At 33.6% G+C, this 265,526-nt stretch overlaps 1 protein-coding gene across 5 annotated transcripts; it reads left to right on the forward strand.

Annotated features, from left to right (window-relative positions):
* Window positions 1-44,381: 44,381 nt before the first annotated feature.
* LOC126881347 (uncharacterized) lies at window positions 44,382-224,182 on the forward strand. Of its 5 annotated transcripts, none has more exons than XM_050645584.1 (5): window positions 44,382-44,505; window positions 166,129-166,434; window positions 171,507-171,687; window positions 209,846-210,022; window positions 223,949-224,182. In XM_050645584.1, exons 2-5 carry the CDS (start codon window positions 166,148-166,150, stop codon window positions 224,138-224,140), a joined length of 837 nt encoding a protein of 278 aa, XP_050501541.1. In that variant the 5' UTR covers window positions 44,382-44,505; window positions 166,129-166,147; the 3' UTR covers window positions 224,141-224,182. The 5 variants fall into 5 exon arrangements, with proteins under 5 accessions (XP_050501541.1, XP_050501542.1, XP_050501539.1 ...); XM_050645585.1 differs by lacking the exon at window positions 44,382-44,505 and adding an exon at window positions 58,462-58,485; XM_050645582.1 differs by lacking the exon at window positions 44,382-44,505 and adding an exon at window positions 75,846-75,954.
* Window positions 224,183-265,526: the final 41,344 nt, after the last annotated feature.

Below are 265,526 nucleotides of genomic sequence, written 5' to 3' on the forward strand. Positions count from 1 at the left end.
TCATTATAAGGGACTATCTTCCCTCGGGAATAATGTAGTCTTCTATTTTGAGTTTAAATTTTTTAAAAATACCTATTAGTTATCTCAGGATTCGAAAAAAATAAATGCGTTTAAAAAGAACTCAACCGAAATTTTGCGCCTACGCTCTCAAAAAGGATTAAAGTATTAAACATTTTTGTACTGTTTGAATTTATGCGACGATCCACTGTTTTAAAGATTGGTTGAACAGATGTTGCCAGTTGTATGGTCCTCACTATGTGTATCGTAAGTTATTCAACAGGGCATAGAATATACATGGTTAGAAAATATACACCAAAGTCAGCGCCTCTATGCGGAAAATCTCTGAACTAAAAATTGATGTGGACCATACAAAGTGAGGTCCCACTTTTTTTTGTAAAAAAACAGTGTTTGCTATCAGTACATGTCTACGAAAAAGTCTTACATTGATTGACTAAGTGAGGTCCGTATACTGGACCTCACTTTGTACAGGACCTCACTTCAACCGCAGTTTCTTTTGATATGTGGCTCACTTCATACGCTGGGAGTAAATATATATATCTATATATATATATATAAAATTCTAATTCGCAGGCTTTGTTACCGTACTCCTCCGAAACCGCTTGACCGATTTTCATGAAATTTGGCAGGTGGACTCCTTAAAACGGCGTATACATCGTCTCTCTAGCTCAATTAGTTTCCGAGATAGCAAAACGAGGCCGTAGGATAACACGAGAGCACTAGAGACAACACTAAGCACACGAAACGAATGAGCGAAAATTGTACTAAAATCCGTGAAAATATAAAGTTTTTAACTTTACGATTACTATTTTTAATGTACAAAAAATATTTTAAAATTTTGCCGAAGGACCAGATCTCTGGTATAACAATCAAATTTTGGCGGAGGCGCAAATCTGGTATAATCGAAATTTTGGCGGATGCTTTTGGTGGAGGTTTGTAGTTGCCAAATTTAGTCGCGTGTTGGCTGCTGTACGATACGTGACGATACGATATCTGAAAGTTATGACGATTTGTCTTTTGTAATAAATGCAAGTTTATTTTATCTTATATTAAAGAAAAAAAGAAACACAGATATTGGATACATCCCATCATAAAGGAACGAAATTATAAGGAATTTCGTTACACATTATATAACGAAATTAATATAATAAAGGCCCAGAAAAGTATTTTAATTTTACAAGAATGTCTAAAAAATATTTTCAGGAGTTATTAGTAAGTATAAAGAGCCGTTTTCAAGAAATAACACCATTATGAGGGAAAGCATATCACCTAAGAAAAACTATTTATAACGCTAAGAGGCTGTCCATTCAATGGTACGCCACTGAGCAAATACAGGTGTTAAATTGATGCCCCTCTATTATACCCAATTTATTGGGAAATAGTGATGTTTCACAAATTATTATTAACAAAAAAATCATTCAAATTAAAGGCACATTACTTATCGAGAAAGACGAAAACCAGAATATACAAAACCGTAATAACAGCAACAGTCACCTGCCGGATGTGAGACATGGGTGCTAAATAAAACAGAAGGAGAAATGATAAGAGTTGAGAACGGAACGTACTGAGAGCTATTTTCAGGGAAAATAATACAGATACGGAAGACGGCTGGCATAGAAGCAGCAATCAAGAATTAAGGATGCATTACAAGGAACCAAGTATAACAAGATAAACAAAGTCATAAAGAATAAGATGGGCAGGTCATTTTGAGGGGATGGATAAGGAAAGAATGCCAAAGATGGTACTGCTAAGAAGACCAGTTGGGACTAGGGACGAGGTAGACTAGGACTGCAAAAAAGTTTCAGGAATATAATAGTATCGATGAAAATTACACACTGGAAAGGAAAGGCGAAAAATAGGATATAGTGGAGAACTAGAGAACTGGAGAACTATTTTACATACCTAGACATCAAATAAAATTATATATAAGTTATTAGTATAAACTGTATTGTGTAAAATTTGAAAAAAAAAATTATTTTTAGTAGATTACTTTTTTCCAGATAGAAATATTGTACCTAATTAAGTTGCTCTTTAAGCTATAAGATAAAAAATTAAAAATAAAATGAGTCCCATATAAAAATAATTTGATATGGGAGTAAAAAATTCAAGGCAAAATATAGTTCAAGTCTGTAATTTCCATCATTAAACAAGCTTTGGCAACACTCACAACAAAATTCGCTAGAAAACAGCTCAAACGTCTGTGTTATACCACGATACACGCATTTATGATATGCCGTCGAAGTCGTAAAACCGATTGGCGACATTAGGGCGAGATATGGTTTCTAGGATGGGTCGCGGTAACGCCGCTGCAACGAATATTTTAAGAGCGCCTGGTGTGTGTCACTGCATCAAAGTATAGTAAGGGATGCGTCGCTTTCGACATTTTAGCGGGGGTTCAGTCGACGTACGCCGTTCCGTCTGTGTTAGCGCATACTCCCTACTGAATTCCGAACATAATGGTACTATTTTTTTTGTCTCTAGCGCCGTCCGTTTCCGAAATAGCGAACCGTAAGCAGTAGAAAAATTCTGAGCACAGAAGAAGAACGAGCGGGAAATTTTATAAAAGAAAAGTGCAACAGTTTAACTTTTGAACTCAAATTGAACAAAATATGAATTTCACATAATTTGTCCTATTAAATGTACCTTTCCGTCTAATTTTTTTCTAATTTCCGAATATCATATAATTGTCCTATTAAATGTACCTTTTTTTATATACCTACAAATTTTGCATTATTGTGAATAAATATTTAGACATATAATTTTATTTTTAATTCGAGGAATTTGTATTTCAATCAATTTTTATGTCGAGCAATTCATTTTCGAGCAGTTGATTTTGAGTAAAATTATGACACATTATCTAATTATGACACACTATCTAAGGTGCAACGAAGTTCACCGGGTCATCTAGTATATATATATATATATATATATATATATATATATATATATATATATATATATATATATATTGTTATATTTCTATTTGATATGAAAATTAAATTTTGATAATTATAAACAAAATTCACTTTAATATAAAATATTTTTGATTTTCTCAACCTCGGGCATATAAATTTAGAACAACCTGTATACAACAAATTGTTATATTTAATTTTAAGAAGTGATTAGAATAAGCGTACGAAACTCGGAACAATGTGCTTAGATAAACAAAGTGAATGACGCGTACCATTATCGTTCTTCTCGGAAGGTCGATCATTAGCCTATGCTAAATAAAACTCAGTGAAATAGATGATAGTTCATTATCGTTTTTCGCGGAAGGTTTCGATCATTAGCCTATGCTAAATAAGACTCATTTGAAAGAGAGAATAGGTCATTAAAATTTGTAAATAGTTAGAAAGTATTTTAGAATGGGAATTAAATATTTTCTTTTGAAATCCATTAAGCATATTTAGAAAGATTAAAAATTGGTTTTGAGAAATATTACGAATGAGAGTTGGTGGTGGAAGATTGATTTGTGAATCTGGAAGGGATATTTAGAAAGTAGGGGAATGGATGAGAAAGTGAGATCAGAATGTTTTGAGCGGTCGAGAAGTGAAGTCGAGTAGTAGACGGTAGTGTACGGAGAGTGAGAAAGCCGATGTAGTTCCGTGAGTGTGGAGTATCTATCGTGGAACGAGAAGTAGGCCAGGTCGAGAGTAAAAGAACCTCCTTGAGCCAAGAGTGTCCCGGTAGCTGATAGCAGTTTCGAGAAAGGTAGAACACAGCATCACGACAGACGCAGGAACGAGAGCTATACGAGCTAGTTTTTCAAAGGAGAACATTACTGGAAGCCAGGACGAGGTTTGATCGCAGCCAAGGATAGCAGGAAACGGGTCTTGTGTGAGGACATTTTCAGTTCACCAGGAAAAGGTCAGTCTCATTTGTTTGGACATGAATGTATGGGTTTTTCGTATTAAATTCCACATAAAAAATTGAATAACATAATCAATAATATCAGAAAAGCTTCATCAAACTTAAATAGAGTTGTTCCTAATAACTCCTAATAGTTAAATGTTAATAAAAACTTTCAATTGAAAACCAAAAGGAAATAAGATTCCCATTTGTAAATGTTATGTTTAAGAATAATAAGAAATAGCAAATATTAAGCATTGATTGCCTTTTAAATAAAATAAAAAATATTTTGATTATAATTGTAACCCATATGTGTATTTTTTTTACTCTTTTCTTTTCTATCCCGATTAGGAACCATTAAGAAATATTTAGAAGCCACGAAAGTAAGTAATTAATTTATAATTCGCCCTGAGATTGAAAACATATTGATATGTGATCTGGTTAATTAATTAGATTAGTATTATTACATTGATTAAATTAAGTGACATATAAGAATATTATCTCATATCAATAATCAAGATCACATCAACTGTCGTCCAACGTGGAAAGCATTGTAAAGTATTTCTAGTGGCAAATTTGAAGGATAGAAAGAGTAAAGCCGGTATTTGAAAATTTATATGCCTGTGGTAAAAAGTGAGATACTTACATTTGATAACATAAAATTTTAGATCTCTTTAGGTACAAATTTTACATAACTGATTTAATATTTTATTTTACGATATTTACATTTGATATATTTATTGACAATTTATAATATTTGGGTGAGAAAAAGTCGTCTTGGTAACATACTAGTAAAATTTCATATTTGGCGGGGACAGTACTTCTTGAAAACAAATGTCTGTGACAAGAAGCCAAAGCAAAGACAACAAAAAACAAAAAGAACATTCAAATCAAGAGAATAATTCAGACCAAGAAGATATTTTAGACAAGACAATCATGGCATCAGAACAGCAAGAATTATCAGGAATAGATAAATTATTACAAATGATGCAACTCCAGTCACAAAGAATGGAACAGAAAATGGATGAAACACAACAAAAACTGGATGACAATCAAAGAGAAACAAAACAAACAATGGAGAAAAATCAGGAAGAAACATCAAAGAAAATGGATAAAGTGGATCAAAAAATGGAGGAAACACAACGAAAAATGGATGAAACACAACAAAAATTGGATCAAAAAATGGATGAAACAAAAAGAATAATGGAAGAAAATCAGAAGGAAACAAAACAAGCCATAGAAGAGAACAACAAGAAAATGGAGGAACGCATAGAAAAGTATGAAATGAAAATTCAAGATAAAATAAAGGAGTTAACGAATGGCCAGAAAAAGGAACTAGAAACTTTGGAAAATAAGTTGGAAAATGCTATTCAAGTAGACAGAGAAGAAGTGGAAAAAAGAATCACAGAAATAGAAAAACAAGTCACCGAAAACCGGACGCAACAAAATGTCGGAGAAAGAAGAGAAATGGTTATACATAGCACAGATGACGTGAAGATAAGGTTTGGCGGGGATGTAAGAAGATTACACCCAGTGCCGTTCATAAATAGCCTGAAAAAGAAAATACAACACATCGGAAATTTCGATACAGCAAAAGAAACTATCAGAAACCATCTCAAATATGAAGCAAGCCTATGGTTCGATAGTAAAGAAGAAGAATTCGGCAATTGGCAACAATTTGAACAAAAATTTTTGAATTATTTCTGGGGAAAGGTCCAACAATTGGAAATTAACAAGGAATTGCAAAATGGGAAATACAATGATAGGATGGGTGTATCAGAAAGGACATATGCTTTGCAAATTTACAATAATGCAAAACATTTACAATATAATTACTCATCGGAACAATTAGTCGAACTGATTGCAAGACATTTCGAGGAAACGCTGGAAGACCATATCACATTGCAAAATTACAAAGACATAGATAGTTTATGCCAATTCCTACAAATAAGAGAATCACGTCTAAGAGAAAGAAAATCAAGAAGGTCGCGAGAAGATTACAGGCCCCGAGAAACACAAGATTACAGAGATAGAAATCAAAATAGGAGGGACTATACAAGACGAGATTTTAATCCCAGAAGGGAAAACGAAAATAGAGACAACGGAAGAGGAAATTATGAACAAAGAAATAGGCAATGGAATGAGGACAGAAATCGAGAATACCAGAATAGAAACACCACACGCTCAAATCAAGAAAACAGAAATAATGGTAGACAAAATGAACAGGTATATCGAGAAAACCGAAACAGATCCGACAGACCAAGAGAAAATAGAAGAGAAGTAAATAATACCCAGACAGATGAATATGACGGAGAGAGACATTATGACGAAAATATAAACAACGATGAGCAACCGGCGTCTTTTCACGACGGCGCTCACTAAAAACCAAAAAGCAAACAGGAATCTTTTGTCACCCCAAGGAGTTTATTAAATTGGCAGGAAACAACGAAAAGAAAAATGGAATTAATTTAAAATTTGTGGATGGATTTATCAACGAGAAACCAATTAAAATTATGATAGACACTGGATCTGAAATAACATTGGTCAACAGAAAACTAATAGAAGAAGTTAACTTAACAAATTTAATTTATAAAATACCTAGGGTAAATTTAGTGGGCGCAAACAAACGGACATTGGCAACTATAAATGAAGGCATACGAGTAATGGTACGACTGGGCAAGAATATGTATGCACTACAATGTGTAATAATGCCAAACATGTCACATGACATGATAGTAGGAGTGGACGAATTGGCAGAAAAACATGTAGTGATAGATTTTAAAAATAATACGATGAAACTAACAGAAGAAAAAGAAAAAGAACAGGACAAGGAACATGAGAAACAAAATACGGACGAATCAGGTAAAGAACAAACAGTGGAAATGAATTTGGCAGCGAAGCAAGGACAAAGAAGAAAAAGGAGAAAAGGTCAGAAAAAGATAAAAGAAAATGAAACCTGTGGCTCCTCAAAAGAAGAGTTGAGCCCAGAAGAAGAAAATTTGAGAGTATCAGAAACAAAGGAAACCTGGGATTCCTCAAAAGAAGAGACGGGCTCAGGAGAAGAAGAAATAAAGCTAAAAAATGAAAGTGAAAAGAATATGATTGAAACAGTGGTATTTGAAGAGGAGGTATATGCAAACGAGGATGCAGAATGCACGGTAAACTTGTGTGAAGAATCTGAGAAAAAAGACAGAAAATTGATATGTGGAGAAGGGAAAGAAAAAGAATTGCGGTTGATGTTAAGAAACTACGAAAATTTGATCAATGAGGAAAACAGAGTGGCTAAAAAGTACGAACATTCATTTGAGGTGAAAAACTTGGGAAATTTTCGATCAAAGACTTACCCGATTCCATACAAGTATCGACAAGAGGTGAAAGAAGAAATAAATAAAATGTTGGAAGATCAAATCATCGAAAGATGTGATTCACCGTATGTTAACCCGATTGTGATAGTAAAGAAAAGCAGTGGAGAATTGAGATTATGTTTAGATGCCAGGAATATCAACCAGCACACAGTATCACAATATGAATCACCTCTAAACATCGAGGCCATTTTGGAAGAATCACCGAGTTTGCCAGTGTACTATATTGCGTAAACAAATTGAGGTTTTACTTATTGGGAGCAAAATTCACAATCGAAACAGACCATGCAGCTTTAGTACATATCATGAAGAATAGATTAGTAAATAATAGAATACATAGAGGCATTCTATTATTACAGGAGTATGATTTTGAGTTCCGATATATAAAAGGAAAAGACAACATAATAGCCGACGCTCTAACACGGGATGAGGACACCGGAAAAAAGGAAACAATTACTCTACAGGTGGGACTAAATAGATTAATACAAGAAGAAGGGATATATTCGTTAAATGAGATAAGGACAAACCAAGAAGACCTAGAAGAAAGAGAGAAAAGAAGAGCGGAAATAGAAAATGACATATATTTTAAGAGAATAGACGGAAAGGAACTATATTTAGTGACACAGACATTGGCCGAAAAGATAATAAAGAAATTACATGAGGACAATGGGCATATCGGTAGCAGAAAAGTTTGGCTCGTTTTTAGGGAAAATTACATCAGCCGACAGGATTACCGCATTGTAAAGGAAATTACCCAGAAGTGCGATGTATGTCAAAAATATAAGAGTCGGAATTTCAGAAACGAAAATGTTGCCAAAAATATTGAAGCCAGAAACAAACTAGACATTGTAGCAATAGATATGTTAAGCGATCTAATTATGACCACTAAAAGGAACAAACATATTCTGGTAATGGTGGATGTGTTTTCAAAATACGTAAAATTATATAGTTGCCGCACCACAAAGGGGCAGGAAATATTAAGAAAAATCGACAATTTTATAGCCATAGTAGGAACACCAAAAAAGATTCTACTGGACAATGCAACGTACTTCCGAAATGATCGTTTCAAGGGACAACTTCGAGAACGAGGAATAGAGACAAATTTTGTCAGCATCAGGCATCCACAGAGTAATCCTTCGGAACAATTCATACAGGAAGTGACGAAATTTCTTCGCATTGCAACAGATGGTCAACATCGCCACTGGGACAGGAAAATGGCGGAAATAGAAAGGTATCTAAATACAATTCCGAGCACAGATCTGGTTAATTAATTAGATTAGTATTATTACATTGATTAAATTAAGTGACATATAAGAATATTATCTCATATCAATAATCAAGATCACATCAATATATATATATATATATATATATATATATATATATATATATATATATATACTGAAAAGAAGTGCGGTAGTATATTCTGAGTATATACAAAGAACGTTTAAGTACTGTAATGTAGTATATAGTCAGTATCTGCTCTACACATTCGCAATGGTAATTACGCATATTCTCAGTATATACTTTTTCTGAAAAGTGTGTTCTATGAATCTACTAAGAAAATGAACATGAAATTGTTATGTGGGTAAATGACACGTGAACTCACTTTCCGAACTAATTTATCACTAGCAAAATGTCAACTTGTAACCGTAATATCAACAAAATCCCCTAGATTGCAGCTTTTAACTGTAATTTTTATTTTTAGGTAGGTACAGTTAATTTAAAATTTGTGGGAGTATGGATAATTAACGTTTGCTTAAAATAAAGCTTTTTAGGGCAGGTTACCAAGAAAGTTATGACAAGGATTCCTTCAAGTACAGTTATAAAAAATGTACTGCTTTCTTTGGAAATTTTAACTAGATACTATTAAAATAAATACAAAGTTTACAAAGATAAAAAAGATCAAGGCAGGTTTTGTTTATATTTGATTCAGAGTTGGACCACCATCTCCATATAGCTATTTCAGCATCCTTATGCCTCATCGGTGAAGCTCAGAAGTCTCAACTCTGAAGGAAATACAAACAATTCTGCCAATTTAAGGCAAACCATCGCAATGCAATTAACCCACCTCTGAGACGCAAATCAGCGACATATCTCGTATTACGAGGAAAACAACGAAAAGCCCCAGATGCAAAGTTTACTACCTTTTAAACAATTAGAATAATTGAAATAAAAATATAATAAACAATATAACAAGACTTTTCGTTAATAAACTGCTTTCTGGCTGCATCCCATATCTCCGGATTTTACATTATATAATCACAAGAGACGACGAAAGTAGGAGAGAGCAAATAGAGGACGCTTAGGCCACGCATTTACCTTCCCTTCGTCAAGGAAAAGGACCGAAAGACAGTTTCTAAATACTCAAACTGAGTAAAAATGAAAAAGATAAAAAAGATCAAGGCAGGTTTTGTTTATATTTGATTCAGAGTTGGACCACCATCTCCATATAGCTATTTCAGCATCCTTATGCCCCATCGGTGAAGCTCAGAAGTCTCAACTCTGAAGGAAATACAAACAATTCTGCCAATTTAAGGCAAACCATCGCAATGCAATGAACCCACCTCTGAGAGGCAATTCAGCGACATCTCTCGTATTACGAGGAAAACAACGAAAAGCCCCAGATGCAAAGTTTACTACCTTTTAAACAATTAGAATAATTGAAATAAAAATATAATAAACAATATTTTAAATCCAAGACTTTTCGTTAATGAACTGCTTTCTGGCTGCATCCCATATCTCCGGATTTTACAATATATAATCACAAGAGACGACGAAAGTAGGAGAAAGCAAATAGAGGACGCTTAGGCCACGCATTTACCTTCCCTTCGTCAAGGAAAAGGACCGAAAGACAGTTTCTAAATACTCAAACTGAGTAAAAATGAAAAAAATAAAGATGATCAAGGCAGGTTTTGTTTATATTTGATTCAGAGTTGGACCACCATCTCCATATAGCTATTTCAGCATCCTTATGCCTCATCGGTGAAGCTCAGAAGTCTCAACTCTGAAGGAAATACAAACAATTCTGCCAATTTAAGGCAAACCATCGCAATGCAATTAACCCACCTCTGAGACGCAATTCAGCGATATCTCTCGTATTACGAGGAAAACAACGAAAAGCCCCAGATGCAAAGTTTATATATATACATTAGCACTTCGAGCCAAGCAGGCTCATGGCTTGGTTTACAATCTTCCTCCATTCTTGCTTGTTCTTCGCTTTTTCTTTCCAATTGGTAGCATTGAGATACTTCAGGTCATCATTAACTTCATGGCTCCATCTGGTCCTAGGTCTTCCTTTTCTCTTTTTACCACCTATTGTAGCGCTTAACATGATTTTAGGCATTCTAACTTGGGCCATTCTCTGGACATGTCCTAACCATCTCAGTCTTTGTGATCTTACAACTGCAATTATATTAGGCTCCTTATACAATTCTTCTAACTCCTTGTTTGTTCTTCGTGTCCACTGATTGTTGATTATTCTTCCCCCAAATATCCTTCTAAGTATTTTTCTTTCCCATACTAGTAACATTGATTGCTCGGTTTTTGTCATAGTCCAAGTTTCTGAGGCATACGTAACTATTGGTCGTATCACAGTTTTATACGTTCTTAATTTAGCTGCTTTGGATATATTTTTGCTTCTGAGTATTCTATTAAGTGCATACATGCAACGATTCCCTGACATTAGTCTTTTGTGTATTTCATCTCGGATATTTGGTTTACTAGAAAATAAGGTCCCTAAATATTCAAATCTGTCTACCTTTTCAAATTTATACATTGTTCCTTCATTCGTTGTTATCATTAAATATTGCCCTTGTTCAAATTTTGTGTCGGTCCATTCCATGTATTTAGTTTTTGTTTCATTTATATAAAGTCCTTTTTCTCGAGCTGCCTTTTCTAGTCGTTCTACTACCTCTTTTAATTGTTCCTTGCTTCTGGATAGAATTAATACATCATCCGCGAATGCCAAACATTGATGTTTTTTGTGATATATATGTCCTGATCTGTTAATATTAGCCTCTTTTATTATCATTTCCAATACTACATTAAATAGCAGTGATGACAACGGGTCCCCTTGTCGTACTCCTTCTTTCACTTCGAAATTTTCTGTTAGTTTGTTATTTACTTTTGCTTTATTTTCTGTTTTAGTAAGTGTAAGCTTTATCATTCTTATTATTTTTGGTGAAACTTCTAGATTTTTTAACGCTTTATATATTTCTTTTCTTTTTATTCTATCAAAAGCTTGCTTAAAATCTAAGAAGAGTGCCATTGTTGGTTTATTATATTCATAGCTCTCAGCTTGTATTTCTCTTAAAGTAAAGATGTTGTCTATAGTACTTATCTCTTTTCTAAAGCCACACTGGTATTCACCTATGCTATTGTTAAGACTTCTTGCTAGCTTGTTTTTGATGTGGACTGCTAATATCTTATATATTACATTTAATAGTGCCACGCCCCTATAATTTTGACATTCTGCTTGTCCCCCTTTTTATAAAGAGGACATATCACTGCTTGCTTCCACTCCATTGGTAGTTCTTCCTTTTCCCATATGTTTTTCAGTAATTTGTGTATCTTTTCTGTCAGCTGCGCTCCTCCATACTTTAACATTTCCGCTGTTATAGAATCACTTCCAGGACATTTATAGTTTTTAGATTCTTAATAAAAATTTCAACTTCATTTAGGGATGGTGCTATATCTTCCGTACTGTTTCTTTGCATATTCATTATTTCGTCTGTGTATCCTTCATTATCGTGATTTATGTGTTTTTCATTTCCATCATCTGTGTCTTCTTCATTGTGATTATTTGTGTACTCCCCGTTTAACAATTCATCAAAATATTGTTTCCATCGTTTTAATATTTCTTGGTCATCAAATATCATTTTTCCTTCTTTATCTTTGTAATAAATGGGCTGTGGTTTATATTCTCTTTTTTGATTTTTAATGCCTTGATATAAATTTCTAATAAGATTATTTTTGTAATTCTCTTCAATGTCTTTCAACTTATCTTCGTAAAATTTTCTCTTTTTATTTCGTAAAATTGCGCTGGTTTTTCTTCTTTGCTCTATGTAAAGTGTTTCCATTGTTTTTGATTTCAGCCTTAGACTTTCTAATCGTAGCTTGTTCCGTTTCTCTATTTCTAGTTTGCATTCATCGTCAAACCATGCCTTTTGTTGTTTCTTGATTGGCTTGTCAGTATCATCTGCTACGGCTTTTAAATTATTTTTAATTAAGTCCCATGTTTGTTCTACATTGTCATTTTCTGTAATAAGTTCCAGTTTTTTGTTAAGTGTCAACTGGTATACCTTTTTTTCTTCTTCTGTTTGTAACCTGACTAGCTTGTTCATCATGCGTTTTTCTCTGTTTCTGTTTCTATTTATAGGTATTATTTGGTTCATTTTTATTCCCACTAAAAAGTGGTCTGAATCTATATCTGGCCCTCTATATGTACGTATATGCATTATGCTTTTTTCTGCATCCTTCTCTATTAAAACATGGTCTATTTGGTTTACCGTTTGACCGTCCGGCGATCTCTAAGTGCCCTTGTGTATTTCCTTTCTCTGGAAGTAGGTACTTTTTATTACAAGGTTTTTTTCTCTTGCAAAGTCGATGAGCATGTGTCCATTTTGATTTGTTTTTGGATGCAAGCTGTATTTTCCTATAGTAGGCTTAAATATGTCCTCTCTACCTATTTTGGCATTGGTATCTCCAAGGACTATTTTGAGATCATATTTGGGGATGCTTTCATATACTTGGTCCAGTAGGTTATAAAACTCTTCCTTTACCTCTATTTTTTTTTCTTCCGAAGGTGCATGAATATTTACAAATGAATTTTTTTGGAATTCTCCCTTTACTCTAAGAACACTAAGTCTATCGGATATTGCTCTGAATTCGACAATTGATGCTTTAAAATTTTTATGTATTAAAAAGCCTGTACCCAGCATTCTATTTTGCCCTCCACTATTAAAGAATAAGTAATCTTCTATTTCCTGACTGTATTGCCCTAATTGCTTTGTTTCTTGTAATGCGACGATCTGAAAACTATATCTTTTAAGTTCAAGTACCATTTGTTTTAATTTTCCTTCTTTGTGACTTCCTCTTATATTCCATGTCGCCATACGTATTACTTCGTTTGATTTTATTGTTTTCTTTTTTTTTTCGTCTTTTCCCTCTTGTCTCCTTTTTCTTTGCCGTGTCGTCTTTATAGTATTGTTCTGTCCGTTATTGCTTATTAGTTTTTTGTGCGGTTATAATTTACTTTTTCCAACTTTTCTCTTTCTCTGTTCCATTTCCATACTTCATTATCCAAAATTAACTTTTGATATCCCACCTTAGCAATTTTCCCTTTGGTCTTCTCTTCTTTAGCAGTTGCTCTAATTTTGGATTGTATTTCTCTTTCATGTTTTGTTAGATCATCATTTATGTATATGCGGTTCGGCAGTTCCTTGAGTTTATGTATGTTTTTCATTATTTTCATCTTTTCGTATTTGCTATCCAGTTCGACTAAGTATATTTTATCTCCCAATTTCCTTGCTGCATTTATTTTTACTTCTATACCCATTTCCTTGTCGATAAAATTTTTTACTAATTTTTTTAATATCTTTGGATTATTTGTAGTTATCGGGATGCCTTGTATAACTATATTTTTCCTTCTTTTGTCGCTTTCAAGGTATTGAATTCTCTCGTTGCAACTCATTATTTCTTTCTGCAAATTATTAATTTCATTTAACATTTTTTCATTATTATTCTTCATTGCTGATATTTCGTTTTTATTTTCAATCTGTTCTTTTTTGAGTTCTTTTAGTTCCTCAGAAATCTCCTTCATTTTCTTATCTTGTTCTTTTTGTTGTTTTCTTATTTATTCTGTGTCCTCTTTAAGATTTCTTAACATAGACATAATTTGCGTTAGCATTTCTTTGTCATCTTTCTTTGGAGATCTGGTGGTTTTTTTAGATTGTTGAAAAGCATCCAAGATATCTGTAGCTTTTCTTTCTCCTGATTCATCTGCTGTAGTTGAATCATCGGAATCATACATTTTGATTACACCGCGATAGAAACTGGTATCCAGGTCGACCCTTTAAAAAATTGCCGTTTCTCACAGTGTAGCAATTTCTGTGTATTTTTAGTAATTAAAAAATTTATTATTCTATTTTTAATAATTAATTATATCAATTCTTGTTGTAGTTATTTTGTACCTTTTAAAATTATTCGTTCCCACCTCTACAGGTCTACCAATATTTACAAATTTTAACAGTTTTTGTTAACTTTCGTTCTTTTAATTATTGATAATTAATTTCAACATTAATGGAGTTTATCAAAATATAAAGCTAAATTCAATTTAAAACGGATGCTACTGTAATACTGGTTGCCTAATCTTTAGGAAGTACTCTCACAATTTGTACTTACTAGTTCCCACGTCACTGGGTTCGGTGTGAATTACTGGTTGCCTACACAGCTTCGCACAGCTAGCGCCAGAAGTTAGTTACAATTCAACCTTGCGGATAACTAACCTCTACCCACTGTTAAAAAATCACGTTATTCGTCGTAGAACAGTTTCTTTTACAACCAATAATAATTCTGAGTCTACCTTACCCGTTAAATACCACTTTCACTTCAATTTTTCACCAATTTAGTTCGATATTACCCGATAACGAATTAAATATCGGAACACCTATTTTTGTGCTGTTGTCTGGACAGTGGCGTATCTATTTACCGATGCAAAGTTTACTACCTTTTAAACAATTAGAATAATTGAAATAAAAATATAATAAACAATATTTTAAATCCAAGAATTTTCGTTAATAAACTGCTTTCTGGCTGTATCCCATATCTCCGGATTTTACAATATATAATCACAAGAGACGACGAAAGTAGGAGAAAGCAAATAGAGGGCGCTTAGGCCACGCATTTACCTTCCCTTCGTCAAGGAAAAGGACCGAAAGAGAGTTTCTAAATACTCAAACTGGGTAAAAATGAAAAAGATAAAAAAGATCAAGGCAGGTTTTGTTTATATTTGATTCAGAGTTGGACCACCATCTCCATATAGCTATTTCAGCATCCTTTTGCCTCATCGGTGAAGCTCAGAAGTCTCAACTCTGAAGGAAATACAAACAATTCTGCCAATTTAAGGCAAACCATCGCAATGCAATTAACCCACCTCTGAGACGCAATTCAGCGACATCTCTCGTATTACGAGGAAAACAACGAAAAGCCCCAGAAGCAAAGTTTACTACCTTTCAATTATTCTAATTGTTTAAATTACAAGACTGCTTATTAGAACTCGGACCAATTGTAGATCCAAAAAACATTATATTTTCATCCAAGATTTCAAACAACCGTGTTTGTGTATACTTATCAAGTAAATCAGTGGTAGACAAATTTCTAAAAGAACATAATTCTATTAAAATTAATAACACAGTAATACCAGTAAGAAAGCTAGTTACCCCGTCACAAAGACTTGTTCTATCCAACGTAAGTCCCACAATTCCACATCATTTATTGGAAACCAAGTTAAAAACTATTGGATTACAGCTAATGTCACCCATCACATTCTTACGAATTGGAGCACCTGATCCAGCGTGTAGTCACATACTTAGTTTTTGAAGGCAGGTGTACATATCTCCTCCAGAAGATAATTTCCAAATTCCCGAAGTATTAGAAATTAATCATGATGACTTAACATATCACATATATATTACAACAGATACATTATGCTATAAGTGCAAACAACCAGGTCATTTGACATCACAATTTTCCAGCCTACAACTCCAAGCTCATACATCTCCATATAATAAATCACAACAACAAAGTTCCTCTCTAGACAATCCCTCAGACAGCAATAATTCAAGTGAGTCTATATCAAATACTACTAACCTTGAAATTATATGTGAACAAACACCAATTACTCCTATACTCAATGAGCCTAATCATGACATACCCACTTATTTTGAAGTTAAAGCAACTTCAATAACTAATCCTACGACCTCTAAACGAAATGCAACATCTAGTCCAGAAGATACACCAGATATTACTAATTCCTCAGAGGCAAACTCTTACTTTCCAAAACCTGTTACAAAAGCTCCAAAGAAAAAGTCGGAAGACAAACCCTCATTAGAATTTCGAGAATTGCCCCAAAACATAATCAATTTCATTGACAACCACAATCCTAAGTTCCCACTCGATAGTCAACAATTCACTGATCTGTTAGAGAATACTCACGGTAGTAGTGATGCATTAAGCATTGCTAAAGACTATACCGAAAATATTCCATCTCTTATAGATATGATAAATGGAATACATTCGCAGGCTGAAGATCGAAAAATGAAAATCAAATGTACTAGACTAACTACAAAATTAACTAAACAAGTGCTCCGACTTTCTGTTTGATCTGACTTAGACAGTAATGTATCACAAAACTAATTATTTAAATAAAAATATAATTCATGTATAATAATATTTTACAGTGGAATTTAAACAGTTTTCACACCCGCCTACCCTTATTTCAGGTTTTAATTAGGAAATATTCTCCTGATATTATATGTCTTCAAGAGACTAATTTTAAAGACAACAATGTGTATGACTTGAAGTCATATGTCTACTATCAAAATAGACAAAAAAATCATGCCAGTGGTGGTGTTGCAATATATACCTACTAAAACCGATTTACAAGTAAACAGAATCACAATTAATACAAACTTAGAAGCACTAACAGTAAAAACAGGTACTAATCAAAAAATGAACATATGTAACATTTATATTCCCCCGAATCATAATATCCAAGGAAATGAACTTTCCGACTTAATTATGCAAATTCCGTCACCAAAATTAATTCTTGGTGACTTTAACAGCCATAATCTTCTATGAGGTTCCGAAAAAACTACTAAAAATGGAAAGTTATTAGCTAACATAATCAATAGCCTGAATTTAACAATAATGAACGATGGAGCTAGAACCCGTTTCGACGGAGCTTCTGGAAATTTTTCAGCAATTGACTTGTCTATTTCTGACCCATCGACGTTACTAAATCACACATGGCAAACCGTAGACGATTTATATGGAAGTGATTATTATCCAATAATAGTAACAAAAATTTCCAACCCCTCAACAAAAACCAATACTTTTCAAAAGTGGAAAATTAAGCAAGCCAACTGGAACATCTTTAAAACAAAAATTACCGAAGAAATATCAAATATCCATATAAGTGAAGAAGACATAAACTTAACTTTAAAATTGTTTAATAACTTAATCACTGAAGCCGCCACAATTGCAATGGGCAAAACAAAGTACATAGCAAAAAACAAAGTTGTTTCCTGGTGGAATGAAGAGTGTGAATTGGCAATAAAGCAAAGTAAAAAAGCATTAAATACTTTCAAAATACATAAAACTAATGAGAACCTGATAGAGCTAAGGAAAAAAAGGGCATATGCAAAATTAATTACTACCAGATCTAAAAAAGAGTCTTGGAAAAAATACGTTCAAAGTATTAAAAGGAATACTAACATGTCATTCGCATGGAAAAAAGTAAAGAAAATAGCTGGCAATACACAAAATGGAATAAAATACCTAGAACGAAATGGAAACCTAATTATTGAAAACAAAAAAATTGTAGAAGAATTAGCTGAAACATGCAGACAAGAGTCTACAAATGAAAATTACAACATTTTTTACGTTATCGGGAAGAAGAAGAAGCAAATCCAATAGAAATTGTAGCCAGTAACGATGATATAAATACTCCAATTAATAAAACAGAACCGTTAGAAGCTGTCCAAATGTTAAAAAACACATCACCAGGCCCAGATGACATACCCGCAATATTCCTACAACAGTTACCTAACGAAGCAGTTTAGACTTCCTATTGAATCTTTTTAACATAATCTGGTGTAAACAAAAATTTCCCGACTTATGGAGACAAGCTATTGTCATCCCTATTCTAAAACCTAACAAGCCGGCAACAGCAGCAGAATCATATAGGCCAATATCACTTACATGTTCTACTTGCAAACTGCTAGAGAAAATAATAAATAATAGACTTATGTGGCATTTGGAATATCACAATTTACTCATACCGGAACAAGCTGGATTTCGTCCCTTCAGATCCACTACAGATAATGTTTTGCATTTAGAAAGTAAAATTAATGAAGCCTTCTGTAACAAACAGAAATGCATAGCTGCTTACTTTGATATCCACAAAGCATTTGATTTGGCATGGCGATACAGAATATTAAAAAAGCTACAGACTTGGGGAATTCAAGGAAACATGTTGGCATTTTTGAATAACTTTCTAAATCAGCGCAAATTTTCAGTACGAAGTAATGGAGAACATACGAAGTAATGGAGAACATTCTACTATTAAGTCTCAGGACAATGGAACACCACAAGGATCTGTAATTAGCCCTACATTTTTTTTAATTGTAATGAATGATGTTATAAAAAATCTCAAGAGACCTGCACATGCTAGATTATATGCTGATGATATGATAATGTTCGTCAAAGGAAAAAATATTAGTTCCATGGTCAATTTTTTACAACAAGAACTAAACAAAATCAAAAGTTGGTCTAATACGAGTGGATTCACTTTTTCAGCTGACAAGACACAATTAGTCGAGGAAATGTAGCATTTTGGCTCGCAATTTTTTCGTCCAGCATGGATTAACTTCAAATTTTCACAAAAGGTAAGGAATAGTCCAAGGATCATTTTCTATATCATGCCGCTGTACGCTAAAACCTTGGGGGTGGTTGCCACCCCATCTCGGGGGCGCGAATTTTTTATTACATTTTAACTATGTAAATCTATGTAAAAAGTAATTATAAGAAAAAAATGTTTTTTACATTTTCTTCGTAAAACAATATTTTTCGAGTTATTCGCGCTTGAAAGTAACAGTTTTCGATGAAAAAATCGACTTTTTTAGAGGGTTTTTTGAGAATACCTCGAAAAATATACATTTAATCAAAAAAACTGTGGATACCAAAATTATATCTTTTAGTAACACAAACCAAATAATTTTTCTGTAATATCGCTAAGACCAATACAAACCGAGATACGGCATGTTTAAGGTTAGCTTTTTTCGTCAAATGCATAATTTGAAATATTCAAAGTAAAATAACGGAAAAACTTTGCATTTTTCGAGGAAAACTTAAATAATCTTTTTTTAAGTATACAGTTAGGCTTTTCAAAAAATAATAATAAAAAGTTTCTAGCATGAAATTTAAGCGACTTATGTTCAAAAAAAGGTCGGCACCTTCTTTTCTCTATGAAAAAATCAGTGCAAACAACCCCCTAACTACACTCCTGAATAAAAATTGGTCTTCACCTTTCTGTAATTCCTTTTATATTTGTATTATCAATACATCCAAGAAGTTTCACCTATTTAAAAGGCCAAATTTAAAAAAAAAATGGAGTTTAAAGGAAAATTAATTTTTTGGAGTTTCCCATTTTTCACCTTTTACTTCAAAATATCTCCGAAAATACTGGAGAAACAAAAAAAATGATATACTACTAAATTGTAGCTTCTTTAATAACTAAAATTTCCTTGTGCATAGAATTTTCATTACAGTGAACAGTTAGCGAGATATAGCTGTTTAAACCTCTATTTACGAGCAAACACCCCCTTATTCGAGCCCTTTAAACCCACCCTAATTAAAAACTGAGGGATGTTACGGAATTTAGTTTACACAGTCTTATAACTCTTCAAAAATCCTACAAATTCGTTTTTAAAAAGACTTTTCACCGCCAAAAATGAAGAAGCTATGTTTATAAAACGAATTTTTTTTTCGAAAAATTCGGATAGTCCGCTTATGGATAATTTTCAATGCATGTATAATACCACAGAACCGGTTCATATACTGGAAGATGACTAAAAAACTATTTGTATTTGTATTTGTACATATTTATAAATTCGTAATTTTGTGTAAATAAATATTTTTGTAATTCTTTAATTCTACTTTTTTTTCTGTATAGACCTATTAAAATATCTTCTTATAAAAACTGTAATGCTATTAAGGGTGGTTTTTAAGGGTTGAAATGTTATGATATTATATCCTAAAGTATAAAACAATCATTATTTAACCAATCAAAACCAAATTTTACCCATATTAAAGTTTAAAATGATTTTTATAAAAATTTTGACAATAAAGAGTAGTTTACACCCCTAAAAATAATCAACGCCCTTAAGCATGATATATAATATGAAGTACAGAGTGAGATGATCCTAATCCCAAATTTTTATGTAAATCGATGCAAGCCGAAATTATTCTTTTAGGATAAGTAATTTTTTATATATAACTCCAACAAGGGTGGTTTTAAGGGTTAAAATATTATGATAGTATATCTTAAAGCATAACACATTCATTATGTAACTAATAAGAACCAAATGTTGACAATATTAAAGTTTATAATGGTATTTTATAATTTTTTACAATTAGGGGTAGTTTTCACCCTTACAAAACCAAAAGCGTACAACGGCTCAATATAGAAAATGAACTAGAGGGTGTAATGAGCCTAATCCCAAATTTTTGTACAAATCGATGCTGGACGAAAAAAGTGCGAGGTTGTGTCATTTTTTCAGCTTCATTTCCTCGACTAAATATATTATTTTTCCAAAAAGCCTATTCACACTAACATACCTGCGTTAAAATTCGGCACAAAGATTTTGAAACGATGTACAGAGATAAAATATTTAGGTTTGACATTTGACGAGACTTTAAGTTGGAAATCACATATTAAGCAATTGGCGATATCATGTCAAAGTGGTATAAATCTTCTTAAATGTTTAGCCAACAAACAATGGGGTGCTGACGGAGATACATTACTACTGTTGTATAGAAGCCTAATCCGATCAAAATTGGACTACGGATGTATTGCATATTCTTCAGCGTCAAAGTCAAATTTAAAAATCTTAGACATTATACACAACAATGCATTACGCATAATATCTGGAGCTTACAGAACAACTCCTGTTGAAAGCCTCGAGTGGGAACTTGGAAAGTGGAGAGCCATCATTACATGAACGATGAAAATTACTTAGTCTATCTTACGTTTCAAAATAATCATCATTACAACCTGACAACCCTTTTCTTATTCAGTCATCGTTATCTGATATCAACATAAGGACACATTTACCATTTCAATTAAGGATCAAAAACATTTTAAACTCTATTGAAATTTTTAACTTTCCCTCAACACATTCAGCAAACATAAACACGGCACCTCCCTGGTTAATACCTTTGCCTACTTTAAATTTACAACTATTATTATACCATAAACCTGAAGCCAATCCACAAATATGGGTGAAGGCGAGTTCGCTCCGCTTCGTTCAGGTATATTTTAAAAGGGTACGAATTGGCTTCCGCATGAATGCGGGTAGGCTCTCATATAATCGCGGAAACATTAGACATTGTTGCCAAATCGTGTAATATTTATACTGCTTAGAAAATTTACATAGTGATATAGACATTTTATAGGAAAATTATACTTTTAGACAAATACTTTTAGAGTTTGTTTTAGTTCAACATTGGCACATGTGGCAATTTTAACACAAATTATCGGTGTCGGCCGATATGCGCTCGACCGTTTTGCGCTCTTACCTGAAATCGGCCGGTTTGCGCTCTAAACTCTAATACCCGAAAGTTAAGTTAGGACCGAAGGGTTAGGTCTTCCTCCTTTCCCATAGATATTTCTAGGAAGGTACCTGTTTCTAACAAAAAGAGAAAATTTGAAAGAAGTGACAACGCTGGGTGATATTTTCGACATGTTTAGGTAAAATAAATTTTGCCTATGGGAGCCAATTCGGACTCTACCCTTTTTAGTTCAGGTAAAATTCTTACCATTGGGAGCGAACTCGACCCCGTCCACAAATATTTATAAGCAATTATAATAGAATACTTTCTTCTTTCCCTGAATATATCCAAGTTTACACAGATGCATCTAAAACAACTTCTGGTGTAGGATCGTCATTTGTTATAAGAGACGTAATAAAAAGCTTCAAGTTGCCCAAGGAATCCACTGTGATAACTGGAGAAATGTATGCAATATACAGAGCTCTAAATCATATGCAAACAGTCGAATCAGAAAAATTCCTTATTATTACTGACTTAATCAATTCCCTCCATATACTATCAAAAATGTACACCTGCAACCCGATCGCTAAATTAATTAAAAACAACATGCAGCAGCTATAGAACAAAACATTAGTCTTCGTGTGGGTACCGTCACATATAGGCATTAAAGAAAACGAACTAGCTGATAAAAATGCTCGAGAAATAGCAAATTCTCCAAATATCAGACCGATAATGAAACCACTAGCAGAAGATCGCAAACTGTATTTTAAACAAAAGCTTATATGTAATCGGACTAAATGTTGGGAAGAAAAATCTTCAAAGTTGAAAGAAATAAAACCAAATTTTGGACGATGGAATAGCAACTCCCTTAGCCGTTTCTTTCAGGTAGTATTAACCAGGCTTCGATTAGGACACAGCAGACTTACACGACATAAATATCTAATGAAGAAGGAACCTCAACCAAAATGTACGAGTTGTGATGTGCCGTTAACAGTGAAACATGTATCATGTATTAACAGCGTGTCCCATATATAGTGCTGAAAGACTAACTTATAACATCCCATCAGTTATAACGAAAATTTTTAGTGTCTGTAGCAGTGAAAATATTGTGAAATTTTTAAGAGACTGTAACATATTGTACCACATATAATTATGTTATTTTTCGTACTTCCGGGCCTAAAGTGACAACTTCACTCCCTTGTGACAGGTACTAAAGTGTCACATTTAATCCCTCCGGGATTAAATATTGACGAAACTCCCGGAACGATTAAATCACAAACAAACGAATTTAACCTGCTCAGACGTGAGAATTCTTGACTTCTTTGGCTTAAATCCCTCATTTCTTCTCTTCAAAAAAGCTAATAATTTTGGAAATTTACTTATATCAATATCTTCTCTAATGTTAATAACCGATTTCAGCATTGAGTAATTCAGAGAGTTGAGGCACAAACCGCTTTTGATTTATCATCGAAGTAGACTAACAGCGCATTTTCAGTAGGTTGTCTCACATTTTTTAAGCGGCACCACTTTTTAAAAGCATCGTACTGCTGCTCGTATAGTTTTCTAGATTTCGGTGGTAACAATTCTTCACCTACTTCGGCTGCTCTTTTATCAATATCAGATACACCTTCTTCACTCATGATACCAATAATTATCAATAACAATGTTTCTTTACAATGACACTAGTAATGACAATGTTTCTCAATTATAACTGTCACAACGCAATGTTACTATGGTAACTTATTTTAAAGACAGTTTATTAAATGAGTTGAAGAGAGAAAAAACTGATTGAAATTATTGAAATAATTAATAAAATCATACCGGAAGTACGAAAAGTATCGTATATACCTTGCGACTGAAGTACATTTAATCCTTCAGGTAAATTATGGCCCTCCCTGCGGTCGGGCCATAAACTTTACCTTCAGGATTAAATGTACTACTTCAGTCCCGCGGTATATAATGTACTATTTAGTCACTATTGTATATGTTATAGTCAAAGCTCGAATTTCAGGCACTCCTAGGTTTGACTAGGCAATCCTCAGGTCTGACTGACGATCTTAGTCAAAGCTCGAAATAAATTACAGTTTCGGCCTTTGACTAGTCAAACCTAGGAGAGACTAAGTTGGTCAGGCAAAGGTCGAAATTTAATTTTATGAAATCGGGGTTTGACTAGTCAAACCCCGATCAGTTATTAAAACGTCGTAATCTGTTAGATTAGGGTCAATAAAACGTCATTTTTTAATTTTAATGTTTATTATTTTTATATTGTCGTAATTCAAATACAAATATTAGTGTTTATTCTCACATACTGAGGCATTATGGCATTTAGAGTTGCACAATACGTTAGACCTTTTACATTTACGTAACTTGCAAGAGCATTTATTGCAGTAGCATTTTATAAATTCTTCTCCTCTAAATTTAGAATCTTTTGTACTAATTTCTCTTACGAGACAGAGACAGCTTAACGTCTGGAACATCTTTGAAATTAGGAAATTTCTCTTTGCATTCTCTTATTTGATTTCTTGAAAAAAGTGTGTTTATTGTTCCGAATTTCGTACCAACTCTATATAAACCGTCAATTGTTTTATCTTGTATGCTGCTCAAAATATTTCGTGCATCCTCTTTGGCTCTATCAAAACTGGGGATAGGTATTGTTACAGTTTTTCCGATCGAAATTGAAGAACATTTTTTGTCACTTAATTGTTTCATAGCATTAGCCTGGGCATAAAGACCTTCAATCGCATTTCCTTTATTTATTTTAATCTTTTCTATCTGTGCACAAAGCATGCTCGAACGCGTGAAAAGGAGATGCTCGAAATATTTTGGGTATCACACAAGATAAAACAATAATTGACGGTTTATATAGAGTTGGTACGAAATACGGAACAATTAACACACTTTTTTCAAGAAATCAAATAAGAGAATGCAAAGAGAATTTTCCTAATTTCGAAGATGTTCCAGACGTTAAGCTGTCTCTAAGAGAAATTAGTACAAAAGATTCTATATTTGGAGGACAAGAATTTAAAACCATGTAAGTGTAAGAGGTCTAACGTATTGTGCAACTCTAAATGCCATAATTCCTCAACATGTGAGAATAAACACTATTTTTTTTTTATTTTAATTACAATATAAAAATAATCAACCTTAAAATTTCAAAATGGCCTTTTATTAAACCTAATCTAACAAATTACGACATTTTAATAGCAGATCGGGGTTTAACTAGTCAAACCCCGATTTCATAAAATTAAATTTCGACCTTCGCCTGACCAACTTAGTCTCTCCTAGGTTTGACTAGTCAAAGGCCGAAACTGTAATTTATTTCGGGCTTTGACTAAGACCGTCAGTCAGACCTGAGGATTGCCTAGTCAAAGCTAGGAGTGCCTGAAATTCGGGCTTTGACTATAACATATACACTAAATCCATCCGCTAATAACCAATATGGTTGATGCGGCTTACTTTAAATAAAAAAACCGAATGTGTGTCAATGACGTATATAATTTACAATTATTTTCAATTATACAGAGTGAGTCGTATGAACGGACGGTATTAACCAAAGTTTTGTTTTTTTAAATTGAACAACCTATAGATTAAATCATTTTTGAATATATTTTTTAAATATATGAATAGTTTATACATATAAGGTTTTATAAGTCTAAAGATGCTAAAGATAATGATTTTCAAAATATACAGGGTGTTTGGTAAAGAATGGGCCATAGCCTAACCTTAGATTTCTGAGGTTAAAATGGATCGATTTAAGCTAACTTACCTTAGTGCAAAAGTTGATCATAACCGAAATGCAGGGTGTCAAAACTAAAATTTTATTTTATTTATTCTTGAATGTGTCCTGACGGGCATGGGACAACAACAGGAAATTTGACAAGCGGGGGTTTTTTGGGATGAGAAATCTAAATTCGTCACCAAAATTGATGTATTGCCCAGAGTGCGCCAGATCCGTCTTTCAGTGCTCATTTAATACGTTCAGTTTTTTTATCCCCCACTCTACATACCTTTTGAATCAAAATTTTTATTATCTTAAAATTTTTACTTAAAAAAGGTATACTGCATTCATCTCGATAAACTTTCGAGATAAACGCAGTTTAAATCTGCGATACAACATATTTTTGTGGATAATATCATTGTAGTTAGACCCGAAAAATAAACTTAAAACCATAATAATTGTGCCAGTTCTCATATTTATGTCATTGCATCGCAAATTCCATTTAAAGAAATTTTTTGTAAATTTTTATGGTTTTAAGTGATTTTTCGGATGTAACTACATACAATGATAATATGCAAAAATTTTGTTGCGTCGCAGATGCGTTTATCTCAAAAACGGTTGAGTTTAACGAGATGAATGTAGTATAACTTTTTTACAGTTGAGTCCCTGAATCTTTACCCGTGCGTCATCATTTAAAGCATACGAAATAAGTCGATGAAGTCGGAAATTGAAATATACTAGACGCAACAGCAAGTGTTACTTGCTGTTGCGTTTAGTAAATTTTAATTTCCGACTTATCATCGACTTATTTCTTATGATTTAAATGATGAGGCACGGGTAAAGATTCAGGGACTCAACTGTAAGTAAAAATATTAAGAGATAAAAACTTTTATTCAAAAAGTATGTAGAGTGGGTACTAAAAAAAATTGAATCTATTAAATCAGCGATGAAAGGCGTATGTGGTGCCCTCTGGGTAATACATCATTTTTGGTGGCGAATTTCTCGTCCCAAAAAACCCCGCTTACCAAATTTCGTGTTATTATCCCATGCCTGTTAGGAAATATTCAAGAATAAATAGAATAAAAGTTTAACTTTGACAACCTATATTTCGGTTATTATCAACTTTGGTACTAAGGTAAGTTAGCTTAAATCGACCTATTTTAACCTCAGGAATCTGAGGTTAAGATATTGCCCGTTGCCCGTTCTTTACCAAACACCCTGTATATTTACACTTGCATTGAGAAAAATGAAAATATTTAAAGGGATGGGGATTCTGCTTTCAAGGTAATAAAAGTTTAAATGACATGTCGAAGTTATTCTAGCATATTCTCATTTTTAAATAATTTAATATCTTTCACACATAACTATACAATATACCTACAGTGTGATCACTATTTGCAAATACAAAATTTTCTCATATTCTTAAATAGAACACCCTGTATGTTAATGTTGCATTTTGTAGTACATACTATAAGCTTTCCTATAGTATAAAGTTGTGTGTGCCTAAGATGTTACGTTTTGTAGATATTAAAAAAGAACAATAGATTTTACGTCTTAATGGTGTTTTATTAAAAATAATTTTTGCAAAAAAAAATAAATATAACCTGGTTTTAAAACCATACACTAAAATATCAAGGATAAAAATAAAAACGTAATTAAAGATTAAAATAAAACTAATGCTAGTACAACTTACCACAGCTATTTCTCAGTCGGAATTATTATTTTTAATTAGTTGGTTAGATTTAGAGAGCATGAGACATGACAGTTCAAATAAAACACTAGATAATAGTTCTTAGGCCCCCATATAAAATTATTATTTATGACCACACCGTTGAAACTTTTTGTACTTGTTATTTGGGTGGAGTCGGACAAATTTCGAGCTTAGCGCATCATGGCAGTGGGGCGTTTGTCTGTCAAGCGGTCACGAAGTTGTCAATTTTATGCAAGAAAAAAATTTATAACCACATTGGTCATTTTATTTTAATCAATGGTTTTTATCATATAAACAGCGAAAATAATTTTGTCGGACAAAAATATTGGGGCATACGACGCGTCGGACACGCTAAATATGTCAAATTTATGAAAATAATAAATTTATTACCACATTGCTAATTTTATCAGAATATACCATAAAACATTTTTACAATAATGTGGTAACCTTGTCGGACAATTTTCACGGGGCATATGCGCAGTCGGACGCGCCGAAGATGTCAATTTCCTGAAATTTTTTTATTTATTACCACAAATGTCATTTTTATTTTGTGCTGTTCTTTTACAAGTGTAATGCATATTGGATCACTTGTCGGACAAAAATAATGGGGCGTTCTGGAGATACAGGGTGTCAAAGTTAAACTTTTTTTTTATTTATTATTGAATATTTCCTGACAAGTATGAGATAACAACATGAAATTTGGTATGTGGGTGTTTTTTGGGTCGAGGAAACTAAATTCCCTACCAAAAATTATGCATTGCCCAGAGGGCGCCACATACGCCTTTCAGCACTCATTTATTACGTTCAATTTTTTTATCCCTCACTCTGTATAATTTTGACATTAAAATTTTTATTTTCCTATTAGCTTTACTTAAAAAAAGTATACTTCTTTCATCTCCCTAAACTCAACCGTTTTCGAGATAAACGCATTTTAAATCTGCGATACACCATCATTTTTAACATAATATCATTGTAGTTACACCCGAAAATTAACTTAAAACCATAAAATTATCCAAAAATGTATCGCAAATTTCTTCAAATGGAATTTGCGATGCAATGACATAAATTTGAGAACTGGTACAATTATTATGGTATTAAATTATTTTTCGGGTGTAACTACAATGATATTATGCTAAAATGATGGTGTATCGCAGATTTAAAATGCGTTTATCTCGAAAACGGTTGAGTTTAGGGAGACGAAAGAAGTATACCTTTTTTAAGTAAAACTAATAGGAAAATAAAAATTTTAATGTCAAAATTATACAGAGTGAGGTATAAAAAAACTTGAACGTAATAAATGAGTGCTGAAAGGCGTATGTGGCGCCCTCTGAGCAATACATAATTTTTGGTAGGGAATTTAGTTTTCTCGATCCAAAAACACCCACATACCAAATTTCATGTTGTTATCTCATACCTGTCAGGAAATATTCAATAATAAATAAAAAAAAGTTTAACTTTGACATCCTGTATCTCGGTTATTATAAACTTTGTACTAAGATAAGTTTAAAACTAAGCTAACTAACTAAGCTTAAATCGGTCTATTTTTACCTCAGGAACCTGAGGTTAAGCTATGGCCCATTATTTACCAAATTTTACCTGTATATAAATTAAATGAAATTGAAACACAACCGCGGCAGAAACACAACCTGATACAGAAAGGACAAAAAAAAAGCTATAGAAACAGCAGAGATGAAAACATTGCGAAAAATCAATGGTAAGACGCTGTGGGATAGAGCTAGAAGTGTAGATATATGAAGGGGATGCAAGGTGGACAACATTAATAACTGGATGAAAAACAGAAGAGTAGAATGGAACGACCACATAAGCCGAATGACAACAAATAGAGTAGTAAGAACGGACAGAGACGGTTCCCCAATAGGAAGACGATCAGTGGGAAGACCACGAAAAAGATGGAATGACAACTTACTGGAGGCACATTGAAAAACAGACAGAGTAATGTCTATATAAAAAGAAGAAGAAGAAGAGAAGAATTTTCAAAATTAAACATGCGTTGGAAAGGTAATGTTCAGTACTATCAGAAGCCGTAAAATCGGACTTAAATTTTCGAAATTTTTGGGAGTTTTGGGGACGAGAACGAAAAACAGACCCTAAATGGGAATGGCCGTAACATCCACACCCTTGTACCAAAATGGATGGTTGACATATTTCTCTTTTCCTATATTTTAAGATTGGATTTGGCCCAATTTTTTCAATTCAGTCACATTTAGAAAATCGAAAATTTCTTGTATAATATAGTGTCGCATGTACGGAAACAGCCGTTCTCTGGGATATAAAAAAATAATAAGCATCAAGGAGACCAAAGCGAACTATAAACAATTTTTCTCGGTTAGATTTACATAGATCAAACTGAAAATTTGTAGAAATACTCCTTATAATATTTATAAGGACGTAACGTAGAGAACATTCCAAAATTTTAGAAAAATTTTCCGAAATTTTCCCTCTTGTCGGAAAATCTTTTTGGAAAATTTTGGGTACAACTCACCGTCATGTCCTTTTAAGTGTTGTACATAGCGTATGTACCAATTTATAGCTAAATCGATTCAAAAGAAACCGAGAAACACTGTTTTAAAAATTTTTTTGATAATACCTCCTCCTCGATAGCCTAAAAGACTTAAGCTTTCTGTTCGTTTGCCCCAACATTTTTGTCAGACAATTAGATTTTTTGTTCAAGAATATAATTACTTGTAACTTACTGCCTTTGTCGGAAAATTGGTTTTAAAGATAAGGGATGCACGAACCCAGCAGAATTTAAAAGCATAATTTATTAATAAAAATTAAATTTTTTGTCCGACTTTGGATTTGACCCAATATTTTTGTCGGACACTTAGATTTTTTGATTTAGAATATTTGGGTACAGCTCTACGTCATACCCTTTTAAATGTTTTACTTAGTGTGGGTACCAATTTTCAGCTATATCGGTTTAAAAATAACCGAGAAAAACTGTTTTAAACTTTTTTTTTGATAATACCTCCTCGTCGATAGCCTAAAAGAATTAAGTTTTCTGTTCGTTTGCCCCAACATTTTTGTCAGACAATTACATTTTTTGTTTAAGAATATAATTACTTGTAACTTACTACCTTTGTCGGAAAAATGGTTGTAAAGATAAGGGATACACGAACCCAGCATAGTTTAAAAGTATAGTTTATCAATAAAAATTAAATTTTTTGTCCGACTTTGGATTTGCCCCAATATTTTTGTCGGACACTAAGATTTTTTGATTTGGAATATAACTACTTATAACCTGATACATGTGTCGGAAATTTTTTTTTAATTATAGAAAAAAAACTACAGAACGACGTTTGTCGTTGTTCAAGCAGTATGTAGGCAAATATCAGATCACAATTTTTCTAAATTTTCCCTCTTGTCGGAAAATTTTTTAAGAAAATTTTGGGTACAGCTCTACGTCATATCCAGAGAGTGGAGTATGTTCTAGAAAACCAAGAGGTGATGTTGGGTGCATTTCTCGATATTGAGGGAGCATTTGACAACACGTCTTACGAAGCGATCACAAGGGCGATCCGTCTAAAAGGAATAGACGAAACAAGCTGTAGATGGATAGACTGCATGCTGAGAAGCCATGTGATATATGCTACGTTGCTAGGGGATACAGTGTCAGCTCAGGTAGCCAGAGGCTGCCCACAGGGGGGAGTCTTATCTCCTCTATTGTGGAATCTGGTCATGGATGGCCTGATAGCTAGACTCGACAACGATAGGCATCACGTCCTGGGCTATGCGGATGACCTAGTCATCTTAGCCCACGGAAAATTTAATGGTACAGTCACAGATCGAATGCAACAGGCTCTGACAGTAGTTACAGAATGGACTTCAAATGTAGGGCTTAACATCAGTCCTCTAAAGTCCAAAATCATGAAATTTACTAAAAGAAGGAATTCAGAGGAATTGGGTCCTCTAAGTCTAAATGGTATACATTTAAATCTGGTGAGTGAAGTAAAGTATCTCGGGATAATATTAGACTCAAGACTTACTTGGAATCAGCAGATAGAAAGAATAACGAAGAGAGCGGTATCTACGTTAATGGTAGCCAGACGTACTCATGGAAAAATGTGGGGTTTGAGACCAGACATGGTATATTGGACTTATAACATGGTAGTAAAACCCACAATTACATATGCATCAGTGGTATGGTGGCCAAAAGTGCAGCAAAAAAGTGCCATCATCAAATTAAGCAAGGTGCAAAGACTTGCTTGTCTCGGGATCACGGGGGCTATGAGGGGCACACCTACGGCAGCTATGGAGGCACTACTGGATCTCCCTCCTTTACATATAACAATAAGAGGTGAGGCGAGAATGGGCTATTATAGACTGCGAGAAAACCTGAGCAACGTACCAGTTAAATCAGGACATAGTAAAATAACGAATGAAATTAATGATGCCGAATGGATGATGATTTCTGACCATATGACATCAAGATATATGCCTGAAGTACCTTTTCAAGTGGACATTTGCCCACGAGACGAATGGGACAGAGGAAACTCTCGACCCAGACTGCAGGGTTGCACCTGGTATACGGACGGGTCTAAAACTGCAGACGGTTCGGGCGCAGGAATATTCTATAGTGGTGGAAATTTCAACATTTCTATTCCACTGGGAGAATGTACCTCCGTATTTCAGACAGAGATTTTTGCAATCTTGCAGTGTGCAAGAGAAAACAACCTGAGGGCATTCGAACTGCAGCGGGTTAACATATGCACAGATAGCCAAGCAGCCATTGGGGCTCTTATAAGCCCTAAGGTGAACTCTAGGCTGGTGTGGGAATGTCGACAAGAACTTGATAGACTGGCACAACATAACAGTGTTATACTGGTATGGGTTCCAGGTCATCGGGGCATATACGGCAATGAAAGAGCTGATGCACTTGCCAAGAGAGCATCAGCTACAAAATACCTGGGTCCAGAGCCGGCCGTGGGAGTGCCAAAAAGCACCGTCCGCGAACGAAAAAAAGCCTGGATCCGAAGCCAACACAACTCACACTGGGAGAGTGTACCCGGTCAAACACATGGTAAGATGTATATCGGACGGACATGTGCTAGTAGAGCTGAGTTACTGCTGAAAACAAGCAGGAATCAGCTCAGAGTCATAACAGGTTTCCTCACTGGACATGCGCCAGTTAAGGGTCACCTGCATACAATGGGGCTGTTTCATGGAGACTTGAGCTGCAGACTCTGTAACAGAGAACCTGAAACAGTCAACCATATTTTGCATGACTGTGAGGCATTGGATCGGAGGCGGCAAACACTTTTCGGAGACATCGAAATGACTCCAAAATTATATGGCACCCACCCACTAGACCTGTACAAGCTGGTACAGGGTTCCAGAATTCTGGAATGGGTTTCATAAACAATGGAAGATGTACAATAAGCCAAGTGGCTGCAGTACAACCGGTTCACAACAGACGGCTTCCAGGGAAAAAAAAAACGTCATATCCCTTTAAATGTTTTACTTAGTGTGTGTACCAATTTTCAGCTAAATCGATTCAAAAATAACAGAAAAACTGTTTTAAAATATTTTTTGATAATACCTTCTCGTCGATAACTTAAAAGAATTAAGTTTTCTCTTCGTTTGCCCCAACATTTTTGTCAGACAATTAGATTTTTTGTTTAAGAATATAATTACTTGTAACTTACTGCCTTTGTCGGAAAAATGGTTTTAAAGATAAGGGATGCACGAACCCAGCATAGTTTAAAAGTATAGTTTATTAATAAAAATTAAATTTTTTGTCCGAATTTGTATTTGACCCAATATTTTTGTCGGACACTTAGATTTTTTGATTTAAAATATAACTACTTATAACCTGATACTTGTGTCGGAAATTTTTCTTTAATTGGAGAAAAAAAAACTACAGAACGACGTTTGTCGTTGTTCAACGAGTATGTACGCAAATATCAGATCACAATTTTTCTAAAATTTTCCCTCTTCTCGGAAAATTTTTTGGGACAATTTTGGGTACAGCTTTTACGTCATACCCTTTTAAATGTTTTACTTAGTGTGTGTGTACCAATTTTCAGCTATATCGATTTAAAAATAACCGAGAAAAACTGTTTTTTAAAATTTTTTTTTTGATAATACCTCCTCGTCGATAGCCTAAATGAATTAAGTTTTCTGTTCGTTTGCCCCAACATTTTTGTCAGACAATTAGATTTTTTGTTTAAGAATATAATTACTTGTAACTTACTACCTTTGTCGGAAAAATGGTTTTAAAGATAAGGGCTGCACGAACCCAGCATAGTTTAAAAGTGTAGTTTATCAATAAAAATTAAATTTTTTGTCCGACTTTGGATTTGCCCCAATATTTTTGTCGGACACTAAGATTTTTTGATTTGGAATATAACTACTTATAACCTGATATATGTGTCGGAAATTTTTTTTAATTGTAGAAAAAAAACTACAAAACGATGTTTGTCGCTGTTCAATCAGTATGTAGGCAAATATCAGATCACAATTTTTCTAAATTTTCCCTCTTGTTGGAAAATTTTTTAAGAAAATTTTTGGGTACAACTTTACGCCATACCCCTTTAAATGTTTTACTCAGTGTGTGTGTACCAATTTTCAGCTAAATCGATTTAAAAATAACCGAGAAAAACTGTTTTAAAATTTTTTTTGGTAATACCTTCTCGTCGATAGCCTAAAAGAATTAAGTTCTCTGTTCGTTTGCCCCAACATTTTTGTCAGACAATTAGATTTTTTGTTTAGGAATATAATTACTTGTAACTTACTGCCTTTGTCGGAAAAATGGTTGTAAAAATAAGAGATACACGAACCCAGCGTAGTTTAAAAGTATAGTTTATCAATAAAAATGAAATTTTTTGTCCGACTTTGGATTTGCCCCAATATTTTTTTCGGACACTAAGATTTTTTGATTTGGAATATGACTACTTATAACCTGATACATGTGTCGGAAATTTTTTTTAATTGTAGAAAAAAACTACAAAACGATGTTTGTCGTTGTTCAAGCAGTATGTAGGCAAATATCAGATCACAATTTTTCTAAACTTTTCCCTCTTGTTGGAAAATTTTTTAAGAAAATTTTGGGTACAACTCTACGTCATACCCATTTAAATGTTTTACTTAGTGTGTGTACCAATTTTTAGCTAAATCGATTTAAAAATAACCGAGAAAAACTGTTTTAAAAATTTTTTTAATAATACCTTCTCGTCGATAGCCTAAAAGAATTAAGTTTTCTGTTCGTTTGCCCCAACATTTTTGTCAGACAATTAGATTTTTTGTTTAAGAATATAATTACTTGTAACTTACTGCCTTTGTCGGAAAAATGGTTTTAAAGATAACGGTTGCACGAACCCAGCATAATTTAAAAGTATAGTTTATTAATAAAAATTAAATTTTTTGTCCGACTTTGGATTTGACCCAATACTTTTGTCGGACACTTAGATTTTTTGATTTAGAATATAACTACTTATAACATGATACTTGTGCCGGAAATTTTTTTTAATTGGAGAAAAAAAAAACTACTGAACGATGTTTGTCGTTTTTCAAGGAGTATGTACGCAAATATCAGATCACAATTTTTCTAAAATTTCTCCTTTTGTCGGAAAATTTTGGGTACAGCTCTATGTCATACCCTTTTAAATGTTTTACTTAGTGTGTGTACCAATTTTCAGCTATATCGATTTAAAAATAACCGAGAAAAACTGTTTTAAAATTTTTTTTTGATAATACCTCCTCGTCGATAGCCTAAAAGAATTAAGTTTTTTGTTCGTCTGCCCCAACATTTTTGTCAGACAATTAGATTTTTTTTTAAGAATATAATTATTTGTAACTTACTACCTTTGTCGGAAAAATGGTTGTAAAGATAGGGGATACACGAACCCAGCATAGTTTAAAAGTATAATTTATTAATAAAAATTAAATTTTTTGTCCGACTTTGGATTTGCCCCAATATTTTTGTCGGACACTTAAATTTTTTGATTTGGAATATAACTACTTATAGCCTGATATATGTGTCGGAATTTTTTTTTTTAATTCGAGAAAAAAAAACTACAGAACGATGTTTGTCGTTGTTCAAGGGGTATGTACACAAATTATCAGATCAAAATTTTTCTAAAATTTTCCCTCTTGTCGGAAATTTTTTTAAGAAAATTTTGGGTTCAGATCTACGTCATATCTTTTTAAATGTTTTTCTTAGTGTGTGTACCAATTATCAGCTAAATCGATTCAAAAGTAACCGAGAAACACTGTTTGAAATTTTTTTTTGATAATACCTCCTCGTCGATAGCCTAAAAGAATTAAGTTTTCTTTTCGTTTGCCCCAACATTTTTGTCAGACAATTACATTTTTTGTTTAAGAATATAATTACTTGTAACCTACTACTTTTGTCGGAAAAATGGTTGTAAAGATAAGGGATGCACGAACGCAGCATTGTTTGAAAGTATAGTTTATTAATAAAAATTAAATTTTTTGTCCGACTGTCGATTTGCCCCAATATTTTTGTCCGACACTTTGATTTTTTGATTAAGAATATAATTACTTATAACCTACTAATGTTGTCGGAAAAATGGTTGTAAATAAAAAAATTTCAGGAAATTGACATCTTCGGCGCGTCCGACTGCGCATATGCCCCGTGAAAATTGTCCGACAAGGTTACCACATTATTGTAAAAAGATTTTATGGTAGATACCGTTAAAATTATCCATGTGGTAATAAATTTATTTTTTTCATAAATTTGACATCTTTAGCCTGTCCGACGCGTCATATGCCCCAATATTTTTGTCCGACAAAATTATTTTCGCTGATTATATGATAAAAACCATTGATTAAAATAAAATGACCAATGTGGTTATAAATTTTTTTCTTGCATAAAATTGACAACTTCGTGACCGCTTGACAGACAAACGCCCCACTGCCATGATGCGCTAAGCTCGAAATTTGTCCGACTCCACCCAAATAACAAGTACAAAAAGTTTCAACGGTGTGGTCATAAATAATAATTTTATATGGGGGCCTAAGAACTATAACTATAGAGAATATAATGTCAACATAAATTGAAATCCCTTTTTTTACATACAAATATTAATTTTGATTTCAACAGTTTATAAGAACAAAATTAGGTAATTAATTTAACAAAAAAAATAAACCAGAACCAGCTGTTTCCTTCATATAAATATAAAATCTTTTTATTTTAGTCCGCTTTTTAAACCCATTTAATCCAACCTAAATTGTCCCTTGTTTATTCTTGTCTTCTCCCATAAAATAAAATAAAATCTGTTACCGTCTTTTTTCCTTCAATAACAAATCAATTGCCTGGATAAACACACTGCAATCTTCCTTAAATTTTGTCACAATGTCAAATGGTTAAACGTCAAATAGAGAACTTCTAAATAAATCTGCCAAATATATTATTTCTAATCTACAATACTTAATAAATATATTTCTATTGCAACTTCTTCAAAGCCTCAGGATCGATAAACACATACAATTACTGTAAGTACTACCGGAACACCCTTTAACATGCAAAAGGGTCCATTAAACAACTCTCAGCCTGGCCATTAATATATTGAATTAATATTTGAGGGTTTTCCCAAAAATTCTTATCGTGCCCCAAATTTCCAGCACACAAACGGAAACCTCAACAGAAGAATTCTCAGCACATCCCATCAAAGGATCGAAAAACTACCATTTTCAATTAAAAACTAAGAATTCTAATCGCCGGCCAGGCTTCAAGTCCTTTCTCAAAATTTCTTTATTGAAAAAGAATGAACGTTGTTGATTTGCTAACAAGGCGTTCAAAAACAAAAAAAAACTCTACAACAAAAATCTTCTCTCACTGACTCACACAAAAAGCATATACATCCAAACATACAAATTATACATCCTACAAGGACAAAATAATCGGTTATAAACAACCAAAACTCAACAAACGTTACTACTAAATTTTCAACCGTAATAACTCCACCTTTCCTTCCGGAAAGAAAATTAAGTTTCTTTGAATTGAATCCCAAAGAAACTTGATACAAATACATACTATGTTACACTATCTACATCAGAATCCGATTCAACGTGGCTATCAGAGTTCTGTGGGTGAGGTTTCAAGTCTTTCACATGCCAGTGACCAATAGACTTACCATTATCATTTACTAATTCATATGTACAATAACCAACCTTACGCTTTACTCTAAAAGGTCCAATAAATCTATCAGCAAACTTAGATGTAAAATAATTAGCTTTGTCAAAAAGAACATAGTTTTTTTCCAAACTAAATCATTTTCCTTAAAAAGAACATCTCTTCTTCTTAAATTATATCTCTCTCTGGTGTTATCTGAAGCTTTATCAATCCGCTTCTTAACCCAGTTTCTCAACTTATTCATATTTTTAGAACGATCATAAACAGGTTGTTTATTTTCTTCATTCCCTATTTTTAGATGATATTCACTTCCATGAGTCATCATCTCACAACCAAAATTAATGAAATATGGTGTTTGACCTGTCACTTCATGTTTGGCAATTCTAATGGCACAACCTAATTCGTGTAAATTAACATCCCACAACCTATGATTATCTTTAACATAAGCCATCAACATGGTTTTTATGATACGATTGATTCGTTCAGTAGGGTTTGGATGAGGGGTAAAATTTGGAGTAAAAAGAAATCTGATTCCAAACTCTTGACAAAAAGATCTTAGAATATTACCTTTGAACTGACTTCCATTATCACATTTTAAGACTCTGGGAACACCAAACAAAAGAAATAAATTTTCTTTTAAAATTTTACTTATAGAAGTGGCAGTTGCCTTTCTCAGAGGGAATAAAAGAGGAAATTTACTGAACTTATCAGTAACTACCAAAATCCAAGTATTACCAGCTGAACTTCTGGGCAATGGTCCAAATAAATCCATACTGATGATCTCTCAAGGCTTTGTGGGTTCGACAGCCTGTCCCATATGTCCTGCAGGACTTTTCTGTTCAGGCTTTGTCCTTAAACAAGCCTCACATTTCCTTATATATTTGGTAATGTCCATTTTCATAAAAGGCCAATAGAAAAGGCGAGATACACGATGAAATATTTTGTAGATACCTAAATGACCTGAAACACAAGAATCATGACACCTCTGAAGTATCTTATCTCGAAAATCTTTTGGAACTACAAGTTTCCAATATTCACAATCATCTCTTAAACTCGGAAAATCTTGATCAATATATTTATACAACTTATTATTGGCAAGTCTCCATCTGGCAAGTTTGAAAAGATTTTTATTTACATTATTACACATTTTCTTATACCATTTATCACTGATAGAAGAAAAATCATATTCGTCACATTCGGGGTTTATTGCTTGAACATTACTTATTTCTACAGAATTTATCATATGTACACTATCAACAGGTAGTTCTAAAGCTCGCGAAAGGGTGTCAGGAACTATGTGATCCTTACCTTGCGATGCATTACTTCATAGTCAAACTGTTGCAGACGTAAGGCCCATCTACCAAGTCGTCCTTGAGGGTCCTTCAAATTGTCCAACCATAACAACGAGTAGCAATCAGTGATTACATAGAACTTATAGCCATCTAGATAAGCTCGTAAAGTTTCACACGCCCACAAAACACAGAGGCATTCACGCTCAACACTGCTATAGTTCCTCTCAGCTCTATTTAGAGTTCTAGACAAATAACAAATTACATGTTCAGTTTCATCATACTTTTGAGTAAGGACAGCTCCAAGACCATACGCCGACGCATCAGTTTGTACGTAGAAAGGTTTGTCAAAATTAGGACTAGACAAAATAGGTGCTGAGACAAGAACATCTTTAATACTTTGAAAAGCTTCCTCACAAGCTTTGTCCCAAACGAACTTTTTATTCTTTTGTAACACTCTACACAAAGGTGAAATAAGATCTGAATAACTATTTACAAACTTACGATACCATCCTATAACTCCAAGGACTCTTCTGACTTCAGTGACATTGGTAGGTGGTGGAAGATTCACAATGGCCTCTACTTTTGCCGGATCTACAGACAGACCACTAGCGTTAACAACATAACCCAAGTATTTAAGTTCTGACACACAGAAAGAACATTTTTCTTTATTAAGGGTCAAATGGGCTTTTTTCAATCTGGCAAAGATTTCTGTCAAAACTGCGACATGTTTATCGTAAGTTGACGTAGCAAGACATATATCATCTAAGTACACAAAAACATATTCAGACAGTTCAGGACCTAATAATTTAACTACTAACCTTTGAAACGTAGCTGGAGCGTTGTGCAATCCGAAAGGCATACGACATTACTGGAAAAGTCCGCGCCCTGGCACAGTAAATGCCGTGTACTGCTTGCTCTCTTCAGTAAGACCCACCTGCCAATAGGCACTCCTAATGTCCATTGTTGACAAATATCTAGCTCCACCTAGCTTATTTAAAATGCTATTTATATAGGGTAAAGGATAAGCATCACGCTCAGTAACACGATTTACTTTCCTAAAATCAACGCAAAAACGCCATTCCCCATTCTTTTTAGGTACCAGCAACACTGGTGAAGGCCATCCGCTGTGTGACTGTTCGACAACACCAAGCTTCGGCATTTTGTCCAGCTCCTTGTTGATCATATCCTGCTTAAATGGTGATACCGGATAAAACCTCTGCTTGATTGGTTCTTGTTGACTATCTACAATTTTGTGTTGAACTACATTAGTACAAGTTAATTTGTCTGGGTCGATACTAGAAAAATGAGAATCAACGAGTTCGTTAAGCTGTTTGCGTTGCTCTGGTAGAAGTTCAGATTCCGATTGTATCGAATTAACCACTGGAACACTCATAACTTCCGAAGAGAAAAACCACTCTCCTTTTCGTAAATCTGGTACAATACCCATTCGCACCCAGAAATCTACACCTAGTACTAAAGAGTGTCTACACTGTGGCCAAACGAAAACATCAATTACCTTAACAACATCACGAAGTTTAATAGGCACCGAAGCTACACCTAATAAAGGACTCTGACTACCATCTGCAACTCTACAAGACCCATCTGGAACAGTTTTTAAATGTACACCTAAACTACGTAGAATCTCCCATGTAGGCATATTTACAAAAACTTTATTGGCTCCACAATCCAATAAACCGAATACTGTCTTACCTAAGATATCAACTTCTATTATGAATAAAAATGAATATGAATATGAATAAATGAATAAAAATTATCACTACCTTCTTCCTTATCGACCGTTAACTGTCTGTTCCGATTCGAGATAGCCCGGTCGTCCACTATCTCCGGTTGCCATTTCCCGAATTATTTCCAGAATTGTTTCCAGTCCTAGGATTATTGCTACGATTCTGTGAATTACATTGAGGACAAGTATTCTTAGTAAAACCTTCCTTGTTACAACCAAAGCATCTAAACACACGTTTCGGCCTCTTACAATCCTTAACCACGTGACGATACTCATTACAGCGCCAGCATTTATGTACGAACGCCTCTACTTCTTGTACAACGTGATGACGAGAAGGATTCGCTCTACTAATAGAAGAAGGCTTAAACGACTCAATATTAATTCGAGTTTGCTCAATTTTTCGACACAAGTCAATTAAATCAAAAGGAGTCTTTACTTCGACTAAAGTTATTCTTTCCTGATAAAAAGGTAAAATGTTTTTAAGTAACACCTGCATTTTTAAATTGTCCGGAACTGGTGTTGGCATTTATTCGAACTTACTGGTCATCTTGGCAACAAACATACCAATAGATTCGTTAGATTCCTGAGTAGTATGAAGAATCTCCTGCCAGATCTCATCTGCAGAAAGGGTAAATTCTTCCTTCATTAAGTTCACTAAACTATCCCAGTTGCTAGCATAGTTCCTATACAATTTATAAAAACCTAAAGCGTTACCAGTAAATAAATCTCTAGCACAAGAAAATAACTGAATTTTATTTACATTACGTGACCTACAATACTCCTCAACTTCTTCAAGAAATACAGAAAAATTTTGCGGTTTACCAGAATACTTAATTCCCCACTTATATACAGGTTCTGAAGGAAAGTTACTATTAGATGGCAAGGAAACAATTGGATTAACCGTTGAGTTCGAAGTTTGATTTGTTTGGTTACTCACATTCGGTGCAGAAATATTTCGAGTAGGGGTAGAATTACCATTAGGATCATTTAAATTAAGACCTGATAAATCAATATGATGATAAAAATTAGGATCAGTAGTCATCTCTACAGAAACAACATTACTAGTTTTCAAAACATTAGACTTAGTAGTATATTCACCTATCAAATCCATCAATTTCTTTAACAATGCCGAACGCTTTGACATTTCATCAGTGTCTGTACTGTGAATACGGTTTAATCTAACAGAAAGATGTGCAAACTTAGTCTCAATCCTTCTTACTTGGTTTGCAGTACCTGTAAAAACATTAACAACATCCTGAATATCTTTTAATTTATTTTCACAACTTGTCAACTCAGCAGGAACATCAGGGGGTAAATCAAAGTTAGAGATTTTGCCAGATTTTTCTAAAGCAAGGCAACTACGCAAAGTACTCTTTAACTCTTCTACCTTACAATTAGTCAAAACAATACCTCTCATTTGCAACTCAACTTCAAGTTCGTCTTTGACCAAACGGTCAACATTAAGTTTAAACGAAATTTTCTTTTAGAGAAATTAAAATACACAAAAAAAATAAGGCAAGAAAACCTCTACCTCACTTTAAATAAAAGTACATTTAACTTTTGATTATTAATTTTCAACTCCTGTAACTCTACGTAACCTATGTCTTACTTGAACTATCTAAAAAATAAAAATCTCGGGTGGTTAAAAAGCCCATTAAGTTGGCCGCCAAAAATTTACCACAGCTATTTCTCAGTCGGAATTATTATTTTTAATTAGTTGGTTAGATTTAGAGAGCATGAGACATGACAGTTCAAATAAAACACTAACCACAGTTGAGTCCGCGAGTCTTTACCCGTGCGTCATTAATACCTGAAGAGATAAAACACATACTTTTTATCTAGCATCATTCTCTTCCACACATGAAACTCATGACAAACCAGCTGCCGTTTGTTATTAAGTAACAACACATGTTATTTTTATGAACCATCTAGACTCAGTGCATTGAAAAGAGATAGGTACACAAAAAGACGATTCGGTATGTTTTCATATTTTAAGCACAATTTGTTTGACGTTTCTGCTTTGTTTACTTTTGTGGCTGTCAATGACTTGAATTTTTTGCGGTTTTTGTCGAATTTTTGCGTTTTGAAGTTTCTTTATATTACACAAACAGTTGTTTTCGCAACTAATTTTATATTGGGCTTTGAAATTTTAAGGTAAATAATTATATTTTGGCAATTAATATTTAAAACATACAAAGCTAACGTCATTCACACAGTAAAGAAATGATTGTGTTTAGATTTCCGTCAAAGTGAATAAAATAACAAAAATAAAATATGTTACTGAATTTTTTTATAAATTGTTTATTTATTTATAAATCAATAATAATATAAGAATTTATTAAGCTACTTCAAATGTAGCTGTAATTCTGCACAAAAATTTTGAAGCAAAACTTACATTTGATATTCTATATATTATTTGATAACGTCAAATTTTATAATAAAACCCGTAATCGGGACAGTAGCCACTTTCTGTCAGTTGTTGTTGCGTGAAATAGATTTCCGACTTATTTCGTATGCTTTAAATGATGACGCACGGGTAAAGACTCGCGGACTCAACTGTAACTATAGAGAATGTAATGTCAACATAAATTGAAATCCCTTTTTTACGTACAAATAATAATTTTGATTTCAACAGTTTATAAGAACAAAATTAGGTAATTAATTTAACAAAAAAAATAAACCAGAACCAGCTGTTTCCTTCACATAAATATAAAATCTTTTTATTTTAGTCCCCTTTTTAAACCCATTTAATCCAACCTAAATTGTCCCTTGTTTATTCTTGTCTTCTCCCATACAATTAAATAAAATCTGTTACCGTCCTTTTTTCCTTCAATAACAAATCAATTGCCTGGATAAACACACTGCAATCTTCCTTAAATTTTGTCACAATGTCAAATGGTTAAAGGTCAAATATAGAACTTCTAAATAAATCTGCCAAATGTATTATTTCTAATCTACTAAATAAAATGTACTTCTATTGCAACTTCTTCAAAGCCTCAGGATCGATAAACACATACAATTACTGTAAGTACTACTGGAACACCCTTTAACATGCAAAAGGGTCCATTAAACAACTCTCAGCCTGGCCATTAATACACTAAATTAATATTTGAGGGTTTTCCCAAAAATTCACACACAAACGGAAACCTCAACAGAAGAATTCTCAGCACATCCCATCGAAAGATCGAAAAACTACCATTTTCAATTAAAAACTGAGAATTCTAATCGCCGGCCAGGCTTCAAGTCCTTTCTCAAAATTTCTTTATTGAAAAAGAATGAACGTTGTTGATTTGCTAGCAAGGCGTTCAAAAACAAAAAAAACTCTACAACAAAAATCTTCTCTCACTGACTCACACAAAAAGCATATACATCCAAACATACAAATTATACATCCTACAAGGACAAAATAATCGGTTATAAACAACCAAAACTCAACAAACGTTACTACTAAATTTTCAACCGTAATAAACTAAAGGTCGTAGGCGCAAAACTTCGGCTCCAATGCTTTTTAAATGCATTCATTTTTTTTTCGAATCCTGAGAAAACTAATAAATATTTTTGAAAAATTTAAACGCAGAATGAAAGACTACATTATTGCCGAGGGCAGAAAGTCCCTGAAAACTTCAATAACGTTTATTTTAATAAGTTACAGGGGTGAAAAAAAAAAGAGAAATTTTAATGTGTATTTTGATTTCAAATATCTTACTCAAAAGAAACTTTTTGTTTTTATTTAAGGGACTTTCGGGCCTCGGTAATATTGTAGTCTTTCATACTGCGTTTAAATTTTTCAAAAGTATTTATGTATTAGTTTTTCCAGGATTCGAAAAAAATTAATGCATTTAAAAAGCATTGGCATGAAATTGTGCGCCTACGCTCTTAACTATTTCTGTAGCTTTTATTTATCTGCGTTTATTTTCATATTTTTTGTGTTTCGATGTGAGAAAAATATAGTTAGGCTTTGATTGGATGCTGCAGTCCGGTCCTGGTATGTGATCAGTGAACAACGTGCAAAGGTAACACTTAATATAATGTAAATTTTAAGGATATATTTAAATAATATAATAATCAAAGACGGTCTAAAAGTAAAATAGTAGTGCGGTCTGTATCAGTTAACGGAATTGGAAAACAAAAACAAAAAACAGTAAGTTACTGCATGCTTTTTATAAATTACAATTTATAAAATTAAATACGGAAGCCACTTTGTTCATTAGTAATTAAAAAAGGTGGTTCAGTAAATTTAACAGTCTCCGCCACACCTGTCCTAACACTAGTTGTTACTCTCTCAGACATGTCTCTCACAATTCTCACATATTCACGCTCAGAGGCTTGATCGTCCTCACAGAATAATCCAAAGAAGTATATTATGATCTCTCTCAAGATCAATGAATACCGTATGAGCATTTCTTTATTCCTGTACTCCCAGAAATATTTACACTTTTCCAGGAATATCATCTGGTCCAAAATATTTATATCCAAAATATTACCTTTCTTTTATGTTTTTTTGTTCATGAACACTTTTTCGTTTGGTATTATAGTTATCGTTACTGTTAGTGCCTCCGTTAGTCCAACTGGTTTTAAATGTTTTATTTAAGAAATTATCAAAGTACTTTTTCAAAGACTTTTTGACATCATTTCAATTAAACTCTTTTGCTTTCTTTGCTCTAAGTTTGACTTCACCTTCCCTGATATCAAGTATTTCTTGTCATGAAGTAGTATATTTGGGAGTAATTATGTCCACTTTTGTATGCGACAAGTTTACTTTCTCTCTTTTGAAAAACGTATTAACAATCATATTTTATCTAATGCTGTTGCTAATTCCAGTGGGTCATCTCCAGCTTCATTTCTAGTTCCATAGCCCTCATGCAAATCTTTTTTATGTTCTCTTTTTGTTTGGCCTACATGTGCAATAAAATCACCTCCTATCGGTCCTTTATTCTCAAAAAGACCAATAATTAAAGAAGCATACACACACAACGTTCAACACTTCTTTATCAAGTACAAAGGTTGTTATTGTTTTATCACTGATTCTTACAACTTCTACTACGTTATTTTTTATTTCTGTATCAGCTAACTGTGTTCCCTATGTTACCTTTCCCTACATACCACAATTTGTAGACTTCACCTAGTTATTTCGCCCTTTATCTCTTCCATATCATCTAGCGTTTGCAAGCAATTTCTCTTCTCCTTCTTTTTTAGCGCATCTACCAATTCTATACTAAGGATAGTACATGTCTGTTCGTATCATGTTATAGGAGAACTGATTCAGTTCCCCTCGAAAATCAGTAAGAAGTAGAACTAATCTAACTTAACAATGGCAAGTGTAACGTAACCCAAACAACGGCAATACAATTTTTTTTTGAAAACCAAAACTATTTAACGGGGAGTCAAACCCAATCGTTATTGATCGTTGGATATCATGTTGGCAACGATATTCGCTATCGTGGTTTTATTGACAGCAGCTCTGAATAATGGTGTAGTCGATTTTCCGTACCATTGCTTTGGATTTTTAAGCTATGATGTTCTTCTACCAGGACCACGTTTACTTGGACCTTACCGTGAATGATTAGATGTAAAAGATCAATGCTGATCTCATAATGCGACCGAACTATTCCAGCTTACGCCTCTTTATTATATTGACTAATTGTGTTATTTGATTCAGCCGCCTAAGGACCTTCTTATTTTCAACTCTGTCAGCCCGAAGCTAGGACAAGTCTTCCCCGGACAAAAAATCGGCACAAATTATTCCTGGACAAAAAAGTCGCCAGACAAAAATCCCCACAAAAAATCCTCACAAAAAATCCTCACAAACAATCTCCAGACAAAAGAATCCCTGGACAAAGATCCCCACAAAAAATTCCGGATAAAAAATCCCCAAGAAATATTTGCTGCCGAATAGTAGTATTTATAGTGGTTCCAGAGGAGTGGTGATAACACCTCCCTCTTGTGGACATTCCTTCGTAACCATCCCAGTAACGGAAACGTCTTCTACTTTTATGCTTATTAAATATTCATTCGCTAAAGGCCGGGGGGACATTCCTGACATTGAGGTGATGGTTGGGAATGATGTTTAATCAAACGCTCCCTCAATGTCTATACATATACCTAGGGTGGATTCTTATTATCTTATTATCCAGCGATCTTTCAATTCTTCCGACTACTTGTGCAGAACCGATAGATCTTCCCGAAGTATATGCATATTGATTTGGGTGAAGTGGCTTATGAACCAGAACTTTATCCCTTATGTATCTCGCGCATCTCGAATTTCTAGCCCTTTCCATCGTTTTCAAGAGAAAATATGTTAGGATGATTTGTCGTAAAACCTTTGGTAGGGTGTAATCCATCCTACCTGGTTTCAATATGAGGACCACATGTACCTCTCTCCCCTTTCTAGGAATATATCTCAAAGTCAAGGAGACTCTGAACATTCCCACAAGGTGCGGCAAAAGGATATCCAGTCCCCACCATAGTAGGGCTGGATATATTCCGTCAGGTCCTGGTGACTTGAAAGGGGCGAAGCACGATATGGCCCATCTTACCTTTTCCTAACTAATTAATGTTCTGGCAAGATGCCAGTCATTCGGTGTCGGTATGATTATTTCTTCCGTCCAGTAGTGCTTTTGAGGTAGCAGAACTAGGGAAGTGTGTTTTCATCAGGATCTCAGCACTTTCGCAAAGGTTGGAAGTTTTTGATTTCATCTTTCTCTGTTAATATGCTGATGTGGATCTTTTAAGAGCGCCTTTTGTAGCCTGGAAGCTTACACAAAATCTTCGATTTTCTTACAGTTTTTGTCTGCAAATTTTCTCTGTGGTTTGATTGATAAATATCAATCCTCCTAGGATCGCGAGATTTGATAAGGCTTGTTGCAGACTAATAATATAGGTCAACCAGAGGTGATCAGACATAGGGATACCCTGCCAATTCTGAATTTTATTAGATATTTCTGCTGTTGCTCTCGTGATATCTATGAGTGTTTGGCTACGAACATTTATAAATGTAGGTTCCGTGCCTCTATTGAAGATATACAAATCTTTTCTAATAATATAGTCATAGACTTAACTCGAGTAGTAGGGTGGCTGCGTCTGAGGGTAGGTAAACCGATCTTAGTATTAAATCTCTGCTTTTGCCTTTTCCCCATGGACATTTTCCTTTAACAGCAGTTACATCTGATGTGTAAAACTGCACCAGGAGGAAGCTTTGATTTTCCTGGGAACATATTATTGCTGTTCTCGGTTGTTGGTTGCTTGGTAAGATGAATATTTGACCATTTAGACTGCCGAAACTAGTTATTTTGGTCTTAATTATCCAAGGTTCTTGGAATAATGCTATTGTATTCTCCATTACATCCAGATGGCGGTAGAGTATCACGGTTGCCACCTTTTTGTGTTGGAGATTGCATTGTCACGTAAGCGCCCCGTCGTCATCACAAACTTCTTTGATGATCTCACCAGAATAGGTCCACGACTTAAACGTGGGTGCTATTGCTTGGCTGTTGGAAGTGAACAAGATTGCTCTGTCCAATTTCTCCATAAGCTGCGTTTGATATGGTTTTCCCGGTCGGCAGTAACCTTGCCGTACGGGTTTGCCATATCTATGATAGCTACCCTTAGGTGTGCCACGGCGGCTTCCGCAAAGCTTTGGTAAGGGGCAGTGTCGTTTCCATGGCTGTGTACCTTCTTGTGATTCTGGTGACATCCGTAGAAGTGCTTGGGCGAAGGCGCTTCACACCGCGGGTTTCTGTCCTCTTTTGGAGGTGGAACTATTGACAGCCTCTTATGCGGGCACCTTCACCTTTGTTTTGAGAGAGACTGGAGAGGGATGGGTGGCTCCCGTAGGTGTCTTCCCCGTCACCTCTCTGGCCTTCCTCCTTCATGCGCCACAAAGTCTGTGGCGCTTTGGTCGATTACCCTGAGGGGATCCTTGTCCAGCCTCTCGTTGGATCGAAGTTTGAGGTGAACATTGCTGTCCATTCTCCACTCAGGCTTCAGACTGATGTGAACGTTTTTGTCCAGCCTCCGTTTGAGCCGAAATTTGAGGTGAACATTGCTGTCCATGCTCAACCGCGGCTTCTAGCTGAGGTGAACGTTTTGGTCCAGCCTGGGTATTTGGTTTTGGTTTTTTGTTGGTTTGTTTGTTTTTATTGTTTTTTGAGTCCATGATGTACCCACTAGCAGCTAGAAAATTTTGGATATCGTGGTTTACCAACTCAGTTAGAACGGTTTCTAAACAATAGCCTATGCAGACCATATAACCGTCTTGACAAGTAAGTTTAATAATACACTATGTGAGACATTACAAGTTGCTCTCAGACTAATAGACACGTGGTACAAGGAACACTCAGTATCTATAAAAGACAGAGATGGTCCCCTTCATCAGAAAAAGGAGGATCACGAGCTTTACACCCCCTAGGATTCAAAATTACAGTCCGAACTTCTCTGAACAGGTAGAAACTACAGTCATAACTCCTTAGATAGTAGAGCTAAAAGAGTATATATTGCCTATAAACAGTATCGGCAATCGGTTGCCTGGATCTACACTACTGTCATTAGGCCAATTCTAACTTACGGAGGTATTGCTTGGGTACCAAAAGTGCTACAAGCAACAGCGATCAACAAACTAAACCACATTCAGCGGATGGCTTGCCTAAATATAACAGGCGCCATGAAAACAACACCAACTGTTCTATTGCTGTTGCTGTTGCTGTTGCTGTTCTGAAGCTATTTCCTTGTGGCATTTTTATGATTAACTATTTAGATGGAAAATAAGCCACAATTAAATTGCAAATATAATTTTATTAACGTTTCGACGCCCAAATCGGGTGCCGTTGTCAAGATACAAAATACTACTAAATAAAACCAAAATGTTGTTGCTAAGTAAAAAAATTCTTCTAATAATTTATTTATTCTGACTCTATATTGGCAATTCAGACGTATATTATACGTTTTAAAGTAGACGACTTTAAAATGATATTGCCATTACAGTGGAACCCCGATAAGTCGGCCCCCGATAACCCGGAAGTCCGGCTAACCCGGACCGATTTTTATCAGACAAACATTACAACAATAAAAATGTATGTCCTTTATGCTGGATTTTCCAATTTCTTTTCAACATCTTAAAATATTTTCTTTTATCTTTCCTTATAAACATATTGTTCCAATACTAAAATATCTTATATTTTTCAGGCTAATTTTATTTATCATAATAAAACTTTCTTCGTAAAAATTTGTCGCTTTAGCGAATTCCTATGTAGTTCATTCGTTTCAATTTTCAATGTCAAACACATTATACAATGAGAGATAATGCGTATTTGTGTAATTTGATACATAATATACCTTAGTAAAAATGTGTTATCGAAACCAACAAGCATCTGTAGTATCCTTTATTTACTTGAAACTGTCTTAGCATTGTTTAGAAAAAACTATTAAAAAATTATTTTTCAAACAATGGTCTTAGTCTTCACTCTTATTAAATAACATAAGTTCGTTCTCGTTGCGAGACGGTATTGTGTGTAGTAAAGTCGCATTGTTCGTTCCGTTCTGTAATCGTTCGTAAATATATTCAGATTTTGTGTTTCCGTGATTTTTTGTCTACGTAATGGCAATAAAACTTAAAATGTTGTTTTTGTTTCAAAATGATAACAAAAGACAGTTTGGACAATCGGTGCAAAGATAAGAAAGCTAAAAATGAGACTCTCGACGACGCTTTGTATGTGTGGAACGCGAACGTGGTTTACAAGTGTCTGTGTGCCAATTATAACGGAGTTTATCTATAAGCATACCATATTTTAATAATTTTTACCATTTTCTCCGGCTAACCCGAATTTTCGATAACCCGGATCGGCCGCGGTCCCGATTAATCCGAGTTAACGGGGTTCCACTGTATTTATGAATTGCGTTCCTGGGACGACTTTACTAAAAGATAGTTCATTCTATTACAATCATTCATGAAATCAATCCCAACTCAAGAATATCGGTCACAAAAAAATCATAGCATGTGATCTGTCTTTAAAAAGACAACCAAATGCAACGTTGACAGTAAAATTCTCGCGTTAGAGATTCCATAGTAAATCACGAGGGAAAACCAGGAAAAAAACATCGTGATACTATCCCTGATATCGTAAGTATTTGGTCTTATATTTAATTTACTTTTAAAAACTAATACCAAATTCTGACTTTAATATTATGTTTAAATTATAAATACTATTAATAATACATAAATATACAATAAGTAATACTAAAATATAAAATATGTACTAACTCGATATGTTATTGACTTACTAATCGTGGCACATATTTTCTTTCTATTGACTTCCTCTTTCAGTATGGGTAACCACATCCTATTACTACATTCTACCAAGGAATTTGCGACACAATTGGTTTCATTTAGCATAATTAGGACCGCTTCTTTGATTTTTCTCTTTTTACTATCTGATTCTTTCAGGACTATAGTTGAATCTCTCCACTGAACTCTATGTTCATTATCTCATGCGTGTTGACATATTTGAGATCTATCAAATTCTCTATTTTTAATATAAGACTGATGTTCACTTATTCTAACGTTTAATGGTCTTGATGTTTCACCGAAATAAAATTTTTCGCATTCACAAGGTATTTTATAAATGCAATTCTTTGTTCTTTCTTGTTCATTGTTAGGTTTAGTTTTAGATAAAATAGATCTCAATGTGTTTGTTGTTTTCAATGTTGCTGAAATGTTGAATTTATTTCCTATTGTTTTAAGTTGCTCGGATAGTCCTTTTATATATGGTATTGATATTTTCCTCGTATTATTTCTTGTGAATGTTGTAGGATCCCGTTCTAAGTTGTTCTGTTCCATTCGATACAATCTTGACAATTCCGTATTTATAAACGAAAAAGTTAACCATTTTTTAATAAAACAGATGTTAACTAATTAAACTAAAATAATTAAATAATTAAACTAAATAATTAAACTAAAACAGATGTTAATTCTTCTAAAAATGAATTTTCGTTAGAACAAGTAATTTTGGCTCTATCATATAAGGATTTAACGATTCCCTTTTTAACGTTGATGTTGTGATTTGATTTTTAATTGAGATATCTGTTGGTGTGTGTTGGTTTTCTATATACTTGAGTCTCATATCCAGTATCCTTCTTTGAGACTAAAACATCGAGGAAAGTCAAAGTGTTATTGTATTCCTTTTCCATTGTAAATTTTATTGTCTCTTCTTGAGTTGGGATTGATTTCATATAATCTAATGAACTATCTTTTAGTAAAGTCGTCCCAGGAACGCTACTCATAAATATTGGCAATACCATAAAGTCTTCTACTTTAAAATGTATAATATACGTTTGAATTGCCAATATACATGAGTCAGATTAAATAAAGTAGTAGAAGAATTTTTTACTTAGCAACAACATTTTTGTTTAATTTAGTAGTATTTTGTATTTTGACAACGACACCCGATTTGAAAAGTATAAAAACTAGAAAACTGGAATATTTGGGTCACATTACCAGAGGAGAAAAATATGAGTTGCAGAGAATTATTATGCAAGGAAGGATCCAAGGAAGAAGAAGCATAGGAAGAAGACGCATCTCCTGGCTGAGGAACCTTAGAGAATGGTTTAACTGTAGTTCATTACAACTATTCAGAGCAGCAGCCAACAAAGTGACCATAGCCATTATGATATCCAACCTCCGATAGGAGAGGAGACTTTAAGAAGAAGAACCCGATTTGGGCGTCGAAACGTTAATAAAATTATTTTATCAATTTAATTGTGGCTTATTTCCCATCTAAATAGTTAACCAACTTTTGCAATGGAGTTGCTCATTGGCATCACCCCTTTAGACATATATATTAAAGAGGTGGCGCTGATGACGATGATGAGATTGCGCTCAGCGGGTGCAAACCTTGATGTAGGAAAGGGACAATTGAGATGTCCTTTCTGGCAGGCTGAGCTGGAGGCACTGCCCCAGCTGCATGCAGGCCATGGATGCGACTCAATTAAACCTACGTTTGTCTTCGACAAACGCTACAAAATCGAAACAGGACATCCAAGGGAGTCAAATGTGTCAAATGCATATTTCATCTACACCAACGGCTCTAAAATAGAAAAAGGCTCAGGATGCGGGATATATTCCAGATCATTGAATCTTAGTATAAAATGGGATATGGGCAAAGATGCCAGCTTAGTTCAGAATGAACTGGCTGGTATCGCCATAGCGGAAAAGAGATAACTTGGAAAGGTATAGCCGGTAAAACCCTAATAACTGCACAGACAGCAGACAAGCGCTACTAACTCTGAACAGATCACGTGTCATATCAGGACTAGTAATGGAGTATCATGAGTCACTAGACCAAGCTTCGGATGGTAACCACATCATCCTGAGGTGGGTTAAAGGACACAATGGAATAAAGGCAATCGCATTGCTGTGGAAAAGCTAGAGGGAAGATGATAATACTGGGGGATTTTAACGCTCGGATAGGTAACCAAGTAATACCCGGAATTAAGCAGAAACATAATGAAAATGTTAAAAACGAAAATGGAGAACTGATGATAAACTTCTGCACGAATAACGAACTTAAAATAAACAACACATTTTTTGACCACAAGGACCAAAACATATACATTCAATAATACCCGTGGACAAAGATCTATGATATATTATGTTGTAACCATCAGAGATATACATCCATCAAAAATAATCGACGGAAGACGCCTCAACTCAGCAGATGTAGGTAGCGACCATATTGTCCATATATGGTATAGCGACCATGTATTATGTAAAATAGGAATCATTATGAAATACTTCACACCCAAGAGGGCAGCACCAACACAAACAAAAATCAAAGGCGAAGGACTAAATACGGAATCCATGGAATACTTATACAGGAAAAGAATATCAGAGAAGATTGCTGAGAATGGAATATTAGAATCGATGAGACAATATTAGATTAGAATCGATATTAACATCGATGAAAGCTGGCGAAAACTCAAGGATAACATAATCAACGCTGCAACAGAATCACTTGGAGAGAGAAAAGTAACGAATACTCACACATTAAAGAAAACCCCGTGGTTTAGAGAGGAAGTGAAGATAAATGTGAAGAAAAGAAGAAAGCCTTTTTACAATACAGAGCAAAATAAACACAACAGGCATACAACCACTACAAACGAATCAAAAACGAAACGAATACTTTAGTGAGACAAATAAAAAGGAAGCACTGGCTGAGTTTCTCAAAACAGATGGAACACGACTTAAACGGAACACAAAAAGAAGTATGGAGAATGATCAGAGGGCAAAGAAAGGAGATGAACGAACTAATAAAAGCGAAACACATTCAGAAGAAAACATGGGCAGACTACTTCCGATCTCTATTTGCCAAAGGCGACGATAATGAAACACTAACACTAACACCTGAAGTTACGACAAACGAAGAAATAAACATCGAGGGAGGATAGGTAAAGGAAGCATTAAGAAAATTAAAAAATAGAAAATTTTCAGGGGAGGACAGAATATAGAACGAACTCCTAAAGTACAGAGGACAAGATCTAACTTAACAACTATTAAAACTAATATAAAAAATAATAAAACAAAACAGAATACCACAAGAATGGAGATCAAGCATCCTAATACCTCTTTTCTAAGGATACCAAATTGGAAAAAAACAACTTAAAATAATTTGCAATGCAGACGATGCAATACTAATCTCTCAAAGTGAAGATGATTTACAACGTATGCTGCACCAAGTTAACATAACCGCCAGAAAATTTAACATGTTAATTTCCTCAAAAAAGACAAAATTGATGGTTATAACAGCAGATCCAATAATACTTATGTAAATTGGAGCTGGAGGGTCAGACAATAGAACAAGTGATGGAGTTTAAATACATAGGGGCATCACACTATCCAGCTACGGAAGGTTCGAAACAGAAGTGGAAGATCAAGGAATAGAGCAAACAGAGTCGCAGGTTGCCTAAATGACACAATATGGAGAAACAAAAGTATCCGAAAAGAAATGAAAGGCAGAATTTACAAAACAGTCATCAATAATGACATACGTGGCAGAAACACGACATGATACAGAGAGGACAAAAATATTGCTCGACATAGCGGAGATAAAAACCCTTCGAAAAATCGATGGTAAGACTCTATGGGACAGAGCTAGAAGTACAGATATACGACGGACATGCAAGGTGGATAACATTAATAACTGGGTAAGAAACAGAATGGAACAGAATGGAATGGAATGACTACATAAGCCGAATGACATCAAATAGGGTAGTCAGGACAGCGAGAGACGGTTCCCAATAGGAAGACGATCAGTGGAAAGACCACGATAACGGTGGAACGACAACTTACTAGAGGCATATTGAAAAAATAAACAGACAGAGAATTGTCTATACAAAAAGAAGAAGAAGAAGAAGCATTGCTGACCAGCTAACTAGGAAGGCAGCCGGCCTAAGATTCTTAGGACCCGGTGATCTTTTGGCTGGTCAACTGCAAAAATCGTGAAAATTGCCAAATGTCACTCCCACGCGCAAACTCTGAAAAGAGAGGAAGAAGGGCCAGAATGTAGACTTACCAAGGTAACAAACACTAAGGAACCTTGGGAATTTAGCATCAGAAAATTACTTGAGACTGACCAGGAAAAACCTACGCTTGACAGTTGGTTTTTTAAGTGGCCATTGTCAACTAAGAAAACACCTCCACACACTGGTGCTAGTAGACCCACTTATGTGCAGGAAGTGTGAACGAGATGACGAAACTGTCGAGCATGTCCTATGTGAATATCCGGAGTTATCGTCAATACGTGAGTATGCATTCGGCGAGCCTTGGCCTACACCTGCCGACATAGGGGAGATGTCTCATGGTGATTTGTCCGCCTTCCTGGAAATGGCAGGATGGATAATGAACTAAGGACGACAACCCCCTGGGAGGACGCACAATGGGTCAATGGACATCCTAAGTCTTGACGTCACAAAATTGAGAGGAACTTATATTTTACTCCAAACAATTTTGTTTATAATCTTAAACACTCATAAGGAATTTTTAGTTTATTGTTTACGTGGTTTGTGTGACAAAATAAGACTTTTCATTTAGGTATTTAGTTAAAGAAAGTTGTCAGTTAAGAGATTTTTATTCGTTTTTGCTCAGGTGAGTTAATTTAATGCAATGATTAGAACGTAAACAGTTTTGAGGTTATGTTTATTTTCAACCACTAAGGAATAAAAACCACCTGAGCAAAAACGAATAAAAATCTCTTTATTAACACGTTTCTTTAACGAAATACCTAAATGAAAAGTCTTATTTTGCCACACAAAGCACATAAATGAAAAATTTCTTATGAGCATTTAACGTTGCAAACAAATTGTTTGGAGTCAATATATTGGTGACGTCAGACTTAGGCTGTCCATTGTGGCCTAAGTGCTGTGGAACTTGACCCGCCCTCTCTATTCTACTGATACAGATAGAGTGGTATAGTGGTATCCCATGACGTATGAGGGAGCATGTATACCTATTGTTTTTCCTTGCTGTATATTGCAAACTACGCACACGCACAAGTCCTGTAGTCGGTTCAGTTTGGCTATTCCTATTCCGTTCCGCGGCACCTTAAGTTCGTTTTACGGCTACTGCTAGCGTAAATTTGTCCCCCGTGGAGCCTTAGCCGGGCAGCAAACATTTCTTGAAGATTTTTTGTCCGGAATTTTTTGTGGGGATATTTTGTCCAAAAAAAATTGTGGGAAATATTTGTCCGGAATTTTTTGTGGGGATATTTTGTCCGGGGATTACTTGTTTGGGGATTATTTGTGGGGATTTTTTTGTCCAGAATAATTTGTCCGGGGATCATTGGTTAGAACCCCGTCGGCCCACTATGCCGACCCTTTTTAATGGCATATGCATTGATAGTGGCGCATCAAACTTTCCACTTATGGACGGGATAAATAAATTGAAGGGTACCCTCCCTTACTCCTAAAACTCAATTTAGATTTTTTTAAGTTCCATGTGATTAAAAAATAAGATTCACTGCAATTTTAACACACCACCCCCTTCCCCCTTTACCCTCATCAAAAAAGGCATTTCTCGTTTTTATTCTTTTAGCTGGGATGCAATCAATTTTAAAATTTCAAAAAAATTACACGCATTGTTGGTGCTTTTACAAAATTCGTCTATTATTTAAACCCCTAGGTTGAGTGTACATAACCTCAAAAAAATTGTTTTTTTTTTTAAAAAAAACCTGTAACTTCTTTTTGAAAATGGCTGCGGGTCTATTTTTTTATTTTATGTATTTAATCAAACACTATATTTATAATTTTTTCAGATTTTTCCGTAAAGTTCACGTTCAAAAATCGAAAAATTTATTTTTTTTTTATTTTCTAAAGGAATCAGTATTGCTTCAATTTACATATAACCTATAAAAAAACTTGGATTTGAACTATTTTGAAGTCTATAGAATAGAAAAAATCCCCAAAAAAACCCTACTAAAAAGCAGTTTTTCGGGTTTTTGAAGGGGGCGACGCTTACGGAAAAATCTGAAAACAATTAGAGATATAGTGTTTGATAAAATACACAAAATAAAAAAAAATTACCTGCAGCCATCTCCAAAAAGAAATTATACGCTTTTTTTCCAAAAAAAATAAAATTTTTTTTGAGCTTATGTACATACACTCATTCTTTGGGTCAATAAAAAATAGACGTGTTTTTTAAAAGCTTCATCTAAACGTGAGAATTTTTTGAAATTTACTTCATCCCACCTAAAAAAAATAAGAACGAAAAATGACGTTTTTGTTGGTGAGGGAGGGGGAAGGGGTTGGTGGGTTAAAATTGCGCTAATTCTTATTTTTGAATCACAAAAACTTAAAAAATAAAAAAAGAATTCTGGAAGTTAGGGAGGGCACCCTTTATTTATCCCATCCATAAGTGGAAAATTTGATGCGCCACTGTCGACGCATGTGCCCTAAAAAGTGACGGCATAGTGCTCATACGTTTTCTTTTAGGTTCTACTATGATATATCGTGTGCTATGTCATTTTAAAGGTTATTCAATTTTATATTCAGTAATATCAACAGTAATACCATTTCTTATACAGGGTGACCAAAAAATAATTTTTGAATTAAATTATTTAACGCAAAAAGAAGGATGTATGTAATTTATTTAACTCAATATACATTATATTGCTGTCAGAAAATAGAAAATAAATGTTTATTTCGTAAATAAACATTTCTTTTCGCTTAAATTAAATGTTAGAACAGCCAAAAGGTAGGAGGGTGGCAGCTTTAACTTGATTTTAAGGGAGAACCCATATTTATTTGTCAAACAAACATTTTTTCTCTTTTCCGAGAGCAATAAAATGTATTTTGAATTAAATAAATTACATACATTCTTTTTTTATATCAACTAATTTAATTAAAAAAAAACTATTGGACACCCCCTTTATAAATAATTACGTTATTGTTTATATTACTGAAGGGAGAATTAAGTAACCTTTCCAATGAGCTATCACACGACTTCTATTCTCGTTAAAAAAAAATTATCGACCACGTCATTACGCCCAGACCGAGGCCGTCACTAGTATGATATAATATATGCCAAAAAATCGTAATTTAACAATAAAAATCGACTTGTTTCGGGATTTATCTCCAGAATCGCCCATTCTCGAGAAAATGATTTTATTTCAACCTAAATGTCCTTACTGTATAATATTTACATTATTTTTAACAACAAATGTATTTAACGTGTTCAATGTATTTAGCAATAAACGGAAAAAACGGATCAAAATAAAAGGGGAGGGAGATTTCTTCACTTAAAGCCGGGTTGTGGGCTTTGACACTTCAGGTAGAAAGATTGAGGCAGGGTAGCCGACAAAACAACTACCTGTGAAAAATCACAAACCACAACCAGTCAACCAGTAGTCATTTTTACCTATACCACAGTATATAGAGGTTCCCTCTTTATACTGTGCCTATACCGGTAAGTCCAGTAAATCATCCGTGTGTTATAAAATATATAAATAAGTGTTCTTGGTTCTCGTACCTTTTTTATCGACGTTTAAAGATTTAATTTAAATTAAGCCGGTATAGAATATTGTGCGGCAGTATTTTTAGTTAATTTTTGGTAAGAAGAAAACAACAGGAACTTCTAAACGTAAGTCACCGCATTTATTATTCCACTTTCTGATTAAACAAGGTTACTGTTTGCTGATTTTTTCTGTGGTTCCTAGTTCCATGCTAAGAGAATTATTGTAGAGTTAGACGGTATACCCATCGCCGCTATACAAAACAAAAATATTTGGCAGTGTTCAGCGGAAGTGTTGAAAAATATTAAGTAAAATTTGAGTATTGTATTAAGCTCATACTCAAAAAAAATTTTTTATATTGGATTAAGCCATAATTATCTACTGGTGTAATGAAAATTAACTTTTTAATTAACTAAAGTTTGAGGTTTCGATTTTCACTTCGGAAATTAAAAAAGAATATTTTAAAAAGTCTGGTAATATGTATAACCTAATTTTGTTACGTTTTGTCTTTTCAAAATTGACATACTTGGCCTAGATCTTGTGGTCCACAGCATGTGTGTTATTGAATTAAATTAAAAAATTTTTAAAGTTATGTTATTAGCCTAGATGTATAATTCGATTATAATATAAATTCGAATATAATTCGATTGTTCTATGTCCGAACTTCTCGATTGACGATGTGTAATAACTCGAAGTCGTGAAATAAATTAATAATTTATTAGCAACTAACAAAAATAAATACACACGAATATAACTTCACACTTACTTACGTACTACTTGATGATGTAAATATTCTAATTAGACTACGAACTCCCAAAGAGTTTATCCCCTTTTTTATAAGCTCACAAATAAACCGCAATTTACCTTCTTCTTTATCTTTTTGTGTAGACATGACTCTGTCTGTTTTTTAATGTGCCTCCAGTAAGTTGTCATTCTATCGTTTTCGTGGTCTTCCCACTAATCGTCTTCCTATTGGGGAACCGTCTCTCGCCGTCCTTACTACTCTATTTGTTGTCATTCGGCTTATGTGGTCGTTCCATGCTACTCTTCTGTTTTTCACCAAATTATTAATGTTGTCCACCTTGCATCTCGATCGTATATCTGCACTTCTAACTCTATCCCATAGTGTCTTACCATCGATTTTTCGGAAGTGTTTTCATCTCTGCTGCTTCTAGCATTATTTTTGTCCTTTCTGTATTAGGTCGTGTTTCTGCTGCGTATGTCATTATTGGTCTGATGACTGTTTTGTAAATTTTGCCTTTCTCTTCTTTTCCGATATTTTTATTTCGCCATATTGTGTCATTCAGGCAGCCTGCGGCTCTGTTTGCTTTATTCACCTGATCTGCCACTTCAGTTTCGAGCTTTCTGTAGCTAGATAGTGTGATGACTAGATATTTAAACTCCATGACTTGTTCTATTATCTGACTCTCCAGCTCTAATTTACACCTTATTAGATTTGTTCTTACCTCGACACCGTAAGGACCTCGACACCGTAAGGTATAAGAGGACGACTTAAGTAAGTAAGTAAGTAGATTTTTTCTTATAACCATGCATTTAGTATTTTTGGGGAAATTAACATGCTAAATTTTCTAGCGGTTATATTAAATTGGTGCAGCTTACGTTGTAAATCATCTTTATTTTGAGAGATTAGTTTTGCGTCGTCTGTATAGCAGCTTATTTTTAGTTGTTTTTCTCCCATTTGGTATCCTTTTTTGTTCTTACTTTTTTTATTATTTCATCCATGATCAGGTTGAACAATAGAGGATTCGGGAAGTCTCCCTGTCTTATCCCATTGCCAACTTCAACTGGTTTAGTTAGTTCTTCTTCTACTTTTACTCTTAGTGTGTTGTTCTGGTGCATATTTTCGATCGTTTTAATTATTCCTAGAGGTACCTCTCTTGCGTACAATAAATGGATAACGTCTTTAAATTTGACCCTGTCATATCGTAGCGACATCTGCTAAGAAACAAACTAAGTTCTCAATCTAGTAGTACAGAAACCGACAATAAATATCGTTCTCCATACCACCAGATTGACAACAGATGGAAATCTCTCTGGTTACTACCTCCGAGGCTTTCAAAAATTATAAGCCATACGGGTGCCGAGACGAAAATTAAAATGAGGGAATTTTAAATAATTCACGTCCCATCTGCTCAGCGTGGTAAAGTTCCAACAAGAAGAATTCCTAAGTACTCCAAAAAGAGTAAATAAATTAAAAAATGTATAAACATTTTCAATTTTGTTGCAACCCGAAAACTCAGCAGTACTATATTCTGGTTCAATCGGAGAGTGCAGTTTTTATCATTTTTGAAAGTCCCGAAGGTAGTAATCAAAGAGATTTCCATCTGCTGTCAAACTGGTGGTATGGAGAACGATGTTATTTATTGTCGGTTTCTGTTCTACTAGATTGAGAACTTAGTTTATTTCTTAGCAGATGTCGCTACGATATCCGTGACATTTCTTTCGTTGTAATCCGAGACGGCACGCGTCGAGTTATCTGGTTTGGTCGGAGAGAAGAGGATATGGGACTACTAATGATGGGACAAAAAAGCCCTGAAACCGGTATAGGCTTTTCCTGCACTCTCCGATTGAACGAGAATATATAGCACTGCTGCGTTATCGGGTTGAAACGAAATTGGAAATGTTTATATATTTTTTAATTTATTTACTCTTCTTGGAGTACTTAGGAAACCTTCTTGTTGGAACTTTACCACGCTGATGGGACGTGAATTTAAAATACCCTCATCTTAATTTTCGTCTCGGCACCCGTATGGCTCATAATTTTTGAAAGTCGCGGAGGTAGTAACCAAAGAGATTTCCATCTGTTGTCGATCTGGTGGTATGGAGAAAAATATTATTTATTGTCGGTTTTTGTACTACTAGATTGAGAATTTTAAGTTTGTTTCTTAGCAGATATCGCTACGATATCCGGGACATTTCGTTCGTTGCAATTCGAGACGGCACGCATCTGGTTTGGTCGTAGAAAAGAGGATATGGGACTACTGATGATGGGACAAAAAAGCCCCGAAACCGGTAGACTCTTCCTGCACTCTCCGATTGAACCAGAATATAGTACTGTTCCGTTTTCGGATTGCAACGAAATTGAAAATGTTTATACATTTTTATAAGTATGCCAGTTTGTTGTTATTAAATTGTAAATTATGTCTGTAAATTGTGTCTGTTACTGTCTGTAAATTAATGCCTCTGTAATTCTCCGGGTCCAATTTTTCTCCCTTTTTAAAGAGAGGTATTAGGATGGATGCTTGATCTTGTGGTATTCTCTTTTGTACTATGTATTATTTTTTGGATTAGTTTTAATAGTTGTTTGTTCAGATCTTGTCCTCCGTACTTTAGTAGTTCGTTCGATATTCTGTCCTCTCCTGGTGATTTTTAATTTCCTTAATGCTTCCGTTACCTATGCTTCTTCAATGTTTATTTCTTCGTTTGTTGTCACTTCAGGTGTTGGTGGTTCGTTATCGTCACCTTTAGCGAAGAGAGATCGAAAATAGTCTGCCCAAGTTTCCTTATCAATGTGTTTGTTTCTATTAGTTCGTTCATCTTTTTTCTTTGTGCTCTGATCATTCTCCATATTTCCTTTTGTGTTTCGTCTGTTTTGAGAAGCTCTCCCAGTGTTCCATTTTTTTGTTTGTCTGGCTAAAGTGTTCGTTTCGTTTCTAATTTGTTTATAGTGGTTGTATGCCTGCTGCGTTTGTTTTGTTCTGTACTGAAAATGCTTTGTTCTTTTCTTCACATTTTATCTTCCTCTGGAAACCATGGGGTTTTCTTTGATATATTAGTATTAGTTACTTTCCTCTCTCTAAGTGATTCTGTTGCTGCGATAATTATGTTACTTTTGAGTTTTTCCCAGCTTTCCTCGATGTTATTGTTTTCTAATATTCCATTCTCAGCAATCTTCTCTGATATTCTTTTTCTGTATAAGTATTCCATGGATTCCGTATTTAGTCCTTCGACTTTGATTTTTGTTTGTGTTGATGCCACTCTCTTAGGTGTGAAGTATTTCCTGGTGATTCTAATTTTACATAATACTAGGCTGTGGTCACTACCTACATCTGCTGAGTTGAGGCATCTTACGTCGATTATTTTTTATAGATGTATATCTCTGTTAGTTACAACATAATCTATCATAAATCTTTGTCCACGGGTGTTATGGAATGTATATATTTGTGTTGGTCTTTGTGGTCAAAAAAGGTGTTGTTTATTCGAAGTTGGTTATTCGTGAAGAAGTTTATCATCCGTCTTCAATTTTCGTTTTTGACATTCTCATTTTGTTTTTGTTTAATTCCGGGTATTACTTGGTTGCCTATTCCAGCATTAAAATCGCGAAGTATTATCAACTTTCCTTTAACTTGATCTACTACTTGTTGCAATTGATCGTAGAATATTTCCCTTGTTGTTTGGGGCTTATTATTTTCTGGGCCGTCTCCTCCGATTATGTTCAGGTCTTCTCTTCTTCTCTTCTTCTTCTTTTTAACTCAGGCGAGACTTATTAGTCTTTGGCACTTGGTCATAAAAATTTTGTACCAAACCCTGTTGTTCTCCTTACTCTAATAAGTCCTGTGGCCTCAACGAAGGCCAACAATTTTCTTATTGGTAGTTTTAGGATCTCTTCTGGTTCAAACCTCATTTAAACAGTAAAGTCCTTCTTTACATCACCTAGCACACTGCAATGGCATAGTATGTGTGTGGCAGTCTCTTCTTCCATTTCACTTCCATTTCTGTACCATGGTTCATTCACTTTACCTAGTTTGTATAGGTGATTTCTTAAACGGCAATGTCCAGTCAACATTTCAGTGACCGTTTTGACCTCGTTTATTGAGGTTCATCAAACTGTTCGAGAGTGTTTTATCAATATTCTTGATTATTTTTTTAGTCTGGATTTGCCCTTGGGTGGTTCTCCATTTATTTTGATGATTCTTTAGCAGCCATTTCCGAACCTCGTTTTTCGTAGCATCTTTAGTGATGCCACAGAAAGGTTCTGGGCCTTCAAAAATTTCTCCCGAGCCTTGTTTCGCTAACATATCTGCTCGTTCGTTCCCATGCACCCCTTCATGACCCGGCACCCATATTAAAGACACTTTATTGTCTTTTGCCAGGTTATTGAGGATATCTTTGCAGTTTCTCACCAGTTTTGATTTGGTGAGAGGGTTCTTTACAGCCAGAATAGCCGATTGGCTATCTGTGTAAATGTTGATTCCCTTAGCTTTACGGTGTTCATCAATGATTTCATCAATGCAGGCCACCAAAGCAAAAACTTCAGCCTGGAATACCGTTGTATGTTGACATAGGCTGTAAGATTTATTGTAGTTACATGTTTGCTCAAAGACACCTGATCCAGTACCATGGGCAGTTTTAGATCCATCAGTGAACCATACTAAGTCCCCATTAATATTTGGTACTTTTTTGTTCTCTAGATGGTATAATTGTGTTAATCTTCTCAGTGAAGATTAGTTCTGGTGTCATCATATCTGAGTTCATCATAAAGATGGATTTGTCAAGTATAGTCCCAGTAGTGTTTGTGTGGCTATTCAATACATAATTCGGCCTCCAAGTATTGTTTGCTTCGAGTCTCAGGATGGTCATAAAGGCTACCGCCGAAATATATAATTCCAGCGGAGGGAGACCTGTGATAGTCTGTAATGAAGCCGTTCCTGTACTATTCAGTAAAAACGTTAATAGAAAAGTCGATAGAATATAACAGACCACTGGTACTTATCTTCGTAGACTTTCACAAAGTCTTCGACACTGTGGAATTAGACAGCAATATAACTGCTCTGAACAATAGTAGAATAGATTACCGGTTTACAAAGTTAGTGCAAACATTATACCAAAACGCCACAATGCATGTAAAACTACATGATACTATTAGAGAAATTCATATCAAGCGAGGTGTGAGACAGGGCGACACTCTCTCACCTAAATTATTTATAGCGGTCCTCGAATACGCCTTTAAAATGCTAAAGTGGGAAAATAAAGGAATAAAAATAGATGGAGAAATGCTCAACCATCTGCGTTTTGCCGACGATATAGTACTTATTGCGGGTAGCGGGTAGGAACTCCTTTGGAGTCCCTTGGATTCTATTGGATAGTATGAAACGAGTTTAAGCGCTGGACTACCCAGCTAATTGTAATAACATTCGAAAATATTACCCCAATCAACTAAGATAGCCATCGTTACACCCTTAGCTTAGCTCAGTCACTCAGGTGTGTGTTCGTCTTGTCCTAACCTCAGATATGAACTATGAAAATTGGAATGGTAGCAAACAAAACAATATATTTTAACTAATCATGTTTATTTTTCATAAAGATATAATAAATAAAATGACGTAGTAAATTGCATTAACAAATGTATTAAAATTCTTGCCAAAAACTAACAATTCTGGATTATACTCATGGCTTTTGGTAGCTGATGGTATATTCTTGATGTCGAATGGTACTGCTGTTGTAGACTTCTCGTAGGCCTGGACGGATCTTCGGCCCAAGGCCCCTGCAGCTAGAGGTGGTGGTTGTGCAGTCTATATGTCATGGTCTCATGTTGTCAGCCATCTGGTGCATCGCCGGCGATGGGCTTCCTGCTCCCGAAAGGAGAAAGTAGATTTTATTCCAAAAACTGTAACAGTAAAACACATATCAACAATCAAGAAGAAAAACCAACGTGTGCCATCTGCCGTTCTAATCGTCAGAAAGAGTAGCAGATGACAAGAATAAATCAAATGAAATTTAGATGAGAATAGTTAAAATTCTGATTACTAAGCGTGCATACATGTAAATTAAAAGATAATTATATTTGAAACTAAAACATCAAAACACATGGTCTGACATTGGAAGTTAGGTTAGATAAAAAAAAAACAATATAAAAACTGTTAGATGGAGAAATATAATTATAATATAATGTTATCCTTACCCCAAGAGATGATTTGATGGAACAAAATGATTTATTTTTCGAATTACATGCCTTTTTAAGGATTAATTTTTCCCTTCCAGTGTATGTCAGGGAGAAGGGGTCAAGTCTATGGTCTATAAAGTGACACTGTCATTGAAAACGACATTTAAAATGACAACCAAGTACTATGAAGTACCAAGTACTATGTCCGTATTGAAAATACAGATATTTGGAGAGTATGAATAATATACGAGGTATGTTCAGTATGATGATTTAAATGAAAGAGATATATTAAATAGAAGATAATAAAAGAGGGTAATAAAAGAGAGCGCCAACCGATTTTTAAAGGGGAAAATGGGTAAACCAATTAGAAGAAGATAATTATTAATGAAATATTAAAGGAAATAAGGTAAAATAATTATTTAAAAATAAAATATCAAAGATGTGACGTTTGTAACGTTACAAGTTCTATCAGGGAAAGTGAATCAATCCCTGCCCCCTGCAGATTCCAGGAGCTTGCTGACCCGGGAAGCTAGCACCTGCTAAGGTGCTATGTCCAGGGTCACGGATGAAGTCCAGAACGGCATCCAAGGCGACGAAGAATACTTTCGGTACGGCGAAGATGGCGGAGCTGGCAACCCTTGATTTTAGGGATAGTATAAGATCACAAACCAGTAGCGTCTGTCTCAGAGTGAGCGGCTACAAACAGCGTCTGACCCAGAATGGGCGGCTGAATAAGAACTCACCAACCCGCATGGAAAGCGTGGTGTTTTAACTGCCATTACCCCCCTCTTTTTATCATGGCGAATAATAAATCAAACGGAAATGGTCCCTAGGTGGGTAAGGAAATTTCTGAATCCCACACCTCAAAGGTCTGCCTCACGGAGTCTGGGGGAGGCAATAATTCGCTCTTGATAGATAAGAACAAAAACCCACTAAGACGACCACAACAGAAACCAAGAAAATCTATCAGTCTGTCAATAGGGACATACAATATTAAATCAATGTCCACGGATGAAAAAGTACATGAACTGGAGGAAGAACTAAAAAATATAAAATGGGATATCATAGGCCTATCGAAAACTCGACGGAAAGAAGAAAACCGAATACAGCTAAACTCCGGGAATCTACTGTATTATAAAGGAAATGAAAATAATAGTAATTTTGGAGTAGGATTCATAATAAATAAAACCGTAAGTAAGCATGTTCAAATTATCAAAGGTATATCAGATCGTGTCGCCTATGTCATACTCAAAATAAGAAGAACATCAATTAAAATTATCCAGGTATATGCCCCCACGAGAGCTTATGATGACGAAGACATCGAACTATTTTATGAAGATATTTCAAAGGCTATGGAAGAACATAAAAATCGTCTCACACTAGTAATAGGAGATTTCAATGCTAAACTGGGTAAGAAACTAAACAAAGAAGAAACTAAAATAGGAGATTTCGGATACGGCCAGAGAAATGATAGAGGTGCTACTTTGATGAACTACCTAGAAGAAAAGCGTCTATACGCAATGAACTCCTTCTACAAAAAAAAGCCCCAAAGAAAATGGACATGGATCAGCCCTAATGGGTCCACAAAAAATGAGATCGACTACATACTGTCCACGGAACGATTTATCATTAAAGATGTAACAGTTCTTAACAAATTCACAACAGGTAGCGATCACAGGATGGTCAGAGCAAAAATTAGTATCGACGGTAACTATGAGATGAAAAGAAAAATAATAAGAAACTCGGATCTAGTAGATAGAAACAAACTAGGGCAATATAAAGAGAAATACAAAGACCTGTTAAAAGAACAACTCACCGAAAAAATAGACAGTGATGATAAAGATATAGACGAAATAAACAACATACTTACAGCAACGATGGTTACATCAGGAAAAGAAATAGCAAAAAAGGATGTTAAAAAGGACAACTATGTATCAGAAGAAACAAAGAAGCTTATGGATAAAAGAAGAAAGCTGATCGAAGAAGGCAAAAGGAAATCTATAGAATATGTAGAAATCAATAAAACAATAAGCAAAATGATAAAAGAAACTAAGAGAAAAGAACAAGACATAAAAATAGAAGAAGTAATACAGAACAACAAGAATATGAAATGCTTAAGACCGAAACTCGGCAGATTTGAAATAAACAAAATTAAAGACGTAAACGGAGTAGAAACAAACATTAAAGACGACATCATAAATATAATCCAACATTTCTACTCAGAATTATATAAAACAAAAAAGGAACCATCAGAAGAAATAAAAACCCAACTTAAGTCGAAAATAAAAAATGTCAATTCAGAATTACAGCCAGAAATAAGCAAATCAGAAATAAATAAGGCATTGAAAGAAATGAAAAACAACAAATCGCCTGGAAAAGACGGAATAACTACAGAGATGCTGAAATATGGTGGAAAAGTGGTAATTAATACTCTCTATTCCCTTTTTAACAAAATATTAAAAGAAAAAAGAATCCCAAACAACTGGAAGGAATCCGTAACCATTATCTTACACAAGAAAGGGGACAAAGCAGATATAAAAAACTACCGTCCTATAACACTCGTCAATGTAATGTATAAACTCCTAACAAAAATTTTAACCAATAGATTGACGACAAAATTCGACGCATACCAATCGAAAGAACAAGCTGGTCTCTAGAAAGGGATTTAGCACAAGTGATCATTTATTAAGTATGAAAATCATTATAGAACGAGCAAATGAATACAACATCCCTCTATATTTAGCGTTCATAGATTTCGAAAAGGCTTTTGACAGTGTCGAACATTGGGCAGTGAAAAGTTCTTTGATTAACAGCAGAATTGACCACAGATATACAGACCTAATAGCCAATATATATAAAGATGCCACAACAACAATTAAAGTATCCGAAGGAACACAATCAATTCAAATAAATAGAGGCGTAAGACAGGGTGACACAATATCACCGAAACTTTTCAATCAGGTTCTGGAAGATATATTTAAAAGATTAGAATGGGAAGAAAAAGGTATAAAAATTTGTGGACAACGCTTGAACCACCTAAGGTATGCCGATGACATCGTATTGATAACCGATAAAAAAGAAGAATTGTTTGAAATGATGAAAGAACTGGACATAGAAGCCGGAAAGATATGCCTTAATATAAATTACAGCAAGACCAAAATCATAACAAATACAGATGAGGACATCACAATGAGGATCGGACAAGATGAAATAGAACAAGTTTACGATTATATATATCTGGGTCAAATTATAAAACTTAACAAGGAAAACCAAACAGCAGAGATCAAAAGACGAGTTAGACTGGCTGGCATGGGCGGCATTTGGAAAACTAAGTTACATCCTTAAAAACAAAAGATATCCACAACATCTTAAGACCAAGGTATACAATCAATGCGTACTCCCTGTTCTCACTTACGGTTCCCAAACGTGGACGTTTACAAAAGCAAACATGGACAAGATCATAAAGACGCAAAGAGCAATGGAAAGGCAAATGTTGCACATAAGACTATTGGATAAAAAGAAAACGAGTGGATAAGAGAGAAAACCAAAGTTAGGGATGTTAGACAAGAAGTTGCAAAGTTGAAATAGAGACTTGCCGGACACACTATAAGACAAAAGGAAGACCGATGGAACAAAATTCTCATAAATTGGAGACCGTGGGAATATAAACGAAGAAGAGGAAGACCACAAATGAGATGGGCAGATGATGTCAAGAAGCACGTGGGCTATAGGTGGATAACTGTAGCGACAGACAGAGAAGAATGGAAAAGGATTGGGGAGGCCTATGTCCAAAGATGGACCGAAGAAGGCTAATTAGATAGATAGATTAGATAGTACTTATTACCGAAGATCTGGGTGAAGCACAACAAATGTTACTAGAATTAGAAAACATATCTTCAACAATAGGTCTAAAAATGAACATCAGTAAGACCAAATTTATGACAAATTTAGTTCCCAGCGAACACCTAACCAGCCAAAATCAAGTGGTAGAATTGACAGAAAAGTACATATATCTCGGTCATGAAATCATAATAGGCAAGGAAAATCAGACTTGTGAATATCAACGACGAATAACACTTGCTTGGGCGGCGTATGATTCACTAAGAGACATCTTTAAGAGCAACATCCCGACAGCTATGAAACGGAAGACATTTGACCAATGCGTTCTTCCTATTATGACATACGGAGCAGAAACTCATGCGAGTGGCACAAAGGCGCATGGAAAGATCGATTCTCGGCGTGACAAAAAAAGACAAAATAAGGAACCAAGACTTAATCAAAACAACAGTTATCACTGATGTCGTTGAACGTATAGCCAAGCTGAAATGGAATTGGGCAGATCACATACCGCGACTGAAAGACTCAAGATGGACCAGAAAACTAATTCACTGGCGCCCAAGAGAAGACAAACGCAGCAGAGGACGACCACCAACACGCTGGATGAACGACATAAACCGAATATCCCAAGAAATGGCAACAAAAAGCACAGAACTGTGAAGAGTGGCTAAGAGTGGGAGAGACCTATGTCCAGCAGTGGACAGAAGAGGTTGCATGATGATGATGATGATGATGATGTTATATTTAGAAGCGCTTGTCTTTGTAGGGTGGTGAGAGTGGTCACACAAGATTGCAAAGCCGTCTTTCTCCATCAAAGTACTGACCCATAAGTGACTGTCGGTTGTATCACTGATGTGGATAACCAACAGATCACCTTTGGTTTCAATCCCCAAGTTTTACCTACAACTCGTCTGCAGTTCCAGAAGGGTCGCTTAGCTCTATTGGTTATATTGGTAATATGAGTATTCCAATTGAGTTTCGAATCCAGGGTTACCCCTAGATACTTAACCTCATTGATTCTTTCCAGTATTCTGTAAACGCTACCAGTTTAGTTTTAGAAGGGTTTACGAAGAGGTTCTCTTTCAGACACCAGTTCTCTATGTAGTGAAGGGCATATCGCATCTGATTCTGAACAATGCTGAGAAATTTCCCCTAGAAACCCTGGACCCAGATTCCTTGGGCGCTTAGCCCATGAATCCGATCATCGACAACTATGTTCCATAATGACGGTGACAATACACCGCCTTCAGGGCATCCCTTAGTTGCCTTCAGATTTATGGCATCTTCATACATATCTGTGGATATTATTTTGCTCTGAAACATCTGAATAATCCTCTTGCAGGTTGTGTTGTTAATTTTCTTCCTCACCAGTGCGCTTTGTATAGACTCGATTGAGGTATTATCAAATGCACCTTCTATATCTAAAAATGCAGCAAGGACGACTTCTATTCTGATGCAGACTCCTTCTGAGTTCCGACACTAGATTGCGCAAGGCGGCTTCTCCTGATTTCCCTGCCTGAGACGCCCATTACCGTTGGTGCAGTGGATTTTCATTTAGAGTGTTTTTCTTGATGTGTTCATTCAAGATTCTTTCCATGGTTTTCAACATGAATGAGGTCAGACTTATAGGCCTGTAGGATTTTGCTAAGGTGTAATCTGTTTTTCCTAGTTTGGGAACACACCCTTGCCCTTCTCCAAGCTTTGGGAATGTATCCCAGAGCATGGCTAGCTCTATATACTGTGATTAGGGGACCCATGATTATTTCCAGACTCTCCTGGAGAAGCTTAGGAAATATACCATCCGGTCCCGCAGTTTTATAAGGTTCAATAGCCCATCTGACCTTGTGAGAACCAAAGATCTCGTCAGAGGTCAGTCAGTCCCTTTTGATTGGGCTATTGTTTGCTTATAAAATGCTCTACGACCTCCTTCTCTGTGTACGTATACTTCCCATTGGTCAATTTTATTGATTTGGGTTTGTTAATGTTATCTCTTTTGAGGATTATGTTAACCCTGGCGCTTTCAGGTACACTTTTAATGTTTTCACAGAATTCTCTCCAGGATCTTTCCTTAACGGATTGGATTTTTTTATTATAGGTTTTCAGTTTAGCCTTATATGCTTCCCAATCACCTGATTTTTTCGCCCTATTAAAGAGCCGTCTTGTTTCTCTTTTGAGATCAGCTCTTTATTCCACCAAGTTACTTGCCTGGGAGGAAAACTTTCTTTTAACGAGCAGTATTCCTCATATGAGACGACTATTGCATGCTGCAACCAGTCTACTGCCATCTTAATCTCAACGTTGTATGTTCAGGTCTTCCTTCTCCATTCTTATTTTTGCTGCGACAATCCTTTCTGATACGTATTGACACTCTTTGATGTCATTTTGGTATCTTTGGTGTATCAGTAAGGCTACACTCTGTACCTACATGCTTGCACAAATATAATTCGAGGTAGGAAGTCATTGCAACAGAATTTAGTAATTGATTAAACTCTACAGTCTACAGGAAGTTGAATAATTACGTAATTAAATTATATTATAGATATTTATTACAATTATACACAGTGAAATTAGGAAGTTATTAATGTTAGATTACAAATTAAGAGATTAATTTTTGATATTGACACCCCTAACAGTAGGGGTATCAAATTATGACTGTTTTTTGTGTTATTTTGTCTAAAGTTTCTCTAATCGGTACCGTAGACGCGATTGTGTATTTTAAGCTATATAACAATATTGGTCTTTGTATGATGTGGGTTGTATAGTGTATGAGATTTAGTAACTTGTTTTCCGACTTCCTTTACTCTTCTACTATATAATGATATGTTGTTGTTATTGACTTCTTCTTTTAGTATTGGCAACCATTGGCTGCATTCTGCTGATGGGTTTCGTACCTACACATGTTTCTTCACTGAGTAGGATGAGGGCTGCTTGTTTGACATTTCTCTTTTCCATGTTTATTTCTTTCATGATTATTGATAAATATTTTCATTGTATTCTGAGCTCGTTGTCCCAGGCATGTTGGATCTGAGATATCTCGATATGTTCTTGATGTATGTTTGAATTTAATGCCCCTGGGGTAATAACACTACAGTCTGCGCCTTTTCCGCTACAGAGATACTGTGGCCCCAAAGGTCTAGGCCTAAGCCAAGTATGTCAATTTTTAAAAGACATAACCTAACAAAAGTAGATTGTACAATCTTCCCAGAATGTTTGAAATAATCTTTTTGAGAACGATTTCTGGAGTAGAAAGCAAAACGTCTAATTTTAGTTAATTAAAAAATGTAATGTTCATTACGCCAATAATTGTGGGTTAATCCCATATAAACAAAACACTCAAATTATATGTATATGCCGCAAGAAAGAAATTTTAGAACCTAGGTAAAATTTGGTTAAACATTTTTATTTTTTTTATATTTATATATATGTAAGTTATAAATACATAATATGTACTATTCTACAGTGATGAGCGCGCTAATAACCGGAAAAATAGCGCAAAAGATGGAAAATATACATTGCGAATCAAAAAGAGATGAAACTAGTGAAGGTGGAAATGATCGTTATGAATGTATAAATTGACATTACATTACATTACATCTAAATACCTAGTTAAAATTGTAAAAATGCCACAAGAAAATAGCTTTAGAACAACATTAAAATTACATTACATAGTTTCCCACCTTTAGACGTCTTTGACAGGAGTATTTTATACAATTCTACTGTCACAGTGACAGTTGTCATTCTCCTCTGATACGTCTAAAGGTGGAAAACTATGTAAAGTAATGTTATTTTTATACGTTTATAACGATCATTTCCATCTACACTAGTTTCATCTCTTTTCGTTTCCCAATGTATTATGTTTTCCATATTTTGCACTATTTTGCCGGTTATTAGCTCGCTCATCACTGTATACTGATTAAATGAGTATTACTATATTTTTTGTTTCTGATATATTTTTTAGGTTTATTTTTGTTAGATAATAATTTCTGAAACCTGCATCTCAGCATATTATTATTTGCTAATAAATTAGGTAATCTCTTGACATTTTTGTTTATATTTACGATTTACAATTTGAATATATTAAAATAAAGATCACACCTCTACTTTACCCAGATATAAAGTTATCCAATGCAGTTCTATGTATAGATTTTTTAAAACCTGATTTGTTTTAATTTGCATTTTTAATTTGGCGACTTTTTATTCTGGCTAAGTTTTTTATGTCTATTTCGGTAATATGTTGATATTTTTACCAGTGGCGCACTCAGGGGGTTCTGAGGGTTAACCTCAGGGTTAACTCCTCCCAGGGAATATAAAAAGGATCAAAATAATAAGAGGAAAATGCAACTTGTTACACAAACAATACAAAAAAAATCGGTAACCAATCCAACCCCCGCCAGAAGAAAATTCTAGGTACGCCACTGATTTCTACACTAACTTTTAGTTGACTGAATTTTTCACCATACCAACAATAAACGTTGTTGGTCGCAAAATGTGGCATGTGTAAGTTAAATATTGTGTTAGTATTGGATTAAGCCACAATTTATTGTAATGAAAATTACATTGTTAACTAAAAAACGGGTCCATTTCCAGTTCAGAAATCATTTTCAAAAAAATATTATTTATTAATTGTGAAAGTTGTTGAAGAATTTTGTCGTTTTAAAATTAAAGGTTACCTTAGGTACTAGGCCGCGGTCTTGTAGGCAACAGCCATGCCTTGGCTGAAAAGACCTGAGGGTGGATTTTTTGCCCTATGGAATATCAAATTCTGATTAGATTTTGTATTTCTGCATTATTATATTATTTGTATGTGCTTTATGAGTTTCTGTGTATATGTGTGTGAGTGTGAGTGTGAGTTTGAGTGTGAGTGTAAGTGAGAGTGTGTGAGTGTGTAGCTCTTTAACAATAATCATCAAATAAACAGATACGGCAAAGAGAAAAAGCAAAGAAGCATCTTTCATTCTACTCATTGAAGAAAAATGTGAAGCAAAACCATCAGCAGAACGTAGCAGGCGTTTGGAGTACTAATAAGAGGAAGTCAACAACAAGAAAATTACAACAATAGCATAAAAAAAATCCGAGACATATTGCCTACAAGATTGAGGCCAAGTATGTCAATTTTTAAGTTTTAATTCAGTGGCGGCCGGTGAGGTCGCCATGGTAGTGCCATGGAGCCATGGCACTACCTTATTTTTATGCAGAAACATTTTTTTTATCTTTAAACCGTTTTAATGCCCGTTCATTTTTTGTGCGTATTTCTTTTCTCTTTATAAATTATATAAAATTTGACAACTGTGCAGTGCAGTACAACCCTCGCCACAGTCGCCACTCACAGCGGACGGGATGATCGCATCATGCCAAAAGAGGCTCGGAGCGTGTCGTAGCCATCGTCCTAGATGGCTCGGCTGAAAAGAGAAAGATTTTACGGGCATTCTATGTAAGTGACAGAGATAGAGCTATATTGCACTTTTAAAACACGTTTAAATGAGACTTTTTCGTGCCTGGCTCGACAAGGAAGATCTAATATTTTTTACTATGATCATAGTGAATAGTGGATCATAGATGCAAAAAGATTCTCGTACAGGGTAGTACGTTATATTTTCGAGTTTCTTTACGCTCCCACTCGCTCGTTTTTGTATTTATAATTATTACATTTTTAATGATGAAACTTTTTATTATAAGCTATTATATTTTTAAGTAATTTAATTTTTTTTAATTTTTAATAAAACCCGAGTTAAATTCAGCTTATCGTGATAGTCTAATTAAACACAATGAACAAGAAGTGGATAAAGAATCTGAATCGATATGTTTTGAATCAAATTAAAAATTATATCTATATGGTTTTGTGGAGCTTTCGAGTTAGTTTTCAGAAATCACGACGAAAAGGAATGAACGACTGTTCAATGTTTGCCGAATTAGACAACGACTTAGGTTCATATTCAAAGTTCCAAATTTCTAAAAGCATGTACCTCAAAACAACACACAATTGAAAGAAATTGAAAATTATCTTTGTGTTGCAGTGATTGCCGATGAAACGACAGACGTCGCGTCGCTGGTGAATTTCAGTTAGTTATAGTTTTCCGATATTTGTGTAAAGGGCGATAAGTTGAGATATTTTACTTGTTGGACGGACATGATGTCAAATCAATCACTGAATGCATTTTAAATGTTTAAATTTCTTGACACCCCAGAAATGGTATATACCTACATAATGTTCCGTACCTATTTTTTTAAATTTCTATTTTATACCTTTTTTGACAATATCGTGAACCCGTCACTAAAAATTTAGGCAGCTGCCCGAATTCTGGCACTACCTACTTAAAGTGATACGAGCCGCCACTGTTTTAACCTAATAACAAAAATGTTTGTTACACATTTTTGCAGAATTTTTGAAATAATCTTTTTTGAGAACGATTTCCGGAGTGGTAACCGTAACGTCAAATATCAGTAGTTTAAAATGCAATTTTCATTACAACCAATAATAATTGTGGTTCAATTACATAATATTAACATAATATTTAAATTAGCCATGTCACAAGAAAATAGTTTCAGAACCTTGATGTCCATTTTCAAAATCGTCAAGAATTTTTTTCCTCCCAATTTAATTAGTAACGAATTTTAATTTATTCCAATATAATCGCTAACAAAAAATGCAAAATTACCGCGGTACATCAGCTACAGTATTTTTTAAGTCCAAGGCTATACCTAATAATTATACTTAGTTGTTAGATACTTAAAGAAATGTATTATGATTATTGTTAGTATATTTCGAGATCTTAATGGCAGTTAAACAAATATCAGTGTAATTTTGTTAAATTTTGTTGTGGTTATAATAAATTGAAATAATTTGGTTAGTCAGTTGGTAAGATACTTGATTTTATTATTATCTGTGGGGTCATTGCCAAAAATGTCCACTTTTTTTGTATTTCATAAAGGTACGTATTCACACGTGGGTGCTCCGTGCTCGCTGTGGCTGCTCAAATGGATCAAACCGCAAACCGGTTGAATCGAAGAGGGTGAACGCCGAGCGGCGAGCACACACGTATCCAATATGTGGAGCTGCTACACCGAGCACAGAGCACCCACGTATGGATACGTACCTGAAGATTGCGGGTCAAATCTTTACTATGAACTACAACAATATTTTATTATGTACCTACTGATTTTCGTTTTGAACACGCTGTATGTCTATAATGTATTTCTTAATCTTTGAGAGCACCCTAAAAGATCAATCGTAATGTCATGATAATCAATAATTAGTAAATAATATCTGTGTACAGTAAACAGTTCTGATAAAAAATTTAGTCACTACATAAGTACCTACTCGATCTAAAATACAATAAAAAATTAACTTTTTCTATGGATGATATACAATGTGCGACTTTTCTCACTACTTACATACGTTCAAAACGAAAAATTTCTCACCTAATGAGAATAGTCGGCCATTGCAGTGAGAAATATTTTTTTCCACCTACCTCTAGCGAAAGTATACTTTTCCGGACCTGATTGTAGGGAGCAAAGTTGTACTTTTCCTCCCTAGGGAGGAAAAGTAAAAGTGACGTCATGGTATTTCATTCATTAAATATAACTTATTGACGCCCTGTACCATATCTATTTTCTATTAAGTAAGTATCTATACATTTTAACGTTTATTTATAATACTCCCTGTATTTTGCAGAACGGTAAAAACAGTAAATTGTTATTTTGATTTAACAATGTTTACATTAATAATTTGACTTATACTTGACAGTTGACAGTTATATTGTACCTACTTGTTAGTATTAGTTCTAATAAATTTTGTTGGTTAGTTACATAAATAAATTAAGTAAAAATGAAAAAATGACTTGTTATTTGAGGAAGGTGGAAAAATCATATGTATAACATGGGAGTAAAGTGCCTTTTCCTCACTTGAATGATTAAAATAAATGTAAATGAATGTAAACTTCATTCTCGGGAGGAAAAGTAGCACTTTCCTCCCTTGTTATACAAATAGCTATTCTCACTGGTTCTCCGCCGGTTTTCCATACATATGATAGCGGTTTCCATGGTAACATGCACAATACAAACACAATTATTTTTGTCAAACAAAATGCGTTGAAGCAAAACTTACCACGAATTACCTTTCAAAATTGTTCAAATATAACTATTAATTATAATTTTATATAAATAAAGTAAAGAAATATTAAGAATATTAAATACCTACATTATGTATAAGTATTTTATTTCAATTTAGGCATTTGTTGTTTATTTGGGTTTATATGACTGCGGACACTAAATCCATTCGCCAATTTTACTATTTTTTATTTTATTAGTCATTTTTTCGTATCTTATCCTAAAACTAATACTAATATTAATCTCTAATAAACAATTCTACTAATAAATAATTATTTTTGTATTTTTTTTTAAATTTTTTATAAGTATTATATTTTTTTTTATTTTTTTTTTCTAAATGATATTCTCAGAGTTCCACAGCAAAAACTGCAACATTCTTCTTTAGCCCTCTACTTAATTCGAAAGCTTTTTATTATGGACTGTCCAAGTTCGTCATTCATTTTTATTTACATATTTTTTTATTATATTTTTTTTATTATATATTTTTTTTCTATTATTTTTTGTATATATATTTTTTTATATTTTTTTCTTTTCTTTTTTTCTTTTAATATATAACAATTTACAAGAAATACTTACTCTATATTTTACAATTACAATTTAAGTTTAATATCTAAAATATGTTTATACAATAGTCGGTATATCAACTCATTATTTTCTAATGTTAATAAATAATTTAAATTAATGGGATGGTGGACATCAGTCAAAAAATACAGTGGATTTAAAAACATATTAACTTTATTAGAAATAAGAGAACAGGTCAAAATTTTGTGTTGTAGGTTACCAAACTGACCACAAATACATTGAGGGCTATCAGCTATATTAAGTTTAAATATATATGATGGTGTAAGACAGTGGTTAAATCTCATTCTGCATGGTTTTTGTCATATCCTTTGTCGACTCCATTTTAGAAAACCAAGGTTTATCTGTGATATAGTTTCTGATTGATCTGTAGTGGTTTCTTGTATTTATGTTCTCATCAATATACCTTTCTTTCCATTCTTTCTTAAGCTCCTTGAATAAATCTGATTCAATATCTCCAGACGTACAAAGATAATGTGTTAATACTCCTTTTGTCACCGCTTTTTTAGCCAATTCATCTACCATTTCATTTCCAGTTATTCCACAGTGGCCTTTAACCCATGCTAACTTAACATACTTTCCTTGTTGCTGAAGTTCTTTAATTTTATTTATTATAAATATATAATTCAATGTAGTTTACTTTTGATTTAGGATTTATAGCACTAATTTTACTTAGAGAACTTTTACTGTCACTATAAATTATAAACTTTGAATGATTTATATTAGATAAATATTTTAGTGCTTCCATTATCGCTATTAATTCAGCTGTATATATACTCATAATAGAATTTAGTTTGAACATTTTACTAATTTTATTACTGCTATCCCAATATTCACACCCCACACCTTCAATATTTTTTGATGCATCTGTATATACCATTCAACAATATTTGAACATTTGTGAACTGTCGAAGATAAACACTAATTTTCTTTAAGATAGGCATATCATATACCTAAAATCACTTAAATCTTATCCATAGAAAAAGTACAGTGTACAACACGTGAGGAAATGACATATTTCTCTCTCGCTTGATTTGCGGTACTCGCCTCGAGCCTCGGTTCGTGCCAACAAACTTTTGCGCTCGTGAGAAGTATGTCTTTTTTCTCACCTGTTGTACAATACTAACGCCATGGCGTTTAAAATCCTATTCTTGGGTGAGGTGGATTACTCCTCTGTCATTTTATAGCTTGCCGTGTGTCTTTGCTGTTCTCGTGACTTTTTTCCATTTCTTCCTGTCCTTGCACTGAACTTTCCAGTCTTTCACATTCATTGCTCTTATGTCTTCTTCTACATCATCCAGCCATCTTCTTCTGGGTCTTCCTTTACACCTCGGCCATAGTGGTGTCCAGTTAGTTATCCTTCTCAACATATCTGATTGTGGGCGTCTCTGTATATTATGTCCTATCCATTCTAAGCGAAGCGATTTTATGTATCTGACTATATTTTCTCTCTTTAATTCTTCTTCAATTTCAGCATTTGTTTTCATTTGTATTTCTCCCTGTCTTGTTACATTGTGGCCCAGTATTGTTCTCATTATTTTTTTTTTCAAATTTCAGAAGACTATATTCTTCTTTCTTGTTAATCGTTGTTGTTTCCATCCCATATGTAAAGGCAGATCTTATTAAGGTCTTGTATAGGTTCATCTTGGTTCTATTGCACAGGGTCTTGCTTCTCAGCAGATTTCTATTCATTCCATATGCTTTTTTGCCTTTCAGAATTCTTTCCTCTGTTCTCTGTTTTACAGTTTTCCCTATTGTTGCACCCAGGTAGCTAAAGGTGGATAAAGTTTCAAATTTATAATCCATAAGGAAAAATTTCCCGTAACTGGCTGTATACCATTAATTACAAAAATTGAAGAAAGACTTCTGTGTAAAAGGTATATTTATTAAAACTCCAATAAAGGGATACATTAAGAGACAGAACGTTTTCACTCTAAAGAGAGCATTATCAGTGTTCTAAGCCTAAAATAAGTACAGCCATAATTAGTGAAGACAAGAGTAAAAAAATTTAAAGGTTGACCAAGATAAAAAATTAGGTTATACTTACAAGCTCTACATGCTAAGCCACCAAAAATACATAGGTTAAAACCCTTAAAACACCGACTAAAAGTCTTACATTGGCGTGTATTATGTTAAACCCTGGCGATGGGTGAAAATGAAAAAGATATAAGTACCTCGCAGCATTATATGACTCTACCACGTGTATGTGGGTGGTTGAGTTGATTTCTCTGTCTTCACAAAGACAAAGGTGGAAGTCAACTAATTACAGGTGACAGGTAAGAAAGCGTTTCTGACTGATGACAGCACAAGACAGACGGTCCAACATGAAGATTTGTGAACTGATATGTAGTTAGGTACCTACACTAGCCAATAGTTTTAAAAATTTATTTGTAGCAAAATACGATAATAACAATAAACATCATATGCTGGGATTATAAGTATTCACTATTAAACTACCACGAATGTTATACAAAGTGGAAGTACCGTTATTTGAAAACCAATTGTCAGTGGGGTTTAATAAGTGCATTATCAAAGATAGGCAACCAACCATACATGAGTGTATTTTAAATAAAATGAAGATCTTATTTTTGTTTTAATAGTTGAAAAATAATAATTTGCCCATATGATCTAATGCATTTAGGGCAGAGAAAATAATTGAATATTTTTTCAATACTATTAAACATAGTGAAGGCAATGTCTAGGTTGAAGTTGTCACTCTTATAAGTGTGCAGTTATTTGACATCCAGCACGAAGATGTTGTGTACACAACATTTATTCCATTAACATCAACTCAACCTTTTACTGATTTAATTTCACATTTTCACCTATCTTTCTCATCTTCTTACCTATCATCACCATCATTTGGTAGCCGGTTGTGGTCGGACTCCTGTAGTTCTCAGTCTCTCTCTCTCATTTCTTTCACCAATCTCAATCACTCTGTTGTCTGATATTTACAATTCCACAACTTGATAGCATCCATTTACTTTTCACAATCTAATCTTAACTTTTTAACATAAGAAAACATTTTTTCCTTTTTAATTTTGAAACAACAACTTTTACTCAACACCTTCTTTCTTTATTTTCTCCATAAAGGTAATAACTTAGAAAAATCTTACTTAATTTTTTCATTGTCCTAGATATACACATATATGGACAGAATAATATTTTTCTAAGCCTTTTTATAACAACTATCAGTCCTAATCAGTGTGGAGTAAACCTCACATACCCCATAAACTTTAATATAGTATGAATTTCACTTAAATTCATTTATCCTCCATATCAATATTAAAATATTAGACATATAGAGCTCATTGTCTCATAATTTTACCATCAGCCATACCTTTGTTGCCTATCTCATTTCATTCAGTTAGGAACCTACTTAATCATCTTCGTGCTGGATGTCAAATAACTGCACACTTATAAGAGTGACAACTTCAACCTAGACATTGCCTTCACTATGTTTAATAGTATTGAAAAAATATTCAATCATTTTCTCTGCCCTAAATTCATTAGATCATATTGGCAAATTATTATTTTTCAACTATTAAAACAAAAATAAGATCTTCATTTTATTTAAAATAAACTCATATATGGTTGGTTGCCTATCTTTGATAATGCACTTATTAAACCCCACTAACAATTGGTTTTCAAATAACGGTACTTCCACTTTGTATAACATTCTTGGTAGTTTAATAGTGAATACTTATAATCCCAGCATATGATGTTTGTTGTTATTATCGTATTTTGCTACAAATAAATTTTTTAAAACTATTGGCTAGTGTAGGTACCTAACTACATATCAGTTCACAAATCTTCATGTTGGACCGTCTGTCTTGTGCTGTCATCAGTCAGAAACGCTTTCTTACCTGTCACCTGTAATTAGTTGACTTCCACCTTTCTCTTTGTGAAGACAGAGAAATCAACTCAACCACCCACATACACGTGGTAGAGTCATATAATGCTGTGAGGTACTTATATCTTTTTCATTTTCACCCATCGCCAGGGTTTAACATAATACACGCCAATGTAAGACTTTTGGTCGGCGTTTTAAGGGCTTTAACCTATGTATTTTTGGTGGCTTAGCATGTAGAGCTTGTACGTATAACCTAATTTTTATCTTGGTCAACCTTTAAATTTTTACTTTTGTCTTCACTAATTATGGTTGTACTTATTTTAGGCTTAGAACACTGATGATGCTCTCTTTAGAGCGAAAACGTTCTGTCTTTTAATGTAGCCCTTTATTGGGGTTTTAATAAATATACCTTTTACACAGAAGTCTTTCTTCAATTTTTCAAATTTATGGTTCTGTGTTATTAGATATTTTTGATTTGTTGTGTCGTCCTTCCCTAGCGTCATGTATTTTGTTTTGTGCTGGTTTATCTGTAGCCCTATTTTCTTCGCTTCCTTATCTAATTTTTAAACGGCTTTTATAAGTGTCATCTTCGTCTTCGCTATTATAACTAGATCGTTTGCATAATATACTAGTTGAAGTTGATCTGTAATAATGTTTCTGTTTGCAAAGTTTGTCCTCCTTATTATTACTTCCAACATCAGGTTAAATAGTGTCGGTGAGATAGAGTCGCCTTGTTTCACGCCTTTGTTTATATTTATTTCGTTAGAAGTTGTTCCGTTGAAGCTGATCTTTGTTGTAATGTTCTTTAGGCTCACTGTTAGCATATATGTCTTAATTTTTCTGGGATTCCAAGATTTTCTAGCTCCTCCATCATTTTCGTTCGATTAATTGTGTTAAAAGCGCTTTTGAAATCTATGAATATTAGGTCTAGGTATTTCTCTGTTGTATTCTCTCGATTTTTGGATTATTTGCTTCACTGTATGTATGGAGTTAATTGTCGATCTTCCCGGTCTGAACCCGTTTTGGTATTCTCCTAATATTCGTTCAGCGCATACTTTAAGTCTCATGTTTATGATATTTGCTAGAATTTTATATGCGGTGTTTAATAAAGTTATTGCTCTGTAATTCTCGCACTCCTCCCGATCTCCTTTTTTATATATAGATACTATTATACCTCTGTTCCAATCACCTGGTATTCTGTTTTTTTGTCCATATTTGTTGTATTAGCTGGTATATTTCTTTATGTAATTCTCTTCCTCCGTATTTTAATAATTCCACTGCTATTTCATCTTCTCCTGCTGCTTTTCCGTTTCGGAGGTTTTTAATTTCTTTTAGTACTTCTTCTTCTGTGGGAATTTCTACTTCGTCATTACCTTGTATTATTGGTCTTATTTCTTCATCGGGGTGTGCTTCCTCCGTAGTGATATTTTTTCATAATATTCTTCCGATATTCTGCTGACCTGTTTGTCTTCAAACACGGTTTCTCCTCTCTTGTTTTAATGCTGGCGTTATTTTTTGTTGCTCTGACTTTTTTGTAAAATTGTTTTATTTTATGATTTTTCCTGTCTTTTTCAATATCCTCCAGCTTTTTATTTAACCAGTCATTTTTCTCATTTTTATTTGTTGCGTTGGCTTTGTTTCTCGCTATTTTGTATCCTTCCCTATTTTGTTCTGACGGGTTGTTGATCCATGTCATTCTGGCTGAGTTTTTTAAAGTTCTGTCTGTTTCGCAGTCTTGATAGTACCAGTCTTTATTTCTTTTTGTTGTTTTTTTCTTTCCTATTACTTTGTTTGTTGTTTCATTTATTTTGATTTTTATTTCTTGTCATCTTTCGTTTATACTTGTGGGTTGACTATTGAGGTTGGATATTTTCTCATTCATCTGTTGTTCGAATTTTTCTCTTGTTTCAGTCTCTTCTAATGCTCCTAGGTTCCATTTATTAGAATTTGTTTTAGATTGATATCTTTTTTTCCATTTGAGAGCTCTCGTTTTTATTATTACCAGGAAGTGGTCCGTGTCCGCATTTGCCCCTCTGTAAGATCGTGTGTCCAATGTTTTTTGTACCAAGTCTTTGGTTGCAAGGACGTGGTCGATGTGATTTTCACTACCGGACGGGTGTCTCCAGGTTGTCTTACGTTTTCTTGGATGCTCAAATTTTGTCGATAGGAAGGTCACGTTTAGAGTTGCTGCGAGTTGACAGATTCTGTGACCATTATCATTTGTTTTTTCGTGTATCGTTCCTTTTTCGTTTCCGATTAGGTCTTTTAAATATCCTTCTTTCCCTAGTTGTGCATTTGCGTCTCCCAGTATTAGTAGCATGTCTTTTTTTGGTATATCGTCGCATGCTTTATTTAAGTTTTCATAGAATTGTCTGACTCTAATTTACTTTCCTTTAACGTGGATAAAACGGTAGCATTATCATATAAAGGTGCTCTTCAACCCCTGCTTGTGAATAGCAGCCAGGTCTCTAGCGTTGATTCTGTAAAATTTCTTGGTATTCTTTTAGACAGCAACCTTGAATGGTCCCTTTATATCGATTTGTTAAGTAAGAAACTCGCCTCAGCCTGCTATGCCATAAGATCTGTTTCGAAGGAACTCAATTTAACATCTTCTAAAATAACACATTTTTCTTTGTTCGAGTCGCATCTTCGATATGGTCTTCCTTTTTGGGGGTCTAGTACAGCTGCCCAATTTGATGTTATTTTCAAATTACAAAAAAGAGCAATAAGATATCTGTTTGGCCTCAGAAGAACAACCCATTGCAGAAGTTACTTTAAAGATCACGAAATTTTAACCCTTCCATCTTTGTATATTTTAGAAACTGTTTGCTTAATTCGTAAACACATGCATGTCTTTCCAGCAAGGCCTCATCATGACTACTCCACCAGAAATTCAACTTTTGATGTCTATTTACCGATACCGTCTTCTGAGTTAGTAAGGAAATCTATACTATATTCCGCAAAAAAACTATACAACCATCTCCCTTTACAACTTAAATCTGCAACATCCTTTCTCAAGTTCCGTAAAATGACAAAAGCTCATTTATCTAGCCCGACCGCACATCAAAGAAACATGAAACGTAAATTACGTTTTATGGAAATAAACCACTGCTAAACAAATATACGTCCGGCCATTTATGAAACTCTCCGAAAATAAAAATGTGTCATGAGCATGAATCACACTCGTTTCATTGGTAGGCGGACTTTGAGATTTGTTTAGCAGTGTTTTAGTTTCATGAAACATGTTTTTCGTTATATGTTTCATGTTTTTCGTTTCATGTTTCTTTGGTGTGCGGCTTGGCTAGACCATATTATTCAGTAGAAGAGTTTCTTAATAACTAACTAAGAAATCACAGTAATGTACAAGTAACTAAAGTGTATTTATCTATATTTGGGTGTCACATACAGCTTAAACTTATTAGTTCCTTTGTTTGTGTTTTATTATATGTTGTATGTTCAATCTTGCAATTTATAGTAATTTTGTAATATATTGGTTTTGTTTTTTTACTTCACTTTTTTAACTTGTTTTTATTTTTTTATTGACGATTTATCTAATTTCATAAAATTGTATTTGTTATTGTTATGTATATCTTTTTTGTGACTCTATGTTAAGCTTTGTCCATAAAATTGTATAATTTTCAGTGACAATAAAGCATATTCCTATTCCTACTCCTAATTCATCTTTTTTTGTCGGATCGGATGTTTCAGTTGGAGCATATAGATTTATTAATGTTATATAGGGTTTTTTATCTTTAATCTCAGTGTGGCCATCCTCCCGTCTATCGTATTGAACTTTATTATGTTGTTTGTCAGTTTTTTATTTATGTAAAACCCTACTCCATTCCTTCCCTGTTTGTCATCTCCACTGTACATAAATACATATTCTTCCTTTGTTATTTCTCCTGCTTTTTCCCATCTTACTTCTTGTATCTTCTTGTGTAACTTTTTAACTCTCTTGCTACTTCTTCCATCTTTCCTGTTCTTAATAACGTCTTAATATTCCATGTTGCTATTTTTAATATATTTTTGTTGTGTTTCTTTTGTTGTTTTTATTTTTTTGAGTGGTCCTACTTTTCTCATTTCATTAATTTTGACCTCTATTTTCAGTTCGTTTTGGAAGAATTGGGTCAATCCATATTTTAGGATATTTTTATCTTCCGAATCTAGATCAAAACCAGTTATTACCAGATTGTTTTTAATTTTTTCATTTTCTAGTTTTTCTACTCTGTTGCTAAAGCCCATATTTCTTCTGCTTTTTTTTCTATTTTATCTAACCTCTCCTCCATTTCGTCCATTTTCTGTTTTAATTCCTTATTTCCCCCTTTTTATATTTTCGTTTTCTTCTCTTAGTTCTTTAAGCTCTTCTCTGTACTGTTTCTGCTCATCTTTTTTCATCTTGTCTGTACTGTTTCTGCTCATTTTTATTATTAGTAGATTTATTATGGTAGGGGACTAGGGGAGCCCAAGCGTGGACGTTATGGGGGACCGAAAAAAAAAATCTATCCTTAGAAAAACTTGAAATTGTCAGATTAAGATAAGCTAAGTTAAGTACATGCAAAACAGTGTATATTTCAAAAATCTGTCGATTTGAGCGGGGCGTAAGGAAATGGGTGAGTCCCAAAGTTTCACAAGAAAAAGCGAATATTTCGCGAAATGACTGACAGATCGAAAAACTAAAAAATACGTGCTCAATATTTTTCAAAAATCTATCGAATGATACCAAACACGACTTCCCATGGAGAGGGGTGGGGGTAAATTTAATATTTTAAATACGAATCCCGCGATATTTCGCTATATCAGATCGAAAAACTGAAAAATACACTTACCCAATATTTTTGAAAAATCTATCGAAAGACACAAAACACGACCCCCCACGGAGGTGGGGTGGGAGGTTACTTTAAAATCTTAAATGGGAGCCCCCATTTTTTATATAATAATTAACTTTTATTCGGCCCCCAATAAGTAACTTTTATTCGAGACATTTTTTCGAATTATGGATAGATCGCTCTATAACCTAAAAAAACGATTGTTGGAAATTGAAAATTAAATTAAAAATGGAAAGTCCCCACTAAAATGGAAAACTTCACTTAACTTTTTTTGGTTTTAGAACCTACTCTTAACAACCCAATAGTTCCCCATAACGCTCAAGTGACTGCACATATAGTATACTTTGCTCCCCTACCATTAGTCTATGGTTACTCATGCTCATACTGTATTCCCTGTAAGGATAGACTCGAGCCAAGCTTTTTACCTCGGCACAAAATTTCGAGCCGAGCTCGATATAAAAGCTCGGCTTAAACTTCGAGCTGCAGGTTGAGCTCGTGACTCATGGCGCCTATGCTGGAATAGTTCGAACCGAGCCGAGCTCGAAAACATAATGCATGTAAAATGTAACATTTGTAGTAATTTACGGATAAGCTTTATATTGAAAATACATATTTGTAGTCTGAATTACTTATTCTCAAACAAAAGTATCAGTCGTAGCAGAAATAAATAATGAATTAGAAACAGTATCAGCGTATTAGCTAAAATATTGACAAGCTCGTTAAGGAAAAAACTCGGCTCATTTCGAACTCATCTGGGCTCTGCTGGAAAAAAATTTGATTCAGCTCGAAGCCGACAAACCGAAACAAACCAGCTTGAGCTCAAAGATTGAGCTTATGACCGTCCCTAATCCCCTAGTAATGTTGTTTATAGCACACGGCTCTTCAGCACGCAGTCTATCTATCTGGAGCTTTTTTCGTCTATTATTTTTAAACGAATTGTCCATGTGATTGCTTCGTAGGAGGTAATGTCGAATGCTTCCTCTATATGAAGAAATTCGTCTTTTGCTTTTCAAGAAGGTACTCCACCCTCTGTACGAGATGATGCATTGCCATTTCCATTACGAGTCCTGCTCGATACCTATAGTGTCACTGATGTATTATCAACCAATATACCAAGTCTCGAATTACATCAGACGAATTACATAATACGAATTACATCAGACTTATCGGCATTAGAGATTTAGCTTTTTCCTTTTTTTTTTGTTTTGTGAGGTGGGTATGAATTCGTGGTTAAATGATTTTTATTATAGCTTAAGGGGGTAGGCGCAAAATCTTGGTCAATACTATGTAAATGCATTTTTTTTCTAATTCTAAGAAAACTAATAAATATTTTTGAAAAATTTAGAAGCAAACTGAAAGATTACATTATTGTCGAGGGCCGAAAGTCCCTTAGAATAAACAAAAGGTTTTTTTAATAAACTATTTGAAATTAAAAATCACACTAAATTTTCTTTTTTTTTCACCATTGTAACTTATTAAAATAAGCATTATAGAAGTTTTCAGGGACTTTCGGCCCTCTGTAATAATGTGATCTTTCATTCTGCGTTTAAATTTTTCAAAAACACTAATTAGTTGTCTCAGGATTCGAAAAAAATGAATGCAATTAAATAGCATTTGACCAATATTTTACCCCTATCCCCTCATGAAATCTAACTTCTTGTACTAAATTCTTGGCATCAATCATTTAATTCCTACACTGATTTCTTAACTGGTCGTATCTAAGACAGTGTTAAATCGTTATGTATCTTACGTATTTGTTACCGGCCAAACCCGATTTCAGGGCAAACTAGTTTGGCCTAGGCCAAACTAGTTTGTCCTAAGCGCGTTAGGATAAACTAGTATGGCCTAGGCCAAACTAGTTTGTCCTAAGCGCGTTAGGATAAACTAGTATGTCTAGGCCAAACTAGTTTGTCCTAGGCCAAACTAGTTTATCCTGATATAATAAAGACAAACTTCAGGATAAACTAGTACGGCCTAGTCTAAACCAATTTAGCCGAGTCGAATGTAATTTAGCGAACATGTAAGAACTTTTAGATGCGGGGAATTCCCAAATCACGTCCCAACAGGGATGGCAAAAAAAATTATACATCGATAAGTATATTGCATCAAAAAATATGATACATCGAATAAAGATATGGATACATGATATAAATCAATATATTCTTGAATAACTAAATAATACAAAAGATAATAAATAAAAGGATGAGGTTTTCTCCAAAAATTAAAAAAAAAGATACACTTACGAATAAAATCAAGTACGAATTAATATTGTTTTCGCCAATTTTGAAAAAATGTGAAAATGTTGAATTATCCACGTCCGTCTGTCCGTCCGTCCGTCGGTCTGTCTATCAGTCCGTGAACTCAACTCTTCCGTCATTATACCAGGTAGAATGACAAATGAGGATTCAAATGAAAGCTTATAATCCAAGGATGGTACTAAAGGTGAGAAATTTGACCTAGGCTGTCTGTCCGTCCGACCGCGAATATAACTCAATATTATTATTTGTTTGTTACGAATAATTATAATTTTAATAAAAATGATTATTTTTCCAAGAACCAAGTATTTTATTCAATTTATTATTTATATGAAGCCGTACTAGTTCGCTGAATTACTTTCTTCTTGTTGGCTTTTTCCCATTATGAGTTTGCCGTTTTCGTCTTCCATAGCACTCTATTCTCCCAGTCGCCATCTCTGAGGTCTCTATCTATCATAGCATTTCCTATGTGAGTTTTCCATCTCACAGCAGGTCTTTCTCTCCGTCTTCCACCCCGCGGGTCCCAGTCCAGTAATATTTTCGGCAACCTGTGCTCCGGTATTCTTTGTACATGCCCGTACCATTTCAGGGCTTTACTTTTACTACTACAACTTTTTTGTAATTGAGCATTCGACTTCTATTCTGTTTTATATTTCCTCTGTTCTTATTCTATCCTACCTGGTAATTTGTAGACACCTTCTCATACATTCCAATTCAACTATTCGTATTTTATTTCGTATTATTGTTGTTACTGGCCATTCTTCCGCTCTTGTAGGTTAATATTCAGCACTATGCCCTGAAAAATGCTTTTTTGTTTTGTTTAGTTAGAGTGCTCTCCATATCACTCCACGGAGTGCCTTCGTGGCTTGTTTTCCCCATACTATTTTCATTTCTATATCTTTCATACAAGTGCCATCTCGGTTTATCATTTACCCTAAATACTTAAAAGTCTTACTAATCTTAATAGTGTCTTCTAAACTTACGTTTAAAACAGCAACCAATCTGTAATCAATTATGTACTTTCGACTAGATTAAATTGGTTTAGACTAGGCTAAACTAGTTTATCCTGATATAAAAACATACACTTCAGGATAAACTAGTGTGGCCTGAAGTGTGCGTCTTTAAACTAGTAAAGTTTAGCCTACGCGCGATAGGACAAACTAGTTTGGCCTAGGCCATACTAGTTTATCCTAACGCGCTTAGAACAAAGCCAAACTAGTTTGTCCTGAAATCAGGTTTGGCGGGTAACCTACTTATTTTGACACTTTGTTTATTACTATAATATAAGGTTCAAATTTATGTTTTAAAAGTAAAAACACTATATGTATAATTAACAATCTTTTTTAATTGCACGTGTAATACTTTATGGGTTTACATAACATTTTTTACGTTTGAAATTTTAAATAATGGCACGCTTTCATTATCTTGTTTTATTTAAGTTGTAATTTGTAATCCAATATTTCAAACATCCAATATCTATCTCTATCCATAATAACTTATTGTGTATTTAAGATGAACTATTTTTTATACAAACGTTGAGTCTAGTATTCGAGCGGAGTAACAACTCTTGGCTTACTTGTTTTGTGACATTATCTTGTTATCTTGTGATTTGTTGTTAATAATTAAATTAATTTCATTTAACTAATTATTCATAAAGTTAAAAGAAATTGTCATTAAATTTGCCGTTCGCTAAGATGACCAAGTCACCCGCATAGCCCATAAGATAATGTCTGTCGTTGTTGTATCCATCTGTCAACTCATCCAAGATCTCAATTCACTTAAGAAATGGGATACGACTCACCCAGCGCACAGCCTCTGGCTACTACTTGTGCTGATACTGTATCCTCCAGTAACGATAATCAAAAACTTTATTTGTATGTCATTTGAATTATTATGGAATGTTGTCATAGAATGAACACTCATATTACAATATAAACTGAAGTTATACTAATGCATTATGTCCATAAAGAGGAAGAGAAACGATAAGTTTTGAATAAGCTTAAAGCATAATCTTTAGGAGCAATAGTGATAGTTTCCTAGATGTTTCCGATCATCAATCAGCGGTGATTTGTCCATTGTTGAACATAGGCCTCCTTCAGATATTTTTCTCTTTTTCTGTTCTGCTCCTCTGCTATCCAATTGGGCACAATCCTTTTGAGGTCGTCGGTTCCTCGCGTAGGGGTTCTTCCCCGGCTTCGCTTGTCTATATGTGTCTCCATTCAAGATTTTTTTTGTCTACCTGCCATCTTTCATTCTCGCAACATGTCCTGTCCAATCTATCTTTTCATTGTAATACCTTCGATAATGACTTCCACTACTGTTTATCTACAAGCTTCCTCATTTCTTAGTCTACTTCCCAAGTTTATTCCAAGCTTTGATCGCTCCCGTTAATAAGTTATCTTGATATTTGTAATTTTAGTATTTAGGTAGGTAGGTACTTACTTTGATTAAAAGTTTAAAATATTAGTATTTTTTCGGTTTCTTCATGCCTTCTCTTTTTAATGTATTTTAAGGCCTTAAAGTGATAAAAAGTTTCTGAAAAAGTTTCCTTGCGGCATGTCATAAGTTTATAAAGTTAAATTTCAATGTGATACTCGTTATAAGTTAAGTGTTTTCAGTTTATTTTTTTAATGTATAGTATTGTGGGAAGTCCGGTCCTCGAAAAGTAACTGTTGTCACGCAAATGATAGAGACTCCGACAACTAATATAAATTTTGAGCTGTAACGTGCTGTGAGTGTGTCCAGTGAGTGCAAATAACCTAAAAAGGTGAATGAGTAAAATGCAACAACGGAAATAAATATTGAAGTATATTTCAGGCTTAGAGTAGGGAGACTTTTACACTTCCTAAAATTCTCCCTACTCTAAGATTTCAGGTAAGTAAAGAACAAAGAACACACTGATAGGAACATAACTATTAGAATCATGTTTTTACACGGTGTAAGCCATGGTACAAAGACGCCAGGTATGATAGCCGGAATATCCGAAATTCGGATGAGTTCGCGCATGACGTCACAATGAGAGTGATTTTTAAATATTCCCCATTTAAAACGTTAGCGCTCGGACACAATTAGTTTTAAATTGGTCATAAAGAGTCATTTTAATAGATTAATATAATTTCTGTTTAACTATTTCGGATTTATTGAAATGTAGGTGTTTTATTATTTTGATTTAAAAAATTAATTAACAATACAATGAACAAAAATAAATTTCTAAAATAAATTTGTAGGTTATATTTAAAAAATTTTTTGTGTTCGTCGCTTTTGGAATACATTTTACAAGCTTGTTTTTGATTGGCTTGTCTTATTTGACGCCAGTGTTAAGGATGGGATCGAGCCATGGGCGTACATATAAAAAATTGTAGTGGGACTAGACGTGAAGATGTTGCACATTACATTTTGTATACTTTGGATGACAATATATTATAGTCTAAAGCACCCGAAAAGCCATGGGGGGCACGCCCCCTTCCCATATGTATGGGCGCCTATGAATCGAGCCTTCATTTAGTTGCATGTAAACAGATGAAAATAATTAATTATTAATGGTCTGAAAAAAAATCACAAAACAAATAAAACACAAGACTTTAAGTTGTTTAAGTATAAGGGTATGAGTATGATTGACTCTAAGTTCTGATTCAATAATAATTAAACATACCTTATTTTATAAGTTCCAAAACACCAAAATATTGTCCATATAAAGTAAGTACATATATCTACAAAGAGACTATCACTTATAAAAACACTTACCTAAAAGTTCAAAATAGTCTCCATTTAAATTAAATTAACGTAACTTAAATAAATATTCTTATTAATCCTAAAAATTTTCAAGCACTTGCGAAGAAGTTCTAGAAACGTATAAAAATAAATACCTAAATGGCAGTAAGTATACACATGTGCAATGTGGTATGTGGCAGTATCTAAATAGGTCTACCTTTTTTTATTGACCAATGCCCAGCCGGGTAGAAGACTGTAAGATGATATTTATTTTTATCTAATAACGTCTAGTCGGAACTATTGATAACTGATACAAATTTATGTCAGAATTTTGTTTTACAATAGGGCAATATTTGATGAATAATTATTACTTTGGTCTTCAATATAAAAGACTTATGTACCACAGCAATTTTGAAATTTGAACTACTTAGCATAGGAAAAATATTGAGTAGGTATATACCGACATATATAGCGTAAATTGTAATTAAGAACATTGGATATAATACTATATCAAATCACCAATGTTATACATAATTATATAGTTATCCATCTTTAAATTTCAATCATTTCTCTAAAATTCAATAATTTGTCGACCGAATGAAATTTTAAAACTAATTGATGGGTGTAAGCCGTGTAAGCATTAAAATAGGCAACCCGTAAAATAATTACAGAGATTTCTTTGCGCACTGTAAACATGAAAATAGGCAACCAATAAAGCAATTACAGATACGTGTTCTTTAGGCGGTGTAAGCCTTAAAATAGGCAACTAATAAACAATTACAAAGACGTATTTACATAAAAACAAAACGACCAAGAAAGATGGATGAAATGAGAAAGCTGGCTAAAATGGATAAAAAAACTAGAAATTTAGAAATTAGAAAACTTTCATGTAAAACTAGAAAAAAAAAACATATAAGTATTAAAAAACCCGAACCAACAATTAAAAAGCAAAGTCGAGTCACGGGCAGAAAAAATCGATATGATACAACGCGAATTGGTGAAGAAATATCTGATTATATATAGGTTAAAGCAGGATCAACGGAAAACGAATAAGATAACGGAGCTGGTAATATCATTGTGTAAACTATTCAGCTCTTCAGTGTGTACGATGACTGGGTAGAGAAAAGGGGGAAAGAAATGTAGTAGATCGAATTAACCAGAACAAAATTTTAAGGCAACCAGTACGGGTTGCCACTTCTGAAACCAAGTTAAAAGCCAGATAAATGTGTTCGTTTAAGAAGTGACAACGTTAATAAATTAATGAATATAAGGTTTGTATTCCTTAACCCGATTTAAAATAAGGGTATATTTTGCATATATTGGTTTTAAAATTTTTGCCGTATTAACTTTAAACGATCAATCGGCATCCATCGTCAGTTTTTCCCTATCTGTTACTTAGTCTGTTTTCAATATTTAGACTGGACATATTAGCGAACAGACAAACATAATCTCTACTATCGACATTTTATTGTTTTCGACCATTTTGAACAAATCTAAAAACCTCGAATTATCTATGTGTGTCTGTCACAGAGACTTTGTAAACATAACTGATCTGTCATTAGACCAGAAGAATGGACAAGTGAGATATAGGTAGAGGATGAAAGCTTTTAACTCAAGGATGGTATTAAAGGTGAGAAATTTTATCTCGGACTTTCGGTTTTAAAGTTGTAACTGGAACTACTATTTTAAAGTCGCTGAAATAGTTCAAGCGTTATATTATTTGAAGCGCTTTAACAAGACGAAAACAAATATCGTCGGTGATGTGATACCTCATATCTGCTTTTTCATGAATTTTGTAAGAGAAGCTTCAGATTTTTTTAGGGGCACCTCCTGTTTTCATATGATATTTTTTGACTTGTTTTGTAGTAAATTCAACTTTTTATTTACTAAAAAACATGTTAAAACTTATATAAAAACAGGAAATTACGATCACCGACGATATATACTTCCTGTTTGATGCCTGTCTGTCCGTCTGTCTGTCAGCAAATATAACTCCTACCTTATTAAAACTGATAGAATACCAAATGAGGCGTCGAGTGAGAGCTTGTTACTCAAGGATGTTATTAAAGGTGAGAAATTTAACCTCGAACTTCCGGTTACACAGTTGCAACTGGAAGTACTATTTTAAAGTCGCCGAAATAGGACACGCGACATATTACTCAACGCTCCTTAGCAAGAAGAGAATAAATATAGTTATACTTCCGGTTTTTAACACTTCCGTTTAAAAGGGTGTAATCGGTAGTACCGCATTTTAGTCTCAGAAATAGTACATAGATGTGATATATGAATCATAGCGTAATGAAACGCCAAGCTCTAATATTTAGTTCCAGTTTTGATGTCATTTTCGGTCAAAAAGTTATGACCGGAAGTTTGACAAAAATTACTCAAAATTAGTGAAGTCGTATATCAATCGACGCAAAATTATACGAAGAGTTACTTCCAGTTTTACTTCCGGTCACGTTGCGTGAAAACCTAGGATGAAGTCCAATTTGATTGTTTTCGTATGATTATTTCAATCCGATATTCGCGTTGAAACAACTTGACAAGTATTATTTTAAACATACAGCATAAAATATAATATTTTATCTTAGGATATAAGATACAAAATTAATGGCAATAATTTGGGTAGTCATATTTTATATAAAAATCTAGCAATTGGTGATAATTCTCATTCACTTACATATCTAAATGCAAAAATCGAATCGTAATTATGATTTCTGAAGTACGTAATAACGTATTTATTTTATTGTATAGTATAAATTGAATATACATATATAATTATCTACTAATCTACTCAATCAACATCCCAACTTACACAAAAAATATGTTACATAATAACTATTTCACTAACGTAGTTAGGAGGTGTAAAAAACAAGCGTCAGACTTTATTAGTAGGTATAATGTAACAGTAAGTTGCAGAAGAAATAGCGAAGTAATACCTATTGCAAGGAATAAACTTTACCGAGGAAGAACGCGAATAAAAAGAAAAATTTAAGGAAAATGGTTTTTTGTCAAACACTAATAGGGATGGTCACAAGCTCGAGGCTCGTTTGACGATCCAAGCTTCGAGCTCAAGCTGGTTTGTTTCTTGCGAGCCGAATCAAATTTTTTTCGAGCTGAGCCGAGCTGAATTCGAAACGAACCGAGCTTTCCTTAACGAACTTGTCAATATTTTAGCTAATACTCTAATACTTTTTCTAACTCATTTCTTTTGCTACGAATGATACTTTTGTTTTGAGAATAAGTAATTTAGACTACAAATATGTATTTTCAAAATACAGTGTGTCCATAAATTACTAAGAATGTTACAGTTTACATTCAGTATTATGTTTTCGAGCTCGGCTCGGTTCGAACTATTCCAGCATAGGCGCCGTGAGTCACGAGCTCAACCTGCAGCTCGAAGTTTAAGCCGAGCTTTTATGTCAAGCTTGGCTCGAAATTTTGTGCCGAGGTAAGAAGCTTGGCTCGAGTCTATCCTTACAGGGAATACAGTATGAGCATGAGTAGCCATAGACTAATGGTAGTTGAACTATTCGAGCCGAGTCAACCTGCAGCTCGAAGTTCAAGCCGAGCTTCTATCCCGAGCTCGGCTAGAAATTTTAAGTCGAGCTCAAGCATGTTAAACGTTAGGCTCGGCTCCAGCCCATTCCTAAATACTAATAAGCGTCTAAATACCATTTTTTACCAGTATCAGCTAAATTTATTTATTTAGCGTATGGACTTTCACAGTACGATAAATACACAAATATAATATACAGAGAGAGTCTGTAATTTGGAATAAATTCAATATCTCAAATACTAATAGTTTTTTTGAAAAATGCTCAGACCCTTCGATTAGTATTTCAAATTGTCTTTTTTGACATACAATAATAATGTATACAGGATGTCCCAATTTAGAGATGTTACGTCATCGCTGATTTTCTTAAATGGCAACACTGTCATTTTGATAGCAATTTTGATAGCGTGTGTAAAGTTATACATAACTGCTAAATATCAAATTTTTATTCTCTACCGTTTACAAGATAATAAAAAATAACAAAGTTATGTCTGTAATTTGGAATAAATTCAATAATTCCAATAATAATTGTTTTTTTGTAAAATTCTCAGAAACGTCGATTAATATTTCAAATTGTCATTTTTGACATACAATAATAATGTATACCGGGTGTCCCAATTTAGAGATATGACGTCATCGTTGATTTTCTTAAATGACAATACTGTCATTTTGATAGCTATTTTGATAGGGTGTGTAAAGTTATACATAACTGCAAAATTTCAAATTTTTATTCCCTACCATTTACAAGATAATAAAAAATAACAAAGTTATGAAAAACAAGTAATTAAATAATAATAGAATTTAATTATTTCAGCAAATGCTCATAATGTTGCCCTTAATTATTGTCAAATAGTCAACGGGCAACATTATGAGCATTTGCTTAAGTGAAATAATTAAATTCAATTATTATTATTTGATTACTTGTTTTTCATAACTTTGTTATTTTTTATTATCTTGTAAATGGTAGGGAATAAAATTTGAAATTTTGCAGTTATGTATAACTTTACACACCCTATCAAAATAGCTATCAAAATGACAGTATTGCCATTTAAAAAAATCAACGATGACGTCATATGTCTAAATTGGGACACCCGGTTATTATTGTATGTCAAAAACGACAATTTGAAATACTAATCGACGGGTCTGAGCATTTTTCAAAAAAATAATTAGTATTTAAATTATTGAATTTATTCCAAATTACAAACATAACTTTGTTATTTTTTATTATCTTGTAAATGGTAAAGAATAAAAATTTGATATTTTGCAGTTGTGTATAACTTTACACACCCTATCAAAATAGTTATCAAAATGAGAGTGTTGCCATTTAAGAAAATCAACGATGACGTCATATCTCTAAATTGGGACACCCGGTATACATTATTATTGTATGTCAAAAATGACAATTTGAAATATTAATCGACGTTTCTGAGAATTTTACAAAAAAACAATTATTATTGGAATTATTGAATTTATTCCAAATTACAGACTCTCTCTGTATATGTAGGCTTTTATCTTCTGTTTGTCTAGGGTTGATTAATTGGTCACAGGTCGATTTTAGGATACAGCAAACACTTTATTGTAGAACTCGTAAATTACAAGGATAATGTAACAACTAATGTAAACGGTAATTAACACTGAACATCTAAATACGGTTTATAGCAAGAATATGCAATATTATTTCATCGTTCGTCGTTATAAAGATGAAAAAGGCCGTTTGCCCCCTATCAACAGCGTCTTAATGTCAACTCGAGTTTTCTCTGAGTGACTGAATACTGTCACTTGGCAATGATATGCTCAACCTTAGATCTATCGCGTTTTTGATAAAATAAAAAAAATAACTTACGAGTTCGCAATGGAATGTAATCCTACACTCGGCCATCCTATTCGACTCGGATTCGTCACTTTCATTGTCGACCCACGGTTTAAGATATTCAGCACACGTTGATGTTCGCACTGGTCCCTCATGCTCACCAATCTTTATAACATCATAACGATCGTTATCTTTGACCTTGACAATCTCATAAGAACATAAGAACTTTATCTTGAGTTTAAGTCCTTTGCCGAACTGGGTTTTTTATTGCAACTAAATTTTTCTCCTTATAGATTCTTGCTCGTTTTCTTCTTAAATTATACCCCATTTTGTTTTCAGCTTGTACCTTACATATTTGTTCTTTACATCTTTCTCGAAGTTCCTTTATATCTTCATCATATATATTTTTATCACCTCTTCTTCTATGAGTTCTCTGATTCGAATGTCTTCTTTATTTTTCATTTTTACGCCAACCAATACTTCGAAAGGTGTAGTACCTATACTTCGTTGATAAGTAGAGTTCAATGCACTTTGTACCCTGTCAACATTCTTATACCATTTCGTAGGTTCTTCTAAACTCAATTTCGTAAGAACAGGGATAATTGTTCTATTCACTCGTTCAACCTGACCGTTTCCTCGTGGCACTCCAGTTGTGACTAGAACATGTTGAATGTTTTCTTCTTGGCAATATCTTTCAAATTCCTCTGATCGAAATGCCGTACCTCGGTCGGTTATCATTCGAGAAGGGTTTCCAAATATTCTACGTTGCTTTTCAAGACAAGTTATAACTTCTTTCGTCGTTGTCGACTTCGTCGGGTAAAGCCAAACAAATTTGGTGAAATCGTCTATAATTACAAGTATATGCTGATAATTCTTACTTGTAGACTGCAATGATCCCAAATGATCCGCATGGTATGTATGCAGTGGACCGTATAGTTTTGGTATGTGATTTAGTGTTCTTTCTTTTTTCCCTCCTTTTTGCTTCCTAATATACATGCTATACAGTTAGAAATAACATTTTTAACTTTCTCTTTTATCTTTGGTATATAAAAGTCTTTAACTATTACTTCCTCAGTTTTTCTCTCAGAAAAATGTCCTATCTCGTGACTTCTTCTTATTATCTCAGTCTGCATATTTCTCGGTACAACTAACAGTTTTGATCCATTGACATACTTGTATAATATTTCGTGCTCTAAGTAAAAATCTTCATATGCTTCTGTCAGAAGTATTTGTTTTATCGCCTTGATGTGCTCGTCTTTATCCTGAGCCACTTTAATTCTTTGTATTATACCATCTTCTTCTGTAACCGTAAAAACTTTTGGATATCGGCTAAGAGTATCCACGTGAGACATTTGAGTACCTTTTCTATGCTCAATTTCATACTAGTACTCCTCTAGCATCAGTGCCCATCGTGCAACTCTTGTTGTAAGATCCTTCTTGTCCATAGTTCGCTTAAAGGCATCACCAATCTGTAACAATTTTGAATTTGTTCCCAAGTAAATATATTCTAAACTTCTTCACCGCTCTTATAATAGCGAGTACCTCTAGCTCGTAACTGGTGTACTTCTCTTCCGCTGGTGTGGTTTTTTTACTCATATAATATATTGGGTGGAGCTTGGAGTCATCAATAGACCGCTGTAGTAAACATGCTCCATAACCATGCTGGCTTGCATCAGTGTGAAGTTCCGTATAAGCACCTTGCCGATAAATGTGTAACACCGGCTCATTTATTAGTTTTTCCTTTAGTGTTTCAAAAGCCTTCTTTTGCTTGTCGTCAAACCTAAATTCTTCATCCTTTCTTAATAAGTCCCTTAACGGTTTTGCAATGTTTGCATATCCGGCTCTAAATTTTCGAAAATAACTTGTAAGACCTAAGTAAGATTGAACTTGCTTCTGAGTTTTAGGTTCAGGAAATTTCTTTATGGCTATGACCTTCGCATCACCTGGTTGAATTTTTCCGTCTTCCACAATAAATCCTAAAAATTCTACTCTTTTTTGCAGCAATTGGCATTTCTTCTTTTTAATTTCCAGTCCATATTCTTGTGCTAACTTCAATACCAATTTTAATCTATATATCCCTTCTTCTATATCAGCGCTCAGAATGATAATATCGTCCATATAATAAATTACGTATTTTTGAGCCGTCAATTCTCTAAAAATGTGAGCAATAAATCTCTGAAATACTGCTGGGCTATTACACAGTCCAAATGGACACTTAAGAAATTCAAACTGTCCGCTGGGCGTGACGAACGATGTGTACTTAGTACTACTAGATTCTACGGGAACATGAAAAAATCCGTTGTTTAAATCAATTGTGCTAAAAAATTTTGCACCTTGTAAACAGTCAAGCACGTCTTCAACGAGGGGAAGTGGGAATCTGTCTCTTATTATGTTTTTGTTTACTTTTCTATAATCGCAGTAAATTCTTGTCCGACCGTCCTTCTTCTTTACCAATACTATTGCGCTGGCAATTCATTTATCTGCCTATCTACCTCTTCTTTTTCAGGAACAGATAATCGTCTGGGTCTTTCATAAATTGGTTCCTCGTTTTTTAAGACAATTTTCATTTCAATTTCTGTCGTCTTCGTTTTCTTTGGTTCATAACTTTCCATTAACTGCCTAACAGTTTCTCTATGTTTTTCGTCTTCAATATGTGCTACTTTTACTTCATCTTCTTTATCTTTTTCGTCAAGCATAATGTGCATAATAAAGTTTTCGTCCGTCCTCTTGCACATTACTATCCCATCATCTCTTATACTAACAGATGCTTGTTGTAAAATATTATTTCCAATGATTGCTTGAAAAGATGTCGCAGCTTTTGGGATAATATGAAATTTTAGATCAAACTTCTCATCGTTAACGTCAGCTTGTGTCGAGAATGATCCTAATGTATTAACTTTCGCATTTCCTCCTAAGCCTCTCAACATTATGGTGTCGGGTGTTAAACAAATATCATTAAAGAATTTGTCATACACATCTTCTCTTATCGTACATATATCACTTACGGTGTCAAATAAAGCTGTTAGTGTGATCTGATTAATTGTAAGTTTAAGCGCTGTTTTTGGCTGAACCTTAATTACATTCAAAGCTGTGTTTTCTGTAGTAGCCTTCGTCGAATTTTTATTGGGACATTTACTTGAAACGTGGCCATATTTGTTGCAGCTAAAATACTTCGTTTCCTTGGACTTATCTGGGCAGTTCTTAGATCTATGACCTCTATTTCCACAATTAAAACAAATAATGTTGTTCTCTCTTTTCCCGTCATTCTTCTCTCTTTTTTCCTTTTTAGCGATTTTCTTATATCCTTCTTTATTTTCTCTAAAGCCTTGAGCTTGTGCAGTAGTTTCATTACCGTGTATCCTCTCATACAGTTTAATTTTCTCTTTAAAGTCTGCAAAATCTTTTGCTCCATTTAACACTAGTTTATTGGATGATTCGTCTTGTATTCCATGAATTATGTATTGTATAACAACTTCTTGTTTTAAGTAAGCTCTATTAGCTATTTTCTCATTTTAATTATGTATTCTTGTACAGTCTCATCAGATTTTTTTCGTCTCGTCATCAACATCTTATGTATCTGCGCACTGTTTACATGTACTCCAAATTCTTCGATTAAACATCTCTTCAAATCAGGCCAACTTCTGATGCCTTTTTCTGACTGCACAAACAGTTTGGCAAGTCCTTTTAAATATTTTTTGCATATATTAATTTTTGGAAGTCGTTCCACCCTGTTATCTCAGCTACTTCTTCAAACTCGATAATCCACGTGCGAATAGGATATTCATCTTTTCCATTAAATGATCTTATGCTGTCTTCCACGTCTCTAAAACTTAATGCAAATGATTCCTGTCGTCTTGTACCAATCACTCCATTATTCGCGTATCTCATTTCAGCGTTATTGCTTGCGCTATAGCCTCTTTCTCCAATTTCTTCATGTACGTGAATATCTTCGTCATATCGTCTTTCTTCGTATCTTCGTCTTTCTTCGTCATTACTTCGTTCATATCTACGTCTTTCATCACATATTTGTCGTCCTTCGTCATAATTTCGCTCTTCGCGTCTTCGTCTAAGCTCGTCGTTTCTTCTTTCGCGTCTTCGTCTTTCTTCTTCTTCAAGTCTTTCATCGTCTTTTCGTCTTTCTTCTTCCAATCGTCGTTTCTCTTTTTCTCGTCTTTCATCATTTTCCCGTCTTTCGTCTTCCAATCGTCGTTTTTCTTCTTGCAATCGTCTTTTTTCGTCTTCCAGTTGTCTTTTTTCTTCCTTTCGTCTTCCGTCGTCTTCATCTATATCTGATACGTCATCCTCCTCTTCGTCATCTTCAGTTTGGTCGTCGTTAATGAAGGTATTCAAAAAGGAACAAATGCGAACAACCACGTCATGCTTCTCATTTTTATAATTCAAATCAAGAATTTGGCATATCGCAATTAAATCAGGAAGATCAAATTTTTCACTTACATCGTTACATTTACTCAAAAATTGTTCGGAAGTGTCGTCGAGCCGAAAACCAGCAAAAGCACGCAAAGATTTTCTAGTTTTTCGAGGTTCACCTTCAGTGGAAAAACAAATGTAATGCAAAATTTTAACAACTCTCAACTTAGCGTGAGTAATATTATAGTCAATATTACGAATAGAACCTAAAGTTGCCATAATAAAATATTTTCAAAAAATATTCAACAATATCAAAAGAAATATTTATAACTACGTAAAAAACTAAAGCATGCAAAAATTAAACCTTTTCAAAAAATGAAATAACCTTAGTAATGCATATTTGTGATATAAAACCTACAAAAATTATCGTTTTCCCAATCTTAAAACGAAAATATATCGTCAATAAAAAATATACTAGAATGTTTTTATAATTGACACGAAATTAAATCAAGATCAATTAATCGTTCATTCATATAAAAAACTTTTTCTTAAAACGTGTTTTCAAAGTTCATCTGAATTTTCTGTTGCATCAGCACATCAACAAAAGGGAAATGTCATTGAAAAAATAACGTTCAATCTTCTTATCGTCTTAGTCGCTTGGTAGAATGTTGCAAAAAAAATTTCTTACCTTGCAAATCGTCTTTAATAGTTTAACTCGTTATTACCATTTCATAGGCTTGAGTTCGTCATTGTGTTTTCACTCAAAACATATCAGCATTCAAACCAATATCGGCACGACAATATGCGGCTAAACGTCAGCGTCAGTCGATCTCACGTTCAATCCATATCTCTGCTTATTCTCATTATATCTGTCTTCTATCTGCTATCCCGGACGAGCCCCCAAAATGTAGGCTTTTATCTTCTGTTGGTCTAGGGTTGATTAATTGGTCACAGGTCGATTTTAGGATACAGCAAACACTTTATTGTAGGACTCGTAAATTACAAGGATAATGTAACAACTAATGTAAACGGTAATTAACACTGAACATCTAAATACGGTTTATAGCAAGAATATGTAATCTTATTTCGTCGTTCGTCCTTATAAAGATGGAAGAGGCCGTCTGCCCCCTATCATCAGCGTCTTAATGTCAACTCGACTTTTCTCTGACTGACTGAATACTGTCACTTGGCAATGATATGCTCAACCTTAGATCTATCGCGTTTTTGATAAAATAAAAAAAATAACTTGAGAGTTCGCAGTGGAATGTAATCCTACATATATTATTTAAACACTAAAATATAATGAATGAATCTTAATATTAATGTCCAATTTACATAGCCATTCAATTGCTTCTGGGGAGCATTCCAAAAAGTCCTGGAGGTTTCCACGGTAGGCACGATTTAGGCAATCTGAAACACAATGACCTATGGTCTGTCTAGGCCATCCACAATCGCACTGTGGACTTTCCGCACGACCCCATTTGAAGAGAGAATCAGCACATTTACCATGTCCGGTACGTATGCGATTAAGCCTCGCCCAGGTGGGCCGGGGCAGACCCGATCCGATAAAACCCTGGGTTGGGGTGGATATCTGAATATAGGCTGCTGCTATTGTTGGCATCCATCTTGTGGACCATTGCCTGTTTATATCATAGGAATCACCAATTGTTCGGGCAGATCTGATTGGAGGATTTCTAGACCTCAGTCGCTAGTGCTCTTTTGAGATGTCTGGTATGTCTTGATGGATTGGTAATTGTATGTTGGCTACAATTTTCTGATACTCTCTCACGAATGCTGCTGTACGGCGTAGATCTGGTGGAGCAATATTGCTCAAAGTAGGCAGCCATCTCGCTGGGGTTGATTTTATTGTTCCAGTGATTATTCTCATGGTTTGATTAAGTTGGACATCGATTTTGTTTGTATGTGCACTATTTAACCATGCTGGTGCACAATATTCTGCCACTGAAAAAACCAAAGCTAGAGCAGAGGTCCGAAGAGTATCTGCAGAAGCACCCCAAGTTGTTCCAGCAAGTTTTGTTATTATATTATTTCTTGTTCTCAGTTTACCGGCTGCGTTTGTAAGATGGCTTTTGAAGGTGAGTGTTCTATCAAGTGTGACGCCAAGATATTTGGGGTTGTTGTTATGTTTGATAGCTGCATCATTTAGAGTTACATTGAGAGTATCGCCCGCAAGTTGATTCGACAGGTGAAAGAGACAGGTTTCAGTTTTGCTTGTGTTAGGACGTAAGCGCCAGTTCTTAAATTAGTTACTAAGTGTAGTTAGGTCTTCGTTTAGAGCTCGTTCTCCAGCTTCCTTACTATTATCTTGGAAGCCAATGGCCAGATCTTCTGCATAAGCGAATTTTCTCGATTTTGTTTCAGGTATATCCGCCGTATAAAGGTTAAATAATAAAGGAGCTAGCACTGAGCCTTGAGGTAAGCCGTTGTTAAGTTTTCTAACGTTACTTCGTGCATCATTTATATATACCTGAAACAGTCTGTTAGTTAGTAGATTGTTTATCAGCTGACAGTATCAAAAGTTTTGAGACAGGGTATGATTTTCATCAACTTATAAATAAGGCCCTCTCTCCACACAGTGTAAGGTCTATAAATGTCATGGCAGATTTTTCACGTCTTTCAAATCCAGCTTCGATAAATGTAGTTAAGGACAGCACTTGGTCACAGCAGCTTCGTCCTTTTCTAAATCCAGCTTGCTCAATTGGTACAGCGTCCTCAATGGTGTTACATATTCTGTTATATAAGAGTCGTTCTAGTAATTTATAACAGCAACTGAGTAAGGCGATAGGCCGGTAACTTTCAGGCAGCTTGCTGTCTTTGCTCAGTATCAGCTAAAAAAATTGAGACATCAAACATAAAACTACAATACGATTCCGATGTATACTCACATTTGTACCTCGTCCTCCCTACAGGGTGTCACAAACCTAACATAAGAAAAACGTCTTTTCTTCCACCCGGTATAAGTACACAAAAGAAGCTTGAATAAACCTTTCCACAACTGTTTAAATACTAAAGAAAAATGTAAAATAATAAAAAAAATAGCGGAATCGGTTAATCTGTTCACGAAAAAATCAACTATGAAAATGTGCATAATTTTCTATATCCGCCTAACTTATGCCTTACAGTGTATGTAGGTACTATGCTGTACTGACATCTCGTTTTTAAAAACGTAACTAAAAATCGGGAGTAGAAAACTTTTTCCTTTGTTTATTTTTTTTTTCTGGAAATACTTTTAGGATCACGCAACTATATTTTACTCATTTAATAATTACTTACATACAAATGAATTATATTAAAATATTCTAACTAAAACCTCGAAAACAAAGTTAAAAGTAATGTTAAGTTTGGTACGGTGCCAATTTCCATATTTATCCTTGTGAAATGTCAAGTTAGTTACCTACTTTACATCGATCGGAGCGTCTATTTGAAGCTTGTTTGTTGGTTATTATTTTTGTTTGTATTCATGTCATTTACAGTATTATTCACGTGAGAAGTACATTTATTTACCATGTTTGCGAATATAGTGTAATTAAATGTATAAATTGTGTTTAAAATTATGTAAAGGGAACTGTTATGATAGAAAATAAAAGTCAGGTATGTACTCGCCGTGAATCTAAGATTTTTTCGCAGATCATGCACTAGTTTTACGTTTCTAACAAGATAAGCTATAACTTTGTTAAAAAAGGAACTATGCCAAAAATTTCAAGCAATTTTAAGATTCGTGTATTTTAGCCAAACAAATATCTACATAACAACAAACTCTCTAGTGTTAAATATCTTATGTCTTTGCAAAGGAACCCTAGAATAACGTGTTTATTTGTGTAACTTGATAATGTCAAAATGGCAATGTGTCTCTTATAACATCAAGTTATCCATCACTCCATCGCATACTTCTGATAAGTCTTCGTGTGTCCGCCTGTCACAGGTATATTTTCCCATTATTCCAAAAGAATATCTACATAATAATGTCAATTTGGCAATCCTGTATAAATTGGTGGTTATGTGTCTTTCCAACACCACATATTCATCTATGACGTTGTCGGCCTAATTTTGAGTGTCAATGTTCCCTGGGTGACTTCAAGATCCCTTCTATTGCCTACTGCCTACAGACAGGTATCGTTCATCAGGATGTCTATACTCTATACACACTAAAGACAAATATACCTAATCCCAGTAAATCTAATTATTTTGCAAGTAACAAAACAAGAAGATCTAAAAGTTAAAACATGTTGAACAACCAAAGTAATACAGTAACTGCAAAATTTAACAAACTTATATATCTATCGAATAGAGCATACTTAAATAAAAAAATAATAGGATTAAATAAACTTTTAACATCTAACATAGTCACAAAAATTACTTGATTACTCTTATCAAACTTGTCTTCAGTTACGAGCCAGAAACATAAACGATGACAAAAAGCAATGAAAAAAGTTTAGACTGTTTGACGTAAAATCCTCTCAGACATTATTTATAAAAGTCTGCAGAAAGACGGATTATGATGCATGTGCTATAATTTTGACCTTTATCGCCATTATTCGCTGTGTGTAAGTACTTGAAGGTGATACGAGAAACGATCGTGCGCGAGTAACGGAAAATTTTTGCAACTTTCTTAACATATTTCTTAAATAATTCATATTGTCAATTGAAATTGTCAAATTGACGTGTATTTCATACCTGCTGTAAATTATATGCTGCTCCACAATATTGATATAATATTCAATAATTAAAGTGGATTTACTTAATTGTATTTTGCTTGTAATACTGCATTCTATTAATTAATTTTATTTACTACATAAGTACAATGTCTATCTTTTAATAACAGAACTTCATTCTTACTTTTTCTTCTTATTCTTTTTTTTGGACTATGGCGTTGACAATTATCCAGTAACGACCCTAATAACACCAAAAATTCCATGTATGTTCCTAGAATGTACACACAGGGCATTGAAAACATTCCTGGAATGGGAAGTTGTTGCTCGCGATTTCCTGCCATGTTCTTGATGATTATATCCAGGTTCCATTTCTAGGTCCTTATGGAGATACTGTTGGTCACATACCAAGGAGTATCCCAGCATCTACAATATTTCTCAGTATTTTGTTCTGGAATCTTTGTATAATTTTTATATTACTTGGTCTAGTAAGTACACCCCCATAGTGGGCATCCATAAGTCCATACAGGTCTTAATATTTGTTTATAAAGTACCTAATAACTTGTTATGCATCGACAATGTGGAGTTTCTTCCAACTAGCCAATACACTTTTTACATATAGGTATCTTTCTTTTGCCTTTCATAGCCACAAGGCTATACGTTTCCTTCCTGTTTTTTTTGTAGACCACTTTCAGCTGATTCTAAAAAAATTAAAATGAATGATAATTTTTCTATTCTTTACAAATAAAAATCAAAAGAAATAGGTACTATTTACAGGTAATAATATGCATAAATAATTCGTTTCATAAAGAATAAAGAAAATTGAAAACGAATTTTATAATACTTACATAATTGTTTAAACAAAAGAGATACAGCCAGAGCAAAACGAGGCAAAACTAACATACAGAACAGCAAAAAAAAGCCACTAATTCTAATTTCCATTTTCCATCCAATCATAAATTTTTAGGTTATTATGAAATGTGAAAGTGAAAATGAAATGATCACGCCGCACGCGACCCTACTTACATAGAATACGCGCGGCAAATTTGAAAATGAACGCAAATTAAATAGTAAATGACCTCTCTTAAAATATAGGACATTGGTAGTATGTTCATAGAATGTCTTGTGGTAATATTCCACCAATAATTTAATCAGATGTTCACCGAATGTTCCTTGAATGTCCAGGACATTCAAACATTAATAAAACTTTGATAGTACATTCCTGGAATGTTTTGTGTTGTTAGAGGAGGACTAATATAATTGGCCAATATAATTAAAAGTGATCAAAATGTTGCTGAGCTATGAAACCAGGTGTCGCTCTTCCGAAATTGCACTGTCCCAATAGTATAGTGTACCTAGCATTGGTGGGTCCTTCAAAATAAACATGTTACGGTGACTTAGAGAGAATGAACGAGGTGGAGCCGTGGAAACATATTTATAACCAAAGACCGGATGGAGTAAGGAAAAATACAGGCCCTTAGCACAATATAAGGATCAGAGGGAAGACGACTTACAAGTGTTAAGAGTACGAAATTGGAAAACCAAGGCGAAGGATGGGAAGAAACGGAAGCTGATCCTAGAACAGGCCAAGGCCCACTATGGGTTGTAGAATCATTGATGATGCTGAAGCAGGACAATTTATGTATCGTTCATCATGATGTCTATAAACACAGAGGCGAATATTATTAACCCGGTAAGATGTAGCTGCAATTAAGAAAGAGCAGGAAATCTATCCGTTGTGAAATTACTTCTCTGTTATTTTTCCTCACTTGACCGGATATCCTTTTGTATCCTGAGCCTTTATAAATCATGTTTAAAGATTTAAGACGGGCGGATAATGAGAAATAATGAGAAGAAATAAACATGTGGACCAAAAGAAGAAAAATAGAATGGAATCAACACAGAAAGAATGTAAGAAAATAGAATAGTACGAAATAGAATAGTACGAAATAGAATAGTATGAATAGCAAGAGACAAATCGCCAAATTGAAGAAGATCCTTAGGACTACCGAGGAAAACATGGTCAAACAACGTCAATTGAGACTAAAAACCGAAGTAAAACAGGCATTGAGCGTATTTATAAAGTAGAAGGAAGAAGAAGATTTTGAACTTTAACGTCATTATAGTGAACCTAGTATTGGTAGGTCGTTCAAAATAAACAGGTTACGGTGGCTAGGCCACTTAGAGAGAATGAACGAAATGGAGCCGTCGAAACACATTTAAAACCAAAGACCGGATGGAGTAAGGAGAAGATACAGGCCAAGAGCACAATATAAAGACCAGAGAGAACACGACTTACGAGTGTTAAGACTACGAAATTGGAAAAACAAGGCGAAATATAAGTATAGGAAGGAACTAAAGCTAATACTAGAACAGGCCAAGGCCTACTATTGGCTCTAGAACCATTGATGATGATGAAGCAGGACAATTTATGTATCGTTCATCAGGATGTCTATAATAAACACGAAAGCGAATATTATCAACCCGGTATGCCCTAGCTGCAATTACGACAGAACATGAAATCGATCCTGTTGTTCCTTACTTTTCTGTTATTTTTTCTCACTTGCCCGGATCTCCGTTTGTAACAGCCTTTACAAATCATGTTCATAACCGTTAAGCTAATAAAGAGCTATCTTGAAGATTGAAGACGGACGGATATGGAGAACCCCCTGTGCGAAAACAAAAAATGAGATCGACCATATTCAACAAAAAAACATATACTATCTAAATAAATTCGACCTAATAGGTAGATAGATCGACCATCGAAATGAGTAAAAATTGATATCTCCACAACGCTTTGCTACAATCTACTATTAAAACCAAATAAGGATATACCCAAGGAAGACCTGAAGAAAAGACGCGCACTAGACACATGTAAACTAGAAGAAATGAAACTAAATGAGCTTAAATTCGAACGGATATTAAAATCAGTACAAAGAAAATATGTAAATCAAAGAAATTAAGATACAACAAATTATCAGAGTCTACAGAGAACATACAAAAAAACATACAAAACGAGCCAGAAAAAAGTAAAAGAGTACATTAGATACGGAATTCATAAGAACAATAATTATAGAGCACAAAAATATGAAAATAATGAAATCCATTAACAAACCTGTAAAAATTAACTACAGTCGAAAAAATGAAAGAATACCCATGAACGATCACATCAATCACTTATTTTGTATTTGCTATCTTTTTCTATAACAAACGTTTGTTATTTATACAAAAAGACAGCAAATACAAAATAAGTGATTGATGTGATCGTTCATGGGTATTCTTTCATTTTTCCGACTGTATTTAGATGGGAAATAAGCCACAATTAAATTGAAAAAATAATTTTATTAACGTTTCGAAGCCCAAATCGGGTTTTGTTGCCAAAATACAAAATACTAGTAAATTAAACAAAAATGTTGTTGCTAAGTAAAAAAATTCTTCTAATAATTTATTTAATCTGACTCATTTATATTGACAATTCAGACGTATATTATACATTTTAAAGTAGAAGACTTTAAAATGATATCGCCAATATTTATGAGTTGCGTTCTTGGGACGACTTTACTAAAAGATAGTTTATTCTATAAACATTTTTGTTTAATTTACTAGTATTTTGTATTTTGGCAACAAAACCCGATTTGGGCTTCGAAACGTTAATAAAATTATTTTTTCAATTTAATTGTGGTTAATTTCCCATCTAAATAGTTAATCATAAAAATGCCACAAGGAAATAGCTTCAGAACAAAACCTGTAAAAACGCATGTAACTCCAATCAAAGATAAAAATAACCAAATAAATCGTGACAGATGAAATTAGGCAAATTAATTTATTATTTTAAATGGGAAATATGCCACAATTTAAATTAAAAAATGATTGTATTAACGTTTAGACTACCGCTTCAGACGTCGTTGTCAAAATAGAAAGTATTACTAAATTAAAGAAAAATGTTGTTGCTGAGTAATAAAATATTTCATTGTTATGAGGCTGGTAAATAGACCCCACTATAATGAAATTGTTCCAATCTCAGGTTCTATAGGTGCTGGTTCGCTGAGAAAGGTAATTAGCTGATACCACTAAAAGTACCAGCGAGACTGCTTCCAAAAGGGATAAATTTAGAGCAATGAATTATGATAAGATAAGAATTTAACACATTTATTCTAAATCAAACAATGAAATTAAAGAGAAGTGAAAAATATATGCATATATAAATAATTCTTCCTCTGTATGAAAAAGAAGAAGAAGATATATACGTATAAATAAAATAATATGTACCTAAATATAAATAATTATGAACAGTAAACAAAAATGACAGATTTTATAAACTAAATCTAATGAAAATGTCCGAACGAAAACTACGAGAAAAACTACGGTATTGTATCTAAACTTACATAAATGTTCCGCGCACTAAAATAGTCCGTTGACCGATATGTTTTTATATTATGAGCTCATAAATATAAATAATGTCCTTACCTCCAACTTAATACCACTTGCCTAGGTATGACGAGAATTTCCACTCAAATTTTGCTACGAATCAGATGACCAAATTTACGATTACTAAATACTTAACGGGAGAGACTCTGGGTATTTGTATATTCTATTTAATTATCCTCTATATTATAAATGTGGAGAGAAACACAAATATTTGTCTCTTTTGGGGTTATTTTTCTAATTTCTTTCTTGAACGAGATGATCTGCTAATTACGGGAGATGAATTTTTTCTATATTGTCACTTTGACGTTTTTGGGTTTTTGCTTTACGTGACAGAATCATATTTTTGACGTCACTAGGGATGGGAAATGCCGCATATGTACAATAATATAAATAAGGAACGTACTTCTTTGAATTTTGTGAATATTTTGTGAGAGTTTCGAACATTCATCAAATAATTTAATTTAATTTGATTCATTCATATCAGCAATTCAGACATATATTATTTATGCATGTTAAAGTAGAAGACTTTAAAAATGATATTGCCAATATTTATGAATTGCGTTCCTGGGACAACATTATTGAAAGATAGTTCATTCGATTACATGAAATCAACTTTAACTCAAGAATATCCGTCTCAAAAAAATCATAGCATGTGATTTGTCTTTAAAAAGACAACCAAATGCAATGGTGACAGTAAAATTCTCGAGTTAGTGATTCCATAGTAAATCACAAATTACTAAATTAGAAATCGAAAGAACTACCAGACATGACGGAATTACTAAAGAAATGCTACAATTAGGAGGCACTACTACATGAGAGTTCTTCTTAATAAATTTGCAATATAATAAATTGCTCAAAAAATACGATAAAGAGAACGTCTAAAAAATCGAAAGTTCCCATAAAAATTATAACTAACCACCTATCTAATATTAAGGACAGATTCAGAACATTCGAACATTGATAGAGAAATGATTTGCAATATAATAAATTGCACAACAAACGCGATTAAGAAAGCATCGAAAAAATCAAACAATTTTCATAAAAATTATTACTAACAGGGTATCTAATTTTAGGACAGATTCGGCACATTCGAACATTGGTAAAGAAATGCAAAGGAAACCAAATTTCTCATTACTTTGTTGACTATCACAAAGCCTTTAATTCAGTTGAACTGTGGGCCGTATTCGATGCATTGGATTACTCAAGGATATACGGAGATATAAAAACCTGCTAAAACATAATATGGAAACGCTAAATTAGAAATAACAATTATTGAAAATACAAAATTTAACAAAATACACATTCGAGGTGATACCATTTCTCCGAAGTTATTCACATTGGTTCTATAGACGACTTTTTCAAGCAGCTGAACTGGAGGGTTTAAATATTGGCGGAGGATACATGAGTCATCTCAGTTTTGAGAAGGACATTGTCATATAGAAGCGAACTCTACTAGCTACAAAAAATGCGTTCAGAATTAAGAATGGTTTAAGAAAGAATATACTTGAAAATGAATCTGACAAAGATCAAAATTCTTATTTTGAAGGAATTACCAGTTACTGTGGCGGAGGAAGTGATAGAAATGATGTAAGAATATTTTTAAATGGGTCATCTTATAAAGTTCTGTAGAGCCAACCAACATGCAGAAGTATAACGAAGAATTCTCATGACATGGGCTGCCGTTGGCAAGCTTAGAATTTTCCTCAAGAACAATAGTATTCCCATAAATCTCAAGGCAAGAGTTTCATCTCTTGCAACCTTCCAATGATGAGATGCTGTCTAATGACAATGATGTTTACCATAAAATCCGCCAAGAAAGTGAGAGTAACACAGCTTGTAGTGGAACGACATGCTGGGAGTAACTTTAGAAAATGGCGTGCGCAGTGAAAAAAAGTAGAGGACGTAATACAAGGCGCTGTATTATTAAAGTGGTTTAGGGTAGGACATGTTGCCAGACAAAATGATAACAGGTGGACTAAATGCGTTAAAGGTCAAATGTATACCCACCTTTATAATGCACCTTATAGAAAAACGAGGCACCTAGATATAGCAGACTACCCTGCTATAATATAATCCCAAAGCCGCGTCAGCGGTATAAAACGGGAGACTATTATTATAGAAAATCGAACAAAATGGTATATTCATGAGCAGACTCGTTAGAAGCAAAGTTGGAGCTCATGCAAAATACGTTCTTATTCGTCAAATTCCAAATCGAATATTTCAACATGAAATGACCAAAGAATAAAGCATTTTCGGGAAAATTTCATTAACAAAATAGAGGCATATCCTTACTCTGTGCTGTGTAATTATACGGTGTTTACGTGGATCATAAACCGGAGATTAAGCCACTTCACAGAAAAAATCATAGAAGAATACCAGGCCGGATTCAGACCAGGACGGTCTACTATTGACCAGCTGTTCAACGTGAATCAAATATTATGTACGAGTTCAAAATGAATTGACAGTTCACTTCCAGATAACTAAAGGGCTAAAATAGGGAGATGGGCTGTCACCGACTCTGTTTAATATATGTATGGAATATGTCATCAGAAAAATGTCCGTTTAAAAAAATTTACTGTTTAATAAGTCTAAGCAGATTGCAATGTACGCAGATGATGTAAACTTGATAGGAAGAACCGCAAGAGACGCCACAGAACTATATGTGAAGCTTGAAGAACATGCTAAAGAAATAGGGCTGGACGTCAACGTAGATAAAACTAAAACCCAACTTATTTCACATTATAAGAATTTTGACCGTGCGATGGTCAAAATCAAGCAGTGAAGGGAGAAAGATTCCATATGATTGCTCGAGCCACTATGTAAATTTTAACCATCGTACGGTCAAAATTCTTATAATGTGAAACAAGCGTAATTCAAGCAGGGACAACGAAACTTGCGGAATTTAACAATAGACGACGCTAATATAGAAGTAGTAAAACAACTCGCATACTTGGGTGTACAGATAACTGAGAAAGGCAGCGGGGAGGAAGAAATACGGAAATGGATAATGCTTGCTAACAAAACATACATCTCTCTGTCACAGGTGTTTGGATCCAAAGACATCCATATAGAAGTAAAGTTTAAAATATATAAAACCACCATACGGCTAATATGGTGTAGAAACGTGGATCATGACTGAAAAGACTTAATTATATTAATACTTTTATTAATACTTTTGAAAGAAAGATATTGAGGAGGATACTGGGACCCATTTGCAACAATTGTTTAGGGAGAATAAGGTTCAACCACGAATATAATACGTTAGGGCAGCGATTCTCAACCTGTGGGAGCGCGCCCCCATAGGGGGGCGCTTTTAGTAATGGCGGGGGCGTGAGCTTATAAAAAATACACCAACATCATTAACTAATTTACTAAAATCAAAGCAAAACAAAATTCTGACAAAATAAAAAATAAAATACACATGAACACTGAATAGGAGTTATAATCATAAAGAGCACTCAATACTAAAAAGTAAGATTTTACTGTTTTTTGTCAAAATTATTGAACGAGGGGGGGCGCGGTGAAAATAATTATGGAAGATTGGGTCGCAAAGGGTAAAAGGTTGAGAAACGCTGCCCTATAGTGTTGAAACCACCCGAAGCCAGCCAATCATAGAAAATTTGGAATCTATATTTAGTTTTACCATAAAAGTATGTGTCGCACTTTATTTTTACGAAAAACTTAATAAATCGCCCCTCTAGGGCTGAAACGACCTAAACCCAGTTAATTATTTAATATAGTTGAAATCGCCCTGAAACCAGTCAAACAGTAGAAAATTCAGGATCAGGTTTACCAAGAAAGTTAAAATAAGTGTATATTACGGTGTAACATATTTATATTACGGTGTACCGCAAGCTTACCACTCGCGTCACGACTTTTTTATGACGCAAAATACGAATTTAGTATTTGGCGACAAATTTCCATATGAAGCGATAAGAAGTATTCACTTCAAGAAGAACATCAATTTTCGTTGATTAGAACCGGAGATATTGCGACTTTTATAAATGTGTAGTGGTGAATTAAGTTTTTGATAATAAAATCAAGAGGGTAAGAATCTCATTACTTTTAAACCCTTCACTTTTGTCGCATCATGGACGGCTCATTTTTACAAGAATCGTTTTGCTTTTTTTTGTATAAACATGAATTTTATTAACGTTTCGACGCCCAAATCGGCTGTCGTTGTCAAAATACAAAATACTACTAAATTAAACAAAAATGTTGTTGCTTAGTAAAAAATTCTTCTAATAATTTATTTAATCTGACTCATTTATATCGGCAACTCAGTCATATATTACACATTTTAAAGTAGAAGACTTTAAAATGATATTGCCAATATTTATGAGTTGCGTTCCTGGGACGACTTTACTGAAAGATTACATTCGATTACATGAAATCAACCCGCCACAAAAAAATCATAGCATGTTATCTGTCTTTAAAAAGACAACCAAATGCAACGGTGACAGTAAAATTCTCGCGTTAAAGATTCCATAGTAAATCACGAGGGAAAACCAGGAAAAAACCTCGTGATACTATCCCGACATCGTAAGTATTTGGTCTTACATTTATTTTACTCTCAAAACTAATACCAAATTCTGACTTTAATATATAATATACAGGGTGAGGCAGATAAAGGGCCTATTAGAAATATCTCGAAAACTAAAGGTAAGAAAATCATGAAAATTGGACAATAGGAGTTTTGAGATGTGGACTATTTAATGAAAATATTTTGGTCTCTTTGTCACTTACGGTTATACCGGAAGTTAATTGTAACTTCGTTTTTTTAAATGGGACATATTTATAAATGGGTATATTTTTACATTTTTGGATTCTTCTCGATTTCTTCTTTCTTAAAATATAAGGTTTTGTAATATTATACAAGATAGGTTAAAAGATAATTACGTTTTCTTATCAATTTCGTAGCAATATTCGCACTCTGTAAGATTGTAGTAGTTTGACATAATAAACTATATTTATGTTCAAATGATTTTTAATATAGACTACTATCGTTAGGAATTATTGGTATAGTTAAATTTTTAATTTTAGTATACAGGGTTGGTCGAAACTCGGAATGAGTATTTTCTGAGTTTTCTTAATTGGAACACCCTGTATTTTAGTATTGTAATGAAATGTTATTTTATGGTACTTTTTAATTTCTTAAGCATTCCTTAAACATTAATTGCAACAAAAAATACGTAACATTTTATTAGGTTGGCCGTGAAAATATTCAATCACAAATAATTTTTCAGAAATAAATACATATTAATCCAGACTGATCCTTAAAATTACCAATAATGATTTAGCTATCAAAATACCTACGTAGTTAAGATTGTTGGTGCGACTAACAATTAAGCACAAATTAAAGCAGTTAGGTATAGGGAATGCTTAAGAAATAAAAAAGTACCATAAATTATCATTTCATTACAATACTAAAATACAGGGTGTTCCATTTAAGAAAACTCAGAAAATACTCACTCCGAGTTTCGACCAACCCTGTATACTAAAATTAAAAATTTAGCTATACTAATGATTCTTAACAGTAGTAGACTATATTAAAAATCATTTGAACGTAAGTAGAGTTTTAGTTGTCAAAGTACTACAATTCTACAGGGTGTGAATATTGCTACGAAATTAACAAAAAAAAACGTAATTATCTTTTAAAATACTCTGTATAACATTACAAATCCTCATATTTTAAGAAAGAAGACATCGAAGAGAATCTAAAAATGAAAAAATTGAAAAAATATACAGGGTGTCCCATTAAAAAAAAACGAAGTTATAAGCAACTTCCGGTATAACCGGAAGTTGCTTCCTTCAAAACCCCTGTATTCCAATTTTCATGATTCTGTTGCCCTTAGGTCTCGAGATATTTCTAATAGGCCAGTTATCTGCCTCACCCTGTATACATATGTTGTTTACCACGTTCAGTGCTGTTATAATACTAGTAACTTTCCTGCCGGCCTGATACATATTTTTGCAGTTTTTGTTCTGCATTGTTATTAATGTGTCTTATCATAAGAGTTAAATGTTAAAATTAAACAACAATTGAGTAATTTTTGTGTGACGCACCGGTGCGTCATCAGCACGACAGACCGAATATTGATCTAGTGTGCGCATGACGCACCGGTGAGTCATAGATAATAATAGTTCATTATTGCATATACTTCTTCTTCTTCTTGTGTAGACATCACTCTGCCTGTTTTTCAATGTTGCATATACAGTTGTTCGTAATAGAAAAAACTAAGAGAATTAAATAAAATCTATTTAAATAAAATTAATGAACATAGAAAAGAAAAACTTAAAACATACTTATAAAATATATAAATAAAAAATTAGTTTGCGCAAAAACATTAACTCTTATTGTATTCTTCTAAACATTTTCCAATACACAAACCTGTCTGATCAGCACATTAAATACAATGGTAAGCAAAGTCTTTCCTTATTTTTTTGCCCCAACAAATTTTGCATCGTTTTCGTTTAATTCTTCCATCTGCATTTCTTATTTTAATTTTCGCTAGCAGGTGCTGTGTAGTTTTTTTACAATATTAGGTTTAGTAGTACTGTTACGCGATTGATTCTACTATTTTATTTATTTATATCTTTAGGCACTAAGTTTAATTTAAATAAAGGAAGACTTACTTATATTATTTTATTTACATCACTTATTTATTTTAATAATTACAAATAACACCAACTAACACATCTAATTTATTTACAACTCAAATTTATGATTTAATTAACTAAACATAATAACTTCGATAACTAATACATTTCATTAAATCCGAATCGAATACAATTATATCACGCGTCGCGGCTCATTCATTGACTGACTGGCCTGTGCTCGAATTCCTGTTCTTAAATACTCTGACAGCGGTCGCCTCGAATCGCCGTGGAAGGTCTGGCCTTTACTCGTAACCCCGAGAAGCATCGAGAATAATTAGGCCGGGTTGTGAGGCGTCACATTGCCCCCCTCCTTAAAAGATGGTTCCTCCTGGAACCTTGTCGGGACTGGAACTGGATGCTGGTATCTGCAACTGGACCCTCTTTTACAACTCCCAGTTGTATAAAAGTGACAGGGGACGGTCTTCTCTCCGCACCAGTAACTATGCGGATTGCAACAGACTAACACCTGGACCTCGGTGTCTTGGAAAATTTCTTCTACCATATTTCGGATAACTCTCCAGTCTAATTGGCTGCATTCTAACTTTGGCATGGCTAACTTTTGCACGTCGAACTCCAACACGTGCTCTCTCAATTGAATTAATGCATCCCATACATCTTGGTAGGTAGGTTGGTCACAAACAGTGTCTTTTGTTACCAGATAGAATAGGTAACGTGATGGATCTTGGAGTTTCAATGCTTTACCAGGAGCTGGCAGTTGGCATTGAAGTTCTGCAACTCGACCAAACTTCCTTCGGAAGGCGGATGCCAACCCTCGTGCGTCTTTGATACTGGCCGGGATGGTATGGGCCAGCGAATAGTCATCGGGAAGTGCGAGTAGATCTCGCTTTTCTTCATTGGTAACACCATGTCTCGCTTTACCGGTACCTCCATAGGCCCCCATGAACTCCTCAAACGTGAGGTCAGGCATCTCTCGAACTTGGTTTACTTCCACTTCTTCATCTACGTCGTGGTCTCCCTCTACGGCGCCAACCGGTTATGGTGGACTATCATCGGCTTTCCCCTAGGAATCTTGCTTATTCGGTAGATAACGTCATTGATTTTCTTGACAATGAGGTACGGACCCTCCCAGAACTGCTGCAACTTGGGAGAACAACCTGTTCGCTTCTTTGGATTATAAAGCCAGACATTGTCGTTCTCCTTAAAACATCCCCTCTCGGCTTGGGTATCGTATCGTTTCTTCATTCGGTCGCTAGCGATCTGAAGATTAGAACGGACCAACTCATGTATATCGTCCATTCTTCTTCGTAATTCATTCACGTAATCCTCACCAGCAACATCTTCTCCAGGTCGACATCCAAACTCTAGATCACAGGGTAGACGCATCTCACGTCCAAATAGGACTTTTGCTGGTGTTTGGCCAGTTGATTCATTAACAGCAGATCTATAGGCCATTGCGAAGAATGGAAGGTACTGGTCCCAGTCTCGTTGATGATTGGACACCATCTTTGTCAAATACTTGCCGACTGTCCTATTCATACGCTCCACTATTCCATCCGATTGTGGGTGATAGGCCGTGGTCCTTGTCTTCTTCATGCCTAGTTTATCACAGATTCCTTGAAATAGATCGCTCTCAAAGTTCCTTCCTTGGTCACTTTGGATCTCCAGAGGTACTCCAAATCGGCTGATGCAGTCTTTGATTAACACATCTGCAATAGTGGCGGCCTTCTGGTCTGGAATTGCGTAGATCTCCACCCACTTCGTGAAGTAATCCATTATCACCAACATGTATTTGCATCCATTGTCACTTTCTGGAAATGGCCCGGCAATATCCAAAGCTATTCTTTCAAACGGACTTCCAACATTGTACTGTCTCATAGGAGCCTTTCTTTTCCGGTAGGGTCCGTTACTTGTAGCACAGGTAGTACATTTCTTACACCAGTCCTTCACATCGTCGGAACTATTCATCCAATAAAATCGTTCCCGAATTCTCTGAAGGGTCTTCTTTACACCAAAATGCCCTCCTGATGGACTGTCGTGTAACTGACGAAGTACTTCGGCTACTCTGCTCTCTGGAATCACCAACTGTGTTCTCCTCACCGAACCATCATCATTTTCTATTACTCGTTTAAGCAAGCTGTCTTCCAAGATAAATGAGTCCCACTGGGCCCAATACGTGTTAACTACTGAGCCTAGGCTTGATATTTCTTGCCAAGATGGTCGACGATTTTCTTCTTTCCATTTTCGAATCTTCTGTAAAACTGGATCTTTTTCTTGTTCTTCCTTGATCTTGGTAGGCGTCCACTCGTCGTTGACCACTGTTGTTCTTAGTACTGCTGCTTCCTTTGACTCTGTTTTGTTGCAATGGGAACATTCTGCTGGACACGGTCTTCTAGATAGAGAATCAGCGTTCCTGTGGCTAACTCCGGCCCGATGCTCGATCTTGAAATCATATTCTTGAAGTCGTTCAATCCATCTGGCTATCTGACCCTCTGGATTCTTAAACTGCATTAACCATTTAAGGGCGGCATGGTCGGTTCGGATTAGAAACTTCCTTCCGTAGAGGTATTGATAGAAGTGTTCCACTGATTTTACTACTGCTAGAAGTGCTCTTCTCGTGACGCAATAATTTCGTTCAGGTTTTGAAAGCACTTTACTAAAATATCCAAGGACTCGTTCCTGTCCTCCTTGGATCTGCGACAGCACTCCTCCAATTCCCACATTGCTTGCATCCGTATCTAAGATGAACTCTCCTTCTGGCAGTGGATACCATAATATTGGCGCTGTAATTAAATGCCTCTTCAAAGTTTCAAAGGCCGTTTGGCAGTCTCCATCCTAGCAATAATCCCTTGCTTCCTCTGTAAGTCGCGTTAATGGCTTAGCGATATCTGCAAACTTCTTAATGAATCTCCGGTAGTAAGTACATAGTCCCAGAAAACTTCTTACTTGATGTTTATCAGTTGGTTCCGGCCATTCCTTAATGGAATCGATTTTTCCTTTGTCCACGGCCACTTCTTCTTTGCTGACTATATGGCCTAGATAATTGACTTTACTTTGAAATAGCTGGCATTTCTTGGGGTTTAACATTAACTGGGCAGCTTTAAGTCGATTAAAAACGTCTTCTAAATTCTTCAGGTGGTCTTCAAACGTCTCCCCCAAAACGATTATGTCGTCTAAATACACCAGGCACGTCTTCCAAGATAACCCTCTCAACACATTTTCCATAAGCCTCTCAAATGTCGCAGGAGCATTACAGAGTCCGAACGGCATAACGTTGAATCCCCATACTCCAGATCCTGTCGTTAAGGCCGTCTTCTCCTTGTCCACTGGATCCATTTCTACCTGCCAATATCCAGACTTCAAGTCCAACGTAGAAAACAATTTACTTCCAGCCAGTGTGTCCAACGTGTCGTCGATCCGAGGCAGAGGATAACTATCTTTCTTGGTAACATTGTTCAACAAACGGTAGTCCACACAGAATCTCGTAGTTCCATCTTTCTTCTTGACCAGGACCACCGGAGAGACCCATGGGCTCGTAGAAGTTTCTATCACCCCGTCTTTTTTCATCTCTTGAACAATCCTTTCAGCTTCCTCTCTCTTCGCCTGTGGTAATCGTCGAGCTGATTAACGAATTGGCCTAGCGGTACCAGTGTCAATTTTATGTTTGACAACTGTCGTTCTTCCTGTCTTTCCTCCTTTCGGTACGAATATGTCACGATATTGCCTAAGAAATTCCCTTAATTTCCTTTTTTCCAATTGATTTAGAGATTGGCCTGCAACTGCAACCATTTGGTCGAACTTATCGTTGGAATTATCTGATGTTGTCGTCTGACGGATTATGGACGTCACGGGTACACAAGTTCCTACTTTTGTCTCCTTCTTGATGGTCACTGGGTAGTCATTGACATTAATCAATCTCACGGGAATTTCTTTAGCAGAAGTAACCAATTCCTTTCCAATTATGATTCCTCGGCCAACCTCCTCGTCGTGGTTCCATGGCTCCATCATAACAGGCGTTCCTTCTTCTACAGTTCCCTGTAGCCGCGCTACGATGATCGTTTCACTCCTCGCAGGCACAACTGTATCTTCTTTAATGGCTGCTAGCACAGTTCTGTCATCATGTGGATGAAGAAATACCTCCTCGTTGCCAACTTTGATTACCCTATTCTTAAAATCCAATTGAAATCCATGCAAATTCATTACGTCCATTCCTAATATAACATCTTCTTCGATGTCTGCAACTATGACAGTATGGACGAACTTTTCTGCTCCGATCCCCAATTGTATCTGGATTTCTCCGTGGATGTTGGCATTTTCACCTGTGGCAGTCCGCAGTCGCAACCTCGTTGGTAAGAGCTTCTTATGACTGTTTATAACTGACGGTCGTATAATGGTCCTGGTCGCTCCGGTATCCACCAACAATGTATACTTTTTACCATTTATTTCTCCATCCACATATACACTATCTTCACGACATTTCAAAGAAGCTATTAGTATGAGGGGGTCTTTGGAAAAGTTGCGGGTCGAAGCTGCCCCCCTAAGGCCGACCCGTTCTAGTTTTCCTGCTGGTGAGTCTCTTGACTGTTATTGTACCTAGGGTACTTACATGAACTCCGTACGTGTCCCATTTCCCCACAATTCCAGCACCTTATGGTCTTTGTTTTCTTGTATGAAATGCCCTTTATCATATTGACAATCTGGTCCAGTTTGTCTTCATCCTGTTCCTCTTTCACAGTCCTAACTTTACTGTACCCGCCAGAGGCCTGGGTAGCTGATTCGTATTCGAGGGCGGCAGACAAGACATCAACCAGCGTCTTGTGACGAGCTAATCGCAGTGTTCTTTGCATTTCATGATCACGAAGGCCATCAATGAATGTTTGAACAGCCAACTTTTCCATCATGTCTTCGGGAGCTGTTGGATATGCATATCGTACCAACCTGGCAATATCGACCTCGTATTCTTGAAGAGCTTCATCTTTCTTTTGTCTTCGATTTTTAAACTGCGACTGATAGACATGCTCTAAATGTTCGTGCCCGTATCGCATATTCAGTCTCTTTTTCAGCTGCTCGAAGTCATCTGTCTCCTCTACGGCTATGGTCTGGAGGACATCCAAAGCGTCGCCTCGAAGAGCAATAGTGAGGTTTACAGCTTTTTCTTTTTCGGACCATCCGTTCGCTCTGGCCGCCGATTCGAACTGTTTCATGTAGTTGTTCCATGATGACTTTCCGTCGAAATTTGGCACCTTAACACGAGCATGACCTACACTCCCTTCAACTATCGACTGTGGCTCCAATTTGTATTTGGTTTCATCATTTTTAATGTCTGTTAAGATGGGTTCCATACCTTTGTCTACTTTTTCCGTTTCCTCCATTTTCTTTTCTATTTCCTTGATCTTTTCTTCAAAAGTAGATTTTATGGACGATATCTTGTCGTCAAAATCCGAAGTGACTTTAGAGATCTCGTTAGTCATTTTGCTGTCAAGGGATGAAATATCACCCGAAACTTTCGAAATTTCACTAGAAACTTTGTTCTCTAACGATATAATGTCTGTCGAAACTTTCAAAACATCCGAGGAAACTTGGGAGATTTCACTAGAAACTTTTTTTTCTAACGATGTAATGTCTGTCGAAACTTTAGAAACATCGGAGGAAACTTTCGAAACATCCGAGGAAACTTGGGAGATTTCACTAGAAACTTTGTTCTCCAACAATGTAATGTCTGTCGAAACTTTCAAAACATCCGAGGAAACTTGGGAGATTTCACTAGAAACTTTGCTCTCTAACGATGTAATGTCTGTAGAAACTTGGGAGATTTCGCTAGAAACTTTGCTCTCTAACGATGTTATTGATGAAATTAAAGCAGCATGCTTGTCTTCAAACACGTAAGTTTCTGGATCATGACCCTCTTATTTTAGTGCGTTTTTCAGACGTTCAACTAGATCAGCCTTTTTGCCAGTAGAACTCAGGTCCCTTTCTTCCAATTCAAGTCTCAGGTCTGCAATTGTTAGCTTACACAAGGAAGGCATGATCACACACTTTATTTATTACGATTTATATTTAGTTATTATTAAAGATTCCACACTGTATTAAACCGAGCTTATTTACTTATTTATTTTTTATCCACTTCTGATCACCAGTTGTTACGCGATTGACTCTACTATTTTATTTATTTATATCTTTAGGCGCTAAGTTTAATTTAAATAAAGGAAGACTTACTTATATTATTTTATTTACATCACTTATTTATTTTAATAATTACAAATAACACCAACTAACACATCTAATTTATTTATAACTCAAATTTATGATTTAATTAACTAAACATAATAACTTCGATAACTAATACATTTCATTAAATCCGAATCGAATACAATTATATCACGCGTCGCGGCTCATTCATTGACTGACTGGCCTGTGCTCGAATTCCTGTTCTTAAATACTCTGACAGCGGTCGCCTTGAATCGCCGTGGAAGGTCTGGCCTTTACTCGTAACCCCGAGAAGCATCGAGAATAATTAGGCCGGGTTGTGAGGCGTCACAGTACACCTTTCAGAAAGAAGTTTTTCGTGAACTGACATACGATACTCGTAATAGGACAGTCGATTTTGGGAATGTTTTTTAAAATTTTATACCATCTAATGTGTTTTTTCGGACACTCGGGTAATATGCTACCATTTTCTTTGTTACTCCTTTTCTGTTTTCTACGTCAATAATGTTGTTTTCAATCACTGTTGATATACACAACACATTTCTCTTATCCCTCCATTTACCGATCATTACACCATCCTTGTAGGCAGCTATTGTATTACCTTTGTCCACTGTTGCAGATTCGACATGTTTGGGATTTTCCTTTCTTCCTGTCCATATGGTACCAGTGCAGTAAGTTTGTGTTTCTAGTAGTCGCTTGGCTAAAACAAACTATTGTAGAAATTATCCATGAACACGGCATGCCCAGAATTTAGGTAATTTCTCATTAGGCACATTTTTTAGTATGTCCAGCACCTCCAAACTCATCTGATTATGCGGAATAACTTTATTCATAGAATAAACTACTATTCGTCGTTGGTGAAACCAGCCATTAGAGGATTAAATAAAATTTATGAACGTAGAAGGGAAAAAGTTAAAACATGCTTTCATACCTGCATATTGTATAAACAAAAACATAGTTTTAAATCCCAGATTATTTTTGAGACGTACATACCTTACCACAAGTGCTATCACTCCTACGATACTCACACTACAAGTGCTAGCATAGAAATAAACATTAAATTCGATAAGGTATATGACGCACCGTCATATACAACAGCTTGACACACCGGTGCGTCATCAGCACTGAACGTGTTAAATTATAAATAATATTAATAATACATAGATATATAAGTAATACTAAAATATAAAATACTTATGTACTAACTGGATATGATATTGACTTACTAATCGTGGTATTTCTTTCTATTGACTTCCTCTTTCAGTATGGGTAACCACATCTTAATGCATTCTACCGAGGAATTTGCGACACAATTGGTTTCATTTAGCATAATTATAGCCGCTTCTTTGATTTTTCTCTTTCTACTGTTTGTTTGTTTCAGGACTATACTTGAATCTCTCCAATGAACTCTACCTATGTTCATTATCCCATGCGTGTTGACATATTTGAGATCTATCAAATTCTCTATTTTTAATATAAGACTGATGTTCACTTATTCTAGGGTTTAATGGTCGTGATGTTTCACCTAAATAAAATTGTTCGCATTCACAAGGTATATTATAAATACAATTCTTTGTTCTTTCTTGTTCATTGTTAGGTTTAGTTTTGGTTAGAATAGATCTCAATATTTTCCTGGTTTGCCCTCGTGATTTGCTATGGAATCTCTAACGCGAGAATTTTACTGTAACCGTTGCATTTGGTTGTCATTTTTAAAGACAGATCACATGCTATGATTTTTTTGTGGCGGATATTCTTGAGTTGGGGTTGATTTTATGTAATCGAATGAACTATCTTTCAGGAAAGTCGTCCCAGGAACGCAACTTATAGATATTGGCAATATCATTTTAAAGTCTTCTATTTTAAAATATATAATATATGTCTGAATTGCCGATATAAATGAGTCAGATTAAATAAATTATTAGAAGAATTTTTTACTAAGCAACAACATTTTTGTTTAATTTAGTAGTATTTTGTATTTTGACAACGACACCCGATTTGGGCGTCGAAACGTTAATAAAATTATTTTTTTCAATTTAATTGTGGCTTATTTCCCATCCAAATAGTTAATTATAAAAATGCAACAAGGAAATAGCTTTAGAACAGCATTATTCTTTTAAATTTTGAACTTTAAATTTCCTAATACGCCAGTCAATGGGAGCAAGAATAGGATATTACCTCCGAATTCTATCCTACTGCATGGATTTTAATGAAATTTTGAGAATAGCCTCTACTTATCTGCTAATTCAAAGTCTACCCTATGCCGATGTGTGCTTTGATCTTGTGGGTGGTTCCCACCCCCTCTCAGGAGTGGAAAATTGTTTGGTAAGATAACCACGGAATTCGCTAGAGAACCTAATTCTAAGCAAAAACTGCTCCATAATTTTTTTTGAAACTCAATACTTTTTGAGTTATTCGTGGTTGAAAATTGGCCGTTTTCATTGAAACATAACACCTTTTCGAACGGTTTTTTCCAATAGCTTAAAAAATATGCATCTAACTAAAAAACTGTATAAAACATTTTTGTAGGTTATAAAAAAACAAACACACTTGCCTTCATAAATCTTCTAGTTATAATACAAAAAGAGATATGGTAGGTGAAAATTTTTGTTTTTTTGCTACTTGCTCAAATTTTCAACGAAAACTTTTCGTTTATAAATTTGCAAAAGTATGTGTGTTATTGCGTTGCCGCTCCTGCAATACTTAGAGCAGATGTATCGATGGATTCTTCTGTAGTTTTGTCTTCTGAATACAAATCTGAGAACGGCATTTCGATATCTCTAACCGTCTTCGAGATAATCGACCTCAAAATCTAAAATGTGACGTCACAATCCGGTTATTTCCTACCACGCACTAAACGTCAGCTGAAATCTTTGATTAGGAAGTAGGCTACTTTTTTAATCTGAATTTGTTAAGCAAAGCAAATGTTATTATTTACATTTGAGTTTGACACTTCGTGAATGTCAAACTAAATTTTAAATTATTTAGCTATAGGGCTTTTCATCGATTGTCATTTTTTTCGAGCTTCTGTCAAATGTCATATAATCCGTGTATAATATTAATATACACGGATTATATAATAAATGACAGGAGCTCGAAACAAATGAATGTGAATGAAAAGCCCTATTAATAAAATATAAATGACGTTTTATAGTGACTTTAATTATTATATAAAATAATATGTGTAATAAATGTATAAAAATACAATTTGAGTATATTTTGAAAGCAATAATACATATTATACTATATTAATAATGAATCAGTAGAAAAGATTATATTTAAATTTGGTAAATTATAACTTCACTCGACCAGCGCACGACCACACAACTCAAAACACAAGTACGCAAATACGGTTGAGTGAAGCGTGGCGCAAAGCCGTGGAATTTACGAGACTCGCATGTATTATTTATTTTACAATATTGGAAAATTGTTATTTAAAATGTGGTTTGGAGTAAAAAAGTATGTTCTGATATATGAAATTACATCCTTCTAATGAAAAAAGATATTTGACGAATTTTCTCAAATTATGGATACTAACACCATTTTCATTTATAACTCTTGTATTTTTAATTTGACGAAGAAAAAATATTCTTCATAAAAATCTCTTCTTGGTTTAAGATTTATGATGCAACCATCATGAATCAAATTTTATTAATTTTATACGAGGTATGTAAAAAATATGAATTTCGAGTAAAGTATCTTTATAGTTCACAACATTTAAATTAGAATGATATATTTGCACATTAAAACATAATGTTTAATTCTAAACAGCTTTTCGTAATAGCAATTTTCTATATTATGAATTTAAATACGTGTATAAACAAAGTTTTCGTTATGATAATGGTCGCATTTTCAGCTTGTTTGTATTCAACTTGAAATAACAGAGAAACGGTCGATTTTATGTGTATAATGGTACCAATACTTTTTGTAGTGTATAATGTTGTGTAGGTGTATAAAGCTACTAATATCTTTTGTAGTGCTTGAAAAAACCTTTAAAATGAGCAATATTAAAGGTAAATTACATTTAAACTAAGCGAGATATCTTGCAAACAAAATTGATAACTAATGTATTTTAAGAAAAAATGAGAAGTAATTTTAATCCCCATCCACCAAAATGTAAATGCATCAGTTTCCGTCCACAATACTTTTTATTATAGTGTTATTTCTATGTTCAAAAAGTTGGAAGAGTTTAAAATGAATGGTTTTTGAAAAAAATATGATCAAATTATAGAGCGCATTTTTAAATTTTCTTAAAAATCTTCCTTTTTCTCCATGTAACTTGAAATAAAGCTCTTAAGCAACCGCAACCAAAGCGTTAACCTCCGATGGCGCGCCACAAAATGCTATGTACTCTCTACGCTACTTTACGGAGTAGAAGGGTGGACGTTAACAGCAGCAACTATAAAGAAGTTAGCGGCTCTAGAAATGTGGCTGTATCGACGCATACTGAGAATTCCTTGGACAGACAGAGTGACCAACACAGAGGTATTGAGACGAATGGGTAAAGAGTTGGAATTGTTAACAACTGTTAAAAGGAGGAAAGCGTCATACATGGGCCATGTGTTCCGTAATGATAAGTACAGTCTGCTACAGCTTATCGTCGAAGGCAAGATTGAAGGTAGAAGAGGTTTGGGCAGGAAGAAGAAATCCTGGCTGAGAAACTTGAGAGAATGGTTTCAAATACCAGAAGCTGCGAACATAATACATGCGGCACAAAACAGAGAAACCTATCGTTTGATGGTCGCCAACCTTCAGTAGAAGACGGCACATAAAGAAGAAGAACTTGAAAATGATAACGGATACAGTAATGAAAATAAAAACGAAATTATTATCTAAAACATCTCTAAATTTTTGTATTATATCTTTTTTTCATATCTCTTATCATTTTCGAATTACATGGAAAAAAAGGAATAGTCTAAGAGCTAGTGAACCCTCCGACTAACGGTCGTTCTGTAAGGCTAGAAATTTGTCGTTTTTCGTTTATCGTTTTTCCTCTAAAATACTTTTTATCATAGTGATATTTCTATGTTAAAAAAATGGACTGGTTTAAAATTAAGGATTTTTGAAAAAAGTAAGATAAAATTATAGAGCGCATTTTTAAATTTTCTTAAAAATCTTCTAGTCTAAGAGCTAGTGAACCCTCCGACTAACGGTCGTCCTGTAAGGCTAGAAATTTGTCTAGTGATAATTCATAGCACACCAAGGCTAAAAACCATGACCTGGCAGGCATCAGCCGTGCACGTGTATCTACCAGGTGAATCGAAAAGTGCATAGTTTGGGGGTAAAATAAACTTTCTCCTGTAAGGTTTAAATTTAAGTTTGTGTTTGAGTAAGTCATTTAGAAGAAATGTGTACAATGACAGGCGATTCTGAAGAGCATAAGACCTTGCCAGGCGAGGGGAAAGTTTAGCGGTTTTTTCTAAAAATTTTTTTTTGAATCGAACAAATTTTTTTTATGTTTTTTGAATCATTCCAAACAGAAAAGGTCTTTAGTGATTTTCCTCTTAAGTTAATAGTTTTTGTTATATAAGCGATTGAAAATTTTGAAAAGTGCGAAAGCAGCCATTTTTAACCCTAAATCGGAAATTTATCTAAAAATTTCAAAGTTGCCAAGGTAGGTAGATACTCTTTAAACATTGATTGATGAAATCTTAAAGAGTTTTTTGCAATACAATATCGGAAACCCCTTTGTTTTTTAATTGCTAATCAAGCGGGTGCGACACTGTAGTATAAGTGAGGACGTTTGAGTTGGCATAAATTCATTATCTCGAGAATGGGTAAATTTCAAGAGAAATCCTCAGACAGGTCGATTTCTATTTTTAAATTAGGAGTTTTTGGCATAAATATAATACTAGTGACGTCATCCATCTGAGCGTGATGACGTAATCGAGGAATTTTTTAAATGAGAGTAGGGGTTGTGTGAACTCATTTAAAAGGTTATTTAATTCTCTATTCACTAATATAAACATTAAGATAATTATTTATACAGGGTGTACAAAAAAAAAATTTTTAATAAATTAACTTTGATTAAATTTGAGAAATAGAAGAAAAATTTTTTTCGTATATCCTGTATAAATAATTATGTTAATGTTTATATTAGTGAATAGAGAATTAAATAACCTTTCAAATGATCTATCGCACAACCCCTACTCTTATTTAAAAAATCATCGATTACGTCATCACGCCCAGATGGAGGACGTCACTAGTATTATAAATATATATATATATATATATCTGTGGCTTGGTACAAGAAGTGCCTAAGTCACTTTTTTTCACTTTTGAGATTTTTGGCCTAAGTGTCTTAAAAAGCACAACGGTTTCAGTGCAAAACATGCCTAAGTCTATCTAGCCTTAAAAATCACATTTTCATCAAATCAAGAAATATCTATGTCTCAAAGTCTCGTTTAAAGTTAGTACTAGAAATGCCTATGTAGACATAGGTTTTCTGGTTAAACTGAAAATTGGTACAAGAAATGCATAAGTCGACTTAGGGATTTTGGAGATTTAAATTTTTAATTTCAGAACTACCTATGTCGTAACAATCACTTCTTGTTTAAATGTATGGTTTTTGCACCGGCAACATCGCAACGTCTGCTGAACGGTTATTTTACCAATATTTGATTTGTGCACTCTATGTCTAATTTGAAGAAAATAAAGTGGTCGATTTGATTTTAGTTTTTGCCGTTGATTTTAAGTTATTTTTGTGACTAAATTAAGTTCGGTATTAAAAATTGAAATAGACAAGAAGTGTAGGTATAAAATGTATTCACGGGGAAAAACTTTAGTGCAAATGTGTGTAAGGAATTCTGATAATGGTAAGTTGATATCAAGTACCGTTCATTTAGCCCTTGATTAGAAGTCAGTAGCCTGTTATTAAACTATATACAATACTGGCAAAGTTTTTATATTTCGTCAGACCGTTAGTCCAAATTCCAGAGAATATACACTTTATTTTATTCAAAACATAATTGCAATAAATAAATAAAGGACACATTTTTTCAATAAAGTTACACATTATATTGGTACATAAACAAATTATAAATTCAGTAGATAATTTTTATTTTATTATTATAATTTTAAACAAGTTATAAATTATTTTATTAGAAAATAATATTCACATGAAATATGACATTTTTTAAGATGATTTTTCTTAATAGATCTTCTAAGCACACATTTTTATGCGCTTGCGTCAGTATCAGCCATTTTTATAGTATTGTTTTTATTTATATTTATTTTTGTAAACAAGCATGTGAAAGTACCTATGGACCAGTGTTGCCAATCGGCGGATAATTATCCGATTTGCGTACCTTTTTGAGAGTTGTCGTATCTTCTTCGTATCTTTAAATAAATCGGATATTTGCGGATATTTTTCAGTGTATCTACTATCGACTAAAACTTTCTCATCCATATATTCCCAACACCAACAACACATTAATTTTGTTTGGTTCAGTCCAAATTTTTATAAATAGTCTATACTGGATGAATGTTAGTGACATCCAATACTTTTCATCTTTTGACAAAAGGGACATGTGCCGATTCTTTTGTTTAGAATTTAAATGCACAAGTGCATCCACTTAAGGCTATGGGTACATAATTCGCAAATATTTTACGTGTATCCCTACTTTTTCTGTCTTTACACGGCAAATTACGTGTAGTAAAATTCACACTGGTGTGGATATGTAAACATTACTAGAATGTCATTCTACTTGAAAATGTCATAATTAATTTAAAGAGATGGCTTTTGAATGTTCTTGGATAACTGTTATTTTTATAATTGCAAATTATTAATTCAGTTAATAAATGTGATAATTTTTTCACTAACATTGTTTTCAGTGATTGTAATAATTTATTTGTACAACAAAAACTAATACTCAGTCGAGAAAAGAGGAAAAGTGTTAAAGTGATTTTTTAATAATATGTTGTTATTTTGGAACGCTTACAATTTTGAACATCTCTAACAACAAAATACTTGGATCACAGGATATATCTGATGTATTCTCTGCTTGGATCTTTCACAAATAATACACAATAAATAACTTTTTATTAAGTTCACGTCTTAAATCAATTATTTATCAAATACACTATATATAAATAATATTTAATCAATTTCTCAAAATATTCCCGATGCAATGTCAAATATTTAAAATTGTCACTGATTGTCAGTGTCTGACCATAGAGGTATATATTAACATAGAGGGAGCCTACCTTCCGCGCTTCCTGACGACAAGATCTCATGGACTGGTTTGCTGCATCTCTTTCTAACACATTGTATCGAAAATCTATGATGACATTCAGTGTGAATATAGGCACGGAAGAGGAGGACAACTGTAGCAGCTTTACTATGCGTAAGACTGAAACAGCACTAATCCAAATAAAAAAGATGGTGTCGTCACTTCGCTCTGAATGACACTCTCTCTATGCTAATATATAACTCTATGTGTCTGACTGACAATATATGCTGACAATATTATATTTGGTTGAGTGCGTTGTAAGACAAAGACAGATTTGAAAAATATTACCACGGCATTGTGTTCATTTTTTTCAAATCCTGAAAAAACCAATAAATATTTTTGAAAAATTTAAACGCAGAATGAAGGACTAAATTATTACCGAGGGCCGAAAGTCCCTTAGAACAAATAAAAAGTTTATTTTGAATGAGATATTTGAATTTAAAAATCACACTAAATTTTCTCTTAGTTTTTTCACCCCTGTAACTTATTAAAATAAACATTGTAGAAGTTCTCAGGGACTTTCGGCCCTCGCTAATAACGTAATCTTTCATTCTGCGTTTAAATTTTTCCAAAATACTTATTAGTTTTCTCAGGATTTGAAAAAAATGAATCCCCATTTGAATAGCATTGCAGCCGAAAATACGTTCCGATCCTCTTAAGGCATACTAATACAATTAAAATTTCAAAAACCGTCTGCCGTCCGATGTTATTGTTTTGATGAGTATTAGTTCGATGAGTATGAGTTTATTGCCGTCCGATGAGTTTATTGCCGTCCGATGAGTTTTTAGTTTTTAGTCTTTAAACTTATGAAAGCTAATTCACGAACGATTTAGTTTTATTTTCATTTTATGTAGTGCAGTGCTTAAGTAACTCAGGACTCGATAAAAATAATGCATTTTAAAAGCATTGACCAGAAATTTTGCGCCTATGCTATTAATGTAGCTGTAGTTTATTTTGTATTGATTTATTTATTATTTATTTTTCCAGTACCTATAATAGTTCTAGATAGTTATTACGTTTTAATCAAATAATATTTAAAAGTGTTTTTTTTTTACTTAAATAATTATAATAAATTAATATAACGATCCAAATAATGAAATATTTAGATTTATTTATTTATTTAGAATTTAACACTTACGATAATACAAAATACGAATAATATAATAATAGTCAGTAATAGTATATTAAGTATGGAGAACGGTAAGGGTTTTATACCGATCGAAGACAATTGTTTGGAGGAGGAGCGGAACGACGACTACAATTATTGTCTGAGATCGGTTACCCTTAACGTTCGACATGCTTATAACGTTTTTTGCACTATTAATACCATTATAAATTATAAAATTAAACATTTTCGTCATATTGACTAGTTTCATTCATTTTATCAAGATAGATACTTTGGTTGTTAGGTAGTAACTAGGAGAATGGAGAATTGAGTTTTTATTTAGTTGTCAATAATTTTAAGTACAATTTTGATTAATATAAATTAAAATATGAGCGAAAGTGAATTTGAAGAAATTGAACGGGCTTGGGAAGAAGGGTGTTCCGCAATTATTCCCGAAAAATCCAAAATCCGTTATCAAAATACCTACCAAAGTTTTAAAAAATGGTGCGAAGGCAAGAATTTAAGAATCGAAGAAAAGACTCTATTGGCATATTTCGTTCAAAGACATTGGCATTGATATTTTCAAGTTTTCAACTTTGATCGCGTATTTGAAGAGAAAAAATGTTGGCTATAGGCCTAAGAAGTTTCAATATTAATAAATAATTCGTTAGTTTTCTTTATTCTTTCAAAAAATAAATTAAAATTAAGAGATTTTTTAACTCGACGGTAAGTGAATTACTTACCGTCGAGTTGGAGTACTTACCGTCGAGTTGGAGTACTTACCGTCGAGTTGCTAGTAAATGTCACCTACTGACGTAAAATCTGTCACGGTAAACAGTCAAAAATGATCAATCGTGCAAAAATAGTATTTACATACATGAATTAGGTAATAATCAGCTAGGATACGAGATTTTCATCTATAAACGAAAATTTTTAAACCGTGAAATAGAGAATCCAGTAGATTAAAGGGCCGGTTGTTCGAACGCTAATCAGAAATGGAATCAACTGATCATTATCAAATATTTAATTACTGTCAATGTCAACTTTGATTGGGTTGCTAAAAACATAATTGATTACAATTATGAGATTAATTGATTAATTAATCAATTATGTTAATAAGCGAGCGTTCAAGTATTACGTAACGCAGGTTGGGGGGGGGGGAGTCAAAAATCTTCAAAAATCGCGTTAAGTAATACTTGAACGCTCCCTAATTGTTACGTTAATTGATAATTAATAATTAATTAATCAATCAATTACGTTAATTATCATAATGATAATTGATTACAATCAACTGATTGGCGTACGAACAACGGATTTTGTTATTTGATGGTTGTTAAGGGGACTACAAGAATAACATTGGCAACATTGATTTTAATAACAGAATAATTTTTGACCTAGCGTACCTTTTCGTGACGAATCGGATATTTTTCGAGCGATAATCGGATATTCTAGAGAAATGCGATTGGCAACACTGCTATGGACACATAAGTAAGACTGTGGGGATGTCTGTGACATTTTAACCACCTTTTTAATTGCGTACAATTATGGGCTTAAACGGAATTATAAGAAAGTGAAGCGCCATCAACGCTATTGAATTGCCGCTATTTCAACAACGGCTGCGCACGGCCTCGTGGCATGGTGAAAAGTCAAAATTCTGTGCGTAATACATCGAAGCGCAGTTGCCAAAACTTTCGGATAACTTATATCTGCCGTAAATATCCAAATATTTTACATAAATAAATAATATTTTTGTATCTTTTTCAGAAATCAAATTAGTACTATAATTGATCTTCTCTTTTTTTATTAGGATACAATTATTATTATACAATTATTAGGCTAGATGTTTTGTGTTCATTCTAGTCATTTTTTTTGTACATAACCACTTCTCTTCTTCGCTTTGTTTATGGTTTAGTACTTATTAACAGCTGAAATTTAAAAAAAATCTACATGTTTATATTTAAACATATTGCATTAAGAACATTTTAAATCCATTACAAAAAAAATTGAGTAGGTAACTTAATCATTTTGTTCCAGACATATCCACAAATCAAGTTTCACCAGATAATACCTATGGTGAGAGTACTTCATCGACCTCCGCTGGATTACATTCACCACCATTAGAAGACATATCCACAAATCAAGTTTCACCAGATAATACCTATGGTGAGAGTACTCCATCGACCTCCGCTGGTTTACATTCACCCTCATTAGAAGACATATCCACAAATCAAGTTTCACCAGATAATACCTATGGTGAGAGTACTCCATCGACCTCCGCTGGATTAGTTACTCAAACAGACGAAGATTATGAGGACGCTGACGTACACAATAATTTGAATTTGTCTGATAGTTCAGATAATTATGAACCCTCTGAAAAGTCGTCATCTCAGTCATCTGGTGATGAGTTAGTTGAGAATCTTCCCAACACTCGCATAAAAAAAGGCAAAGGAAGAAACGCATTAACAAAAGAAGAGAAAACAAGGAAGAGGAAAAGAAATTCAAGTGGTTGGCAGCGTAATAAGCGCCGGAATGCAAGAAGCAAGGGAAACCCTTATATTTCAACGGCAAATAAGTTTATTCCTGGAAAATTTTTAAAACCTGCTTGTTCATGTAAACGGAAATGTGCAGAGATACTTCCAGATAATATTCGACTGAGAATTTTTCAACAATTTTACGCCTTAGACTTAAATTCTCAAAACCAGTTCATCGCTCAGAACTTTAGCGAAGTTGAAAAAAAAGTTGAAAGACTTCGACACAACCGACAGCCAAGCAAACGACAGTTTAGCATTTTTTATTTTTTAAATAATGAGGGACAAAAAGTTAAAGTTTGTCGTACTATGTTTTTAAATACTCTCGATATAAAGCCAGGAAAAATAAAAGTATTAGCCAAGAAGAAAAGAAACTGTACAAGTGGTATCTGCCCTGAAGACCAAAGAGGAAGGCATGGACACCAACAGAAAGTCACTGACGAAGCAATTACGATAATAGAAGACCATATTAAAAGTTTTCCTTCGTATGTAAGCCATTATTCAAGATCGCATACTGAAAAAAAATATTTGTCTCAAGATCTAAACATTTCGAAAATGTATCGGCTCTACAAAGATCATTGTACTTTCCATAATCTAACACCTGAACTAGAGTCATTTTATAGAAAAATATTCGCCGAAAAATTTAATTTGTCATTTCACCCTCCTTCTAATGATACTTGTGCAAAGTGCGATCGGTATAATTCATTAATTGATACAACTTCTGATTTACAAGAACAAGCAGTTCATAAAGAGAATTATAGCCAACATCTTGCCATGGCAGATCGAGCATACAAGATGAAAAAAGATGATAAAATCCGAAGCTGTAATTCTGAAAGTGTTGCATTTTTGTCATTCGATTTAGAAAAATGCTTAGCTACACCCCTACTTCAAAACAATATTTCATTCTATAAAAGATCATTGTGGACTTTTAACCTCACTATCTACAGCTGCATAAATAAAAATAAACATGCCGTTTGTTACGTTTGGGATGAATCAATAGGCGGTAGAGGAGGACAGGAAATAGCATCTTGTTTGAGGCACTATATCCTTTCCTTACCGACAAATATTAAAGAAATTAACATGTATAGTGACTGCTGTTCAGGACAAACAAGAAATATTTATGTGACTGTTATGTTGTCTCTTTTAGTAGAAGATTTTAACAGAAATGGAAGAGATCTTGTGATCAATCATAAATTTCTTGAACCGGGACATACTCATCAAGAAGCGGATACGATTCATGCAGCTATTGAAAAAGTCAAGAAACATACAACTGTCAAAATAGAAGTACCCAGAGACTGGGCAAACTTAATTAGAATGGTTCCGAGAAATCCTTCTATTGAAGTAATAGAAATGGAACTAAAAGATTTCCTAAACTTCTCACACATTCTAAAAAATCACTATGTGCATCGGAAAATTAACACTGACAGCGAAAATATTTCCTGGTTTCAAATAAGATGGCTACAATATCGCACGGATGCACTTTCAAAAGTTTCTTATAAAAGTTCTTTTGATTCGGATTATTTTAAGGTAATAGATTTATCAAGAAAGAAAGCAACATGTTCCACACGTTTAGCTCAACTGTCTGGCAGCAGTACTCCACGCGAAGCTACGCTAACGCCACTAACCAATCAGAGAATTCCACTATCAGATAAAAAAATTAAAGACCTCAAGGACTTAATGCCTTACATTTCTGAATCCAGCAGGTACTTTTACGAATGTATTTTTACTGGACCAGCATCAGCCCAAGCTGTAGATGATGAATATTTACCTGACGAACGCATATATGAAGATGATATGTAAACACCAGGAATTTATTTGTCCATGTTTATTTTTAAGTAGAATATGTATTACAAATAATTTGTATTAAATTGCCTATGTCAATACACAATTAATAATTTACCTAAAATTTTTATTTCAAGAAATGACTATGTCACTCAAAAATACAAAAAAAGAAGAATTTTTGTTAAATTTTTAACTACAACTTATAAACTAATTTATTATCTCAACAAAGTCACATAATCGGTGTCAAAAATATATTGAATAAACTATTTGTACAACAGCAAAATTTTGAGGGAGACAAATTCGGCCGTATTGAAAAACATCAAATTTTGACTTAGGCACTTCTTGTACCAAGCCACAGATATATATATATATATATATATATATATATATATATATCAGTGTTGCCAATCGCATTTCTCTAGAATATCCGATTATCGCTCGAAAAATATCCGATTCGTCACGAAAAGGTACGCTAGGTCAAAAATTATTCTGTTATTAAAATCAATGTTGCCAATGTTATTCTTGTAGTCCCCTTAACAACCATCAAATAACAAAATCCGTTGTTCGTACGCCAATCAGTTGATTGTAATCAATTATCATTATGATAATTAACGTAATTGATTGATTAATTAATTATTAATTATCAATTAACGTAACAATTAGGGAGCGTTCAAGTATTACTTAACGCGATTTTTGAAGATTTTTGACTCCCCCCCCCCCAACCTGCGTTACGTAATACTTGAACGCTCGCTTATTAACATAATTGATTAATTAATCAATTAATCTCATAATTGTAATCAATTATGTTTTTAGCAACCCAATCAAAGTTGACATTGACAGTAATTAAATATTTGATAATGATCAGTTGATTCCATTTCTGATTAGCGTTCGAACAACCGGCCCTTTAATCTACTGGATTCTCTATTTCACGGTTTAAAAATTTTCGTTTATAGATGAAAATCTCGTATCCTAGCTGATTATTACCTAATTCATGTATGTAAATACTATTTTTGCACGATTGATCATTTTTGACTGTTTACCGTGACAGATTTTACGTCAGTAGGTGACATTTACTAGCAACTCGACGGTAAGTACTCCAACTCGACGGTAAGTACTCCAACTCGACGGTAAGTAATTCACTTACCGTCGAGTTAAAAAATCTCTTAATTTTAATTTATTTTTTGAAAGAATAAAGAAAACTAACGAATTATTTATTAATATTGAAACTTCTTAGGCCTATAGCCAACATTTTTTCTCTTCAAATACGCGATCAAAGTTGAAAACTTGAAAATATCAATGCCAATGTCTTTGAACGAAATATGCCAATAGAGTCTTTTCTTCGATTCTTAAATTCTTGCCTTCGCACCATTTTTTAAAACTTTGGTAGGTATTTTGATAACGGATTTTGGATTTTTCGGGAATAATTGCGGAACACCCTTCTTCCCAAGCCCGTTCAATTTCTTCAAATTCACTTTCGCTCATATTTTAATTTATATTAATCAAAATTGTACTTAAAATTATTGACAACTAAATAAAAACTCAATTCTCCATTCTCCTAGTTACTACCTAACAACCAAAGTATCTATCTTGATAAAATGAATGAAACTAGTCAATATGACGAAAATGTTTAATTTTATAATTTATAATGGTATTAATAGTGCAAAAAACGTTATAAGCATGTCGAACGTTAAGGGTAACCGATCTCAGACAATAATTGTAGTCGTCGTTCCGCTCCTCCTCCAAACAATTGTCTTCGATCGGTATAAAACCCTTACCGTTCTCCATACTTAATATACTATTACTGACTATTATTATATTATTCGTATTTTGTATTATCGTAAGTGTTAAATTCTAAATAAATAAATAAATCTAAATATTTCATTATTTGGATCGTTATATTAATTTATTATAATTATTTAAGTAAAAAAAAAACACTTTTAAATATTATTTGATTAAAACGTAATAACTATCTAGAACTATTATAGGTACTGGAAAAATAAATAATAAATAAATCAATACAAAATAAACTACAGCTACATTAATAGCATAGGCGCAAAATTTCTGGTCAATGCTTTTAAAATGCATTATTTTTATCGAGTCCTGAGTTACTTAAGCACTGCACTACATAAAATGAAAATAAAACTAAATCGTTCGTGAATTAGCTTTCATAAGTTTAAAGACTAAAAACTAAAAACTCATCGGACGGCAATAAACTCATCGGACGGCAATAAACTCATACTCATCGAACTAATACTCATCAAAACAATAACATCGGACGGCAGACGGTTTTTGAAATTTTAATTGTATTAGTATGCCTTAAGAGGATCGGAACGTATTTTCGGCTGCAATGCTATTCAAATGGGGATTCATTTTTTTCAAATCCTGAGAAAACTAATAAGTATTTTGGAAAAATTTAAACGCAGAATGAAAGATTACGTTATTAGCGAGGGCCGAAAGTCCCTGAGAACTTCTACAATGTTTATTTTAATAAGTTACAGGGGTGAAAAAACTAAGAGAAAATTTAGTGTGATTTTTAAATTCAAATATCTCATTCAAAATAAACTTTTTATTTGTTCTAAGGGACTTTCGGCCCTCGGTAATAATTTAGTCCTTCATTCTGCGTTTAAATTTTTCAAAAATATTTATTGGTTTTTTCAGGATTTGAAAAAAATGAACACAATGCCGTGGTAATATTTTTCAAATCTGTCTTTGTCTTACAACGCACTCAACCAAATATAATATTGTCAGCATATATTGTCAGTCAGACACATAGAGTTATATATTAGCATAGAGAGAGTGTCATTCAGAGCGAAGTGACGACACCATCTTTTTTATTTGGATTAGTGCTGTTTCAGTCTTACGCATAGTAAAGCTGCTACAGTTGTCCTCCTCTTCCGTGCCTATATTCACACTGAATGTCATCATAGATTTTCGATACAATGTGTTAGAAAGAGATGCAGCAAACCAGTCCATGAGATCTTGTCGTCAGGAAGCGCGGAAGGTAGGCTCCCTCTATGTTAATATATACCTCTATGGTCAGACACTGACAATCAGTGACAATTTTAAATATTTGACATTGCATCGGGAATATTTTGAGAAATTGATTAAATATTATTTATATATAGTGTATTTGATAAATAATTGATTTAAGACGTGAACTTAATAAAAAGTTATTTATTGTGTATTATTTGTGAAAGATCCAAGCAGAGAATACATCAGATATATCCTGTGATCCAAGTATTTTGTTGTTAGAGATGTTCAAAATTGTAAGCGTTCCAAAATAACAACATATTATTAAAAAATCACTTTAACACTTTTCCTCTTTTCTCGACTGAGTATTAGTTTTTGTTGTACAAATAAATTATTACAATCACTGAAAACAATGTTAGTGAAAAAATTATCACATTTATTAACTGAATTAATAATTTGCAATTATAAAAATAACAGTTATCCAAGAACATTCAAAAGCCATCTCTTTAAATTAATTATGACATTTTCAAGTAGAATGACATTCTAGTAATGTTTACATATCCACACCAGTGTGAATTTTACTACACGTAATTTGCCGTGTAAAGACAGAAAAAGTAGGGATACACGTAAAATATTTGCGAATTATGTACCCATAGCCTTAAGTGGATGCACTTGTGCATTTAAATTCTAAACAAAAGAATCGGCACATGTCCCTTTTGTCAAAAGATGAAAAGTATTGGATGTCACTAACATTCATCCAGTATAGACTATTTATAAAAATTTGGACTGAACCAAACAAAATTAATGTGTTGTTGGTGTTGGGAATATATGGATGAGAAAGTTTTAGTCGATAGTAGATACACTGAAAAATATCCGCAAATATCCGATTTATTTAAAGATACGAAGAAGATACGACAACTCTCAAAAAGGTACGCAAATCGGATAATTATCCGCCGATTGGCAACACTGATATATATATATATATATATATATATATATATATATATGATTATTAATATGTTGTGACTGTTAAATTATATAAATTTGTTAATTTTTGGGGAATTCAGTCAATATTTGGCGGGCTAATTAGTAAAACACTTTGAACTGTTGTCGAGCTTTCGAAAAATTTATTTTCTTTTTCAAGACAATCTAAAAATGAAGATATATAAATTTAGATAACATTAAAAAAAAAAGAACTTACTGCTCGTGGTTACAAAATCATTGTAAAACTTAAAAACATGAAGAAATTCTTAAAAAATATAAAAGTAAACGTAATAATTTTGAAATATGTCAAAACTAAATCACTCAAAAAAGATGTCGTTTGACTACTCTATTAATTCAAAAGGATGGGAAAGAAATTAACGAATAAAAAACAATGTATAAAAACGATAAAATTGTTACTTTATTACCTATTAATTTTTTATTATATATTTCTAATTTTATTTAATATGACAAAATGTGATGATACTTAAATTATTAATGTCAGATCTTAAATTATTAATATGTCAAAAAGTCCTAATTCAAAAATAAAAATCGACCTGTCTGAGGATTTCTCTTGAAATTTGCCCATTCTCGAGATAATGAATTTATACAAACTCAAACGTCCTCACTTATACTACAGTGTCGCGCCCGCTTGATTAGCAATTAAAAAAACAAAGGGGTTTTCGATATTTTATTGCAAAAAACTCCAGTATTTCATCAATCAATGTTTAAAGAATATCTACGTACCTTGGCAACATTGAAATTTTTAGATAAATGTCCGATTTAGGGTTAAAAATGGCCGATATCGCAATTTTCAAAATTTTCAATCGCTTATATAACAAAAACTATTAACTTAAGAGAAAAATCACCGAAGACCTTTTCTGTTTGGAATGATTCAAAAAACCTAAAAAAAAATTGTTCGATGCAAAAAAAATAATTTTAGGAAAAACCCCTAATCTTTCCCTTCGCCTGGCAAGGTGTTATGCTCTTCAGAATCGCCTGTCATTGTACACATTTCTTCTAAATGACTTACTCAAACACATACTTAAATTTAAACCTTACAGGAGAAAGTTTATTTTACCCCTAAACTATGCACTTTTCGATTCAACTGGTAGATACACGTGCACGGCTGATGCCTGCCAGGTCATGGTTTTTAGCCTTGGTGTGCTATGAATTATCACTAGACAAATTTCTAGCCTTACAGGACGACCGTTAGTCGGAGGGTTCACTAGCTCTTAGACTAGAAGATTTTTAAGGAAATTTAAAAATGCGCTCTATAATTTTATCTTACTTTTTTCAAAAATCCTTCATTTTAAACCAGTCCAATTTTTTTAACATAGAAATAACACTATAATAAAAAGTATTTTAGAAGAAAAACGATGTATTTAAATTCTGATGGATGAGAGGTTAAAAAATATACTTCTCATTTCTTCTTAAAATACATTAGTCATCAATTTTTTTGCAGCATATCTCGCTTAGTTTGAATGTAATCGACATTTAATACTGCTCATTTTAAAGGTCTTTTCAAGCACTACCAAAGTTATTAGTACCATTATACACCGAAAATCAACCGTTTCTCTGTTATTTCAAGTTAAATACACCGATTTGAGCATGCGTCAAAAAACAAACTCTTCTCACCTACCATACCCCTTTTTGTATTATAACTAGATTTACGAAGGAATGAATCACTTTGTTTTTTCATAAGCTACAAAAATATTTTATATAGTTTTTTTGTTAGATGCATAGTTTTTAAGTTATTCGCAAAAATCCGTCCGGAAGGGTATCATTTTTGATTTGACAATAAAAAAACTGCAACTCTTCGTCACTGGAATACATTTCTATTCTACAATTTTTTGACCTTTGACATTCAAAAATTCAAACTTCTTTTAAACCACAAAACGGTCAAAACTTTTTTTGTAATTTATTGCTCACATGTCATCACCATGACAACGCGAATGTTAAGGATATTTGATTATATGAAAAAGTGCCAAAAAAACAGTGCGAAAAAGTAAATCCCATTTAAAATACTTTGTTGCTTCACGCACACTTTAAACCCTTCACGTACTGCTATAGTAGTTCCATTTTATCTTATGGGGCACGATTCATTTTCAACCAAATTAAATCAAAAGATAAAGTGAAACGTACGCCGATGTGTGTAGTATATAGTATATAGTATACAAAATGTATATACACATCGACGTTCGTTTCACTTTATGTTTTTTTATGAAAATGCATCGTGACGCATGGGAAAAGTTAGAGTGGACGAACAATATCTATGACAGTTTTCACAAACCAAAAACTTATACATAATATGAGATAGAGTAGTAGTCGGAGAGATAGAAGCGGAATTTGTGCGTGATAAGTAATATGGAAAAACTATACGGGGATGTGTTGAATTAGTTGTGTACGTGACTTTTCCCAACGGCCGGAAACCAGAGTGGGGGACGAGGGTAGTTATAAGGGGTCAAAGTCGCGGTTTTTATTATTTTTTTTGTGACGCTCATGATCGAGATATTGTACCAAAATTTGGGAATAAGTAGGTCATGACGTAACTAAGTAAAATCTCTAGGTGCGGAACGCTGGGTGGCCGACAAAGGGGCGGAGGTAGGGGTGAATATAAAAAATATAAAGGGTTTTTTGCGACGTTCGTGATTGAGATAGTGCACCAAAATTTGGGAATAAATAGATCATGACATAACTAAGTAAAATCCCCGGAGCCTGAAACCAGAGTGGGGGACGAGGGTAGTTATAAGGGGTCAAAGTCTCGGTTTTTATTATTTTTTTGTGACGCTCATGATCGAGATAGTGCACCAAAATTTGGGAATAAGTAGGTCATGACGTAACTAAGTAAAATCTCCAGGGGTGGAATGCTGTGTTGCCGACAAAGGAGTGGGGCTCGGGTGAATATAAAAAATATAAGGGGTTTTTTGTGACGTTCGTGATTGAGATAGTGAATCAAAATTTGGGAGTAAGTAGATTATGACGTAACTAAGCAAAATCTCTAGGGGCGGAAACCAGTGTAGGGGATGAACGTAGGGGTCAAAGTCGCAGTTTGTATTATTTTTTTGTGACGCAGCACAACATTTGTCCCCCACGCAGCGTTCCGCCCCTGGAGATTTTACTTAATAATGTCATGATCTACTTATTCCCAAATTTTGGTGCACTATCTCGATCACGAGCGACAAGAAAACCCCTTATATTTTTATACTCAACCCTGCCTACCACCCCTTTGTACCCCAAGCAGCGTTCCGCCCCTGGGGATTTTATTTAGTTACGTCATGACCTACTTACACCTAAAAATTTTGGTGCACTATCTCCATCATGAGCGTCACAAAAAAAAAAATAATAAAAACCGCGACTTTTACCCCTTATAACTACCCTCGTCCCACACTCTGGTTTCCGCCTCTGGGGATTTTACTTTGCTATGGCATGGTCTACTTATTCACAAATTTTGGTGCACTATCTCAATCACGAACGTCGCAAAAAAACCCTTATATTTTTTATATTCACCCCTGCCCCACCCCTTTGTCGGCCACGCAGCGTTCCACCCCTGGAGATTTTACTTAGTTACGACATGACCTACTTATTCAAAAATTTTGGTGCACTATCTCGATCATGAGCGTCACAAAAAAAATAAAAACCGCGACTTTGACCCCTTATAACTACCCTCGTCCCCCACTCTGGTTTCCGGCTCTGGGCCTTTTACTTAGTTACGTCATGACCGACTTACTCCCAAATTTTGGTGCACTATCTCGATCATGAGCGCCACAAAAAAAAATAAAAAAAAAACCGCGACTTTGACCCCTTATATTTACCCTCGTCCCCCACTCTGGTTTCCGGCCGTTGGGGAAAGTCATGTATTGTCGAAGCGAAGATCGGTGGAATATGCGCATTTTATCAATGAAATTCGATATTTTTAAGATATTCCAGAAGCCGATACAGATAAAATGTTTTAACGACCTATTAATCATTCAGAATTACACGACGGATATTAGTACAGTTAAAATAATTAAGACGATAACCGGACAACATTGATTTAATGAGTAAAATTTAGTTTTTTTTTGCTTTAATGACAAAAAAGCAAGCCCATTAGCATTACCCAATTAAAAATTATTTTGCACATCATATTTGAAACATTATTGGGTTGAAAAATCTCATTTTTATTGACAAAAAAATTATATTAATTTGTTTGGACTAAATTACAGTTGTGCTTATCTTAAAAAGATTATGTTACTATCAACATTCGCACAGTGTTGCCAAACTGAATTTTGTTATTTTGTGTGTAAATTTTTTCCACGGATCTCCGAGGGTACTATACACAACTAATTCAACATATCCCCGTATAGTTTTTCCATATTACTTATCACGCACAAAATCCGCTCCCAGCTCTTAGACTGTAGATAAATAAGTATTTTTCCGATATACATACTCGTTTTGTTTTAAAAATTTAACAATATTAAGTTGTTGTTGTGTAAGAGATTACCTGAAACTTAATAAAATAAATAAATATGTTTTTTTAATCTAGGTTGCATTATTGTATTGTTTAAACAAGAAATGAATTTGTTATAAATATTTTTATAATAAAAAATATAAAATATTTTAAAAAACACTCCTATTGTGTACATTAGTCTAGGGGCCAGTTAGGTCACCGTGGCCTTTTCAATTCTGATGGGTTCGCCCAATTTTTTAATATACATATTTTGGCTTGCCGAAATTACGAATTTTAAAAATGGATTTAGATGTGAGTGGTAAAACAATTGTTATAAACAATTTAATTGTTTATAAGGCTCTATCCCCTAAAATAAATAAAACAAGAAATTTTTTTTTAAATAAAATTTTTTTCGTGAAAAAAAAATATAGAAAATGGCGCTTATTTTCTTCATGTGTTATCTCCTCTAAGAAGGTTGGCAACCATAATCGCAATTCGCACTTTCGATATCGCTGCTCTAAAGAGCTCAGCAGAAGTGCAGCTAAACCAAGTTCTTAAATTGTTTAACCAGGGGATGAGTCTTCTTCTACGACTCTTTCTACCATTAATTGCAACAAGTTATAATGCTCGTCCCTCATGACATGTCTTAGATATTGCAGTTTTCTAACTTTAATTGTATTTATAACCTCTTTATCTTTTCCCATTCCTCTCTATACCTTGATATTTGTGACTCTATCCACCCAACTTATTTTTAACATCCTTGTGTAGTCAGTAGTCCATCAACTCGAAGGCTTCTAATCTGTCCGAAACATCTTTCTTTAATGTCCAAGCCTCCAACGCATAAAATAATACTGAGAACACATAGCATCTCAGAACTTATATCTTTAAAAAAATTGTAATGTCTCTGCTACAGAATGCTTTTTTTCAGTTTGTTGGATGCATTTCTTACCTGTCCTATTCTTGCTTTAATCTCTTCTGTGTATTCATTATTTTCATTTAAAATTTTACCCAGATATTTATTCTTTTCAACTTTTTAATTTGTTTTCCATATATTGGTATGCTTTCTTGGCGCTGTTAATTTGGCTTTTGTAATTACTATAAATTGTGTCTTTTTTGTATTTAGGGACAGTTTGTTTTCTTTGCTGACTTCTACCACCCTATGGTGGTACCAAATGGCGTAGATATACTTTACTTACTTTACTTAATCAGTAGACCCATTTGTACCTTTCGGTGTTGGGCCATTTATAATACAATTCATTAAATTACAATATTTTACAATCTTCTGAATTGTCCTAGCTCTTAACGAACTTTCTCCATTCCTTCCTATTGGATGCTATCTGTGTTGCTTCCTGCCAAGTCTTACCCTTACTCTGCAGTATCTGCGAAATGTCACTGTTCCATTCTTTAACGGGTCTTCCTCTTCTATTCTTACCTATTGGTTTGGCGTCCCACACTCTTTTCACTTGTCTATTATTGTCCATCCGGGTTAGATGTCCGAACCATGAAAATTTTTTCTCCTTGATTGAGTCGAGTATCGGTTTGATTTTGAGTCTTTCTCTTATTTCTTCATTTCTGATTCTATCAGTTCTTTTTACTCCGATCGTTCTTCTGAGGTATTTCATCTCTGCTGCCTGTATTCTGCTCTGATGTCTTTTGTTTAATATCCAATTTTCTGCTCCATATGTCACCGTAGGTCTATATATTGTTTTGTATATTGTCATCTTGGTCTTTGTTGATATTTCTTTGTTATTAAGGAATCCTCTATTTAGTGCTTGGAATAGTTTTCCTGTGTTTTCCATTCTGTTGTTAAGATCGTCCTCTACGTCTCTTTTGTTGTTGATTACTGTTCCTAAGTATTTGTATGAATTTGTCTGTATTATTTGATGTTGGTCTATCATTACTTCTATTTGATCTTCCATCTCTTGTTTCCTTGATATTTTCATTATCTGAGTCTTCTCTTTGTTTACGTTTAAGTTGTATTTGGCTTCTAGGTTCCATTTCTCTAAGTTGTATTTCAGTTTTTCTGCTGTTTCCGCAATTAATACTATGTCGTCTGCAAATATACACATCTCAGCCTTTCAATGTTCCAACCGATGCAGTATTTCTTGAAAGTTTTCTTACATTCTTTCACTATCTCATCTATTACGTTTATGAATAGCACTAGGCTGAGACTTCCCCTTGTCTAACTCCTTGAGTTGTTTCAAATGGTTCTGACTGTATATTTAACATTCTTACTGTATTTGTTGTTTTCATGTATATACTCTTTATTGCTTCTATCAGTTCTTCACTTACTTCCTTCTTCTTTAGGCTTTCCCATATATCTTTTCTTTTTACTGAGTCGAAGGCTTTTTCCATGTCTATAAAGCTCAGATATATTTCTCTATTTTTCTTTAATGCTTTTTCTATTACTTGTTGCATGGTGATATGGTCTTGTGTGTTGTGTCCTTGTTGAATCCACTTTGTACGTCCTCTAATTTATGTTCTATTTCTTTTCGGATTTTCCTTTCTATTATGGTTTCGTATACTTTTGCTGCTACACATAGTAGTGATATACCTCTATAGTTCTTACAGTATCTTGTGTTTCCTTTCTTGTATATAGGTATAATAAATTTGTCTATTCTCTGGGTATTACTTTTCTCTTCCATATTAGGTTATATTATGTATAACAATTTTTCTTTTGCTTTTACTGCTATATATTTCATCATTTCTGGTGCTTCTTCATCGCTTCCTGGTGCTTTTCCAAGCTTTATCTTTCTTATTGCTTCTTCTAGTTCTTCTTTTTCTATAGTTTCTGGATTTTCCGTGTTTCTCATGGATACTCTCTTGATGTGGCTTTCCTTCTCCATTGTATTCGCTTGATTTCCATTCAGTATCAGCTGGAAATGTTCCCTCCATCTTTCCATTATTGTTTTATCGTCATTTATTATTGTTCCTTCCTTGTTCATTATTTGTTTCAGTTTCGTTTCTTTGTTGCTTCTTAGGTTTTTCAGTGTTCTATAAAATAATTTTACGTTTTCTGTGCTGTTTTCTTCCATTTTTTCTCCGAATTTTTCCCAACCTTTCTTTTTCTCTTTCTTAACTATCTCTTTAACTTTCGTTCTTTTTCTCTTATAATTTTCATATGGCGTAGATATACTAAACTTTAATCCATTAATTACTCGAGATAACTTTAGATTGTAAAATTAGTGCAAAATGGTTACAAAATAAGTATTTTTCAAAGCTTTTTCGATTGTAACTCGGCTTCTACAAATGCAAATGAGCTTTGTAAAACTCATGTGCATACATAAAAGCCGGGGTACGATTTCAGTGTATTTTGCTACCATTTTGCAATAATTTTACAATATATCAAGTTATAATTATTGGATTCAAGCCTATAGTACATTCTTTCACGGATTTTGCTGTAAATTTTAAAGAACCGCTTGGATTGACATGAAATGTGGCATACGCATAGCTAACATGTCAAAGAAAAAAAGTGATATGGTGCCAATGCGTGCTTTTGCCCTGGGGGTGACTTTCACCCCATCTCGGGGGTAAAAAATATATGTCCAAGATAAGTCTCGAAATTGATAAACTGACTAATTTTAAGCAACTTTTGTTCTATGGAGTTTTTGCATCAAATCAATACTTTTTGAGTTATTTGCAAGTGAACATGTTCATTTTTCAACAAAATAACCACGTTTTTAAACGATTTTTCACAAATAACTCAAAACGTAAGCATTTTGTCGAAACAAATATTCTTAGCAAAACTATAGCCTATAAAAAAGTGAGAAAAGCGGTGTATATATTAGGTCTCTATACCTAGCAAAAGCAGAGTTATAGCTAATGAAAAATAGGTTCATATTCGAAAAATTCCAAATAGAATAATTGAATGTGAAATATCCAAATAATGAAGCATTCTTGGGGAAAACACATTATAACTTTTTTAAAGTGGTTAAAAAAAAGCTTTATTTCTGTTTTGATAAAAACAATTTCTAGCATCAAATGTAAGCAAGTTACGCTCAAAATATAGTTGATCTTTTGTTTTGGCAAAAAAAATCAGGAAGATCACCCTCCAATTAGCAACTTAAATGAAATTAATCGTTACCGCCTTACAAGTTACTTTACTTATGTTGTGTTTATATGGTCTGTAAGCTTAATCGATTTAAAGTGCTTATTTTTGAAAAAAATGGGTTTTAAAGTAAAATTTTTAAAAATTTTAATTTTGAAAAAAATGTTTTTTTCAAAATAACTTAAAAATTGTTAGAGATACCAAAAATCTTAAACACCAAAAAACTCGGCTTTACTTTTCTGAATATTTCGTATTTTTTTGGTTTTCTGTAAGATAAAAATTGGTTAAGATTCGGTGTTTCTATATTTGCATACACTCGTGATGAGTGACTCGTTAAATCTCTTTTAACTACAGCTCTTTCAAAAATAAGGACTTTGAGCTGATGAAACTTACAGATCATATGACCAATACATACGCGAGTAAAAAACTTGTGAAGTTGTAACAATTAAGTTCATATGAAATGCTAATTAGGGGGTCATTTTCCCGATTTCTTACCAAAAAAAGGGACCTACTTTATTTTGAGCGTAACTTGTTTACTTTTGATGCTAAAAAAATTTTTTTAAAAACAAAAATAAGCATTTTTTTATACACTTTAAAAAATTCAGAATGAGTTTTCCCTAAAAAAGTGCTTCGTTTTTTGGTTATGGCTCGTTAAAATATTCGATTTGGAATTTGACCAATATGAACCTATTTTTCATTAGCTATAACTCTGCTTCGACTACGCACAGTGACCTAATATGTACACCATGTTTTTCACTTTTTTACGCGCTATATTTTTGATAGGATATTTTTTTCAACCAAATACTTACTTTTTGAGTTATTTGCGAAAAACCGTCTGAAAACGTGGTTATTTTGTAGAAAAATTAACATATTCACTCGCAAATAACTCGAAACGTATTAACTTGGTGAAAAAACTTTATAGAACAAAAGTTGCTTAGAATTAGTCATTTTATCCATTTCCGGACTTATTTCGAACATATATTTTTTACCTCCAAAAGGGGGTGAAACTCCCTTAGAGCAAAAGCACAAATCGGCACAATATCACTTTTTTCTTTGACTTGTTAGCTATGTGTATGCCAAATTTTATGTCATTCCAAGCGGTTCTTTAAAATTTAGAGGTTTTGCAGTATTTTACCTTTAAAGAACGTACTACTAGTAAAAGACATTTTCTTTGTATTTTTTTTTCAATGAACAAATTTTATTTGAAAAAAAATTTCTGTTTTAGTACGAGCTTGAACATTGTAAACAATTAAATTGTCTATAACAATTATTTGACCACTCATATAGAAATCCACCCTTAAAATTCGAAACCAGCAGCCATAAATACAAAAAAAAAGAATGTGTATGTACTTTGTACGCACGTAAGAAGTTATACTTATAACAGAATTAAACACACACAAACACATTGAAAAATGCCACAAATGATTTCTGAACAATAATTGTTGGAAAAATTTTAATTAAATACGTATTCTCTTAAAACATAATTATATAATAATATAGTTACAATCATAAAATGCATAAAAAATAAAGTTTGTATTGGGGATTGAACCCACGTACATTGTGTTCAATTTCCAGCACCTTTAGATATCGGCTACCGGGACATATGCATCTTACTGGAAGATAGAGCAACTGAACAACTTGACAGTTCCGAATTTAACCACATTAGTTTGATGTGTACGGAATTCAAATATTACAACACAACAAAACAGAGCAAGAAAACAATATTAGATGAATATTTTTAGAAATTTTGTTGGTTAGGTAGGTTTATTTTACATACATACTATACTACATTCGCTCTCGCGAGATTTTTTTTGAGACATTCGGAATAGGAAACCTACAACACACAAATTCCTACCTCACACTATTAACTGCTAAAATCAACTCAAATCAACTTAATCTTTCATTAAAAAAAGAAGAATTATTAGAAATAGTGGGAGTGTCTACTAATCTCATAAAATTTTGGGAAGTTTATTTCTACAAAATATTTTTATTTTGTACAATAAATAATTTTCTCATTTGCTATCAATACATTATAATGGTTTAAATAAATAAATATTGATTGGCGTAAGGTTTATGTTATTTTTATGTCTGTTTACTATTAATAATATTAGATATGAGCAGGTGCGTTGGTTTTGTAGTAATTTCCAGTCACTTCTGACAACTGAATTTTTCAAAAAAGAAATTACTAACGTCAGTGTCAAAAAAAATCTCGCGAGAGCGAATGTAGTATAGGTAGGTTTATTTTACATTTTACAAATAGGTTATGTAATTTGGTTATATATTTAGTAACTTTTAAGGCTACACTGTTTATTTTGACATTCTGTCAACCTAAATTTCAAACTAAACAATTTTTAAGAAACCTATAGGAACCTTTTACCAATTTCACGCTTCACAGATAACATTATTCTGGTGGATAACTTTAATTATACAACATAGGGATTAAAGAAACTATTTTCTATTTTTATTTCTTTTGTAACTTGTTTCCTTTTGTAAATGTATTATAGGTAATACTTGCATTAGGTATTAATTGATTTTTTTATATTATAATTATACATATATAATTACATATTATAATACATATTATATAATTACATATTATAGTACATATTATAATTTTCTCAATAATCTAACTTTTTAATCTAATATCTGATAACTCTACTCAAAAAATCACATTTAATTTATAAAAACAACATAACCTAAAATTTATGGTAGGTCAAAGTTTCTGTCTATTTCATGTCAGTTTATGCAATTACTTGCACCCTGTAATCATTTTATTGCAGAAAGCTAATTGCAACTTATTGCAGAAGTTCTTGCTGCAAGAACTTGTGCAATAAATTTCGCAATTACTTGCATCGTGTATAGTGGCTATGTTTAAATGTCATAACAAAATTTGATCAACTATTTTTAAAACACTTACCAGTAATAAAAGACTCAAGTACTGGACTCTCCGATTCTTTAGTTTTGAATAAGTGAGATCGTAGATCGTCCCGGTTGATTGATGTTATCCACAGTTATAACTGCCAAAGGCAGTATAACTATTAACTAACTTTCGTTTGTTGTTTCTCTTCCCACAAATTTTAAAACGCAACAACCATACATAACCAAACCACAGCTGTGCCACAGCTGCCATATTGGATAATTTTTGACATGTCATTTGAACATCCAATCAGAACAAAGTTATAATGCGGCTGCGCCCAGATTGAAGGTTTTAATCATATTAAAATTCACCCTCATATCGCGCCTAAAGAAGTATAACTTCAAAAAACTTGGATGGGCCATCAGGAGCCAAAAATACATAAAAAACTTCCCATCAAATTTAAAAACACCACGCTGACCCCTAGCTGGCTCCTAGACTATTTAAAAATATGCATTAATTGAAATCTTAAAGAATGGATGTAGTGCGGCCGATATGTGACACAATTGCACATTTAATGATACAAGCATATAATTTGGAAAGCATATACTACACATATAAAGGTTCAAATTTAGATATGAGGTCATCTCAGATTTTGTCTTTTACAAAAATGGCGGATATTCAAAATGACGACTATATATATGTGTTTAATAGTACCATAACTCTTGAACGAAAAGTCCGATTTCAACTAAATTTGGTATATAGGTTCTTTTTTTGATTTACAAGATGGACGTGGTGAACCAGAATAATCGGTTTACCAGAAGTTGTGTTTTTACTGGTTGTTTATGTAAAAATATGTGTTTTTTTTTTCAATTTTTTCCCTCTGTATATATTAATTTTTCAAAAAGGTAATACCGCAATTGAAAATAGCGTAAAAATATTTTGTAGAAAATATTTTGAACTTTTTAGTTATGTTAATTACCATTTATTAAATGCATAACGTATCTTCACATGTACCTATGTGTGGCAGATTCGTGCAAATATTATAAGAATTATTGTGAATTTAATGGTAGAATCATATAATTTGGACCACATATACTAAACATAATCAAGGTTCAAATTTAGATATAAGGCCATCTTAGATTTTACCTTTTACAAAAATGGCGGGCATTCAAAATGGCGACTATACATATGTAACTAATAGCACGATAACTTTTGAACGAAAAGTCTGATTTTAACCAAATTTGGTATATAGGTTATTCTTTTGATGTGTAAGACCAAGGTCTTGAACTGAAAGAATCGATTTACCAGAAGTTGTGTTTTTCCTAATTTTTATGTAAAAACATGTTGTTTTTTACCAATTCTTTCACCCTGTATATAATTTTTCAAAAAGGTAATACCGGCGTTGAAAAGAGCGTAAAAATATATTTTAGCAAATATGTTGAACTCTTTAGTTATGTTAATTACCAATTAATAAATACATAACGTATCTTCACATGTACCTATGAACCTATGTGCGGCAGATTCGTGCAAATATGTAATATAAGAATTATTGTGCACTTAATGCTAAAAGCATATAATTTGGACCACACACACTACACATACAAAGATTAAAATTTTGATATGAGGCCATCTCAGATTTTGTCTTTTACAAAAATGGCGGGCATTCAAAATTAATCTGCCGCACATAGCTACATGTGAAGATACTTTATGCATTTATTAAAAGGTAATTAACATAACTAAAAAGTTCAAAATCTTTCGAAAAAAATATTTTTACACTCTTTTCAATGGCGGTATTACCTTTTTGAAAAATTAATATATGCAGGGTGGAAGAATTAAAAAAAACAACATATTTTTACATACAAAAAAAAAACAGTAAAAACACAACTTCTGTTAAACCGATTCTTCCGGTTCAAAACCTAAATCTTATTCATCAAAAAAAGAACTTTGGTGCCAAATTTGGCTGAAATCGGACTTTTCGTTCAAAAGTGATCGTGCTATTAGTCACATATCTACAGCCGCCATTTTGAATGCTCGCCATTTTTGTAAAAGGCAAAATCTGAGATGGCCTCATATCTAAATTTGCACTTTTGTATGTGTAGTATAGGTATATGTGGTCCAAATTATATGCTTCTACCATTAAATGCACAATAATTCTTATAATATTTGCACGAACCTACCACACATAGGTAAATGTGAAGATACGTTGTGCAGTTATTAAGTGGTAATTAAAATAACTAAAAAGTTGAAAATATTTCCTAAAACATATTCTTATGCTCTTTTCAATGGTGGTATTACCATTTTGAAAAATTACTATATACATGGTGAAAAAATTGAAAATAAATTATTTTCAGAATATAAAATAGTTTTACATAAGAAACCAGATAAAACATGACTTCTGGTAAACCGATTCTTCCAGTTCACGATATCGATCTTGTAAATCACAAAAAGAACCTATGTAGCAAATTTGGTTGAGATCGGACTTTTCATTCAAAAGATATCGTGCTATTAGTCAAATATGTATAGTCGACCATTTTGAATGACCGCCATTTTTGTGAAAGGCAAAATCTGAGATGGCCTCATATCTAATTTTGTACCTTTATATGTGCTGTATATGTGGACCAAATTATATGCTTGTATCATTAAATGTGCAATTCTTATAATATTTGCACGAATCTGCCGCACTAATGGGGACTTTTTTAATCCATTTAAGCCTATAACGGTGTAGTATATTTCAACTCTCTTGACTACACCTGAAAACACCATTACATCGATGTTTTATTGGCCCACTGTTTTGTATACGTAAACCAGAAATTTTATAATCTTCTAAACAGGTAATTGTTTACCTTAGTTATTATCTTCAATGATCTTCAAATATCAGGGAAATATTTAATTTTCTTTAATTAGGTGGATTACTCATAAATAATTCACTCGATGTGTCTCATCTTAATTTATTATCATCCTTTTTATCCCTCTCATCAGGGTAAATTTTCCTAATTACATTTCTTACATATCATTCATCCCCATCTGTCTCTATTCTAGATTGCATGTACCGCATGAACGAAGCTCGATTTAGTAATTTTTCCACTCTAGGTATGTACCTAGTGATCGCCCGCGATTTTTTTTTTATCATTTTCCCTCCGGTTTCCCTTGGACTACTAGTCTTTCCATATTACCAACACAATATGTCATGTTATATCGAAAGAATTCTTACTCTCAGATGTAGGTATTTGTTCTTTTGGCTATCCCAGATATTTAGAATTCTTCTCTAACAGCACATTACAAATTCAGTATTCTTTTCCTACCTGCTGTCCCGTTAGTACAAAATTGATCTTTAGTATTTTTCATTAGGTATTAGGTATGTGTGCGTTTTTTCATATTTTCGTGAGGTTGAAAATATTGGTTCTACCGCCACCTATTCGCGGTGTGCAAGTACTTGGAAGGGATACGTGAAACGATCGTGCGCGAATGGCGGAGAAATATTGCAATTTTCTTAAATAATTCATATTGTCAATTGAAATTGTCAAATTGACGTACATTTCATATCTACTGTCATTGGAGAAGAAAAATTATATGTTGCTCCACAATATTGATATGATATGCAATTATTATATAAAGGTAAATTTAATTAATAATTCTATTTTGCTTGCAGTACTGCATTTTAATAACTAATTTTATTTACTACATACAATTGTTTACGTTTTAATAACATAACCTGAATCTTATTTTTTCTTATTATTTTTTTGGGCTATGGACAATTATCCAGTAACCAGGACTAATATAATTGGCCAATATAATTAAAAGTGCGAATAAAGTTGCAGAGCGTAGAAATAGGTGTCGCTTTGCCGAACTTGCACGGTCCCAATACCGCTAATCAAAACTACCTTTGTTTTTGACGGTGCTTTCTAAAAAATAAAACTGTCAATCACTTCATATGAAGCAATATTCTAAATCTCTGTTATGTTATTTTTAATTCTATCGACATTCATTACTTTTCTATTATTTTTATATTAAGGCGTATTTGTATGGCGTAATGTTTGGTTTCGTATCCTATCCAACTTGGTTTCTATGCATTTTGGATTTATCCTAGTTGCGCGTGACATTACAACCCTGACAGAAATGGTAGACTAAGAGCCGCTATAGGTGAAATTCCTTAATCATTTTAGGCACGATGGGACCCTATAACTTAAATAGTAGAACCTAAAAGAAAACGTTTGAACACTGTGCCGTCACTTTTCAGTGGCACATGCGTCGACAGTGGCGCATCAAACTTTCCACTTATGGACGGGATAAATAAATTAAAAGTTAACAGAACTTACTAACAGAATTAAATTTTTTATTTTTTTAAGTTCTATGTGATTAACACATAGGATTCATCGTGATTTTAACCCACCACCCCCTTCCCCCTGCCCCACCATCAAAAACTTCATTTTTCGTTTTTATTTTTTTTGGTGGGATGCAATCAATTTTAAAAATTCACACGCATAGTTGAAGCTTTTATAAAACATGCCTATTTTTTATAGACTCATAGGTAGAGTGTACATAACCTCAAACAATTAAAAGAAATTTTTTTTTTCAAAAAAGCGTATAACTTTTTTTGAGGAATAGTTGCCGGTCTAATTTTTTCTTAATCTTGTGTGTTTTATCAAACACTATATTTTAAATTTTTTTCAGATTTTTTCGTAAGTCTCTCCACCTTCAAAAATCCGAAAAACTGTTTTTTTGGGGGTTTTGGGGGATTTTCCCTATTTTATAGACTTCATAATATAACAAATCAATTTTGTTTTTATAGGTTATATGTAACTTGAAGTAACTGAGTTCTTTAGAATATTTAAAAATCAGAAAAACACGTTCAAACCCCCCAAAACCCCCTTAAAAAATAGTTTTTTGGATACGTTACAGAAAAATCTGAAAAAAATTAGAAATATAGTGTTTGAAAAAATACATAAGACTAATAAAAAATTAGATCTGCAGCTATCCCCAAAAAAAAGTTATATACTTTTTTTCAAAAAAAAATTTTAAAATTTTTTTGAGGTTATGTACACTCAACCTACAGGTCTATAAAAAATAGACGTGTTTTATAAAACCCTTAACTATGCGTGTAAATTTTTTGAAATTTTAAAATTGATTGCATCCCACCAAAAAAAAAATAAAATCGAAAAATAAAGTTTTTGAGGTGGGGGCAGGGAGAAGGGGGTGGTGGGTTAAAATTACGATGAATCTTATATCTTGATCACATAAAACTAAAAAAAATGAAAAAAATTAAATTCTGGTAATTAGGGAGGGTATTTTTTAATTTATGTATCCCGTCCATAAGTGGAAAGTTTGATGCGCCACTGTAGACGCATGTGCCACTGAAAAGTGACGGCACAGTGTTCAAACGTTTTCTTTTAGGTTCTATTATTTAAGTTATAGGGTCCCGTCGTGCCTAAAATGATTAAGAATTTTCACCTATAGCGGCTCTTAGTCTATGGTGGTGACATCTGGTGACTGTCTCAATTAGTATCAAATAATTTTTTTTCTTTCCTTATTAGCTTTGGATTACTTGATCCATTCAGCCACGATAGATACTAAATTACTGTTTGCTACAATATTCCAAATATAATAATATTACGTACATGTGCGCACATATAATACTTATGCACGCACATACATACATAGGTAGATACTGAAATCAAATAAATTTATTCGTTGCGTTGACCAACTATGACTATATAAACAATGCCTCTACCATATATTGGCTCTTAATACAGGTGAGTTCGTTAAGGGGGCCCGAAAAAAAATATCTATCCGAAAAAATGAATCTCGAAATCGTCAGATTAAGATAAGGTAAGTTAAGTACATACATGCAAAACAGTGTAGGTATATTATTAAAAAAAATCTGAAGATTTGAGCCGGGCGTAAGGAAATGGATGTCACAAAGTTTCACAAAAATAAAGCGAATATTTCGCGAAATGAACGTCAGATCGAAAAACTAAAAAATAAGGGTTCAATATTTTTCAAAAATCTATCGAATGATACCAAACTGGATCCCTCACGGAGTGGGGTGGGGGGTAAATTTAAAATTTTAAATACGAACCCCGCGATATTTCGCGAAATGAACATCAGATCGAAAAACTGCAAAATACACGTATTCAATATTTTTGAAAAATCTTTTGAATGGCACTAAACACGACCCCCCACGTGTGGGGTGGGGGGTTACTTTTAAATATTAAATACGAGCCCCCAATTTTTATTGCATATTTGGATTCTCTACGTAAAAATAAGAAACTTTTATTCAAGACATTTTTTCGAATTATGGATAGATGGCGCTATAATCGGAAAAAACAATTGTTGGAAATGGAAAATTAAATTAAAAAATGGAAACTTCCCCACTTTATGGAAAACTTCACTTAACTTTTTTTTGGTTTTAGAACCTACTCTTCACAAGCCAATAGGTCCGCATAACTCTCGAGTAACTGCAAAATTTAGCATATTTCCTCCCCTATTATAAGCTTTTATAAATATGATCAATCAATATGAGCAATCGTCCTTATTAATTTCTATTATATAAGTTGAATATGCTATAATCCTTTTAACTGGAACTCTAGACGAAGCAATGAACCGCTAAAAAGCCCAAAACCTAGGAATTTTGTGCAGTAAGATGAATCGGTATGCAACTTCTTGCATTCGATTCGAGAGAATGTCAGGCAATTTTGTGAACTAAATTGGTCTCCGGCAAAAATTTTTGCGCATAAGAAATAGTTATTTTTCTAACTAGTGCGGAAAGTCATACTTCTCCGCACGCTATTGCAGTTTGCCGAACGACGCGAAACGGAGTTCGGCAAGCAGTAGAGTGCGGAAAAGAGACTTTCCGCAAGAGTTAGGAACAATATTTTTTCTACGAGCGTTTAAATTATGGCCAAATCTTAATCAATTAATTTAATTAAAAAATAACGCTAATAAATTATAATAATCCCGAATTAAAGTCAGTGCTGTGCCTAAATACCTGTTATGCAGTAATGAATGGTGTATATTAATAAAGGTTTTAATATTTTAAAGTCATAGCAACAATGTCAAATAAAGCAATTATTGTCAAAAAGCATGTCACACACTTTAAAATTTCCACGTATCTTTACTTACGAATTTTAAAATAATTCAGTGATTTAGATGGCATCAAGTGACGAAGAACTACCACCATCTATTCTCGACGTTGTCAATAATTGGGCATTAAAAGCACAATATGTATGTAAATTCAGTGCGGAAAAGTAATGCGGAAAAGTAAAACTTTCCAAACTAAAACGCGTGCCGAAAAGTAGACTTTTTCGCACGCTCGTTGAAAAATGCATTTTTAAAGTGCATCTCGACGAGATGGAAAATGAAAAATTTAGAACTCAGAAAATATTGACGGAAATAAGTTCAATTTTTATATCCGGACTGAACACGAATTTCATGAATTCGATGGTCTCCGAGGTACCTGGTGCCCAGGGTGGAACTCGTCCCTTGGAGTTTTATGTCATTCAAAATCAATTAATAAACATTACATTACATTGGGCCATTGTCGATATTGACTGGTTAATAACGTTATTGACCGGATTTACGCAGTGGCGTAACTAACGCCAATGCAACCAATGCGGTGCATTGGGGCGCAGGTCTTAGGGGGGCGCAAAAAACTGATTTTCTGGAAAATGAGTCTACGAGTAGGGACGTACGGGAAATACTTGCATTGGGGCGCAGTCAGACTAGTTACGCTACTGGATTTACGTTATTGTCCGTAACATGTATATACATGGTGTCGCAATAGCAGCAGGACGTTCGAATATTTCGCGAAATGAACATTTGATCGAAAAACTGAAAAATACTTGTTCAATATTTTTTAAAAATCTATGGAATGTTACTAAAGACGACCCCCAACTCCATCACCTAGAGGTGGGGTGGTGGGTAACTTAAAAATCTTAAATGCAGACCCCCATTTTTTATTGCAGATTTCTCATGTAAAAATAAGTAACTTTTATTTGAGATGCTAATAAATTGTATTTTTTCGATTATAGAGCCATCTATCAACAATTCTAAAAAATATTTCGAATAAATGTTACTTATTTTTTCATGAGGAATCCAAATTGCAATAAAACATGGGGATCCCTATTAAATAATTTAAAGTTACCCCCCACCCCACCTCCAGGGGGTGAAGTGGAGGGTCGTGTTTGATGTTATTATATCTTCTTCTTCTTCTACGGCACTACAGCCCAAATTGAGCCTTGGCCTCCTTTATTTTTTGCCTCCACCCTTGTCTGTCTGTGGCTGCTCTTCTCCATACACGGACTCCTAAAAGGGCTTGTGCGTCGCTGTTTACTGTGTCTTCCCAGCGCTTTCGTGGCTTCCCAACCGGTCTCTTTCCTTGCATTCTAGCATTCAGTGCTCGTTTTGGTAGCCTATCCTCTCCTATTCTTATCACATGTCCGGCCCATTGCAATCTTTGTAATCTAATGAAGTCTGACAGGGGCGTTTCCTTATAAAGTTGATAAAGCTCGTTGTTGTATCGACTTCTGAAGATTCCGTTTTCCCTCACAGGTCCTAGTATTCTCCTAAGTACTTTCCTTTCGAATGTGTCGAGTTTGTTTTTGGATGTTTCTTTCAGCACCCAGACTTCACTGCCATAGCATGTTATTGGTGTCGAATTAAGGTTTTATAGATTCTCATCTTTGTATTTCGGTGGACACTTTTTGACCGAAATATATGGGAGAGGGCAAAATAAGCTCTGTTTGCATGCGTTATTCTCTTCCTTATTTCTCCATCTTCTGATCCGTCGGCATATATTTCTACTCCCAGGTATGTAAACTTTTCAACCGTTTCAATGTCATCTTCATGTATAATGTTTTCTGGGACTATATTTCTTCTCGTCTGAGTCATTATTTTTGTTTTTTGTGTTAATTTCCAGACCTAGCATTTTTGTTTGTGTTTTTAACTCTGCATATGCTTCCTGTGCTCCTGTTGATGTTCTACTCATAATATTAATATCATCAGCATAAACGGCCAGTTGTTATTATATAGGCTCTTGAAAAATAATAAACACGTATTTTTTGGTTTTTTATTTGGAAGTGTATTTCTTGAGATATTAGACCGTTTCTATAATTTACCTATGGTATCACGATAAATTGTTTTTCCCGATTATAGCGCCATCTATCTACAATTCGAAAAAATGTTTCGAATAAAAGTTGCTTACTATTACGTAGGGAATCCAAATCTGCAATAAAAGATGGGGTTTCTATTTAAGATTTTAAAGTTACCCCCACCTTACCTCCAAGAGGTGGAGTTGGGGTCGTGTTTAGTATCATTCGGTAGATCTTTGAAAAATATTGCCAGTTGTTATTATATAGGCTCTTGAAAAATAATGAACACGTATTTTTTGGTTTTTTATTTGGAAGTGTATTTCTTGAGATATTAGACCGTTTCTATAATTTACCTATGGTATCACGATAAATTGTTTTTCCCGATTATAGCGCCATCTATCTACAATTCGAAAAAATGTTTCGAATAAAAGTTGCTTACTATTACGTAGGGAATCCAAATCTGCAATAAAAGATGGGGTTTCTATTTAAGATTTTAAAGTTACCCCCACCTTACCTCCAAGAGGTGGAGTTGGGGTCGTGTTTAGTATCATTCGGTAGATCTTTGAAAAATATTGAACACATATTTTTCAGCTTTTCTATCCAATGTTTTTTTCGAGAAATATTCGACCGTCCCGCTACTTTTGGGACACCCTGTATATATATATATATATATATATATATATATATATAAGAAGACAATGAGTCTTTGCTGACAGTAAATGTACAGTTTTTGGTTATTGGGTTATGCAGCAATTGATAAGTGTACTCTTTTAAGTCTTTATTCCGAGCTTTCGTTCATGATTATGAACATCGTCAGGGTGCTACAATTATATTATATATGTGAAACAATATGAAAATATGTATATAAAATTATATGTACTTACAACTTATTGAGGATATTTCAAATAGGTGGTCATTAAAATGAGAATTGTACTTATTAAAATGGTCATGTAATGTCTCGATAAAACAAAATTATTCAAATAAAAATTTTTTTTTTTTTTTTTTTTTTTTTTTATATAATTTAGTTCAACTTCAAAATCGACGAAATATAAAATGACACTTGGACATTCATGACATGGCATTATTTGAAATATCTAACAAAAATTTTTAAAGATGATCAATTTAGTAAACGACCAATAGGGTCAATGATAATTAAGAAAGTATTTTTTAAATTTTATAAATTACTGTTGAAATTATAAATTAAGGTAAAATTTAAAAAAATTAGTAAGATTTTTTGATCAAGTTTAATTAGAAGTTTTAAATTATTTATATAAAAGTAGTGTATAAAGTTGTTGACAAAAATTAATTTATACAAAAGTAATTTATAATGTTGTTGACAAGTCAGAGTATCTAGAAGAGGAGTTAGGAGATAACTCACGATTATCTAAAAATAGTAGATAAGAAAACATTTCATTTAGGTGGCCTATATCAGTACGATGATTCATCGAATTTGGATTTTTATTTATGTGAACCATTTCCAAAAAAAGCCGCTTTGAAGTATGTGACTCACGGTCCAATATTTTAGCGTTTTTGTAATCAATTTGATGATTATTATTGAAAACATGTTCACCCAATGCACTTCTGTCAGGGTACAATCTGCAGTCTGACTTATGTGAAGTTATTCTGTCTTTTAATCTTCTTGATGTTTGACCAATATATATTTGATTACAATCAAAACAAGGAAGACTGTAGACTGTACCAGTTTTAGAAAGCATTGGAGTCTTGTCTTTGACGTTTGAAAAAACCTTATTGACTGTGAGAGTCGTCTTAAATGCAAGTTTGATATTTTCGAAAGGCTTAAAAAGTCTAGTAAACTTCGGTGCAATATCGCTAATATATGGTAAGGTCATATAAGTTACGTTAGTAACGGGAGTCGCGTTGGTTTGCGAGTTGTCTGCATCAAAATTGTTATTAACATTTGTTGGTTGAATGTTAATTGTATTAAACAGTAATTTCTTCAACAAAGACTCTGGATAACCGTTTTCCAAAAAAAGTTGATACAATATTTTTAAATTTTTTGAGTGAAAAGAAACATCGCTTTTTAAGCCTTTCGAAAATATCAAACTTGCATTTAAGACGACTCTCACAGTCAATAAGGTTTTTTCAAACGTCAAAGACAAGACTCCAATGCTTTCTAAAACTGGTACAGTCTACAGTCTTCCTTGTTTTTTTTTTTGATTGTAATCAAATATATATTGGTCAAACATCAAGAAGATTAAAAGACAGAATAACTTCACATAAGTCAGACTGCAGATTGTACCCTGACAGAAGTGCATTGGGTGAACATGTTTTCAATAATAATCATCAAATTGATTACAAAAACGCTAAAATATTGGACCGTGAGTCACATACTTCAAAGCGGCTTTTTTTGGAAATGGTTCACATAAATAAAAATCCAAATTCGATGAATCATCGTACTGATATAGGCCACCTAAATGAAATGTTTTCTTATCTACTATTTTTAGATAATCGTGAGTTATCTCCTAACTCCTCTTCTAGATACTCTGACTTGTCAACAACATTATAAATTACTTTTGTATAAATTAATTTTTGTCAACAACTTTATACACTACTTTTATATAAATAATTTAAAACTTCTAATTAAACTTGATCAAAAAATCTTACTAATTTTTTTAAATTTTACCTTAATTTATAATTTCAACAGTAATTTATAAAATTTAAAAAATACTTTCTTAATTATCATTGACCCTATTGGTCGTTTACTAAATTGATCATCTTTAAAAATTTTTGTTAGATATTTCAAATAATGCCATGTCATGAATGTCCAAGTGTCATTTTATATTTCGTCGATTTTGAAGTTGAACTAAATTATAAAAAAAAAAAAAAAAAAAAAAAATTTTTATTTGAATAATTTTGTTTTATCGAGACATTAGATGACCATTTTAATAAGTACAATTCTCATTTTAATGACCACCTATTTGAAATATCCTCAATAAGTTGTAAGTACATATAATTTTATATACATATTTTCATATTGTTTCACATATATAATATAATTGTAGCACCCTGACGATGTTCATAATCATGAACGAAAGCTCGGAATAAAGACTTAAAAGAGTACACTTATCAATTGCTGCATAACCCAATAACCAAAAACTGTATATATATATATATATATATATATATATATATATATATATATATATATATATATATATATATATATATATATATATATATATATATATATATATGTTACGGACAATAACGTAAATCGAGTCAATAACGTTATTAACCGGTCACTATCGACAATCTCCCAATGTAATGTAATGTTTATTGACTGATTTTGAATGATTATGACATAAAACTTCAGGCGACGAGTTCCACCCTTGGCACCAGGTAACTCGGAGACCATCGCCGTCATGAAATTCGTGTTCAGCGACTTCCAAAACCCCCGAGTATAAAAATTGAACTCATTTTACTCATTTGAACTCATTCCATCTTTTCGAGATGCACTTTGAAAATGCATTTTCTTATGCACAAAAATTTCTGCCGGAAATCAATTTAGTTCACAAAATTGGCTGACCCTCTCTCGAATCGAATGCAAAAAGTTGCATGACGATTCAGCTTACTGCACAAAATTCCTAGGTTTGTTGCCTCGCCTACTCTTTCTTTTTGCTACTAAACGATGCCATGTCTACCTAATATATCCATTTTTAATCATATTCTCTTTTTGTCATTTCAGTTGTTGGTTCAAGAATGTTGGTTGTAGATAGAATGTTCCAAATAAAAGTTTTCCCTAGTTATTTTGAATAGGCTTAATCGTAAACTATTTTACATAATTAACAGAAAAGTTCTTATCAACAAATACATAACTTGTGTAAATAAAAAACATAAACAATTGTCGTTACAGTTAATTATTTAATCTTGTAATTATTTATTTATATATCAGAATATGAAACTGTTTACTATATAATTTCATAAAATAGTTCAATAGATACTGATAAAACATATCATTGACTAATTAAATTTTTTTTATAAATATCGAAAAATTAATTTTTGTTTCAGTTGCAACCGTACTTACGTCATGGCTTTAGACTTCCAATTTAAAGCCAAGGACCTAATAGCAGAAGGAAGAGTAAAGCAAGATGACATCGATAAAATAAAACAATTCTTCGATGGAGTAGATGAAGACTGTGTGCCAAAATCCCTTCCAGAAGAATTTATTGCCACTATTTTGATAGCGTGCTCTAGTGATGTAGCTTTAACTAAGAAAACAATAATAAGCTATTTTAGTGTAAAAAAACTTGCACCTAGTATATTTGATAGTAGAGATGTTGATAGAGATGATATTAATCTTGCTCAACAAACCACGTAAGTAAAAGCTTTATGTGCCTCTTTCTCCTTCTTGGACGTCCTACTTCTCTACTTTCTGAACTGCAACGTCTAATAATAACGGTTTAAGTAGGAGTTTGCTTTCGTCAGTTCTTTAAGCGTGGTCAATATTCATAGCTTTCTCTAGCTAGGATTTGTTAGACTTTGTATTTAAATGCAAAACTCAAAGCGTCTCTACATAAATTAAATTTATTAATTTAAATCAAAGTCACCTAAATCTACTAATTATACAATATTATTTATATGTATACATATATTTACTATGAAAAGGTATATTTACACATCGTCTAACTCTCCATTCCGTGACACATGTTTCGCTATTTTTAGTTCTTCAGGCGGCCTTTACTTAAAAGAAGATGCAGAGGAGAACATCCTTTTCGTATAACGGTGGTTAATACACAGCCACAGAATCTACTAACTTGACATTAATGTCCCTTTTCTTTAAGAGCACTGATGGAGCCTGATATTTATTATAAAATATCTAAGAACGCCAGTGAAGTAGAAATATTTGCAACTTTCTACTTTAATTAAAGTAAAAAAAATAATGTTTAAATAATATGAAAAAGCATATTCACACCTCGTCTAACTCGCCATACCGTGACACGTGTTTCACTAATTTTAGCTCCTCAGGCGGACTTTGCTTGAAAAAGAATATTCCGTATATTATCCTGTACCACTACTGCCGATTTTTTTCCTGCAATCTTTATCGATCGACTTCTTCTGCCAAGGACTGTTATGTTTCTCATATCTTCGTTGATGTTGTTAATGGATCTTTTTCTGGATCTTCCTCTTTATCTCGGCCTAATTCATCTATCAAGGAATGTTTTTTGCTATTCTCATTACATTGTGTTTTAATGTGTTTGACGATATATTGGCTAATTGTTTTGTATATATTTACCTTCGTACTGTTTAAAAACCCAAAGCAGCCTCTTTAAGAGGATATTTTACAGGTATTTTAATTCTTGTGATAACAATATAAATCACTATATTTAATAGTATCTAAATACACTTATATCTTCCTTTTTCCAGATCAATCTATTTCTTTGTTAAATATTCTACAATTGTACACTCCATCTAAACTGGATACTCCCGCAACTGTTACATTAGTAGATATATTATGGATTATGACCCTCATCTACCATGTTTGAAGGTTCATCAATGTTTTGAGTTTAAATAGCAAATAAATTATTTCTATTGTCTTAAAACGGACGATTTTTTCACCTAGAGATCTAAATGCTTAGAAATGCTTAAAATTCATATTTAGTCTAGTAAAATAACATTACACTACATGTAAATCAAAATGTAAATTCGTACAGGTTGAAACAAATTTTATATCAAAGTTTAGGTGGGTACAAAAGATATTTTCAAGAAAGTATCCAAATCATACAAGGGGATCATTGTTTAAATAATTAAAAAGGGGTCATTTTGCAAAAGAATTACTTTTTTAACTGCTGAAGTCATTCGGTTACTAATAAAGATCTATAGGATTGTTTTCTGCAAATTTGAAGAGTAAATCTTTCATACTAGACTTACTAAATTAAATTTGACCCCTTATTTATTTAAATAATTATACATAAAACTTTAAAAACAAATTTGCAAAAAAATATTTTTAGCGTTTTAAATAAGCACTATAAAATATCTTATTATACAGGAGAAGTTGCGCTATGTTATCGGTATTATTCAAAAAGAAAATTGGTCTAAAATTATTTAATATTTTTTGAGATATTGAATTTGTTTATTAAATGTTACTCTATTTTCAATTGCAAAAACGCGGTTGTTGCCAAAGAAATATTCACCTGTATTAAATCTTATTATTTTTATGTTTATGTATATTTTAGATAAATGTATTGCTAAATTCAAATTTCAATTAAACTTTCCCCTAAAATGGCATTTGAAAATTATTAAAATTGGTTTATAATTTGTTTTTTTAATAACGTCGCGGGGATTAAATATTTTGAAATGCTGTTTCGATAATTGGGTTCCTGGGAATTTTTCACTAATTAACAATTTTTTTTGTCTTCTTTCCTCTTCTTTTTTTTTCTTAAAGTTATGTTACTACGGGCCCTTTTAGGGTTAAGTTTCATTAACCCGCCGTTACACGCGTCTTCTATTGTGACGTGGTTGCACGCGTATGAGCGTCGCCCTCACCTACATAAATTCGACTTATTTCGAGGAAAAATGATTGTCAACATGTATAAATATAAAATGGGTTGTACTCACATATTATAGAAAGTCTCGTAAACCAATTTTTTTTATTAATTTTACAAAACAAAAGTAAAAATAATATAGATCAAAAGCAAGTTTTCTTAATTTTCAATTTCAGCAAGCCACTGAAGAAATTAACGTTCTTTACGCGAATTCATTTTACTAAAAATACAAATTAAAATTAACAACTGTTCTGAAGCTATTTCTTTGTGGCATTTTTGTAATTAACTATTAATATTTTGTATTTTGATAACGACGTCCGAGGTGGAATTCGAAACGTCAATAAAATCAATTTTTCAAGTTAAATTTTGGCTTATTTCCCAATTAGAATAGGTTAATTTAAAAATGGGTTCTTAACCAGTGGCGCACCTAGAATTTTCCTCTGGGGGAGGGGGGTTTGTTTAGACACCGAAAGTTTTTTGTATTATTTGTGAAAGACAAGTTACATTTTCCTACCTCCTTTTATATATATTTCTATATGCTATGGGTGGGATTTTAACCCCCAAACCCCCCACGCTGTGCCACTGTTCCTAACCTAATCCAAACAATAATATTTTAATTAAACCTACCTAAATATTAAATAAAAACCTAAAAGTTTCTTTGAGATAACAGAAACGTGATTTCACCGTGATTGCACGCGCAGTGAGGAATTCTCTCACTTGAAGAGGGATGTCTCTTCTTTCAACTATCACACAGCACACTGACTGCCTGAAATATTCTATAACTTTTTCATACCCTCTCATGAACCATGCTAAAGGCATTCCTGGGTGCTTAAGGTTATCGTACTAGTTTACACAATTTCATTGGTTATAAACAAATATGGTGAGGGATTCCCTCATAGCGCGTGTAATGGCGGGTTGAGAATGTCGAGTCCCTAAATTGTAGATTCTAGACCTAAAAATATTAAGATTGGTCTAAAATCACCTAAATAAAATGTGGTTATTGACTGAGTTACAGGGTTTTTTATTTAAAAAAAATTATTGTTACCAAGTACTTTCAAACTATTTGACATATCCTTATCATACTTGGCAAAAAGTGTAGGTACTATACAGCCTACTAAATTGTGATAAATAAAAGTTTCTAGCTACTACCAGAGGCGTACGACAGGGAATACTTAATGGTTGACCCTTCCCAAATTCTACGTCACTGAGGGAATTACTATTTTAGCGAAATATTTCGATTCTCCAATACTTTCTATGTAAATAATATACTCTTTACGGGTAACGATTAAGTCATTAGTTTTTGAGATATTGGACGTTAAAAATGAAACGGCATAGTTATTTTGATTCATTCATTCATTAATTTTAAACTTCCAATATCTCTCAAACTGATGACTTTATCGATACCAATAAAGTTATTTACATACAAAGTATTGGAGAAGCGAAAAATTTCGCTAAAATGGTAATTCACTCAGTGGCGTAGAATTTGGGAAGGGTCAATCATTCACTATCCCCTGTCGTACGCCTCTGGCACTAGCTAGAAACGTTTATTAATCACAATTTAGTAGGGTGTATAATAGCCACACTTTCTGCTAAGTATGATAAGGATACTTCAAATAGTTTTAAAGTACTTGGTAACAATAATTTTTAAATTTTTAAATAAAACAAACACCCTGTAACTCGGTAAGTAGCCATATTTTATTTAAGAGATTTTAATTAAATCTTAATATTTTTAGGTCTAGAATCTACAACTCAGAGATTCGACATTCTTAATAAAATTTAACCCTAAAAGGGCCCGTAGTAATATAACTCCAAGAAAAAAAAAAAGAAGAAAAACCGACAAAAAAATTTTGTTAATTAGTAAAATATTCCCAGGAACCCAATTATCGAAACGGCATTTCAAAATACTTAATCATCGCGACGTTATTAAAAAAAAACAAATTATAAACAAATTTAAATAATTTTCAAATGCCATTTTAGGGGGAGTTTAATTGAAATTTGAATTTATCAATACATTTATCGAAAATATACATAAAAATAAAAATAATGAGATCTTAAGCAGGTAAATATTTCTTTCGCAACAACCGCGTTATTGCAATTAAATATAGTAACATTTAATAAACAAATTAAATATCTCAAAAACTATTAAATATTTTTCGACCAATTTTTTTTTTTTTTTGCTTAATACTGGTAACATAGCGCAACTTAGTCTGTAAAATAAGATATTTTATATTGCTTATTTAAAACGCTAAAAATAATTTTTTGCAAATTTGTTTTTAAAGTTTTATATACAATTATTTAAATAGGAAGTCAAATTTAATTTAGTAAGTTTTATGTGAAAGATTTACCCTTCAGCTTTGCAGAAAAAAATCCCATAAACCTTCATTAATAAGTGAATTACCTCAGCAGTTAAAAAAAGTATTTTTTTTTGCAAAAATGACCACTTTTTAATTATTTAAACAATGATCCCCTTGTATGATTTGGATACTTTCTTGAAAATATCTTTTGTACCCACCTTAACTTTGGTATACAATTTGTTTTAACCTGTACGAATTTACATTTTGACTTTTTTTTTATTTTATTAGGCTAATTGTGTTTATAACGAAATTTTTTAGTACTTTTACTCATTGGTTTCGGTTTTAAGCAGCAGGTTTAAAGACGTGATAATCAAGCTTCTTCAGGTACTATTTCACATTTCTCAATGTCATACATGGGCCTGAAACTCATATAAACCTAAGTCTCCTTCGTTTTCCAATTTCTCAGAGCTATTGCATTTACTTTCGTTTGACTTGACCCAACGTACCTCTAAAAATTATCAGTGCTGCTATAATAAATTTAATTACCGACATCTCATTAATTTTAATATAAAATAAAGTGTCTTAAAATATTTTTTTTTATTTTTTCAAGATGTTTCACTTCAATTAGATGGCCTGAGGAGAATACAGAAATTATATACGTAAAACTTAGAGATACATATTACAAAAACTGTGAAATGGAGCCTCAACTTAAACTCAGTATAATGATAATGGACTTAGTTCAAACGACTAACCCTCCAGATAACGTAATTCTAGTACAAGATGTGACAGGGGTAAGTTTTATTAATTATTGTTAATAATAAGAATTTACTTTAAAACGTTTTTATTAGTTTACATCCTAGCCAGTTGGTTGCTAAAACCAGTGCCAATTAAACACAAATACAGACATTGACATATTCCAAGCATGTACTGTCATATTTTCTGAAAAGTTGATTTATAAATTTAAACTGGTAGCCAGCTCCAGGTCTTAGGTACTGAAATGCATGAATTCACGATTCAGAAGTTACTATGAAACTCAGCTGACGAACTTCGTACCGCCTTAGAACTAAATAATGTTAAACAAACTGAAAAGTCTCAGATTCAGAATTCACCAATATAATAAAATTAAAATGGTAAATAGTTATTTAAATCTGAAAGTTCTTTCTGGTACATCCTTTATCTGCGACTTTTCTATACACCTTCCTTTATCTTCATATGTCACTTCAAAATAGTGTAAGTTATTGTAATCTACTGCAAGTAGATTCCTTGGATTTAACAACGAGCGCACAACACCACCTCTCATTAACAACGGAAGAGCGGTGACTCTCAGTAGGTTGTATCTAGTGTTGTCAATTATTAGGAAGTAGCCAATAATGACGATGTCTACTTCATTTTGTACGACCGTATCTATTATTAGCTGCCTTCTAATATCTACTCCTTGTGGAAGGAAACTTGTAGTATTCGAAATAATTGACTCTATTTGTCCGGGTTTTATAATACACTAAGCATCGAAAATTAACGCATCACCTTAAAAATGGAACATTTTTGATGTCTCGTATTTCCTAAACCTGTTGTCCGATTTGAGTGATTTTTTAATATGTTCTAGCTTAATTATTCAAGAATATCAATGTAATAATATTGTTGCTAAACAGGTAAGTGTCATTGTATACCGGGTGTAACAATGATAGTGTGTTTTTTCCTCAAAGTTCGGAACACCATGTGGAATATTCCAGCTTGTATAAAATATTAAAATTAAAACTTAACTGTAGCCTTAGGCTTTCTTAATATTTTGATTTTTGATTTATTATGTTGGATTTGCTTATGTTGGATAATAACAAAGTTAGGTACTTTAACAACTAGCAACGTTCTTCATTAATACAGGGTGTTTCTAAATAAGTGCGACAAACTTTAAGGGGTAATTCTGCATGAAAGAATGATGACCGTTTGCTTTATAAACATATGTCTGCAAATGCTTCGTTTCCAAGATACGGGATGTTGAATTTTTTCTTACAAACTGACGATTTATTTATTGCTCTAAAACCGGTTGAGATATACAAATGAAATTTATTAGATTTTAAGACGAAGTTATTGCGCATTTTTTCACAGAATTAAGAATTTTATATTCATCATTGTCGTGCATACGGGTCATATTACCCGCTCATATTAAACGTATGCACGCCAATGGTGAATATAAAATTGTTGTGTCAAAAAATGCGCAATAACTGCCTCTTCAAACCTACCAAATTTCATTTGCATATCTCAACTGGTTTTAGAGCAATAAATAAATCGTCAGTTTGTAAGAAAAAATTCAACATCCCGTATCTCGCAAACACAGCATTTGCGGACATATATTTATAAAGCAAACTGTCATTATTTTTTCATGCAGAATTACCGCTTAAAGTTTGTCGCACTTATTTAGAAACACCTTGTATTGATGAAGAACGTTGCTAGTTGTTAAAGTACCTAACTTTTTTATTATCCAACATAAGCGAATGAATCAAAAAGCAATATGTTAAGAAAGCCTAAGGCTACAATTGAGTTTTAATTTAAATATTTTATATATGCTGGAATATTTCACAGGCTGTTCCGAACTTTGAGGAAAAAACACACTATCATTTTTACACCCGGTATACAATGGCACTTACCTGTTTAGCAACAATATTATTACACTGATATTCTTGAATAATAAAGCTATAACATATTAAAGAAATCACTCAAAATTGGACAATAGCTTTAGGAAATACGAGACATCAAAAATGTTTCATTTTTAGGGTGGTGCGTTAATTTTGATGCTTAGTGTATCTATGAAGTGTCCATGATTGTAATGAAGATTTAATATTTTTTCGTATGTGTTCGTATATTCTTTTGCATATTCCATTGCACGGTTATAAATCGCTTCTACTTTAAGTCGTATGTACTCTTTCTCTAATGTGTCAAGTCTACATGAGACATAACTTAGGCCTTTAGACATTTCCTTAGTTCCGTTTATCATTGCTTCTCGGAACCTATTTAAATGTCCGTTTATTCTTTCTTCTGTAGAGTTCATCGAAGCTATTGTTTGTAACATTAGCTTCGTCTGATGTTTTAAATTTTTTATTAGATCCTTCTGATTTTCGTCCAAGGAATCTATGTCCCTGCATACTTCATCATTTACCATAAATACTGATATGAGGACTGTTCCTAGAAGTCCCCCTTCGGCCTTCTTTTAACTTCCAGATCTAATGCTCGACTTATTATTTTTGCTCGTTCTTGTTCCCGTTCCTCTTTTAGCTGGCTCGGTAGTGAATCACAATTTATTATATTGCTTGTCTTACACATATCTTCCAGAGTTTCTACCATTGAATCTATCGTTCGTTCACCATCTATTTTTTTTTTCTTTTCTAGATGAGTTTTTATTCTAAATATTCCTCGATCTATGTATACATCGCTTAGATGCTCTGAATATAATTCGGGGGATGGGGTATACATTTTGTACAAATCTGCATTTGATGGCTTCAAAAATACAAAAAATAGGGTGCAAAACATAAATTTTCTCAACATGCTGCGTGCTATATTTGTCTTTCGTGAGGTGGGCTCTCGTCTTATTGGTATTAACTTGTGTATAGGACGAGTAGTTACTTTTTCGTTCGCCTTTTGAACTGTTGCGACTCTTGTTAAACCTTCAGCTCCGGGATGTGTTTCGATTATCTTCGCTAGTGGCCATTTCGCCGGCGAGGTGTCATCCTCCTTTATTATCACTACTTCTTCTTTTTCTAGGTTTGTGACGGGTTTCTGCTATTTATATCGCTTTTGTAGATTTGATAAGTAGTCATGTCTCCAACTGTTCCAAAAATCTCTTTTTACTTTTTCTACTGCCTCCACCTTTGTGGCATATTCGTATATGTGCTCAACTCTTCCTCCCTATTTGGCGAAATTAGTTCTCCCAATTAGAAAGTGTCCTCCTGGAGGGACGCAAAAGTGGTATTTATACCAAAGACGGGGAAACGTCCTACGGACGAACCAAAGTCTTATCGCCCTATATGCCTCACCTCTTTTCTCCTAAAAGTAATGGAGAAACTAGTAGATTAAGTAGATTATTAGTATATTAGTAAGAAGCGAAACTCTAATTAGGAAACCGCTTCACAAACATCAATTTGCATACCAGGCAGGCAAATCCACTATAAATGCTCTAAATTCCCTTGTTGGAAACATTGAAAAGACAATAGTGGCAAAAGAAATAGCCCTTTGCACTTTCATTGACATAGAGGGAGCATTCGATAACACCTCATATGAATCCATAAAAGAGCACTAGTAAAGAGGAGCATTGAAGCCTCACTAATACAATGGATTCAGTCCATGCTAAAAACCAGAATCATCATACATAGCTAGTATTGGGGGAGAGTCTGTAACTGTGACAGCAGTAAAGGGGTGCCCTCAAGGGGGAGTACTATCGCCCCTGCTGTGGTCTCTAGTTGTGGATGACCTCCTTACTAAGTTGCATGATTCTAGTTTTACAACTCAAGGCTACGCAGATGACCTAGTTGTTACAATTAGGGGCAAGCATGACCAGACTATATCTAGTCTCATGCAAACTGCTCTAAACGAAATCAAAAACTGGTGTTCGAAGGAGGGCTTAAATGTCAATCCTAGCAAAACGACTCTCATACCGTTCACAAGGAGACGTAAATACAATTTACAGGCTCCAGTTATGAATGGCATCACACTAGACTATTCCAGAGAAGTAAAATATCTGGGGGTAACCCTAGATCAAAAATTCACCTGGAATAGTCACATTGAAAAAATCTTATCCAGAGCCTTGGTGGCAAGTTGGACCTGCCGCAAGACATTTGGAAGAACTTGGGGCCTAAAACCGAAAATGACTCTCTGGACATATAAAACGATTATTAGGCCGATGGACACATACGCATCACTCGTATGGTGGCCAAAAACACAACAAACAACAGCTAATGCCAAGCTGCAAAAGTGCAGCGGCTAGCTTGTCTGGGAATCACAGGGGCAATGTCAACATGCCGCACGGCAGCCTTAGGGACGATGCTGAACCTTCCTTCCCTGCAGTTCTGCATAAGGAGGGAGGCAGTAACCACCGCCTTAAAGCTGCGACAGACACAAATAATGAAACCTGGCGATCTAGTGGGCCATCTTAAAATCTTAGAAGAAATTCCTTTGAATTCTAAGGATAAGCCGACAGGCGTCACACAGTGTTCAAAATTGGTCGAAACGTGATCGAAACTAAATTTGTTTAAACTGTAAAAGTGATCCCGCTGAAAACTTGGAATATTTGAGGTATTATACCGTATAACGAGTATATTATAACAGGGGTCGTTTTTTTAGTTTTCATCCCTTCATTAGGGGGCGAATTACTTAAAAAATATCGTTATACAGGGTGTTTCATTAAGAATGTCCAATTTGATTTACAGATTCTAGACCTCACAATATTAGGATTTAACCCAAATCACTTAAATAAAATGTGGCTCGTTACAGAGTTACAGGGTGTTTTATTTAAAAATTTAAAAAATATTTTTGCTCATTGGTTTAAAACTATTTGATGTATCCTTTTCATACTTAGCAAAAAGTATGGGTACTGTACACCCTATAAAATTATGTTAAACAATCGTTTCTGGCTATTACCAGAGGCGTACGACAGGGGACAGTGAATGGTTGAGCCTTCCCAAATTCTACGCTACTGGCGGAACTGCCATTTTAGCACAATTTTTCGATTCTACAATACTATCTATGTAAATAACATACACTTCGTTTGCAACGATAAAGTCATCAGTTTTCGAGATATTTGAAGTTAAACATAGGTATGTAACGGCACAGATATTTAATTAATGTATTGTGCCGCTTAATCTTAAACTTCAAATATCTCTATTACCAATGATTTTATCGTTAAGACTGAAGAGTATATTATTCATTATTAATGATAAAATCATAAGTTTTCGAGATATTTTAAAATTAAGCGACACAATACATTATTCAAAATATCTGTGCCGTTACTTGTTTAAGTTCAAATATCTCTAAAACGAATAATTTTATCGTTAGGTATGAGGAGTATGTTATTTACATAGCGAGTATTGGAGAATCGAAAAATTGCGCTAAAATGGAAATTCCGCCAGTGGAGTAGGAATTGGAAAGGGTCAACCCCTCACTGTGTCCTATCTCGTACGCTTCTGGTACTAACTAGAAACGGATATTTAACATAATTTCATAGGGTGTTTAGTATCTACACTGTCTGTCAAGTATGAGAAGGGTACGTAGAATAGTTTTAAAATACTGAGCATAGTTTTTAAATTTTTAAATAACACACTCTGTAACTCTGTAAGGAGCCATATTTTATTTAAGTGATTTGGTTAAATCTTAATATTTCGAGGTCTAGAATCTACAACTCAGACATTGGACATTCTTAATGAAACACCCTGTATATATATATATTTTTAACAGTGTTATGAGTGGTAAGAAATACTCAATACTTTTAGAAAAAAACACAGTATTATTGGTACACCCGGTATACAATGACATCTTAACCGTCTAGCAACAATATTATTACGGAAATATTGTTAAAGAATAAGGCTATAACATATTAAATAACTTAATTCGGACAAGAGGTTTAGGAAATTCGAGACATCAAAAATGTCCCATTTTACAGGTAGTGAGGTAATTTTACTACTTAGTGTATTAATATACACAGATTATGCGACAGATTATGACGGAAGCTCGAAACAAATAAGAAGCGTTGAAAAATCCTATAACGTATCTGCGCGTAGAGCTAACAATTTTTGATGAATTCGCGCACATTTACATTTACTCCAAATCCCAACATTTTTCCCAATCGCGCCTAAAGAAATATAACTTCAATAAATTGTTAATATAGCTATTTATAAAACTAATGTACAATATATTCTCTATTAAGCAAAAACACTATGGGCCATTCCACGAACATACGCCTGTTTTGGATTATTTCGACAACGAATATTTTACTGTGCAACATAAGAAGTACGAAAGTAAATGGCGCTAATAATTATTCCAATAAACAACAATGTAATTTGCAATTTACTTTCGTTCTTCTTATTTTGCATAGTAAAATATTCGTTGTCGAAGTAATCCAAAACAGGCGTATGTTCGTGGAATAGGGTATACTTCATCAAAGCTAAAATCTCTTTTCGCAACCCCAACAAATATCATGTGTTTGACATACATGTAAACAATACGTACGAATGCAATTAATTCAGACTAAACGCGCGCAGCGCTTGATGCAATGCGCCATGTACTCAGTTTCGCAGTTTTCCGCAGTTTGTGTTATATATTTTTTTATTCCTTACACTGTAATCTTTCATCTAGTGAAGGATTTAACGTGGCACAAGATGGCACAATAAACGTAATTCGCTGTCAAACATTAATTTTATCAAAAACTGTATAGGTTTTTAGACAGCCGATTATATCAAAATTATAATCACCTTTCCGTGAAGCTAACTATATCATTTTAATCTTTAAAGTATGTATTTTTATTTCCAATAATTACTTTTACATTAGCTAGCCACATAAATGAAGTAATAATCAAAGTAAAAGGCATATTCTGCGGATTTAAATTTGATGTATAAAATTATATTGAATTTTGTACTTTTGATCATTAATACATCTGGCCCTAACAAACTTAAAAAATCAATTTTTGCTGAAAAGTTGCATCATGAGTAGTACAAACAAATCCCTTAATTTCGGCATTCTCAGATTTATTTTTTTTTTTTGACTTTCGATCACGTTTCCTTCAATTTTGAACACTGTGCGTCATGTCAGTCAAATTCGACTTTGAAACACGATTTGAAGTGGTCATCAAAAATTACCAAATCAATGAAACAGTTGAACCGAAACTGGAGGAAGGTTCACTCGTATGGTATACGGATGGATCTAAGATAGATGAAAGGGCAGGAGTGGGAGTTACTGGGCCGAATTTCAGGCTATCCAAATCTCTTGGAAACGCCCCAACTATCTTTCAGGCAGAAATACATGCCATATAGATTAGTGCCCAAGAATGTCTCAACCGAGACACTCGTAGGGCAAAAGTCTTCATTTTATCAGACAGCCAAGCTGCCTTAAAGGCTCTGAAGTCATTTACTTGTGAGTCAAAGTTGGTTTGGAAATGTAAACAATCCCTTAAGAAGCTGGCGGAACGCAACAAAGTAACTTTGATGTGGGTGCCAGGTCACAAGGGAATTGCAGGAAATGAGGAAGCTAATAGCCTCGCAAAAGAAGGGGCCAACACCCCATTCCAAGGTCCAGAACCCTTCTGTGGACTACCAAAAAGCCACATCAGAGAGGAACTCCGGACCTGGGAACTCAATCAACTACAACTATACTGGTCCAACACACCAGGACAAAGGCAAGCAAAAAGGCTCATAAAGGTGTCGCCTAGTGCAACAAACCGCCTTCTCGAAATGAGTAAAAAAGATATAAAAATGGTCACCGGCCTTCTCACTGGGCACTGCCCTCTGAGATATCATCTCAATAAAATGGGCAAATCCGATAGTGAGAACTGTCGTTTCTGTGACAATGAAAAAGAAACGGCAGAACACATCCTATGCAATTGCGTAGCGTTGTTCTGCAAACGACTAAAATTCCTAGAAGAGGTCACCCTAACGCCCTCTGACATAGGAAACAAGTCACCTAGGCTGCTAATCAATTTCATTAGAAATATGGGCATCCTAGAGTTTAACTAGATTAAGGTATGCAGAAAAGATCTTTATAGGTCCAAGTGCTGAGAGGCTCCATAGCCTTAACGACCTCACATAATCTAATCTAATCTAATCTAGAAAGTGTCCTGCGGTTATTATTATTCTGTTCACTGTATCTTCCGTATCAACGCATAAAGGTCGGGAATTCATGCATACCTCTATTTGAGCTAGCACTGTGCTTAACTCTTCGTATGTTAACGCACTATCCCCAATTACTCTCTTTAAGTGATATTTCATAATTTTAACAGCCCTTTCCCATAAACCTCCAAAATGTGGCCCATACGCTGGTATGAAGTGCCAATATTGTCAAGGTGTCTGTTAATTATGCCTTCACTTTCTCACTATTTTGGAATAACAGGTTTGCTGCTTCTACAAAGTTTGTTCCATTGTCACTGTATATGTGACTGTATTGTCCCCTTCTTGAAGTAAATCTCTTAACTGCAGCTACAAATGCATCCGTTGTCATATCGCTTACTACTTAGAGGTGTACAGCTTTTGTGGCTAGGCATACAAATACTGCTATATATCCTTTATAGCTTTTGTACCCTCTTCCTTTGCTTGCTCTTATTTTGATTGGTCCGGCGTAGTCTACACCAGTATTTGCAAATGGGTGAGCTTGGTTTACTCTCGTTTTTGGTAAACTTTCCATTAATTTATAGATGAAGTTTTCGATCCTAATAGCATTATTAATAATATTTAGAAAATATTAAGATATTACTACAAGATTTTTAAATCGAAAACTTATTGGCCCATTTCCTTGGTAACACCTCCAAGGCTTCTAAAATTTGCAAGCCAAATGGATGCTGAAGCGAAGAAGACAAGAGGGAATTCAAAAAACTTACAATTCACGACCCCGTCTGTTCAGCTGGTAAATTCCAACAGAAAATGGACCTAGTTACTCGAAGGAGTAAACACCAATATAAAAATAAAATAAAAATTTTATTTTATTTTTTATTTTATTTTTATATTGGTGTTTACTCCTTCGAGTAACTAGGTCAATTTTCTGTTGGAATTTACCAGCTGAACAGACGGGGTCGTGAATTGTAAGTTTTTTGAATTCTCTCTTGTCTTCTTCGCTTCAGCATCCATTTGGCTTGCAAATTTTAGAAGCCTTGGAGGTGTTACCAAGGAAATGGGCCAATAAGTTTTCGATTTAAAAATCTTGTAGTAATATTTTAATATTTTCTAAATATTATTAATAATGCTATTAGGATCGAAAACTTCATCTTTTAATTGCCAGATGACGCTAGTCACCTAATATTTTCACTTCAGTTGCAATGGGTGGGAAAACCTCTCAGTACGGATCAATTGGGATATGGAAAACAAGCCTACGTTCTTTCCGATGAGGCTCCAATAAGAGCCGAAAATGGCGATTCGAGGGACTGGACTGCGCTCCGTATTCTAATTGAAAAGTAAGATTGTTTTGCCTTCGCATTGCAACTGAATTAAAAATAAAATTTTTATTTTATTTTTTCCATTAATTGTTGAGCCGTTTCAGCCTTGTATCTTTTACATTTGACACAAATTTTTATTTCTTCTCGCACTACTCTTTTTCCGTGCGTGATCCAAAATATTTTCTTTATGTAGTGCAGAGTTTGTTGTGGGCCTCCATGCAACGTTTTTGTATGGCAATTTTGTATTATTAGTTTATTTAATTTGCTTTTGTAAGGTACTATTAAGGGATGCTTTTCATCATATGTTAGCTCTGAGCTCTGAAGTCTCCCTGTAACCCGTAATATGCCATGGTTATCCACATAGGGTAGTTAGTTTAATAATTTACTCCTACCGTTCAGTGGTTTTCCACTCTTTAGCGTTTTTATCTCTTCTGCTTAATATAATTCTTGAGTATTCTTTATTATTCTTTGCAAGGTACTCTCTAATTCTTGAGGGGTGAGTTGTTCATGTTCTACCTCTTTTTTTGCATTTGTCTGTAAATCTAATGCAATGAGATAGTACTCGTTGCATTCTATTTATATTTGGAAATCTTTCGCAAATGTCACTAACCTTGAAGGTTGTGTTAGCTATTATTTCTATTCTCTTTTTTTCTTCGTCGGTATCCAATCTCTCTGGTAATGGAAACCTAATATTTGTTTGTTTTAGCCAGATTGGTCCATTCCACCATAGGTCCATCCTGACCAATTCTTTCGCTTTTATCCCTCTATAAATAATCTGCTGGGTTTTCTTTTGTATCTACTTTAAACCAGCGATCAGGTTGTATGGTGTCTACTGTTTCCGTTACTCTGTTCGCTACACACCTTTTCCATCTGTTTGGTTGTCCTTGTATCCACACCAGAATTATTGTGGAATCAGACCATGCATATTTCCACATCACTGCGATTTGGCGCTTGAATGGTTATTTTCATGAGTCTGCTAAGCAGCGATGCTGCACACAATTCTAATCTCGGCAGTGTAGTTAAACCTTTAACGGGTGCAACCTTTGTTTTGACTACTATAAGGCTTGTTTTAATCTCAGAACATAATGTTCTAGTATATATTACTGCTCCGTATCCTTTCATAGAGGCATCAGCAAATCCGTGCAATTCTATTTTCCCTGAATTGGTAAGATTATTCCACCTAGGTATTACTATCTCTTCGAGGTGTTTTAGCTGTGAGTAATACTTAATCCATCTTTTTTTATCAGAATTATCCAATTCTTTGTCCCAACTTATCCTTTTTGTCCACAAATATTGTATGAATATCTTTTATTGCATTATCACTGGCGCAATCCATCCTAATGGGATATATTTTTGCTATTTCCGATTACACCAGGGCCTCGATTTTTAACCCTTCGCTTCGTTATCGATCATTCGCTATCTGTACGCTAAACAGATAGAAGCGAATACGTTCGATAACGAAGCAAAGGGTCAAAAATCGAGGTCCAGTCTCTTTGTTATTTTTTATGTTTGGTTATATTTATTTTAAATGTATTTACATCTTCAAACGGTGATCAGAGGATCCCTAGCGTTTTATGTACTAATATCTTCTTTGTCTAACGTTTTGAGATCGACACTTTTTAGTTCCTTCGGTATAGTTTCCATTAAATCTTGACTATTACAAAGCCATTTTCTTAATACAAAACCCCCTTTCTTGAACATTTCTGTTAACTCTGTTTGAGCTTAATGACCTTCAGCCAACGTTTCTGATCCAGCTAGCACGTCGTCTACAATATATGTGTTAAGCAATTTCCGCAGCTAGTGTATATTTTCATTTCTCGTCATTACATAATTCCTGTATCGTTCTGAATGCAAGGTATGGCGCTGCCTCCGTACCGTATGTTACTGTTGACAACTGATACTCCTTTATTGGATCTTTTACAGATTGTCTCCATCATATCTTCTGGTAAACTTGATCTTCTTCAGCTATCTTTATTTGCCTAAACATTTTCTCTAGATCTGCCGTATATGCTATTTTGTACGACCTCCAATTTATTACTATATTTGTAAAATATTGTGGCAAACGAGTTAACGAGTTGCAGAGTGCATTATATCATTGAGACTGATTCCTGTTGAACTTCTACTGGAAGCGTCAAACACGACCCTGCATTTTGTTGTGATACTGTCCTCTTTAATTACTGTATGATGAGGCAGGTAATTCTCTTACTTACTTATTATTTCGGTTTTATTCAATTTCAATGTGACCTAAGTCTTCATATTCCTTCATAAATTTCCTGTACCACTTTTCTATGTTTCTGTCTCTTTGAAATCTCTTCTCTAATTGCAGCAGTCTCGCATATGCTTGCTGTTTTGAGTCCCCTAATAGGCTTGTATTAGAATTTTTACTTCAAATCTTCCTTCGTTGTCCCTTATTACGGTTCTTTTATATTATTCTTCACACTCTTTTTCTTCTACTGAAAGAGCATTGCTTTGACCTACTTCTTCTAACTCCCAGTATTTTTTTATGTCTTCATCCATCTGTCGTCTAGATATCATGCTGAGTACTTGTATATTAGGGATATTCTCTTGCAGTGCTATCCCTGACATTATGCAACCCAATTTTGCATTTTGGGTGAGCAAACCATCCTTTGTTCGATCTACTCCATCCAGTAGTATCAAACTATATTCTTTGGCTATTTGAATTCCTATTGAATCTGTTTCATTAACATTTGGATCCGCCAGGACTAAGTTCCTATGTTTCCTTTCTTTTATCTGTATCTCCTTCTCCGGTAGATTCTTTGTTATTTTTCGTACTACAAGTGCTTCGGTCTTCATTTCAAATTCATTTTTGAAATGCGCCTCTAAGTTTAATGTCACGCTCCATTTCGACGTCCTTTGATCTTCATTGCCAATTCCAGATATCTGAGCGTGGACAGCCTTTCTTTTTATTCCGAGACTTGTAGCGGCCTGCTCCGTAATGAATGATGACTGCGAGCCTTTGTCAATCAATGCTCTCATCAATTATATATGCCATACTAATGCCGTTGCAAGTAGCACTTCTTCATTCTGATGACTCAAACAGCTCACAGTATTCTCTTGTCTCCTTGACGATCCGTCGTAACTGTTGTCACCTCTGGTCCTACTAGAATTGGGTCTATTTTGTGGCCTTCTGTTTTCAGAATTCCTTCTGTTATTATACTGACCTTCTGACCCACTATAATATGGTCTATTTTGTGACCTTCTGTTTTCAGAATTTCTTCTGATATCATACTGACCTTCTGACTCACTAGAATTGGGTCTATTTTGTGGCCTTCTGTTTTCAGAATTCCTTCTCTTATCATACTGACCTTCTGACATGTGTAGTAATGATCCATTACTACACAATAATATCCATTACATTCTGCACATCGATAAGAGGAATAACATGGTACTTCCTTTTTATGTAGTAGGCATATATCGCACCATTGCTTTTCCTTTACGATTTTTTTTCTTTCGCGTACTTGTAGACTTAGAAATTTTGTACATTTGAACAGTTTATATTGTTTATGACATACCACACAGGTTATCTTCTTCTTTGCTTGTTGTCTGTAATCTGTTCCTTTCCTTTTTGTTTCCAACATCCCCAATGTCACTTTTCTTTGTAGGAATTCCTGTGTTGACTTATACGTCGAAATGTCCCTACTGTCTTGAATTGACGTTTCATATAATCTCGTGGTTTCTGTGTCCCACTTTAACATGCTTATCCTTTAACATCCTTATCCTTAAGCATTCATAGAGAGTATCATGTAATGTTTCAGCGCCTTTGCTGTCGCTTCTTTTATCTCCGCAGCCTGAAGTATCTTGTCTATTAATATAAATAGATTCATCCTTGGATTATTGTACCGATCTTGCAACATTTTCCAGGCAGCACTGTAGTCTGCTTCTGTTGTGTTTTCTCCTCAGAGGCTTGTCTTCAGATACTGCATTTTTCCACATTTAAGAGTTGGTTATTCTCATGTATCAAGCGTTTAAAAATATAATATCATAGAATGTTACCCAGGATTCGTACCTTCCCTCAAAGCAGGGTAACTTCACCTTGGGTAGTACTATTTTTTTCTTTCTTGCATCCTTCCGCCTCCAGTCTTTTATTTTCTTTTATAATCGACCGCACCCTTGTTTTCATCATATAAAATTTTTCTATTTCACCTTCTTCTAGTGCATCCTGTTCATTTTCCACAGTTATTTCCATTATTAAAGCATCTATTTTTTGTACCTCTTCTTTTAAATCTTCTTATATATCTTCATCGTTTTCGTCGTCTTCCAATAAATGATGAAGTTTTCTCATCCTAATTCCTATTTCTCTAATTTTTGTCGAAGACTTGTATGAATTTTTAATAAATTCCTTCTAAAGTCTTTTTCGTTTCTTCATATTTTTTGTACTTGTTCGTAATAGTTAGATGTAAAATATTTATCATCTTTTGAACCCTTTTCTACAATTTCATTATTTTGTTCCGCAAAGTCAATCCACAATTTTTCAACTGTCTGCAGCCTTATATTTAAATATTCTCTGGTGCGCTTTTCTTTTTTCAGTTTTTTAATATTAGTCAAGATTTTCTATTTCTTGTCCTAGTTTTTCTTGTTCTGTATATAATCTCTGCATTTCGAATATGTCTGTATTTATATAAATTTGACCTAAATTCAACTTTTAAAGTCTCAGCAAAAAAACCTTTCTCAACAACGCAATGAACTCAGCCTTGCTGACACCTCTAACTGTACAATTTAAAACCGTAATAATATCACTTGTAACCAGAGAAATAAAGTTCTTTATATAAAAAATGCAAATACGATATATGTGGAATTGAATGAACCCAAGAATGTATAAAAATAACTTGATTTATTAAAGTCAGTATGTCAGGATATTATATATAGAAAATAAGATGTTTTAAGGATTTCAAATTATAAGACTCAAAATTATCAAAAAATATTAATATCAAAATAATCAAAATATTACATTTGAACTAGCAGTAGAAAATATTACTACAGTCGAACCGGCTTATTAGAGTACCGGTTATAAGAATATCCCGGTTTATGAAATATAAATTCGAGGTCCCGAAACGTTTCCATTTACTCCTTAATAAATTTATCCGTTTATTGGAATACGTATTATTAAAGCAATACCGCTTATAAGAATATTTTTCAGGTCAACGAATAAATGTTTGCGTACAATTTCGAGTTTCTTAAAAATTTAAATTATATCTTGTAATATGGTTTCTCGCCAAGGGCTTCGAAGGCTTGTAGTGCTTTTTTTTATATTATTTGGGTTTGTCAGATAGGTAATAAATATTTTATTGCGTTGTTATGAGTACCAATTCAATCGTTTACAGACAAATTCAGTCGTGAAATAATTTCCTTTGTCTACAAACTATACATATTGCCACCCAGTTGCCTGTTATAATTTTTAAGAAACAGTTCGTCCATCCTAATCGCTTGGAAAGTATTAAAACGTTTTCGGGATGGCCAAGCCATTGTAAATTTTTCTAATTTTTATAATTCAGAGCAACAAAAGTGACTAGTATTTTATGTAACAAAAAAAACAAGCTACAATTACCGATTATTATTTTTCAAGGCTGAATAAATAATTTTCTTATTAAGTATATTTTGTATTTTAATACGATTATTTCATTCATAGGAGATTCTGACCAATAGAAAGCTACAGAAATGAAAATTAAGGTGATAATTTTTGATAATATCCCGTCGTCAAGTATATTACGTCAGATGCCCTTCGTTGCTACGAAAAAATACATTCAGTGACATTAATGACAATTAATGTTTTAAAAGTTATAAAATGATGACTTTCAGCCGTCAAATATTTATAACAACTGTGTGTTTAATTGTACTAATTTGTACTTACATAAATAAATTACAATAAAATTTTTGTTTTGAACAGTTTTATTCATGAAATAATCGCAACAAATTGCACTCGATCTCTAAAATTATTGTCGAATCTTTGCCCTCGTGATACTTTGACATAATTTCACTCCCCTTCGGGTCGTGAAATTAAAACTCAAAGTGTCACTCGGGAAATATTTGATAATTTTAGAGCTCTTGTGCAATTACTACTGAAAATTTTTACATAATCTATATTGTTATGATCTGCTTTCTATTACTTTTATATTAATTATTATTTACTTGATCAGTTATTTAATTAACGCAAATCATACATAAAAATTAAGAAAGAATCTCAGGGTGCCTTTTTATAATATAAAAAAAAATGTCTAAATAATCTTATGTTATACTTATCTTCTCTCGTGGTTTCAGTATCTCTTAGTTGATCCTTATCGGGATAAAATAGGAAAAGGAAATAAATAGAAAAATCATAAATAAAAACATACAATTACCTTTATTATCAAAAGCAATGTTCTGTAAATTTATCAATTAAATTCTGTGGGCATAACTGTCCAAAAGAAACTTTTACCATATAAATTAATCTAATTCAAACAAATATTTATCGCTTTGTTCTTGATACCATTAATAAACCCAGCTAAACAAACAAATTTGGTATTCGCAAAATTACTTATACTTCCTATTAATTTGGTTTTTTAATAAATACGTTACGCTATTGTATTATTGACATAAATAGACCTAAAACCATATAAATATATTAACATAGTATGTACTATTATTACGTATATTCGGTAAACTTATTACGGCTAGACACCAATGATCGGTTAATAGAATATCCCGGTTATAAGAATATTTTTGCTTGGCAAGAGGCTATTCCAATAAGCGGGTTCGACTGTATTTTAAGTAAATAGGTATACAGAATAATCTATTTCAATAAAAAATTAGTAAAAATTTTATGCCTAAGTTTCTTTAATTTATCAAAAAATGCACTGCTCTTAATGATAATAAATATTCAAAATCTTACAGTTTTATCCCGACGTTCACTTTTATGTCACCGGGTGGGCCTGGACTCCGCTGCGCTGCTTCCTTCTTAGAACTGCAACTGGAACTGGTGAGCTGGATCTCTGGATGCCGCTAGATTTTTTACCTCCAAACAGCTGGAACCGTAGACTTAAGGACTGCTATTCAGGTTCTCTGGTGCTCAAAGGTTCTCGTAAGGCTCCTACTCCTAATTTCGGTGATCTCTGGTCTTCGTTTTATTTTTTCCTTTTCTCCACACTTCGAATTCGATCGTCGATCTTGTGCGGAACTGGGGAACAGCTATTCAGGTCGCTAAGGGTCGTCTCCTTCGAAGCTCCAATCCAATTAACGCACCTTTGATGTTGTTTTGTCGAAGGACCAAATGGAAAATACGATGTAAATATCAGGATCGAATTGTTTTCTAATGCCCCTTTGTCCGATTCTTCTCGATCGACGATGGTGAATAAATGTTTGAAGTGTGAAGTAAAAATATGGTTTTATTGACAGCTACTGATAATTACACTATAGTTGTTGGTCAGGCAACTTTCTATAATAGACTGCGACCCAAAATAGTCCCTTTGGCTAATTTATAATCTCATCAAAATATACAAATCATCAATAACTTGCGAGGTAACAAGAACAATGAACTTGCAAACTACAGTTTAATCAAGCTATTGCAAAACTTTGGGAGTTCAAATGGAAATACCACGAGTTGGCAATTTATTTAGGTTGCAAAAGATTCACTGGACTCTAATAATTAAAATATTACTCGATATGGTTTTCCAATGTTTCAATTATACACGGTTAAACTATAAAAGTTTTAGGAAGTTAAGAATAATGTGAGATTACAAATTAAGGGATAAATTTAAGATTGAACATTTTAAAATGGCGTATTACAAAGTTTAATATACTCATTTATTGTTAATATAACTGCTAAAAAAGTTGAAATTTCAAAAAAATTAATTTCGCAATAAGTATTCTAAGAATAAGTGTACAGCTTTGACATTTTTGTCAAAAGATGGTTATTTGATACTTAATATGTGACAAAAATTTCAAAGCGATTCATTCAATTATTTAAATTTTATTCAAATTGTGTATCCCAGAGAGCATTTTTTGCAATAAAATAAGTCAGAAAAAGATAATGTTAGAACTATTCTCCAGATGTCAAATGAAAGAGCATGAGCTAAATTTTTAAATTGGTTTAAAACAAGTGAATAAAAAATGCATTTATTAGCAATAAATAACTATGCAAAAGTATGGTAAATTTTTCCTTATACAGTGATGAGTGCGCTAATAACCGGCAAAATAGCATAAAAGATGGAAAACGTATAAGGTTTTTGAGATAAAAAGAAATAAAACTAGTCGAGCTGGAAAATTTAGCGATATTAACCTATTAATTTACACCATATTGATTGTTTACCACCTTTAGACGTATCGGACGAGTTTGGCAAATACAACTGTCACAGTGACAGTTTTAGTTGACGTACTCCTCACTCCTCTGATACGTGTAAAGCTGGGAAACAATCAATATAATGTAAATAAAAAGGATACAATCGCTAAATTTCCCAGCTCGACTAGTTTCATTCCATTTTATCTCACAACTTATACGTTTTCCATCTTTTGTACTATTTTGCCGGTTATTAGCGCGCTCATCACTGTATACGTTTTATTTTTGTATATTTAAATTATATTATATTTGTTACAATTTTTCCTCAATTATCATGTAGATAACATTACTTGGTAGTTGTGCTTAAGGTGATACTTTTGCATAATTATTTATTACTAATAAATGCATTTTTTATTCACTTTTTTTAAACCAATTTGAAAGTTAAGCTCATGCTCTTTCATTTGACAGCTGTAGAATGGTCCCATTTTTTTCTGACTTATGTTATTGCAAAAAAAAGCTCTCTGGGATAAAAAATTTGAATAAAATTTAAACTTTTAAATGAATCGCTTTGAAATTTTTACAACATATTAAGCACGAAAGAACCCTCATTTGACCAAAATTATAAAGCTGTACACTTATTTTTACAATAGTTATTGCGAAATAATTTTTTTTGCAATTTCGACCTTTTTTCGCAATTATATTAACAATAAATGAGTTTATCAAACTTTGTAATATACCATTTTTAAGATTTTTCCATTCTTTTGAAGATGTTTGTACCAAGAAAACCATAAGTATTAAGGTTTTCCATTGATTTTGAAAAAAAAAAGGAAAAAAAAGCCGTTTTTTGACACTAAATTATTTATAAATAAAAATGGCCGCGAGATCCTACGCAGGAAATAGTTACAAAAGGTTCTTATAGGTATTACCTGTCGAAAAACGATCCAGTAGGTACCCTGGCTGTTGAAGTGTCACGAACAGGGTAAATTTTTGTCTTATTAACCTGGTCTGTTGAGCTGAATCTTTATGTGTTTCCGTAGATGTCATAATATAAGTCTTTTGGTACATCTTAGTTAAATAGGACGGTAAGAATTTGAATTAATCGAGGACTTGTTCTGTTTCTTATTGGTAGTACGATAGATTTCCTCAATAATGATGGACGTTTTGGGTTGGTTCTTATTATGTTATACAATTTAAAAAGTTTTGTAACTGCCAAAACTAAGGTAGACGAATCACCGGAGGGACCGCAGACGTTCGGATACAATTAGCGTCTCTCTGCAAAGACAATGACGTCGACTTTGCAAAGTAACAAGACACTTACTCAACACACATACGACACATGACACTAAGTACGTCATGTTGTGACTGGCTGAATGATAGAAAGTCCATGCCACTAAAAAAAAGGTAGACGAATATCAAACTAGACACAATATCAAGCCGCTTTTAGAGATTATTTCATTCATAGGAGATTCTGACCAATAGAAAGCTACAGAAGTGAAAATTAAACTGATAATTTTTGATAATATCCCGTCGTCAAGTATATTACGTCAGATGCCCTTCGTTGCTAAGAAAAAATACATTCAGTGACATTAATGACATTTAATGTTTTAAAAATTATAAAAGTGATGACTTTCAACCGTCAAATATTTATAACAACTGTGTGTTTAATTGTACTAATTTGTACTTACATAAATAAATTACAATAAAATTTTGGTTTTGAACATTTTTATTTATGAAATAATCGCAACAAATTGCACTCGATCTCTAAAATTATTATCGAATTTTTGCCCTCGTGACACTTATGACATAATTTCACTCCCCTTCGGGTCGTGAAATTAAAACTGTCAAAGTATCACTCGGAAAAAATTCGATAATTTTAGAGCTCTTGTGCAATTACTACTGATAATAGATCAGTTAGGGATCAGATTTTTTACACTAAAAGAAATTCAGACTACCTTGCGTTGTTTACTACTATTCTGCATGCGTTGTTTATATATTTTCAGTAGGCGTATGATAAGATCAAAAAGCAAAAAAGTGACCGAATCCATCTACAATAATGAACATCAATGCCTTGTTTTTGCTGAAAATTTCGTAACACTAAATTTAAGAATGTTATAAAAAGAATAAAGAATTACTAGAGATATGAGATATATTGACCTAGAAATAAACAAGGATAAGTCAAAGTAATTGTTACTCAGAAATATAGAGCAAAAGAAGATGGTCAGTTCATTTTCACATCTACGAATAGCAAGAGAATATAAATGCTAGACAATGGACAAGCTTATTTATCTGAAGCTTATAATAATAGAGTGAAAGGAACTAACAAAAAATTGAAGCTGATAGCCAGACAAATAAAAAAGGTAAAGCCTAAAAATATTAATAAAATCTAAATTTATATAAAAAAAAAAAGGATAGATGCACAGTGACACATGGTAGTAAAATATGAACAATGAAAATATCATATGTGGAAAAATTTAAAAAATGGAAAAGAAGAAAAACACTGAGATCTATATATCAAGTAAAAACACGGAAAGGTTGGTTACGACAAACAAATAAGGGAACTAGAACTATATAATGAATAATCAGACGGTTCATAAGTCCACGAATAGGACATGCGATGATAATGAATAATAAGGGAATGAATAAGAAGATACTAGAAACAAACAAACAGAAAACAGAGAAAACAGGAACTAAAACGTAGACGAATAACACTAAAATACGAATTTTTATATTTAATATGGTACAGTGAATATCAATAAAGAAATCAGATATAAATAATAAAGGTTTCATTGATTAATAAAGCAGTGAGTGATGTTCGCAATGTATTATCAGGTTGACAGGGTTGATAATTTTGGCTCTTATAATTTGAAATCCTAAAAACATTTGATTTTCTAAATTCATTCAAATTCTTGGGTTCATTAAATTCCACATACAGTGAGCACGTAAAGGTTGGAGTAAATTCATTCTCTCGAAAATGGACGATTTTGGAAAAAAATCCCGAAATAGGTAAATTTTTGTTTTTAAATTACGACTTTTTGACATATATATCATACTAGTGACGTCACCCATCTGGGCGTGGTGACGTAATCGATGATTTTTTTAAATGGGAATAGGGGTCATGTGATAGCTCATTTAAAAGGTAATTTAATTCTCTATTTAGTTATATTAACATTTACATAATTATTTATACAGGGTGTCCAAAAAAATGTTTTCTAATTAAATTTATTGACATAAAAAGAAGAATGTATGTAATTTATTTAGTCCAAAATACATTTTACTGCTCTCAGAAAACAGAAAAAAATGTTTATTTGAAAAATAATTATTGCTTTTCGCTTAAATTAAATGTTCAAGCTGTCAAGACGAAGGTGGGTGGCGGCTTTAATATTGAATTTAAGCAAAAAACAATATTTATTTGTCAAATAAACATTATTTCCTGTTTTCTGATAGCAGTAAATTGTATTTTGAGTTAATAAATTACATACATTCTTCTTTTTATGTCAATAAATTTAATTAAAAAAAAATTTGACACCTTGTATAAATATTTATGTTAATGTTTATATTACTGAATAGAGGATAGAATTACCTTTCAAATGAGCTATCACACGACCCCTATTCTAATTTAAAAAAATTATACATGACGTCATCACGCCCTGATGGGTGACGTCACTAGTATGGTACATATGCCAAAAAGTCGCAATTTAAAAATAAAAATTGACCTGTTTCGGGATTTTTTTCCAAAATCGTCCATTCTCGAGAAAATGAATTTATTCCAACCTTTACGTGCTCACTGTATATCGTATTTGCATTTTTTAGTGAGCACGTATAGGTTGGAATAAATTCATTTTCTCGAGAATTGACGACTTTGAAAAAAATCCTGAAACAAGTCAATTTTTATTTTTAAATTGCCATTTTTTGACATATGTATCATACTAGTGACGTCACCCATCTGGGCGTGATGACGTCATCTATAATTTTTTTAAATGAGAATAGGGGGTCGTGTGATAGCTCATTTGAAAGGTAGTTCAATTCTCTATTTAGTAGTATAAACATTAACATAATTATTTATACAGGGTGTCCAAAAAAAATTTTTAAATTAAATTTATTGACATAAAAAGAAGAATGTGTGTAATTTATTTAACTCAAAATACATTTTACTGCTATCAGAAAACAGGAAATGATGTTTATTTGACAAATGAATATCGTTTTTTGCTTAAATTCAATATTAAAGCCGCCATCCACCTTCCTCTTGACAGGTTGAACATTTAATTTAAGCGAAAAGCCATGATTATTTTTCAAATACACATTTTTTTCTGTTTTCTGAGAGCAGTAAAATGTATTTTGGGCTAAATACATCACATGCATTCTCTTTTTATCTCAATTAATTTAATTAAAGAAAAAATTTTAGACAACATGTATAAATAATTATGTAAATGTTTATATTACTAAATAGAGAATTAAATTACCTTTAAAATAGCTATCACACAACCCCAATTCCTATTTAAAAAAATCATCGATGACGTCATCACGCCCAGATGGGTGACGTCATTAGTATGATGTATATACCAAAAAGTTGCAATTTAAAAATAAAAATTGACCTGTTTCAGGATTTTTTCCAAAATCGTCCATTCTCGAGAAAATGAATTTATTCCAACCTTTACGTGCTCACTGTATAAAGAACGTTATTTCTCTTACAAGTGATATTATTATAGCCCAGTCGGGATAGCATTTGACCTTGCATTACGAGCTGCCCCAAATTTTATTTTTTTAATCTTTAGGGTGGGTCAATAGTAGTATAAATTTAAAATCTCGACTGAATTTGACCGTTGCGTTAGCCGCCATCTTGATTTTAAACGAGAACCGTTTTGCTCAATATCTCCGCCATTTTCAACTTTTCGACAAAAAGTGTAGAAACTGAAATTGTTGAAAATGCGATTTTTTATAATAAATACATTTTACTGCTATCAGAAAACAGGAAATGATGTTTATTTGACAAATTAATATCGTTTTTTGCTTAAATTCAATATTAAAGCCGCCATCCACCTTCCTCTTGACAGGTTGAACATTTAATTTAAGCGAAAAGCAATGATTATTTTTCAAATACACATTTTTTTCTGTTTTCTGAGAGCAGTAAAATGTATTTTGGACTAAATATATCACATGCATTCTTCTTTTTATCTCAATTAATTTAATTAAAAAAAAATTTTAGACACCATGTATAAATAATTATGTAAATGTTTATATTACTAAATAGAGAATTAAATTACCTTTAAAATAGCTATCACACAACCCCTATTCCTATTTAAAAAAATCATCGATGACGTCATCACGCCCAGATGGGTGACGTCATTAGTATGATATATATACCAAAAAGTTGCAATTTAAAAATAAAAATTGACCTGTTTCAGGATTTTTTTCCAAAATCGTCCATTCTCGAGAAAATGAATTTATTCCAACCTTTACGTGCTCACTGTATAAAGAACGTTATTTCTCTTACAAGTGATATTATTATAGCCCAGTCGGGATAGCATTTGACCTTGCATTACGAGCTGCCCCAAATTTTATTTTTTTAATCTTTAGGGTGGGTCAATAGTAGTATAAATTTAAAATCTCGACTGAATTTGACCGTTGCTTTAGCCGCCATCTTGATTTTAAACGAGAACCGTTTTGCTCAATATCTCCGCCATTTTCAACTTTTCGACAAAAAGTGTAGAAACTGAAATTGTTGAAAATGCGATTTTTTATAATTTCGTTTATTATAATTTTTTCGTGCGGTCGATATTTTCCGAGTTATGGGGGAAAATAGTGACAGTTAGAGCATAATTATTGATTTACTGCATTATCTCGTTTATTACTAGTTTTACAACAAATTTGAACCCATACAAAAATGAAGAGAATTAAATTTTGTACAATTTTGATTTTTTTCATTTTTTTGATGAAATCAATATTTAAGGTAGTACGTATGCGGTAAAGGCGCGAGCGTAATGACCTGATTGATTTTATAGCAATTGTTTTTGTTCAATATCTCCGCCATTTTCAACTTTTCCACAAAAACTGTAAGGACTGAAATTGTTGCAATTATGATTTACTACAATTTTTTGAGAGAACACCAGTGGCGGGTCTACGTGGGGGGGGGGGTCAGACTCCGAAATTAAAAAAAAACTTGTTGAAATATTAAAATTTGTTAACTAACATGAAACTTAATTATCGACAGACAAATTCAACCAATAAAACCCGCTAGTTAATAAAATTAAGTGAAGTTAATGCATATAAGTTATTATTTATGTCTTTTATGTACTTACTTTGGTTGGTGTTTCATTGGAAGTTTCAAAAATTGTATAAAATATAATTCTCTTTATTTTTGTTTATGTGCAATTATGTCGTAAAATTAATAATAAATGAGACAATTCAATAATTATGCTTCCCCTCCGCTTCCACTATTTTCCTCATTAACTCGGAGAATATTGATCGCATAAAAAAATTGTGGAAAAGAAATTATAGGAAATTGCGTTTCCAACAATTTTAGTTCCTACCGTTTTTGTCGAGAAGTTGAAAATGGCGGAGATATTAAGCAACAACGGTTCTCCTTTAAAATCAATATGGCGGCTAATGCAACCGCGGGATTCAGTCGAGATTTTAAATTTACACTACTATTGATCTCCCCTAAAGAATAGAATTATAAAATTTGGGGCAGCTCGGAAACAAGATTCAATTCAGTAATTATGCTCCCCCCACCACTTTTTACAATTTTCCCACTTAACTCGGAAAATATCAACCGCATAAAAAATTGTTAAAAATACATTGTAGGAAATCATATTTGGAACATTTTTAGTTGAAAATGGCGTAGATATTGAACAAAAACATTTGCTACAAAATCAAGCAGGTTTTACGCTCATCGCGCCATTATCGCATACGTACTACCTTAAATATTAACTTTAGCAAAAAAATGAAAAAGATTAAAATTGTGTAGAATTTAATTCTCTCTATTTTTGTATAGGAACATTTTTCTCGTAGAACTAATAATAAACCAGATAATTCAATAATTATGCTCTAACTGTCACTATTTTCCGCCATAACTCGGAAAATATCGATGGCACGAAAAAATTGTAGGAATAGAAATGATAGAAAATCACATTTTCAACAATTTTGAGTGTTATACTTTTTATCTAAAATTTGAAAGTGGCTGAGATATTGAGCAAAAACGGTTCTCGTTTAAAATCAAGATGACGGCTAACGCAACGGCGTAATTCAGTCGAGATTTTAAATTTACACTACTATTGACCCTCCCTAAAGATTAGAAAAATAAAAATTGGGGCAGCTCCTAATGCAAGGTTAGGCCTGTTATTCGTCTAACCCGACTGGAGTATTACGATTTTTAATTGTACAATTAGAGGTGTCAGCAGGGCTGAGTTCATTGCGTTGTTGAGAAAGGCTTTTTTGCTGAGACTTTAAAAGTTGAATTTAGGTCAAATTTATATAAATACATACATATTCGAAATGCAGAGATTATATACAGAACAAGAAAAACTAGGACAAGAATTAGCTAAAATCTTGACTAATATTAAAAAACTGAAAAAAAGAAAAGCGCACCAGAGAATTATTAAACACAAGGCTGTAGACAGTTGAAGAATTGTGGAGTGACTTTGCGGAACAAAATAATGAAATTGTAGAAAAGGGTTCAAAAGATGATAAATATTTTACATCTAACTATTACGAACAAGTACAAAAAAATATGAAGAAACGAAAAAGACTTTAGAGGAATTTATTAAAAATTCATACAAGTCTTCGACAAAAATTAGAGAAATAGAAATTAGGATAAGAAAACTTCATCATTTATTGGAAGACGACGAAAACATGAAGATATACAAGAGGATATAAAAGAAGGGGTACAAAAAATAGATGCTTTAATAATGGAAATAGCTGTGGAAAATGAACAGGATGCACTAGAAGAAGGTGATATAGAAAAATTTTATATGATGAAAAGAAGGGTGCAGTCGATTATAAAAGAAAATAAGAGATTGGAGGCGGAAGGATGCAAGACAGAAAAAATAGTACTACCCCAGGTGAAGTTACCCTGTTTTGAGAGAAAATACGAATCCTGGGTAACATTCCATAATATTTTTAAACGTTTGATACATGAGAATAACCAACTATCAAATGTGGAAAAATGCAGTATCTGAAGACAAGCTTGCGAGGAGAAGCAAGTAGAATAATACAACATTTAAACACTACAGAATCAAACTACAGTGCTGCCTGGAAAATATTACAAGATCGGTACGATAATCCAATTATGACAAATTACGATGAATTTATTTATATTAATAGACAAGGTACTTCAGGCTGCGGAGATAAAAGAAGCGTCAGCAAAGGCGCTGAAAACATTACATGATACTCTCCACGAATGCTTAGAAGCGATTAGTGGACTAGGTATAACGACAGAGTCCTGGAGCCCTCTTGTAGAAAGGATAAGCATGTTAAAGTGGGACACAGAAACCAGGAGATTATATGAAACGTCAATTCAAGATAGTAGGGACATTCCGACATATAAGTCAACACAGGAATTCCTACAAAGAGATTCCAGACATTGGAGATGTTGAAAACAGAAGGGAAAGGAGCAGATCACAGACAACAGGCAAAAAAGAAGATAACCTGTGTGGTATGTCATAAAGAACATAAACTGTTCAAATGTACAAAATTTCTAAGTCTATAAGTACGTGAAAGAAACAAAACCGTAAAGGAAAAGCAATGGTGCGGTAGATGCCTACTACATAAAAAGGAAGTACTATGTTATTCCTCTTATAGATGTGCAGAATGTAATGGACAGCATCATTCATTACTACACATGTCAGAAGGTCTGTATGATAACAGAAGGCATTCTGAAAACAGAAGGCCACAAAATAGACCCAATTCAAGTGAGTGAGAAGGTCAGTATGATATCAGAAGGAATTCTGAAAACAGAAGGCTACAAAATAGACCAAATTCTAGTGGGTCAGAAGGTCAGTATGATAACAGAAGGAATTCTGAAAACAGAAGGCCACAAAATATACCCAATTCTAGTGGGACCAGAGGTGACAACAGTTACGACGGATCGTCAAGAAGACAAGAGAATACTGTGAGCTGTTTAAGTCATCAGAATGAAGAAGTGCTACTTGCAACGGCATTAGTACGAGTAAGAGACTCAAAAGGAAGCTCACATTTGATGAGAGCATTGATTGTCCAAGGCTCGCAATCATCATTCATTACGGAGCAGGCCGCTACAAGTCTCAGATATCTGAAATTGGCAATAAAGACCAAAGGACGTCGAGATGGAGCGTGACATTAAACTTAGAAGCGCATTTCAAAAATGAATTTGAAATGAAGACCGAAGCACTTGTAGTACGAAAAATAACAAAGAATCTACCGGAGAAGGAGATACAGATAAAAGAAAGGAACCATAGGAACTTAGTCTTGGCGGATCTAAATGTTAATGAAACAGATTCAATAGATATTCTATTAGGAGCCAAAGAATAGAATTTGATATTACTGGATGGAGTAGATCGAACAAAGGATGGTTTGCTCACCCAAAATACAAAATTGGGTTGGATAATGTCAGGGATAGCACAGCAAGAGAATATCCCTAATCTACAAGTACTGAGCATGATATCTAAGCGACAGATGGATGAAGAAATAGAAAAATACTGGGAGTTAGAAGAACTAGATCAAAGCAATACTCTTTCAGTAGAAGAAAAAGAGTGTGAAGAATATTATAAAAGAACCGTAAAAAGGGACAACGAAGGAAGATTTGAAGTTAAAATACCCTTCAATTCTAATACAAGCCTATTAGGGGACACAAAACAGCAAGCATATGCGAGACTGCTGCAATTAGAGAAGAAATTTCCAAGAGACAGAAACCTAGAAAAGCAGTGCAGGAAATTTATGAAGGAATATGAAGACTTACGTCACATGAAATTGAATAAAATCGAAATAATAAATAAGCAAGAGGATCATCATGCAGTTATAAAAGAGGATAGTATCACAACAAAATACAGGGCCGTGGTTGACGATTCCAGTAAAAGTTCAACAGGAATCAGTCTCAATGGTTTAATGCACTCTGGACCTCGGTTGCAACAAGATCTTACAAATATATTAAAAATTTGAGGTCGTACAAAATAGCATATTATATACGTCAGATCTAGAGAAAATGTTTAGGCAAATAAAGATAGCTGAAAAAGATCAAGTTTACCAGAAGACGTTATGGAGAAAATCTGTGAAAGAACCAATAAAGGAGTATCAGTTGTCAACAGTAACATACGGTACGAAGGCAGCGCTATACCTTGCATTAAGAACAACACAGGAATTATTTAATGACGAGAAATGAAAATATACACTAGCTGCGGAAATTGCTAAACACAATATACTGGGTGGTTCATTTTATTCGCCTCGGTCTCTGCACGGAAAACCATTCGATATTTTAAAAAAATTTGTTCACAGAAATATACAGGGCCTTTAATGCTACAATCTAAAAATTATGTGAATTATACAGGGTGTTCCAAAAAAGAGTGGTATATCAAAGTTATATTTTTTCTTATGGAATGCCCTGTATCTGATGACATTACTGAATTGACCTTAAAAAATAAGCTATACTTTTATAAGGGTTCCCTATACCTAAATACAGGGTGTTTTGATTTATTTCGATTTTTATGAAAATGTAAGGTTTTAGAAAAAAATAAATATCTACGAATCTAAGAATCAGTAACAAATTATTTCTTAAACCTTAATAATAAACTATTTAGCATACTTAAACAGACGCTTACTTCAACAAAATTTCGTACAGGGTGGACAAAATATGAGATTGTTGTATTAACAAATTCAAGCTGTAATAACTTACATATTTTAAATAGAACACCCTGTATCTTACTAGTATACCGTTTAGAAAATTTACGTAGCTTTCAATTTATATTAGGGTTTTTTATGCCTATCTTTTACAGGGTGGTCAAAATATTAGATTGTTCTATTAACAAATTCAAGCTGTAATAACCTACTTATTTTAAATGGAACACCCTGTATCTTACTAATCTATTGCGTAGAAAATTTACTTAGCTTTCAGTTCTTATTAGGGTTTCCTATAGATATTTCCCTTCTTTTTTTAAATATTTAAAGATTTCCTAATTTGTAAGCTTTAAAAATTAGAATTAAGTACCTATGTCGTGGTTATGTACAACACATCACCAACACCGGAAATATACTTCAATATCTTGGTCAAGATACTTTGGTTAATAAAATTCACATTTTTATCATTTAATCACATAGAGTGTTCTTATTTTAAATGACATACTCGATATTATATTCTTTTTCTTCTCTTCAATTCCATGTAAACATTCTCAATACACATGTTATTCTGTAAATATAAATATCCATGTTATTCTGTAAATACCCATTTTTACATATTTTTGTACAATAGGCTCGTTTTCGTTATAGTAGCCATTGCATTTAATTTTTTGTAATTGTGATTCAAAGATTAAAACAAAAAGTGGTGTTCTTAAATTTACTTAATAACCGTTGGTTTAAGATATGGAAAATACTTATACGGAATGAAATAAAATTTAAATATCTTTCAGAATACGGCATCTAATATAGGGTATGCAGTTTAATATAAACATATTAATCAATGTCACATGTAGGCCAAAATCAACTAAAATAATACAACACTCTGTGTGATTACATGATAACAATGAAAATTTTATTAACGACAGTATCTTGTCTAAGTACATATATATTGCCGGTGTTGGTGATGTGTTGTACATAACCACGACATATTAATTACTTAATTCTAATTTTTAAAGCTTACAAATTAGGAAATCTTTCAATATTTAACAAATGAAGGGAGATAGGTATAGGAAACCCTAATAAAAATTGAAAGCTAAATAAATTTTCTGCGCGACAGACTAGTAAGATACAGGGTGTTCTATTTAAAATAAGTAAGATATTACAGCTTGAATTTGTTAATAGAACAATCTAAAATTTCTAATAGAACCCTGTAAAAAGATAGGAATAGGAAACCCTAATACAAATTGAAAGCTAAGTATATTTTCTACACGATAGACTAGTAAGATACAGGGTGTTAATCTGCTTAAGTATTGTAAATAGTCAATTATTAAGATCCAAGAAATAATTTGTTACTGATTCTTAGATTCGTACATATTTGTTTTTTTCTAAAACCTTACATTTTTATAAAAATCGAAATAAATCAAAATACCCTCTATTTAGGTATAGGGAACCCTTATCAAAGTATAGCATATACTTCAAGGTCAATTCAATAATATCATCAGATATAGGGCATTTCATAAGAAAAAATATAACTTTGATATACCAGTCTTTTTTGGAGCACCCTGTATAATTCACAATATTTTTAGATTGTAATATTAATGGGCCTGTATATTTTTGTAAAGAAATTTTTTTAAAATATCAAGTGGTTCTCCGTACAGATACCGAGGCGAATAAGATGAACCACCCTGTATACGTAGACGACGTGCTAGCTGGATCAGAAACGTTGGCTGAAGCACATCAAGCTCAAACAGAGTTAACAGAAATGTTCAAGAAAGGGGGTTTTGTATTAAGAAAATGGCTTATATATACAGGGTGTAACAAAAATACAGGTCATAAATGTAATCACATATTCTGGGACCAAAAATAGTTCGATTGAACCTAACTTACCTTAGTACAAATGTGCACATAAAAAAAGTTACAGCCCTTTGAAGTTAGAAAATGAAAATCGATTTTTTCCAATATATCGAAAACTATTAGAGATCTTTTATTGAAAATAGACATGTGACATTCTTATGGTAGTAGTATCTTAAGAAAAAAATATATTGAAATTTAGACACCCCATAAAAATTTTATGGCGGTTTTGTTCCTTTAAACCCCCCCAAACTTTTGTGTACGTTCCAATTTAATTATTATTGTAGTACCATTAGTTAAACACAATATTTTAAAAACTTTTTTGCCTCTTAGTACTTTTTCGAAAAGTCAGTTTTTATCGAGATATTTTGAATATTTGTCAAATCCACCACATATTTGTATATGGCTAAGTACGATTATTGAGACTTGGTAATAATATGAAAATTTATTTATGATTTACATTTTTAGGTATATTTTGAACCATATTAAAAAAGAAGTAATATCTCGATAAAAAGTGCCTTCTCGAAAAAATATAAAGAGGCAAAAAAGTTTTAAAAACACTGTGTTTAACTAATGGTACCGCAGTAAAAGCTTAATTGGAACATACACAAAGATTTTGGGGGTTTAAAGGAACAAAACCCCCATAAAATTTTTATGTAAACATATTAAAAAAGAAGCAGCAACTCGATAAAAACTGCCTTATCGAAAAAATACTAAGAGGCAAAAAAGTTTTAAAAATATTGAATTTAACTAATGGTACCACAATATTAATTTAATTTTAGCGTACACAAAAGTTTGGGGGGGTTTAAGGGAACAAAACCCCCATAAAATTTGTTATGGGGTGCAAAATTTCACTATAATTCTTTTTTAAGATGTTCCTGCCATAAGAATTCCACATGTCCATTTTTAATAAAAAATCTCTAATAGTTTTCGATATATTCGAAAAAATCGATTTTCATTTTGTAACTTCAAAGGGCTGTAACTTTTTTTTGTGCATATTTGTACTAAGGTAAATTAGGTTCATTCGAACTATTTTTGGTCTCAAAATATGTGATTTAATTTATGACCTGTATTTTCGTTACACCCTGTATATAGTGACTGTACACCCCGATATGGGGCTAAGTCGCGTAAGCTTTCTAGATCCTATTTCTTAGGAGGATCAGTCCCTTTTGCTTATGTTATCTTCTTAACGATTTCTCTCCATTCTTTCCTATCTCTAGTTTTTCCCCGCCATTCTCTGACTCCTGCGTTTTTTAAGTCTTCTTCAACTTCTTGCAACCACTTTGATCTTGGTCTTCCTCTTTTCTTTCTTCCTCCTCGATTCCATTCTATCATAGCATATGTCACTGCTTCATCTCCTGCCCGCCAGATGTGACCTAACCATCTAACTCTGCATTGCTTTATTTTGGTCACGATATCTTCTTTTAGTACTTTCTTAATCTCTGCATTTGTTCGGCTTCGATATTCATTTTGCTCTGTTCTGATTGGTCCCAGTATGGTTCTCATGATCTTTCTCTCCACTATTCTTAAGTTTTCTTCATATTTTTTAGTCATCGTCATTGTTTCTGCTGCGTATAATAATATTTGTCTAATTATGGTGTTATACATTCTCATCTTGGTTTTAATAGACAGTATTTTGCTTTTAAGTAGTGTTTTATTTGCAAAATAAGCTTTATTCGCTGCCAATATTTTTTCTTTTATTTCTGGTATTCTTTCACCCGTTTTGCTTATTGTCACTCCTAGGTATTTGAAATGTTCTACATCTTCAAACTCTGAATTTCCTATTTTGGTTTTTCCTTTTATTGCTGGTTTCCCTAGTCTTAATATTTTCGTCTTTTCTTCATTTAATCTGAGTCCCATTGTCTCCCCTTTCTCTTTTATTTCTTCTAGCATTTCTTTCATTATGTTTCTATTTTTTGCAATAATAACAATGTCGTCTGCATATGCGATTATTTGTCCACCTCTTGTTCTTAGGTTTCCTTTGTTTATATTTCGTAGTACATATTCTAAAGCTAGATTAAACAGTGTCGTGGATAAGGCATCCCCTTGTTTCACTCCTTTATTTATAATGAATTCATCTGTCTCGCCTCTTTGCGTCTTTATGCTAATTTTGGTAGTTCTCATTGTCATATTTATTAATTTTCTGAGTTTAAGTGGGATTTTTAATTTTTCTAGGGCAATCATTAGTTGTTTTCTCTTAATCGAATCAAATGCCTGTTTGAAATCGATGAATAGCATTTCTAATTGCAGTTTGTATTCATTTGCTTTTTCCATTATTTGTTTTATTGTGTGTATAGCATCTATTGTTGATCTTCCTTCTGTGAATCCACATTGGTACTGTCCCACTCTCTTCTTCGTGATCTTTGACAATCTTTTTCTTATTATCGAAGTCAATATTTTATATGTTGTGCTTAGTAGTGTTATTCCTCTATAATTTTCACAAATTTGTTGGTCTCCCTTTTTATGTATTGTTATTACCTGCCCTATCTCCCAGTCCTCTGGCATCTTCTCTTCCTTCCATATATTTTTCAATAGTGATAGTATTTTTTCCTTCAGTTCCTTTCCTCCATATTTTATAAGTTCCATGTTAATTTCGTCTTTTCCTGAAGCTTGTCCATTTTTGCTCTTCTGTATTACTTCCTCGAGTTCATCTATTGTTGGCTCTTTTGAGACTGCAATGTGTATTTCGTCTGCTTCTTCGTCCACCGTTTCCTCTTCTTCGTGCATTTCTTCTCCAGTGTATTCCTCCGTCAAGAGTTCTCTGTAGTGATCTGCCCATACCTGCCTATATTCATTGTCTTCTACAATGACTATTCCCTCTTTATTTTTTATTCCGTTTGTTTTACCTTTGTATTTTTTGGTTTGTTCTTTAATATGTTTATAGAAATGTTTCGTGTTTCTATTTGTTCTTTCCTGTTCTATTTCTTGCATCTTTTCATCTGCCCATCTCCTTTTATTTTGTCTTATAATTTTCTTAGCGTCCTTTATTAATGTTTCATAACTTTCTCTGTCTTCCTCTTTATCCGTTCTCAGCCATTTAATTCTTGCTTGCACCTTTTGTGCTGTTAGTTCTTTACATTCGTTGTTATACCATTCGTTTTTGAAAATGGCTTAGTAATAGATTTAATGGAAACCATACCGGAGGAACTAAAAAGTGTCGATCTCAAAACGTTAGACAAAGAAGATATAAGTACATAAAACGTTAGGGATCCACTGGTCACCGGTTAAAGATGTAATTACATTTAAAATAAATATAACCGAACATAAAAAATAACAAAGAGGCTGGTGTTATCGAAAATAGCAAAAATATATGACCCATTAGGATGAATTGCGCCAGTGATAATGCAGTAAAAAATATTCATACAATATTTTTGGACAAAAAGGATAAGTTGGGACAAAGAATTGGATAATTCTGATCAAAAAAGATGGATTAAGTATTACTCACAGCTAAAACACCTCGAAGAGATAGTAATACCTAGGTGAAATAATCTTACCAATTCAGGGAAAATAGAATTGCACAGATTTGCTGATGCCTCTACGAAAGGATACGGAGCAGTAATATACAGTGAGCACGTAAAGGTTGGAATAAATCCATTTTCTCGAGAATGGACGATTTTGGAAAAAAATCCCGAAATAGGTCAATTTTTATTTTTAAATTACGACTTTTTGGCATATATAACATAGTAGTGACGTCACCCATCTGAGCGTGATGACGTCAGCGATGATTTTTTTAAATGAGAATAGGGGTCGTGTGATAGCTCATTTGAAAGGTAATTCCATTCTCTAATCAGTAGTATAAACATTATCATAATTATTTATACAGGGTGTCCAAAAATTTTTTTTGTGAATTAAATTTATTGACATAAAAATTAGAATGTATGTAATTTATTTAATTCAAAATACATTTTACTGCTCTCAGAAAACAAAAAAAAATGTTTATTTAACAAATAAATATTGTTTTTGCTTAAATTACATATTAATGCAGCCACCCACCTGCCTCTTGACAGTTTGAACATTAAATTTAAGCGAAAAGCGATGATTATTTTTCAAATAAACATTTTTTTCTGTTTTTTGAGAGCAGTAAAATGTATTTTGAATTAAAAAATTACATACATTCTTCTTTTTATGTCAATAAATTTAATTCAAAAGAATTTTTTTGGACGCCCTGTATAAATACTTATGTTAATGTTTATACCACTCAATCGAGAATTGAGTTACCTTTCAAATGAGCTATCACACGAACCCTATTCTTATTTTAAAAAATCATCGATGACGTCATCACGCCCAGATGGTGACGTCATTAGTATGATATATATGCCAAAAAGTCGTAATTTAAAAATAAAAATTGACCTGTTTCGGGATTTTTTTCCAAAATCGTCCATTCTCGAGAAAATTAATTTATTCCAACCTTTACGTGCTCACTGTATACTAGAACATTATGTCATGAGATAAAAAACAAGCCTTATAGTAGCCAAAACAAAGGTTGCACCCGTTAAAGGTTTAACTACACTGCCGAGGTTAGAATTGTGTGCAGCATTGCTGCTTAGCAGACTCATGAAAAAAACCATTCAAGCGCTAAATCGCAGTGATGTGGAAATATATGCATGGTGTGATTCCACAATAACTCTGGCGTGGGTACAAAGACAACCAAACAGATGGAAAACGTTTGTAGCGAACAGAGTAACAAAAATAGTAGACTCCATACAACCTGATCGCTGGTTTAAAGTAGATACAAAAGAAAACCCAGCAGATTATTTATCTAGAGGGATAGAAGCTAAAGAATTAGTGAGGATGGACCTACGGTGGAAAGGACCAATTTGGCTAAAACAAACGAAGAGTACAGGGGAAAAACAAGGAATGTCACTTTTTCATTAATTTTGGTTTTCTCGTCATGTGGTATCAAAAGCTGAGTACTATCGACTAGGCTATTGATTCAGGACAATACACAGAAAGATAAGTCTATATAAATTTTCAAAGGATTTCTATCCAGGCGAAGGACCAGGATTGTCCGCACGCCACTGAACAAAAATACGGAATGTTAGCAGTTTTTTGGTTGCAGTATTAAATTAATAAGTTAATATAGGTAGATTCATATTATATTAAGATTATAGAATAAGAATTGCTAGAATTCTGCTAAGAATCTCCTAAGTAGTTTTTAGATATCATAAGAATTAAACCTTTATTAGCGTTTATCTCAATATGTATACAATGTGACATTCCTTGTTTTTCCCCTGAGAGATTGGATACCGACGAAGAGCAAAAGAGAATAGAAATAATAGCCAACACAACCTTCAAGGTTAGTGACATTTGCGAAAGATTTTCAAATCTGAATAGAATGCAACGAGTACTATCTCATTGCATTAGATTTACAGACAAATGCAAAAAAGATAGGTAGAACATGAACAACTCACCCCTCAAGAATTAGAGAGTACCTTGCAAAGAATAATAAAGAATACTCAAGAATTATATTACGCAGAAGAGATAAAAACTCTAAAGACTGGAAAACCACTTAACATGAGGAGTAAAATATTAAACTTACTACCCTATGTGGATAACCATGGCATATTACGGGTTACAGGGAGACTTCAGAACTCAGAGCTAACACATGATGAAAAGCATCCCTTTATAATACCTCACAAAAGCAAATTAAGTAAACTAATAACACAAAATTGCCATACGAAAACGTTGTATGGAGGCCCACAACAAACTCTGCACTACATAAAGAAAATATATTGGATCGCGCACGGAAAAAGAGTAGTGCGAGAAGAAATAAACACTTTCGTCAAATGTAAACGATACAAGGCTGAAACGGCTCAACAAATAATGGAAAGTTTACCAAAAACGAGAGTAAACCAAGCTCACCCATTTGCAAATACTGGTGTAGACTACGCCGGACCAATCAAAATAAGAGCAAACAAAGTAAGAGGGTACAAAAGCTATAAAGGATATATAGCAGTATTTGTATGCCTAGCCACAAAAGCTGTACACCTCGAAGTAGTAAGCGATATGACAACGGATGCATTTGTAGCTGCAGTTAAGAGATTTACTTCAAGAAGGGGACAATGCAGTCACATATACAGTGACAATGGAACAAACTTTGTAGGAGCAGCAAACCTGTTATTCCAAAATAGTGAGAAAGTGAAAGCATCATTAACAGACACCTTTACAATATTGGAAACACATTGGCACTTCATACCAGCGTATGGGCCACATTTTGGAGTTGCGGAGTTTATGCGGAGAGCTAAGCACAGTGCTAGCTCAAATGGAGCTATGCATGAATTCCCGACCTTTATGCGTTGATACGGAATATACAGAGAACAGAATAATAATAACCGCAGGACACTTTGTAATTGGGAGAACTAATTTCGCCAAATAGGGAGGAAGAGTTGAGCACATATACGAATATGCCACAAAGGTGGAGGCAGTTAGAAAAATAAAAAGAGATTTTTGGAACAGTTAAAGACATGACTACTTATAAAATCTACAACAGCGATATAAATGGCAAAAACCCGTCACAAACCTAGAAAAAGAAGAAGTGGTGATAATAAAGGGGGATGACACCTCGCCGGGGAAATGGCCACTAGCGAAGATAATCGAAACACATCCAGGAGCTGAAGGTTTGACAAGAGTCGCAACAGTTCAAAAGGCGAACGAAAAAGTACCTACTCGTCCTATACACAAGTTAATACCAATAGTACTAGAGCCCACCTCAAGAACGGCAAATAGAGCACGTAGCATGTGGAGAAAATTTATGTGTTGCATCCTATTTTCAGTATTTTTGAAGCCATCAAATGCAGATTTGTACAAAATATATACCCCATCCCCCGGATTATATTCAGAGCATCTAAGCGATGTATACATAGATCGAGGGATATTTAGAATAAAAACTAGTGCACGAACGATAGATTCAATGGTAGAATCTCTGGAAGATATGTGTAAGACAAGCAATATAATAAATTGTGATTCACTATCGAGCCAGCTAAAAGAGGAACAAGAACGAGCAAAAATGATAAGTCGAGCATTAGATCCGGAAGTTAAAAGAAGGCCGAAGAGGGGACTTCTAGGAATAGTCCTCATATCAATATTTGGGGTAAATTATAAAGTATGCAGGGACATAGATTCCTTGGACGCAAAGCAGAAGGATCTAATAAAAAATTCAAAACATCAGACGAAGCTGATGTTAAAAACAATAGCTTCGATTAACTCTACAGAAGAAAGAATAAATGGACATTTAAATAGGTTCCGAGAAGCACTGATAAACGGAACTAAGGAAATGTCTAAAGGCCTAAGTGATGTCTCATATAGAGCTGACACATTAGAAAAAGAGTACATACGACTTAAAGTGGAAGCGACTTATAACCGTGCAATGGAATATGCAAAAGAATATACGAACACATACGAAAAAATATTAAATCTTCATTACAATCATGGATATGTCATAGATAAAACCCGGACAAATAGGGTCAATTATTTCGAATACTACAAGGTTCCTTCCACAAGGAGTAGATATAAGAAGGCAGCCAATAATAGATACGGTCGTACAAAATGAAGGAGACATCGTCTCCTTATAACCATCGCCATCGCCTCCAAAAGCCATGTCTTATTGTTTTTCATTAACTTGAAAAGAAAAAGTAAAAAAGGCCGTTTTTTGCCACTTACTTGTTTATAAATAAAAATGACCGCCAGATCCTACGCACGAAATAGTTACAATTTGTTCTTATAGGTATTACCTGTCGAAAAAAAAGTTTCAGTAACCTGGATGTTAAAGTGTCATTACCCTGGATTACAATCCCATAACCTACTTCCCGTGTGTTGTGGATTCGGCGATTATAACATTGTCCATGATCAATATAATTTAGTTTAATTAAACATGTCAGCAAAACTTTACCCTTAATATTTTCTTTAATTGCAGATAGGTCTTATGCATTTGACTCGCCTGAAATTTGATGCTCTAAAAACTTTTTTCTCTTACATACAAGAAGGACTACCAGTGAAGTTAAAAACAGTACACTACGTAAACGCAGGATACGTTTTAAATAAATTTGTCGCTATTTTTAAACTATTTATGAAACCGGAACTTGTGGCAAAGGTAAGAAAATAAATTAGGAGATTTGTTGAGTGCAATTAAACATTTATCTAATTTAATATACCTACTGTAACGATCGACAAAAAATAAAATAAACTCTGGAGAAATAGACATTGATTTAATTATACTCTGGGCTAATTAGCAAAATACAAGGAAAGGTTATTTACCAGCAATTTTATTGCTGGAATCGAATCTTATGATTGCATATATTAATAATATAGGTATGCAAAGTCTGCACATAGTGTGCTACTTTTTTTATAAACAAAATGGCCCCTGACAATTGTGTTTTTTTCAATTTTTGCTCTATAACTCCAAAGATTTTAACTTTACACCAAAAAAACCCAAATAAAAATTCACCATAATTAAATTCTGCATAGAGACGTGTTTTTCCCGATTTACTTCGATGAAAATTTTCCCCGGAAAATGCGGGTATTCCAACAAAATCTTTAATTTTCAACTAAAATTTTAGATAAATAATTCTTTATCGATAATAAAATATCTTGGTAATATAAAAGCTCTTTTTACAGTTTAGCAACAATTGAAGTCGCTCTAATAAGCACAATAATTATGATTCATAAGAATAACTATGAGTTTTGTATAAAAAGACTATCTAATGTACTTTACAGAATTAAAATTGGACTGTTTAAGCGGCCTGAGGAATATTTTAAAATTATAAACAATTTTTTGGCTTATAAACAAATAGAATATTTTGGGAAATATTAAATTAAATTAAATCATGAAAACGGTATTAGAAAAAATGTGGCAGGACGCTTCATTTAAAAGAAAAAACGTTTAATTGTGATGAGTGGTTCTTGAGATACAACTGATCAAAGTTGACCGTCATTTACGGCTAAGATATAAACAATAGGATCATAATTTTCGAACGATCACCTTTTTACTTTTGTCCTCTTTCTCCACAAAAATTTTCATATCTTTAAAATACTCATAACATATATTATTATAATAAAAACTATCGATATTACGAGTGAAAATTTCCAAAAATAGCAAAATTTTAATCAAAAATTAGGTTGGAGAAAATGTAATCTGAAAGTTCAAAATCGGTATACGTTAAAAAATGCATTTTCTCGGCTTCTCATGGAGCAATTTTCTTCATTCTTTTTTTGTTCCCAAGTAACTCGAGTAGAGCCATCTATCTAACTCATTATTAGAGGTCAAACTTGCTTTTGTTTTGTAATAACTAATTTACCCATGAACTTACTACCCATTTCGGATATTGATATTATTGGTAGACGACACCAAAAAGAAAATTGGCAAAGATATTATCGAAACACGAGAACTGGTAGTAATTACAAAGAAATGCAGCCTGAAATTCCCATTAAAAGATGGTTTCATTCTGTATCAAATCGCCATTTCATAAGAGTTATAAATAGATTGAGATGTAATCATGCTCTTAGCCCCCTTCATATGTACAGTTTGGGTCTCACAGAGTCACCTAACTGTGAGTGTGGAAAAGAAGGTGATATATTACATATTCTCCTCGAATGTTCACATCAATCAGTAAATATAAACAAATTTTATGATAATCTTAATATATTAAAAATTCCACTTCCCGTCTACTTGAACAATTTGATATTTTCTGAAGATATTAATACATTATAAACAATTAACGCACATATCAAAAAGTGTAAATATAGATTGTAGCAATAAAATGTACCCTGTATTTAAGAAATTTTGTTAAAACAAAGCAGACATGTTTATTAAAACAAAACATGTTTGTTTTGTTGTTGTTTTTTTTTAAACCCTGTAGAATTAAGTAATTATTGTATATTATAATTGAAAAGAGAAAAGAACAAGAAAAAAAGAGAAAAGGAAAAGCAAAAAAAGCAAAAAAGAAAAAAAAAGAAAAAAAAAAGAAAAAAAACTAAGAAAATGTATGAAGATCCGAGATGTTGAATCGGGTTTATGTCTTAGCGTAGTAAAAAAACAATTAATAAAAAATAATAATAAAAAAAATAATAAAAAAAACAAATTGGACATAAAAAAATACAAAAAAATAAAAATTTACAAAAAAAATATTTACAACCAAAACAGTGTATTATTTAGATAATAATTGTAATATGTTAGTTTGTTATGTATTTAGAGTTGAAATACAGAAAAAATTCCTCTGATTGAAAAAACAATATTGTTTGTTTTTAAAATAACAAAATGTTTGGCTAATTGGCTTGGCCAAAGGCCATCAAATTCACAAAAAAAATAGATTAATTTATTTATAAGAAAAGAAAACTATATATTTTTCCAGTTTTAGACTTTTTTTAGATAAACTTACTACAAGTGTACCTTTTAACGTTAAAAACACAAATATTCTTATTTAAAAGCTGTATAATTATTTAAACACATTAAAAATTTTTGTTATACTAAATAAATTAATTTATTATAACAAAACAATCGTAATAACAAAGCAATTTTCACTCGTAATATTGACAGTTTTTATTATAATAATATATGTTATGAGTATTTTAAAGATATGCAAATTGGTGTGGAGAAAGAGTACAAAAGTAAAAAGGTGATGGTTTGAAAATTATGTTTATATCTTTGCCGTAAATGACGGTCAACTTTGATCAGTTGTATCTCAGGAACCACTCATCATAATTAAACGTTTTTTCTTTTAAAAGAAGCGTCCTGCCACATTTTTTCCAATACCGTTTTCACGCTTTAATTTAGTTTAATATTTTCCGAGATATTCTATTTGTTTATAAGCCAAAAAATTGTTTATAACTTTAAAATATTTCTGAGGCCGCTTAAATAGTCCAACGTAAAGTACGTTAGATATAGTATTTTTACTACAAAAACGTTATTACGTAGGTCAAAATTTTTGACGTAAGAGAACTGTCAAAACATTAGAATGTGACTTTTCATTATTGCCATGTTTATGAAAAGTCACATTCTAATGTTTTGACAGTTCTCTTACGTCAAAAATTTTGACCTACGTAATAACGTTTTTGTAGTAAAAATACTATAGGTACAGTGTCTTTTTATCCAAAAACCATAGTTATTCTTATGTGTCGTAGTTATTGCGGTTATTATAGCGACCGTAAATTTTTAATTAACAATTCAGTTGTTGCTAAACTGTTTATTCAATTTCCATAGGCTTCTGTAATTATAATCTATACGTAAAGAGCTTTTTTATATTACCAAGATATTTAATATTTCTTAAACAATTACTTATCTAAAAATTTAGTTGAAAATTAAATATTTTGTTGGAAAAACCTGCATTTCCCGAGGAAAATTTTTGTCGAAGTAAATCAGAAAAAACACGTTTCTATGGAGAATTTAATTAGGGTAAATTTTTAGTGTTTTTGGTGTAAAGTTAAAATCTTTGGAGTTATAGAGCAAAAATTGAAAAAATCACGATTTTCGGGCGCCATTTTGTTTATAAAAAAGTAGCACACTATCTGCGGACTTATACCTATATTACTAATATATACAATCATAAGATTCGATTTCAGCAATAAAATTGCTGGTAAATAACTTTTCACCAAATTGGCCTATTCTTCGATAATCTGCCCAGACTATTAGTTCGCCCACTTTTAATGGAGAACAGGACTGTCAAATTCTTATACTCTTGTATATATATATATATATATATATATATATATATATATATATATATATATATATATATATATATATATATATATATATATATATATATATATATATATATATATATATAATTAAAATACAAAAATAAGAAAATGAATCTTGCCTAAAATTGTAGTTTTTTTTATTAATTTTTATTAATATAATATATATTTTCAACTTTATATTAGTAGAGTATCCGATATTAGGTCGATCTGCACCGATCTGTTTAATGGATAAAAATTATTGGATATATAATTTACTATGTTATTATAAAAACAAGGGGTGTCCGATTTAATTTTGTTCTGACTATAATAAATTAAAATTAAAAATGACTTTTTTATATAAATAAAAAAAATCGACCCGAGCTGATATTATATCAGAATTTTTGGGTCATTCCAAACAAAAAAAGGTCTTTTGTAATTTTTTTCTTAAGTTGATCGGTTTTTAGTGATAAATAATTTAAAATGAAAAAAGAATGAAAAATTACTATTTTCAAAGCTCAAAAATACAAGTAAAATATATTATTTTTTGTAAGTACACTAAATTCAAGGTCAAACCTTCTTCTATCAAGACCCGATAAGAATTTTTGCCACGTTTTATTCTAAAATATATTTTTTTAATTTTTAATGAAAAAGGTGTCTTATGGGAAGACGAACATTAACAACTAAAAAACAATGTTGTAGAATAAAACAATTCCAAAATACTTATCAAGAACTGATAGAATAAGGTTTGAACTTGAATTTAGGTATGTACTTCATAATTTCAAAATGATATTTTTTACTTATAGTCGAGGAAATGAAGCTGGAAAAATAGCAAAACCTCGCAATTTTTTCGTCCAGCATCGATTTGTACAAAAATTTGGGATTAGGCTCATTGCACCCCACTGGCGAAGCGTCCATGTAACCACTGTTACCATTGGTAACAGTTAAAATTCTTGCAAATAAATATTTTATGACGATGAATAATTCTATTTACCAATATTTTTAACAATAGAAATATATTATTATATTATGTGGTAATAGTACCTATTTCAGTAAATAGCCAACTACTCGTAGACACGAAAATTTTGGCGAGTTTATGTGACTCAGTTGCACTTTATTATACTCTGTTACCAGACTCATTTCTGGTTACAATGGTTATATACCCACGCTGGCGCTCGGGACCGGCTAGTGACTGGAAATTTTGAAGAAGCGACGGCATAACCGCGCTGTGTATCAGTAGCGCTGTTACCACATTTAAAATTGGTGACAGTATGTACCTATAAAAAGTGTGCGTGCAGTTAACCGTGGATGAGTGTCGCTTCTTAATCGATCAACTACTTAAAAAGTAATTCTTCTTGTATATTTTGAAGAAAAAAATGAGATTAAAAATGAAAGACCTAGTTTTAAACAATTTAAAAAATGAATCAACAAAAGTAGTTCGATATTTTAAATTTAGTTGGTACAGTGAAAATCCTTGGTTATATTTTGGTTGCAAGAAAAATATACTGTATTGTTGGCCATGTCTTCTGGTTTCTACAGAAAAATGGGTGGACCAGGTTCACGATTTAAATAGTGTTAGATTTTTAAAAAGGAGACATGAAATTTCTCCGTTACCTACATGTAAGATGTATACCCAATTTTATTCAGTTTAGCAAAACAAAAATCAAAAGTTCTCTTAACCAAGCTTTTAAAGCAAATATTGCTAAACATAATGAGTTTGTTAAAAAAATAGATAGTTATATCCTTAGCACACTTATAATAGATACTGTATGTTTTTGGGCCAAACAAGAACTAGCGTTTCGTGGTCATTTTGAGTGCGACAACTCTGATAATCCAGGCAATTACAGGGAATTGTTAACATTAATTGCCAAAAAAGATCAAAAATTTTGTCAACATCTAGAAACATCTGTTTTTTCGAGAGTTTCAAGTGATATACAAAATGATATTATTGAAGCTACACTCACTGGCACAAAATTCCGCCACCCAAATTTTTTGATTAAGTTTGACAATTTATAACTTTATTATTTGTGCTCCTATTTTCAAGATTCTTACACCAGTTTGTAGGTACATGTATTCATATTGTTTGGTATTATTCCGGTAACAAAAAATTTTGCTTGCATGTCATTGTACAGGGATGAAAAGAAGCGTTGTACTTTCTCCTAATTTTAAAAAATTCTGTGGAAAAATGGAATAGCTGATTTTGTTTCATAGTCCTGTTATATTTTCCCGGAGGCATGACCAACATTTTGTTTTTTGAATTATCCGAATATCTTTTTTCTTATTAAGAGCTGTACCATTTTTTGTAAATAAAAACACTGATTGACTCATACAATTGAGGATGGATTGATAAGAATAGAATGGCCCGCATGCAGGCATCCTAGGCCTCCAGAAAATTTGGTACAGTTATGGCCCTGGTAGAGGAATATCGGGCTATTCCCCAGGCAAGGAAAAGACATCTTTATTAGATGCTAAACAGATTGCGAGCAGTCGTTGCTGCAAGAGGTGGACATAACCGCTATTGAATTGTTTTGTTTTATTGTTAAATTTGTTTTGTTTTTTTAATTTTAGTGCGTTTGATATTTTTAATTAAATAAACCTTCAAAGCAGTGTTTTTAATTATAGCTCTTACAAAAAAAGAGATATTCAGATAATTCAAAAAACAGAACCTTAGCGATACCTCCAGGATAATGCAAAAGGAGTATGAAACAAAATTATCCATCCAATTTTTCCACAGACTTTTTTAAAATTAGGAGAAAAAACAATGCTTACATTCACCCCCGTATAATGCCATCTAAGCAAAAATTTTTTGTTACCGGAATAATAGCAATTGACATCAATACATGTACAACCTACAAACTCGTGCAAGAATCTTTAAAATCGAAGTACAAATAATAAAGTTATAGATTGTCAAACTTAATCAAAAATTTTGGTTGGCGGAATTTTGTGCCGGTGAGTGTATTATATACATTTAGCCATATCTTCATTTTTTTAAATAAGATTTTTTGCATCTGGTTTTGGTAACACTTCAGAAAAAGTCACGCGTCGCCACTGTTGCACCCTCTAGTTCATTTTCTATATTGAGCCGTTGTACGCTATTGGTTTTTTAAGGGTGAAACCATCCCTAATTGTAAAAAATTATAAAATAACATTTTAAACTTTAATATTGTCAACATTTGCTTCTTATTAGTTACATTATGATTGTTTTGTGCTTTTAGATATAATATCACAATATTTCAACCCTTAAAACCACCCTTGTTGGAGCTATATATGAAGAGTTTACTTATCCTAAAAGAATAATCTCGCCTTGCATCAATTTACATAAAAATTTGGTGTTAGGATCATCTTACCCTGTACTTTGTATTCTATATCATGCTCAAGGGCATTGATTATTTTTAGGGGTGTAAACTATTGTCAAAAATTATATAAAAACATTGTAAACTTTAATATAGGTAAAATTTGGTTTTGACTGGTTAAATAATGATTGTTTTATGCTTTAGGATATAATATCATAATATTTTAACCCTTAAAAACCACCCTTAATAACATTGCAATTTTAATAAGTAGACAATTTAATCGATCTATACAGAAAGAAAAGTAGAATTAAAGAAATATAAAACATTTATTTACACAAAATACGAATTTACAAATATATAAAAATACACATACAAATAGTTTTTTAGTCATCCAGTATACGAACCGGCTCTGTGGTATTATACAGGTACATTGAAAATGCTCTATAAGGGGACCATTCGAATTTTTCGAAAAAAAAATAGTTTTATAAACATAGCTCCTTCATTTTTGGCGATAAAAAGTTTTTTCAATAATAGTTTTATAGGATTTTTGAAGAGTAATTAGACTGTGTAAATTAAATTCCGTAAGATCCCTTAATTTTTAATTGAGGTGGGTTTAAAGGGCTCGAATAAGATGTTTTAAACAGCTATATCTTGCTAAGTGTTCACTTTAATGAAAATCTATGCATAGGGAAATTTTAACTGTTAAAAAAGCTACAATTTAGTAATCTATAATTTTCTTCGCATTTTCAGTATTTTCGGAGATATTTTGAAGAAAATGATAAAAAATGCAAAATTGCAAAAAATAAATTTTTCTTTAAACTCCAATTTTTTCTAAAATTAGGCCTTTTAAATAGGTCAAACTTCTTGGCTATATTGATAATATAAATATGAAAGGAATTACAGAGAGGCAAATACCAATTTTTAGTTACAAGGGTAGTTAGGGGGTTGTTTTCACTGTTTTTTTCGTAGAGAAAAATAGGTACCGACTTTTTTTGATCATAAGTTGCTCAATTATTATGCTAGAAACTTTTGTATCTTATTGTATGCTTGAAAAAACATTAGGCAAGTTTTCCTGAAAAAATGCAAAGTTTTCCCGTTATTTGGCTTTGATTATTTCAAATTATGCATTTGACGAAAAAAGCTAACTTTTAACATGCCGTATCTCGGTTTGTATTGGTCGTAAAAATATTATAGAAAAACAGTTTCGTTTGTTTTACTAAAAGATACAATTTTGATATCTACAGTTTTTTTATTAACTGCATATTTTTCGAGTTATTCTCAAAAACCCTCTAAAAAAGTCGATTTTTCCGTCGTAAAACTGTTACTTTCAACCACGAATAACTCGAAAAATATTAGTTTTACGAAGAAAATGTAAAAAACATTTTTTCCTTAAAATTACTTTTTACATCGATTTACATGGTTAAAATGTAATAAAAAATTCCCACCCCCGAGATGGGGTGGCAACTACCCCCAAGGTTTTAGCGTACAGCAGCATGATATAGAAAATGATCCTTGGACTGTGCCCTACCTTCTGTGAAAATTTCAAGTAAATCCATGCTGGACGAAAAAATTGCGAGCCAAAATGCTTCATTTCCTCGACTATTATGTTTTTGAGCCTTGAAAACCGTCATCGTTCCTTCTTTTTTCAATGTTAAATTGCTTATAATTTGAAAACGATCAACTTAAGAGAAAATTTACGAAAAGCCTTATTTGCTTAGAATGATCCTAAAAATCTGAAATAATATCTGCCCCGGTAATTTTTTTGTTTTTTATTCATAACAAAAAGTAATTTTTTAATTATTAATTAATTATAGTCAGAAAAAAATTGGAGCGATCAAAACGGCAACAGGTGTATATTTTCAAAAAACTGATAGTGTGTAAAAATTTTATTAAAAATCAGCTAAGTACTTTCAGCATATCAAAATCCATCATCAGAGCTTTCGCCTTATAGGTATAAATAGGTACCTCAAAAGAAGAGTAATTGTTGACCAACACAATTACATTTAAAATTGACTCAGGTAGCCCTAATAACCCGGTCTATATAGACATTTCAAATAACAAAAATTGCCGGAGAGCCAAATTTTGGTGGAGAGCTAGGGTATAACATAACAAATAAAGTTTAAAAAGTCCCCATCGATCCCATGTGTGCGTCAAAAGTTATTCGGGGTCAAAGGTCAAAATTTGAGATTTTTTGGATTTTTTTCGAAGACGGTAAGTTTTATCAAAAAAAAACCTTAAACCAAAGTTGTAGATCTTAAAATTCTCTACAAAAATAGTCCTTACTATTTTTTTCCTAAGAGTTGCCATTCCTGAGATATCGCGATTCAAAGAGTCACATTATACATGATATGCACACGTTTCCACACCACCTGTGAGGTAGTGTACTCGACGCGTTTTTTTACCGTGGTTTTCCCTGTAGGCCTACTCCACTAACTGTTTTGACATTTTTAGGATAATTTAAGGAAACAATACCGGTCAAGTTCTAGATATTACCTTATTATTGATATTGATTACTGATATTGCTATTGATTATTAGGTTAACTATTGTTTTGATTTCTTTAGATATTTTAATCAGATTCATATTCTTGAAAGTCTACTTCAACAGTCAAGTCTTCTTCGATTTCATCTTCTTCCTCTTCCTCTTGCTGGATGTTCAAAAATTGTTCAAATGTGATTGAGTCATTGGTCTCTTCATTAAAATCACAGGAGTCTTCCTCTATTGTACTAAACTGGACATTTGAGCAAGACTGGCCTTGGCAGTTGGTACACACTAGAGAACACAGCAACCCGACTTTTTACATCCACATTTGGCACTACAACCTTTTTTGCAATTGCAAAAAATAGTGTTAAGTTAAGGAGTTTTTCTGGAGCAGGTGGGAGTAAGGTTTTAATCAGTTCCAGAGTATTATCTATTAATTTCCAACCCCAGTCTTCTGGATTCAGTTCATTGCCTAGCCATGTTTGAACTTGATAATATACTCGATACAAATGTTGAAAAGCGGATGCTGATGTTGGAGGAAGACATGATAGTTGTACTTGTTTCTTGTTTCGCGTATTTTTTACAAAAGTTAAGTATCGGTGTTTATCAAGACAAATAATTTTTTTTTTGGAGCTCCATAAACCGCAAGAAGAAAGCGAATTCCTTCCGTAATTATTGTTTGCGGTGTAGAATCAAGTTCTGTAAAAACTTTACAGCAGTCAGTCAAATCTTTTTTTTTTCGAATAATTTAAGTACTGACGTTTTGCCCCTTCTGTACATTGCGGACGTAGTGTCGCAGCCGGTTATCGCATGTAAAAATAAAATGTACTTTTGGCATTTGGGATAAGCCGATAAACTATTCGAAGAATATATCTCTGTTCGCTGTTGAGCCCTTCCAGGTTTCAGAAAATAAATAACTTTATCTACTGGAGTCCTTGCAGTAATCAGTACCAACAAATCAACATCTTCACCAACTACAATTATTGTGTTTGTTGCCTTAAATTTTTCAATTGCTGTCTCAATTATAAGGACATCTGCGTCATTTTTAGCTTGTTTCACTTCAACATTCGCAGCTGTTAATTTGTCAGTTAACATGGAAATGAAACGAGATTTATTATTAATGTTTTACACATATTGCCTGTGGCATTGTGCTTTCTTTATCTCAGATTCTTCATTGGCTTCATTGCCACAAAATAAACAGTATTCTTTTAAACAAAAATGTGATTTACTTACTCGCGTTCTAGTATGAGGTGGACTTACTTTTGAAGTACTAGCCTGTTCCTTCTCACGTTGTCTTTTTACTGCAGCGATTGAAGTTTTCCGAATGTATGATTTTCTGCAATTCACGTGTATTGTAACGGATTTTTGAGTTCTTAAATACTCAATAAACTCATCACCTCTCTCGACACTAGCCTCGATTAAATTTGGCATTCCACGATCAACCACAACTGTTTTAGTTTCACTTAAAAGTTTATTGCAAATAAAGCAAAACTGAGACATTTTTAAAACTATAAAATTGTACAAATAACGGTAACGGTACTAAATGGTAGACGCTTGTAATAAGTACTTATATTCACTTGAACTGAACCTTTAGCACTAAAAGAAACAGATAATATTATGAACCAGACTTACGGACAATACTGTAGCCATTGCCTATAATAGACAATCTGTTCTTTTTTAAACAATGGTATAGCCAAATGTTTTTCAAGGCCACGTGGATAGAGGAAATTCAGTTTGGGACTGATTACCTTTTGAAGAAATATTTTCAGAATAGTATAATATACTATATAAAAGAGACACAAATAGGCATTTATACTTGTCTTAAGGGCCACATATGTATATATGTTATAGTCAAAGCCCGAATTTCAGGCACTCCTAGGTTTGACTAGGCAATCCTCAGGTCTGACTGACGGTCTTAGTCAAAGCCCGAAATAAATTACAGTTTCGGCCTTTGACTAGTCAAACCTAGGAGAGACTAAGTTGGTCAGGCAAAGGTCGAAATTTAATTTTATGAAATCGGGGTTTGACTAGTCAAACCCCGATTAGCTATTAAAATGTCGTAATTTGTTAGATTAGGTTTAAAAAAAACGTCATTTTTTAATTTTAGTGTTTATTATTTTTATTTTGTCCTAATTAAAATTAAAAAATTTGTGTTTATTTTCACTTGTTAAGGCATTATCGCAATTAGAGTTGCACAATACGTTAGACTTTTTACATTTATATAATTTTGAAGAGCATTTCTTATGACAATAGCATTTTATAAAGCCTTGTTCTCCAAATTCAGAATCTTTTGTACTAATTTCTCTTATAGACAGCTTAACGTCTGAAACATCTTCGAAATTAAGAGAATTCTCTTTGCATTCTCTTATTTGATTTCTTGAAAAAAAGTGTGTTTATTGTTCCGTATTTCATACCAACTCTATATAAACCGTTAATTTTTTTATCTTGTATGATACAAAAATTTTTTCGAGCAGCTCCTTTGGCTCTATCAAAGCTGGAGGTAGATATTGTTGCCGTTTTTTCGATCGGAATTGGAGGACATTTTTTTCACTTAATTGTTTCATAGCATTAGCCTGGGCATGAAGACCTTCCACCGCCTTTACTTTATTTTTTTTTTAATTTTTTCTGTCTCTGTACAATGCATGCATGTAACTTTTCTTTCAAAACCTTCATAGTATTCACCTAGTGTGCTGTCAGCGTACACAACATGTACCACCTGATTACAAATTATGCACGTATGTGCGTCAGAGCTCCCCTTTTGGCAAATACAACAAACCACATCTGAAAAAGTAATCTGAATTTTTTGACAATTTTCTTTCTCTCTAGTGACGACAATCCAGGGGCTTCGTTAGTATTATGATGATCCTAAGATTTTTCTCCGATTGCAATATCTTTTTTCACAGTTGACGATGACATTCCTATTCCATTTGTTTGTGCTAGAATAAAATTCATATACTTAGTCAAATCAAATTACGTGTAAATAATAATCAAACTCCGTTCGCTCCACTCAGACGCATTTTGACAGATTCAGACTAGAATAAGATTAAAATAAAGGAAAGGCGATTGAAGGTCTTCATGCCCAGGTTAATTCTATCAAACAATTAAGTGAAAATAAAAAATTCCTCCTAATTCGATCGGAAAACTGTAACAATATCTATCCCTAGCTTTGATAGAGCCAAAGGAGATGCTCGAAATATTTTGGGTATAATGCAAGATAAAACAATTGACGGTTTATATAGAGTTTTTACGAAATACGGAACAATAAACACACTTTTTTCAAGAAATCAAATAGGAGAATGCAAAGGGAATTTTCTTAATGTCGAAGATATCCAGGCTATCTTTAAGAGAAATTAGTACAAAATATTCTAAATTTGGAGGACCATACTTTATAAAATGCTACTGCAATAAGAAATGCTCTTCAAAATTATGTAAGAGTAAAAGATCTAACGTAATGTGCAACTATAAATGCCATAATGCCTCAACATATGAGAATAAACACTATTTTTTTATTTTAGTTAAGACAATATAAAAATAATAAACATTAAATTAAAAAATTACGTTTTATTAAACCTAATCTAACAAATTACGACAGTTTAATAGCTGATCGGGGTTTGACTAGTCAAACCCCGATTTGATAAAATTAAATTTCGACCTTTGCCTGACCACCTTAGTCTCACCTAGGTTTGACTAGTCAAAGGCCGAAACTGCAATTTATTTCGGGCTTTGACTAAGACCATCAGTTAGTCCTGAGGATTGCCTAGTCAAACCTAGGAGTGCCTGAAATTCGGGCTTTGACTATAACATATACGTGGCTTATATGTGCATATAATGTAAAAAGTAACTTTTAAAATCGCGATATCTCAGGAATGGTAACTCTTAGGAAAAAAATTGTAAGGAAAATTTTTGTAGAGAATGTTAAGATCTACAACTTTGGTTTGAGGTTTTTTTTTGATAAAACTTACCGTTTTCGAAAAAAATCCAAAAAATCTCAAATTTTGACCTTTGACCCCGAATAACTTTTGACGCACACATGGGATCGATGGGGACTTTTTAAACTTTATTTGTTATGGTATACCCTAGCTCTCCACCAAAATTTGGCTCTCCGGCAATTTTTGTTATTTGCCAAGCATTTTGATGTCTAAGTTGACCGGATTATAAGCCTAAGTAAATTTTAAACGTAATGTGTTGGTCAACAATTACTCTTCTTTGATGTATTTATACCTATAAAACTAAAGCTCTGATAATGGGCATTTTGAAATGCTGAAAGTACTTAGCTGATTTTTAATAAAGTTTTTACACACTATCAGTTTTTTGAAAACATACACCTGTTGCCGTTTTGATTTATATAGAAGTGTGTACAAATCATATAGTCTTCTTCTATTTAAAAATTAGATCGGACCATTGTTTTTTATAATTTTTAAAATATGTTCTAAATTACATATATCCAATAATTTTTATCCTTCAACAGATCAATCGGTTCATATCGACCTTATGTCGTATCTTACACTATATTATTTCGATATTTCCCTCTACTACAGACCCCACACCTACTCATACTTTTTTCTTCTTCTAGCTTCAGTTTCATCAAGGCACAAGAAGACTAGCAGAACATATACCTAAAGCTTACATTCCAAGTGAAATGGGTGGAGAGCTCTCTTCAATGGAGGATTATCATGTTGATTTGATTAAAAGACTGAGAGGAATGAAGACCTATTGGGACCAGGAAGAAAACTTAAGGAAAAAATGTTTTAGCTGTGATGAATAAATAATTTCTATTTTGATCTGATATTACATAACCATGCATAAACTATAGGCTTTGTTTCCCTACAGAAGTTTATAATGAATCGTACTCTTAAAATATCGTTTATCGACACTTTTGAGTCCCTACTATTAAAACATTATTTTTTCCATTGATATTTTACGATGAAAATGTAAAATACCCCGCACAGACCTTATGGAAATTAGGTCCCAGTGGATTTAGTTCATACCTTGGGAAAATACCCTTCGAAACATCCTGATAAAAAGTTCTCATGGGCACATCTCGATCGTATGGAGGATTTTCAAGATGTAGAGGCACAAATTTGAAAAATTATATTCCCTGGTATTCTGGGTATTCTAATTCCCTGAGTTACTGGTTATCTGGCTACATGTAAAAGTTTGGATTAAATAGAAGTACTAGCAGTCTAGGATTTTTTCCTGGCTATCCAATGGCGACCTTTACTTTGACCTTGACCTTCTATGGACGTCATCGTCTAGAGTTACGAGGGTTTTCAGCATTAAATTGATATAAACAGATTACTCATGGGTTTTTGGGATCTCTAAACACGAATATGCCATCAGAATTGACCTGCGGATGACGTGGTGGCCAGGGCCTCTGCAAGTTACGTCATCTTCTAGAGTTTCTATGGTGTTAGGCATTAAATTGATGCAAATGAATTACGGGAGGGTTTTTTGAGGTCGCTAAACACGGATATGTCACCAGAACCGACTCCTGGAGTACTTGGTTTGAAAGGTCAATTAAAGGGGCTCTTGGAGTTTCGAGGGTCTTCGGTACTACATTGATGCAAACGAATTACTCATAGGTTTTTGGAGTTGCTGAACACGAATACCCCATCAGAACAGATATCGGAGTACCTGATGCCTAAGGCACGTCATGCTTTGGAGATTCGAGAGCTTTCGGTACTAAATTAATGTAAACTGATTATTCACAGGTTTTTGGAACTGCTGAACGTGAATACGCCATCAGATCCGACCCACTGAGCACCTGGTGCCTAAGGCTGGTCTTCTTCTGGAGTTTCGAGAGGTTTCGGCATTAAATTGATGCAGATGGGTATACTCATGGGTTTTTGAGGCTGCTGAACACAAATACGCCATCAGAACAGACACTGGGGTACCTGGTGCCTAAGGCACGTCATCTTCTGGGGTTTCGAGAGTTTTCGGTACTAAATTGATGCAAGCGGATTAATCTTGTGTTTTTGGGGTTGCTGACACGAATATGACTTTGCTAAAAGACTCTTGAGTATCTAGTGACCATGATGAATAACACTATCAAAATAAAATATAGTAAATCGGTCTTTAAATAAATAAAGGAGAAATATTGTCAGATATAAATTGAGTTTATATTTATAAATAATTAAAACAATTGAATAGCACAACATAGTTATTTTAATAAGAATCTACAAATAGCAAAAGAAACTTTTCACCAATTTGTACGCTTTCTTTGAACAGCAACTCAGAAAACCTCCGAGTAGTCGGTGTGTACCAATTCGTTTACATCAATTTAGTACCGAAAACTCTCGAAACTCCAGAAGATAACGTGCCTTAGGCGATAGGTGCTTCGGTGTCTGTTCTGCTGGCGTATTCGTGTTCAGCAACTCCAAAAAGCCATGACTAATCCATTCGTATCAATTTAATGCCGAAAACTCTCGAAACTCGAGAAGATGAATAACCTTAGGCACCAGGTACTCCGTGGGTCGGATATAATGGCGTATTAGCATTCAGCGACCCCAAAAAGCCATGATTAATCCGTTTTTATCAATGTAATGCCGAAAACCCTCGAAACTCCAGAAGATGACGTGACGTAGGCACAGTGTGATTCGTGGGTCGGATCTGATTGCGTTTGCATGTTGAGCAACCCCAAAAGCTAAGAGTAATCCATTTGATTCCTCCGAAACTCCAGAAGATTACCTGTCTTAGGCACCAGGTGCTCCTGTGTCTGTGCTGATAACGTATTCGTGTTCAGTAACCCCAAAAACCTATAACTAATCCGTTTGCATTAATGTAGTACCGAAGACCCTCGAAACTCCAGGAGCCCCTTTCATTGACCTTGGAAACCAGGTGCTCCGGGAGTCGGTTTTGGTGGCATTTTAGTGTTTAGCGACCTCAAAAAACCCTCCAGTAATTCATGTGCATCAATTAAATGCCGAAAACCATCTAAACTCTAGAAGATGACGTCCCTTACAGTGGCCCTGGCCACCACGTGCTCCGGAGGTCAATTCTGACGGAATATTCGTGTTTAGCGATCCCAAAAACCCATGAATAATCTGTTTATATCAATTTAATACCGAAAAGCCTCGAAACTCTAGAAGCTGACGTCCTTTGAAGGTCAAGGTCAAAGTAAAGGTCGCCATTGGATAGCCAGGAAAAAATGCTAGACTACTAGTACTTTTCTTTGATCCAAACTTCTACATGTTGCCAGATAACCAGTAACTCAGGGAATTGGAATACCCAGTAAATCTTATAATTTTCCGAGTTTGTGCCTCTATATCTTGAAAATCCTCCATACGCTCTAGTTATGCCCATGAGAACTTTTCATCATATTGCTTCAAAGAGTATTTTTCTAAAGTATGAACTAAATCCACCGGGACCTAATTTCCATAGGGTTTGTGCGGGATACTTTGTTTAAATAAATACCAACTCACTGTAAAATCGCTTAAAAAGATATTTTGAGAAAAAAAAAGAAGAAGACTTTTTGTGCTTAAATGTCTTGTTTTTACGTTAAGCAGAGGTTTCAGACAAATTTGAGATCCAAAAGTTTTTGTCTGAGTGATTTAACCTGGAATGTACCAGATTTATAATCTAATATATTACATTGAATAGAAAGTTTCACAAGCTAACCAGTAATCAGATTAGTACATTCAAGATATAAAGAACTTAGAAGTTACTAAACGGGAGTCTTACAACTTCTAATATGAAAAAATGAATCTACACGGATAGTTGGACTTTCTTTCGAACAGGAATAAAGCACTTGTTACTACGAGTTATCTTTAAGGGGAAAGACGAAAAATGTCGCCTGTCAAAATTTTCAATGTGTTTCAAATGTAGATATTCATTTTTTCGAATCCTGAGAAAATTAATAAGTATCTTTGAAAAATTTAAACGCAAAATGAAAGATTACGTTATTACCTAGGGCCGAAAGTCCCTTAGAATAAATAAAAATTTCTTTTGAATGAAATATTTGCAATTAAAAGTCACACTAAATTTTCCCTTTTCTTTTCACCCCTATAACTTATTAAAATAAACATAGAAGTTTTTAGAGATTTTCGGCCCTCAGAAATAATGTAATCCTTCATGCTGCGTTTAAATTTTTCAAAGATATTAATTAGTTTTCTCAGGATTCGAAAAAAATTAATACATTTAAAACACATTGAACATTTTGACAGGCGACATGTTACGCCTATGCCCTTAATGGTTGCAATAAAAAAATACTATTTAGTTTATCAATGGACAGTTCAAAATAAAATCATTTTTTGTAGTTTTTATGAGTTTCTTTTATTAAAAGAGGGATTTATGGGCCAGTTCGAAAACAACATCTGGTACCAAGCTGCCAATTCCCTCGAAAACACGACAATAGAAAAGTATTTCTTTAAAATTCAAAACTAACCATAGGGTTTTATATCTATAATTTAAATTTATATACAAATTTATATATATAAATACAGGCTACAAATATTATGTTTGTGTTTAAATTTTAAATAAATTAATGTAGATGCATTAAGTTTTCTTAATTATCGTAACAAAAGGGTTTATTGGGTTTTATTTGTCTGTCTGTGGTTTAAATATCATATCAGCTAATACATTTCTATGTTTATTGAAAGGACATCGCACACATCTTATGGAAAATATAATGTCGCTCAAATTAAATAAAATTTATACGAATAGATTCGTTTTAAATTAACGGTCAAATCTTATCATTGCGCCAACTCTTAATTATGATTAATTACGGCGAAAATTGCAATTAAAATTTATCGAAATCACATTTTTGGAGTCAGTAAAAGTGTCAGTTACAATCACTATTGCTCTAGGTGCTATTCAAAAGAGCTTAAATCCCGCTGGGCCTAAGCGGATTAGTGAAATTGATCCGCTGATTTATGGAGTACCGACAATTTGGGTATTTTAAAATATTTTTTCTCTCTCTAACTTATGTACGTACCCATTTGATTTCAGATTTATTTATATCAATTTCTGCTCTTATTATTGAAAATATAGAGTTGGCGCAATGATAAGATTTGACCGTTAATTTAAAACGAATCTTTCGTATAAATTTTATTGAATTTGAGTGACATTATGTTTTCCATAAGATGTGTGCGATGTCCTTTGTCAGAAAAAAGTTTTTGGACCTTGTTGGGGAGGAAAATTCCCCTATTCACCCCCCTCCCCCCGTTAATGTAATACTAAGCTTATTTGTCCCGTAACGCAGCCAAGGTGTTAAGAGATATAATTTAAAAAAGTTTTGAAAGTTATTCACTATTCTTGACTCTATTTACTAAATCGCATCTACGTAGGAGTCTCTACAGACTTCAACAAGTGTGAAGTCATGGAGAAAACTGTTATTTATGTTATGTAAATTTAAAAATTTACATCGAAAATTATGTCAAACTGGCAGTTGGAGAAGATAAGTCTGTCCTTAGAAGTGAACTCAGTTCCTGGGGGAGAGAATGTGGACACAGGAAACCTCTGAGGGTAGCTAGACTACGACGCTACCGATCCGAGATTTGAGCATCTAACGGATTAGTACATCCTAAGAAAATGCCGAGGAGAAAACGAGGAAAGTGATGAAGAAGAGGAACTTGTACTTAGTGGACAAATGACTCACGAAGCTTGTGTCACGTAAATTAACTTTTAGAATACCTCTAGAGAGGACTAGGACGACGCGCTACTCGCTGAAAAAGTAGTGCTGCATAAAGTGCAATGTAGAATAAATGAACACATTTTTCACTCAAACAATCAGAAATAAGTGACGCACTATTTTCAAAAAGTGTAAAAATGTAAGTATAATATATTGAACATTGTAACTACTTACTGTAAAATTGTACTTTAGTAGAAACTATCATTTTATTTTTTACATTTAAATATTTGACTTCAAGTATGCGATTTAGATTATCCGCTAAAACCGTGCCACCCAACCCCACGGATAAACGGGAGGTGACTGTATTATCCTTCATAAACCCGTAGTCAAAAACTTACCCAATTATTTAAACCTTTAGTTTAAATGTACCGCAACGTCTTTTTTTGCTTATTTTTATTTTTTTTTAATGTTATAATTAGGGAATATTCAAAATAAAACACGTTATGCTTATAAAAAATGTATTTTTACGTAAAAAGGTTGTCAGCATTGATAAATTAAATTAAATCTTAGCCCAACTCAACAACATTCTTCTCGTATTAAAGCGATTTTTTTTTCTTATCTAGATTTTTCAACATCCAAAGTTTGTAGGCTTTGATTCCACAAAATGTCCAGCAGATAAGATATTACCATCGGCTACCGATTACTTATTTTTGGGTCGTGAATTCCTTCGCTAATTTATCTGTTGTGTACACTGCACCCTTTGTTTTATTGTATTGTAAGATAATCTCTGGTTTGTAATTAGTTTCTTCTCCACTTATTGAAAGAATAACTACTGCTATTTTTTGTACGTACAGTCCTTCCAATATACTTACCGTTGCACGTCATTATCTAATTCAGAGATCTTGACATTGTTGCCCAATTACAAAAAATTCTTGAATTCATTTTAATTCAAATATATCACATAATTTTTGCGGAAGTGGATTATACAACAAAACAAATTAATATTTAATGTAAGTAAAAAAAAACTTTAGAAATAGAAAACAATGATTAAGTTATAATCTTACGTTAAAGTAAATAATAAAAATAGTAAATATCGTCGACCTCATATGAAAGGTGCCTAAGTGTCACAATAAGCAGAAATGAGATTTTTGCGCCATCTGATTAATATTTATGGTACGCATGCATAGCAAGACAAAAAAGTTAAAAAAAGTCAATAGATGTCGCTAGAACCACAAAAAAGAATTTTACCCTACTCCACGGCGTTGGGCAAATCACATGAAACTTGCCAAAGTCCATCATTATCATTAATGTTACGATGTACTTTTGCTGCGCTGCTGTGTTATATCTTCAAGAAAAGTATTATAAGCTAACATATCTTTATGGAAATAGTATAAACTTATTGAAGGTAAATTCAATTTGATCATATTATTATAGTTTTTGTGTTAACTACATTTAAGTAGCATTATTATCCTTAAAATCCACATTTGTTTTTCTTGTGGGACTTAAGCATTTTTCACAGTTTATTTTTGGCGACTGTTATATGGAGTTACGCATATTTATTCATGATTTTCGTTAATAAATGTGCCTAACTCCAAAATGTTTCCTTATTTCAAAAATAAAAGTTGCCTAACTCCATCTTTAAAGTAATAATATTTTAAAAATAGATCTGTCTTTATGAGAAGGCAGACGGACACTATATATTCTAAGTAACTGTGCCATATAAGATAAAGTTTTAAGTCAAAATCATTCTTTAAATAAGTTTTTTTCGTCTCCTGTAAAATTTGTTATTTTGGACTTGGGCACTTTTAGGTAACTTAGTATGTTTCATAAATGTACAATAATAGAAATCTTCCAATATGTTTTCTACGCGTATATGAATAATAAAATATGTCTATAGTTTATTTTTTAACCAGGAGGAGTAAACTAAAAAGACAAATTTACACCCAAGAAAGTCACTAGAATAATAACCAAATGCATCTTCTTTTTTGGTTGATATAGTCGGCCCTCAACGGTAATCCATAAATATTATATTAAATTAATACGTCGCTAAAGAGTTCCAAAACAACTGCTTTTTATATAAAAGCAGACTGAAAACCTAAAAATTAAAGGAATAACACAGAAAACGTCACTAGTGTCAAAATTTGATAAATATCATTAGTCTCAAAATTTTATAACAGTGGAGTAAACTTGCCTGCGATTGGACCAATTACAAACAAGCAATACAGAGTGGTAAATTTGAATCACTCCTCTTGGTTAAAAAACAAACTATAGTGGCTGTAATTCCCGTGTACACGGCTAAATAATTCTAAAAAGGAACAGACCTACCGCCTAAATATTTCGTGTTGGTATCATGTGACGTCACGGGCTATGAAATGGATGACGTGCAACGGTAAGTATATTGGACGGAGTATAGGAAACTACGGTTTTATTTTCCACAATATCAAACATGTTTGAAGAATCCTTCTTATATCTAGATGCGAATAGTTCTTTTGGTATGCAAGTTTTATTTTTACGCAATGTATCACACAAGGTAAGGTTTTTGTATAAAAGCTTATTAGATAACTCAATACTGGTAAAAAAGTTATCGGTAGTTATTCCATATCTTGAAGATAAATGGTTTACCAAGTCCATCACTACCCTTTGTCCTTGGCATATATCTCTGCTATGTCCCATATCTCTGCTATGCCAACTGTATAAATTGTATGAACGCCTCATTGTGAACCGCATCCAGGAAAACTAGATGCAAAACTAATTACACAACAAGCAGGCTTCCAAGTGCTGAACCTAACAGAGTACATAGAGGAGGGATTTGAGCAGAAAGATGAAAGAGATAGTGGGAGTAACCTTGATAGACCTCACAGCGGCCTATGATACGATAAACCACAGGACCTTGCTAACTAAGATCTATAACACTGTGCTTGACTATGACCTGGTAAATACAGGGTGAGCCATGAGGAACTGTACATACTCATACGTCGTATGCAGGCCTCTATGGGGAATAACAAATGACCATTAAAAAGTGTCTGCTCCCATTGTTTAGTAATATACAGGGCGAGTTGTTAAGTTTTACAGAAATTTGTATTCGTCATAATTTTTGAACACTAAGATCGATGTGTCTCTTATTTTGGTCAATCGTTACACTATTACCACCCAATCAACTGATTTATTTAAACTAGAAAAAAATCAGGTCCGGCTTTAAAAAATTAGTTCGCTTTGGTCTTAGAAAAAATTTCACCCTGTATACGGTTTTTGAAAACTCTAATAAGAATTTTACAAATTAGACAAATAGGTCATTAAAATGGCATATTTATTTTTTCCCCACACGATTACTTAATTTTTAAAAAAAAACATCAAATTTGACTATGAATTAAAAGTTTGGTGAAGTGAACCATAGATTTAAAAAAATTAACTTTTATTACAAAAAATTTTTTTTTGAACAAAAATTTTTGATTTAAAGTAATAATACTACCACTGCTCGTGCTACACGTTTTAAATAATAATACAACCTTTTTAGCCAATTTCCAGAATTTTGAAAGGAACCAGTTGTTTTGAATAATACTAAAACATCATCCTGTTTAATATTTGTTTGTCAAAAAGGAGATAAACAAATAACACTAAATTAAACAAAAACAAAAAGAAATATTTTCCCGTCGTTTTTTGCATCACTAGCTTCTCACCATGTATTAATACTATGTATGTGTATAAAAATGATAATTTGACATTTTCGTTGTTTGAGTACATAATTTGACTTTTCGTTCGCCATCGTTATTATTTATTTGTGTTGCTTACACTGTTTGTACTTTTTTGCATTATCATATTTTACAAAATAGTTTACCGAATCTACTTGCCAATGTAGCCGCCCGAGTTGTACTTTATGCACGATGGGGCATCACCACATATCTCAGTTGCTGTTCGTCAACATCTTCATATAACTTAAGGAAATAGGTGGATAGGACGCGGAGGGTCCCATGCATGACCACCTAGATCACCTGATTGTAACCCTGTCGACTATTTTCTATGGGGTCGATTAAAAGAAATGGTTTATCGAGAAAATATCAATACGCGACAAGAACTAAGTAATTGGTAAAATTATTGATTCTTGTAACATTATTATAAATGATCCCTTAACTCTCAGGAGGTCTATTACACAGTTGATGGTCCGAAAAAGATGGATTTCATTTTCGAAAATCTGCTATAAATCTCAAAAAAATTTGTTTTATTGTTTTATTTGTTTCTTAAGTTCTTTTATGTATCTATATATACAATTATTGTTGTACACACATACATATTGTTTTTACTTAAACATGCAAATAAATCTGTTTATGTTCAATGTTCTACATAATATGTATTTTCTTTTTGTTAATTTAAAAAAATAAATTTACTGTATTTTGTCTTTTGAAATAAATCTCTGAGAATTCAATAAAACGACACTACCTTAGTATGAATCACTAAACAAATACTATACAGGGCGATGTTTTAGTATTATTCAAAACAACCTCTTCCTTTTGAAATTCTGGAAATTAGCTAAAAGGGTTTTATTATTTACAACGTATAGCACAAGCTGTGGAAGTATTAATACATATTGTATAAATTAAATATTTGTTAAAAAAAATAGATTTTGCAAAAAAAATTTTTTTTTTTTAAATCTATGATTCACTTCACCAAACTTTTAATTCATAGTCAAAGATTTTTTTATAAAAAATTAAGTAATCGTGTGGGGAAAAAATAAATATGCCATTTTAATTGCCTATTTGTATAATTTGTAAAATTCTTATTAGAGTTTTTAAAAGCCATATATTATACAGGGTGAAATTTTTTCTAAGACCAAAACGAACTAATTTTTTAAATCCGGGCCTGATTTTTTTCTAGTTTGAATAAATCAGTTGATTGGGTGGTAACTTATAAATTAAATATTTGTTCAAACAAAATTAATTTTTGTAATAAAAGTTAATTTTTTTAAATCTATGGTTCACTTTACCAAACTTTTAATTCATAGTCAAATTTGATTTTTTTATAAAAAATTAAGTAATCGTGTGGGGTAAAAATAAATATGCCATTTTAATTGCATATTTGTCTAATTTGTAAAATTATTATTAGAGTTTTTAAAAACCGTATACAGGGTGAAATTTTTTCTAAGACCAAAACGAACTAATTTTTTAAAGCCGGACCTGATTTTTTCTAGTTTGAATAAATCAGTTGATTGGGTGGTGATAGTTTAATAATTGACCAAAATAAGAGACACATCGATCTTACCGTTCACAAATTATGACGAATACAAAGGACCCCGCAGAAACCTCATGGGAAATGGATCTCTGTCAAATGCTCTGAAACTTTGGGTTCTGGTAGTCCTTGATGTGTAGAACAAAAGACTCAATGGGCGCGTAGCTCCAAAAAATCATGGTTTTAAGATATAACCCTCTGAAGTTATAGGTACAGTGAGGACGTTTGAGTTGGAATAAATTCATTTTCTCGCGAATGGGAGAATCTTAAGATAAATTACGAAGCAGGTCCATTTTTATTTTTAAATTATAATTTTTTGGCACATATACTAGTGACGTCATCCATCTGGGCGTGATGAAGTAGCCGATGATTTTTTTAAATAAGAATAGGGGTCGTGTGATAGCTCATTTGAAAGGTTATTCAATTCTCTATATAATAATATAAACATTAACATAATTATTTATACAGGGTGCCCAAAAAATTTTTTCGAGTTAATTGAGACAAAAAGAAGAATGTATATAATTAATTTAATTCGAAATACATTTTACTGTTGTCCGAAAACAGGAAAAAATGTTTATTTGGTAAATAACTATTGTTTTTCGCTTAAATTCAATATTAAAGCTACCACCCACCTGCCTCTTAGCAGTTTGAACATTTAATTTAAGCGAAAAGCAATGCTTATTTTTCAAATTACCATTCTTTTCTGTTTTCTGACAGCAGTAAAATGTATTTCGAATTAAATAAATTATATACACTTCACCAAATATAGCTGAAAGTGTGAAAACGCGTGACGATCATGATGCGCATTCGTCAAACGACGGACCTCGCACTCGCACTGACGGTCCAGACCGTTTGTATGTGCGTTCTCACTTCATTGTTAGCGCAGGCAATGGGAATTTCACACTTTCAGCTATATTTGGTGAACTGTACATTCTTCTTTTTGTCTCAATTAATTTAATTTAAAAAAAAATTTGTGCACCCTGTATAAATAATTATATTAATGTTTATATTAGTGAATAGATAATTGCATAACCTTTCAAATAAGCTATCACACGACCCCTATTCTTATTTAAAAAAAATCATCGCTTGTGTCATCACGCCCAGATGGATGACGTCACTAGTATGATATATATGCCAAAAAATTTTAATTTAAAAATAAAAATCGACCTGATTCGTAATTTATTTCCAGAGTCGCCCATTCTCGAGAAAATGAATTTAGTCCAACTCAAACGTCCTCACTGTACCTACCTATAATTTCAGAGGCTTATATCTTAAAACCATGATTTTTTGGAGCTACGCGCCCTTTAAGTCTTTTGTTTTACACATCAAGGACTACCAGACCCCAAAGTTTCAGAGCACTTGACAGAGAGCCACCATTTCCCATAAAGTTTCTGCGTGGTCCTTTCTGTAAAAATTAACTACTCGCCCTGTATATTATTAAACAATGGGAGCAGACACTTTTTAATGGTCATCTGTTATTCCCCATAGGGGCCTCCATACGAGGTAGGAGTATGTACAGTTCCTCATGACACCCTGTATTATTAGATCACTGTTAGAATAGGTTTAATAGGTTTAATAGAAGCTTCTACGGAAATCGAAAGAAGAGCTGATGGATAACCCAAAAAATGGCCTACCTCAAAGAAGCGTTCTGGCGCCGTCCCTATTTAACATCTACACTAACGACCCCCAAACTGAGAGTTTTGTTTACGCTGACCACCTTGGTATCGGCGTAAAAGGGAAAATACTCACACACGTAGACTCGACAATGGAAGAGGTTTTAAACATGATGTCAACTTACTACAAACAAAACTCATTAAAGCCAAGCCCTACTAAAACCCAAGTATGTGCATTCCATCTCAACAACCATCTGGCGCAAGTAAAACTGAATGATTCTTGTGAGGGACAACTCTTGGAACCTACTAATAGGCCCAAATATCTTGGAGTGATACTAGACCGGTCACTAACATAAATTCCACTGTCAGAGCACAAGACAAAAGGTTTCTACGAGAAACAACCTTCTCCGAAAACTTGTAGGGAGCAAGTGGGGTGCAAACCCTCACGTCTTAAAGTCAACAGCTAAGGTCTTAGGTTTCTCAACAGGGGAATATGCTGTCCCGTCTGGGATAGATCTAGACACACCCAACAAGTCACCACGGCGTTAAATGAAAAATGTAGAATATGGCTTTGGTCACACGGGCGATTTTTTACGGCGCCGTAAGAGCAGTAAGCGCCGTAACATTACGCGGCAGTAAGCGCTGTAAAAAGCATGGCCACACGTGGATGTAAATTACGGCGTGTCGCCAATAAAATGAATTCGTCCCTTCGTTTGTGACACGACGCCAAAGATGGGCCGGTTAGATGTTGCTGCGCGATATTTTACAGCTCAGTCTGGCTATTCTTAGCGTGGGACCCATTTTCGCGTTTATTTTTACAGCTCTTACGGCGCCGTAAAAAATCGCCCGTGTGGCCAAAGCCTAACTACTGGTTGTATGAAGCCTACCTCTCTACCCCTACTGTACCGGGCAGCTGGATTCGCATCACCAGACGACCGTAGATGCGGCTCGCAATATGTGGAGAAGTTCGGGTAAACTTTTGATGAAAGGCACCAATTATACGGGTTTGACGAACCGCCAGGAACCAGCTGACTTAAATCAAGGAAAAGATTTATGAGAAATGTCAGCGTCGAACCACTCTAACTGTTCCCCTACATCCATACCTAACGGAATGATCCTGGAGTGGAGAACCTGGCGGACACTCAACCGCATACGCACAGGTGTTGCTCCTGTAAGACAAAACCTTATTAAATGGGGCATCAAGACAGATAGCGACGCACTTTCTGAATGTGGCGAAATACAGAGCGTAGAGCACCTGAGAGTATGCAGACTTTGCCCATCACAGTGCACCCTCGATGATTTATGGCTCGGAAATAAAAAGGGTGTAGACGTAGCCCGACACTAGGCAGAAAAACTGTAGTCGGATCCAGGCACGAAAAAGTAAACTAAGTCCTTGGCCTTTTCCCCGTTTGTTTCCTACTTTGCCTTAACACAATTTTCTGTATTACAAATTAACATTTTTGAAGTTATATTTCTTTAGGCGCGATTGGGAAAAATGCAGAGAGTGAATTTTTATAAAAATGAAATATATGAAGTACGCGTACACCGACAGCATGAAGTTAGTTGCTAAATTTTTTAGTTAAGATGAATAAAAGTTTAACTAAATAACTATTTTTTTTTTAATTTTTGGATAGTAAGTATTAGAATTTAGTTTTAAAAAAATTTTGGATAGTAAGTATTAGAATTGGTTTAATATTTAAATAAAATGCAAATAAACTGTTTGAAATATATTTATTAAGTTGAGATCGCATAATAGAAGAATAACTTATAACGTGCGTACAATGTACGGGGTGTCCCAATAAGAATGGCTCTCGGACATATCTCAGGAACCGTTTATAGTACAGCTTTGAGAAAAAAAAAAAATTATAACAAAAGTTGCCTCGGGAGAAGCCTGGAAATTATTTTCATAATTGTGGGTCCGCCACTAGAGGGCGTAATTGAATATCAAAAATTAAAAAATCTAAATTTTACAAAATTTACCTAATGACAGGGCACTGGAAATCCAATCATCGTATTCTTCATAAAATTCTGCGCATATTTGATTTCACAAGTTTAAGTCTAACCTTTGCAAATATAAGGTGGGGGTGAGTGGGAACCTTCTTATGAAAAAATGGCTGTAAGTCCGGTTCTGCTAAATCGAATTTTGCATACTTGGTCTTGTTGAAAACAGCTCTTTTTCTTCAAAGTAAGTGTCTTATTTTCGAAATAGCCTAATAAATAATATGCAAGCTAGGAGGCGTTATTAATTTATTATGGGAAATCTAATTTTCTTTGAAGGATATTAAACAAGAATAAAAACCGCTAAACGCCCTAAAAATGAGTGGCGCATACAATATTCCGGCTACAAAAGATCTGATACGAAAATTACGTGGCGCGAAAATTTATTTTCATTTTGATGCAAAACAAAACTCTAGTTTTATTTTAAAAGATTTTTCCCTAATATTTGCTAAATTTGAAGTAAACGCGCCACAAGAGTAAATTTGATACAGTTTGAATTTTGAAACTCTTTTGTGGCGGGTTTACTTCAAATTTAGCAAACATTATAGAAAAATCTTTTAAAATAAAACTAGAATTTTGTTTTGCATTAAAATGAAAATACATTTTCGCGCCACGTAATTTTCATATCAGATCTTTTGTAGCTGGAATATTGTATGCGCCACTCATTTTTACGGCGTTTAGCGGTTTTTATTCTTGTATCAGGAATTTTTCAAAGTTATTTATAAATTAAATGTGTACAGTTGAATGCAATGTTTCTCGATTACACGTTAAGCTTTATAAATGGTCGCCTTTGTCGCATTATCTCCCAAATGATCTAGTTTCCATCGAATGTACACTAGTTTTTTGTCTAGTCGAAATAGATTGAATAAAAATATTGGGATGGCCGGTAAATGAACTCGGATTGCCCGTTGCAGATCAAATTTAGCGTCGTAACCACTACAACTACATAAACCATTTCGGGAATAATCGTTAATTGGATTATACTTTTGTAGCTTAATAACTTCTAAACGGCTTAACCGATTTTGATCACTAAACATGAGTTTGAAACGTATTGACAAGTAGTATCTGATGCATCTGAGGTCAAGTATGAAAACTAAAGCTGTTACAGAAATTATTGAGCTTGAAAAACCGTTTCTCCTCATAGGAAATAGATTTGATCATATTTTTGAAGCGTATAACTTAAAATTTCGAATTTTCCCGGATATGAGATAAACAACGTTAGATTCGCCTAGAGTCCTTCTACAAACGCTCAGTTATTGGCGCAATTCGTAGGTTGAAATTTTGAGTAATTGTCGAAAAACCAAAATTTTCATAGTTTAGTTTTTCAATTTTTCGGCTATACTTAGCCGTGTGTATATCTGAGCTTGATCGCTTAGGCACCATTTGAAAGCTTAACTGAACCCTATTAATGTGGTGTATTTGCGATTTTCCTGTCTCTCCTTGAACCTAAGATATATACGCCCAAAAAATTTGCCATGTTGTATCTACCTAGCCCTATAGCTGGCTTACGGGTAGTCAGAAGTCAAAAATTACACCGGTTCTGAATCGGCCCTCACATCCTTTTGAAACACAGAAAAAAAATTCAGATCGGTGTAACTTTTCCACATACATACATACATACATACGTATCCACAAACATTTTTCCCCTTTTTAAATAAAAATTGAGTTCTAATTCTGAGCTCGGTAACTTTTGAACGGTATAACCGATTTTCAAAATGCGTTGGAAAGTTAATGATCTGTGCTATCAGAAGCCGCAAAGGTCGAACTTAAGTTTTTGAAATTTTTGGGAGTTTTGGGGACGAGAACGAAAAACAGACCCTAAATGGGAAGGGCCGTAAAATCCACAGCCTTGGACCAAAATGGAGAAGTAATATATGGATGGACGAGTCTTTTCCTCAACTTTAAGATGGGATTTGGCTCAATTTTCAATCCAGTCAGGTTTAGAAAATAGAAAATTTCGTGTATATATAGTGTCGCATGTAGGGGTGTTGTGCGCCACTGGCGAGAACTGCCGTTCTCTGGTAATTTTCAAAATTAGATGTGCGTTGGAAAGATAATGATCAGTACTATCAGAAGCCGCAAAGGTTGAACTTATATTTTTGAAATTTTTGGTAGTTTTGAGAACGAGAAAGAAACACAAACCCTAAATAGGAATAGACGTAAAATCCACACCCTATGACCAAAATGAAATGTTCACATATGGATAGGCGAGGCTTTTCAACTTTAATTTTTTAATTCAGTCAGATTCAGAAAATCTAAAATTTCGTGTATATATAGTGTCTCATGTAGAGGGGTTGTGCGTCACTAGCGAGAATTGCCGTTTTCTGGGGTCGTCTTGGTCGCATTCTTTCCCAAATGATCTAGTACTTACGACACCAGTGCTAAGACAATCCGAGTTCATATCCCAGCCATCCTAATAATTATGTAATTATGGCCGGCAAATGAACTCGGATTGTCCAATCAAACTTAGCATTGTAACCTCTACAAGTACATAAACCATGATTGATTAATAACATTGATTTTTTCGATATAAACTAAGTTTCGATAACCAATAAATCGAAAACTATTAATTTTATCAAAAAAATATAAAACATTTTTTGCTTACAATTAATGTTTTACCAACATTTGCGGTCAAAATATAATAAAAAATTTCCACCCTCGAAATGGGGTGGCAACCACCCCATGGTAAAAGCGCCTTTCGGCATCATATAGATTTTGATCCTTGGACTATCCACTATATATTGTCAAATTTTCAAGCAAATCGATCCAATCTGTAAAAATTGCGAAGTGAAAAGTTTCACTTCCTGGACTAATTATACTTTTGGAGCTCTATAACTTCTGAACGGCTGAACTGATGTTGATCACTAAACATGAATTTAAAACGTATTGACAAGTAATATCTGATGCATCTAAGATCAAGTATGATAACTGAACGTATTACACGAATTATTGAGCTTGAAAATCGGTTTTCCCCATAAGAAATAGATTTGATCATATTTATGAAGCCTATAACTAAAAAATTCGAATTTTCCCAGATATGAGATATACACCGATAGACGCGTCCTGAGTCCTCCTACAAACGCTCAGTTATTGGTGCAATTCGTAGGTTGAAATTTTGAGTAATTGTCGAAAAACCAAAATTTTCAAAGTTTAATTTTTCAGTTTTTCGGCTATGGTGAGCAGTGTGTATGTCTCAGGTTGATCGATTAAGCACCATTTGAAAGCTTAACTCAATCCTATTGATTCGGTGTATTTGTGGTTTTCCTGTCTCTCCTTGAACCTAAGATATATACGCCCAAAAAATATGCTATTTTGTATCTACCTAGTCCTCTAGCTGGCTTACGGGTAGTCAGAAGTCAAAAATTAGACCGGTTCTAAATCGGCCCTCACACCCTCTTGAAAGACAGAAAAAAATTCAGATCGGTGTAACTTTTCCACACACATACATACATACATACATACATACATACATACATACATACATAAATACAAACATTCTCCCTTTTTTAAATAAAAATTGAGTCATACTTCTGAGCTCGATAACTTTTGAATGGTATAATCGATTTTTAAAATTAAACATGCGTTGGAAAGGTAATGATTTGTGCTATCAGATGCCGCAAATGTCTGGCTTAGGTTTTTGAAATTTTTGGGAGTTTTGGGGACGAGAACGAAAAACAGACTCTAAATGGGAAGGGCCGTAAAATCCACACCCTTAGACCAAAATGGAGATGTAACATATGGATGGACGAGTCTTTTGCTATACTTTAAGATGGGATTTGGCCCAGTTTTCAATTCAGTCAGGTTTAGAAAATCGAAAATTTCGTGTATATATATAATGCTGTATTACAAAATTAGTCCAAATTAGCAACATAATACCGAAAACCGCATGTCGATACCTTTTTTCTATCTCGAGATATCGTTAAGAAACGTGTAAATTTTAAACAACTGTTAATGTCACCGGTAAACCAAGTTAAGGAAAAGTAGTGTGCCATGGAAAAAACAAAGAAACATTTTCCAGATGTAAACGTGTATAATTAATTAAAGCAACAATAAGACAAATAACACTATAAAATATAACATGCAAATAAAAGCAACTACTTATAGGTCTGGATCCCGCGTATAAAAAAAAGTTGATTAATAGCAAGCTGAAAATTTGTTAATAGCCTAAGGGTGTCCAGTCGGATAAACTTTGATATATGGGAACACAGGAACAGGGGCAGTTTTAATTGTGGAACAGGTTAAAAATTTGGAACGGTCAGACCACGAAAACGGCACATTTATTTTGTCCGACAGAATAGACATAAACTCTCCGAACAGAGATTAAACTCTCATGCAAAAAATCAGACTGCTATTTATCACCTGTCATAATTCCTGTCATTTGACATATTCTACATGTTCCACTCATTAAAACGCCCATTTGGTGATAAATAGCAATCTGATTTTTGCATGAGAGTTTAATCTCTGTTCGGAGAGTTTAAGTCTGTTCTGTCGGACAAAATACATGTGCCGTTTTCGTGGTCTGACCGTTCCAAATTTTTAACCTGTTCCACAATTAAAACTTCCCCTGTTACAGTGTTCCCATATATCAAAGTTTGTCCGACTAGACACCCTTAAGCTATTAACAAATTTTCAGCTTGCTATTAATCAACTTTTTTTCATACGCGGGATCCAGACCTATTAGTGACGACCTAAATGTTCAAATTGTTGCCCATCATTTTCGATGCAAGCATTTACTCTTTCAAAAGTAGATTGAACAGCAGTCTCAATTTCTGCTTTCGCAATGCTTTGAGTGGCGTTTCGTATTCTCTAGATTCTAGATCATGTTTTCTCGAGTAGTAGGCCTGGGCGGAGGTAAATTCCTCACCAACCAGTAAAAACATATAATCCGACAGGTATTTTCCTCACCAAATTTAAAGGTTCCTATTAATCCGGTAGGTATTTTCCTCACCAACTCACTCAGGTAATAAAATAAAAATATAGGTTTAATTTAAGAATGTCTATTATGAAAGCATCCGAAATCAGAATACAAGCCATTAATTTCATTACATTATAATAATAGTTTATAATATAGATAATATGCAAGACGTATAAATTATTATTTAATATTTACTATAATAAGACAGACACTTTACAAAATCCATTCTAGTCATTTGATTAGACTGATATCTTAATAAATTTACTACATTTTTCAATTTTAGTTTAACTTGTTTATCTTGGATAGGTTTTGCAATATGCAAACTTTAAATTTTAACATACCTATCTACCTGAAATTCTTTAATTTTTTCAAAGAAAATATATATGGATGGATGCGTATTACAAAACGATAAATTACAATGCGAATGAAAAGATTCGCAAGCATTCGTAATACGAATAACAGAAGAATTTGCCTCTGTCCACAAATATGGGGAGAATATGGCATTTTCGTCTATATAAGTTTAAACTAAATAATCAGCATACCTATCTTAAATTTCATTTCGAGGCGTTCACGTATTGCGTAACGCAGTTTTTGAAGATTTTTGACCCCCCCTCCCCCCATGTAACGCGCCGTAACGTTATGCAAGACCTCCCCTCCCCCCAAGGTGCGTTACGTAATACTTGAACGCTCCCTTTCCTGGTTTGCATGACATTAAATCAAACACAAAACAGTCTGATACGTTTTCTGGTTTTGTATGTAAGGCCAAAAGTATGGTTGAGCCACTTGCTTCTTTCAGAATCATTTTTATATTCTGATATTAAATCAAGAGACCAAGACATTTCTATACCAAGCTTAGTGTAGGTGAAATTTACGACCATGTATTTCAGTGTTCGGACACATTTCAATAATTGCATTCCTTTTCAAAATCTTCAAAAATTTTACCAGCAATAAACTCAATTTTGAGATCTTTAAAAATTTCTGATTTTAACACATAAAAAATATTGTTGTAAATTTCTGTTTTTTTGTTTGGCAGTAAACAGTATAATAAAGAAATATAATGCCCATTAATTAGCCCATGAATAATGAATAATTGCAATGTGCCATCCATATAATAAAATTCAGTGTGGCTAAAAGCCTTATATGTATTTGTTTCACAATTTTTTGCTTATGTAGTCAATACAACGCATGTATGTGCCCTGACGGTTAACAGAGGTGACGGTTAATGGAGAGACGGGTAATCGAGGTTCCACTGTATTTGTTTCACAACTAAATACAATTATCCTACTTTTGGAACAGTTTATAAAGAGAAAATTTTCCTCTTGGTTGTTTTTTGAGCACACCCCGTCACAAATTCTTGAACCCCATCAATATTGGAAGGAAGTCGACCAGGCATCATTTTTCGTCGATAATTATTATATATTTTGTCTTATGTAACTGACAACAATCATAGTAATTGTTTCAGACAAATTAGCTGCAAGTGCTTGGCGTATAATTTTTGCTGGTTTTTCAATTCTCTTAGGCTTTACGTTTACAATAGTTAGAAACAATTTTTCGATCTAACTTCTGACAATCTGGTTCATGATTATGTTGTCGGCTACTTCTAGATATTGTAAAAGTTGCACCAATAGTAAAAAATTTCGCACTACAAGTTGTTTTATCCTCCAGAACACTTCTTCACTTTTTAAAACTTTCACTTTATAAAAAAATAAAATTTTCAAATACCAATATCGCGTAAGGTTTACCACGATCACATTCTACTAAACATGCCATTTTTGTCAAAATTCAAATTGTGACTAAAAATAAAATACTATAATTAATTAATTAATATAATTATAGGTACCTACTGTAATTTAATAGTAGATAAATAATTCAATTGAATGCCTTTTAGTAAAATCTACCTGAAATAACTGAAATAACCATTTTTTTCTTGGTGAGGAAAATACCTGTGGGATTATGACATACCCTTATAAACGCAGGCAAAAGATTATTTTGGTGAGGAAATTACACCCGCCGGTAGGCCTAGCAGCAAAAACAAGGTCTTTAATCCGTTCCCATAAATAAAAGTCTGAAACAGTTAAATCTGTTGCTATTCAATCTACTCTTGAAAGAGTAAATGCTTGCATCGAAAATGATGGGCAACAATTTGAACATTTAGGCAGTCACTAAGACTAAGTAAGTAGTTGTTGCTTTTATTTTTTTGTTATGGTGTATTCCACGAATATACGACTGCTTTGGATTATCGCGACAACGAATATTTTAGTGTGCAACATAAGAAGTATGAAAGTATTTTGCTCTAATAATTACTCCAATAAAAAACAATATAATTTGCAATTTACTTTCGTTCTTCATATTTTGCACAGTAAAATATTCGTTGTCGCGAGAATCCAAGAGGGTCGTGTATTAGTGAAATGGGGTATATATTTTATAGTGTTGTTTGTCTTATTATTGTTTTAATTAATTATATACGTTTACATCTCGAAAATGTAAATTTGTCTTTTCCATATTCCATAGCACACCACTTTTTCTTAACCTCGTTTACCGGTGACAGTAACAGTTATGTTTAAAATTTACACATTTCTTAAGATCTCTTCTTCTCCTCTTCTTCTTAACTCAGGCGAGACTCGTTAGTCTCTGGCACTTGGTCATAAGACCTTTGTACCAAACCCTGTTCTTCTCCTTAAACTTTAATAAGTCCTGTGGCCTCAACGAAGGCCAACAGTTTTCTTATTGGTAGTTTTAGGATCTCTTCTGGTTCAAACCTCATTTGACCAGTGAAGTTCTGCCTTACATCACCTAGCACACTGCAATAGCATAGTATGTGTATGGCAGTTTCTTCTTCCATTTCGCACTTTCTGCACCATGGTTCATTCACCTTACCTAGTTTGTATAGGTGATTTCTTAAACGACAATGTCCAGTCACCATTTCAGTGACCGTTTTGATCTCTCGTTTATTGAGGTTCATCAAACTGTTCGAGAGTTTTTTATCAATATTCTTGATTATTTTTTTAGTCTGGATTTGCCCTTGAGTGGTTCTCCATTTATTTTGATGATTCTTTATCAGCCATTTCTGAACCTCGTTTTTCATAGCATCTTTAGTGATGCCACAGAAAGGTTCTGGGCCTTCAAAAGTTTTTCTCGAGCCTTGTTTCGCTATCATATCTGCTCGTTCGTTCCCATGCACCCCTTTATGACCCGGCACCCATATTAAAGGCACTTTATTGTCTTTTACCAGGTTATTGAGGAGATCTTTGCAGTTTCTCACCAGTTTTGATTTGGTGAGAGGGTTCTTTACAGCCAGAATAGCCGATTGGCTATCTGTGTAAATGTTGATTCTCTTAGCTTTAGGGTCCTCATCAATGATTTCATCAATGCAGGCCACCAAAGCAAAAACTTCAGCCTGGAACACCGTTGTATGTTGACCTAGGCTGTAAGATTTATTATAGTTTCATGTTTGCCCAAAGACTCCTGATCCAGTACCATGGGCAGTTTTAGATCCATCAGTGAACCATATTAAGTCTCCATTAATGTTTGGGACTTTTTGTTCTCTAGATGGTATAATTGTGTTAATCTTCTCAGTGAAGATTAGTTCTGGTGTCATCATATCTAAGTTCATCATAAAGATGTATTTCTCAAGTATAGTCCCAGTAATGTTTGTGTGGCTATTCAATACATAATTTGGCCTCCAAATATTGTTTGCTTTGAGCCTCAGGATGGTCATAAAGGCTACCGCCGAAATATACAATTCCAGCGGAGGGAGACCTGTGATAGCCTCTAATGAAGCCGTTCCTGTACTATTCAAGGCTTCTGTTATATTTAGAAGCGCTTGTTTTTGTAGGGTGGTGAGAGTGGTCTCACAAGATTGCAAAGCCGTCTTTCTCCACCAGAGTACTGACCCATAAGTAACTGTCGGTCGTATCACTGATGTGTACAACCAACATATCACCTTTGGTTTCAATCCCCAGGTTTTACCTACAACTCGTCTGCAGTTCCAGAAAAGTCGCTTAGCCCTATTGGTTATATTGGTAATATGAGTATTCCAATTGAGTTTCGAATCCAGGGTTACCCCTAGATACTTAACCTCATTGGTCCTTTCCAGTACCTCTCCAAATAATTTCAGCTCACTCAGTCTAGTAAGCTTCCTCTTATTTGTAAAGGCTACCAGTTTAGTTTTAGAAGGGTTCACGGAGAGGTTCTCTTTCAGACACCAGTTCTCTATGTAGTGAAGGGCATATCGCATCTGATACGCAACAGTGCTGGGAAATTTTCCCCTAGTTATTTTCCCCTGCCTGATACGCCCATTGCCGTTGGTGCAGTGGATTTTCATTTAAATTGTTTTTCTTGATGTGTTCATTCAAGATTTTTTCCATGGTTTTTAACATGAATGAGGTCAGACTTATAGGCCTTTAGGATTTTGCTAAGGTGTAATCTGTTTTTCCTGGTTTGGGAATAAACGCCACCCTTGCCCTTCTCCAAGCTTTGGAAATGTATCCCAGAGCATGGCTAGCTCTAAATATTGTGATCAGGGGACCCATGATTATTTCCAGGCCCTCCTGGAGAAGCTTAGGAAATATACCATCCGGTCCCGCAGTTTTATAAGGTTCAAAAGTTTCAATAGCCCATCCGACCTTGTGAGAACCAAAGATCTCGTCAGAGGTCAGCCAGTCCCTTTTGGTTGGGCTATTGTTTGCTTGATGATTGTTATTAGCAGTCAATTGCGTCGACCCTGGAAAGTGAACACTTAAAAGATGCTCTAAAGCCTCCTTCTCTGTGTCCGTATACTACCCATTGGGCAGTTTCATTGACTTGGGTTTGTTAATGTTATCTCTTTTGAGGATTCTGTTAACCCTGGCGCTTTCAGGTACACTTTCAATGTTTTCACAGAATTCTCTCCAGGATCTTTCCTTAGCGGATTGGATTTTCTTATTATAGGTTTTCAGTTTAGCCTTATATGCTTCCCAATCACCTGATTTCTTCGCCCTATTGAAGAGCCGTCTTGTTTCTCTTTTGAGATCAGACAGCTCCTTATTCCACTAAGTTACTTGCCTGGGAGGGCGACTTTCTTTTAACGGGCAGTTTTCCTCATATGAGACGACTATTGCATGCTGCAACCAGTCTACTGCCATCTCAACCTCAACATTGTTTTTTGGCCTTTTAGGATAATTCCGTACCCTTGTTCCAAGATCTTCCAAGACTGAGTTTATCTCAAAGCATATGTATGCATGATCCGATAAGGATAACGCATCCGACACATCCCAGTCAGATATTATGTTCCCAATCCCCATAGAGCATAGGCTTAGGTCGATTAGTGATTCTGCTGTTGTGGTCCTGAAGGTGGGCTTATTACCCCTGTTCAGAAGATCAAGTTCAGTAATGCAAAGGTACTCAAAAAGTAACTTACCTCTATTGTTTGTATCTCTGCTTCCCCAAATGATGTGGTGGGCGTTGGAGTCGACTCCAATAATAAGTTCTGTATGCTTATCATTGGTGTATTCTAGAAGGTTCTCTAGGTTAGTCCCTGGAAGTTGTTCTTTAGTGTCAATCGGAAGGTAAAGAGACGCAACAATCAACTCTGTAACCAACCCATTGCAATTCAGTTTAAAGATATCTCGGGATAGAAAAAAGGTATCGACATGAGGTTTTCGGTATTATGTTTCTAATTTGGTCTAATTTTGTAATACATGATTAAAAATGCATACTTGTATTTAATATTTTACAAAGAAAACTAGATTTCTAAAAATAATTAAAGAACGATTCCTAGCTTGCATATTACTTATTAGGCTATTTCGAAAATAAGACACTGACATTAATGAAAAAGAGCTATTTTCAACAAGACCAAGTATGCAAAATTCGATTTAGCAGAACCGGACTTACAGCCATTTTTCATAAGAAGGTTCCCACTCACCCCCACCTCTTATTTGCAAAGGTAGACTTAAACTTGTGCAATCAAATATGCGCAGGATTTTATAAAGAATACGATGATTGGATTTCCAGTGCCCTTTCATTAGGTAAATTTTGTAAAAGTTTGATTTTTTAATTTTTCATATTCAATTACGCCCTCTAGCGGTGGACATAATTTCCAGGCTTTTTCCGAGGCAACTTTCATTATAAATATTTTTTTCTCAAAGCTGTACTATAAACGGTTCCTGAGATATGGCCGAGAGCCCTTCTTATTGGGACACCCGGTACACACGCATTCTTTTTTTGTGAAAAAAGTTATCTAAATAAGGTTGGATATTCACTGTATACGCCGAACTACATTCGTCAGTGCCCAAATTTTTAAGCCGAACATGTCCAGCTAAATTATGATTTATGTTAGGACTGGGAATTGGACGACACGGCTGTCTTACGGGGCACGTTGAAGAATCGTCTGATATGAAAAACATTTCCTAGTTTATCATACAAAGGAACTTGGCGACACCGGGGACGTGCGCTTTCTATTATTTTTTTACTTTACTATACTTTACTGGGGTCCGGACAAATAATCCCCACAAATTATCGCTCGATAAAAACTCTCCAGACAAAAAATCCCCACAAAAAATCCTCACAAATAATCCCCACAAATAATCCCCGGACAAATTATACCCGGACAAAAAATCCCCAAGAAATATTTGCTGTCAATTAGTTCTCTAAGAATTTTCCCGTGAATGCAATTAATGCAAATGTTTTTCAGCCTCAGTGCATGAGGGTTATAATAGCAACCGCCATGAAACCGCATTTCGGCATGAAAATAATGATTAACAATTATGGTAGGGGAGCCCAAGCGGGGATTTTTGCAGTTACTCGAGCACGTCAGATTATTACATGGGGAGAAACCTTGTACCCTGAAAATGCACCTCTACCATATATTGGCTCTTAATGCAGGGGAGTTCGTTAAGGGGGGGCCGAAAAAAAAATCTATCCTTAGAACAACTCAAAATCGTCAGATTAAGATAAGGTAAGTTAAATACATGCAAAACAGTGTATATTTCAAAAATCTGACGATTTGAGCGGGGCGTAAGGAAATGGGTGAGTCCCAAAGTTTCACAAAAAAAAGCGGATTATTTAGCGAAATGAACGACAGATCGAAAAACTAAAAAATACGTGCCCGATATTTTTCAAAAATCTATCGAATGATACTAAACACGACTTCCCACGGGGAGGGGTGGGGGTAAATTTAAAATAAGAATCCCGCGATATTTCGCAAAATGAACATCAGATCGAAAAACTAAAAAATACACTTATTTAGTATATTTGAATAATCTATCGAATGGCACCAAACACGACCCCCATGGAGGTGGGGTGGGGGTTACTTTAAAATCTTAAATGGGTGCCCCCATTTTTTATTGCAGATTTGGATTCGTCCTTACGAAATAATAAGTAACTTTTATTCAAGACATTTTTTCGAATTATGGATAGATGGCGCTATAATCTAAAAAAACCATTGTTGGAAATGGAAAATTAAATTAAAAATGGAAAGTCCCCACTAAAATGGAAAACTTTAGTTTTCTGGTTTTATGACCTACTCTTCACAACCCAATAGGTCCCCATAACGCTTAAGTGACTGCATATTTAGCATACTTTGCTCCCATACCATTAAAATTAAGCATGAATAATTTTAATTTCGATTACCAAATTTCGATCATCATCTAAATATTTTTGACGTTAAATTTACAAAAAGGAACAGGTTTTTTGCATTACAGTCAAGATTATCGTTTTCAGGACCAGCAGTTATCATTACGAATGGGTAATACTTTAAACAGAGTTATTCAAAGCAGAGTGAGCAAAAGATTCAAGTGAATAATTACAACATTATTCTCTTTAATAGAATTATTCCACAGCCCCATTATTCCAGATATCTTCCACGATTTTTGAAAAAACTCACAATTGGAATTCGAAATTTGGCAATCGAAATTACAATTCATGCTTTATTTTAATTGCTAATCATTATTTTCCTACCAAAAGTGGTTTCATGGCGATTGCTATAACCTATAACTCTTATGCACTGAGGAAAAACATTTGCGTCGATTGCATTCACGGGAAAACTTTTAGTATTCGACAGCAAATATTTCTTGGGGATTTTTTGTCCGGGATTTTTTTGGGGATTTTTTGTCCGGGGATTATTTGTGTGGATTATTTGTGGGGATTTTTTGTGAGGATTTTTTGTCTGGGAATTTTTGGTCCAGGGATAATTTGTGGGGATTTTTTGTCCGGCATTATTTGTCCGGGGATTATTTGTCCTAGCTTCGGCAAAATTTATACCTGTCGTTACATACCGAGTGGGGTACAGCTGGACACCAAGCAACAAAATTCTCTACAATTAGTTATAATAAAAACCAATTTATCCAAAATTGTGTATATACCCTATTCCACGAACATACGCCTGTTTTGGATTATTCGACAACGAATATTTTACTGTGCAAAATAAGAAGAACGAAAGTAAATTGCAAATTACATTGTTGTTTATTGGAATAATTATTAGCGCCATTTACTTTCGTACTTCTTATGTTGCACAGTAAAATATTCGTTGTCGAAGTAATCCAAAACAGACGTATGTTCGTGGAATGGCCCATACCAATAATTTAGAAATATATTTAAGAAACACAGCTCAAAGAAAACTAAGTAAAAAACAATATTTTAGAAAATATATTCAAAAATTAATGTCTGTTAAATAGATTATACTCGTACTTGATATTATATTTATCCATCAACGTTCAGTAGATATAGTATACTTATCAGTAGATATACTATATCTATACTCTATTATGCTACAACTTTAATGCCTGGTTGCACCAACAAATCTTAAGCTACAGACTAGCCCAGCTCAGCCTATAAATAGAGCCGATTTAAGTCTCACTTACGTTTCACCATAATTTTCGATTTTTATCTTAGCAATCTACGTGGCAATCAATTGTGACAAGCTGAAGATTGATCTAAAACTCAATGGTTCAATGCAAATGTTTCGTAAGCTGAGCCTAAAGCACGTCTTTAGCTTAAGATCTGTTGGTGCAACCAGGCATTAGTGTCTCTAATATACATATTAAAAAAACATCAAAGAAATTTTAAGTAAATAGCAATGGGTCTATTGAATAAAAATAAGCGTTACCTTAGAAGTAGTAACTTTTAAGCAAAAGCTAATACCTAATACTTATAAGGATAAGATATTAGATACTTATTTTTATTTGAATAAAAGTAAATTTTCTCTTATAAGGTAATACTGGAAAAATATTCTGAAATTTAAGTATTTACTTGTAAGTGTTAACTTGGGCTTATAAGTATTTACTTTTAAAATTGTCTTGTGAGGTTATTTATATCTGCAAGACAAGTTTTAACAAGTTTGTAGATGTCATTGATATCCTGTGTAGTTAGGTACGTCAGTTATATTTTACTGCTATAAGTAATCATGTCGTCGTCGTCAAGTGAGGAAGAATTGCCTATCGAGAGTGGCTGTCAAAGGCTTATATTTGTAAAAATACTGAAAAATCATACGGTTCTTCTGAATAAATCAATGGTTTCAGCAATTGTTAAAAGTAAAGAGAAGGCATGGAACGAGATAAGAGACCAATTTATTAAGGCTTCTGGTGAAAGTATTACTATTGAGAAATTAAAAAAAATTCTCAACAACATGAAAACAGATGTAAAGAAGAAAAGGGATAAAATATGATTGGTAACAAAAAAAGAGGGCCGGTGTAGCTCAGCGGTAGGAAGTCTGATTTCGCTTGCTGGTAGGCCGGGGTTCGAGACCCAGCGCGCCGGTGAGAACAACTAGACATTTTTAAAACTGTCTATAGGCCCCAGGTCGACTCAGCCTAAATAAAATGGGTACCTTGGATAAAACCATGGGTAATAATAGGCGGTTGAAGCGTAGCACTGGCCCTGTTACCTTCCTTGTATACGGTAGGCCCTAGATATAGCAGACTACCCTGCTATAATCCCAAAGCCGCGTTAGCGGTATAAAACGGGAGACTGTTATTATTAACAAAAAAATTTAATTGCGTGAATGGGAAAAATAATTTCTGGATCTACCTATTGAATTTTGAAAAAATCCAGTATTCACGAAAATTCCTGGGAGTTGTTCCATTGGAACTAACAATGGGGACGCCAATAATCTAGAAAACACTGGATCAGCTAGTACGAGTTCACAAATGCCCTCATCTACAGGACCGGCGTCAAAACGCCCAAAGAACAAGAAATGTAAGTTAGAGACTGAGGAAACGGAAAGTTTATCAACACAAGAGGTGCAACGACTGGTTCTTCTTGAACAATTAAATGTTGCCAGACTTCAAACCCAAAGAGAAAAACTTCTGATAGAAAAATTGACAAATGTTTTACCATATCGAATTCCTGAAGAAAGTTTTGGAGAAGAAGTGGATAGTAGTCGCATCGTATCAGAACTACGAGAATACGAAAACTTGTAATGTATTTGTAATTTCCCAATATGTACGACAATTTTTTAATGTACATATTTGTAATTTCTATACAGGGTAGCGAGAAAGTATTGAAATACGGTAATTTCTCGGAAACCGCTAAAACGATTTTTATCGATTTTGGTGGGTAAGGGTTTTCCAATACGGCCGATATTATAGTGGTAATTACATTGTTGTCAAATCTTCCGTTTTTCTGTAAATCTAATGAACTTTCTTATTTAAAATGGAACACCCTGTATATGTTTTGCGTTTTGACGACTTTAACAAATACTGATTAGTTTTTATGTTATATTTCCTATACCTAAATCCCATAATTTCGGAGTTATTACTACATATATTAAAAAAAAATTAAACAAATTATATAAAAATCAAATTTTTCAGCCCGGATAGACATTATTTGTTTCAGAATTCATTATATTTCATTATATTTCATTATGTTCATTATATTTCTTTGAATCATTGAAAACAAAAAAGTTTTTTTGTAATTTTTTCCCTAAAGTTAATCGTTTCCTAGTTATAAACAATTTAAAACTGAAAAAAAAATAGAAAAATGACGATTTTCTAGGTTCAAAAATACAAGTAAAAAATATTATTTTTGAAACAACGAAGGGTCTAAATTCAAGTTCAAACCTTGGGTCTAATGAAAAAAAAGTATTTTCTTTTACTTCCTAATATTTAAGTATTTACTTAATAGTAATTGAATAGTAATTGAATATAATTGTAATTGAATAAAAAAACAGTAATATAAATATATATACCTCTATGGTCCCATCAATAGGGCTTTTCATTCAGTCATTCGTTTCGAGCTTCTGTCATGTGTCACATAATATTAATATATCTACGTCATACGTTATTGGTATATAACAATGATACAAACCAAAGACGTATGGCGTAGATATATTAATATTATGTGACACATGACAGAAGCTCGAAACAAATGACAATCGATGAAAAGCCCTATTGCTCCTATTACTCCTGGAAACCCTTTCTCTCTAAAATGCTGTTAGATTGTTATCTTTTCTAGATTTGTTGGCCATTTAATAGCATTCGAAGATAGGTTACTAAGAAAGTATGTCATTTTTCTTAGAATGTAAAATAGGCAGCTAATTGTAATGTCAAAGCGGTCAGCTATATCTCTAAACGAAGCTGTTGCATGACCCGCATACCACAAGAATATCAGTGTTTGTGTATAAGATGTAAGTTTTCCATTTCCTCCAGTTTGGTATTTAAAAAGTCACTTTGTTCAAATTTTTGAGCAATAAGTACTATAACTTAATTCTTGAGTTAGTCTAAAATGCACAGTAAATTCTGTGTATTGTCAAGGGGGACAGTTACTTGCACATAGTCTTCATTTTTGGGCCGTTTTAGATTATGCAAAAATAACTCATAATCATCATCATCATCAGAGTCAGAATCAAAAAGAATAATGTTGTCCGAATCAGAACTTGACGAGTCTGACATAATAATTAGTAGGTAAATACCTAAAAACATAAATGTCAATTAAAAAGTAAAAAAGATTATTAAACTTTTACATGATTTAAATTTATCTACAAGATACTTACCCAAGTAAATGATTGAATCAGACACTGATTGCAGTTGAACGAAAATATAAAGTAAATTTACTGAGTTTGTAGCTTTTTCTGTGACGGACTTTCTTTACATTCAATAATAAAAGCAAAAATCAAATTTATAAATAAATATGACAACAATCACTATTCAAACAAATAATTCCACTGCGCAAGGCACAATCTTAAAATCCGAACAAAATCCGCAAACTCTTTTGACCGTTTGAAGCCTGGTTCCAAATCAAAATTTACTGTCGTTAGAACGCCCGACTACTAGTTTCAAATTAGTAATCTGTGTGCTTGAACCCCATCAGACAAATGCGCATGTTCCTGATGGTTTCAAACCGTTTGAAACTGATGCTAGAACAAACCTATTGATTGCGACTTGTTTTGAGTCGAAATTTGAATTAGAATCATGGTCTTGACGTTGATGCCGTTCATGACCCCCTCCGAGAATTTAACCCTAGAAAAATAATCATATTGTGATGTACATAAAAGATAATCATGCGTAAAAATGACGCATGTCAATATTTCGAGGTTTATACATTAATAATTAGAATAAACTGTACGTTATTATGTATTTACACACACTTATACAAATAATAAATAGTACAAATAACTTATTTATATTATATTTATTTATTAAAAAAAGACAAATGTGAACAAATTGGTAATGTCTTAAGGCTAACTAAAAGACATGATATAAATATTATAATGGGTGATTTGAACACTAAAGTCGGTCAAGGAGAAGTGGAGAATTGTGAGGGGCGATATGGACTCAGGGAAAGGAATTGAACGTGGCGATAGGCTTGTTGATTTCTGTATCTATCGGGAACTCATAATTGCAAATACCTTGTTCAAACTTCCTAAACGTAGACTATATACCTACATGGAAGTCACCAGCTGACAATAACAACAAAATAATGAGAAATCAAATAGATTATAAATTATCGTCAACAGAAGATAAGTATAGAAATTCTATAATAACATCTGAAACTTATCCAGGAGCAGACATATCCTCCGATCAGAACCCTGTGGTTTTGCCTATGAGAGTGAAACTAAAAAAGGTAAAGAGCCCTAGCTATAATAAAATCATGGATACAAAGCGACTCAAACAAGACAACACATATGCGGCAACGAAATTGAAAATAAACAAGAACTTAAGGAAAGTCAAAGAAGATAGTGCGGAAACTCTGACTGTTCACCAAAAATGGGGAAAATTCAACATGCCCTAGTGTCAGTTGGAAAAGAAACCCTCAAACTACTTGTAGAAAAAACAAAACCTTGGATGACGGTAGAAATTCTTGAACTTATGGAAGAACGAGAAAAACATAAAACAAAAGACCCGAATAAATACAAAGAAATTCAGAGAAACATCAGAAAGGAAATTCGAGAGATAAAAAGCGGTGGCTCTCCGATAGATGCAAAGAAAGAAGAGCTGGATAAAAAGTATGATAGCTTTAATTTACACAAAAAAAATCAACGAAATGACAAGTTCTAAAAAAAAGCGCAAGAACGAATACCCTTAATTTGATAAAGGGGATATTATTACTGATCTGAAGGAGAGATTGTGTCACTGGACCAATTACATTCCACAACTATTTAATGGTGAAAGAGAATAACTATCATTATAAATCACAGAGAATACCGGACCACCAGTATTAAGAGAAGAAGTCATCTATGCCATTAAAAACACAAAAGAGGGTAAAGCTACTGGACCAGATGATGTGCCCATCGAATTATTAAAACTTATTGATGAACGTGTTATTGATGTAATGGTTGAACTCTTTAATCTAATATATCAGACTGCTACAATCCCCAGACAATGGCTGCAATCGACCTTTGTAGCAATTTCCAAAAAGTCAAGTGCAACAACCTGCTCAGATCACAGAACAATATCTGTAATGAGTCACACACTTAAAACATTTTTGAAAATAACACATAGCAGAATTTTTAAAACTCTTGAATATGAAATCAGTGACACACAATTTGGCTTTAGAAATGACATGAGCACAAGAGATGCTTTGTTCGGTTTGAATGTGCTGACCCAGAAATACATGGACATGAATCAGGATATATGTAGGTACTTATGTTTTGTAGACTTTGAAAAGGGATTTGATAAAGTTCAACATAAAAAGGTTGTAGATATATTAAAAAGCAAATGTAGACCAAACCAAAAAAACTAAGACATGTGCACGTGAATCATTCATTAAACTTAAAAAGTTTCTTTGTTGTCGGGATATAAGGTTAAAACTACGCCTAAGGATGCTTCGATGTTACATGTTCTCTACTCTTCTTTATGGCTTGGAAGCGTGGACATTAAAACAAGTCCATTTCAATAAGTTGGCCGCCTTTGAATTGTGGTGTTACAGAATAATCCTACGAATATCATGGATTCAAAGAATGTCAAACGTGGAAGTAACTAGAAGGATAGGAAATCAACCGGAAATAATACTAACTACTAAAAGACGAAAACTTGACTACTTGGGACATGTGATCAGAGCATCAGAGGGCAAAAATACTCATTATTACAACTTATTTTGCAAGGCAAAATCCGAGGAAGGCGAAATGTGGGAAGACGAAGAACATCCTGGCTTAAGAACTTACGGGAATGGTTCGAATGCAGTAGTGCAGAGCTATTTAGAGCGGCAGTCAACAGGGTCCGCATTGCCATGATGATTTCCAACCTTCGATAGAAGATGGAACTTAAAGAAGAAGAAGATTAAAAAAATCAAAAACTAAACTTCTATTATGAATTCACAAAATTTGGGAATATTATTTTTTACTATAATAATGACATTTTGTATTATCAAATAAAAATAAGCATGTATTATATATTAAAGAACATAACAATACATAAAAACATAAAAATAATGGTAGGGGAGCAAAGTATGCTAAATGTGAAGTCACTCGAGCGTTATGGGGACCTATTGGGTTGTGAAGAGTAGATCCTAAAGCCAAAAAAAGTTAAGTAACGTTTTCCATTTTAGTGGGGACTTGTGCAGCCAAAGAACTTGGGAAAGTTCAGAGGCTAGCACTACTTTGTGTTACCGGGGTAATGAAAAGTACCCCGACGGCAGCCATGGAGGTACTCATGGGACTCCCTCCCCTGCACCTTGTGGTGATGGCCGAGGCGAGGCTAGGGGCCTACAGGCTGCAGTTAAATGGTGTCTGGAGGCAAAGGTCATACGGGCACACCAGGATTGTGGGGCACATTCGTGACCCCATCCTGGATATGGTGAGTGACTGGAGTCCAGTCACTCACAAATTTGATCCTCCCTTCAAGCTGGGGTTAAAACCCCCGGTGGAGGGGGATAAAAGACCGCAGAGTGAGCTAACATGGTTCACGGACGGTTCAGTGATGGGCGGGCGCTCTGGAGCTGGAGTGTATGGTGTAGAACCCGAGGTGTGCATATCTATGCCTCTTGGGCAGTACACCACTATATTCCAGGCGGAGGTGGCTGCTATCACGACTTGCGTCGTAGAGAATATTTGAATGGGCCTTGAGAATAAGACCATACGTATTCTCTCGGACAGTCAGGCAGCACTTAAGGCCATTACCAGCTGGAGAATTAACTCTAAGCTTGTGCTGGAATGCCGACAACACCTGGAAACCATGGCCCACCGAAACCGAGTGGAACTCGGGTGGGTGCCGGGACATACGGGGGTTGAAGGAAACGAAAGAGCCGACTCACTTGCCAGAGAGGGTTCGGCTGTCCCCCTTACTGGGCGGCCTGAGCCTGGCCTAGGGGTGACCAAATCGGCTGTCAAAGGAGCTGTTGCTAAATGGATCCTTGCGCAGCACACCCGACACTGGAACGATATTTCGGGACAGCGGCACAGCAAGTTAATGATGGGGCGGCCAAACCCCTCGTTAACCGACGAGGCCCTACGACTCGGAAGGAAAAAGCTTAGGGCGGTAACTGGCTTACTAACCGGACACTGCACCCTAAGAAAACACCTGCACAACATGGGGATCTTTCACGGAGACCCTGTTTGCAGGAGATGTGGGGAGGCAGATGAAACTGCCTCACATGTCATATTTGACTGTCCAGCCCAAACCCGATGGCGACTGCAATACGGGGTCGAAAACTCGAACATAAGTGTCAGAAGTCAGGTAAAGAACCTAATAAAGGGTCTTGTCCTGCTAGCTGGGAGAATGGACCTCTTATAGGTAACAGACGACTTAACTTCAAGTTAAGTAATCCCGAACCCATTGGGGACAAAAACCCAATGATGGTTAACCCGAGACCGAACGGTGTGCAATAAGCCTACTCAGGCTGCAGTACGGGCCCCATGGCCACCCGGTTCGATCTAACAATAAAAAAAAAGTGGGGACTTTCCATTTTTAATTTAATTTTCCGTTTCCAACAATCGTTTTTTTATATTATAGCGCCATCTTTCCATAACTCTAAAAAATGTCTCGAATAAAAGTTACTTATTTTTACGTAAGGAATCCAAATCTGCAATAAAAAATGGAAACTCTCATTTAAGATTTTAAATAACCCCCCACCCCACCTCTGTGGGGGGTCGTGTTTGGTGCCATTCCATAGATTTTTCAAAAATATTGAATAAGTTTATTTTTCAGTTTTTCGATCTGATGTCCATTTCGCGAAATATCGCGGGATTCGTATTTAAAATTTTAAATTTACCCCACACCCCTCTCCGTGGGAAGTCGTGTTTGGTATCATGAGATAGATTTTTGAAAAATATTGAGCACGTATTTCTTAGTTTTTCAATCTGTCATTCATTTCGCGAAATATTCGTTTTTTTCTTGTGAAACATTTGGACTCACCCATTTCCTTACCCAAATCGTCAGATTTTTGAAATATACACTGTTTTACATGTGTATATTATCCAACTTACCTTATCTTAATCTGACAATTTCGAGTTTTTCTAAGGATATATTTTTTTCGGCCCCCCCCCTAACGAACTCCCCTGCATCAAGAGCCAATATATGGTAGAGATACATTTTCAGGGTACAAGGTTTCTCCCCATGTAATAATCTGACACGCTAGAGTAACTGCAAAAATCCCCACTTGGGCTCCCCTACCATAATATAATTATTACATAAATCAAAATCTTAAGTCACGTAAGAGGTAATCATGCATAGTTTTGTCGTTATATTTCAAAATGGGTGACACTTACCTTAGCAACAGCTTGGTTTCCTGTAAGCTCCTAGCGACGACTAAAACGCTCAGCAACGGATTCGCGCCATTTAGAAAGGAGAGAGCAATACTTTGAAAATACATGCGTCAGTTTTACGCAGACTATCTTTCTAGGGAATGTAAAGAGACTGTAAAGAAAACGAATGAAAACCTGATGATGAAACTAGCACGGAAAAAGAACAACGAATCAAACATAAGAAAAAGAGATAGAAAAAGAAAAAACAAGAAGAAAAATAGAGTAAAAGTAGGAACCTGGAGTTATGCGTAATAAGAGATACAACATACTTCATTTGATTATACAGGGGAAAATCCAGGGCAAGAGAAGTGTAGGAAGGAGACGAATCTCGTGGTTGCGTAACTTGAGGGAATGGTACGGATGCACATCAACCGAACTATTCAGAGCAGCAGCATCTAAGATAAGAATAGCCATGATGATTGCCAACCTCCGTCGCGGAGATGGCACGTGAAGAAGAAGAAGGAACCTGGAACGTTTAAACATTATTGAGACCAGGAAAAATGGAAGAGGTAGCAAGAGAAATGCAAAGATACAGAATAGACATACTAGCAGTACAAGAAGTACGATGGAAAGGAGAAGGAAATATCAAAAAGAAAAACTACACAATATACTACTCGGGAGAAAACAAGCAAGGGAAAATGGTACAGTATTCATGGTTAACAATAAGATAAGGGACAAAGTTATAGAATTTAAAGCTATAAATGGACGAATGTCATACATAAAAATAGAAAACAGACAAGCCAATATGACAATCATAAACCCATATACACCCACAGAAAATGATAAAATTGAATAATATGAACAACTGGAAGAATTATATGAAAGATTACCCAGAAATGATATAGTACTAATGGTTGGTGACTTCAATTCAAAAGTAGGCAAAGAAAACCAATATAAGGAAGTAGCAGGGAAAGAAACTATTCATGACGAGACAAATGATAACGGAAGAAAATTATGCCAACTAGCAGCAATAACAAACAGTTACATTATAAGCACAAACTTCATGCACAGAAGAGAGCATAAAGTAACATGGCTGATACCTGGCACAACAGATGGCAATCAGATAGATCACATACGAATTTCCAAAAAACCAAAAGCAATAATGCACGATGTCAGATCATACAGAGGAGCAAACGCGGACACAGACCGTTTTCTAGTAAAAGGAGAAATCAAAATGAAGATAATTAAAGCAGAGAGAACAAGACAAAACAAAGGAAGATGAAATTTGAAATAGTTAAAAGTACATGAACTAAGAAAACGATATGAGACAGCCCTAAAGGAAAATCTAACAGAAGCAAATAACACAGAGGACATATGGAAAAATATAAAAGAATCCATTCTGAATTCAGCTGAAGAAGTGCTAGGACAGAGGGAAATAAAAAGAAGAAAAGAGGGGTTTGATGCAGAATGCGAAATCAAAATCAAACAGAAAAACCAAGCAAGAGATAAATGGATATCAACTAAAGAAGAACATCATCGAAACGAATATAAAGAAAAAAAGAAAGTAGCTGATAAATGTTGCAAGAACAAAAAAAAAACTGTAGATGAAAGAGCTGTTAAAGGACCTAGTAGTTAAAATTGACCATAGATCATGGGAAACACACTTCACAGAACTATATAGATGCAAAGAAAGCCCGGAAGAAGTAGTAGGCGCAATGGAAGACATTAGAGATAATGAAATAGGGATACCAACATATGATGAATATTTAGACATCATTCAAAAAATGAAACAGAAAAGGACACCTGGCCCAGATGAAATTCCCAATGAGCTAAATAAAAACAGAAGGGAAAATATATTAACAAGCATCTATAACCTTAGTTAGAATATGGGAAGCTGAAGAAATGCCCGAGGATTTTAAAGAAGGCAGAAATAAAACAATATTTAAGAAAGGAGAAGTAAAAAACTGTAACAACTATAGAGGAATATCTCTACTGAGTACAACATATAAAATTCTAACAGTCCTCATCAAACAAAAACTCACTCAATTCACAGATAAAAAAATTGGGGACTATCAGCAAGGATTCAGAGAAGGCAGATCCACTACAGATGCCATCCACATAGTTACACAAACAATCGAAAAATGCCACGAACACAACATAGAACTACACAATCTCTTCGTAGACTTCAGATAAGCCTTTGACTGTATTGGATGAAATAAATTATTTATTGAAATGAAAAATCAAGATATACCAGCAAAATTAATCAGGTTAGCAAAAATGACCATGGATGCATCTCGAGCTAAAGTAACAACAGAAGAAGGTAGCACAAAATCAATTGTAATGGAAACAGGAGGCGACAAGGCGATTCCCTGTCAACCACATTATTCAACATAGCAGTAGAAGGAACAGTCAAGGCCAGCAAAATTAAAGGAACTATAGCCCACGCCTTAACACAAATAGTTGCATATGCAGATGATTTAGTTCTTATGGGAAGAGACAAGGAAAGATTAAAAGAAGCAGTAACAATCCTGGCACAAGAAGCACGGAAAAGAGGTCTAGAAATTAACGAAGGAAAAACAAAATATCTACACTGCTCTAGAAGAGATGATAACAGGACAAGAGAAATCAAATATGTTTCATACAATTCAATTTTATCATTTTCTAGTGCATTTTCTGTGGGTGCATATATGTTTATGATTGTCATATTGGCTTGTTTGTTTTCTACTTTTATATACGACATTCGTCCATTTATCGCTTTAAATTCTATAACTTTGTCCCTAATCTTACTGTTAACCATGAATGCTGTACCGTTTTTTCCTTGCTTGTTTTCTCCCGAGTAGTATATTGTGTAGTTTTTCTTTTTGATATTTCCTTCTCCCTTCCATCGTACTTCTTTGCTACATTTCTCTTGCTACCTCTTCCATTTTTCCTGGTCTCAATAATGTTTGAACGTTCCAGGTTCCTACTTTTACTCTATTTTTCTTCTTGGTTTTTCTTTTTCTATCTCTTTTTCTTATGTTTGATTCGTTGTTCTTTTTCCGTGCTAGTTTCGTTTTTAGGTTTTCATTCATTTTCTTTACAGTCTCTTTACATTCCATAAATGCGTTTTCCATATTCGTTTGCCGGTATGTTTTAGTGATACTAGTCGTTTGTTCTTTACTATGTGCTACTTTTACATACAATCTCAGTTTTTTGGCTTTGTGTCGGAATTATGTGCAGTCTTGGTTATTTTCGCCATATTTTCTGATTCATTTTCGTCATCTCCTGGTGATCTTTCCGTATATGTTCTTCCTCTGGGTTTTCCTTGAGGTGTTTTAGTATTCATCATTTCGCTTTGTGTCCTCTTGTATCCTAAGCTTTCCACAGTATATGTTTTGTCGTTTATTTTTAGCTTATTATAATTTAGCGATGCCTTCTGACCCCTTTCTCTTGCTTCCTCTAAGTGTTGTTTCAGTATTTTTCTCTGGTCTTGTATCTCCTTGGAATAATCTTCACTTAGGTAAATGTCTGTTCCTTTTAGTCTTTTCGATTGGTTCAATATTTCAGTTCTTTTGGAACCGCTTTTAAGTTCCAGTAGTATAGGTCTCGGTAACTGTCTTAGGGGATCTCTTTGTATACCAACGCGTTTTATGTCTATTATGTCTGTGTGTTCATTTAGTGGAACTTGGATTTTATTTGCCATATTTTGTATACCTTTTATCATATCATTTTCTTGTTCACCTTCTTTCTCTGTTATACCATATACTATAATATTTTTCTTTCTTACCTCTCTTTCTAGACCTTCTATTCTTTTTTCGTGTACTTTATTTTCTGATCTTAATGCTATATTTTCAGCTTTTAATTCTGCGATTTCCAGTTTCATGAGCTGTAAATCATTTTGCACTTCATTTAGTTTTTGTTCTATTCTTATGCCTCTATTATCCATACAATCTAATTTTTCACTCATCTTTTTCATCATTTCCTCCATCTTTTTTTCGACTATGGATTATTTTTCTAACTCTCTAGGCTAGCGTTAGAATCTTTCTCACTTCGACGGTTAGTAAGATTTTGCTTTTATCCAATCTCAGAGATTAGAATTTTACTATTTTGTTACGTAGCGTAAAATGAGCCACACCCGTTTCAACCACGCGGAGGTGTGTCCACTTATCCACGCACCAAAAATATTCTTATTTTTCGAAAGTATTCTTATTTTTATTTACTGTAGATTGTTCTTTTTATTTTAAATCCGGCAACACTGCTTAAAATTCGAGCAGAACTTCACCTCTGGTATACTGGTTTTCTTATCTGCTTGACCGCTTAGCTTTTTGTAGTGTTCCAATGTTTATTATTTATCACCCACAATCGTTACCTTATAAAAAAACGCTGTTCTGTTTATGTTTGTCTATTTCCACTTTTTTTGTCCCAATAGAACGTCTTCACTTTTATAATTTACGTTTCGCTCTTGCTTTGTATTTAAATTTCACTACACCACTCGATATTCGGGGAAAATGCAGGAGTAAATTTAAACACTTTATTTGCGTTCCAATGCCACGTTGCCAAGCTTAAAAGAAGCAGTAACAATCCTGGCAAAAGAAGCACGGAAAAGAGGTCTAGAAATTAACGAAGGAAAAACAAAATATCTACACTGCTCTAGAAGAGATGATAACAGGACAAGAGAAATCAAAATAGAAAACTACACTTTTGAAAGAGCCCAACCATTTAAATATTTGGGAGTAATAGGGAATGGCCAAAACAAGAGAAGTGAAGAAGTAACGGAACGAATACTAGCAGGCAACAAAACATACTGGAGATATCATAGGCTTATGAAGGAGAAGAACTTATCCAGAAATACAAAACTGAAAATATACAGTTGCAATCAGACCAGTAGTTACGTACGCAGCTGAGACAATATGCCTTACGGAAAAAGATAAAGAAAAATTGAGAATATAAGAAAGCAAAATCCTCAGACGGATTATGAGTCCGATAAGGATGGATAACGGAGAAATGAGAAGAAGAATGAACCATGAACTAAGAGACATATTGAAGGGAGGAGATATAGTTAGATTTATTAAAGCACAGAGGTTGAGATGGCTGGGACACATAGAGAGTATTAAAACGACCTACTGATTAAGAAGATCACCAGATGGAAACCAGAAACTGAAAGACCAAGGGGAAGACCCAGAGAGAGATGGGAGGACCAGGTCATGAGAGATATCAAATTTGGAAGTGATAAACTGGAGGGAAATATGCATATATCGAAATGAGTGGAAGAAAATTGTAACGAAAGCCAAGTCATACAACAAACTTTGACAACATACAAGTGGAATGCGGAGTGATTCACCGCAATAAGCGAATCAGAGAGCTCTAAGTAAGAGCGGCAAACATTCCACTGAGAATGAAAAGCCCTGATGATAATGATCTTTCTAGGGTTAAAAAAATATAGACTTAAATATTTGCTACACAAATAAAAGTACTTTAATACCGATAAGTTTTAAATGTCTTTATGGCACTCAAAAGTATGTGAAAAGTGTCTTTTTCAACTCATAATTTTAACTCATCATTATAACTCATGAAACTCATCATTTTTAACCATTGTTTTAATAAATTTTCCCCAGAACCCTCAGTATCTTCCCCAAAAACAATTCATGCCCTTACCCCCATCCGAAAATCGCTCCTGGATCCGCATACTGTAAGACCACATCGTAAGTAGCATCTTTGCGAAGCTTTAAGATTTGCCATGAGATTAAAATTTTTGACAGACAATTT

Source organism: Diabrotica virgifera, chromosome 3 (genome assembly GCF_917563875.1).
Source record: "Diabrotica virgifera virgifera chromosome 3, PGI_DIABVI_V3a".
NCBI classification, from domain to species: Eukaryota; Metazoa; Arthropoda; class Insecta; order Coleoptera; family Chrysomelidae; genus Diabrotica; species Diabrotica virgifera.

Bases quoted from the DNA above. Each gene is read 5' to 3' on its own strand.
- LOC126881347 (XM_050645584.1), top strand. From the start codon at position 166,148: ATGGCTTTAGACTTCCAATTTAAAGCCAAGGACCTAATAGCAGAAGGA. The intron at 171,688-209,845 runs GTAAGTTTTATT...CTTTAATTGCAG, and splicing joins TAGTACAAGATGTGACAGGG to ATAGGTCTTATGCATTTGAC. The intron at 210,023-223,948 runs GTAAGAAAATAA...TTCTTCTTCTAG, and splicing joins AACCGGAACTTGTGGCAAAG to CTTCAGTTTCATCAAGGCAC.